This window comes from Falco cherrug, chromosome 10, assembly GCF_023634085.1.
Source record: "Falco cherrug isolate bFalChe1 chromosome 10, bFalChe1.pri, whole genome shotgun sequence".
NCBI classification, from domain to species: domain Eukaryota; kingdom Metazoa; phylum Chordata; class Aves; order Falconiformes; family Falconidae; genus Falco; species Falco cherrug.
Window position 1 is genome coordinate 14,980,255 of NC_073706.1, and position 280,804 is coordinate 15,261,058.

The 280,804-nt window shown below is 52.4% G+C and overlaps 10 protein-coding genes and 2 long non-coding RNA genes across 23 annotated transcripts; 7 read left to right on the top strand and 5 right to left on the bottom strand.

Moving 5' to 3' along the window:
• The first annotated feature begins 10,688 nt into the window (after positions 1-10,688).
• Positions 10,689-11,733, top strand: NPBWR2 (neuropeptides B and W receptor 2). The gene has a single exon (XM_005445011.3). The coding sequence runs from the start codon at positions 10,732-10,734 to the stop codon at positions 11,728-11,730; it is 999 nt and encodes a 332-aa protein (XP_005445068.1). The 5' UTR covers positions 10,689-10,731; the 3' UTR covers positions 11,731-11,733.
• Positions 11,734-23,183: 11,450 nt separating this feature from the next.
• On the bottom strand, positions 23,184-118,754 carry OPRL1 (opioid related nociceptin receptor 1). 3 transcript variants are annotated; one of them, XM_055722463.1, is made up of 9 exons: positions 118,409-118,754; positions 88,675-88,766; positions 87,584-87,670; positions 39,855-39,981; positions 36,907-37,042; positions 36,385-36,694; positions 35,698-35,951; positions 26,331-26,686; positions 23,184-26,060 (listed from the first exon to the last, which is right to left on the bottom strand). In XM_055722463.1, the coding sequence occupies exons 4-9, from the start codon at positions 39,901-39,903 to the stop codon at positions 25,537-25,539; spliced, it is 1,629 nt and encodes a 542-aa protein (XP_055578438.1). In that variant the 5' UTR covers positions 39,904-39,981; positions 87,584-87,670; positions 88,675-88,766; positions 118,409-118,754; the 3' UTR covers positions 23,184-25,536. The 3 variants fall into 3 exon arrangements, with proteins under 3 accessions (XP_055578438.1, XP_055578440.1, XP_055578439.1); XM_055722465.1 differs by lacking the exons at positions 36,385-36,694; positions 36,907-37,042; positions 39,855-39,981; ... (1 more) ...; positions 88,675-88,766; positions 118,409-118,754 and adding an exon at positions 33,282-33,528 and having other exon boundaries at positions 35,698-36,215; XM_055722464.1 differs by lacking the exons at positions 35,698-35,951; positions 36,385-36,694; positions 36,907-37,042; ... (2 more) ...; positions 88,675-88,766; positions 118,409-118,754 and adding an exon at positions 27,307-30,489.
• A 105-nt stretch (positions 118,755-118,859) lies between these two features.
• On the top strand, positions 118,860-129,645 carry LOC114017490 (uncharacterized). Its single transcript, XR_008734093.1, has 4 exons — positions 118,860-118,969; positions 119,507-119,614; positions 126,000-126,320; positions 128,103-129,645. It is a non-coding gene; the product is annotated as an uncharacterized LOC114017490 (long non-coding RNA).
• Positions 129,646-131,710: 2,065 nt separating this feature from the next.
• On the bottom strand, positions 131,711-140,667 carry LOC129736949 (collagen alpha-1(I) chain-like). Its single transcript, XM_055722551.1, has 2 exons — positions 140,611-140,667; positions 131,711-136,196 (listed from the first exon to the last, which is right to left on the bottom strand). Exons 1-2 carry the CDS (start codon positions 140,665-140,667, stop codon positions 135,207-135,209), a joined length of 1,047 nt encoding a protein of 348 aa, XP_055578526.1. The 3' UTR covers positions 131,711-135,206.
• Positions 137,634-154,837, top strand: RGS19 (regulator of G protein signaling 19). 4 transcript variants are annotated; one of them, XM_027813641.2, is made up of 7 exons: positions 146,731-146,892; positions 148,889-148,983; positions 149,611-149,753; positions 149,929-150,065; positions 152,128-152,202; positions 153,263-153,497; positions 154,311-154,837. In XM_027813641.2, exons 4-7 carry the CDS (start codon positions 149,965-149,967, stop codon positions 154,497-154,499), a joined length of 600 nt encoding a protein of 199 aa, XP_027669442.1. In that variant the 5' UTR covers positions 146,731-146,892; positions 148,889-148,983; positions 149,611-149,753; positions 149,929-149,964; the 3' UTR covers positions 154,500-154,837. The 4 variants fall into 4 exon arrangements, with proteins under 4 accessions (XP_055577741.1, XP_027669442.1, XP_005444927.1 ...); XM_055721766.1 differs by lacking the exons at positions 146,731-146,892; positions 148,889-148,983 and adding an exon at positions 137,634-137,792; XM_005444870.4 differs by lacking the exon at positions 148,889-148,983.
• A 3,490-nt stretch (positions 154,838-158,327) lies between these two features.
• TCEA2 (transcription elongation factor A2) lies at positions 158,328-175,604 on the bottom strand. 5 transcript variants are annotated; one of them, XM_055721765.1, is made up of 12 exons: positions 175,399-175,454; positions 174,229-174,321; positions 173,965-174,136; positions 172,712-172,774; positions 171,936-172,041; positions 170,385-170,475; positions 164,302-164,435; positions 162,752-162,808; positions 161,817-161,971; positions 161,335-161,481; positions 159,263-159,334; positions 158,328-158,645 (listed from the first exon to the last, which is right to left on the bottom strand). In XM_055721765.1, the coding sequence occupies exons 4-12, from the start codon at positions 172,763-172,765 to the stop codon at positions 158,637-158,639; spliced, it is 825 nt and encodes a 274-aa protein (XP_055577740.1). In that variant the 5' UTR covers positions 172,766-172,774; positions 173,965-174,136; positions 174,229-174,321; positions 175,399-175,454; the 3' UTR covers positions 158,328-158,636. The 5 variants fall into 5 exon arrangements, with proteins under 5 accessions (XP_055577740.1, XP_055577738.1, XP_055577739.1 ...); XM_055721763.1 differs by having other exon boundaries at positions 173,930-174,136; XM_055721764.1 differs by lacking the exon at positions 174,229-174,321 and having other exon boundaries at positions 173,930-174,136; positions 175,399-175,536.
• Positions 175,605-175,636: 32 nt separating this feature from the next.
• LOC114017458 (uncharacterized) lies at positions 175,637-179,981 on the top strand. Its single transcript, XR_003562529.2, has 2 exons — positions 175,637-176,022; positions 179,170-179,981. It is a non-coding gene; the product is annotated as an uncharacterized LOC114017458 (long non-coding RNA).
• Positions 179,982-192,119: 12,138 nt separating this feature from the next.
• SOX18 (SRY-box transcription factor 18) lies at positions 192,120-196,893 on the top strand. Its single transcript, XM_055722846.1, has 2 exons — positions 192,120-192,812; positions 195,164-196,893. Exons 1-2 carry the CDS (start codon positions 192,398-192,400, stop codon positions 196,006-196,008), a joined length of 1,260 nt encoding a protein of 419 aa, XP_055578821.1. The 5' UTR covers positions 192,120-192,397; the 3' UTR covers positions 196,009-196,893.
• Positions 196,894-213,882: 16,989 nt separating this feature from the next.
• LOC102055338 (ammonium transporter Rh type A-like) lies at positions 213,883-216,431 on the top strand. Its single transcript, XM_055722475.1, has one exon. The coding sequence runs from the start codon at positions 214,638-214,640 to the stop codon at positions 216,030-216,032; it is 1,395 nt and encodes a 464-aa protein (XP_055578450.1). The 5' UTR covers positions 213,883-214,637; the 3' UTR covers positions 216,033-216,431.
• A 3,101-nt stretch (positions 216,432-219,532) lies between these two features.
• C10H20orf204 (chromosome 10 C20orf204 homolog) lies at positions 219,533-227,690 on the bottom strand. Its single transcript, XM_055723027.1, has 5 exons — positions 227,463-227,690; positions 224,267-224,401; positions 223,959-224,021; positions 223,701-223,853; positions 219,533-222,812 (listed from the first exon to the last, which is right to left on the bottom strand). The coding sequence occupies exons 1-5, from the start codon at positions 227,661-227,663 to the stop codon at positions 222,657-222,659; spliced, it is 708 nt and encodes a 235-aa protein (XP_055579002.1). The 5' UTR covers positions 227,664-227,690; the 3' UTR covers positions 219,533-222,656.
• A 690-nt stretch (positions 227,691-228,380) lies between these two features.
• Positions 228,381-256,407, bottom strand: PRPF6 (pre-mRNA processing factor 6). The gene is made up of 21 exons (XM_055722467.1): positions 256,235-256,407; positions 255,146-255,314; positions 254,265-254,383; positions 252,433-252,511; positions 251,317-251,493; positions 250,338-250,493; positions 249,555-249,649; positions 248,669-248,825; positions 248,293-248,455; positions 245,301-245,419; positions 244,425-244,643; positions 242,684-242,806; positions 241,719-241,840; positions 240,408-240,546; positions 239,298-239,417; positions 237,870-238,046; positions 236,847-236,980; positions 236,248-236,339; positions 234,113-234,227; positions 231,946-232,072; positions 228,381-231,132 (listed from the first exon to the last, which is right to left on the bottom strand). The coding sequence occupies exons 1-21, from the start codon at positions 256,303-256,305 to the stop codon at positions 230,980-230,982; spliced, it is 2,826 nt and encodes a 941-aa protein (XP_055578442.1). The 5' UTR covers positions 256,306-256,407; the 3' UTR covers positions 228,381-230,979.
• Positions 256,408-265,853: 9,446 nt separating this feature from the next.
• On the top strand, positions 265,854-278,899 carry SAMD10 (sterile alpha motif domain containing 10). Of its 3 annotated transcripts, none has more exons than XM_055723074.1 (5): positions 265,854-265,958; positions 271,541-271,725; positions 275,333-275,501; positions 276,673-276,813; positions 277,549-278,895. In XM_055723074.1, the coding sequence occupies exons 1-5, from the start codon at positions 265,928-265,930 to the stop codon at positions 277,611-277,613; spliced, it is 591 nt and encodes a 196-aa protein (XP_055579049.1). In that variant the 5' UTR covers positions 265,854-265,927; the 3' UTR covers positions 277,614-278,895. The 3 variants fall into 3 exon arrangements, with proteins under 3 accessions (XP_055579049.1, XP_055579048.1, XP_055579050.1); XM_055723073.1 differs by lacking the exon at positions 265,854-265,958 and adding an exon at positions 266,464-269,273 and having other exon boundaries at positions 277,549-278,897; XM_055723075.1 differs by lacking the exon at positions 265,854-265,958 and adding an exon at positions 266,465-269,273 and having other exon boundaries at positions 277,506-278,899.
• The last annotated feature ends 1,905 nt before the right edge of the window (positions 278,900-280,804 follow it).

The following is a 280,804-nucleotide window of genomic DNA, read 5'->3' on the forward strand; positions in this document are numbered from 1 at the left end:
GTGGGAACTCAAGACTTCCCCCCCCCCCCTCAGAGAAGAAACGCATCAGTTTGACCCCAGCGCCTTTCAAATCTCAGCAAGTCAGAGAGGCTGGGGTACTTCCCCACAAACTAAACCATCCCTGTGGGGCCAGACCTGCCGCCGGCTGGGCAGCAGCTCCCTGGCCATGGTGCAGGGATGCTCCCCTGGGAAGATGCCTGCATCAGCCGTGGGACTCAGGAGATCTGTGTCTACAGCCCCCCACAGCCAAAAAGCTCCACCTTAAAAGGCTTCAGTTGGGATTTCACGCCTCCATCTGCCTGATGTCACTGGGCAGCGGCTCCATGTCAGCACCCTTCTGATGGGCACGAAGTTTCTCTTTGTTTCCAGCCTAAACAGCAAGGTACTTCCATTCGTTCTTCTGCAAATATTGGGGTGTTTGCACCTAATTTGCTTTTCCTTTCCCTGGCACACGTTTGTATGCACAGGGTGCCAAGGCCAAGAGCATTTCATTGCTTAAATTATGCCATTTCTCCACATTATTTTCTTCCCAGATCATTGTATGGATTTGGTGCTGGCTCAACATGCAGAGACTTGACACCACAAAGTTGACAGTTTTCCTACTGATCTCCCCAGGCTTTGGATCAAGCTCATGAAGAAGAAAATACAGCAAAGAAACTCCAAATAGAAGCCCTGAAAAAACTAATAAAATGCTGCATGCCTGCATTTGCTGCAGGGAAGGATCAGCTTCCCTGTTTAAAGCTGCTTATTAAGTCATTACAAACAATTAAAGCAGCAGAGGGGAGGAAGATGGAGCTATCGTTTCCAGCTCCCCAGCCTGCCTCTCTGCCCCCCGGCATGAATTTCATAAAGCACAAATCTCTCAGTGGAAATCCCTCAGCAACTGATTTCCTCCTCATGAAATACAGCAGACAGGCTTCCTGGCTTTCCTGGTGAGAAAGGGAGATGAAAGGGAAAATTTGCCTCCATGTTTTTTCCAAGCCACGTGGCTGCGATGGCAGATCTGCCCCTGCCAGGGGGTTCCTGCAGGGACACATTTCTGTGGGGTGACGACCCTCTGGAGGTGCATGAGAGCATCATGTGAGCGTAAGTGATGCCCCCGCACCTCCCTGAGAGCAGATCCCCACTCAGGCTCCATCTTTGCTCACAAACAAGTCCCAGAAGAAACTCGCAGTGACCATGTTTGCCCAGAACAGGGAATTTCCAGCCCATTTTTCCCTGTGGCTATCCCACCTTGGACAAAGGCAGCACGCCTGGCATTGCTTCGGAGCAGAGCAAACAGCCCCATCACGGGTAGGGGTGCTGGGAAATAACAAAACACCCAACAGCCAAGACAACACAAACCCACTTACCAGCCCATCCCCACATCCCCTGGACTCATTTGAATGCCCAAGGGACTTAAAAAAGCCGACCTATTTTGGAAGAACCGGCTGTGCTATTGAAACATAAGTGACCAGCGCCATCAACCAAAACGCAAGCGCCTCTTGGCAGGCGAAGGAGCAGGCGCGGTGGCGATCAGAGATGCTCCATTACTGACAATGACACCAGCTCAATTGATGCTCGCTCACTATTTGGGTCACTTTTGTTGCTTTTATGTTAACGATACATCACACACACCGCAATTGCAGCCACATGAAAAGATACGCTGATCACCCTCTTTTTCTAACCACTGTCTGCCCAATACCACTTTTCCCTTATACAATGGGCAAAATAGAGCTTGTTTTCACACTGGAAACAAGTCCATAAACTGTTCTACCGATTTCAATACAGACAACAAAACTACACCACCTCCATTATCCAGGTGCCCTAGTGCAGCAAGGGAGGGAAAAACTGAGAGGAGTGGTGGGAACACCGGCCAGGGGGTAACGGTATCATACTCGGACTCTCTCTTCAATGTTTTTCTTTCCAGCTCAAAAAATCCCCTGCCCCTTGCAGGCTGTAGAAGTGTCCTGGCTGCCCCACACAGAGAGGAGCAAGCCACACAGGAGTGCTGCACGGCTGCCTGAGGAAAACAGGGGAGATGCTACTACAAGCCCAAAAACTCTTCTCACCTTAAATCCTGGCCAAATAACAGGGAGATTCAAAGTCTCAAAAATAAAAAGCACTTCTATTCCTGCACAATCTGGCTGCTGAGCATGGTGTTATTCTGCTGAGCCCATAAACATGCCAGAGGATGGGGACTGCCAGTGTCTGGTTGCAGAGCAAGGAGTTCATCACACCTTCCCTGCAAATTGGGATGTATTGGAGATACATAATTCATTGCCACGTAACCTGCAGAGACACGCAGCTACGCTGCAGTTATCCAGGACTCACAAAGCAACACAAAAAGGTTATTGATGCAGTTGGGGAGTGTTTCTGCACAGCACTTGCTCCTGTACCTCCTGACATCCAAGGCGGGGAAATCCATCACTTATCATTTACAAGAAGAAAGCAACTCTTGTTACCGAAAAATAAAATAAAAAATAAAAATCAACTTTGTGGCAAGCAGCCTCAGTGAGAGTTTGCAGAACTCAGTGGAAATGGGCCATTTACAAGGAAATCATTTTCCTCTGCCTTCAAGTGGCATCGAGAAGCAGGTAGAGATCGAGAGGTCTCACAGAGTGTGAGTGTGCTCCTTATTGATAAAATGACACTGATATTACCGAGGATCGCTGGCATGAGAAGTGGAAAGGCTTACCTGGTCATAACTCAGCCCTGCAACACAAAACACCTTCCCCACTCGGTCAGCTCTTGTCTGAAATTACGTGGCAGGAGGCCCTGCACAGCGTTTTGTGCTTCAGAAATCATTCCTAGTGGAAGATGCAGGAGGTATGCATTTATTTCTTTTCCTTTTTCTGCTGCTCCTCCACAAGCATCTGAAACATTTTCTCTATGGCGTGGCTGTCTGTAATTAAATTTGCATCAATAGGGTTTCTGACGGGGACGTCTTTTTCCCCGGCACGCTGTGAAAACCCCGGTCAGCAACCTGGCAGCTTCTGTTCCCCAGGGAATTAAGTTTTGGGGCTTTGCTTTGGGGTCCAAATTAGAATGTAAAGAGAGAAGAGCCAGGTCCTGCTGACTGTTGCTGCTCTTTTGGTTATTTTGGTGCACACACTGAACCTGCTACACCCCTGACCACGGGGTGCAGATGAGCAGGCAGCACCAGCCATGGACCTCGCTGCAGCAATGCCTTCCCTTCCTTTTCCCTTTGATTTTTTCCTTGGGGTTTCACAGCACACCATTTCCTACCGAGTTCACCTCAATTATCCAACTTGCATCTTCTCCATCACACTGACGCATCCAACAAGGATCATGCTTTTAAAAACTGAGTTTTCATTAGCAGGTATTTGGCCACAAGAATTGTGATGGCTTATTTAAGTAGGTCAGGCTGGTTTTAATTACAAAAGTGAGCTGTAATAAGTGATTGCAGTCCAAAGCCACAGAGTCAAGTTTCACTTTGCTGAAGTCTCCTGCTTTTCCCTTTTTTCCTTAAAATGGCCAATGGTATTGTAAACCTTGTACTCTGCTATGTTTGTTGGCCAGAAGAATGTACGGAGAAAGGCGCGAGCTCTGTGTATTGGCACTAGAAAATGTGCCAGAAGACAGATTTCCTGTGTTTTTTTTAAACAATGAACATTGTAGAAAATATTAAAACATTTTTTGAAAACACGATATTAAGGTGAAGATGAGTCATTTCACTGTCATAACAGAGGAAGGAGGGGAAACTGGAGTGAACAAAGCAGCAAATTCATCCAGCAGCAATTTGCACTCCATAACCCTCCGATGATTAGGCTTTTAGGCCAGAGGAGCTCTGCTACTTAAGCAGACGAGGTGACACATTTAGCTGTTGCTTAGAGATATTGGAATATATTGCACAGAGCCTGCTCCCCAGCAAGCATCCCTGAAGGGCTCCGCACTGGTTTTCAGAGGATGCGTCCCAACCCTATCACAACGCCCTTGTTTGCCAAGCCTTGCAGCTTTCAAGGCAGGCCAAGCAAGGACAGAAAGGGTGACTTCTCAGAAGCAACAGTTCAGATGCCCTTAAAAAAGTCCAAGTGACAACGTGTGTCACCTAGAAGTGGCACAGATACCAAGGGCTCTTGGCAGCTGTATAATAACCAGATTAATGGCAACTCAATAACGTATAGGTCCCGCATGGGATGCCAGTGGGTTGCAGCACTGGGCAGCACATGTGCCCTGCCCAGCCCTCATCTGCCAGCAGCACAGCACCGGGAAGCACTGTGTGGATGGGGAGCAGGAAAGGAGCAGATCTCTGACCTGCTGGCTCATGCCCATTTCTTTTCCACCCAATTAGAGCAAAGAACATCCTTTTCTCTTTTACTCTGATCCTTTTCAACTAGGATTCTTCTTCATGTCTTGCTTGCCGGATTGCAGAGCTAACAACTGTGCTGGAGAACTCCCTTGCAGAGGTGCCACACACACCTATTAAAGGCAACCAGTGGGGAAACAGAATCCTATTAACAATGCAATGGTCATTGATAGTCTCAAGAGTTAACAGCATTCCAAGACAGCCGCAAAAGCAAGCAATTGACTGTGCCCTAGAGTACTGCAGCACAAGGTACTGTCACACACAATGTTTGTTCCTCACAGGCACAGGTCCCGCAGGCAGATTACACGAAAGCTGTGACTCACCTGGGCTGATGGATAGGGATGAGACGGGGCACAGCGCACAGCGAAAGCTCCAAGCACAAAAAACACATCAATCCATAGATCGATCCAGATTAGTTTCCCCTGCTCCCAGATGGAGTTAAGGAGGAGGAGGCAGCAGCATCCTGCAGCAGTCGGAGCCCTCAGAGGACAGGCTGTGGGGCAGCCTTTGCCCACTGCTTGTGGCAGCACCGACACAAGGGGAGCCCCAGGCTGCCCCCAGCACCTCCAGCTGCTGCCCCGAGCCCCACACCCCCCGCAAAGGAGGTGAGCGGCACTGAAACAGGTGACAGTCCCCTTCCAGAAACCTCCCCCTCCCAAGGGGCTCTGGGCTGGCTCAGGGCAGAAAACAAACCTAAGCACAGGCTCACTTCCAGCCCTGGGGAAGAGCAGGACAAAATGCTGGAGAATAAAAACATCCTGGACTCAAAAATCTATAATATCTGTATGGAACAAGGCTGTTCAAAGCAGACCAACAGCAACAGAGTGGAGAATGAAGGCGTTCAAAGAAGCTGCATAGTGTTTTGCCTGCACTCTCTAAATTCTCATAGGTGCATATAAATTGCAGCAAGACGGGCACTGTGTCCTTGCTCATATGGCCATGGGTACACTGCCAGAGCTCTATTAATTAACACGCCACTACCAGCACAGCAGAGGCACTCTGATAGCACAAGATCCTTGCTGGGAGCCAGGCAGCTTCTTGCAATGCCATTCACCCTCCATGGGTGGGTTACACCTCTAGGAACATGACCAGGCCAGGGCTGTGCCAACACCATGGGGCTGGGGATGTCCTCCAGAAGAGCCAGGGTCTCCAAAAGCTGCTGGGAGTGAGGGCTGACCTATTGCAGGATCTTCACAGCCTCCTTCCTGGCTCGCAGGAAGGGAGCAAACAGCTCCAGCCATGCACCCATCACCTCCAGGTGCTCCAGCTTTATCCTCATCACCTCTGGTCTGAGGAAGTTACTGGCATGGCAATTGTCTGGATTGCTCCCCTGCAGAGGTGCTGATAGGGCAGTTATTGATACATCCCTTGCCTGACAAAACCAGGCTGTTTATAATACTCTGATTTTCTTTAAAGCATGTCCAGTGCCACTTTGCTTTCACTGCAGCTTGTGGCAGGCTGGATGCGTCACTGGCTGCTGGGTCCATTGCAATTGGTATTACCATTCAAATGCACTTTCTTCACCCACAATTCGCCAGTTCACTGATGGAGACATCTGCTCTACCCTCACCCCCCAGAAAAATCAGCTCCTACTTGCCTGGTTCCCAGGAGTGTCCCACAAGGTGAGCACCATCATCTGCCTAAGCCAAACTGGCTCACCGCAGCTGGGAAGGGTTAGGAAGGAGGACATGTCCCAGCTTGTGGCAAAGGGGGAAGGGCCCAGCACAGGGGTAATAAGCTCAGGTTTCTCCTCTCCAGCTCACCCAACACCCACCAACTGTTCCTTTACTGAGCCAGCACCACGCAGAGGCAGAGCAGGTTTTTCCTGGGGGATGCAGTGGCCAACCTCCGCACATCCTCAGGCTGGGACCAGAGCAGCAGCTCGGGGGGATGTAGCCCCAACGCAGAGGCTGTGGAATGGTGAATGTTATCCTACAATAAATAACCTGACCACGTACACTGGCTTTACTCACCAGAAGCTATCACTTACAGACCGTTCGACATAATCAGCTCTGGATATTAACCTGCAGTGCTGTGCCACCTTTTGAAAAGCCTGAACACCTCATACAAATAAATCACCCTAATAACCAGCAACTGCAAGACAGTCAGCCAAGAACATTTTGTTTTGGTGAGCAAAGAGTATTGACTGTGTATCTGTGTCCTTGAGATGAACTTGACTATTTGACAGCAGCAGGAGCCCAACAAAACAGGGTTATCTCCTCTGCTAATCCCTGGGGGAGGCAGGGGCAGGGAAGCAGTGAAGCAAAGAAGTTTTATCAAACTGGACCCAGTCACAGGACTTATCTGGTGGCTATCTCAGGGGCTGATCCAAAATAACTCCTCCTCTTTCATTGCCCCTTGGGATTACCAAGGGAGGTGAGGTGGGCTTCACTCCTAAAGACCTGGTGAGATCCTCACTGGAAGGACTGACACCTGGTTAGAGGCGGCAGCTTTCTGCCTTAGACAACATGCCCTCACCAGAGGGCTGAAGCATCTCGGAGGACTCAGGCAGCATCATTGTTGGTGGGAAAACGATCCCCGCATTCAAGCAGACATTTTGCAGAGCTCTCCAAAGGCAGCTCAAAGTCAGCTTCTGCCCTGCCTGTCCCCAGTGAGGTCTGAGCTGCTGCTGGGGCTCAGCCCCGCCAGTGCCAGGCACCCCCGATGCCCCCTGGCACTGCCAGCAGCACAGCTCTCTCTAACACCAAAACGATGGATGGCCTTTTTCTGGCATCAGCAGCAGGTTGGCTTTATGAAGGCAGTAAAGCACCATTGATTTAGCATTGCAAAGGATTTTCCCCTCCCCAATATACTGCCTCTTCTTTCTGTTTGCACAGCTGACTTGAGCTGCATAGTGTGAACGTGAGTTTCAAGAGGCAAAGTCCATCTCCACGGCATGGATTTGCCAGGAGTAGAAGTTCATCCCTCTGGCACAGCGCTGGCGACGGAGCTGCTCACACAAGGGTAGGTCCAAGGGGCTCAGAGGGAAAACACAGCTCACGTCCTTTGGATCAGCAACTTCAAACAAGCCCTTGATTTTCAGGGCTTCGTGCCACCATAGCATTTATAATCAAGTGCGAGGGACACCCAGCCACAGAAAACAAGATGAATAAAACATCCTCTCCACCTTGCCTCCGGGCACTCCCCTTTTCACGTCATGCCAATACACACAACGAGCATCTTCGGTGCTCAGCCACTGGCTCCAGTCCCATCCAGAGCCAACACAAGGGAGAGATTTTCTCTTTGTTGATGGAAGTGCTCCTGCTGCAAAGCAATTTCATGCACAAGTTTAGATCTGTTTGCAACTGTTCTTCCCAAAGCAGGTGAGTTTTACTGCAAATCTGTTAGAGGAACTAGGCGAGAAGCACAAGGCAGGTGCTGTTAATTTGTCTGGGGGATGTAAGAGAAACAAAAGCCCCTCTACTCACACCAGGCAAAATTAAATTCCTGGTCTCCAGCTCATCTCTGACAAGGTTGTTTTAATCAAACACATCCTAACCACGGCACGCAGGAGGCCGTGCTCACTACAGATAATGAGGAGCAAGGCAGCACAGGCAGGCAGGGAGGGACGCAGCCCCAGCGCTGCGAGGTGCCACGTGTGACCCGCAGCAGCGCAGCCAGCCCTGCAGACCCAGCCCCTTCCAGCACCTCCCTGAACACACAGCACCCGGGTGCTCAGCCACCAGCCGAGGCAACCAGCTCCAAGATAACCTCGTTTGGGGAGCGAGAGGACAGCTTCCAAGCTCTCCCAAAGAACCCAGAGATTGTTTCAGCTTTAAGCTGAAAAACAGAAAGCCACCATGGGAGGATTTTCAGTGCAAAATACTTCTACACCCTTTTGCCCTGCGGAATAGTTACGGATCAGCGCATTTAATATCACATTCTCCTGAAATCCTGTATCTTCCAGTAGTTTCTTCTCTTTGACAAAGACAACAGCAATTCCTGGAAAACTGCCTTCCCCCCTACAGACCTATCAAAACCTTGATTCCCTTACAACTGCTTACAAACTGTGCCAGCTTTCCCAAAACAGGCGAGAGGAGGGCTCCGGCAGGTCTTTCATCTAAAGAAATATCATCCACATCATTCCTATGCATCTTCTTGGGCAATCTTTAATTTCTGCTTAATTTTGCTTAGGCCTAATGGCTGGTCAGATTTTGGGTGGGATACAGAAAATACCTGGAAGAATTGTACACTGGGCTTAAAATAATTACCGTCTGCTGAGAAGTCAGTTATACCCATGGCCTTAAGGAGTTACAACTGAGCGCAACGAACTGTTTTATTCCCACCCAGTCACCGGTGCACAGTAATCTTGCCAGAAAGGGGTAGACGCCTACAGAAGAGCTAAATCAAACAGCTCTCAGCGACACGGCTCACACCGTGAGCTGACCCGCTGGGTTAACTGACACTGCACCCTGGCAGGCACAGCGCTGACGGGTGCCCCCATCTCCCCTTGCCTGGTCTTGACACAAAGGTCAGGCAACCTGCAGGTGAGCGATACATCTAAAAGACTAAAGGAAAAATGAAGAGACCCTTGATTTCCCTTTTCCTCTTTTTATAGGAACATGAAGGTAAAGCGATCTGACATTGCTGCCAGGTTTGCTCTGTAACCTGGGGTGCCTCTCTGTCAGGCTTCACAGGACTCCTGCATCTTGTGATGCACATCTGAAGGATGTAGCTGCATTTCCAAAGCTGGACCAGAGACTCAGCTGGGGCAAACCAGCTGAGCTCCCCCAGAACAGCTGAAACCAGCCCAGATCTGGCAAGGTAAGTCTGTTTATTTGTTCGTTTGGAGCACTGTAATGTTTTGTTCCCTCCTCCCACTCCCCCCTCCCCCCCATTTGCGCATCTTCCTTTGTTAAAGCCAGCCAGTGTTCTCTATTGAAGCAGTTTAACCCCCCCGTTCCCACTGTTTCACGCATCCCTCATGCAGCCAGGCACAGCTTGCCAGCCCTGGGTGCTGCCGGTGCCCCTCCACGTCTCCCTCATTCCTGAGCAGAGCAGCCCTGGAGCACCAGCTGCTCGCCAGCACCTACCTTCTTTACTATTTCTATAGCCCTGCGGAAAGAAAACTTTGTCCCCCCCTTCCCTGGTGTGAACAAGTGCTAATTGCTCAGCCACGCGAGGCGCACACAGAGCCACCATGTTGATATGTTTGCAGAGCTGGGTAACGTCAGCATCCCAGAGACCCTCCTCCAACTCGGATTAGAGAGAAGAGGCTCAGCAGTGCGGAGCAGCAGGTGCTGGCGGAGGCAGCGGAGCCGCTCACCAGGTAAGGGATGCTGCAGCCCTCCAGCCAGCCCAGTGCCGGCGGTCCCGCTCGCTCCGCAGCTGCGTGACAGCAAAGCGCAAGCCAAGCGAGCTTCTCTGTGCCGAGCTTGGGGAACCAGGTGCCCAATCTTTGATCTTCACAGGGGGTGGTGGGCTGGTCGCTGCCCCGCAGAGGAATTCCTGCAAGTACGGATCAGGTGATAGTGAAGTGATGGATGTGGCGACTGCTACAGATGTAAACAGATGGGCTAACTCTGGCGTTGACTCTGAAGTGGATTTGTTTTCAGGGTACTCCTCCCCCCTGTCTCCCTGAATAACCCTGAACTTTTGAGATTTGCAGGTTTGGCCATCCCTGCCAAGTTCTGTGTGCTGACACCGTCGTTTGCAAGGGGGATGGTTTTCGTATTGAATAAGTTGATAACCTACCCTTGCTTAAAGGGTGACTTTAATTGGGGGTTAAGCCCCTCTAACCCTTAGCTTTGGAAATACTCCTTGAACTCTATTTCCCCCCCTCCCCTCCTTCTTTTGCTAGGGAACCCTGGGAGTGGGGAATAGCCCTGTCGGAAACTTCTTCATTGTTTGTGAAATCTCACTCAATGAAAAGAGCCTGAACTCTGACACAAAGGCAGGCACTAATTAAACACTGCAACACTTCTGCTCGAGCACGGGAAAGCCAGCGCTGTGCGAGTGAGGCAGCAGCCATCCCTCAAGTCCTCTGAGGGCTGCGAACAGCCACCCAGGCACAAAGCATCCTCTGCCCAACCTGTTCCCACCAGCCCCAGGACTCCTGCTGCGGACAGTCAAACTGAAGCCACTTGTCTTCCCCAGCAGAGAAAAGCCAAGGCTCACCGGGATGCTTCCAGAAAGGAGAGCCTCTTGATTTACATAGGGAGTTATAATTCTCTTGTTTGCTTTGTTCATGGAACTTTATCTGTCTTTCAGTCCCCCCCATCCCCGATCACTTCAGAATGTAACTTCTCCAGTGGTGGGGGACAGGGGAGGTAGGTTAGATTGTTCCTGCTGCCTCACAGCTCCCTCTTTGGAAATAACCCACTGCTAAATGAGATAGCAGCTGCTTCTCAGGAGAAAAGGCTCTTCCTTCTGGGCTAGCAAGGCTTTCAATGACATCTCAGGGTAGTCTGTGACCAGCAGGCATGGGAAACAGCTCTCTTTGGGATGATCCGAACAGCACCTGCAGCAATGCAGGCAACAGCTGCTACCTGGGCAGCAGCCTGAGGTTCAACTTAACCTTCCAAGAGCAGGCAGCCGATTTCTACGTTGTCCTCCCCGTGATTTACTCCGTGATCTGTGCTGTTGGGCTCACAGGCAACACTGCTGTCATCTATGTGATCCTCAAGGCCCCCAAGATGAAGACTGTAACAAATATGTTCATTCTAAACCTTGCTATAGCTGATGACTTGTTCACACTTGTCTTGCCCATTAATATTGCTGAACACCTCCTCCACTACTGGCCCTTTGGAGAAGTCCTCTGCAAGGTCATCTTGTCCATAGACCACTACAACATCTTCTCCAGCATTTATTTCCTAACAGTGATGAGCATAGACAGGTATCTGGTAGTACTGGCTACGGTCAGGTCCAAGAGGATGCCACATCGTACCTACCGAGCAGCCAGGATCGTCAGTTTGTGCATCTGGATCCTAGTCACCATCATAGTCCTCCCTTTCATCATCTTTGCCAATGTCTACATAGATGATCTGGAGATCAAGAGTTGTGGTCTCAATTTCCCCAAGCCTGAAAGGTTTTGGTTCAAAGCCAGCAGGATCTATACCCTCATCCTTGGCTTTGCCATTCCAGTATCCACCATCTGTATCCTCTACACCATGATGCTCTACAAGCTGAGGAGCATGCACTTGAATTCTAATGCTAAAGCCCTGGACAAAGCCAAGAAGAAAGTCACTATTATGGTCTTCATAGTCCTAGCTGTGTGTCTTTTCTGTTGGACCCCCTTCCACTTGGCCACCATCGTGGCTTTGACCACTGACTTGCCCCAGACCTCCATGGTCATTGGTATATCCTACTTCATCACCAGCCTAAGCTATGCCAATTCATGCCTGAATCCTTTCTTGTATGCCTTCCTGGATGACAGCTTTCGGAAAAGTTTCCGGAAGATGCTGGAATGCAGAACTTCTTGAACAGTGGGTTGAGGGTCACAGATCCCTTCCCTCCCATGGCTTTGCAGGGGCAACTTTGCAGACTGAAGGGGTGGCTAATGAATGCACAATGTTCTTTCTTTCATTTACATTTAATATATGTGTCTGTATATTGTTATCATTCACATGGTTTGTCCTGCTTACTTGCAACTCCTGTGTTTTCCCCTCTGTGCACCTCCCAACTTCTCAAAGTTGCATTTCTATATTGTGATTACACACGTTGAAGCGTTAAGGACAGAAAACTTCCTTTTCAGAGGTGTACTTCTACTGCACAGTGGTCCTTTATTGCCATCTGCTGTACAGCACAGACAAGCTGTAGACCAGTTTTCAGATTAATGTAATGCTCAGTTCTTAATAGCTGTGTTACGTGGAGGATTGTTAATGCTCAGTTCTTAATAGCTGTGTTATGTGGAGGATTGTTTCACGGAGCAGATCTAACGAGCACTTTCAATGAAATGCCAATAAAATGGACAGAGGATGCAAGATGAGCATTTGGAAGATAAAATGAACCATTTTCATGTCCATGTATGTGCATATGTGTTATGGCTTTGGTTTTGATTTTGAAGGATGCCTATTTTCCACCTCCACCCCAAACTCCTGAACAGTTGACACAAGTTAAATTTAAACCAAAAGCAACATGTGAGTCTCAGAAACGGTGTGAAACAACACACCATACAAATATTAAGGCAACTGTGGGAATTTGTGTTAGAAATTATTTTTAACCAATTGTTCCTGTTTTGTGTCAAATATATATTTATTTAAGAGTGATTAATGAAATAAACCTCATGGGGAAAAGAGAAAAAGACTGGTCCTTCTTTCACCAGAAAAGACTTATGCTACTCGCCCCATCTCTTTGCTATATATGTTACATTTTACCTATTGTAAAATAAAATATTGTAGATTTGTAACAAATTTAAGGTGTTTTGTAAGCTACAGCGGCCACTGCAGATAAAGTTCCTTCTTTAACAGGTAAACAGTAAAAGCACTTCAACAGAACCAGAACTTGTGAGGAAGAATATGGAGATCAGAAACACCACACTGCAAGCTTTGAGAACTACCAAAACCACGTTGAAAGCTCATCCCTCTCCCAGCAAGGGCCCCCCTCCCTCACTGATAGGCAGTGGGATGAGCACACCACATCCCCCAGCCTTCACAGCCACGGAGAAGTCTCACCTCCACCACCCACCTGCAGAGGTGAGCAGGGCTGGCGTGGCCGTGTTTGGTATTTACTAGCAACCCACTGCAGCCTGCATGCGTGCCACAGCTTGGTTATCCCGGCTCTAGATCCCACAGCTCAGTTATCCCGGCTCTAGATCGGCTGCCAAAGCACCTTGTTCCATGTGGGTAGACATTTTTGGTCAAAGCAATGCCAAAGGCTAACTCCCCTCCACCTCCACAAAACCCAAGTGCTCCCGGCCCTTGCCCTGGAGGGGGATGCCCAGCCCAGCACAGCAGCTGCCTGCCCTGTAGGGCTGCAGTAGGTGGGAGGTTGTGGAAAGCTTGTTCCCACACCCCTGTAGGGTGCACGTATTACTGGTTTAAGGAAGGCTGTCTCAGCTAAAATTTTTCTCTCCAGCTTTTCCCAGAGCCACAGGCACCAAGCTGAGCTCTTACCTGTCCACACTCCACCAGGGAAGCACAGAGCAGGTAAAACAAAAGAAAATGAGGCTAGCAACAGGACTAGACGCCAGCTACACCGCACATGCCAAAGCCCCCCCCAGGAGACAAGCTACTTACAGTGGTCTTCCAAGGTCGACCCAGAAACCGGGGCTGAGGACAAGGCTGCACCATGCCACAAGGTCCATCCAGGAGGCAGGCCTGGAGCCAGGTCTCTCTCCAACAGAGCAGGGCTGGAAGCTGCAGGGCTCAGGGTGTGGGGGGAGACCCCAGGTGAGGCCACTTGGGGCAATTCAGTCCTCTCAGTGCCCTTGGAGCCCTGCCAGCAAAATGAACAACCTTCAATACATCACGATGACAATTTCATTTTTCCCTTTTAGAAAACTGAGAGGGATTTGTGAATACAAGATCACTTGTGTTGCCTTCTCCCTATCAAAGTTGTTAACTTCGGAAGAACAGTGAAGGAGAACATGTTCTTCCAGATGAAACTCCTCCAGGAATTTCATTTTTTTATACCAATTGTAACAATTTGCTGTAAGGACCGACAGCTGAATCCCCAGCCTCAGCCAGAGAACAGATCACAGCAGCAGGTCCTTAATCCCATGATCTTAAACCCCCAGACTTAGTGCCCGTGAGGTTCCCTGGGCCGAGTTGCATGGTTGGTCTCTATTTCTCATTAGCTGCACCTTGCAACTATCAGCAAACACGAAGATTTTTCAAAACCTGCTCCTGACAGCATGTGTGTGTGTTGGCGTGTGCAGGTGAGTGGGGTGATGCTTAGCAAGACTCAGTCACAAGAGGAGGAAGAGGGAGGCACCTAGAGAAGAGATCAGCTCCACTTAGAAGGTGCTGATGGCTCTCAAGAGGTACCAAATGACCCGAAGAATTTGAAGAGGAGGAAGAGCTGGTAGATCAAGGACCGGGGGCCATAGGAGTGGTCGATTCTGGAAGAAAGGCTGGGTGCTCTGGTCCTGGTGGGTCCTTGATAGGGAAGGTGGCAGGTGCCAACAGCAGGTGATGGAGTGCAGAGGTGCTGCATGATCCCTTGGAGCAGCCCAGGCTCCAGGATCCCTTGGAGCAGCCCAGGCTCCAGGAACAGAGAGCAGAGTGCCAGGCACCCTGTGCCAGGGAACAGGGGCGGCCCGGCAGGTGGGCACCCGTGGCTTTACCATGATTGCCACCTGCTGGCCATGGGCTCCCCAGGCGGAAAAACCTCTCTGAGTGCAGAAAACTGGCTCAGATGATGCCACCTCACACACAAACCGGTTAGCTGCAACACCACTGTTCACTCCTGTTAGGTCTGCAGGAAGGGCAATATATTTTAATAAGTGGAAAACTTAATAGATTTCATTAGATGGAAAGGATCTTTTGAGTGTAAGTCACCCAGTTTCAGACCTGACAGTCATTGTTGGAGATTTTCCCATTTGAATCAAATGTCACGATTGTCACAGAATCAGAGGTTGGAGGCACCTCCGGAGACCACCCAGTCCAGCCACGTAGAGCAGACCTCCCAGGACCATGTCCACTTGTGTTTGAATGTCTCCAAGGCTGGAGGTGTCACAGCTCCTCTGAGCAGCCTGTTCCAGTACGTTGCCACTCTCACTGAAAAAGTTTTTTTCCTGTGTTTAAATGGAATCTCCCATATTTCTGTTTGTGCCCCCTTTGCTGCCACTGGACACCACTGAAAAGAGTCTGCACCCTCTTCTCTGCCCCCTCCATCAGGCATTTACAGACACTGCTTACATCCCCCTGAGCCTTCTCTCCCAGAGAACAGCCCCGTCCCTCAGCATCCCCTCCTACGACAGCATCCTACTGCATCTGTGCTTTTCTCTATTTGGAATGCTTAAGACGGGAGCATCGGCTCCTCTTTGCTCTTGTGGGGTGCAAGGCTGCAAGGAGGAGGGGGCTTGCACTGGCCGAGGTCTCCGCCGGTGCTTCGGGGGGGTTCTGGCTCTATGGGTGCATGGGGCTGGCCGGTGTGCGGGCCGGCAGTGGCCGGTGGGGCCGTGTGTTTCAGCCTGGCAGCACTAAGGGGCACTCTCTGCTTTCAGCTCAGCATCTCCTGCAGCACCGCTCAGGCTGGTACCCTGCTGCCGCAGGGAAGCTGACAGGCTCGGGCTGTCAGACCCTCTGAGAGCGGCACCTGAGGCCAGGCTGCTGCGGCTGTTTCTGGGGGAGCATAAACCACCTCTGAGGAGACACTTGCCCACTCGTTGCACAAGTTCACCCCAGGGAAAACCTGCACACCAGCTCATTCGTTTGAATTTCATCAGGCTGCTGGGGCTGGCTTGCTGTGGATCACACCAGCCCACGTCAGCCACATATTGAAGGCTGGATGTGGAGTAATAAATCCCCCAACAACTCAACAAATAAATCCCCTTCTAAACCAAGCATCCCTTCCCAGGTCTGCAGGGTCGCAGGAGGCTGAATTAGGGACTTGTACCACTCCCTCCTGTCCTAACCCCCTTCCCAGCTGGCCATGCATTGAGTGCAGAAGCCAGCTAAGCTACAAAGCCAGGGAATTTCCTTCCAGGGTAGTCTGGGATGTCTCAATGAGTGCAAAGGTGCCAGGTGAGCTGGCAGCTCCCTGGTTACAGCAGGAGCAGAAGGCTTGCTGCTGGCTCCTGCCCACTGCAGCAGCACGGGGAACCACAGGCTCCTGCCTGCCTCTGCTCCAGGAGGGACATCACCGTCCCCACTCCGGCTGGGCCTGCGAGGACATGCAGCCCTAGAGGACTTTTTACAAGGACATGTAGCTATAGCACAAGAGAGAATGGCTTTAAGCTGAAAGACAGTAGATTTCAATCAGATACGAGGAAGAAATTCTTCCCTGTGAGGGCGGCGAGGCGCTGGCACAGGCTGCCCAGAGCAGCTGGGGGTGCCCCGTCCCTGGCAGCGTTCAGGGTCAGGCTGGACGGGGCTGGGGGCAACCTGGGCTGGTGGGAGGGGTCCCTGCCCATGGCAGGGGGGTTGCAACTAGATGGTCTTTAAGGTCCCTTCCAGCCCAAACCTCACTATGATTCTGCTCCATCATCCCTGGGAGAGGTATAAGAAGCTGTTTTCCACCCCAGAAAGAGGAATTAGGGCTCACCTAGGACTCATATTCCCACGGCAGGCTTTAAATGCAGGCATCTGAGATAAGAGGCGGGGGTCGGAAATTACTATTCCTTTTTAAGTCTTCATGCTGCAGCAAGTAATAATGGCTGTTTCAATCAATTGTCCTCATCCGAGCTGTGCTGCAGTTTGTTCCCCCACGAAGCCGTAATCCCCTGGTACTTACACAGTCTCACACTGTCTCTTACTGCTGGTCACGACTTTGGGTGAGAAAAGAAATAATACGGCACTGAGGGATGAAGGCCCAGCACTCAGAAGCATCTTTAGATGGGAAAAAAATGAAAAGACAGAATAAAAATGGATGAGAAAAACTTGGAACGTAGAGGATATGAAGCAGAAGGGTTTCTAGAGGATACTGTTAAAAGCAATCCCAGGGAGAGAATTTGTCCCTTTTCTGTACAGCCTGACTTATCTGTAGCACTCGCCTTGTCACCTGCGGGATGCCGAGAGCCCCTGGTGTCATCTCGATTAGGGATGATCGGTGCTAATGTGCCAGTGATGCTCATGCTGCAAAGCCGAGGAAGCGGTGGCCTCTGTCTTTACTGCTACCTCTGGGAGAAGCCAGCCCCATTTGGTGCCCTCAGGGGGTCTCAGCACCTCAAGGTTTGACATTCCCACCTGCTGCTGGAGAGAGGGGGACTCCCCAGGCTGGGGTACCTTTCACAGTGAGTCAGGAGGTCGTCTGAGGACCTTCTGTGGGACGTGGGGACACGGCACTGGCAGCTCCCTGTCCCATGTCTGGGGCAGACCGTGTTGGGTCTTACCCCACCTGCAACACCACTGCAGCCGAGGCTGTGCCTGGAGCCAGTTTTGGGGTGATAAACTCTTGGTTTGGGGCAGCTCTGAGGCCTCCAAAGGAGCTCTGCACTTGCTGTCACCGTGGAGTGACAGGACACCAGGCACCTGCTGAAAAAAATGTATCTTTCCAAAGAAACCCCTCTGGAAAAGCCACATGCCATGTTGCCACACTTCTCTGCCCCCACCTCCCTTTTGCTGGGAGGGAGTAAGAGGAGTTAAAGTTAATTTAAAGGCAAATACCATGAATAGTGACAGTAAATATTGCCAAGAGCTTCACGTTGGCATTTGTGTTTGGTAAGTGAAAATGCAGAGGGAAAGATCAAAGCTGTCTGAATAGCTTTTAATTACAAGCCTCAATTGCTCTGTTTTCTCTCAGAAAAGTATTACAATTATCTAACAAAGCTCTTCGAGTAGAATTAGACACTAGCCCAAAGCTTCAAGGGCTGTTCAGTGGCTATTTTCCCTTTTTTAAAAAAAATAATATTTGATGTCTAGATAAAAAACAGGCACTCCCATAAGTGCCTACAGCCAAGTCTGGTGCTCACTGGATGAACTGGGAGAGGCTGGAAAGCTTTCCCTGGGAGGAGGGGAGCAGCCCGGGCTGCACTGAAGGCTCTGCTATAGCCCCCCACTCGCTGGACAGGGCTGGGGGCTCTGGGTGCCTGGGGAATTCCCAGCAAGGGGAAAATGAACTAGAGTTTGGAAGTAAGACATCTGTCAGCGAGGAATTTTGCCCATTTTCAGTTTTCATGAGATGCAATTTCTTTCTCTGTCTTTCACCAAGACTTCTGTGCACCTCCATCATCTCCTTTGCTCCGCCGCTTCCCCTGCGCCGCTCACGCCTGAAGAATAAGACACAGTGGGAGTTTCCAAGGTCCAAACCATACACTGTACAAACCTCAATAAGGCAGCTGAATAAGGAAAGCAGAGAAATAAGGATTCAGTTTCATAAACTTAACCCTCAAATGAGATCAGAGGCTGGTAATTAATAAAGTCAGATTTCAACGCAATGAAAAACCTCCCCTGAGATTCAGCCTGCTGCTGCCTGGGACTGATGGAAATGCTGCAGAGGTAATTACATTGCTCTCAGCCCTGTGATGGAGACAGCGGGCTCCTCCGTGCCCTGGGTCACTCCCGGCTGAGCTCCTTCCTTCCAAGCTGACCAGAAGCTGGGTAGATGAGACTGAGGCACTTTTCCAGCCAGGCACATCCAAACTAAACCTCAGTGCAGATGCCAAAGCAAACTGCAGGGAGAGCAGCCCTGGTCGGCTTTCCATACCCACCTCTCAGCCGCCGCAGGAGTGCCGGGAGCAAGGATAAACACCAGCACCAGAGACTGGGCTCATTTTCTGCTCTTTTAGGCTTAATCCCAGAAGACAAGTAATTATGTTCAGGAATTTTCTCTGTGGTTAAGCAAAGCAAAAGCAGCGCAAAGCTGAGATGAGGGAAAGTCCAAAATATATGAACAAATGACCTGGGCACGTGGAGAAGTTGCTATTAATGCGTAACATTGAATAAACATTAAATAGCCAAATCACAACACAGGATTCATTTCTGGCAGAGGAAATCAAACCGAAAAGCCATTAATCTTGATTTCATAATGACTACATAGCTTGTGTTCTTATTCCCCCTCACTGAATGAATCAGCATGGCCTGAGCTTTTTGACGCACTCACTGTACATGGCAGGCTGACAACACCCAGAGAAATCGATGTTGATAGAATGGACAGAGCCGGTTCAGACTTTGCCTGGTCTCCTCTCTGTGCCCAGGAGAATGGTGATCTGGTGCAACCAAAAACCAGACTGTGGGAAGATGTTAATTCTGTCAGTGGTTTCCTTAAAAAAACCCCAACCAACCCCAAATTTCCTGCTTAGTTTCTTGCAGATTCATCCTTCATTACGAGGAAAATCTGCTGTTTGGCAGGGCTGGTGCTGCTCAGCTCTTGGCTCAGCCCATCCTGCCTGGCTGCAGGCCCACAGGGAAGAGGTGGATGCTCTCCCTGACCACTGCAGGCAGGCAGGACTCCATCTGCACAGGAGCTACATCCCCACGCAGCAATGACATACACTGAAGGATAAACACCTTTTGCTGCAAGGCTGGGCTGGTTCCATAGGTTACAAGCCCTCCCGGTAATAGCTGCCTGCACGGGCTCTGTGGGTAGGATTTCCCACCCAGCACCTATATAACTGCAAAAGGCACAAGGATCTGAGAGCAAAGCAGGAGTAAGAGGCAAGGACACATGTAACACCACACTATACGGACCCACAAATGAGCCAACCTACTCGTTACTCAGGAAGATCCCAAGTGATGCCACATGCCAGCACGGAGCAGTGGGGTTTGCTCCTGGGGGCTCTTCCAGCAGCTTAACCACAGGAGGATCAAATTCCCAAGAATCTGAACATGAGAGATGTTCTCCAGAGGGGTGAAGGTGATGCCAGCTGGTGTTGGATATTACTGTGCACCTTCTACCCCAGGGAGCATTCAGCGAGTGTTTGGGTTGCCAAAGCAGAGACCTGGTGTGCAGGAGGAGGCAGCAGATGGGGAAAAGGTCTGTTGGTGTCCCCTAGCGCTGCAGAGAGCCGGCATCAGAGGTCAAATGGAAAAACCTGAACCTTCTAATAATGGGATGATTATTACAGCTGCTTTTAGTACTACCATAGTAGTTCAGTTTGTGCAGTCATTTATCTTCAACAAACATTGGATTCTTTTGTTTTCTGGTTTCTGAAATTTTAAGCAGATTGTAAGTGCAACCCTGAGGGCTAGAAACATCCTACTTAAACTGAGATCATCCCATAACATCGGACTCCTTTACTGCAGCCAGCTGGGATTTCACTGCATTAAGGGGGGGAGAGAGAGCAAAGTCAGTTTACGTGGTTGATTAGCACCGTCGTTGCCGAGATACATAACCATGTTGCTCTATTTATTGATTATTTCATTCTGTCATGCAATTTATCCAGGCCTCAGTGTACCAAAAAAAAGGAACAAAGGGAGTTCATGAGCGGTGGGGCTTTTTGACCGTAAGTGCGCCCACCCCACCAATAGCAGTCCCTTTGCTGGGAAAAATCCTAAAATTACTTCTTTCAAAATGAGTTATGACCTTAACACATCTGTTATCACGTGTTTTGAGCAAAGGCGGCATGTAGTCCCAATGTGAACGGGCAAGAAGGCAGATGCACGCAGCCGCTGTGGGCTGCTCAAAATAGATGGGTGTCAGCCCAGCCATGACAAGGAGGGGCTACAGATCCTGTAACGACACATCCCCATCCCCAAAAAACCTTTCTGCCAAACACCCATTAGCATCACAGAGCATATGCTCTACTTTCTCATAGTCCACCTTTGTTGCTCACACAAGACCCTGACACTTGGGTTATGGGCTGATGCTGACGCCTCAGGACCACCTTCTATTCTCTTGTCCTTCTTCCAGCCTCAGCACCTCACAAGCCTTTTTCACCACAGGGATTGAGGCAGCTTTCTTTCCTGCAGCAGTGGCTGCCAGGTTTCTACCCTCTATCCCTCCTGTCTCGGCTCCGTGGCTCTCCTCAGCACAGGGGAAGGCCAGGGAGTAAAAACTGGCCCTTCAGACAGCCCAGGGCAGGGCTTGGGAGCCGAGGAACAGGGATGCGAATCACCAGCTGATTCTGCAAAGTCACAGCCAGGAAGCTCTGCCGACACCGCGCTTCATGTGGAAACAGCATGAAGCCATGAATGCACAATCAGGGCTACAGCTCGGGATCTGTCCAGAGGAGGTTCTCTCTGTTGAAGGAAGGAGAAATTTGCTTATGCATAAGTATCCACAAAAATAGCTGAAGGAAAGCACAGGGAAATGAGTGGGAAAGCAAACTGGAGGTTTTATGGCAGAGCCTGCTCTGCTGCCAGTCTAAGGATCCCTCTTCTGAGCAGCCAGGAAAGGCTGCACCAGCACCAGCAGCTTCTGGAGCTCCTTCTCATTTAACATAGAGGCTGTAACTATGGGGAGCCCCCACCTTCCCTATAGAGCACTGCAGGGTGAGAGGCATCCCTCTCCAAGCACACATTGTCCCACCCGGCAATAATATCCCAAAGTACTCAGGCAGTCATCAGAGCCCAGTTACAGCTCTTTAAGGAGTTAACAAATCAAAAAAACCCCAAAAAAATCAAAAACCAAAAACCAAAAAAAGGACAGGGCGGGGAGGGGGGAAGGACATATTTGCATTCTAGCTGCTCACAAAAACACCTTGGAAAAATAGATGTGGAAACTGCTCAGCATCAGATAGTGGCCTCAGCAGGGCAAGTCCCGAGCTGCAGGGCAATGAGCACCGCGTGGGGCAAGTGCAGCTTTTGCCTTTCTGCAGTGGGGTTCCTTCCACCTGCTAGAGCTGGCGTCAGCGCTGGGCGCCAGGCTCAGTGCAGGGCAGAGGCAATTAGAGTGGGTTTTCTTGTTGGTTTTTTTGGAGGTGGGCTTTTTTTTTTTTGTTTGTTTGGGGTTTTTTATGTTCCTATGAGCGGCAGGCATGAGGAGGGTGGTTTCAACTGAATACTCACCCAAACCAACTAACCTCAGTCTGCCCTGTAGCACAGTGAGAGGATAACTCAGAACCTCCCTGGGTAAGTTCTTCCCATGGCATAAAACCATCCAAACTTCAGTGAGGGTGTAAGTTCTGCACCTTATTTCTGATTGTAGAAACCGTGATTTGTGTTGGGGGCAAGGTGTTGGCAGAACAGCCTGGGCAGGGGGAGAGGAAGGGAGATGCGGCACTGGCAGAGCCAAGCATCCCTCCAACGCTCAGCCTGCCCAGAGGTGCCAGTGCTGTGAGCCACGATGCTCCTCGGGGAGAGCTCAGCCCCTGGCTCATCCTTTCCTCGGCCTTTCCAGCAGTTTTCTCCAGCCAGCAGCAGCAGGGAGAACACTTGGTACATTAATAAATCCCATAATACTGAATAAAGCACTTTGGTTTATGGCTTTGTTATAGGAATTCACCCCTGGATACTTATAATTAACTGAACTAGAAAAGAAATAAAGATTTCCATTTTTTTCTCACTGATTTTCTTTCTCTTTTTTTTTTCTTTAAAAAAAGCAGAAAATCACCACTGCTAGTAAAAATCTTCTCCTGATCTTTACCTGCCTGGGTAGGAATATTGTTCTCTGTGCAGAGAGAAGGTGCTTTCCTTATAGTACATTTCACTGGCTAATCCATCTTTCCTGGCTACACAGTGTGGCTTTGGCTTTATTTTCAGAGCAGTTCTGTAATTCATGGCTCTCCAGGATGACGCCCAACCCCGTAACCCCTGGGAGGTGTTGGGAAGGCATGTGGGAACACCTCGTTTTCATCCTGCATCAAGTTTCACCCCCAGCAGCAGGCAGCTGCCGGCACCGAGCCCCGGGCACTGGGGAGGCTGGCACAGCGCAGGCAGCTCGTCCTCAGCCCCAACCACCGGTTTTCCAGCATTTTCACATCTTCCCTTCCCTGGCTGCCTGCAAAGTCGCCCATATAACCAAAGCTCCCACTGACCACAATAGAGGTTGGATGCTTCGATGTTACTGCACGTGCTCAGCAGCGGGTTTAGCTGGAAAACAGTGCCGCTGCTGAGACACCCTGTCACCCTTGCAGATAAGTCTTTCAGACTCCACATCATTCAAAGTCCAGGGGGGGTTATTTTCCTTTATTAAAGCACACAAGTAGCCACCTAGGAAATTGTCATGTACACTGCAGTAATTGTAAAATCATACCAACACAACCGTTTCAGAAGAGAATTAAAGAGCCTGCGCTTCAACTGGCCAGCCGATCGCAAGCCTTTAACTCCATAGGCACAGCACAATAAAGCTTTTGCTTTCAGGTTTTTGTTGCTTTTCTTATAACAAACTCCACTGAGCATTGAACAGAATGCCTAAACACATTCACTGCAAGGGCCACAGAATTACCCAAAAGCTGAGTAAACACACATTTATTGAGTACTTGATTATGTAAGATCGTTGCAGCATAGTCATTATAACAAAATCCTTATTTAAAAAATGCCAAACACCGGTATATTTTTTTCAGAGGACATGAATCTATTTAAAAACCCAACCAAGAACTACAAAGGGAGGTGGCTGGTCCTTAGCCCACCACTAACAAACACTCTCCTGCTCCCTAATGGCACTGCAGGAAGAGCCCAGCAGCTGGTTCCCAGCTTCATGCTCAACCATACCCACCACGGGTACATACAACAGCCCATGGGCTGCAAAGACTCAAGGTTGCTCAATGGCCAAAGCTGTTATTGTGTCCACAAACACAACAGCCCACCAAACTCATTGTTTCAAGGGCACGGATGCAGCATGCCAGCAGTGCAGTTCTTGGGGAGTTTTTCTTAGCATGCTTGGGGGTTGTGTGAGATTTCCTGGTGAGTGCTTGGGGACAAACATCCATTGCAAAGTGCTTAAAGTGCCAAGATTTCCTCTTCCTCTTCTGTTATTCAGGGGAAACGTAATGGCAAAGTTTGCTCTGGTATCCCTCCAGATTCCCAAGCAAATGCTAATCAGCATAAAAATGCCCCCAGCTTGAGCAGTTTACAAGGGATCTGGGTCCTAGATGCAGGACACTGGAATTGCACCTATATTTTAAGCCCAACCATAAGGGAAACACTCTACATAGAAATATAACATTGAATTCTTTTTTACAGCATATATAAAGAACATGACACCATTAAAATATTGGCAAATCAATACATTAAAAATACAGATTTTCATAGACCAGAGCACAAGAAATATATGCACATGGAATCTGTACAGTCCGGACGACGCTGCCAGTTCTCGCATCAGAGTTGCCCTCCCATCCCCAGACGGAGGTGGCCGCCTTGCTCCCCCACCAGCACCACTGGCCACCACCGCCCCAATTCCCCGGGGCTGTTGTGGTACAGGGAGAATACCAGTCTGCTGTCCCCGCCAGCACGGAGGGCACTCCGTGGTTAAACTCCTCGGGAATGCTTTTGTTATCAAATGAAATGGCAGGGCATTTCATTTTCCACAGAGCTCTGGCCTACTGGGAGAGGAAAATCAATCTATGGTTGGCAGGAGGGGTGGTACCCCAGCAGCATTTCCCCAGTGCTCTTGGCATCATGGATCCCATTCCATTAAAAAGAAAAAAAAAAAAAAAAAAAAAAAAAAACTGGGAAAAAAAAACAATCAACGAAACAACAGAAAATGCCTTTTGTGATGTTTGCACTGTTTATCTCGTGTGGAGCAGATGGGACTGTTTCAGGCTGCCCTTCCTACCAGAAATGTCCGTGTCTTCTGGAGGAGCTGCTGTTCTCCAGAACAGTTTTCCCCTATACATAAATACAAGTATATATAGGCCACTTCATTTCCTTCCTCCTCTCACCGAGGAAGATCCCCAAGGCATGCTTGGCAAGATGAAATCCTACAGTATAGCTATACCTATAGCACTATAGAGATGTGTATATAGAGACACATTCTGTCCATTATTACAATGGAAATACAAGGTTAAAAAGAAAAGCAATAGCAGCATGTAAACAAGGATAGGTGTTCCTTTCGTCCATCTTTTCCACTTCCTCTTCTGAGCTACATTCATCAGTTTTGACAGTCCCTTCCCACCCCCCTGCTCCCCCCGCAAGGCGGAGGGGTTTACCACAGACCCCGTCTGCAGGAGCCAACGTTGTCCTCCCCAGGCTCCCAACCATGGGGCAGTTTGGATTTCCTTTTCCACCAGCTCCCTCCTCATCCTCCCCGCATCCTTCCTTTCGTGATGACTCATCCTGGAGATGATCTGGATTTTTGTCTGATGGCTGCTGCCCACTTTGGCTTCAGCAGAGTCTAATTTCAGAGCGATGCCACAGGAATAAAACCTGCACGCGAGTGCCTGGTGAGCCACATGAGCTGTTAGCATCTTAAACAACTCAGGGAGGAAAAAATAAATAGAATAATTTGCATTTTCTCTGTCTCCCAGCAGCAAAACTGTAAGTCCCAGGAGCAGTGCCTGTTTTAAACCCTTAACTCCCGAATTCTCAGTAACGTTGCAAACCACCAGGGTTTCGCAGGAATCAAAGGGCTGATTTCAAACACGTTCCTTAGGACAGGTTGCACTGGAATTAAAAATGCATCAAATGGGCTCACTTTTTTTGCATGCTCTTGCAGTATCCAGTTTTCCCAACCCCCAAAATTGTTTCCTCAGTTTCTCACCTCTCAGTTTTAAGGTCCTGCTAAAGGGCCGTTATCTGAGTTAGCTCTGACGTGGGGGTGGTTGGACTCTGCTGGGCGACAGCCACCATGGGAATTTCCATGCCTAGTCAGGCCGGATTGTTAGTCCCCTCCGAGTTCTTGCAAGCATAGGCCACATCCTTGGCGATGCTGCACATCCTGTTGGACATCTGGAGCTCGGTCCTGAAGGCAGTAGGGAAGCAGAACTTCTTGAAGCACGCCTTGAAGTTCTCATCTAAGAAGGCATAGAGCACAGGGTTCAGGCTGCTGTTGGCATACCCCAGCGCAGTGCAGAAGCAGGAGATGGCCAGCTCAAGCTCGCTTTCTGCCTTGGCACCCAAGCACTGGACCAGCACAAAAATCTGGATGGGAGTCCAGCAAATGATGAAGACTGCCACCACCACCAGGACCATTCGGGTGATGCGCCTCAGGTTTCGGTCCTTCTCCTTGGAGCCCGAGAGGACACGGACATTCTTGAGTCGTCTGATCATGAGACTGTAGCAAATGGTGATGATCAACACGGGGATCATAAAGGAGAAGAGAAAGACACAGATGCCAAACACTGGATCCCAGTAATCCACGGGTGAAGGGAGTTTAATTAGGCAATCAATTTCTGCAAGTAAAAAAATAAAATGCAAAGGAAGATCAGCAAACCTGTATCGAGAAGAAAAGCAGGTGCACATTCAGTTTAGTTCAGGCATGATTAATACTGGAAAAGCAGTAGCAGTGATGGAGAGAGGCACGGGCAGAAAGGGAAGAGCTGGCTTTACAGCAGAGAGCTCACCACATTGATGACACTGGTACCCCCATCCAATGGCTTCCCAAGCCCATGGACTCTCCTGGCCACCACCACCTCCCACCCGTTGGATTCATTTTTACTGACCATTGTTTTCATTCTCTGCAGATCCCATCACCATCGCTGGGATGCCAAAAACAGAAGCCAGCGCCCAGATGCAGACATTCACCACCTTGGCCTTGTGGGGAGTGCGGATGTCTAGTGCTTTGATAGGGTGGCAGATAGCAATGTAGCGGTCCACACTCATCATCGTCAGGGTGAAGGTGCTTGTGAACATGTTGTAGTAGTCTATGGAGATGGCAACCTTGCAGAGGACATTGCCAAAGGGCCAGAAGCCCAGGAACGTGTCTGTACCCTGGAAGGGTAAGGTCATCAGACACAAGGTATCAGCCAGAGCAAGGTTAAAGATGTAAATGTTGGTTGCTGTCTTCATCTTGGTGAATCTGAAACGTAGGAACGAGCAACGGTTAGAGCTCCACCTGACCGTGATGGGTGAGACATTGTAGTCTACTGCAGAGGGCATTCTGCCACCTCAGGAAGGAGATGCTGCATTTTTCTTACATAACAAGATCGAACACCATCCTTTCCTCTCTACCTCCCATGTGCTTATCAACACACAGCTCAGCCCAGCTCCTGCAACAACACACATGGTGCCTTCACCATCAGTTTCACGGGCAGGAGAAGCTTATGCCCTTAGACTGCAAGTGAGGACCGTGAAAGCCTGACGCTGCCAACTCAGACCGTGCTGTTTTAAAAATGACTTCGGGAAGGCCAATCTAGGATTCCATGGCATACAGCTGCATTATTATAAATATTGCTGAGAGTTTCACCCAGTAAGCTGATTCGAAAGGCATCAGATGGTCCAGGGGTCAGCTGGTTCACCATTTTACGCTGGCTCATAACCAAAGACTGTGGCTAATGTGAGCTACCAAAGCAGAATGGCAAGATGGCCAGTGGCAGCTAAAAACGGGTGAGGAATGGGCTTTGTATCAGAAATCAAAATATCACAATGCATCTTTTTAAAGAAAAGGGTAGTTTGCAGATAAAGTCAAACTTTACTTACCCTTCACTGCAAAGGAGTTTTGCCATTTCTACATTACTTTATCGCATGGACTGACTGCCCGAAAGGAAGGTTCACCTTGCTCTAACGGTACTCATCTCCTTTTTACACATGGGAAATGATGCAAAGAAAGATGTGATCACTGACCCAAGGATACACGCAGAGTCTGCAGAAATGAAACCCAGTGGTGACCCTGTGACTGAGTCTAACATTTCAGCCCCAGGATGTTCCTCTCATGGGTAAAATAAGAGCTCAAATAGTATAATTCTAAAACTGCAGCTCATCTATCATTTATGATCCTAACGGCCTTTGCAGAAATGTTGCCAGAAATGGCAGACAATGATGTGTGTTATTAACAGAGGGCAAGTCCATCTGAGGGTAGCAAACCCATAAACTACTGTGCTACTTTCAGCTTAATGTGTTAGAATATTATGAGGTCTTATTTGACCTAAAAAGCTCTTTTTGTCAAACTGATTCAGAACAGCAGACCCACGACTGCACTCCTCAATGCAGCACCCTCCCCTGATGATCCGAGCTTCAGCTCCTGATAGATGATCTCAGTGCTTGGAGGAACATTGTCACTGCCACGCTCTGAACTCTTTTGACACACATGGTGACATAGCCAGCTTGGCAAGAATGATAGCCAGGAGATCTACAACCCAGAATATAAAGTCAATTGGTTTTGCCCCTCTTAGAGCTCTAAGTTGTGCTTGTAGTAGAAGTCAGATGTTTGAAAGTGGCTTCAGAAAGCCAGAACAACCCACCCTACATTTGACCCTGAGAGCCAAAGGAAGCTTTTGGAGGTGAATGTTGATGGAGACACTTGAGGTCCCCACATCAGCCTGAGTCAGGCTCCTCCTGGCCCAGAAATCACAGCAGCCAGGCAAGACAGTGGGTTCTTAGAAAGTCAGCCCAGGTCAGATAAACTACATAAATAAAAGCAGTAGAAGAAAAATACCAGTGTCTTTCCTATTGTGCAGGGATGAACAAGCAAAACACATTGCAGATCCAACACAACCAGGCAGCTGCCAGGGCTTTCTGGCTTTGGGACCTTCTAAGCAGAACTAGGCAACCCCCAGACTCCAGTGCTGTGAACCCCAGAGCAGCAGCACCTCAGGATGAGCGAGTTTTGCTTTTTTGTTTGAATTCTTGCACTTGGCATAGATGAGGCAATGCACACAGGGGGCATGAGATGGGTCTGTGAACGTGTTCAGACACTTCCTCCTTTAGGTCAGCAGAGGAGAAATTAAAATTAAGAAATGAAATCACTGTTCTTTATCAGCCCACACAACAATAAGTATTGTCATCTCACGCTTCAGGAAATTATTCAGTCACCTAAGACTGTTAGCAAAGGTCTCCTGAGAGCTGTAGTCTTCCTCTGCAAACCACAGACCTGGCTTGCTCAAGCTTCCCAAAGTTCAAGTTTGTTCCAGTCCACCCTTCCAGGAGGACTGGACTCAGAGGCAATTCATCAACATGCCTCTAACCCCGACTGATTTACTGATGTTATAACTTGAGGGAATAACAAGTGCATTTTTGAACAGCGATGAGCAACTTTACTGGGAAACAGAAATAAATTAAAGGTTGGATGGTTTTTTAGTGACTAGTGGGAGAAACAAGTAGCAATGCACCCACCTCTGCCACCCATCCAGCATCCACAGGGGACAACGTTGCCTCCATGCACGCACCTGCGTCCCCAGCACAGCGAGATGCTTGGGGCATCTCAGTTAACTCTGAGCTTTGGGCGTGCAGACTGCAAACCTTCAGCTCCCTCCTGCACCCCTCCACCCCAGGAGACATCCCTGGACCCTCTCCTCCAAGATGCTTCTCAGCAAGATCTCAAAGTCCAGGTACAATTGCTCAGCCTGGCCCTGCCAAATCTGCTGTCCCTCGATGCACCGATCCCTCTCTGCGGCCTCTTTCCTCACCACCCCCCTGAGATGGGGGACCCACCCCATCACTCCCTCCGATGCAGGGCTTACCTCCTGCAACCCACCCCCAAGTGGATTTTAAAGTTGATTTTTGTGCTCTTGAAAGGTGGGGAAACTAATTTACACCCAATTCATTACTTCTAGCTCCACTTTTTCTGCATACTGAGAGCTAAAGTCATTATCCCCACCAACCAATGTTCCCAAACATTTCCAGAATGTTCCGTACAAACCAAAATCAATTAATCACTTCTCTGTGGATTAACCTCTTTTTCTTGTCCTCTGGGAACTGAGAGTGTTCTCTTTCTTAACCTGCACAAAAGAGAGAAATTAAACTCTCAGGCTTTAGGAGGCACCTCAGGTCCCCCCCCACGGCACAGCTCCAATGCCGATAAGCCTCCATGGAGGACATCAGCTTCCCGCTGAGCCACTTTCTCGTGCTCGGTCACGGAGGCAATTTCCTAATGGAGCATCTCCCACAGGGCAGTTCTCAGCTCTCCAGCCAGCTCCACCTTTGTCACGAAAGTAATTGCTTTCCTCTGCTCTCTGGCTGCCGAAGCCTAAGAGGAAAAACGTCTGGATATCAGCCCAGCACCGTTTCCCCCTCCTTTTTGCTAAGCAGACCTCAAGCAGCGTTACCTGGAATGAAGCTGCGCTTCAGCAAGGGGAACCTGCAGTTTGGGAGAGGAGGAGATGGGCAGGGAACAGCTCATCCACATACTGGGCTTTGAGGTCCTGTTTTTCACCAGGATGGATTCTGTCCCTGGCTGAGCAAACCTGTTGCTTTAGCAGCACCCCCCTTCCCACCCCGCCACGGCGAGGCTGCAGGGCAGCAAGCAGCTCCGATGCCCCAGGGCTAAGGGCCAGCGGGCTGCAGCAAACCTACAGCCTGAAATGGGGCTGTAGGCACCAAGGTAGAGGGACCAAAGCAAAGCCTTCAGCCCTGGGGAACTATGAGTACGATCTCCAGGAGCTCTCTGCCTCTTAATTTTGATATTCATAGCTCCAGCTAATTGGGATGCAGACAGTGCTGTTCACCTTGAGCAGCTCCCTCCGTCCTCGCCTCATGCCCTGGCATCCATGACCGCCTTTGCCGCTGTCCCTGGACACACACAGGGAAGCAAAACAGCAGAAAAGGCTCAGGGGGATTTTTGCTGAGCTGCTCCCACCCTCTGAGAGTGGAAATCAGTGCTGGTTCACCGGCACCTCTGCTCACAACCTGCTCTTGGCCCACAGGTTGTATGAAGCTGATATACAATCAGCAGGTACCCACCGGGATGTGTGCCCCCCCCCCCAACATACACCCACACAGTGCTCTCCCCATTCCTGCAGCTCTGATCACCCTCTCAGAGCCCTCCCCCCCCCCCCCCCCCCCCGAAATTTCTACCCATTCAGGATGGTTTATTCTTGACAGTTCAACAGGACATTTAAAAAAAAAAAAAAAAAAAAAAAAAGAGACAGACTCAGAGAAGAACAAATTTAAATCACTTGGGATTATGAGGCCAGGCGCTACAGCAACACCAGCACATAAAAGCCTATTAATTACCTGGCAGAATGGTGACTGACTAGCAGGGGTTAAGGAGCGTGCCGCCAGCCAGGGCAAGCACTGACACTGTGGGACAGATTATTTTCTCGCCCTTTCAGTCCCACTGTTGAGTCGAGGTGACAGCTATGAAAAACGAGCCCTGCTCACCCTCCCTTCTCCTGCTGCTCTCTGGGGACCAGTGTGGATGGGGACATTGCATGGCCCTGATTGCTGCCACACCAAAGGCAGAGGGTGGGTGGGTGCTGCTGCAAAAGCCTCCGCAACGCACCCAGGGGCTCGCAGGGATGCTCACACATCCCTGAGCAGGTGCCTGGCTACCAGGAATGGTGCTTTGGTCTGAGGGCATTCGTCAGCATCCTCCCTGCAGCAAAATGCTCTCACCCCTGTTCATGTGCCAGCTCTGCCTCTGCTGAACTGCTCATGTCCTAAAAGCTGCTGGGAATTGCCCAGTCCCTGAAAATAAAAATCAAAATCACTGGGTACAGACTCCCACATTAAACACCACAGAATTACAGCTGCACATGGGTAATTAACTCCCTTTCACTCGCCCAACTAAGGCCAGGGGGAAGCAAGAGCCCTCCAGCACACACTGGAGCTGCAGGACCTGTTTCCACGGGAGCCAGGCACAGCTACCATGAGCCGTGTGGCTGAGCCCAGCTCACCGGGGCTTGCAGGGGATACCCCCCTTGCTCACCTTGCCATCCTCCCCCAGCTCCGATCGCTCTGCACGGCACAAAGCCCTTGGCATAGGTTTCACTTCTCTACAAATTGCAACAATTACCTTTTTTCTGGCCAAAAAAATCCTAAAAGAGATGAATCTGGAAAGAGCTGAGGTTTCAGATGGCCCCGCTGGTGTCCACTGGATCCACGCCACATTAAACACTCACTTGATTTTAGCTCTGAGCCACATAGCTGGTCAAGGCTCTTCACTTAGAAAGCTTTCTATTAAGAAATCAGTATCTCTGCAATGTCATAATTAACTTCATTTTCCCCATCTCATCACAGCCAGCTGCCCTCACCCCTGTTCTCAGGGACTGATGCAGTTTTCAAGCACAGTAACAGCTGGCACAGCCATACCCAGGCAGCCACCCTGTGCAGGCACCTCCTCACCACATCCCTTCTCCTAAAGCTTCACCTGGAAGCCGAAAATGGAAGGGCAGGGGCCTAACAGCACTAATCTACTTAGAGATGCTTAAAAAAGCGTTCTTCAGTAGGGAGAGCCAAGCATTTCCAGATCTTGCTGGGCTCCCAACAAAGAGCTGCCATGGCTAAGAGAAGTGCCCAAGAAACAAGGCATCATTCCCGTGTGGGGCTGATCCAGGTGAGCAGAGCCAACACTGAGGGAGGGAGGGAGTCCTCCAGAGCATCAGGGCTGAGCATTGCAGCAGCATGATGGAGCTGGGGACAACAGGGGACCCCCTGGACCCAAAGCTGCACGTTGCCCTGGTCCCTTCCCTGGCACACCAGTGGCTGGTGGAAGCTGGGGGGTCTCTGTCACACCCCATGCAGCAACACCTGGGTCAGCATCACCTACGGTCCCATGCGTCAGCCACCCCCAGGGCCATTGCAAGTACAATATATCCACCTTCCCCTTTGCTTTTCTTCCTAAAAACAAAGCTCTTGGGCAACTGGCCTTGCAGAATTCGGTTAATGGAGAAGAGGGACCTCTGCAGCCCTGTTCCCCGACTCTCCCCCCAAACCCTCTCTGCCTCGTGCTGTTCAGCTCCTTGTTTCGCATTCATTAACAAGCGGTACAGGAAATATATGCAGAAGAGAGCAAGCAGCAGAAGGAGGGAGGGGAGGCGTTATCTCCACTGGCAAGGAACTCCACAATGAGCAAGCAGAACAAAGCCGCAGACAAGGCAGGTTTCCACAATAGGCCCTTCACTGTCCAGGAAATAGCGTTCCTGACGAGAGCCCTTCCCGGTTTTATCCAATTAGTGCTGCTCTGCACTAGAAGGGGATGGACAGTCACATGATGACTGTCTCTGTAAATTAATCATTCCAAATGTTAAATCGTTCCAAATATGATAGAGATATAGGCTGGGTTCTACAACAGAGGGGGGAAACCTAGAGGAGGCTTTGAATTTGTATTTTTGTGTGAAATACCAGGAGATTTTAAACTTTTCCCTGGGTGCTGTAAAACACACAAAAAAACCAGCCTTCCTGATGCCTCCAATTTCCTCGAGTGCTGATATTAGAGTCTGCATTTCCCAACTCCCCCAAAAACAGGAAACAATTACTGCCTACATGACTATACCATTCTTTTTTTGGAAGATACACCATTTCCTTACACAACTCAGGTTGTGTAAGATGCTGAAGTCTTGTTATCCCCAGTGAAACGTAAGTATGGAAAGAAAAAAAGAAACCAAACACTATAACAAGCTTTTGTAGGGTGCACCATATCTACAGATGACAGGGTGCAGCACAGTGGATCTGCCAACCTTTTCCCATTAATGCAAGAGACATACCATAAAGAGTCCCAAAACCCCATGTTGACTTACCAGCAGACAACTTTCAACCTACTTAAAAAAGATGTTGTTTAAGGCATAAAGACCAGAAGCATCAATGCTCCAGTCTGGGGAGAAAGACCTGTGCTTGAGAAGTCACCAACATCGTCCTCGCGTGACCACTCATTTGGCAGCTCTGCATGAACCTGCCTGCATGGCCAGGGTCAAGGGTGTGAGGTGCTGAGTCCAGTTTATCACCACATCTGCTCCTGACCACAGACAGGGCAAGGAGAGGAAAATCCTGGGCAGAGATAACAAAAAGCTGTAGTTACTCACCAAACCAAGAAGGGTCATGTCCTTGGGTACAACTCAGTGTTGAGCTCCCAGAAAACACTGATGGGGAGAACGAGGGGGAAAGAGCAGCTCCTCCTACACGTGCTCTAGCTCAGGTAGAACTTCCCCAGCACATATTATTCAAGGGGCCCCTCTGGGCTCACATATAAGATTTTATGAAAACACAGAGGTGAATCCCCAAACTCGATTTAAATTCTCTTGGCTTTTTTGTACATACGAGGGTTTCTGGATAAAGGGGAAATGGAAGAAATGGAAAAGACCTGGGGGAGATGGGGGTGAAAACTGAAGACAGGTGTCAATTGCTTAAAACCAGAGGACACAGGAAAAGTTACATTCCAGGAGAAACTCCAGTGCCAAATCCCACTTTCTTTTCTTGCATTCCATTTATCCAACTGGAAGGTATCAAAGCCAAAAAGGAGCAGAACAGAACCCACCATTTTAAAAGCACGGCCCTGCACAGGCACAGCACATGTCCAGCCTGCCAGGGATGCTGGTTTGGGACATGCCTACCCTTGGTGATACACCAGCCACAGCCCTGGGCAGGGTTCTGCTGGCCACATCCTACCAGGCATTTGCAGACAGGGGGAAGATTTCTGCCAAGGCTTCTCCTCCTTACATGCATCTATGGTTCATGCATGGGGCACGGAGTCCCTTCCCCTGCATGCACACTGGCTGGCATTCCCAGGGAGCTGCATCATCACTGTGGGACAAGGACTTCTCACTCCCAGAGCCTCACTACTCATTACACTTACATGCACCCACAAACACCATGCCTACTCGAATGATTGCTACTACACTGAACAGAAACACGAGCTCGCTCTCCAAACGTGGCACTGGTGCACTACAAGCCTCCTCTCTGTCTCCAGACTCCCCAGGGCTAACGTGATCCCTTCTCCCTGCTATAAACTCCTCGGCAGTAAGAGCACGAACAGGCGGCCTGATGAACAATCATGTCACTTTGCCCTTGTGGCAGAGATTTAACTGCTGTTCACCGACTTGTGATACCAAAGACTTAATGTTGCAGCATCTTCCCCAGCCAAGTTGTGTATATTCAAGGCAAAGACGCTTTGGAAGCAGCAGGGCTCCTGGCAGGAGCGAGACTTAATCCCATCGGTGTCTGAATATCTGCTAAGCATTTTCATCCTCTGTTGGAGGTGAAAACAAATTCAATGTCTTTTCTGTGCTGGCAGCATCCACCTGCACCAGAAATCTGCTCTGAGACGTGTATAAAATGGAAGCTCACTCCTTAACATACAGAGTACACAGATCAGAAGGGGGATGCTGGCATTTGAGATGGAATCACAGCCTAATTTATTCTGTACTTAATGGGGGGGACAGGGTATCTGATTCCAGGAAACAGCAGGGTTTGAACCACAACAAAAACCAGACAGGGCCACGTAAAATGCCAGCAGCATGCAGGAGGGCTGGATGGTGCTGCTGGAGTGGTGCATGCTCTGTCCCCCTGCAAAGGTCCCCCCACTCTGACTTCAGCACGAGGAGCCAGAGAAGTTGCCCTCAGCTCCGCAGCATCCCGTCACATCTTATTTACGTCTGTAGCCTGCGAAGAGCTGCAGGAGTTACATTTGTGATTCTTCCCCGTAAAAGTCAGGCTGAGCCTCCCAGCAGGCTCTTTCCCTTGCAACTAGTCAGCTCTGGAAAGCGCCAGCTCCCAGATGGAGCAGCACCTGCAGACACAGCTGGGGTGCTGGACACAGCGCAGGAGGGAGAGGTCCCGTTAAAGATGCAGCACCCTGGCAGCAGGATGCTCCCGGCACATGACCCTCCCCAGGGCCACCCAGCTCCCTGCCCAGCGCTTCCCAAGAAAGCCCCAATTTTGGAGCAATCTGATCGCTCTGTTCCATTCTCTGGGTTAAACTTTAGGAGGCACCAGAGGGCAGCTGAAAGCTGGTGGGAACCTTCATCACAGCCTAGGAAGGGGGGAAAAAACCCCCAGATAAAACCAAAACAATAAAACGAATACCTCTAAAGCTCATCGCAGTCCCTAGGGAAGCGCCTGGCTGCTTCACCCGCAGCAGGGATATTTAGCGGGGGGGCAGCGTGCCCCACTCACAGCCCCCCCTCCGAGCCACCCTGGGACGCTGCCTGCGTGTCCTACCTGACGATCACATACATGACGGAGCAGTTGCCCACCAGCCCCACAATGCACACAATGGAGTAGACAACCACGATGGTGATCTTGATGCTGAGCGGCAGGAAGCTGTCCCCCGTGCCGTTGTTGAACCAGTTACTGGGGAGAAAGCTCAGGTTCAGCATGGAGGAGTCATTCAGCAGCTTTCTCAGGTCAGGGTCTTCCAAAATATGGGCAGGGAAGAGCGGGTCCATCCTGAAGCACCAGCCTGTGCCAAGGACCTGGGGCACCAAAGAGACAGGTTTAAGATCTGCTGATCAAATAGGTGGTGTGGGACCGCAGCAAGGCATGTGCACGAGAAACGCTGGGGGAGAAGGATGATTTATTGCCAGGGAGAGCACAGCCTCCCCCCCAGACATCCCCCAAGAGCATTTCGATGGGATGCAGCCCCGAGAGCTTGGTGCATCCCGAGCAGTGGGTGACCTCACGCCTGTCGCCACCCCACTGCACACCGCCAGCCCCTCCAGCGCCGGGGCTCCCACCCGCTTCTCCAAGCCCAGACCCCCCCAGATATCCTCCAAAACCCGCCGCAGCCTCCCACCAGGGCTGGGGGCTCGTCCTGCCGCTGGAGCAGACCCCCTCCCCGTGCCCCCTACCCAGGTAAAACGGCAGGAAAAGCCCAAAGTTGGGAAAAATCCCCCGCTGGTTGCTTACCTGCGGCGGGGGTCTCCCCTCTGGCAGGGGTCCTGCCCCGCGGCCGGGCACCCCGGGCCGGGGGGGTGGGGGGACGGGCAAAGCCGGGCTGCGGGCACGGCCGGGGGCTCCGGTCCGGCGGCGGCCGGTGGAGCGGGGCGGGGGGCTGCTCCGCACGAGCAGGGATGCTGCCAGCGCGGGGGGCTGCACCTCGGAGCCCACGTTTTTAACGAAAAGGGAGGGATGGGGGAGAGGGAGGGAAGGAGGGAGGGAGGGAGGGAGGGAGGACGGCGGCTGGGCAGAGCCAGCCCCGGCTGCCTGGCTTCTCCCACTGCGTAATTGAAAAGCCGGGGGTGGGGGGAGAAGAAGGAGGAGGAAAAAAAATTAAATAAATAACCAAACGGAAAGCGAGCCCACGGGCAGCGCCCCCCCCCCCCCCCCCCAACTCCGCCCTCCCCCCAACCCCGCGGCCCTCCCCGTCCCACTCCCGGAGCGGGGAGGGGGCTCACACCGCCCCAGCCCTGCCGCAGCCCCCCAGCCTACCTGGGGTGGGCTCCCACTGCTGGGGAGCAGGGATGGAGCGGGGCACTGGGAAGCAAATTCCTCCCTCCCCTGCAATTGTGCAACCTGAACGCCGTGCTAGCGCAGGAGCGGCAGGATGGGGGATTTGACCTAGAAACTGGCAAAAATACAAGGAGTACTGAGAACTAGGGGGAGAAAATTGTTATTATTTCATATTCTTGTAGTGGCATTCGCTAAAGGTCATTTTTGTAATCCAAGACACCCTGCACTTTGGATCACAGCAGCACATTTATCTCTGGAAGCTGCAGTGGAAAATTCATTACCTTCGGGTGGGGTGATGCACGCAGAGCCCACGGGTCCCTGACATTCCCAATCCCACCATGGGACATCGACTCTGAGAAACTCAGTGCCCAAGAGCTGCAGAGCGTGTCACCCCCAAACAGGGTGCAAAGAGGTTTTGGGGGTCCGTACCCAGTTTGATCCCAGATCAGGAGCACGTTGGCTGCCGAGAGCCACAGCCTCATGGTCCGGTGCCCCCGGCCGCCTATGGCACCTCCCTGAAGATGCCATTTCCCAGCAGTTTGTGTTGGGGACATCAGCAGCCACACACAGAGGTCAGATCCAATTGGGGGCACATTGCTGTTGCCCAGGAGGTGGAAAAACAGAAAGTGAGCTCTCAGGCAGCAAATACTCCTTCTCCAGAGCCCACAGAGAGCCCACCACAGCTTGGGCCCAGCAGACACACTCAGGGCTAGCCCTTCCTGCTCCAGCTCTGCTTAGATGGATGACAGGGATATTTAGCACAGAAGCTGCACCTTCTTTACAAGGAATGTAATGGCATGGTATGGTAATGCATGGTAATTTTCCTGAATGCTTCCATGAGCACAGGTCTCAGCTCTAACAGGGAACAAGAAAAAAAAAAAAAAAAAAAGAGCATGACCCAGAGGTACAGCCTTCTTGGTGCTTGAAGAAAGTGGTGTGGGTTTTTTTTTTTTTTTTGGACAGTCCATCAACGAGAGAGTGCGAAATAAATACTAGACTAGACATTACTTTAATTGTTAATGCATTGATTTTCAAAAGCTGAAGGAAGGACAGCAGTTAATCAGCATGAGACCGTCTGGCTGGACAGCCCAGGAGTCTACAGAAGAGTGTTTGCAAATTCAGCTTTGCTCCTCTCTGCTGGCTCCCACCCCAATAAATGCACTTAGCCCTTCACATACACATTTTATGTTAATTCAGTGCAGCAAATACAGCATGTTCACCTATTTATCTTGTTGCAGTGCTTGTTTTGACTTGACACAGCCCAGTGTTTTGGACTGCTGTGAAAGGGGATCAGGATTGGCACCTTGAGCTACTGACAGCCAAGGCATGTTCTGTCCTAGGACAAAAACTGTTCCAAACACTTTCTTCCCCCATCCATCTAGCATCTTCACACTGTTCAGCCCTGTCCTCTTGCACAGGAAAAAGCCCAGGATGTTCATGCTGCCCCTTCAGTCCCAGTCCTGCTGTTTGACATCATTTCCCAGCAATCCTAATTCAACCATGAAGAGATCTGTCCTTCCAGAACATCTTATGGTATGTCATCTTCTGCTCTCCTCAGGACCCCTGGGGTGAAAGGAGGACAGCCAGCCATCTCAAGGGCAGGAGACTTGCCAGATTTCTTCCTCAGAAGTTTTCCCTCTGCCCATTGGGGTCTATGCACCAAGGCTGAGAAGGAAAGCCACCAAAATTTTATCTGCGTGACCCAAAAGGACTTCTCAGCCTTTTCCCTGGGGAAAAAAAAAACAAACAACAAACAACAAAAAAACCCAACAAAAAATCCAACAAAAAACACATACCAAAACACCACAGCTCGGCTCTTCTGCTTGAAGGTTTCTATGCAGACAGCAAGGTAAAAGCCAAAAAAAGAACAAGCCAAAACATGCAACCATTCTTCCAGGTGATGATTGCCCAGAAAAGCACACGTGAAGGCAGCAGGTGACACACCAATAGATGCTGGATTTACAAGAAAATGCCCAGAGCATCAACATGCAAACCAAAAACATATTCGTGGTGCAAATATCCTTTTTTTCAATGCCATTTTCCATTCAGTATCCACAAAACAAGATTCAAACCAAAAACATACCAAAGTTTTCAATGAATTGGGTAACTACTTAGAATATCTATTAAAAAAATTAAAACTTGTCTGAAGATGAGCTTTGTGCTTATTTGGAGTTTGCAAATTTTCAGAGGCTTATATTAGACAAAACCACAGCTGGAGCCCAAACAGGCTTGTTCTCCTCCCAGTTAGTGGATATACGTTGCCAGAGGCAGGACCCTGGGCTCTCCCCACATACCTATAGCACATTTATCTCCAGACTCCTGGAGCACCAGTACAGTCTATCCAGCTGTGGATGAACACACCTCATCTATTTCAAGCTAATCTAGTTCAAGCGTCAAAAATTACATCTACAGCTATTTCAAACAGGTTAACTTCACAGACACTGTTCCTAAATGTGGAGAATTTTTGCTGCTTTTGCAGAAAACAGCCCACAGCCACCTGCACTTCATAATAGGAACAGCCCACAGGGTTTTTTGCCTTTCAGGAGGTGAAGATGTCTGCATGTCAGAACTGTTTTGCCACCTTTAGCACAGTTTTCCAATCTGTTTAATCAAGGCCATCATGAGCAGAGAATTAATTTTGCAAGACGTGAAATCATTTCTTATGCAGGGAACAAGTGTCTGGGCTGGAGAAGAGAGGGAGGAAGGCTGGGGGGGATGTGGAATGTGCTGGAAAGGCTGGAAAGCAAAGGTTCAAAAATGCAGCCACCACTCCTGGGATGATGGGCACCTGCCAACCACATGCCAAAGGCTAATTAGCTAAATTTGTACCGCAGCCACTGGCAGCGGGCAATATTTGTTCTTTGGATATTAACGATCACACATTAATTTAGCAACCAAGAACAGGCATACAGCCTCATTTCTCTCACCGTTGTCCACACCATAAACACCAAGAATATCTCTGGTTAATGCAGACATCCTCTGTCCATCAAAACCAATGGTGCTGGCAGTGCATTATCACTGGTGAACCTCTTCATTCAGGTATCCTAGCTCAAGCTGTTCAGTAGGAGGAGAAACAGATATGACATGCAGGTAGATTCATTATTTGCTGTTAAAACATTTATGCAAAAAAGCACAAAAGGTCTTGTACCCCGATCAGCGTCACGCTTTTCAATAGTCAGCTGTTGGCAGCTCAACACTACCCACCCCCACCCCCCACCCCCAATTCACTCCTCCAGCAAGAACTGCACCCTTGGAGCATTCCCTCTGGTTCCCCATTCCACCCTCCGTCTGGTTTGGTTACGCATCCATACCAGTGAAGGAAAGCCCAGCAGTGGCTCGGGCTAGCCATGGCTACCCCAAGGCCAGTGTTACCAACAAGCACTGGGAGGTCCTTGAGCATTGCTGCTCTCTTCACTGGGTCAGGGCTGAGATGGGACACTGTCTGCAGCTGAGCAGGCAGAGCAGCACCAGATATGCTGCATCTTCCGGCAAACCATTAAACACCAGCCAGAGCAAGTATTGGGTTGGGTTGGAGGTGGGGGGAAGGAAGGAAAACTGCATTACAGGTACAGAAGTCACAGCAAGAGCTCTTTGCCAGAGCTGGAAAACCTGCAAAACAGACATGGAAAATGATGTCTAGGATGGTCAAGCCATGGAAGAGCATAGAGAAGTCACTGCTCAGCCCTGCACCAGCACCAGAAGAAAGGACAAGAGATGCTGGGTTCAGTGTATGAACACTGACTGCTTTACATGGTATCACAGACCTGTGGCCAGAGAAAGTGGCAGGAAGGAATAAATTAAAAGTCATAGCAAAATGAAAAAAAAATTGTCTTCTGAGCCCCAAAACCCACTTCCCCAGAGCCCTCTCTGCAGGGGCATTCAGTGGTACTTCAGAGCAGTAACAAATCCTGTTCTTTCCATGATGTTATAAATATGTAACAACACAAGGCGAGATAGATCCCAGAAGTGGATTATCTGGCCTCCATTGCCGACAGACTGGTTCAAAGAATGAGAAATAACATCTCTTAAGAAGGGGGACATTGGCTTCTTCAATATTTGCAATAATACATATTCATTGTAGCTCCTGTAGCTGCTCTATCGGACTCCTTTTAGAGATGGCAGAAGTCTCCACAGACCCTTTTTTGCAGTGCTGAGCACCAGAACAAAGAAAGAAAAATGGAATAACTGTTCACAGGAGCAAACAGGGGCCTGGAACAAACACACTCTGGTGGAAAAAAAAGATTCCTGCCAACTTCAGCTTGCATTGGGACACTACTTAAAACCCAGACCCACCGAAGGGAGTGGGGTTAGCAGGATGTCACAGGCCACGTCCCCACCTCTTTCAAAGTCCCCGTTTCCCTTCCATCATCATTGAACTTCTCAGGAAGAGCACATTAGAGACGGCAGGGTGATGGTGAGGGTCCAGTCCATATCACAGGTGACTGATCCCAGTACAACCCACCGGCTTGTCGAGCTAGCCATAAATATAAGCCCAGACACTTCCCACAGCCTTTAGCACAAGACAGCAGAGAAAGGCAGCGGAGCTCATCCATCCCCACATCCCTGAAAGGCAGCTCCACCTGCCTGCTCTTGATGCTTGTTGTGCCAGAGCCGAGGGGTCAGCACCTGCTTCCCTGTATCCTGAAACCCCAGCATCACTGCTGGCTGGGTACCTCCCTGCCAATTCCTGGGGCTTCAAGCAAGGAACTGATCCATAGAAACAGGCATATTAGACAATGAAACAATTTCCTGCAAGAGACAGCTGATCCCCAGGGGCACCTAGCTAACACAGCCAGAGTCAATTGATTCCTCTTTCTAAAATAGCAGGACAGTGAAATAAGTATAATTCACACCCATTTCAAGCACAAATCCAAAGGAAATCTCTTCTACTCATCTTTTTCCTTCAATTTGCTCTTCAGCTCCCAAAGCCATGGAGTTACCGTGCCAAGAAATACATCAGCACCCGCTACATTCCCTGGGAGCATGCGATGGGAGAAGAAAACCATTTAGCTCCCCAAACCGGAGCACAAGTTCACAGGAAGAGTTGCTTCAGCCCCATTCCACTTTCTCCCAAATTTCCATGACTTGCTCATGCCCTTCAGTAACATCCAAAGGACAGCAGCCTGGTCAGGGATCCTACACCCCCTTAAGCTACCAAGTCCACAATAAGGGGAATAACCAGCTGCAGTTAATGCCAGCAGCTGCCCACATTTTAAATAGTAGTGTGCAGTGGTGAGCCTGATCCTCACGACTTACAAATAATTAGAGTGGATCCTGCTTTCACCAAAAATTCATTTAGAGCAAAATCCCTCAAGCTCTAACAGGAAAAAAAGAAAAAAAAAATACATGATGCTACCCACTTCACTGATATTTTATTGTTTGCCATCATTATTTGCAATTTTCCAGGGACTGATCATTTCAGAAGATTGTGGATGAGACCATTAACAACCCTCTCTGCAACATTAAATTCTTTTTTATTTAATAAGTATAAGTAATAAGTATAATAAGAGTCCTATTCCTCTTTGCATTTCAAGCCCATCTACCTTAAAGCCAGCAAATCCCTCCACTCTTACAAGACAGGAACCCCACCTCCCCTTCCTATCCCCTCACCCAGGACACTTTTTTCCTCCATTCTGGCAGTGGGCACCCAGCGCTTACTGTCTGGGCATCCCCACAGCTCAGATGCTGAGAGGAAGGGTCTCTGATTTAGGGAAAAGCAACGTCAGTTGCAGGATTTACACAGGTAACTCCGTAAGAGAGGCAGATGATGAGTTCAGGTCCTCCAGGCTCCATCCCAGCACTTTAACCTCTTACCCTCAAGGAGGAAAACATCTCTGTGCTTAGTGATTTTCACAGAAGCCTTTCAAAGTAAGGATCTGCTTATCACCTCTGTGCTGCAGTCATTTTACATAGCGAACAGCTTTGAGAGCAACAAATTCACTGCAGAAAAAGTCTAGCACAGAGATAGTCAGCGTCCATTTGCTATTTGCTTCCCTCTGAGCTTGCTTTCCCCAAAGAGATGTCACTCGAGACCTTGCTGTTATTTGGATCGATAGCAGCTGATGGCTGATAAACTGCCCAAAAGCAAGCTGTTTTCACAGTTTTAACCCACCTAAACACAGTCTCAGAAGCCTTCTCTTGTTCCAGTTTCTAGCAAGAGGAGACAATGGATGTTGACTGAACATTTCAAGCAACCGTAGAGGGAAATATATTCCCATCAGTTTTTCAAAGGCTTGAATACCTACCGTGAAAAACCTCCAGTCTTTAACAAATCTGTAGCTAGGAAGAACCATCAGCTAGGTAGAGGGTATGTATGTAAATAATATGCAACAAGCAGCAGATATGTAATGCCTCCTCACATATGCTATTTATGCAGCTGTCATGCTTGTTCTGAAGATGTCATGCAAAGAGCCATGCCAACAGCATACACTCCGGCTCCCCATAATTTTATGTGGAATTGAGAGTCAACTGCCCTGCTGGGATAAGCTGGTTCCAGCAAAGCTGTGCTGCTTCACAAGAGCCAAAAACTAGGGCCTGCAGGTTTGACAGAATAGGAAAACACCCCTAAGCATGTGTCACAGAGATGCCAATGACTGTGCCTAACCATGCCTGCCCACAGGCACTCATGCACCGAGCATGCAGAGGTGCTCCAATAACCATGAGAGGGGCTGTCCAGCACCCTGAGATGCTCAGCTCTCACGCCCAGGTAGGCAAATTGTACCATTCCCCTACAAAATTAATATTTAACCTCCAGCAAGGACCTCTCCTGCCTTTCTGCAAGCCAAAGCCTTACCCAAGAAGCTGCTCAGCCCCACCAGAGCTGATCTGGCCCCACACACCTCTCACCCTTCACAGTACCAAGCCCCCAGCCCCACAGCCCTTTAACTCACTCACCCAACCTGCATCACCTGCACTCATCACAGGATGAAATCGCACCACCTGGGGCTGACCCTCTCAACGGGCCCTTCCAGCCTCCACAAAGTTTGTCACACAAGTGACGCAGCAGCTTGGGAACTGGGAGAGGTTTTCAGACCTGGTCCAGCAAAAGCACCGATGCTGGGACTGAACGTGTGTGACTGAGCTAGGCTGCTGGATGTGAAAGACTGTGTGAAAAGACCCCGAGAAACACAGACCCTACTACAATTTCCTCTTCTGAACTTGAAAACTTCAGCGAAAGGTCTTCAAGAAATAGATATCCTACCACCATTTTCACTACCAGGCTCTCAGAAACACAAAAGGAACAAATCTGGGGCTAGTTTAAGTGTTTTCCAACCAGGAGGCATAAAGCTTCTCAGGGGTCTTCTTGTGACGGGGCAGCCCTCAGCGCAGCATTGCCCGGCATCCAGTTTGCAGTGGTTGACTCGAGGGCTGGGATGAGGCGCAAATGAGAGCTGGGCACAGCCATGGAGCTGGGACATTATGGGTGGCATGGGAATACCTTGCTTCTGGCATTAACGAGCACAGCATTGGTCCTTCACACAGATGTCCAACACCGGGCTCCCAGCATCCTTGCAAAGAGATCTGGACACTTTGGGGTGGATGTAGGGACCTAGCTCCCAACTCAAAGGGAATTGGGAACCCCAACTGAAACCCCTCGGTGTGTGTCTGCATTACCCTGGGTCAGGACTCACGGCTCGGGTCCCTGGTGCAGCTCCTTCCATGCTTTCATGGGCAGCCCGCACAGAACGAGCATCTGCAGGACCAAGGGGATGCCAGCGCTGAGCACAAACAAGCCTAGATGTTGGCAGAGCTGGTTAACCACCAGGTTAGGGATTTGAGAGACATGGCTGTGCAGAAGGGAGAGGAAGGCAAGGTCCCTGCCTGCGCTCGTGGGTGATTTCTTTGACAGAGGGGCAGGGATGAGGGACAGCTCTGCCCCGATCAGATCTGTGCGTGAGTGTGCTGGGCTGCAGGTTAGCACTGGAGGAGGGACAAGAGGCAGCAGAAGGGATGAGAACAGTGCTCTGGAATTGTTCCTGGCAGTGGGAAGGGATGGACGAGCCCCTGGCATTGCACCCAGCTCTTGGGCATCAGCCATTTCACACCTTACTCTGCTCCCCAGTGCTGTCCCCTGATTCCCCTTTGGCTCAGCCCAAGGAGCAGCAAGCAGTTGAAGAAGATGCTGGAGGTGCCGAAGATGTGCCTAGTCAGAGCAAGGCAGCCTCAGACAGGAGTTGTAGCACATGCTTCTCAGAGGGGAAGAGACTGAGACCTTCCTGAGGAGTGACCCACTGCAGAGATGGTTGGATCTGTCACTAACCATCGCCTGTCTCAAAAGCCACCCCAGGTGTTTGGTGGGGTACAGATGCACTTTGGCACCTCATCCCCTCCTTCAGACAGAGGGAGATGCTTCAGCCAGGCCTGTCCCCAGCTCAGTCCCAGTTTCTGAACCTCTCATTACTTCCCCTAAATTGCCCTCAAGACCATTTTGCTTCATATCTTCTGCTTTTTCCAAACTTGCACCCTCCATCACCTTCACTGAGGCAGTGTTGGGTTGAGTCTGTCTCCCAGAGCAGCGTGAGCTCAGTGCCGGAGGCAGGATCTGCCAGCTACACTAATCACAGAAATAAGGATTGACTTTTTACACCATGCTTCTCCTGCAGAAACCCAGACAGTGCTGCAAACTCTGCAAACTCATTTACGAGACGGATGGAGTGGGAGAGATACCAGGAGCCTGGGGCTATAACGCAGGAGGTGAGAGTAAAGGAGCATCCCAGAGGTAAAAATGTCTCAGCCTTGAGAAGTGCTGTTGCCATGCCAGAAGAGCTGCAGTCATGAGAGTTATCCAAATCGAGGGCACCCTCATTTGAAAGCACCATCCCACCAGGGACCCGGACGGACAACAGCACCCACCCCCAATGGCTTTCCCACCCACCCCCTCACCAGCACCAGCGCCAGCACCAGCACAGCCCTGAGGATCCCCAGTGCCTGTTTATCACATCCCCTGCTCAGTTCACATCACAGCTTTCCAAGGCATTTTTATTTGCTCTGCTCGAAATGGTCCATCTCTAATACAAACCTGATCAGATTTCCCCTGGAAACCATCCCAGACTGCTGAGAAGTGCTGATAGCATCCTCAAGTGCTAAAGCTTTCTGAGACCACGGACATGCCCAGATACCATGTGGCTCAGCTCTCAGCAACATCAAAGGGTGGAACAGCTGTGACACATGAAACTGGGAAATTTCACACGTTTTTGTAAAATCTCACTGTTAATTTGGGGGGTTTTGCACTACCTAGAAGTGTCTAAGATTCTGTCCACTAAGGGAGGTTTTCTAATCATTCAGCATACTGAGTAGGAGAGGAAACCTCTTCTCTCCCCAGGTCTTATCTCACCATCTGAGCACCAAATCTCCACATTTTGAATTGATAAAGTAGGGTCACGGCTGCCTTGGAGAATGCAGAAACAGTCTTAGACAGCTAATTCCTCTGGGATCTCACTGAATTAATTTCTGAGGAAACTTTGGGAGGCCTTTGCCACATGTCTTTTATATTTGATTATTATTATATATGTTGAAGGCTTCCAGCTACTACTCCTTATGTGTGATCGAAGCTTTCTACTTCTAACATCATAAAAATGCTGCACAGGTCAGGGACAATCCCGGGAACAATTTTTCCTCCCTGCCCTGACACCCTCTGTCTCATGACTTCTGGATCAGTCAACACGTGCTGCCTGACTTACACTGCGTGTTCACATAGCAGTATTTCCCCAGGACTGGCTGTTCCAGAAAGATGTTCCTACAAATTCTTCCCACGGTTTCCCCGTGGCTGAGGTTTGATGCAGATGGATTAGGTCCCCATTCTGCACTGAGGGTCAATCCAGGTGAGAAGACAGACTTGAGAGAAAAAAACCTCTCCAGAGTTTTCAAGAACTCTGAAATAATACAAAAAAATCTAAAAATGATAAAGCTCAATTGAGATCTTATCTTTGTATGAGATCACCCTACAAGCAGGAGCATCATCTCATGCAATCAATTGGTTTCATTAAAATCTGAATCAGGGCTGAAGAAAGGGAAAAAGAAAGGGAATGGCATTTTTAATATTGCTTCTGGAGCTCAGGGGCAATTCCACTTTTGGAGGTTTGGATTTGTGCTTTTCTGCAGATGTTGATCTTTCAGACAAGATGGGTTAAATTTTACAATATATTTGGAGTTGCTTTTACTAACTTTAAACTAGATACTAAAGCTGTTCAGTGCCACAGTCACCAAGGGTGGTTGTTAAATTTTGCCCGAGGATGCCTTTTATTGCCTCCTCATTGTGAACCTCAGAGTACAACAGTAAAATGTAAATGATTTAACAAGCCTGCCTTATTACTGTCCTCCTTGCCCTTGTTTTCTTCATTTAAGTCTTTGAGTAGTGAGCCATTACACAGCAGTGACCACATCCCAATAAAAATCTCAAAGCCTGCAGAATGGGCCAGTCTACACCTCCCGCCCAGCACCTCTGAGCTCTTTCATAGGTTTGCAAATCCCATTGGAACCAGCAGGTGATGCTGAAGCAGAAAACATGGGACTTCATTCTGCCTTCTATTAGGCTTTTATTTTCCTTCCATAAAATTCCAAAGTGAGAAAAATACTGTGATCTCGGTGGGGGATTTAGAAAGTGTAGGATATAAATGATGACATGTAGCATATGGCTTTGTTCTCACTGTCTAGTCAGCTCCTCTATCCCAGTGAATACACAGTGGCTTCTTCACACCTAGGATGGCGCAGGGAACACCTGGAAGAAAAGGAGAACTTTTCTCTAGTGGAAGGTTAGCAGGGTCTAGGCTTTCCTTGAGCTGACCTCGCAGCACTTGCAAAGCTCCAGAGCTGCACTTTCCTAACCTTGCTTTGGCATTCCCAGTGTGTGACAGACGCCACGTGTCCCCTTGCAAGGTTGCAGGTGTCGGAGAGAACACTGCAGGAAGCAGCGGTGTTGGGAGAGGAGGATCGTGCTCAGCATCCCACCGACTGCTAGGGCGCTCCTCTGCAATCACAGGGTGGCACAGCATGTGACCCCCTCTAAAGCAAGAGATGCTTTTTTCTGCATCAGCAGCAGTTTAAGAGAGTCACACTGATTTGCAAGTCTACCTGGCATATCATCTTGATGGTCTTCTCTTGAAGCTTCACCATCGCAAGGGTTAGCAGAGCTGCAGATGCTCTGGGTTGATTCTGACTTCTAGTGCTCAAGTTAATTCTGCATCTAAATGTTTCAGCTGAGATCTCTGCCTGTGAGAGAGATCATGTTTATTAGACAAACAGAAGAAATGGGTACGTCATTACTACACATCAGCAGAATCCCTCACTGTTGCCAATGTTCCCTGAGAGACATAAACACTCCACTGTCCTTCTCCAGCATCCCACCACTGAGGGGGAGCCTGGATACCTGAACAAGCCCCTGCTTACCTCCCATCTCCAGCCAGCTAGGGCACACAGCTGGTCAGTCCTGGCGCCATCCAGATGTGCAGCCACCCCCTCATCCTCCCCATTTCCATGGCAGTTGATACCCACCAGCTGCCACCAAGGGCAGGCACAGCCGATGCAGGGGCATCCTCACCCTGTGAACATTCACTCCTACAACTGGGGCAGAACCCATCCCAATGCCTTACTTGTCATTCACCTTCTGTCACTGTCATCCCTGATGTGCAAAGCAGGATCACATGGACCAAATGGCTTTTGCCTTCTCTGCTTGGTCTGCTGATGTACCCCCAGGAGGCATAACTTGGTTTATTCCCCTGACCATTCCTTGGCTTTTCGCTCAAGCATGTGATGTGTGCCAATTCCATTCAGACAAAATCTAAAAATCAAATCAGTACTTTTACCAGAAACATTAAGCTGCGGAGAAGAGACACTTGATAGGCAGCCTCCGCTCCAGGGGATGGGAAATGCAAAAGATCTTCCTGACAGGCAATGACACTTACAAGTGTTGCCAAACTTCAGTAGCTGAAGGGGAAACAATAATCTTCATTACTTCAAGGGAAGAGTTTGACACCTTCAGTCCTGCCCCACTCACCGTGGGGACCAAGACTCAAACATCCAGGAGAGCGTGGAAGTGGCCACCAGCAAACTGACCAGTGGCTCCACAACACCCCAGTTTCTCTGTACTATATTTACAATGCTGTGTGTAAATTGGGAACGGGGGGCTGCAACACATCGATCCGAGCATGCTAAGATTGTGCACACCAGTGGGCATGCAGAGGGTATATGCACACGTTTTCACCCCGTCCTGCTGGATCTGATGGATTTGCACAGGGGATTTTCAAGTACCTGCATCCCTCATTGCTTTGCCTCCATACATCCTCTTGTAAGGAAGTTCACTACTGTACCCTGTTGCCTTTCACATCAAACTAACCGTAAAATTTGGTAGTTTGAGTCTGGGAGTCTGTAGGATACCTTTATTTCCAGCATGGAAATGTACTGGGCTTAAAAGTTTTGCTTGATGAGTATTTTTCTAAAAAGGTTTTAGTTCCTTTTACTTTCCTTCCCCTGAGGATTTAGCTCAGTTGATAGGCAGTCATTGCCCTGAAAGCACATGCAACACGAGGAGCCAAACAGAACAAAGACCACAAGTTCAAAGCAAACTTCCATACCCCCTTTTAATTTCTAGCTCAATCTGAGATGAATTTCATCCAAATTGTCAAGCAATTTCACTCAACCTTGCACAGCATTTTTTCCCAGAAAGAAATGACGACACTAACATAGTCTTGAGAGCTCCAGCTGAAGAGCCAAACCCTGGGTAAGAGACACAGTGACCTTGATGGAAAATAAATAAATGTGAAACAGAAATGCTCAGAATCCTCCATGGCATCCCCCCATGACATCGGCTACCTCGTTGTGGAAAATGTCACCTCTGGCAACCAGATGGCGTGACTGAAAATTAATTTCTAGGAAAAAAGGAAGAAACAAAGAAAAATGTTTGCTTTCATTCTAAGAAATGTACAGATGCAGCTGCTGCCCTCAAGGAGAGTGCTGAAAAATCGTTTCCTAGTGAGCTGGAGGGCTATTGGGTTTTTTGCTCCTTGGCAAGACACAGCAAAACCTACGGAGGGACCCGAACGAGGCACCGGAGCCCTCCGGAGCTGGAGGAGAGCTCTGCTCTTCTGGCCCTTGAGCAGCAGGGCTGGCAGCTGCCTGCTCTCGGAGCGTGCCCGTGCCCATGCGATGCAGCCAAGGTCTCTCCAGAGCCAGCCGTGAATTCCTGAGTGCTGGAACTGTTTATGGCAGCTGCAGAAGCCGGCAGTAAACACGTGCTGCTATAAACCTGAGCCCTGCTGGCACTGCCATAAACACGCACAGCAGTGACTTCAGCTTCTTCCCCCTGCAAGCCGACATTCATCCACCTTCTCTAACCTGTTTGTAGTCCATCATTTGCTTTGGGCATCATTTGCCAGCACCATCTTCTTCCTCCCACCCCAAAATGACAACAGGGACCTTTTCATCCCCAGCAATCCCCTTGCCACTGCTGAGCCTACGCACTGGTGCAAGCACCAGCCAGCTCTCTGCTTCCTCGCAGCCCTAGGCCATGGGGTATATTTAAAAAGCAGAGGAAAGCCTTCAGGAAGTCATTTAGGAAATGAGGTTTCTCAGTTCCCAGGTCCTCCTCAGGCTGTGGATCAGTGCCAGGAGCAGCCAGTGTCCTCCTGGCTCCCAGTGGCATCTTCAGAAGGGTGCAGCTCTCTGGAGATACCAAATGAAGCCCATTCCCTGCTGCGGCAGACCTTCATGTCTGGGAGGAAACACAAGCAGTTGTACAACCCTGTAGGAACAGCAAAAGCCCCAGGAGCACCAAGGTTCAGAGAAGCCCCTGCATGTACATCGGTAACACCAGCCACATGCAGCTGCCAGCCCTCTCGCTGGGTCAGGCTCGCTTGGGCACCCCTAAGCCTGCAGGAAGAAGCTGGCTTGGCCCAAACCTTGGAGCTCCCCTGAAATTTTGCAAAGGCGCAACCCAACACCACCCAGTGCCTTTGCATGGGCCACAAAGGAGCAAGCAAGGAGCAGTTCCCCACCCACACCATCTCAGAGCCAGTTGGGGACCCTGGGATGTACCCACTGATGGCTCTGGCCCCATCCAGCAACTCTGACTTGCTGCCCTGGGAGCTCCCTTACCCTTGGAGGTGAGCAGGACTGTTGTACTGACTTACCTGGGATTCTACCAAGGGATTCAGGCAGAGATGAAGATGCCCGAGATGATTCCTCCTGGGGTCACGCATTACATGCTGCCCTGCTGAGGGACATCTCTGAGCTTTTCCCAACCAGCTGAGCAGCTGCTGCTCTCAGTTTGCTATCCATCCCCTCAAGGGCATCATGCGCTTGAAATGTGCTACATGTCTTTTTTTCCTGGTTAACTCCTGGGTTTGTCTTTTATGTGTAAAGTGAATCGCACTCAGCTCTGAATCACAGACTCACGTTCCCTTTTCCAAACCCCTGTCTCTCAGTGAGGCCAGAGCACATGTCTCAAGGTTGTTCTTCAGATCATGCATTTATGTGGCTTTGGGCTGAATATCTAGATGGGCTTTTTGGAGGATTTCATCCTTATGTGTTAAGATGTAGCTGCATAAATACCGCTCCTAATTTTTATTTTTTTTATGTGAAAACATTAATGTCTGAGGACAGCTGCTGTCCTTATGACTGACCCATTTTGAGACTGCAGCTGTATTTTTCTGGCCTGTCTCCTTTTTGCCTCCTCGTGCAGTATTTGTTTCCTGAGAGAAAACAACAGATCAATTTTGCTTCATTATGTTTACTACACATATTAAGAGATTTCTTACAAAATTCACTGCACTGTTCCACCCTGTTTATCTGAAAAGTTGTAGGAACTTGAAGAGTCATTAGATCCTTGACAGGAATAATTTTTGCCTACGATTTACCATCCCTGCTTAGAGAAAAGCCTCAAATCAAAGGCAGATGAGCTGCCCTGGAGCTTGTTAGCCAGAGGAGGCTATGCTCTTTGTGCGGATCACCAAGGACTTCCGCAACCTCCTGATGTTTTGCGAAAGAAACCTCCACCCCCGAGCTCTGCTACAGGATAGTCCTCCCTCTGCTGCCCACACTTTGCTCCCAAACCATCTTTCCCCAGCTCATCTGCAGCAGCTTTTTTTCAACACCGAAATCCCGATGGAAAAAAAAACTTTCCTTTGCATCATGATATCCATTTAACTCCACGTTTTACATAAAAGCTTCCCAAACCCAACTGGATATGAGCATGTCCAATACCACTGATGAACATAATGGCTCATACTTGGCCACGGATTCCTCAGGCTCTCCCACTCCTCTCCCTTCCATTGCAGAGCCCCGGGCACAACGCGCTGTTTGGTTTATGCCTCTGCAGCCTCCACCACGGTGTGGCCTGCAACTCATCCCCTGGGTGCTGCCGCCGTACAGCCAGTGCTGGGAGCTGTATCCCATCACCTGGGCTTCAACCACCACTTCACCCCTCTGATGCCTGTAATGAGGGGAAACAGCTTGAAAACATGATGGTTTATAATTTTTTCTACTTGGCCAGAGAAATTCACTAAAAGTTTCCCTTTACTTTGCAGTATGATCTTAAGAGAGAGCACTTAGACATCGAAATCATTGGCTACCATGGACCAAAATCTCTCTTCTTTGTCCCCTTGGAAGAAATGACCTTAAAAGACTTGTTCATCAATTCACCCCTAAAATCACCAGGCCACTGCCAAAACAGCATTTAACCTGAGATCATGTCTTACGTGTGAAACCACAAGGAAGATAAACCAAACCACTTTTTTATCTTACACTAGAACTGTCTTTAACTTGAAAAACTAATTAAAACCCATGGAAGTCCACAGAAACGTCCCAAGTATTCCTTCCCTTGCACACCCAGAGGGGTCGATGCCTGCAATCCCAGTCCTGGCTGCACCTGGAGCAGGTTACGTCACCTTCCTCCCTGTATCTCGCTCTCCCCATCTTTACAGCTGGGATGAGAAAGGCTTCTCAACCCTCCAGGGACAGTGCAAAAAAATTCAGAAAAGGTCTTTGATAGTCAGCCAAGGAGCGCTGGCCAAGAGGCACACCTGTTCATTGCTGCTGCTCTGGCTTGTGTGCCAGGAGCAGCCTTTGGCAGGTGACTGGGATGCTCCCTGGGGCCAACCCCAGCCCCATGGGAAAGGTCTGCTCTGGGGACCGAGCACTTCCAGGGTGGCAGGAGCCTCTCTCAGCCACCCACGTAACCCACTGCTCCCAGCAGGAATGACTCAATAAGCAAGACCCAAGTGACAGCATTTGTGTCCAATGGATGCGAAGGAGACGCATTACTCATCCTGGGAGCTGGCGGTACTGGGGGATCGTGCCCCGAGGGCAGCAGTCACCTAGCAACTCCGGGAGGCTCTGCCTGCACTGATCAGCTCTCCTGGTGCATCTTTCACAGCAGCATTGTGTCCTTTCAAGTGAATGGTAGAAACGAAGCGCAAACACAAGAATGAATAGCTTGGGTCCTGTTTGGGGGTGAATTTGTGTTTCTCCTTGGGTTTCATGGCTTACTTCTGAGTTATTGCTACTAGCCAGGGTGATGCTGGGAAGAAGAGCGAGGTTTGGGCAGCATCGCACCCTGCTTCCAACGGTCCACAGCCGGGAGCAGCCTTTCAGCAGGCAGAACCGCTCAGGGAGGGACGGCTCTGAGCCAGGACTGAGCCTGCCTTGGCAGGGTCAAAGCGACCCCGCGCAGAAGAACTGCAGGTTTGGTTAATCGTGGGCACGCACGAGGGGAGCCCTGCAAGGACCATCAGCAGGGCTGGGGGAGAGGGGGCACTGACCCCTGCAGCAAAGCCCAGCATGCCCAGCAGAGCCTGGCTGAGGAGCCAGAGGGCTTTACTCCAGTCAGTGGGTACGTCTCGGTCCCCAGAGAGCCACTGGGACGGTCGGGCAGGGCTACTCCAGCACGCTCCGGCAAGGTCCTTCCTTCCAATGCACAAACACCATCCCTGAGGTGTCAGAAAACAGATCGTGAGATGAAAAGCTCTGATCCAAGTCCAAAGATCTCCTGACCCACCAGAACCCTGAAAATTTCAGCTGATCCTCTTGTCCACATGGAGCCCTCAACATCTTTGGGAAGACCTGTGTCCTGGCTTTGGAAGATGCTGTCTGGGGTGCTGCTCTGGTCACTGTAATGAAGGTACTGCTGGACACAGATCCTACAAGAACGCTGCTATAAATACGTGGGTAAGTCGGGTCCTGAGAACTTGTCCAAGTGCCTTCTTGGATGGAGTATAGTCACCTGTGTAGACTATACCATTATTTTTTTAATAATTTTTTATTATCTTTCAAAAAAATGCTCCTTTCAATTGGATTACATCCTCACCCACAATTCTTACAGATTACCATGTCGTAGGAAAAAACAAACAAACAAAAAAGAAAAAGCTCGATTTGACAACAAATAGCACAGCTAGAGGCTTTATGACCTGAAAAGGCCAGTGCTGGACCTGGTGGAGGCACATGCCAAGCCCTCACCTCTGCCAGTCCCCCAGCAAAGCCCCCACCGTGGGGTAACGGGCCCCCTGCCCTGCAGTGACCCGCTCCCCCCACCGCTGCACTGTGCCTGCCCGCGTGGCTTCATCCAAATGCCACCTGAAACTGTGTCAAACGCTTTGCAAAACGGTGTGGGTATTACAGCTACCTAATAACCATGACTAAGCTAATGAATTCAGACTTCTTCTAAAGACCTATGTTTCATAAACCCATTAGTTTTATTCTTAGCCTTTAATTCTTCGTCATTTGAATTCCCTTTCACCTATACCATTATTTTGTCCGGGATTACTCGCTTGTAGTTATCGGGGACATAATGACAGCCTGTTTAAAATATAAACTAGCCTTTTCCCAGCTCTTCTGTTGTTGATTAAAAAAGAACATCTGCAGACCTCAATCTTCTGAGCCAGCTCTTCTGAGACTCCCAAATACAAGTTATATGGACACTGATTTCTAAGTGTACCCCCTGACAACACAGATATAATTTACTACCCTGCTGATTAAAGGTGGAATGGGAAAGATTTTATCACCCATTAGGGAGATAAAGCACATTGTTTTGTCTTTACAAATGCCACAAAGAAATACTGAACAGATATTATTGTGCTGATTGAACCTTGTCATCCAGTGATGAACCCACCAGCTGGCATCATTTTTTATTCTGTTTAAAGATATTTAAAGTTTTTTGTCCTTACTCCTGATAGCCACAGATTATTTCAAGCTCTTTTAATAATTGTCCCTCATCAGCTGGCCAAGCTTTACAATTTCTGATACACATAATTTGCTATCTAATACCTTTTTCAAACCACTGCTTTTTTCTCTTTTTAATATCTGCTCTGACTTGGCTCCTGAATCTGGGAGATCCTGGAGGCAAAGCCAACATCTCTTTATGATGAAATCCAGGGGGCTGTCCACATGATGATCCCTACCTAAAAATTCCCAACGTTCACTCACCCTTTTCTGCCCGTACTTTAAGTTTCCAGACAATTCCAAGCACAATTTTCCGCAGCTCTGGAGAGTCAGCCCTTTGGAAGCTGCCATAGGACCGTGTGGCCATAAACAACGATGATATTGATGAAAATGCCTTTGTCAGCTCATATTGGCTGCAATCAGGCTCTGACCACCGGTTCCTAGGCAACCACAAAATTCCTGTCCAGCAACCAGGTCCAGAAGAGGCTTGGGATTTGTTTTGGTCAAAATACCTTTTCTGTTAGAAAATTATTAGCTATCATGAGAAACTCTTACAGTGTTTTAATTGCTGGCTGCACAGGGCTCCCAGCAGAAGTCACTCCCAGTGCCCCCCATAATGACAGTGGGTTTCTTCCTGCAGATCATCAGCTGGGACAGCAGAGCCCACCCTGCTCCACAATGCAGCATCCCCTCGGGCACAGGACCCCTCTCCCACTCCCCTGGGGTTTGCTTGGCAACGCACCCACCCGTGCTCACTCTTCATCCCTCCAGCGTGAAGCAAGAGAACTCACAGAGCTACAGGCAGAAGCAATCCCTGCTCCTGGAGCTGGCAATCTCCCTTCCCAGGCAGGTGATTCCCAAATTTTCAGCTTCCCAGCATTCCCCATCACATTTCTGAGCAAGTACTTATTTACAGAAGTTGGATATCTCTAGGTTTCTGTCCCTATCTGCCTGTCTTAAGCCACTTCTAATTCCCCCCTGGACAGAAATTAAATCTGAAAAAGGAAATTCTTGATGAAAAATACCATTCTCTCTCCAAAGCATACATTATTTTTTCTTCAATTTATAAAAAAGTGAGTTAGAGTCATCATTTTCCACAACTTTCTTGAGGTCCTGACCAGTCTGGAGATTGTGGGCTACTTAAAAGCTGCAAAGAAGTCTCAAAAGAGCATGAAACAGCCCTCTGCAGCAAGAGATGAAACAGCCAGCGCGCACAGCCAGTGTCTCAGCGCATTTCAAAGGACCTGCAAAGGACCCAAGTGTCAGCAGCCAACCTCAGAACATAGAGCACGGGGAAGAGTTTGTCATCTGAATCTGCCCTCAGATCCTAGCAGGGCCCCAAGAGAATGATGTCCTGAAATAGAAATGGTCCAGACACAGCAGTCAATTGAAAAAATGTACCACAGCTGTTGATGGCCACCATATCAAGTCTCCTTCATGACCTCTGTAGAGGGCACATGGCCATCACATGCTGGTCACCAGCAGGTAGAGTCCACAGCCACCCACAACAAAGACCAAAGCAACCTACCTCTCCCACCATCCTCAAGTTCTCCTAGGCTCAGTTTTAGGGCAGCCATCCACACAGCTGTCTGAGCTCTCTCTCAATCTTCAGCACATCCAAGGCTGTCTTTCTGTCTTTCCTTCCATGTCCTTCCTCCCATATATCGGAGATCTCCCAGACTTGCTGGACTACGAGTATGGTCCCCAATGAGCAACACATTGGGAAGCTTGGCTCATGCTTGCCTCTCTCTGTTGTCCTCATTTTGGGGGCAAGGGAAACGGTCCTCTGAGAACATTTCATACCACAGCCTGTGATGTATCTGCCTTCAGAGCAACCGAGCCTTTCTTTGGGTTGTGTGAAACCCCAAGTCTTGACATGTCCAGGGACTACCACTGTCAGCGAATTGGAGATTGAACCCGTATTTCCTCTGGAAAAGGCCTTTTTCAGCCCAGCAGGCAAAAAGCAAGACAAATATCTCTGTTAAACCCACACTGAATAAAAACTCAGCTTTTGCTGCGGTATTCCAGGTAGGTGACAATTCCTGGAGTCCTTCTCACCCAAAACACTTAGTAACTTTGTTTACTTATTAAAGAACTCAGCTCCAAAAGTGGGGATTTAAAGATTTTCTGCACCATCCCTGAGCACTTCCCACCTGTTAGAGTCACGATTCCCCAGAGCAGCGCACCTGGAAGGCAGGAGTCAGTGTGCAATACCCTGAACTCAGCACAATGCTATTTATCTAAGCAGAGAGCAATAATAACACAGCAGAGATTTCATTTCCTTTCAGCACATAACAACTCCGCTGAGCGAAGGTGAGATTAAATAATACAATAGACAGAAAGAGAGCAAGGCAAAGGAAGGTTTTCAAGTCCTTTTCCCTTGCCAGGAGGTATGACAACCGCACAGGAGCCTTCACGTCTAAAGCTCCCTGGATACCTTCAGCCTCTTAATGAAGATGGCACAAATGCTCCCCGCAGAGGCCCACCACCTGCCCCCCTAGGCAGCACCGGCAGGACCCTGCCTCACACCTAACAGAATATAGCATGGACCCGTTCGGGTTTTGCCACTCAAGCCGTTGACCCAGTTCCTTCATTATATTGCAAAATTGCTTGCTTTTTTCCTCCCCTCCCCGCCACCCCCCCCACCCACCCCCCCGCCCCTTTCACATGTCAAGGAAAAGGTGCTGCTTATTTCTGGAGGACAATGAGAAAATAATCTAAATTCCTGATACTGCTCCCAGCAAAACATCACGGGTGTGCTGGCATGGGACACAGCACGGGGCCATGGGGCCTCAGTTCAGTGAAGAACTTGGATATGCATTGAACTCCACGCTAACCGGGGAAAAAATATATACATATATATAGGTGAGATATAACCATGTGCTAAAGCAAGTACATTCAAGCTTTGACAGATAGGGTGGGCAGCTGAGCCCACCCAGAGCTGACAAACTGCGAAGCAACTGATGCTCGCAGAAGTGGAAGGCGTACACAAGCAAGATGCACAGAAGGAGGAGTGACATCTTGGCACTTGATTGCAATCAGAAACCTGGGTTTTGGCTGTGGCTCATCGCGTTACGTTCAGCCAACACAACATAAACTGCCATGCCTCCTGCGCGAGCGACTGCAAGAACCCCTCAGTCCCATCTGAAGCCAAAATACTCCTTATCAACAAAGACTTCTTGAGATCTGAATGTGAGCCAAGGACTGCAATGAAATGTAGGACTTAATTACGTCTGACAAAAGCAAGTCAATTAAAGGCTGTTTCACATCTGTGTCTTTTGATCGGTGCTTCTGCTTTATTTCTTTTCTGCTCCTTTGCAGAAATTTAATATTTATGGCCAGGAATTAGGTGAAAAAAACAGGAATGAATACATTTGCTGCTCTATGCAGGTGACAAGGAAAATTTCAGATTGCTAAACAGGAAGCAAATTCCACTTTAATTCCCAAAATGGTCAGATAAAGCCTCCATCAGTAAAGAAGGAGCCTCACCTGAGCGTGTGCCATACCTGGGAAGTCCAAGCTCTGCCGAAGCGGTGGGACCAAACCAGGACATGCAGAGTAAGGCTGTTCGATCCACAGGGCTGTTGCCCATCTTTGGGTATTTTAGTTCTCTGACATCCATCAGATTTGCTTTTGAAATGGATGTTAGAAATAGCCCTTTTAGAAGAGTTCAGGTACTTTGCAATTTAGAAGGTTTTAAATGTTCAGCTTCAGACTTCAGGGATCTGTGCGTGAAGTGCTAGTTTGGGAAGCAGTGCTCTTAGAGCAAAGCTCTTCCCTGCTGTAGGGCTTGTGTGCAATAAAATCCCCTTGCTCCCATCCTTCCAGCCTCCTCCTGAGACCTTCTTCCACTTCAACATCCTTGACCCCCATCAGCCACTCAAAGGAACAGAAAATTGCCCAATTTAATAACTAGTTATTTACTAGGCAGGGGTACGTGCTCCAAAAGCAACCAGACTTTGTTTGAACATATCAATAGGGTAAAACTCGTGTTCTTGGTGCAGCCACCCAGCCCTGACCACCTGCGCTGTGTTGTGGGAATCAAGATCACATCTGCACAGCCCTGACAGCATCGCTACACCTTCAAAACCCACCTGCTATTCCCTTGTGTTCAGCACCCAGTAAAGTAAACTGGATAAAATCCATAAAAGTAACTCCCAAGTTACTTTTGAAAACTCATAGGCAAAAAGTGAAAAAACAACAGCTTTCTTTTTGATGACTGCTAGCAATTATTTCCCCATATACCTAAACGTAAGGTCTGAATTAGATTTGGCAGAATCCTTTTAAGTGAATTTATTGAAATGTAATATTTACCTATTACTCCTTATACCATTCAGGGATTGTCTGTCTTACATACTTTTCCCTTGACAGATTGATATTTATATCTATATTAAATTATTCACACTGCTTTTAAGGCACCTTCTGCCATCATTCAATCTTTAATAACTTGCCTGCAACAAAATGGTTGCCAGTATACTTTTTAACCCTACAGCAAGACCTTCAGTGAAGGTTTGGACTCAGAAATCCAGCAGGAAGGATCCACGTGGTCCAAAGGAACATAACAGGATCCTAACAAAACTGTGAATCAAAAACCGCAAATCACATTCTGCCTTCCGGCTTTTATCTTCTGCGAGGAGATGATGGCACAGACGTGGAGAGTGCGTTGGCAGCAGCACAACCCACCAGTGCGGGGCTTGGCTTCGCGGCGTTTGGGAGGAAAAGGTTCTGACCCAGCTCAAGGGATGCTGCTGGTTACCCCAGGGAAAATGAGAGCAGCATCTTGCAAACCCCCAGCCCCCACAGGACGTGTCACACCAGGGGTGTGCAGCGCCCACCACCCCTCACATCAACAGTCTGTTAAACTCGCCTGCAAGGAAATAAATATTGAGATGTGTAAAGCAACGCGCTTCCAGTAAGGGTCCCAAATATCCTGCCAAAACCAGGTGGGTATTTTCTGCATCGGTGGAGTTCGTAATGGACAGGAGACGGGGGCCTTTTGAAGCCATCTCCTTGCTGAGATGATTGTTTCATGTTACAGAAAGAAAAAAACCAACGTAACCTTGAGAAAAACTACCTCTGTAAATGAACCCCAAGTGAAATTAGCACTTGATCCTTCTGGAGCCATGCACAAAGGCAGGAAAATAATCCATTACTCGCCTGGCTTTAACTCCAGCTTCTCTGGAGCTGAGGTCACCCCACCCTTTATTAATCACAAATGGTCTCTGTGTTCCACAACAGGCAAAGAGGTAAAAGCTTTGTTGACTGGTATTTATGCTGCCTTCCTTTCAAAACAGCAAACCCGAAGATGAAGAGGCAAGAACCCAGCCGTGTCCTGAGGGGTGCTGTGCAGGAGGGGCACACGCTCCGGGCACTCAGGGATGGGCACTTTAGAGCTGCCTCTCCCATTTCCCACCACCTGCTTTAAAGCACATCCATTCTGTTGTATTTTTAAACATTACATTCCTTTCCTCAGTAAAGAGCTCAGCTCACTGCAGAAGGAAGAGAGGAACAAAGTGCTGGTGGGTTAAATGGAAATGTCCTTGGCTGCTGCTGTGCTGGAGCCACTGAGGCAAACCAGAGCATCTTCCCAGGTTGCACCATGCTGGTAGATGGTGACTGCCTGCCTGATTGCTGCCTTTAGCTTATATTTTTTTTATTATTTTAAGAGCTTTCCATTCTCACCCAGCTTTTCATTCCTGATGCTCCTGGAGGAAAGGGTCCCTATGGGACACGTCGTCCCTGTGTTGCCCTCCTCCATTAAGGTCTCACTTCCCCAGGGGGGGATCACCAGCCCCCGGGATGCTGGACTCCCACTGCTAGCTCCTGGGAACATCTTCTGATCTAGGGGGTGGAAACAGCACAGCACGGCACGAACCACATCTGTGCAATTACTCACTGCACAGAAGGAACAGTGTGGACCTGTTTTGCAGTGCTTTTTCTTTCCGTGCAAGAAAAAGTCCAGCAAAACCTTTTCAGACCTGCAATTTGAATGCTGGCACAGTTAGACTGGGCACGAACCAAGGTTTTACTCACATTCAAGATAATTCAACAATAAAGCATATCACCAAGAGAGACGGCATACTGATGAATATTTAATGTTTCTAAAAGCAGATTAGAAGTCTTACAAAACAAATACCCTAGTTCTACTAAAGTGAGTGAACTTTTCTGTTAGTGATATCCAAGCTGGATCCACTCCCTTTCAACACACGCTCCCCAAAGCCACAATCCAGGGTTGGCACAGGGCTGGGAACAACCTCACCTGGAAATGGGGCAGGGAAGACTTCAGGGTACCAAATGCTGCTCCAGCTTCCACAGCATCTCAAACCTGGGAAATTATTTCTGCTGCAGAAAGTCCCCAGGTATCTGTCTTTCCAGCTGGGCTTATATCAGAGGCTGTCCATGGGCCAAAAGCCATCAGAATAAGTCAGACCCCTCTCTGCCAGCCAAACTGAAATGCTGAACTCTTCCCTTGATGTTTTGAGACCCATTAATACAACAGGCTGTCCATCACCTTCACGCTCCTGCTCTATCCCCTCTCTCTACAGTCTTGTGTCAGGGAAATATCAGCTGGAGCCTCACAGAAGTGATCATCCTGCTGGAATAATTATATCTGTGTTGAGCTAATTCATCTCCTAAAGAGCATGGCAAACGTTAAGCAAAGGCAATGCAGCGTGCTTCATCACCCAAGTGGATAGGACAGGGCTCACACTAAACAAAAAACAGTGCTGACAGCATCGCTCTCTGTTTCACATGTATTTCTCCCTCCATTTATTTTTTTAAAGTGCCAAATGGAGCGGGATTTTATTTGCAGGCAGGAGCGTTTCTCACACCCTGCCAGCCAGAGCCAGCCAGGCTGCAGCTGGGGAGGCACAGACACACGTGCTAGCGGTGGCTCTTTTCCAAGCCACCAGCCCTAGGGACAAGGGCACATCCCTGATCCAGACCTGGGGACGAGGGCAGCTCCCTGATCCAGCCTTGGGGACAGGGACACCAGGCTCCGGTGCCCGCTCAGCTGGCAAAGCTGTGCCGGCTGCAAGTGTTTGCACAGGTTAATGGTACCAGCAGTTTGCTGACCTGCTCTGTGCACTCAATAACTCCTTAATGCATGGTGCAGTGTCAGCCTCAGTTGAAATGAGAACCATGACCTCCAGAATATTAATTCCTACAAGTTTCACAAAATTAGGCATTTGGATAGAGGAGGAAGCCTCACTAATACCCACCACCAAATGGAGGCTCGACCCTATTATTAGACACAAGGGAATCAACAAGGGAGAGAAACACCACAAGCATCCCAGACGTGGCAGGCAAAGCTGAGACACCTGGCAGGTCCCAGCTCTATGGGAGGTGATGTCCCCTCTGCTCTGCTGTCCTGACAGCCCTATTTTATACCCACCTTGCTCCTCCTTGAGGCTTTCTGTGAATGACCTACAGAAAAAGCAGCAGCGGCTGGTTAATGAGCTGATCCTACAGAGAGGTCAGTGAAACCAGCTACACTGGGAAGGAACTGGAAGGGGGAAAATAAAGGCAGATGGTCTGGGTTTTTTTCTTCTCCTTTCTCAAGTATCTATCAGAAATAAGGGGCTCCTACTTTATTTGTGCCAACAGTAAGTAAGCACTTGTGAAATACAAGATGGTTGGTCCTTTTTTAGCTCACAACTAGGTCTCCTTCGTATCACTAGAAATCTTTCAAGAGAACAAACCAGTTCCCCCCCCCCCCCATTCATCTCTCTATTATAGCATTTTCCACCCTTTGTAATTTACAGCTCTCTCTATCCCAGCAGGGTTGAAAATTAGCTCTGCCACCTTGCCCATCCAAAAGCACCGTACAGCTGGCAGCAACACCAATTGCCCAATTTTCTTCAACAGTTAACTCCTCTGCCAAGAGGAACAAAACAATTTGTAGCCGTGCTGCCTGTGCATGTTATTATTTTATATATCTTTCTGTCCTTGTCTTGCACTGTCCCTGACAAATAAGAGTTGGTTCCTAACTGGGGGTGCAGTCTCCTGCAAGAAGTGGTCCACAGCTCTGCAGTGATGCTGCGGGGGGAAATACGGTGGGAAAAGGGATAGGCTACAGAAAGGAAACATCCCCTCTGGGGAGAGGATCCCCTCCTTGAGGGCCACCTGGGTGACCCCCAGGATGAGCTGGGATCGCTGACCCCACAGCAAGATACCTAGGGGAAAAACACGGCAAGGAGGACCCAGATAACCTGGTACCAGCCCGCTTCTGTTCTGGGCTCCTTCCTGCTCCCAAAGCCGTCAGACACCCCTCTGAAGCCAGAAGCATTGCACCCAGAAGGCTGTCATCAACTCGCATACAGTAAAGCCATTTCAGCTAATGAATCCCCTCTAGAATCTGAATTAGCATCTCTCGGTAATAACAAATCACTCCTGATTTCTGATTGCTTATAAATAACCTACCAATGACCTCGGGAGATTTTAGACAAGACTCAGGAGTGATACAGCCCCACTGAGCTGCTGAATTCCGCTCCATCCCATGGGGCTCACCCATCCCCAGACACAATCCAGCCTGGATGGAGCTTCAGCCTTAGGAAAATCTCTTCAGCCTCTTATCCTGTTGCTGGCAAGAGAGAAAACAAGACCTTTTTTCACTCCCCAGGAGGCTAGCAGAAATATTTATGGCACTACCCAGTAATTAAACTGTTCGTGATTTATCCCAGCTTCCTCTTCCATACATTTGACAGATCTTTACAGATTGACGAGTTAAATGGATACAACAGATCCCGTCCTCCGGTACATTCACAGTGCTGCACCTCCCAGCTGCGTGGGCAGCAAAGGGCACCCAGCACCGCGCCGAGCCAACCTCCAGCACTGCTTCCTCCCTCTTCACAGAAAACCATGCTTTTTGACTAAACCTTTTGATTTCTCTGTCCTGCTGCCCTCACCTCATACCCTCACTCTTATTTAATTCTGAAAAACTGCTTTTGGAAGTCTTCATATGTAAAAAGTGAAGGTACATTCTCTTCTATTCAGTGAGATGATTCCCCATGCAAAAATAATTCATCCTTTCACACCTAAAGGTGCTGACGGGTGCTGCCTCAAGAGGAGCTGGGTAGGAGGGAGATTACAAGGCTCTGCCACGCTGGGTGTCAGAAAAAGCATCTTTTAACTCTTTTATTTTAATTTAGTAGGCCCTGGCACAGTAACATAATCTGTCCCCTACAGGTACCAAATCACCTCATCAATGCACGTTAATGAGATTCCACATCCCTCCAGGAGCCCAGGTTTCCACACCACAACCAGGGCTGGGCTTTGCCCGGGTCTGCCCAGGAGCCAGCAGCACCACCTCCGCTTCCCCATCTATCACCAGTGGGTCTTTTAGGTGAACCAGTCTCTGCAGCTGGGTTTCTTCGGTTTTAGAAAAGGCAGTAAACAGTATCACCAAACCTAGCTCTGTAATTACAGAAACACTTGACTGTTAATCACGGCTTAATTGTTCTGTATCTTTTGTTAAGTCCTGAACTACTCAGACATTGATAATTCCTGTCATTAGAGTAGGAACCTTGGGGCAATATTATTCTAACATCTTAACATTTGCACTTTCTTGTTAGAGAATGGCATCAAACATGCAGAACAGAAGCCAGGGTGGAAATGAAAGGCCTTGTTGGAATCACAAATGTTCTAATCAGAGTTAACGATCTCCCTCTCACCCCAGTGGAGGACAACTTCAGAACCAGGATTGGCACCGCTTTCCACACAGGTGCTCATCCAAGTAGCATCTGTTCATCTTCTCCCCAAAAATATTGTATTCTTCATCCTCCAGCACCAGCCCATCCATAGGAGGAGGGGGAGAAAGGGTACCCCACACCCAGCTGCAGCATCGAGGGAATATCACCCACCCACACCACACCAAAAGTAATGTCACTTCAATGGTGCTGCCCCCGGATATGTCCGGACCAAGGTGGAGCACTGGGTGAGTGCCAAGGCATAGTAGGTGAGCTGGTACCCAGGACACACAAGGTGTTTCATGGGTTTCAAGAGCCAGAGAGTCAAATGCCAAGTAATTTTAGCTCCCCGGGAAGGCCTGTTATCTCTCTGATTCCACTTAGTTTGATGTAGTGTCTTTCATACAGTGTCGCTCAGAACAATTTACAGCCAGAGAGGAAAATAACAACTTCAAGCTTTGGTGAATCGCACCCAGCAGCCCTCTGGAAGAGCAGCAGAGCTTTTTTATCCAGCTCTCGTTACATTTTTATAATGATGTGGTAACACACCCCAGCCCAGGTGGTTGCACAGATCGCTCCATCCGCAGAAACTCAACACACAGATGAGGCAGGATTTCTCTCTGTTAAAATGCGTGTACAGTAATACCCTTGAACTAAAACCGGCAGCAGCTTGTTTTAAATGCATTGGCTAAACAACCAGCTCTGGGCTGACAAGGGCTCTGCATCTGATTAGAAAACATGCTGTCAGTGCTCACAACGTGCTACGGGCTCCAGCCGCAGGGCTCCGCAGGACTGAGAGGGTGTCTGCGCACAGACGGTCGGGCAGATCCCTGTTACGGGGGTTGGGAGGTGTGGTGCAAACCTGCCTCTTGCTCATCAGGGGTTCAGCACCTCCCTCCAGGGTAGGACAGCATCCAGTAGTTAGTTACGCAGCTGCAGGTTGGGCACATTCCAGGGGGAAAGTCAAGTTGCCCAACAGCCAGCAAGGAGGTGGAAAGGGGACATCTCTGCTAGGTGGGCAGCGCTGCAGGCTCCTTGTTCCCATGGCACCACCTCACACCTTCTTTCCTTTTCAGATGACAAAAAGAGATGCCCAGGTGACAGTTAGCTACTGTTCCACCCCTAATCCAGCTGCAGCCCCCTTCATCCCCATACCCCACCGGCATCTGCCTCAACACCCTCCTCTGGAGCAGGTCTCCCATTTATCACCTGGATAAATGGTGCTGTATCTCCCTGGAGCAAACATGACGTGAGACCTCCACTCACCGTCTTGCAGCACAGCACATGCGTTGAGTTATTCAGAAAGTTTTGAGGCCACAATGTTCTCATCTAATTCCACTCTCAGCAGACAAGAGCCATCTATGGTGCCACAGCTCTTGACAGGAGCCTGGTGTCCCTGAAGACCTTGAGCAATCATGCCCGCAACAAAGGATGTCACTGACAGACTGAAGGTCTTTCCTTTAGCAACTTCACCCACTCTTCCTAGGAATATGTTTTCAGTTGCCTTGTATTTAATCTTCCTTTGTCTAAATCAATAGACAGTGGCTTTTATCAGAAAAATCTGCAGGGCATGTATGGTCAATGGCTTCTTAATAATGTCTCTAACATTATGTTCCCAAAGGTTCATGTAAAAAAAAAAAAATCACACAAAAAAACCCCCAACAAAATCAAAGAGTGGAAAAACCAGAGCAAAACAAACAGCTTGTGCATGGTCTCCTTGAATTGTTTAATAATCCACCAAGTGAAAAGCACCGCAGGGGAGAGGCAGGAGCAGCACTCCCAGTTACACCCTCTCTACCCTACTAATAAACCAGAAAAATGAGGCTATTGCTGGTATCTGGCAAACCCTAACACTTCTTAACCGCCTGCATTTACTCTGTGTGGTTATTATTGTGGTTTGAAAGGCAAGCCCCCGATGCACGAAGCTCAGGTGAAAGCATGTGGGAGAGTGAATCCCTCCTACGCCCCAACTTCCATTTGGCCTTTCTGTTCCCAGCAGAAGTGTTCACAGAAATTGAAGGCTGAGCTCAAGTTCCTCAGGTTTTGCCAAAGGAAAATCTGAATCTTTCAAGTATTAGTGAAATTTGCAGCTCACCCTGTGGTGGCTCAGATCACAAATGCATCAAGATGAGGGCAGAGCTGGTAGGCCGAGATGTTTCCAGCAGACCCACAAAACCTGAAATGGCTCAGAACTGGAGAAGGACCGCTGGGACACATGTGATTCTCACCATAAAGTCTCCAACCCAATCCCAAAATGATCTAAACTTGGTGGCAGGAGCATTGCTATAGCCATGATAGCTCAGCAAGAGAAAGGCACTTTGCAGCTTGGGATAGCGAGACCAAAGAGTTTGCTGTCATTTACAGGACCTGGAGGGGACATTGAAATTTTCATTGCTCTTTTGATTCATAACACAGCTTCCATGGGAAGGCCATGCGGCAAATGCACCAATAAACTTTATTTCAGCTGATTTCTCCCCTGATTACCATAAAACTCCTGCAGACACACACGACTGTCCGCACCTCATATCCTGGGACCACTTCTGACTCCTCCTCACAACTTTTAATGTTTCAAATATTTCAAGTTTAGCATCCCTTCGCCTGGAATCAGCGATAAGGAATAATGAAGAAAAAAAGTCAATTTCTTGGAAAACAACTTTAAGCTTCCTTGGCAAAGAGTTATCTGTTGCTCATACTGTACTAAGCAAGGCAGGCATTACATGACATGGACCTTTTAGGAAAATTAAAATGCTATTGCTACTCCAACATTGCTGCACTGAAAGCCAACACCATTACTCACTAATAAGCTTAAGGGATTTTACAATTTCCTTGCAATTCCCTCAGTGTCTGGACATTACCCCGGTCTCAGTCACAGGTACATGCCAGAGTCACTTCATGCAATGGAGAAGGGTAAAATTAATTTGCAAATTGAATGAAAGCCCAGAAACATGTCAGGAATAACTCCCCCAGGCCGGGCTGCCGGTGATGCTCAGCAGAGGAGCCTGCTCTAACCCTCTTCCCACTCTGCCTGCTTCATCAGCTCTTCACCACTGTATGCAAGGGGAGCAGATCATGAGAAAAGGTACATTTTTGTTTCAGACTGCTCTGACATTGCACCTCTCTCCGCAAGGGACCATCTGGCTGACATCCTGCTTACCCGCACATGCTTGCAGAGCTGCTGCAGGTGGGAGAAGGTCACAGGAGAATCAATTTGCCACAGAACGTAACTTGTTTTTACAGCTACTCATGGTATGTTATAGTCACCGTGGAGAGGGAGGAAACCACTTTCTTCAGCAAAGAGGAATTGGAAAAAAGCACCTGTATTAAACCAGGAATATTTTGCTCTATAAAGCCAGGAACAGCAGAAGTTCCCCATGCCCAGCTGGCTTTAGGGAAAAGGCCAGTGCAGAACAGCACAGACCCAGTTTTACAAGCACCTACCTGGCTCCCAGGAATGCCCCATGGTCCAGCACCACACCGCGGGATGCAATCCTGCTCAGGCAGGATCCGTCCTTCCAGCACTGCCAAACCGGGACTAAGTCCAGAGGGTCTAGACCAGGACCGCATTTGTCTAAGGGAAATTTTTGCAGCTGTCTTTCTCCAAAGAGCCACCCCACACAACATTTCTTCCAACACCAGCTCCTTCACCACAGACGAGCAGCAGCAGGACAGACAAGGCTAATCCCTTCTCCGCCTGTCACCGAGGAGGCAAATCTCCTTCCTGGGGAGTTTTACCAGCTTTTTTATCAGTCGTTAATAACAATAATGATAAATAGCCTGGGCTGGATGTGCTTGCAGGGCTGGCAGCTCCAGCAAGTCCCCATCCAGGCTGCATCACAGCCTTGCTCAGCCGGGACAAAGGGCGAAGGAGGTTTCGCCTCCTGTTCATGGGGAAGAAGGGAATGGGAGAAGCTGCTCATTGACTCGGTGAGATTCAAGAGCTTTCTCATGCTTGCAGCAAGTTGCCAGGACCTCAGCGGGACCTTCCTTCATCCCTTGATGGTCTTGTGGACTACCTGCCTCATGAAAGATAACAACCTCGGTGAGTTCCCACCTTTCTGTGGTCCCCTTGAGCTTTGTTCCCACCCTCCTGAGAAATGCCAGCGAAGCACAGTAACTCCCCATGGACCTGAGCAGGGATTTCTATAAATAGCCCCAAACTGGCACCTCTGCAGCCTGAGGCTCTCATTAGGGGCCAGGAGCTTCTGGGACAGGGACACGCTGGAACAAGTTTCATCCCAGCAGCAGCTGTTGGCACAAAGGTAGCACAGAGGAAACCACGGCAGGGCTGGTGAGACACCAGAGTACCTGCACAGCCACCTCCTCCGCAGAGCTGGGGAGGGTCTGGCAGCACGGGTAGGCACAAGCCCCCCCCAGACCACCCTCCTCCTCCTCCCTTCCCTCTCTCCAACCTCTTCCCCGAACTTAGACAGGGCTCAGGGCTCCACTCGGGGCAGATGCAGCCATTCAGGAAGGCAATTTCACCTTGGGATGCAAAGGGAGATGCCTTCTGGATTCAAGCCCTGCTGCAGAAAACTGTGCTGTATCTCAGATGTGGCTCCTGCAGAAGCCCAACTGATTTCTTCCACTTGTACATGCCATTCACTAAATGTCCCAAAACACTTCCCCACCATCAGCTCCCCCTGATGCCCAGACTGACCCAAGCCAGAGACGCACAGCAAAATGCAGCAGGTCCAGCAGGCTCTGCCACACTCATCCCTCCATCCCACGTCTGTGCTGGACAGTCCTGCCTTCCTCTGCTCGGAAACCACGCGCTGATTGGGATTCACCCCACTTGAGGCATCCAGAGGGGCCCCCAGGCAAAGCCCAGCGCCTTTGTGGAGCTCAGGACAGCACGGTTTGTGCTCCCAGCTGGGACCTGATGTGATAACTTTTGCAATTTCCCTGGTTCTGGCAATTTGCCTGTGAAGTGCAAAACCAGTTATCAAAACTTAGAGATAACCAGGCAGTTTGCTTTTGCCACAGTAATTACACATAGAGATTAGAACCTTAATTGAATATCTGCTCTTCTCCTTGCAGATGTAAGCCAGGTGGGTTTGGTGTTTTTTTGGTTGTTTTGCCTTTTTTAAGCAAGGACTCCTTGTGACCTGCACAGACATTAATGTCTGCTGGGAGTCTGTAAGTTCCAAGACTCCACCGGACTCGGAGCAGGACGTATCCTGCCAGCTGCTCCCACCCACCAGTGCCTGGGGCTGGTAATTGCAGGACAAAGCAGAGAGCTTGCCTAATTAGCTAATTCTGTTAATTCAAAACATCTCAGCAAGACATATGATAACATGTAATTTGACCTGCCCTCACTTCAATGAGTCATTTTGTGGATCCATTGATTTGTTTTTCAGGATGATGCAAAATAAGAGCTATTGGAGAAAAACAGGAGGCACGTTTCCCCTCAGAGGGGGACTCCCCCCCAGGGCAGCCCCTTGGACCCAGGGAGAGGTGTGGGTCACCCCAGCACCATCTCAGGGACTCCCACGGTTCTGCTGCTTACGCCAAAACACACTCAGCTGCTGCCTGAAACACTTGTGGAGCTTGAGACAGTAGAAAAACAGGTGGGACTTGAGAAAAATCTGGAGAGGTAACAACTTTTTTGATGTCTCTCTACTATGTGTTTTGTGGCACCCTTATTTATCTCAGGCACACATCCTTGCACTGGTTTAAACAGTAACGGGTTCACATTGCGGTGCCCCTGCAGGAGGGATCCCACCCGTGTCAGCTACTAACAGGAGATGCGGTTATGCTGGCTGGGCTGCTGGACTTCAGGACAGAACCTCTAGATACCACCTACAAGAGGTGGGTTGGTTTTTTTTTCTATTGTTATCTACCTCTTCCATCTCCAGTTTTCTTCACAGCCATGTGGAACAGCCCTAGCTATATATTTAGTGAAAGCAGCAATAATTAAATAAATATATTTGTTGTTTATCAGCTGCAGCTGAGGTGCTGAAGGTTTCCAGAAGCACATCTGGTCCTGCCAGGAGCCAGGTCCTGCCTGCAGCAGCTGGAGGAGGAAGGTTGGGGAGCACACGCAGATCGAGTAGGAGAGCTGGCGTGCACAGCTGGAGCGTGAGCAAGTGACCTGCCTTGCTTACTGATCTTTTAGAGAGGTGAAGGATGAAATAAGAAGGGAAAGCCAAACAGAAGGCTGTCATCAGTCCACCATTAATTTAGCTGCGATTCATATTTCAATTACAAATTATTTCCCCCAGGATGAGCACCAAGCATGGAAGTAGTTGTCCACCAAACATCTCCTGTTGAAGACTCTCCTTTCAGCTTCTGGGCAGAATTAACCAACCTCACAGCCCACCCAGCTTTCTGGCTGTCTCCTGCCCTCGGGTAGCTAATGAAGCGACCTCGTGTAGCTTTGCTAGCTGGCACAACTGACACTTGCCCACCAGCAAAAGAACCCAGCTGTCCCTCACTCAGAGACAGCACTTGATGCTTTTCAATTGCAGTTAAGTAGCAGAAAACTGGGGGAAAAAAACACCCAAAACACCCCAAGGCAGCCTTGAGCTGGGAGCACGGTGGTATCATCCAACCAGGGAGCAAATCTGAGATCCTGCACTGATAGCAAAGGCAAAACTTGAGAGCCAGCAGCTATCCAAGTGACTGCTTTCATCTGCCTTGCAGTAGGCTTGGAATTTAAATCGGCTATTCCAGCCCGCTCCTGCTTTGTAGCTGCAATTGCATCAAAGAGCATCTCATGCCTGCTACATCAAACGCCAAGCGTGAAGAATTGCCAAAGGAAAATTAAGGTAGAATTAGAGCCATAAGCCAACGCACACAAAAATAGCTCAGGGAGAGGCAGCTCTTCCATACTCACATTTCTCACACGGGAGCTGCATCGTACCTGTGTGGTGAGCGAAGTCTCCAGGGACGGAACATTTCCTCAGGCCACCTAACCCAGCTCCTTCCTGACATCAGCTTTTCACATTTATTATAATTACTTCCAGGTTCACCAACTCAGAAGAGCAACAAGGACTTTGGGTCTGGTGGGACTGGCTGATCCCTCCTCCCTGTTAATTTGCCAACTTTCACACAACTGACCCTTTTCTCCTTAACAGCCGTTTCAGGTGTTTCAAATTTTGTTCACGAAAATACTCAGCCACTTCCTTACTATCTGAACAGGAACATGAGATTCATGGTGGTTTGTTATTTATTTTTGTAGCTTTATAGAAACATTATTTAATTCACAGATCTATGTTAAAAAAACCTCTTGGAAGGTCAGGACTTGCTTGAACGTGTGAAGGTGTTCACGTTACAGACTGTTTATCAGCTCTCGAGAAGAAAACACTTTCCTTGTGATGAATCCATCGCTCCCAAGTGACCCAGGATGACTCAGTGCCATTTCACTAAAAATTCCTACTGACTTCAAAAGAAAATCCTTTTTAAAGTAAATTAATTTCATTAAGCCGAGTTTGAAGGAAGAAACAATTGAAAGCTGAGAAAATGGCCAGTGTCTCCTCAGGGTCCCACGTCAGGAATAGTATCTGATTTATCCTGTTGGAAACTCCCTGCCAGGGAGCTCCACAAGCTGAAAATGTTTCCATGCAGTAGTCACAGAGGAGATAAAACATTAATGACAGTCAACAAATTCCATCATTTTAAAGTGCCTTCCCTTCCCAACTGCCACTGCTGGCAGAGGGGAGCGTTTGGGGATGTTCCCAGCTCGTTCATAGTAAATAAATCCCTTTCCTCTCCATCTGCCGTGCTGGAGGTGGCACGGCAGGTCCCCCTCATCGCTGGAGAGCTGGAAACCCCCGCAGCAGCATCGAGAGCAAGGACATGGCGCAGGCTGGCCGGGAGGTCATAAATATTCCTGCTCAAGAACCAGGCACATCTGGGGAAGGCATGGCCGTCTCAGGAGGCATAAATCTGCTCTTCAGCCCAGACCGGTGCCAGAAGCAGTGTCACATTCTCAGAAACGTGAATATGCAAAAAAGTAATTACAGAAACGAAACCCCTTCAGCACCTCCTGGGTGGGTGCACTGCTCTCCCAGCTCTCAGCCTACGCTGCAGCAACAAAATACTCTGCCCGTCGGAGGTACAAGAGCAGGAGGCAGTTTCCCACTTCAAGTGGATAAAGGGATGGTTGGAAGAGGCAAGGTTGCTCATTCTGGGTGGATGCAAGCTGTGCTGCATGCAGCCACCATCTCCCCACCACCACCACTGTCTTCTTGCTCAGCACCATCTTTTTCTCTTGGTCCCACCACCAAACCCCACCAGCGTGTCCCTGTGCCTCCTGGGGAGTCAGGGATGGGGCGGTGAGTGCCACCTCCCTGAAGGGAAACCTTGGGACTTCCCAGCAATTTTCCTGCATTGGTAAAGTCTGGGAAAACGGGCCCATTTTTCTCCACTGGAGGGATTTTTGTGTCCACCTGCAGCAAGTTTCCAAGCCATGCTGAGCCGCAGCTATCACAGGTATGCACACATCAAGGCTTGGCTGAGGACACACGGAGCTACTTACCATCACTCCATCACTAGGACTTACGGACTCATCCAGACACAGAAAACAACCCGTGGAAGAGCCAAAGCAAGTGCAACCCCGTATCCAATGGTGCCGCCAGCCTGGGGGTGGGAATCTGATAGCCAGCCTCCCCCTTGCACGCCGCTGCATGGGACAAAGTGCCACTCATTTGGTTGCGACACCAGGAAAGCAGAGGAAAGGGCAAGGCAGCACAGAAAGCACCTGCAAAATCAGTAACAGGAGCCCTAAAGCTCTACTTTTCTGTTCATGAACGAAGTTGCCTGGAAGTGTTTGATTTATATTATACGTAAGGGGAAATAAGAGTGGAAGAGGTGCTGGAGATCAGCATCTTTCTCGGAGGGGATCCAGTTGCCACATCTCACACCTCATGGCTCATTAAGCCCATCCTGATGACTGGTGTTGCCAGTCTCCATCCCTCCCTGGCCACCTCGCAGCAAACCGCTGGCAGGCCTTCCTGGTGGCTCTTTAGCAACAGAAAAGGGAAAATAAAGAGTAATTTCAGTCCTTAGGAAATACAGCCAGCAGGAGTGAGTCCAACAGCCTCACCAGCAGCAATGTGTGGCACCAGGGTGGTCTTGAAGGTGGCAGATGCCTCCTGGGCTGCCGGGGGTGAACAGCAGCAGGGCCGTGGGCCTGATGGCAGCAAGATCTGGTCCATACACACCCCCGTGGGGCTGCAGACTCAGAAGGGTCATCCTTGCAGGATGGTGCAATGTAAGCTACAAATGTGAGCTGCAATGCTGGCACCACCAAAGCCTCCCCACATACCACGAAGGTGGGGGAAGAAGGGCAGGGAACTGGAGAGCTGGGCATTAAAAAAAAAAAAAAGGAAATTAAAAGCAGAGAGTGTGAATACGACTTGTTTTTCTCTAGAGATAGGATTGCTTGCTACCAGCACAAAGGCAAAGGGGAAGTCTTTCAAAGGGGGAAGCACATGCTGAAGGGTGAGGGTGGGATGGGAGATAGGGCGTTATTCATCAGAGCAGTGGGGTGACAAATCCCACTGATTCTGCCACAGCACCAGAGGATGGGGCTCTGCCACGGGCAGAAATGGCTCAAACACTCCAAATAACGCGGGCTCCAGCCGTCCTGGCCTCTGGGCAGGCTTGAGGCTGCAGGTTTAGTTGGGAGAAGCACCATTCCTGTGAGGCTTTTCCCTCAAAAGAGCTCTCCTCTCCACTCCATGCTTCTGCCGTAAAAGGCATGGCAGGGCTCCACGTGGCCCTTGGCCTTTGTTCTGAGCCGCATGTGGGTTGGGGCAATTAACCATCCCAACGTGAGAGAAACTCCCAGTGCTAATTGCTCTTGGAGAAGAAGAATTTCAATAAAAATTAAAAGTCCAGGAGTGTTTAAGCACAATCTCTTCGAAGTACAAGGCAGAAGACCTTTATCCACCAGGATACATGGTGTTAGTGTAGCATCCCTGGGAACTGTGGGCTGCTGCATAGAAATTAAAGGTCATTCTTTTTTATTATTTCTTACAGATATGCAGCAGAAATATAAGATTTTGAGGACAGAGGAGTGATAAAAACAACAAGCTATCAGAGCTGCAAAGTTCAAACTACACTTTGTTCCTCGCTACTCTTCATGCAATAAAAAACAAGGGAGGCAGCACAGCTCATGCAATGGGTGGGAAGAGCCCTGGTGCATCTCAGCAGCCCTGGGGACCACAAGGCCTCTTTGATGGAGGAGGAGGAGGATTTTCCTCCCCAGACCTCCTGCTGGGGGTAGCAGACGGCAGGACCACAAACCCCACGCCAGACACGCAGCTCAGGGCAGCAGCGAGCAGCAGGCAACCACGTGGCAACCCAGCCTTGGCTGCGCTTCGCCAAGGCACCGCTCCAGTGCACACTGCTTAAAGTGACATTTTTATCTTTCCAGTGAGCCTGCGCGACCCCCTCTGGGCTATCCACCTCCCCCTCACCCCATTCCCTCCAAAGTCCCCCAAGGGAAAGCAGCAGAGAGGCAGGGAAGGCTTTCCCGAGGCGGTGGCAGGGAGAGGGGCTGTCCCAGCTCCACGGCAGCCGTGCTCCTTCACTGCACTGCCTGCTCACACCTTGCGCCCAGCCCGTCCCCTTTGCTCCTCTGCAGGCTCCCACCTGAGACATGTTTGCAGGGAACTATTTTCTGCAGTCTGTCTGCCACTCCAGAGCCATTAACATCCTCCCACCATTTGGGCTGTCATTTTCTCTAATGATATATTTAAAGAAAATGATACTACAGGCAAAGCATTTCTCGGTGATTGTAACACATGGCAAGTAACACCGTCAGGCGTGACTCAGCCCGCCGGAGCTGTGTTTTCGCTCAGCGCCCCAGCTGCTGTCTGCTCCCCCGGCAGGCATCGCAGGGCACAGCCGTGCCTGGCACAGCCGGAGCTGCCGTGACCAGCACTGGGCTGCTGCCCCTCCAGCTCCACACCCCGACACGATGCCCAGCACACGGGGCAGCCCATGGAGAGACGCCTCCCGAAAAAACCCCACTGAGCTGGGGGGCTCCTGCTCCCGCAGCCGTAACCAGCCTGTGTTTCTGAAGGATGCTGCCACGAGATGTATCTCCAGCCCAAATGGAATGGGGGCTAGAGGGTAACTCCTGCACGTTTAAACTAGGGCAGGGTTTATGTGCAGTGGCATTTGGTGAGGTTTTTATATACAGCTGCAGCTGGTGCATTTGCTAGTCAGATAGAGCTTTTCTTCCTTTATGGCTGAGCTACAGCAACCACACAGCAAAGCTCAGGGACTGCATGGCACTTCTAACCCATCCAGCCTTGGCGCTGCAGGGCAAACAGAGCCTATTTTAAGTCTCAACACCAAGAAGATAGAAAAGAAGAGAGAAACCCAGATACCCAAGCAGCTCCAAAGCACAGGGACATCCCAAAGACACTGTTAAGACCACCTGGGAGTTCATTTATTACCATTAAGTTGATGAGCGGCTGTATAAAACCCAGAGACAGGCAGCTGTCATGTGCATGTCTCATTCAAAACCAGGTTCTCTCAATGGCAGGTCCCCTCAAGAGAGTCACCAACTGTTCCAGATTTGTCTTGCATACCTCAAATAAAACTACGGGAGGGGAGAGAAATGCTAAATCTCATTTTAATAGCTATAACTGAGCCCACCAGAGCAGACAGGTCCATGTGACAAGCCCCACACATCCCATGCCTGCCTTCTGGTTTGCTCCACCACTTCCAGCCCCTCATGTACCTGCAGCTCCTCTCCAGCAGCACGGTCCTTTCTCTTGCACGTCTCTCCTGGTGTAATTGCAGCTGAAATCAATAAGCCGGACTAGTCTAGCTGGGCTTTTTTTATTGTGCTGCAACAAGCGAAATTGCAGCCTCCAATCATTTGCCCATCAATGGCTCTGAGCAGCCAAACTTTGGAGCAGTAACTCAGAGACTGATCATACACAAAACAAGGGTAAGGGTCCTGCACAATAAATAAGTTTAATAAAAGTAATCAAAGGAGGGTCAGACCCCTTCCTGGACTGTTTTCAGTCATCTCACAAGGTGGATCAGTGCCCTGAGTGCTCCCAGGCATCTGCTGAGCACCAAGTTACTCTATAGTTTCTCAAAACTCCAGATGAAACACACGCATTTGGGTGAAAAACCCTCAATTTTTATTAAAAAGAAAAAAAAAAAAGAGGAAAAACATTTCAATTTCCTCCCGGCATTTCTCAGTGAAAGGCACATTTTAACTGCTGCAGTTGTGAGGAGCAGCTTAAGGAGATGACAAAACATGGTAAGAGCAAACCTGGCTGCACCCAGCCTTGACTGAAGCCATCACAGGGAGCTGCCTCTGGGCTTTGGGAGCTGCAAGCTGGCAATATTCCCATGTGCCATTTCCCAAATGGGAACGGTAGGGGAGGAGACTACTTCCTCTCTACCCGAAAACCCGCCGGCAATTTGGGCTGCCGTGTCCCGATATGATTGCTGCTCTTGGAGACAAATGTGGAGTGAGGACACATTTATCGCTACCCGTCAGTGAGAGTTTCTCCCTCTGCATCGGGTGCTCCCCTGGCCAGGAGAGCAGCCAGGAGGATGCAGGGGGACAGGCAAGCACCTGGGAGCAAAGGGACATAAGCGGGGTACAAAGATGAACGTCCCTTTGCAACCTGCTCACAGCAGCTCCGCAGAGGCGATGCCTGCGGGAGGGCTGGTTGCACCAGAACCGGCAACAAAAGAGGCGAGAAGATGGGAATTAGGGACTGGCAGCTGCTTCCAGGCAGGAATCTGCTCAGCAGAGGCGGGGACAGGGGATTGAGCTGCAGTCCCTGCCTCGGGGTCCATCTACCTCTAGCCAGAAAAAAGCAATGGAAGTGGTTAAAATTCCAGTTCGGAAATTGTACCGATGAACCCAACACACAGCAAGTCGCTGGTGCCTGCTTTCCAGCATGGCCCCGACAACCCTTCCTCATGATTAATTTTCCCTTCTGTTGCCTTGGCGAGTTTGGGGAGACACATTGCGGGCAAAATCTGGGAAGACACCCCCAGGCTCCCATCCAGCGCAGATGGAGGAGGGCTCTCTGCCGCCTTCGCGCCCGCTGCCAGCCCTGTGCTCACCCACCACTCATGCTACAAAAACCCAAAAACCACCGTGTCCAGACGATCCAAGAAGTGGTTTTCCTCTGCGCACGCTCCCCTGGGTCCCCGCAGCCTTGAACCCTCAGGGAGGGTAACGCATCGCCCAGGGCTTTCCTGCGCTCCCGCTTCCCGCTGTTCTGCAAAGTTCTTAATTATTGAAGGGGTTGGCAGTGAACTCTCAGGCTGTCAGCCTGCTGAGTGTTTGCCCTTCTTAAGTATTAATTTCTAATACACAAGTAATTTAGAAATATCAAAAGTATCGGGTGTGTAATTTGGAGCAGTGTGTCACGAAATAACAAGCTCATCGTCAGGTGGATTTCAAGCAGATTGGAGCAATTTAACTTGCAAACTACAGGTTGCAGTTCTTGAAGGAATGTAAATGTCTCTCTTAGTCTGAAATACGGGGCTCATATCTCTCACCGGGAGCTGCTGTTGTCAGTCATTCCCATTGCAGAAGGCATTATTATTGCTAAACACTGTCTTCTGCTATTTTGGGAAGAAAAAGCAGAATTTCCATAGGGCTCTGCAGTTGCACGGTGGCTCTGCATTGCTTTGTTTATGAATCTCAGCAAAACGGGGCTGGGCTGGGCAGGGCAAATGCGGTTTGCACCAGGCAGGCTGCAACAGAGGAAATGCTGCTTTGGCTCTCCAAAAACCGGGATGTCAGGTCCCTGGCGGGTTGGAAGGGAAAGTGGTGGGAAGGGAGTGGCAGAGACCAGCCACCCCCAAAACAGAGATCAGAACACACAGATCCCATTTGGACAGCTGATAGCTTGTGGAGGTATTTTCCTCCTTTTTTATATTATTTTTGGCAAACCAAATGCCATGGGAAGGATATACAGGAACCAAGCACGGAGCAGCACAACACTAAATGGGGTCAGCGTTCCCCTCCCAAGCAGATACACCTCGGGGCATCGCCAGAGACATGAGCAGGGTCTTTTTTTGGCCAGGAATTTCACACACACGCAGTGACACAATCGCTGACTTCACACCCACCCCAACTCCGTCGCAAAGTAAAATCTTCGCCAGAATCTAAGATTTGCCTCAAAACAAGCCATGGAGACCCATCACCCATCGCACGCTGGGACTGCAGCACCACGCACATCCCCTACACGGCCCAGGGGAGATGTCACTCCCACTGATAGCAGCGCAGGCAGGCTTTGAAGCATGCTAATGAGGCATGACACAGCTGATTTGCATTTCTACGGCCTTGTTTGGATCAACGTAAATTTTATACACTGTGTTTGCACTGATAAGTGTGTGCCTGCACCCAACAATGACTACGTAACGCCCCATCTCCCCTCAGTTTCCCTCAGTCAAGCTGACTGAGAGACGAAGCCAAGCTCCAAGCGCTCCTAACTATCTCCAGAAATAGCATGAGACAACTTCATTAGAGGCCGAGAAAAGCATCTGCCATCGGGATGAGTGGCAGAAGCCAAGGGCTCCCAGTATGTGGCTCAGGGACCTCGTGGGGCACCAGCAGCTGCTGTTTGCTCGGTGAAGAGCCACTTCTTCACCAGGTCCCAGTAGCTCAAGTCCCAGCACGCTCCCCATCATCATCCAGCCTGACTCCACATCAGGGTCTGCTGCCATGACCGTATTTTTCTATTTCTCTGCCTTACCATTACCCATGGCACCTCTGTGCATGCAGCAACCAGCCTCAGAAAAGGTTATATTCACTTAGAGATAAAAAAACATAAAGGTGTTTGGATTGTGTCAACACTGCACTGCTGGGACAGAAATACCAGGATCATTTTTGTCATTTCCCACCTTCAGCCCCAGGGGAGGAGCGAGATTTTGGCAGGGCTGCTGCAGGAGCAGGGCTGATGCCTGGGTCAGCATCAGGTTCTAAATACCCAAGAAACCAAAAAAACAGTTCTCCAGGCTGAATTAGTACGAGGCAGGGTTGGAGGGTGGAGAAAAATAAAAAAAAAGGCTGATCTGGCAGCTCAGGAGCCCTGGAATTCAGGATTAAAAGCGCATGGCTGGAGAAGGACCAGAGGAAATCAGTTTCCCATCCAGGCACTTGGGGAATAACTGACCCAAAGACATGGTGAGCCCACAGCTTCAGCTCAGCCTCCCCACTCCCACAACAGAAGCTCAGGTCAGCCACCCGGGGATGATGCTGAGGGCTGGATCAGCGCTATTCCTTTCCCAAGAGGAGAGAAATTTGTTAAGAAGTCACAGAAACCGAGACGTCACAGTCTGCCTGAAGCAAAACCACCCACAACATTCAAGTATCTGTGTGTGCACTGAGCAGCTCCTGAAAAAATCTGATGGTTTTGGCAGCCCTTGCCTCTTCTTGATGCGCCCGTTAGCAAAAGCCAGGTCTGGAGGATTATGGCCATGATGCTGTGGGGGAATTGGACTTACTTCTGCACGCCTCAGGCACAGAAAGCTGGAAATCACAAACTGCTCTTGCCATCACACAAAGCCTGCTCCTCTCCCCAGCTGCTCACCATCCCTTCCCTGCCTACCAGCCTGGCCCCTGCAGACAGCGAAGCAGGCAAGGAGGATCGCTCAGCAGCACCAAAACAATCCAAATTACAATAAGCAAAAGGCAGAGGAACCGTTTGCAGCATCTTCTCCCCAGGGGGTGGCAAACTAAGATGACAAAGGAGCTAGGCACTGCCCTGGGTGCTCAGGGAAGCATGGAGCAGCACAGGGAGATGCAATCAGCAAGAACAGTTACTGCCTAAACCACAGCAGCACATCTTGGCCAGGAGGAACTGCCAGCCACCACCACGATTGCTCACTGCTTCCAGGTGCTTTTCTCCCCTCTTCTTCCTCACCGACACCTCCCCCCTCCAGCATCATGTGCTCCATTCCCTCTGCTCTCACTGTTTATATTCAGGCACTGTCAATGAAAGGAAAGAGGTTCTCCAGCTGCTCCTCGCTGAGCCCATTTGGGGACTTCAGAATCCAATTAAAAGTGCTTTGGTCCAGGCTGCAGAGTAATTTGTAATATAGTCGAATATTTGTTTTAATTATTTTGATTTGTTTTATTCTTCGTTTCCTCCAAGATCTTTCTTGCTATGAACTGGCAAAATACATACTTGCTACAAAGTACTCTAACACCAATTTTGCTTATAATTTGCATAATTCTCTCATTATAATAAACTGCCAATACTTTCATAAGCCTCTGGCTGGCTGAGCTGAAGAGCAGAGTCATCCCTGTGCCCTGGGCAGCACGGCATCGCCTCCTCCAGCTGGGCACTGGCCCCCAACCACCAGCCACCTCCTGAAAACCCTCTTCAGACTCTACAAACATGAGCTGGGTCTGAGATTTTCCTTTTATGCAGCTGCTGAGGCTTTCTGGGAGCAAAGCGCACTGTCCCCATGGGTTGAGGAACAAGAGTATCCCCATATCAGCCACACCAGGGGGAGGGCACATCTGCGACCCCCTGCTCCCCCTCCCAGGTATGCAAGCTGGACCAAACCAAGCCAGAGCTTAAACACTGATATTACTGGTTTGGCCAGGCTGGGTCATTGCTAACCCTTAGGAAAATGATTTTGAGCACATGGTTTGTTAGGAAAACGCAGGCTCCTTGTGCGCATGATACATCCCTGAACAGCTTTTGCTTTTCTCAGAGTCACAGCCACTAGCTCTCTCTTTTGCGTAACACAGAAGTGTTTCAGTCTATACACTGCAGGCGCTTTGCTTTGCCTGAGCTGGTGCTCAGCAGCTTTGCCGTGCATAATTCAGGACAGGGCTGCTGGTGCTGCTCCATGGCGAGTGTCTTCTAGCATTGCTCGCTGCTGGTGACAGTAGCAATGCCATCTTGCCCACCAGAGCTGCAACAGCAGCATCCTGTACCACGGATGCAGATTCTTGCCGAAACACTTGTATTGCATGGTCTGGTTGCCAGGAGGGATGGGGGATATTTCACAACCAAAGCCAAAAGCACAGCTCTGACAGCGCAGCACCGTTACCACAGCATCACTGGCTCAGCCCACCAGCAGCAACTTCTTAACGCAGCCATGGTCTCGGTGAGAAGGTATTTCCAGCATCCGGATGAGATGCTGTTCAAAGCCAGATGGCCACCGAAACTTTTCCAGCATAAGCAGGAGGCCCCAGCAGCTGCAGGCAGGGCACCCCAGCTGCACCCCAGCACACACGCAGACCCCAGGCACATCCACTGGTCTCCACCAGCCATCTGAGGAGTGCTTACAGTATGGACCCCCTTTTCAGCACACCCTTCACACCTTCAGCATCTCCCAAAGCTGGCAGCACCAGGACACCAATTCCCCCGCACAAGCACCAGCCCTGTCCCCTGTGGGCACAGGCCACATGTCACCACGTGAGCCTGCACAGCAGCACACAGAGGAGACAGCAGTCACATCCAAGGGGAAAAAACACTGTGTGCTTTCTCCTTCCATAAATGCTTCTTTTCTTCTTGTGGAAAGGGTAACACATACAGCAAGGTTTTCTTAACAACAGTACAAGCCAGCCACAATGCTGCTATAAATACTGCTTGAAACACCTGGTACAACATCCTGCAGTAAGAATTGCTGTAAATCCTCTTCTTCGGTATCTCTTATTTCTGACTCCAGGTGGACAGATTTATGGCTGGGATAGTCTAAGCAGCACCTTTTCCTACCTGCCAGGAAAAGCTATAAAGCCAGATCCCCTCTTTATTGCAAGAGATCCTCTTCAGAGCTAATAACTACTTTCCACCCTCAACCCCGCTGTGAATATTTTACTGCCACTTAAATTCATTCATAGCCCTGATTTTGCTGCTGGCATCGGGTTTAGCCTGCTCCGGATAATCACCAGGCAAGTGACATGTTCTGTTCTCATTTTTGTTTGTGAGGTTGACTACAGAAGTAAAATCATGTTGCTGTCATGCCTAATGCAGACAGGTTTTGTACAAGTGCTTCCCCACAAAGCCCTGCCAGTGGAGCTCATTTCTAGTCCTTCACATCCTCGCTCCTCCCTGGGGATGCAGGGCAGCTTTCAGAGCAGACACAGCCAGTGGGGCAGATTTACATCCCTGCCTCCAGGAGACCCTTCCCTGCTATGCCAGAACTGGGTGGAATAATATCTTTTGACTTTGATATCCTTGTCTTTGAAGATACCCATTACCGGAGCCATCTGCCTGCCGAAATCTCTGTGGCTGCACAGAACTGGGCACCTTGATCTCACCTCCAGTAGCCACTTCCCAGCCTCCAAGCGAACGCTCCGCTGCTAGAGCCACCGTTCTACCCAAATACACTGTTATAGACAATAGGAGGATCAGATGGCAAGGCGGAAAAAAATTCAATTCCCTTGAATATTTAATATTAATTGAGGAAGTGGATGGGAATGTCGGGTACACTCTGCACAAACACTTAATATGCCAGATGGGTTGGAGTAATTCTAAGCAGTGGTTTAGTAAATGTCTTAAGAAGAAAATGAACACAAGCACAGAGCTGCATAAGTGGCATCCAATAAATACTTCAATCAACATGCATTAAAGACCAGAATAAAGGCTATTTACAAAATTTCAGTAGGTAAAAAAAAAAATGAGACATGAAGGCTAATTAGTAACTGGTACTTAAGACAGCAATAGCTGATGGAAAAAAAGGAAAGCACCCATTTGAAAGCATCACTTCTGTGTAACTGCATTTTTCTTATAGCATCATTCTGGAACAGTTTCCACCAGAAAAAAATGGCAGGCAGATGGTTTTTTACTCGTTTAAGCAGTAAGCACCACTGCAATGGTGACAAGGAGGAAGGGTCAGATTCAGGCTGCACATCCATGCCCACCCTCGGTGGCACAGGCTGCCTGCCTGCCCCACGAGGACGATCAGAGACACGAAGGGATGTTCCCACAGCCCCATGGGCAAACTCATCCTTTCCACAGCAAAAAGCAAACATGGACTTTTCTCTCTGATCTAGAGACACATTTCTTCTTTCTGTGACAGACAACCTGCTTTTCACAGCCTTGCCTCCCTTTGAAATTCAGAGTAAGAAATGCCATGTGTCAGAGGACTTAAGTGGGTGCTATGAAAAGTGCATTTCCAGACAAATGGGTTTCTTGCCAGTTCACATCATTGTCTGCATTCATCTGTGCAAGCAACAATAAAAAGGTTGTATTCTTATTACTATTTTGAATCATGCTGTTGCCACACTAAACAGTACTCCATGGCAGTAGCAGTAGTCCTTGCTAAAGAGAAGCCAGCCATGGCACCGGGAGGCTGATGCTTATGCTGCTCTTGGGAGCATTCTCCACAAAGGGAATTCAGAAAGACTACAAGCCACAAGCATCTCTTGCCCAGATACTTCATCAAGCAAACCACTTGTGCATCTTCTCTTTAGGGGCTCCTGTCCTCACCATACCAAACACCAGGAAACCCTTGTGCTCTCCTTGTTGCCTTGGTGGGTCATCTGTGCCCTCACTGGGGGTCTCACCACACAGCTCCAGCGTTGTAGGACATCATGGCAGCATTAAAAAACCTCCCAGAGAAACAGCAGAGAGGCAGATTCCCCAAAAAACCCTCTGGGAAACAAGCAGTCATCTAGATAAGAAGAACAAAACCTAAAAAAGCTGTCACTTAGGCAAGGCTGTGATCTAATCCCATGAGTCACAGCAGCAGCGCCTGGAAAGCAGTGCAGGCTCTGCCTTGCCAGTTAGAATACTTCAGGTTGGATGAGACCTTTAAGATCACCAAGTCCAACTGTTAACCCAGCACTGCCAAGCCCACTAGTAAACCATGTTGCTAAGCTCCCCATTTTTTAAACACCCCCAGGGATGGTGACTCCACCACGTCCCTGGACAGCCTGTTCCAGTGCTTGGCCATCCTTTTGGTGAAGAAATTTTTCCTAATACCCAACCTAAACCTCCTCTGGTACAACCTAAGGCCGCTTCTTGTCCTGTTGCTTGTAACTTGGGAGAAGAGACTGAGCCCCACCTCACTGCAACCTCCTGTCAGGTGGTTGTAGAGAGCAAGGAGGTCTCCCCTGAGCCTCCCTTTCTCCAGGCTAAACAGCCCCAGTTCCCTCAGCTGCTCCTCACAAGACTTGTGCTGCAGCCCCTTTCCCAGCTTCATTGCCCTTCTTTAGGCACACCCAGTTCTTCCCTTCTGCCACTTGTCCCATGGACTTGCCAATATCCTAGCAGAGCCCTGGAGATTCCGCCCCATCCCACCCACCCTCCTCCCCAGCAATGAGTACTGGCAGCGAGCAAGTTAGGTTTTACAGGGGTGATTCGCTACCTGCATCCCTCCCACACACCCACTGACACCCAGCAAATCACCCATCCTTCCCCCAGTGCTGTGACGTGAGGCTACAGGAGAGATGCTCCACCAGCAGCTGCCCACGTGCACTGTCCCTCTTTGGGTAACGCACACCTTCCAGCTGATAGATGCCTATTATTAATAATTAATTCCAGCATGTAGAAGAGTTATTCAATGAGCACCAGGATTTGAGTTGGCACCATTAGAAAGAAGTAACACTGCAGAACTGTGAAGGCACAGGAAAGTTTGAAGGGAGAAAAACATGAGGTCACAGGAGATGCCCATGGGGTGTCAGCATTTCTGGGAGTTAAGCGAGGTGGAACATAATCCTACAAGAAAAGGTTAAAATTAACATCCTGATTAAGTTACAGCTCACAGAAATCAGTTCATAAAAACAAGGCAAAAAGGAGGATTTGAGTATGAATGGAGCCCCGGGGGAAGGCTTGGGTGTAAAGGTTACAAGTGTCTAATCTTCAGCCTCTTCCATGAAGGAAACTATAACAACATCCAGCTGACGTCAGTACTAGATCCCCAGCCAGTTGGCTGGGTGAGCATCCTCCGAGCTGGGAAATACAGAGAGGGAAAAATGCTCTTGAGCATATGGAAGCAGAGGAACATGCAAGCATGACATTACTCCACTTCTGAAAAGCAAAGCCTACAGAAGCCTTTTACATTTACTTACAAGTGACAATTTTTGAGTCCAGTTATACAGCAAATCTGTCCTGAATTGTGCCAGAGACACTTCAGGATCTCAGATTCCCCTCAAACAGGGACTGTCCTGGCTTTGCTCTGTGTCCATATGGAGCAAAGCATCTCACCTTGCACTGAGATGACGGCTGAGAACGGGGCTCCGAGGGGCTGCTCCAAGCCATCACCATCCCATGCATTACCCTGCCTCATACGTGGGGATGAGCTCAACACGGGATGATACATCAGCACTATTAAAGTCTCAGCTCTTTGGAATAATTGGTCTCATTAACTTTGGGATACTTGTAGAAAACAAATATGACTTCAGCAAAATTAAATCACCTCCTTCTGTGGGACGTCAATTATGGAAAAGTGTCATCTCAGTCTGCAGCAGACCACCCAGCACAAGTCTCGATGAGGGATAGCTACAAGTTTTAATCAGGGATCGTTACAGGATGTGTAAAATGCAGGATTGCTTTCCAAACAATTTACTCAGGCTATTCTAGCAAGGAGTAACTCTTCAGTGGCATTCATGATCAGAACACAAAATAGGGATGCTGCACAGGAGGGAGGGGAACTGGAGGAAAGAAAGGAATAAAGAGAAGTGCTTTAGAACTGAGCACAGTTATCTGTAATGGAAGTAATTAGCACATGGTTATGATTATCACAGGGATCAGATCATACAGTGGGATCCTTCCAAAAAAGCACTCGAGGACTCACAGTGAAATTTAATAGCAAATTGCAGTGTGGAAAAAAAACACACAGGCCAAGGAAGAACTACCAGAGGTTCTAGATATTAAATAAGCCCTGTAGAAACAGTCTAAAGAGCTCTGCATAGTAAATCCTGGAGCAAACACATGCACTAAGAATGCAAAATAAGATTAAGGAAGAAAAAACCTGCTTTAGCCTACTTTCCATGGAGCACAACGGCAGACACTTGCACTTGACTTTTTTTTTTTTTTTTGCATCGTCTCAAAGCTTCTGCCGAGTTTCCCCTTGTCTAGACATCTGTACTCTGCATGCAAAATGCGAGCACTGCTTATGGCAGAGGGGAGATCTGACTTGCATTTCCCATCCCAGTTTGCAGGCAGTTTGCAGAGACATAAGTGATGACCCACTCTGCAAGCCAGGGAGGAGACTCGGGGTTGCTTCACTTTCTGCTGCATAGACACACTCTGAAATCGCTCCAGTGGTTGTAAAAACATTTGCGAGCCACCAGGCAAAGCACTGCTTTGCAGTAAGAGGTCCTGAGCCCCACAGTCCCACGTCCTCAGCTCCGCTGTGACACACAGGGAAAGCGAGCCAGCACCATACCTGGATAACCATGCAAAACATCCCCAGGGATACACCTTCCCCTTGCAAGTTGAGCTACAAAAGCGGATGGTGCTAACAAATCTGGGAGATTAACGGGTCTCCAGTGACCCCCAACATTGGCTTGCCCCAAACTGCACATCCTTTGAGCTCCAAGTTTCCCTCGCCAGGACTAACAGAAGTTGGACAGAGAACAGATCATCTCCTCCTCTCGGGATGGTGCGAGTGCACGTTCAACTCCCTTTTCCCCATCTATCCTGCTCTTGGCAGTCAGTATTAATTGACTCCATCCAGCAGCCTCCGTGAAGGCTGTTCCCTCTTCTGCTCACTGTTTTTTAAGAGCAATGTGAGCTGCCATTTAGTCGATGGGAAAATAACTTAGTTTAGCTTCTTCCCCTGTCATTAGTGGGCATCACATTAAGAACATGGCAAATCACTGAGAGGAAGAAACACTTGTGCTAATCAGATTTAAACAGCTGACAGCACAGTGCATCAAATCGAGTTACAGGCAACAGATAACGGATGACACTCACTGCCTGATGGAAAACCCCAGCATCCCTCTGGATACACCATTTCCTCAGCATCCAAATGCAAAGTCCTCTCCACAGCACCACAGATTCCTGCACACATCCATGAGAGTTTGGGTTAAATAAAATTTAATATCAAATTATCAGTACATGCAGAACGTGTATATCGTAGGCAATCACAGGTCAGCCTCGAGCGACAGGACGGGTCCGTAATGCACGATGCTGCTGAGGCAAGCGCTTGTGCCCTGAAAGCACAGCAAAGGCAAAGGAGGGAGCAAGAGAGCAGGGAGTGAAAACATTTAACAGGGGCCAGAGGTGACACCCAGGCTCCCCTGGGCAAAGGGAAGCTGCTCCGGCACGTGGGTGACTGAAGGAGAGAACAGAGAAGGGACCTGTCTGCAGCATGACGTCCAGCCCTCGACCTCCAGCCCATCCTGCACCACTGGCTCTGCGGACAGCACACACCAGCTCAGCACGGTGCCGTCAAGACTGGCAGCACGGCTCCAGTCCCACATGGATTCAGATTTCCCCATAATTTCAGCACTTCAGCTTAATCTCTGCTCCTCATGGCTACCACTGTCCTTGTAACTAGCTGGTGGGAGAAAGCAGAGCATCACCTCTGATCTTAGCATCCCCCATCCCTGAGGCTCCCCAGCATCCTAGGAGTGCTCACCTGCCCCTGGAAAGCAAACAGGGTGGTTGCAAAGGGCCACGTCGGGCTAAGACAGACATCAGTGGCCTCAGTATCTTGTAGTAACGCTGCAGGTGTTATTGATTGCCAGAGAGCAGAGATAAAACAAGGCACTAGTTATCCAGCCATGTAACAACACTAACAAGGTAGGAAAAAGGCAGATGGAAAAGCAAAGCAGCCTTAAGCAAGCAAGAGATGGCTGAGCCTTCATGCAAATTCAGGACGTCTGCAATGTCCAGCATCATCAACCGGATGAACTGAGATCCATGAAAGAAGAAAAAGGCTCCTACATCAGGCCCCCATTACTTCATACGCTCCCTTAGCATCCACCCCTATCTGCTCCCTTCCCAAAGCAGCCTGTGAATCCCATTTACTAGCCCAAACCATTCAGTCACCTCCCTCTTACCTCTCTGGCTCCCTGGGACAGTCCTGTCTGGTGCTCTCCTGATAACTGGTATCTCTTCACGCAGCAGGGAAAGCCATAATGAGCTCCCGGCCCTGGGAAGCAAAACAAAGTAAAATTGGAGCTAGAAACACACAGGCTTTAATTGCAAGGGTAATTTCCAAACTTAACGACTTTCAGGGGTTTGCTATCATGCATCACTCAGCCTTGAAATTAAGATGCAACACATGCAAGGGCTCAGACAGAAATGTGGGCTTGGGGCAATGATGGGGTAAAGCCTTACGCCTCATGGGATGTCAGACTAAATAATCAGTGATCCTTTCTAGTTTCAAAGGCAGTGAACTCCCCTAGCCATCATAGCAACCAAGTTTAACAGAGCACAGAACCTAATGGAATTAAACCAGAGCCAGGGTTTCCAAACAGAAAGGTTTTAATCTGGTACAATTTAACACGAACAGTCCTTCCATGCATATCTGCAGACTGCACATGTAACCCCCCAGTGTTGATGTTTTGCCAGTCTCGGAAGACTGGAGCACAGCAGAGGAAGCATGAAGCCCCAAGCATCCCACCTCAGCTCACAGACTGCATGTAGCAAAAGCTGGAAGGTGTGGCCAGATGCATCAAGCATCCTGAATAATGGGATACATGAAATATGTGACTTGCTTTCCAATAGAAAGGTTAGCAGGAATAAAAAAAGGCATGAAAGTACCAGCAGTCCAGCTGCCTGGGAGGACAGCATACCTGTATTTTGGCTGATGAAGCCCTAACCCAGCATTATTCAGAACAGCCACCAGCTAGATTTGAATTTGCAGTAGGAAATCCAGTTGGGCTTTTGCTCCTTGTCCCCCAAGCAAAGAAATGTTGACATTTCAAACACCACTACATCACAACCTCCTCAGCCCCATCCTTGGGGTGGCACAGACCCACCGCGAGGCTGCATCAGCTCACGGGGCTCAGCATCACCTTATCCTCTGGTTCCCCATGCGCTTTCCAGACTCAGGGCAACCTCCTGAGGTGTGACAGACTTTGCATCGCTCCTGTAACACAGGGCTGTAACTGCACAAGAGTTCCTGATTTATAAGACTAACAGGAAATTAAAGCAATATATCATCTGCCATCTAACGGTATTAGGTATCGTTAATCCCATGAGCACAAAGCAAGGAGACGCAGCTGCAGCTGTGTGTACCCAGCCCACAATCCACCGGTTCCTCACAACCCGTCACTGCATTTACTATGGGCATTAAATGGATTGGGAAAGAGAGTGAAAATCCACATTCTGCGAAAGTCTCACCCAGCCTGCTTTTTCCATCTTTCAGCCAGCCAGGAGGAGCTATTCACTGCCATTGCAATTATCTGCATTAAGTTATCTCCTTAAGAAAACCCACCTGCACCAGGGCTGTGGTACCCCAGGTGCTGTACAGAGATGCACCAATGTTTCCCTGGGGGATTATCCTCACCCACATGCCAGATGGAAAGGAGCACAAGGTTCAACAATAAGGCCCAGCTAGACCCTTGACACATGATATGGATCAAAAAAAAAAGGAGTACTTCAGACACCTGATGTCCACCGAAGTCCCAAAGTCCTTTTGATGGCAAAACCTCAAACCGGTGACTTCAGCCCCCACTGCCTTGCTCCTGCTCTCCCCACCAAAGGGGATTAAGCAACAGGGCTGTCTACTGTGACCCTTCACGGGGCTGAACTCAACCACATTTTTCGAACAGGAGGGCTCAGGCTGGTCTGCTCTGGGACTCAGCTTGCTCAGAGGCATGTTGTGCTGTGCAAACAGCCTGCAATGCCGTGCAGGGATGTGACCCAGGGCTCAGCACCCAGAGCTGCTGGCCACGGTGGCCGTGCTCCAGCCCAGTCCCACCCAGATCCCCAGCGCATGCTCACCAGCCACCCCACACACGTCTCCACGCAGCAAACATCAGGTTTTTGTGCCAAGCGCTCAGTCTAGGTGTTTTCCTGCAGCTTTTTAAACAATTTGTCCAGTCAATTCTTTACATATCTTCTCGGCCACCTGGGGACACAAAATTTGCCAGTTCAGCTCAGAAACATAATTTCCTTTGTTTCCTTTACTCAGGGGATGCAAGTACATTTTATACATTAACCTGAGCCTTTCACCAGCACAATTAATTCAGCAGGCTAGGCTATTCATAGGGCCATTGTTACTGAAAGATATGCAATATGAACTAATAAAATAAACAACAACATATGGGATTTCAGGATGGATTGGCAGAATGTAATTAAGTGAACTGGAAACCGGCCAGGATAGTAAAAGGAATTATTTGGATATTTCATTTTATTTTTTTTTATGGCCAGAAGTGGTCTGGGCTTTGCATTCCCTAGCCCTGGGTACGAGCTGGGGGACAGGCCCTGCTGCAGGAGAGCAGCAAGCCCAGCTGACTCAGCCAGCCTTTTTGCAGAAGCAAAGGGACCCACTGACCATGACTCCATGGGCTCAGTTCTGCTTGGTTAACTGTCCACATGAAGAAACTTCCCAAAGGAAGAAGTCCATGGATTAAAACCCCAAGAATCTCACCTGGATTCCCATCCTGGCCCTGTTTATCACCTCTGACACCCTCCTTCACAGGGCAGAGCATGACCTTTAAACCTCCTTCCCCTTGGAAGAACACAGGCAAAGGACTCAAACATTTTGTATGCGCAGCAGCCAGCACAGCTGGATGTAGATGTCATCTGGGGTCTCTAGGAGAGCAGAGGATGGGATCTGTAACTGCTGAGCCACATGGCTGGCACTCCCATTTTTGTCAATTCTTGCAAAATCAGGCTCCGAGCCCCATAAGACATCTCCACAGCTTCAGCACATCCCCACCACCAGCCCCTACCTCAGGAGCTACACCTGGACCAGCTCCTCCTGAGCTGCCCCTCAAAAGCCTCCTTGAGCCTTGGCTAAAGCATCCCAGGAGCTCCTCCAGCACCTCCCCAGGCTCAGCCCCAGACCCACTTGAAAGCCCCTCTGGTGATCAGAACTCCAGTCCCTTCTTCACGCCCCAAAACATCTATGAGCCAGTATCAAAGCTGCTGCCTGCTCTGCCCAGGAGGAGAGACCAACACCCTCCCAAACCAGCTCCTGTGACCCATCCAGCTTTTATTAAAGGGCAATTGGTGCCCAGTTGGGTTCCTGCAGCTCTACCTTCCCAGTGCAGCCCCACAGCTGCATCTGCTCCCACCTGGAGTTAATTAGCCTTTAGAAGCCCTTCTCCTCCCAAAATCCCACCCAAAGATTTTCCCTGCCCCAGAGCAAGGCTGGACCATGCTGCAGCCCATCTCCCCCAGCCCTTTCCCCTTCCTCCATCACCCTGCGCAGCCATCGCATCCCAGAGCTCCATCCTGACCCAAAATGCCCCCCGCTACTCCCAGCCCTCCTCCAAGCATCCGCAATAGTTATATCAAGTTGTCTTGAGTGGAGGGAGGGGGAAGCAAAGCACCCAATCTGCAACTCAAGAGGCTAAAATACTCAGAAATTGCTGTTTCTATGGGAAATAAACAGCCGCGAAGAGCAGTGAGGTCACCGTGAAAGGCAGAGCCGGGGAAAGCGAAGCTCTTCTTGACTTCTTCTGCCTCTAGAGAGCATTGTTGCATTTTCTTCCCAGCAAGAGCCAAGAACAGAGGCATCTCCCCACGCTGGGAGCAGAGGCACTTGAAATGCTGCAGTGGCACATGGCAATCTCACGTTGAACGTCTCATCCATGTCTCCTGCAAGCTCTGAGGACTAACAAATCCTCGCAGAGGAGGTCATTGGAGTTTCAGATCCAGCTCGCTTTCCATCAAATGTTCTCCGCTGGCTCACAGCAGAACACTTCTGGGGAAAGGGCAATTGCTCCTTCTTGAGGACAGCAAAACAGCTCCGCACCATGCCAGGGTGTGAGCAGGGAACCAAGAGGAAGCTGCTGAAACAGCTGGCAAAGGGACGAGGAAGAGGAAGAAGGAAAGCCCTCTGTGCGCATCCGATGCTCACCAAGGCCCTGTCCAGATACAGCCCTTGCTCAGGCTCCAAGAAAAAGAAACAGCCCCTGGTGAAACCCACAGTGAGCCCAGCCTGCTAGCGGTGCTGCTCTGCCTCTGCTTGTGTCCCAGGACCAGCTGCCCGTGCCCTGCCCATACCTGCCCATGCCCTGCCTGTGCCCTGTCCGTGCCTGCACGTGCCCTGCCCGTGCCTGCCTGCAGGATCAGGCCCACTGCACCCCTCCCCACGGGACACAACAGCCACCTCTCCTTTCCACTCCACTACTCCCCAGCCACCCATTCCTCATCCCTCCGCTGCCCACTCCTTGATAAGCCCAACTCATTATCCAAAATCAATTTAAAATATATTTTTAAAGGAGCATCATTGCTGTTACAGAGGCAAAGGTTATTACTAGTCCAATTTGCTGTGGCTGAAATAATTACTTTCTCCCACACAGTGTGAGTCAGGCTGCAGCTACCCAAAGCCTGGACTGCGGAGGTGCGAGGCAGCTCTGATGGCAGCTGAAAGGGTGACCTGTTTCGGCTGATGGTCTGATAAGAGGGCAGCAGAAATTTGTGAGAACGCACTGTAATAAGCTGAATTCAGTGAACCACTCACCACTCCGGCAGAGCTGTTCAAAGCAAGAATTTCTTCCATCATTTTCTTCTTCAAACCACGACCAGATCTGCAGCCTCCCCTGCCTGCAGGGCAGGAGAAGGTGAGTGATGGAGCCAGACCAGTGCTGCGGGTAGGATGGAACTGCAGTGACAAGGGCAACGGGTGGCATGTGAGAGGCAAAGGAAAAAACACCATTTTGCATTAGCTCAGCTACTGCAAAAGCATTTAGAAAACTCCCACCTGCTCATCCAGCAGGTCTCAGGGGAGGACAAGAGCAGGACTTCAGCTTCTCCAGGTCACGGCCACCTGGCCAGATTAGAGGGAAGCTGGGCTGAGCAGTTGTTTGCATTCAGCAGCTGGCTATCTGTGCAGCCAAGAGCTGAATGCAAAGTGTTTGATTCTGCACTTATTTGCCGAGAAAAGAAAAACCATAGCAGCTCTGCAGAACAGTAAATGCCTGTGCTAAGCTTCCAAGCTGCTCCTCCAACTGCCCCCCTGCACGCTGTTTTCCCACTGTCTCACACCGAGCAAGCCAGGCTCTAGCTCAGCCCTTGCACACTTTGGTGCTGAGGTGTGGGGCTGGCTCTCACCCACTCCCTCCACCTGCCAGCCTGCAGGAGAAGGGAGCTGGGATCCTTTGGGGACAGCGAGCTGGCCCAACCAGCAGCTCCCATAGACTTCACTGCTCCAGGCGAGTAGCTGAGCCCAACCTCTCACTGTTTCTATAGCATTGGGAATGACTTCTTCCCCTGAAAAGGTTAAACATCCTCCAAAGCCCCCATGGAGCTCCAGGAGTGGAAATTACTTGGGGCACGCCTGAGCGACGCCTCCGCTGCAGTTAAATTTCAGAGAGCATCTTCCCAGCCCCTGGGGAGGAGGCACCTGCGGTGAGCAGGCTGGCGCTGCAGGACTGCCCAGGCAACCGGAGCCTTGCCGGTAATGAAAATCAACTCTCCAAAACCTTTGGATACTTGGAAAATATCCAGCTCAAATTGAGAGCTGCTGTCTCTCATGCACGGCCATCCAGCATGAGGCAGAGCTCACAGGTTTCACGCAGCAGCTCTTAAGTGTCTCCGATCTTTTCCCCTGCAATCTGCTGAGCCGATTTCTTCCCCAGCTGAGATCTTAATCGCTGTGTAAACCCTGGCCTCGAGCAGGGAAGCCCAGGCCACGGTCCTCCTGCCACCATGCAAGTGCTTCCCATCTGGGATGATTAAAGGTTTGCTTTAGGGGCTCTGGGCACTGAAGAAAGGGGTGGCTCTGGGTTTTGGCTACCAGCTTTCCTTTCTTCTGAGGTTTTATTTGGTTTCACTCCTCCCCAGAGGCCTGCTGCCTTCCTTCACCCTGCTGTTGAAGCAGATGATCTGTTACCCTGGTCCCAAAGATGACAGTCCTGCCAGCACTCCTGTCAACAGCCTCCCCCTCCACGGATGCAGCACTCATTTACAAGCACTCTGCTCATTGCACCACTTCCCCATCACACTCCAATTATAATGTGGCAAAGGAGCAAACACCTTTTTTCTTCCTTTTTCTAGATGCACTGGGTTTTTTTTTCTCTAAGAACACCACATTTTTGGCTCGATACTGTAAACTGACAGCAACTTCAAAGGCACAGTGCTGAGTGCTGGGGCTGCAGAGGTTTGGGGCACAGTTTCTCAAATTCCAAATGTTTTGTCTTTTAATCCATAAAGTGGATTAATGACCTCAGCATCCTCCCAAAAAGCGAGGATGTGTGTCCCCGAGGTGTGCTGCCATGAGATGGTTGGGGTGCCAGGGCCGGGGAGAGCACATCCACTCTGTCCAGCAGCCAGCCAGACCTGCAGGGGGAAAACAAGCTCGCGGCTGGGCAGGAGATAGGATGCGAAGTACCTCTTAGAGACAGCAGGATGAATCTCAAGGTCCAGTGTGTGCTTTTTCCAGGCAAGCAGCTGCCACTGAGCACAGAAGAGGTGGCAGGGTGCCCAGGGTGCTCACCTTTCCTTCTCCTGGGGGCTCTGGAGCCAAGAGCTGTCAATCCATCCAGAAAATGAGCATCTGGGAGCCTGCATGTCCCTCTGATGGGCTGACAGCACCCTGTGCCCAGGACACCAATAGGAATTGCCATAGAAGTGACAAAACCCTCTCGAGCTTTCCTATCCCCCTCGCCCCGGGCACTGCACGCACTCCTGCTGCCCCAGCTCCCGGCAGACCCCAGTAGGTACTGTGGAGCTCGCGCCAGCTCCACCATGAACAAAACCACCACTGAAGCACCAAACTCATTCCCCAGTTCTGCAGCCTCTCCCCAGCAGAGCTGGAAACACAAGCAAGCCCCTCGCAGAACGGCAGCAGGGCATTCCTGTGCTTCTCCATACTGGAGCAGGAGCAGGGAGGCGGGATGCAGCAGTGGTCCTGCACAAGCCCTGCCCTGCAGCTGTCCCAGCTGATGGCTCACTCACTCCCACGGGCATTAAGTATTCCTTGCTTCTCCCTCAAAATGAAAGCCATTCCCTTGGTAGCTGGAAAGGCTCTGGAAAAAGCAATGAACTTGTCAGAAGGAGATGGGCTCTGAGTCAGAAGACTTTGCAGGAGGCAGGCGGAGGGGGTGGGAGATGCCAGCAGTAGCAGCGATCCCGCAAGCCAAGGTCAAATCTCCTCTGCGATGGCAGAGGGCTGACAATAGCAGAGCAAACCCCAGACCCACATCCAGGGGGTTTCTCCCTGCAGGAAAGTCACCATTTCCCAAAATCCATGCTTGCAGTGGACAACCATGCAAAGACATTTCACCCTACAAAAAACGCTTCAAAAAATCATTTGTCTGGGGAAAGACCATCACCACACCCTTGTGGCCGCAGGCAGCCCCCGGGGCCAGTGGTTATTGCTTCCAGTGAGTCCGCCTGGGCAGTGCTGGAAATCACCACCACATGTCAAAACACGAGCAAGGAAGAGGGTAATTCAGAGGTTGTTTTTGTGACTTTTGTTCTGTTATTTTTTACGGTGGCTGTTCTCCAAGTATTAAACAATTGGCTGACTGAGGGATACTGCTGCGAGGTCAGGAGTTATATTGATGTTTCGGCTTTCCCAGCAAGGCTGGGACTCACCAAGGAAGTAGAAAGGATTAGACACCTCTTTCAGAGGAGTCCGCAAAGGCGCAGAGATGGTCCCGTTGCACAGCCAGGCCAAATACACCCCAACAAAGCCATGTCATCCACGCAGAAATTAATGTGCTGCCCAGATGCTGCAGCAGGGCTTTTCTGATGCTTTATGAATGATCGCAATGGCTAGAGAAAGCCAGAAAATCAGCTTGGACTGCAAATTCAGGTGGGCAGGCACTAGAAAAAGGTTATTTTTAGGCAGAGAATAGAAAACACTTTCCTCTGTTAAACTGCCCTCTGGTCAGTATTCAAAGCCCTGTGGCCCCTGCAAGCAGAAAAGAAGTCAAAGAGCAAAGTCTTTGTCCTGTGACTCCTTTTGATGCTGGACTCAGCAGGAGAGCCTTTCCTCAGCACTGCACGGGTTTTGGCGAGCTCTCAGTTTTCACACTCGCTCAAGCAAAAGTGTATTTTCTAGCAAAGGAAAGTATGTCAGGCCATTGATTTCTTGGGCAACTGCACTGCAGAATAGAGCGAGCTAAACTCAGGGAGGCATTAGGTTGTTGGCTGCAAACCAAACACCTAGTAAAAAACGCTGTAAAAACAATTTTTGGTTGTTTTCCTGGTACATTTGGAGAATAACCTGCCAGCTCTCAGGCCTCCCCTTCTGTCCTTGGCTACCCCATGACAAATAGGAGAGGGATGTGTCACTCGGGCTCCCTCGGCATCACTTCATGGGGGGTTGTTTCCATTCAAAATTAGGCAAATTGGTGAGAAAAGGCAAAACTATATGACCCGTTAGGAAGTGGCATTTGCAGCCAGTGGGAAGTGAGAAATCATCCCCAGAGGTATGTCCCAGGGAGCCCAGCCTGTCCAATATCCAGTGCCACTGCCGGGAAGATGTCAGCATCCCATCTGCATGGAGCCAGAGGGAGCCTGAGCCACATGCAGAGTGGGCTGATGCACCGGGACATGTCCTCCTCACCACGTACTGTCACCACTGGCCTGGGGTCAAACCGTGATCATTCACGCGCTGACAAGCGAAAGCCCATGGCTCCCGATGCCGAGGAGCTCAGCACAGGAGCCTGGCAGCTGAAAGGGCTGCAGAAGGCAGCAGACGGCTGCTGATACCTTTGTCCGGAAGGATTTCCAAGCCGGCTCTCAGCAGCAGCGCTATGAATATCCAAAGAGGATAACGTCAGCTCTGGCTCTGGGAAGCAGCAGAGGATCAATAGAGAGGCATCACATTTAATCACCTGCCTTAATAGCTTTGCATCTGACAGAGGCATGCAATGAAAAGAGCAGCCCCAAACACCAGTAGCTGCTACGAGCCACCAAGCAAAGAGCCAGCTCCCCTGCTTAGGGAAGAGCAGAGTCCTGCTAACATGCTAATGACAAGAGCCCACCCTTCTGGAGGGACTGAGGAGGGCTGAACACCTCGTCTTTCATTTTATGCAGCATTTAATTGGTAAGTGTTTACTGTGTAGCTTTGTAGGGCTTTGCCGTGCCTCTGATGGAGGATAAAGCTTGGCTGAGTTCCTAGCAGAAGCACCAGGCACTGCAAACATCTGAAGCCCCCCGCCAGATCTTCCCCCCATTGTGTTCCTCGCACCTCACAATGTCCTGGGATTTCAGATGCTTTGATTATGAGCTTGGGGAGTTTTTCCTTCTGGCCTCAAATCCCTCTCGGCAGGTTTGGCCAGATGGAGACACATGATCACAAGAGCAATGGCTGGCACCGCTTCTCCATCCCTTCCACTTGAGTTTGCAAATGCTGAATAACAGGAAGCAATTGCCTGGCGAGATTTGGCCACCATGGGCTCCGTCTGCAAACAGTGGCACTTAAAATACACCCATCCATGGAAAGAAGGCAGCAGCAGGCCCACCTGCAACCCCACACACTCGGCTCTGATGCTCTGTGTACTCAACAAAACTGCAGCAAGCAGTTTAGTTCAGTCAAGAGATGCCGAGGCTGAAGTTACACTGGTTTTCCAGGGCGAATAGAACTGAATTACCCTGGAAATGTTTGGTTACAGGAAAGGTTGTCCTTGGAAATCTCTAGAAAGTGGCCTAGATAGAGAGGGCAACCCAGACACACATGCACCATTGCATCTAGCAGGCACTGGAGGCACCACAAAACTCAGCCACCCTCCCAAATTTCAGTGAGATGATGACTGGATGGACCACGCGCCTTTCCCCTGGCACCACTGCCCACCTCGAGTTCCCGACCCTCCCAGGCTCCTCTCCCGAAATCCCAGTGCATCCCAGCACCATGGGCTTGCTCGCACGCAAAGTGAAAACCACTCTGGCTGGAAGGGCAAAAGGAATGTTCTCCAGCACCAACAGGCAGCACTGGCATAGATGTTTTAAGACAGTCGTAATTTCTTTAGAGAACATTTCCAGGCATGCTTGGATAAATTATTCACAAAGAATAAGAGATGAACCCATCTGAAAAAAAAAGGAGAAAAGGCCATTGGGATCAGGCCAGCAGCTTTTTCCTGTAATGCTATTGCCAGCTTGCAACATTCGTGTTTACTCTGTGAAAGAATATAGCAATTATTTATATTGGTTTAATGGAAATGGTCTTCATAACATGAAATAAAACACGAGCAGATTGTGAAGCAGAGAATAATGCCGTACTCCTGGGTAGGGAGGGTCGTAGGGAGTGGGGAATCCACCTCACCACTGCAATAATACAGAAAAACCATGTCAGAACAAACGCAGCTAATTTTTACTCCATTTCCATGATAGCACTAAGAACATTAAAATCTTGTTGCCGTTTTTAGAGAAGAAAACATATTTCAGTAATGTTTGTTGGAAATATCATTAGGATAACAGTCACCCCCGCAATGTTTTATTGCAGGCATTTACTTCCACACTGCCATTCACAGTGATTACTCCCCAAATTACTTCTAAACATCCAAACTACAAAGGGAAGGAGTTAGCCTAGAGCTGGGATTGATTGCTGTGGCTTCTCTTGCAAGACTAATAAGAATATATCTATCTCTTTTGCAGCATTTTGCTTAAAGAGGTTCTGGAGCACTTGGTGAAGCGGGGTAAATGTTTCTCCAAGACAGCGGAGCTAACTGCAAAGACACTACCAGTCACCCCTCTGGTGCAGCGGAGCAAATCAGAAAGCAAATCAGAAGGACAACCCACTAATCCCCTGTTAACAAGCCATTTATCTGGCACGACTGTACTCAGAAGGGGAGGAAAACCCCTGAAAATTAAAATGAACACAAGGCAGTTGAAGAGTGCATCTCACAGCAGTGTTAGCTAACAAACACCTGGGATTTCTGCTTCTTTAATCAACATTTAGTGCAGGTTTAATAACGTGTATTAAGAGCAGGCAGGCAAAAGGAGTTTGGGAAACGACAGGAAAATAAAGTAGATAAATGCGCTAATTGCAGCTTATCTGACAGCTCCGCGTTCTCCTCTACAGCTGAGACTCCAGATCTAATATTTATACATTAGGCAGGATTGATTCCCTGGGATAAAGCAAGACTCTGTGTAGGGCGACAGCAGCTGATGGATGGGCATCGTATCTCACCACAGCCCGGCAGACTGCTTTGTCCAGGTACTGCAAATTGAAAAAGAAAGTGTCTTGCAGCAGACATCGGCTGTTTACAGCAGGGAGGACTTGAGCTACTTGATTTCACAACACAGCTGAGCAGGATGGCTCTACACTCTGAAGTAGCAACAGTTTTTTCATATATTTGTGTTTAGGAGAGGGGAGGTGGGCTCCACCCTTCTGGGAAGCTGCTGCCCAAACAATCTGTATGTAAGTAAGAGGCCCCAGACTGGAAATCTGTATCTCAACCACATCTCATGATGAAAAAAAAGAGCTAAAAATGGAGTAGGCAGATGCTGATGGAAACAGCCCCGCAGAGGTCAGGAGGCAGCAGCTCTGCCTTGCCTAGAGTGGCAAAGCCCACCCAGCTCAGCCCAGCAAACGACCATTGCCCCAGGGTCTGGCAGGGGACACCCCGAGGCTTTAACGATGCAGTTCCACATCTCCATTCATCTGGAGCTCCCCTTGTCAAGGGTCCAGAGATTACCATCTCTGCAGCTCATTTTTCATAAACAGCTCTATCACCTCTGACACTGTAAGCCAGGAGAGGTCTGACCAAAGCCCATCTCCCTGCATTTAAGCAGCCAACGTGCATTTTGGCTCTCCTGCCCAGTTTCTCGCCGAGCAGCGTGTCCAAAGGGGCTTGCTAAAATGTTTGCTTCCATTCAGTGCTTCTGCGAAGAAACAGGCAAATCTGGGGTGGCCTCAACGGGTTGTGCAACTTGAAGGGAAGGCCTTGGGGGAGCTTTATCCAAGGCAAATCCCAGGAAGACAGCATCTTCCTCGACCACAGAAACCAGCTCCCTGTTGTTATATGTAACCACAGCATCTGTAGACTCTTTCACAGAGTAATCCATCACAAGGAGACTTGGTGGCAGAGCCCTGGCAAGGACTGAGCAAGTCAAAGTTCCCGAGCTCACACATTTCCACAGAGGGCAGGATTTATTAAGGAGAAAAGCATAAATTGAAATAACCAACAGCAGCCAAAGCCCTGACCCAGAAAATTCAAAGAGAAGCTTTCTTTTCCTTTTTGTCCTTTTTTTCTTTTTTTTTTTTTTTTTTGGCAAGAAACATGTGCAGAAATAATTGTTCCCAAAGCTCATCACTGACAAGTTCATCATGGGTGCTTCCAGTCCATCACTGATAGAAAGGAGATGAAAATGCAGGAGTGAAATCATTCTGCTCCTTTGGGCTTTGGGCTGTGCTTGACAGTGGATTTCTTCCCCTTGAGAGCCACTACAGAGGATACATGCTGGTTAATTCTCCACGCTCCACTCCTGGCAGAGTGCAGTTGTTACAAACACACTCTCCTGACTGGCCGCCAATAAACGTGAGCTACCTAAACTCAGGAGAAATCTAGAAATAAGCCAGCCTCTCCTCTCTGAGTGATTTCCCCTGCAACTTGTGCCAGTATTTCAGAAAGAAATTCTCTTGGCCAGCTCCTGAGCCAGCCTTGGAGAGAGCAGCACCCTTTCTACCTTCCTGGTTTCCTTCCTCAGCTTGAAGCGCAGTGGCACCCACTCCCCTGGGAAAGGTAGCCAGATGCCCAGAGGAAGTGGAGTACAGCGGATACACCAGGCACTGCCAAAGCACTTAGCAGATCAGCTCTTAGCTTTTTGATATCTCCACTCTCTGCGTTAGCCAAGAGAACTGCTGTGCTCCCAACCGATGCTATGCTCTTCTCCTTCTAAAGCCGCAGGGAGACCATGCCAGGAGGCTGCAGAGCCCGGTGGGGCAGTGGGGCCTGTCCCCTGGTAGAGCTGGCCGAGGCCACACACGAGCCTGTGCAGCGATGGGGCTGACTGGGGGCCAGGCACACAGCTGGGAGCCAGCACAGCCCGCTCAGTCAGTCCTTGCTAAACTGCAGCACAGAACATTCCAGCTCTGCTAACCCCACCTTGCTGCTTCCACCAACCAAGCAAAGGAGGCCAGGCTCTGCCGGGCTGAGATTCAGCTCTTCTCCAGCGAAACCAGCCCTCATTTTCAGGAGCATTAATTTCACAGTGTGTGCAAAACAATGTGAAATGTAATTACAGTGCTGTGTGGACCCGTGCCTGCAGTGCCACAGAGGCAGGGATGCTCCTGACTGACAGAGCTGCCCAAATGGACCACTGGAGCCCCCTCTGCCCTCCCGAGGGTCAATCACACCCCTGCAGACTGAGGATTTTTGCTGGTTTTCCAGCCAATAAATCCCCTCCTTAGTGAACCTGTTCTCACAGTCACATTGGTGCAAGCTAGGGATGGGATGTGGGGATGCGGGGGCTGGTGATTAGCAGGCTGTTACACATGTGTTGCTGGACTGATGGGAAGCCTGTATGGCACTCATTGATCAAGGCTTTCCAAGAATGTCCCAGCTCTCCTTAAAACCCCTGCAGGTACCTGAGATGTGTTGGGACCCCCCCAGGCTGTGCCCTGTGCCATGGTTTGTCCTAGGCATAGAGTTTGCTAGGTAACTTCTGAAGGTGGCTGCAGCCTGCTCTGGTGCAAAGTTGCACCCTGGCCTCTCTGCCATATCTAGCCCAAGCTCGTGGTTTGCAGAAAAGAAAAACTCAGGCCTTGCTCAGCTTTGCAGGGGATCTCCCCTTCCCAGCCACAACACTTCCCAAAGCCCTGCACCCAGCCCTACTCCCCATCCCTGCCTGGTCCCCAAAAACCAGTTTCCTCCGCTCAGTTGCCTGGGCTCTCCAGCCACATTCCTGGTGAGAAGAGGAGAAGCCCAGTCTCCCAGGCCATGATTTTCAACCCAGAATGATTTTCATTATAGCTGTCCCAAAGGCGCAGAGGGGGACAGGCCACACAGGCGCTGAGCAGCCTGGAGGTTGTTGGAGTCAGAAGAAAATGAGACAGAGCATTGCTTGCAAAGTTAATTTGAACCAACCGGCGCCTGACAGAGCAGGCAGGAGAGCCTGTCCCACAGCAACAGCTAGCATTTTCCAGGGATACCACAGAGCTGGGATGCTAGCAGGGAAGGGAGAGCAAAGAGCTTAGACAAAATGTTTGGGCACAATTATTTCAAGAGTGCTCCAGGCATGTGAAGATGGGCTCTGGCACACGCGCCAGGGACATGGCCTCGTCCGCGTGTGCAGCTCAAGGCCAGGCAGAGGCACGGGGAGGGCTGGAGGACACCAGGAGAGCCCCACGGGGGGGCTGCAGAAAGCTGAGCCTTGACCCCTCCTGTGGGCAGTGCTAGTGCCAGTGAAACATGACATCCTACAGGGGACATTGCAGTTGTTCAATGTGCATCCTCTTTCCAGCCTCCACTGCTCTCATTTTGTGCCTAATCAATGGAGTTTTATTACTTTGCACAATACAATAGCTGCCATGAAGGCAGAGTTACTCAGGATGGAACTTGTACTTAGGAAAAAAAATGTATTTCAGGACTAGTGAGACACGTCTCACCGTAAGTCGCTGGACAGGGAGCATCGCAAGCTGCAAAGAAACCAGGTTAAGTACCAGGTGGCTGGATCCACAGCCAGGCAGGGCTGGGGCAGGTTGGGCTCCCACAGCCAGGGCAGATGTGCGACCAGTGCCCAAAGTATCCTTCCAGCTGGGTTAAACAGCCAGAAAAGGAGCCCCAAAGCCACTGGGGCTGGGAAATAGCAGCAGATCCCCAGGCCAGGATATCAAAGTGAGTTTCCTCAGGGCAAGGGAGAGAGATCGAGAGTTTGGATCTGCTGGGGCAGGGAAACAGCAGAGCCAAAGATTCTGGGCACCCAGGCAAGGTGAGTAATGCTTGGGGTTATATCTGGCTGCTAGCAGGATCCACATGGTAAAATGCATCTTTCCAGCATCTCTCCTGCCTTTTTCAGCTCTGCTCCCCTGGCTCCCCTGTTTGGGTAAGGACCCATTCTCATCCCAAGCAGGTAAAACACCTAGCATGATGCTCTGTGCACATGGCAGAGGGCTTCACTGCAGGGCAAGGGAAAGCAGAGCCTCCCACCAGCCGCTGCAGCTTGCAACACCACCAGGACATAGCCCAAATTACCTGGTTCATCCCAGCCTCTCACCCCAGGCAGACACAGCATGCAAGGGAAATCCCAGGGGCTGCTGCAATTGGCTCTAAACCACTGGCTCTGCCAGCTGGTTTGAATTTTCCTTGTGTTTGGAAAAAAAAAATATTAAATAGCCTTGTAATACTTATTCAGCATCACTCTGAAGGCTTTTTTAGCTAAACTAAAACGTATCACCGATGCCTCGCCGGTTTGCATTAATAGCCCAAAGGGGAGTTAAAGCTGGCTCCACTCGTGTGTCAAATGCCCCAGAGAGCTCAGCAAAGGCAGCCAGGCACTCTGCATGGGCCAGCAGCTCTGACAGCCCTTTCCCAGTTTATTCCCAGCTTGCTGACATAGCAGCCAACTGCTGAGCCTGTGCCGCCTGCCCGGCACCACTCCTGGCCTGGTTTAGCTGCCCACACTGACGGTGGAGCTGGCCTCTGAGCTCCAGCTTGTAATGGTCTGCATGTCCCCAGCAGGCTTGGTGCAAAGGCAGCAGCTCTTCTTGTTTTAAGGCCAATCTTACCGAAGCTCTGTGCAGTGATGAGGCTCTGGGTGCCAGAGCTGCTCCCAGGTCCTGTGTGGCCCTGCCTTCCCTCAGGAGCTTGAGCTGGGTACACAGCAAAGGGAAGAGGATCCCAAAATGAGCCTGGAAGCACAGCATCAAGGGGGGCTGCAGCGGGTGGATCAACCCCATCTGCACCACGAGGAAGGGGCAAAAATCCTGCAGCAGCATGGTCCGTCCTCCCGCCAGCGTTTCCCTTCACACCCCATCCTCCTGGTGCTGCCAGAAACTGGGCAGAGCTTCCCGGTGCTAATTTACTTCCAAAGAAGGTGTAAGGAATTTGTACAAAGCACAGTATGGTTACAGCTCACTTTGGCATCTCTCTTGACCCAGCATGGTGGAAGGACCCGTAGCCCTGGCCCATGCACCCAGAGACATGCAAGTCCTCCTAAACTGCAGCAGGTCAACAGTATTCACCAAACTCAGCCTGTTCAGCATCTTTATGCCAGCTGGCCTCAGTCTCTCCCCTTTTCCTCTCAGGCTTTGTCAGGTTTAATTAAAATTCCTATACATGGCTAGTTCTTTCACTCAGGCTATTATGTCCAGCATGCTCTACTGCCTGCCTCGTCGAGCTCATTTCATTATGGAATTCACTCACCAAGGAATCCATCTCTTGGTGAATGGAGCCGTATTTAGGAGGCAATACCTGGCCTATGTTTGTATCTGAATCCGTCTATTCATACGTCCCCAAGACAAGACAGATGTCCCAATGACCCGTTCTCAGAGCTTCCAAGGATAAATCAGGTTTCAGATTAGAAATGCACCTGCTATGCATTTACTTCCATCAAAGCAATGGATTGCTTCGCCACAGGAAACTACAGTCAGGAAAGAGAGGAGATGGAGGTGAACCTGCCCTGCCTCTGAATTTATTGCCATTGGAGTTGCAGGTCACGCTGCCCAGCACACTGCTGGGACCCAGCTGTGCCCACTCTGAGTACACCAACTGCGTGGATCTGTTTTAACCACCCCGAAGCCAACAAGCACCTGCAGAGCTTCTCTCTTCCTCCCTCCCTGGGAGATCAGTTCTCACACAGAGGTAACATTGACGCTGCCTTCTCTGGCCTCACACATCAAACCTCTGGGGAGTTCCCCCTGGTGCCTCTCTGATCCGGAATGTTCAAAAGGGTGTTCTGCTGGGCGTGAAGGAAAAACCCTCCAGAAGAGAGGAAGAGCATAGATTCATAGAACCACAGAATCATTTAGGTTGGAAAAGACCTTTAAGATCATCAAGTCCAACTGTTAATCTAGGACTGTCAAGATCACCACAAAACCACATCCTAAGCACTGTATCTACACATTTTTGGAACATGATGATTCTGCCACCTCCCTGGGCAGCCTTCTCCGGGATGGAGAAGAGCCACAAACAGCTTTCAGAGGAAACAACGCCTGGAAGAAAAAGCAACACAGAGGCTGAGCCAGCTCCCATGGCCATGGGCAGCTACTCCTCCTGGGCCTGCAAGGCAGAGCAGCACTCCCACACCAGTCAGCCATGGGGTGACAGGCAGGAGGTCCCCCAGCCTTGCAGGCCAACAGCCACCAGCTCTTGGAGATGTTCAGCTGGCTCATGTAGCTTTCTTGGCACACCCAAAGGATGCTTTTCCCATTTCATGCTTCTCTTGTTTCCATTCTTCCAAAGAGCCACAGCTGAGCCACAGCAGTTGAGTCCAGGTTTATGCAACAGGAGCGTGTTGCCTCCTGCAGACTCCCAGAAGCAACACGGAGAAGCTGGGCTGACATCCCCAGCCAGCACGGGTGCTTCCAGAGCCTCCAGCTTCCCTTCAAAAATGGCAAAATTCCCTCGTCATCCAAGAGGCCATCCAGGTAGAAACATGCAAGGAGGCACTGGAAACCTGGCTCAGCACCAGCCATCTCAGTGTCATCCAGCCCAATGCCACTGATTTCCAGAGGCTGGGACTTTCCCAAGCACCCGGCGCTTCCCAAAGGGTGGCCCCAGCACAGCATGCAGAAGCTGGTGAGCAGGAGCCATCAGCGGCATGCAACAATGCTGTCCTGTGAATGCTGACTGAGCCACGCATCTTTATCCAGCTCTCCAAGCAAAAGATGTCTCTTTTCTAGAGCCTTACAGCAAAACATTAAAGTCTCTAGCCCTACAGAAATGGTAAAATGATGAGCAAGATGAGAAAAAAAGCAGATTGGACAGGTGAAAAGAGCACGGGGAAAGCAACTGAGAAAGTGGCACCATTTTTGTTCAGTCCCCAAACATCAGTCCTTTCATCAGACACCTCCAGCTCGCCCTAGCTGAGACAGGAGCCATTCTGCAGCCAGGGCAAAATGGAGCTGTCTCAAACAGCACAGATGTGTTGCTGAAGCAATAGGGACAAAAAAGGTGACATTTCTAGCACTTCATCCCTTGCACTCAGTCATTTGCGATGGGCTGTCTTGCAGGACCACACAGGCAGCACTGTCTAAGAGCAGGGGTGACCCTCTCCCAGCCCACGAGCCCCAGTAGTATTAAAATTAACCTCCTACTTTGGAAATAGTTAAACATGGCATTGAAACATGTTTATACTGAAATTACTTTTCTCAGTTTAAAAAGATGTGTCCATTTAAGAGAAAGAGGGAGAAAAAAGGACAACAACACCCTCCAAGTGGAACCAGACACTTCTTCTGGGGAGCTGGGAGCTGCTGTGTATTACAGTGAAATGAACTGTTCTCCATTTTGCCTGAAAAGCCCCAAACACAGCAAATATTTTAGATTTCAACTCAACCCAAAATGAATTTTCCCCCGAATATTTTTAGTTCAGTTACGGCTCAAGGAAACTTGCTCTTCGCTCCTCTCTGCTGTTCCCAACTCAAAGAGTTCAAAAAAATCTCTCAAATGCAGATTTTTATCACCAAAGGGGTCTGTGTTGGGTTGGCAAAAGTAGGGGAGAAATGGACCCAGCACTGAAGCGGCAAAGGTACAGTGGTAAGAAAAGCAACACCAAAGCAAAGCAGCCCAGGGCTAATCCTGGAGCCACAGTGCAAACCCAGGAGCCTGTCCCAGCCATGGGCTTCGCAAGGGCTTGGCCGAAGTCCCCAAGACACCAGCCCTCTCCTGCTGCAGGCAGCGGAGCAGCACCAGCAGAAGCCTCAGGCCAAGCACCTTGGACACAAAGCGCTTTTTGGGCTCTTGTTCAGGCTTGAGCCCAGACTTCAGACATGTTCCAGATACAGAGCAGTGAAGTAACACAACAGTCCTCCTCCTCTTCCTCCTTCAGCTTGCAATGCCCATTGTCCCTAAAGGACAGATATTCCAGCAGGCTCCTTTGGTCCTTTGTCCCCATCCCATAAGCTGAAACACCCCCAGGCCCCAGCAGCCCCTTCCCCTGCCCCCTCCAGCTGTGCTGCCCCTCCACACACCCTCCGCTTGCAGTAGGAGCTGCATACTCCTTTTGGCCATTCACTGCCGGTTCCCATCCCATACATTCCCTCCCATTTAGAGATACTGTCAGTTGAAAGTCAGAGCTCAGATGTTTGTTATTTCTAATGTAATTCCAAGCCAAAATACAAGGCAGCACTATTTAGTCTTTGCCTCCGCTCTCATCGCTGAAGTATGGCAGCTGAGTCAGCACTCTGCATTACCCATGGCGCGTTCCCCACAGACGGCAAACTCTTAACTCTTCCAGCAGCTCCTAGATATTTTTACTGTCTATTGCTTTTTTGCCTCTGTTTATTTTTTGAGCTGAAATAAGCAGAGTGATGGGAAAAAGAAATCTCCTGCAGAGCATTGCATCAGAGACCAGATTCCCATAAGGATTAATTTCAGTGGAAAAAGCAAGACCTTCATTTTTCAGCAGGGTGAACTCAGCAAGGGCTGAGCCATAGATCCCCAGCACAGCAGAGCTGGTTTTCCATGTTGAGCACCTGTTGGACCATCCTTTGTTCTGGCCTCCCTGCCAGCACCTTCCTGATGACACTGACACCCTCCTAGGTCCAGTTTCTTCTCCTGGCGGTGTGAGCCTGTACTGTCCATGGCGTTGGCTGGAAGATGAGTGGGGATGGATGGACACCACTCAGCTCCCCATTGCTGGGCAGCATCTGCCATCCTTCCTGCAGACATCACCCCTGCCTGAGCTGTATCCCAGCCCTCGTTCATGCCTGGTGTGGCTCCTGGCTTTGGAAGACAAGGGGAAGCTCTCCGCATCCAGCCCTGTCCTTCCATATGAACAGGCTCTGGCCACCACAAATTGCCCTACAAGCAGCAGAGCAAGGGACCAGAGGGAGCCATCCTGGAGCAAGCTGTGTTGCTTTGCCTTCATACAAAGCACGAGAGAGCAACCTCCAGAGCACTTTCCTGGAAGATAACGTAATGCTTAACAAGGAACCTTGCTTTTTTATTATTATTATCTGTGTTATATGTCAGAAGAGCCAGGTCACTTTTGACTCACACTAAGTGAGCTGCCTGAGCAGCAGAACTGGCTCTTGTGACTGATGAATGTGTCTTACTTAGTGCTCACATCTGTGAACGAGGTGCTAATGCTAAGTAACATCCTGCAGCAATTTGTGCATTAGGAAGCTGGAGAACATTAGCAGAAACTTCCCTACTCTTGTCTCAGGAAAGGGAAGAGCTTTGGCAGGCTGGGACAGACGTGAGAGCCCATTAGCCTACTTCTCCTTTACTTAAAAGACTATAAAGGGGAGCTTGGGGGCTCTTAAGCAGAGGTATTTGTGTCAAGATACAATCAGAAGATCTTGTTGATTCAGATAATCACTAAAGATGCTTCAAGCGCAGACCCCAGATAGCCAAGAAAGCCCTACCCTGACTGGTTTGGGCTTACTTCAGCTGTCCTGGTGCTGGTCAGACAGGTCACCGCAGGGGTGTGAGTGGCTCTGGGCAGGCAAAGCTGACCCAAGGAGCACACCTGCCCACGCCATGGTACCCTTCCCCAGCTGGAGACAGGCAGACCCACAGCCCCTCTCCAGGCTGGCACTGCAGGAACATTTTGGGGATTTGGGAATGTATGGGAATTTCCCATCCAACATTTTTACTGACTTCTGGGGTGGCATCACACAGCCCAAAGTCAAGTTCTCCGAAAGTGGGATTGCGTCACTGACTTGTGTCTCCAAGCAACTGTGCTGTGTTATGTGCTGCAAAGCAAACTGCCCATGGCCCAGCAGCTATTTTTAACCCCAAGCAGGCCATGGCCATAGGACAAATTCCAAGGAAAAACAAATACCTGACGCTGCTTTTGCTGTGCCATAGCCGATACCCACTGATGACAGAGAAAATGTGGAGAAATCCCAGCTGGGAGGATCTGCAGAATGAAGAAAGAGCACAGCTCACCAGCAGTAAGGTTGTGTTACTGTTTCCATCCTTAAATCTCAGAGAAATCAATAAAACCTTCCTGAACTGAACCTTTCCCCAGGAGATAACAGAAAGGATCACAGCAAAAGGTGTAGACGTGCCTTTTCTGCAGCCACTTTAAAACCGTCCTTCATCTGGAATGCTCACCTGGGAAGGCAGCTCTTGCAAGAGCTGCAATGAGGCACATGGCATGGGGGCTCAGAGAGCTGCTGCGAACATCGGTGCACGGGGACGCACATCAGCACCGGCACGGGGGAGCTGGGGATGAGCTGCTTTAGAAATAAGCTCTTCACATGTCAGTGTAAAACTCCTGTTGACACATACCTGCCTTGCTCCTGCCAGATGAGAACAAGGAGCTGCTTTTATCCTTCTGTGTGAGCAGAGATGAGGCTGGAACCCAGCACCAATAAATTAATGGAAAGAGAGTTGCCTTTGCCTTCAGAGGCGCTGCAGATCTCAGTAGGCTCATCACAGCTTTCTGCTGTTGCCTAAATGAATATTCAGCTGACAGGGAAATTGCAAAGATGGGCTCTACCGACACCTTTCCAGGACACCATGGCAGCTCTGCCCTGATTCTGCAGTGTCCCCTTTGCAACAAGCTGCCTTGAGGCTGCTCCAGAGCCATTCTGCAGCATGCCACATTGGTAGAAACAACCTCCTCACCACCCACCGTGGGGGACCAGATCCAGGAGTCCAGCCAGCTCTGGACCCTCCATCATTTCATTAATGCCCATCAGTGCAGCAAGCCCCTGTTGACAGCAGGAACCCTGGGGCAGAAGCCAGCTTCCCAGCCTCGCTCTGTTCACATTCACAGGCAACAGCTCTACCCCCAGCTTGCTGCCCTGAAGCTGTCTCCCATTGCCAATCCCCATTTAGTGGCTTATTTAACCTCTGGGATAGCTGTGCTCCTGCAGCTGTAAGGAAAAGCCATGTCCTCTGTGCTTGGGGCCAGGACTGTTTATTTGTACTTGAAATCCCATCCCTTTGCTGGTCCATCCCAAACCTGGGCAGCGCAGTGGGCTGGCAGGGATACAGCATGCTGCTGCCAGCAGCCTGTGACAGCACCATGTCTCCCAGCCTCCTGACCAGGTACCACCAGGCACAGCTGGGCAGCCCTCAAGTCAAGTCCCAGACTGGGGAAATACTCTGCCCTGTCCAACCACCAGCCTCCTCCCTGCTCACAGGTAGGGTGTTTTCCCATTTGTGCTAGTTAATAGGACCTTGGCTCAAATGCCAGCAGCCTGATGGTCTAGCGATGATGAGAAGAGGAACCAACAAAGCTGCCTCTGAATTATTATTAAGAAATAATTGCCAAGATTGGCACCAAGACACAAGGGCTGAGAAGGGCTGCAGCTCCAGCAGCCGGCACAGCCAACAGGGAAGCAAGGGGAGGCAGCCGGTGGCTGTGGGCATGAGGGCAGCCCAGAGGGGTGAGGCAGGAGAAGCAGGAGAGATGGGAAAGCAACGCCTGAAGCAGCACCCAAGCAGATGCAAACTGGCCCATCCTTTTGTTGAGGCCAAAAAAGGGATATTGCAGCAAGCGGAGGGAGATGTGATGAAAGAGCAGGTGGGAGTTTTAGCTTTAGGAAAGGCTTAGTGAGGTTATGCAAGCCCTTGAGGTGGCCAGGAAATGAAGATGCAGTAGGAGGCAGAAGAAGACAACAGCACTCAGATTCTGGCAGAGGAGCAGTGCCCTGGCGTTGCTGAGCTCAGGGAAACACTCAGCTGAGAAGGAGCAGTTAAAAGCTCTCATTTTGGCACGTTGTGCTTGAGCGGGTGGTGAGACATTCACGAGATGTCAGAGAGCTCCTCTGAGACACGAATTTGGACAGGGAGAGAGCCCGGAGCAGGGATGCATGCCTCTGAGTCATCACCATAGAGATGGTATTCGAGTGTAGTTGCAATGAGATTACCCAGAGACACAGCGCGGAAGGAGGGGCACGGCTCTGTGAACTCCCACTGCAAATGAGCATCTGACAACAGTCCAGCATTAGCCACCGAGGGGGACAACAGGTGGCCAGAACTGGGACACCAGGCAAGGCTCAGAGCCAGACCACAGCTACGGCCCTGCCTCACCTCCAGAGCACAGTTTGGGCCCACTTCAGAAGATGTCCATCTCTCCTCCATTGGCCACACAGGAAATCTGCATCCCCAAACCATTAGACACCAAACTCAAGCACTTCAAAGGGGACAGAGCTGAGCTTCAGTCCTCCCCCTGTGCAAAACAGGGGGAACCCCAGGCTCACACCCCACAGGGGAGCCACAGGGAAAAACCCCAAGATAGTGAAGTGACCACTGGGGTCAGGGTGAGGGGGAAGAGGGACCTCAGAGCACTGCCAAAACAGCTACGGTGAAGTGACAGCAGCTCCGTGGCCACTCAGCTGGGAACTGGAACCCCACATGGAGCACAGCTGATGGAGAGACTGAGACCTCTTGGCCTCCTCCTGCCGTATTGTCCTCTCTGATCTCCAGGACTTGGAAGAGCCATGTCTTCTCCCCCCCCAGGCAGGGGTAGGAAGAAGGGTGCATATGGTGCTCCGGGCATTGCACCCAAGCATTTTGCCCCCAGGCTTCATTGCCCCAAGCTGTGGTTAGTCCTGGAGAGTCTGACCAGAAGGTGGCAGGCTCAACTCGTCCGTGGGCGACGGCTCTTCTGCAGGAGGGTCTGGCCTTGGGACAAAATCACTGGTAACACAGCTCTAACCCATCACCTCAAAAGGAAACCAGAGCATTCAAGCACTGGAGGAAGAGGGAAAAAAAGAGACTGTTTGAGCTGCTCTGAAAAGCAACCACAACTTGGGAGAGCCGTTCCTGCAATCAAGGCCGGCGCGTATCAGGGACACAGTCGTGCCCAACACCAGGGCTAGTGTGTGGAGAACGGCCAAGCTGGTATCGTAGGAGACTGTTTCTCTCTGTTCCCATTTCAGATAACTAACATGAATCAATGGAGAGGAGCAATACGTCTGCATTTCCAGCTGTCCCTCCCCACCCCTGGCGTTCTGGTCCCTGGGAGAGCATTTGAAAAATCGCAATCGCTATAATTAGAAGTAACACTCACTTTCCAAGAGGAAACTGTGCAAAAGGTTGACTTCCTCTTTAATGCCATTTCTACTCGTTAACAGCTACATATCTGCAGCTCCAATGGTGAGGGGGTTTGCAGAGCAGCAGTCTGGATCGCTAACAAGAAATAAAGAGTTTCCTCCCACTTAGACGGGGACTACTGGCTCCAGGCGCGAGACACCAGGTGCGAGGACACAGAGGAGACCCGATTCTCTGTCTTCTCTCTTTGCAAAGTGCAGAGGCCAGAGGCATGTTCAGTTACTCGTTATCTCATCACTATTATGCATTACCCCCCAAGGCTAATTAACACTGCTGTATACAGCACTGGCTTGGGAATGCCAGACTTAGGGAACTTCATTGCTAGAGCTTTCAACAGAGCTACAAGTCACAAGCAAGCTCCTTGTGATTCCATACAAGGAAATATTCACAACATACAATAAAAATAGCCTCCATCACTACACGTTATAATCACATCAGGGAGTTTCCAATCTCTGCAGTAATAAATGATGCCCTCCCTCCTCACCAAAGCATTCACCCAGAGCACTTTGCAAACACTGATTAACCCTCCTGACACCCAAGGATGGGCTGCGGCAACTATGGCACGGACCGCAGTCAGCAAAAAAGCATGGCAGGGAGTCAGTAGCAAAGCCTGGACTCCACATCCATTTTCTCTTCTCCAATAATCTCAGTAACACAAGGCAGGTTTACAGTGTGCCTTGCCCTTTCCAATCTTTCTGAGACCTCAAGACCAAAAGAAACTGTTCCATTTTCTCCCATTCAGAGTTATTTTTGTGCTGAGCCCAGGAACTTGTGATGGATAAAAGCACCTCCAGAAAGGTGGTCAGCCTTAACTCAGAATTACCAAGAGGTAAGGAAATTCCCCACTCCCCTTGGCAGAGTGCTCCAGTGGTTAAATCTCTTGCTATGCAAAATGTTTGTCTTTAATTTCAATTCATCTGCTTTTTGCATCCAGATGTTTGTCCTTACGAAGCCTTACTCTGCCGTATTATAGAGCTACCTACTTCTGTGCAACGTTATTCAAGCACACAATCAAATCTTTTTGATAAGCTAAAGGCAAAGGGCACTTTCATCTCTTGCTGCAGAAAGACACCAGACTAGTTACTGGAAATGCTCCTCCAGCCATGGCAGCTCACGATGATGGTGCCTTGGGAATTTCTGCAATGCGCTTTTTCACTCAGACCCCCCAGACCCTCATTAAATTCACCCAACAAACTCAGGTTCTCTTTTAAACCACCGCTGACACGAAGGGCCTTTCAGCAGCCATGGTTTACTTAATGGTTTACTTTACACGATGGTTTACTTAAAACAGAATTAGGCTCAGTTCATTTATCTATAAAAATCCCTTAAAAATAATTTTCCCAAACTTTTTCAAACAAGTAATCGGGCCACATTTTTTTACTCATTTAAATCCAGCCTCCGAAGTCAGATGTGCCACCCCCATGTTGTTTGTCGCCTTTGACCTCCTCCGCAATGCCAGAATTAGATGTGTGTGTGACAGCCCAAGTTGCTGGTTCCTCCTGCCTCCTCCCAAACACATCTGCAAGGCAACAGGAGTTTCTATGGAAGCCGTGGCTCCCATACAAGGCAAATGCTCCCAGGAGCGAAGGACAGCTGGAAAGGCTTGACCAAGTAAGAGATTTACTTGGCTGAGCATCATTTAGTTCTGTACAACGGGGCGGGGGGGGGGGGGGGGGGACGGGGACAAAATACAATTGGGTCACCTAAAAAAGCGAACTATCATCTTGTGTTGCTTGTTTCCAAAGGGCACTTGAGTTTCTGCAAATGTCACGCTCATCCCCAGACAAGTAGGGAAGAAACTCTATCTGGTGGTAAGTTAAATGTCTTCCCTTGTCCCACCCACTTCAGAGGGAAGAGTGCCTTGGTGGCTAAGTTCCTCCACCAAACCTGCAGGTGTTTGCTTCATGGGTTGTACCGCACCCTTACAGCAAACCTGCATCGCCAGGTGTCGGCAGGTACAGGCTCCTCTGCAGCGAGGCTGAGCATCAGTTTGTGCCCACCACTGGGCAGGACCCCGGGGAAACTCAGGTCACTCCACACACGCCTGTGCAGACCTGGCCTCATAGTGTTTTGAAAGAGAAAGGTGATTGCACATGTCAGGCTGATTAGAAGGTGATAGATAGACAGGCAGTCAGGCAGGCTGCCTCTTAAATAGTCTTCATATTTTTCCCATGACATCTGTCTGCAAGAGTTTAAATTACGATTCTTACTTACAGCTTTGAAAGGATTTAAAATGCTTAAATCCCTGTTAAAAACTAACCAACCAAAGCTTGGCTGAATACTACATTTTTAAATCCACAATGAAAGCAGTGCACCCGATTTTAAGGGCTGCAGAGCTCTCATGGAAATACCCTGCAAACACTAAGCTCCTCCTAATGACCAGCCTGCTCTACAAGTGGTTTGGTGCCAGATTTGGATCCCAGCTATATCACAGCTATGCTGAAGTGGGTCCACCAAAACTCCCCCCTCCTTCTACATGAAGGGTCAGAGCCTGGGTGTGCAGTTGTCCTGTTTTGAGACACTACACCAGTAATAACTTTGATGTAGAGGGCCCAGATGCTGGCAGTGATATGGGAGACATCATTTAGCTACCTCTCACCACCGTGAGTGCAGGGAGAGAGCAGCAAGTCCCAGAGCTAAATGCTTTCAGCAGGACAAGCTGCTGCTGCTCCCCAAGCAAAACAGCCATACAGCCCATGTGCTCTGCTTCCCCTACACCTAACTGCGGCAGCACGATGCTCCTGCAGTGCCTCACATCTTCCTAACATGACTAAGCAATGCTGGGGTGCTCTCCAGCTGCAGCCGGGTCCAGAGGGCGTCCGTCTGAGCAGGAAGCAGGAGGGTCTGCAGCAAGCCAGAGTAGCCCTGCCAGTCCCCCCATGCCCAGACACAAGGGGGACGTTGCAGGCGAGGCAGGTTCCCAAGGCTATCACTAGCCCAGGCCTTTGGAAAAGCCCAATTTGTAGCACAAACTACAGACAATGAAGTCCCAGGGGAGACCTCCAGTTCCCGTTAGTCTTTATTTATCATTCTCTTTAAAGACAGCCAGTTTAACTTCCACCTTCCAATGCTGAGCACAGCCCACTGTCTGCAGGAACTGCACTGCTCACAGGCAAGCCCCAAACTTCCCAGCTTCTGCCCAAAACCCGAAGCGCGGCCAGAGCACAAGCAAACGCAACGCCACAGCAGCTCTGAGACCATCACCCTGCCCATCGCCTGTACTCATGCCCTTCACTTGCTCTAGTGCTGCACCATGGGAGAGGAAGCTCCATTCTGGTTTACCTAGGACTGTTGTGCTTTGATGGGGAGTTACAGAGGTGGATCTACCAAGAAGGGTGAAAAACGGGACAGGGGTCCACCCTTGCCAGTGGCAGTGCCCTGGGCGATACACGGGGACATCCCCACCACAGGGACATCCCCGCCGGAGGAACATGATGGCTGCCAGATGCAGTGCCTGTTCCCCATCCAGCCTACAGCTGGATCTCATTGCCTGGGAAAGGCTTCTGACTTCTGACTATTCTGTTTATTCTGCTAAAGACCATAATCATTCTGCTAATTGTTTGGGTTTGTTTGGGTTTTTTTAGCAAGCTCCTATTTTTGTGAGCCCATGTGCTGCGCTCCCTCTGCTGGCAGGCTCACTTGGGCTGGAGGAGAGGATGCTGAGGAACGGGAAAAACAAATCCCTGCTCCAAGTGCCTGCAGAAAGTCACACCACAAACCCTTCCCAGGGCCCTGGCTTTGCTAAATGTACGTGTTAAGACCTGAGAGTGGCATTATTTTGCCATATTTATTCCTTACAGCCTGGTTATGCTGAGACTTGTCAATAAAAAGAAATGGGTGGCTTCGTAAAACTCGGGTAATGTTTGCTTTAGATGGAGAAACCCTTACACTTGAAAGTCACGGCAACAGCAGCAACAGGCTTGTATTGCTGATGCTGGTTTTGAGCTGTGGTGTTCAAAGGAAGACCCTCCGCATGAGTAATTACACCCATATCAAATTGTGAGCAAAAACATGAAAGCAGATCTTAAAAATCTTGATTACAGAAACCCTCCTGAAGGGCAGGAAGCATCTCCCCAGGAGAAATAAGGGGATGCTTCAGAAAGGCGCTTTCACAAGCCTTGTGCCAGGAAGCATGCTTCACAGCAGAATCTCAATGGCATGTTCCCCAACTTCAGGCTGCATGATTGTTTCATGTATGTGACAGGCAACCATTAAACACACCACGGATGGCTCATTGCCACTGTAAGCAGCAGCTCTGACACACCTCACACTTCTCTGCCCCGTCGCACAGCCCAAGTGCGGCCGACCCTTAGAGCCCAGCACCACGACTCAGTCCAACAGCTGGAAGCAACATGCATGGGAAGTGTTAAAAACATTGCCAGTGGATTGACGGATATTTGGGGGTGGGAGCAGGACCTGAGGGTCAAGCTCTTCCTCAGGACTAAATCAGTCTTAAGCTTGCAGCATTATGCTATCCTAAAAATGACCCCACTGCATCCTGTTTTCCTGTAGGGTCCTTATTTTCTTTGATAATTTGAGCAAAGCCCCATGCAAGAAAATCTCTTACGCTTCAAAGAGCGTTTCTCAGGCATGAAACTGCTATTGAGAGCCTTGGAGCCGCCTCCCCTTTCTAGAAAGCTGGTGAACAGGATTAAGCCCAGGTCTTGCAGCATTTACAGTGCTACTTTCATCATCAGAGGGGCAGAGAAATCTTTTGATGGCCATTAGTATAAGCCAGCAGCCAAGTCATTAAGCTAAGAGTAGGGGAGTTGATCATCAACCCCATTCAGCAGGAAAGTTAGGCAATGGTAAGGGCAGTCTTAAAATCAGCCAAATAAAAGGCAAGACATCCCCCCCCCCCCGTATAAATAACTTTCTTGCTAAAACCATTAATAAACATCGCACATTGTGTCAATTTCTGAAGGTCGAACCAATCTTTTTTCCTAGTGGAAACTTACAGAGATTTCTGAGCTGCATTTTAGGCCTAAATGTGCTTCTTTAACGAGTGCAATTTTACATCTGCTCAGGTAAAATGCATTGTTGTTCATGCGCTTTCTTCCATGGTTTTATTATACCTATTTGGCTGATGATGCTCAGCTAAAAGAAATGAAAGAACCTGGGAAATAGAAATGGAGCTCCTGGAGGTTATCTGTCTTCATAATAAAAAACCCAAAACCAGACATATGAAGCAACATACTTCAGCACTTGTTTACTGAGATTTCACTGTACACCTTTTCCCAATATAAAAAGCACACTTGAAGTAACATAAAAAAACACCTTAATTCTTCTGCTAGACAAGCCATTTGCTTCCAGCTATAACACGCAGAGGAAAAACAAGATGGCTGTGAACTGCCCAAAGGGATACAAAGTCTCCCCGACACAGCCACCCTGCTCCAGAGCCTCTTAGTGAAATTACCCCCCAGCTGAGGCACGGAGCAGAGAGTCAAGAATATTAAACACAGCCCAGGCCCGCACGTGGGAGCCGCTGGGGGAAACCTCTCGAAGAAACACCAGTATGCAGTAAATTAAATCATAAAGTGGCTCTTACCTCTGTCAGCAATGAGGGGGCAGCAGAGAGAGTGACAGATGAGAAAAACTCACACTAGTTCACCCATGAAAATAATGATAATTATGAAATAATTATCTCAGCTAAATACCAAGAGAGGCCCAACCGGAGGTGGGCCACCACACTGGGGCCTGCAGAGCACTTGAGGGGCGGCCTGCCCTGGCTGAGCCCAGAAATGTTCATCAGTGTTATTACCAGGGTTACGCTAAAGGCTCCAGGGGAGCACCTGGGACAGGGCCAGCGGGGCAGGCCGGCTGACCAGGCACCACACAACACCAAACCCAGCTTCGCCCCAGAGCCCACCGCCATCTTCCCCACGCCGCCGCCATTTCCCCCCGCCCCTAGCAACTGCCCCCTTAGCAACGCCAGGCCACGCCCCCTCCCCGGCCACGCCCCTCCACTCTAACCACGCCCCTCCGGCACGGCCCTTGTTGCCCGGCTGCCGTCAGGCGGGCGCTCCCGCGCGGCGCCGTTGCCATGGCAGCGGCTGTACACAGGCGGAGGGCGCAGGCCGCGCCGCGGCGCAGGCGGGCAGGGGGACGGGTAAGAGCGGCCGTCGGGGACCGGGGGAGCTCCGCACCCCCGGCCGGCTTTGAGGGACCGGCCGGCGGGACAGAGGCCACGGTGAGCGGCGCAGAGGCCGCCCGGGCCGCCGCGCTGCCGTCCCCGAGGCCCTGAGGCCTCCTTGCGAAGCCCTGAAGCAGTGGAGGGTAGTGGGGGAGTGAGGAGGGAAAACCCTGACAGAAAATAACCCCTTTGGGGCCGGGGGCAGCCCGAGCCCTGTGCCACCGAGTGCTGCAGCGGGTGGGCCAGCCGGGAAGGTAACAGCTAGTGCTGTGACCATGCCTAGACCTCAAAGGAAACCCCAGATCCGTGTGTGGGGAAGGCAGGCCGTGGGAAGCCACCAGGGCCAGAGCTGCCAGCCTGGCGTGGGCAGGGGTGCTGGGGAGGGGTGTTACATGGCGCTGCTGTGCCAGGGTCTGCCCACGCTGGTAATGGGGGGCCAGGACCTGTACCCGAAAAGGAGCATCCTTTTTGTCTCTTTTTACATGAATTTATCATCGATGTAATGGTGAGCAGCAGCCTCTGCAGTTACACAGCATTTCAGCCCAATGCTGGCAGTCAGGGACAGGTCCCTTCGATGCCTTCTCCCAGGACACTGAACTGTGGGGCATCAGGATTCAAAAGGTAATTCCTTAATGATTTTGGACCAGGGTGTGTTCCTCAATCTGCAGTTTCTTCCAGGCCTTCCTGGGGAAAAAGATAATTTAAAAAAAATAATGTATTTCTTCAGAGGCCATGAGAAGCTGGACTCGTGATGTTTGAACCCAGGTGTCTGCTCTTGGGGTTATTCTCTGGCAGAATGAGCATTTGAGTCAACAGATGAGCTTATGAGGTTGCCTGTGGTCATCAGCTCCAGCAATGTGTTAGTTACAGAGGTTTTCTAGAGAGCTTTGTTGGTTTGGTTTGTTGGTTTGGGGTTTTTTTTGATTCTTAACATGTTTTATTTAGGAGATGTACTTTGTGTAAAGGATTCTTGAGATAGAAGGGACTTTTTGCTGTCAAGAGCAGCATCACAAAAACTGGATTTCAGCAGCTTTCATACCATTTTCCCTTTGTATTCTTGGTAATTATGTAATGTTAAAAGGACTTTAAGCAGAAGATGTAGGAAGACACAATCTCAGCTCCCAAAACCTACTGTTCCGAGTTACAGAAACAGAGTGAGTGACAGGTGGCAAATGTCAGGCGGGCAGAAGGCTAAGAGAGATCTCTAATTCTATCAGTTTAATGAGTTCTTTCCTTATCATCTTCAGCCTTTCTCCAGATCTGCTAAGTGGCTTTTCTTAGAGATCGAATGACTATGAATTAGTGTGTGACAGCTCCTTTTGTTACACAGCTGACCAGATTTGCCACAGTTCAATCTCTAAAAAGCTGAGCTGTTTTCAAAGCCTGGCCACTGAAATGAGCGTGCGGATGGCAGCTGAGCTCTTCTGAAAATCAAGGCTCACGCAGGGCCAGACTGCAAGGCCATGAGGCCTCCACACACCCAGGCAATACCCAGGACCTCACAGGGTGCCTCCAAGAAGTTTTCACCCTGAGACTTACCTGGGGTGGAAAGCCAGCTGTGGGAGCCAAGACAGCCACCATGTTCACACTGGGAGCCTGTGTTCAGGTCAAACGTGCATGGCTGCATCCACACCAAAGGAGCAGCAATCCAGACAATCTTAAGTGCTTTGCACTAGCCTAGGAAATGTGATACAGTGTTTTTGGGGAAATCCATCTTTACTTCATTTGCAAAAATGTTTTCCGTCTGGGAGTGCAGTGCACTGAAGCAATCCTTGCTCTCCGGGACTCTTCTGCCCAGGGAATGGATGGAGCTCAGGAAAGGCAGCTGTGGGGATAACCTTAGCCCCAGGTCTTCCTGCTCCAGGGCTTTTCTTTGATAACTTTTAGAGTGGTGTGGAACAAGGAGCTCACTTGTCTCATCATCATCACAAAAAACAATGTACCACGAATACCAGGGGCTGACCTCTTCTTGAGAAACTGCATAAGCACTAAACCTCAGTGTGCAACCATTTATAAAGCTTTAACCCACACAAAGGCCTTTTCCATCAGCGAAGAGAAACCTTGACACTAAAAAGCCAAACTGCAGGTGGGCCTTGTTTGTTAGGCAAGGGTAATTTTTTTTCAAGCTGATTGGAAATTGAGTTGTATTTTATAAATTGCTTATTTAAAACGTGACCATATATTTTCCTATTTTCTTGTCCATAGTATTTTCTTAGTGTTGAAAAGCTGTTTCTTGCATCACTACAGAAGTCAGGAATTAAGCCACATTTTGCATGGAAGGCACACAGCACACTTCACCTGCATGAGGACAGATAGGGCAGGTGTCACTGAAGCAAGGGACCCTTTGAGCCACACAGCTGTGTGGGGTTTTTTCACCTCTGAAACTCATTCCTCTGATGCTTAGGTGACACTTAGCAGGAAAATGCATTTCAGTTTTGTACTAGGAGTTGATAGAATTGATGCATTACTGCATTTGGCAATTCAAGACCAGTGAACAGGCAGTTAGATCTGCGCTGGCTCTGATTAAGTACTGTGGAGTCAGTCTCCTGAATTTCTGATCGTGAGTTAAGAAACAGCATGGAGGTGAAAGACTGCATTTTGTTATAGGCTCACCAATACAACGTTTTAATGAACTATTTATGAGTGAGCCTCATGAATAACTATTTTACTCTGATTTGGATTTATTTAAGGGCACTGATAGAAATTTAAGATTTTTCAGCTTCATGTGGCTATTGAGCTGAACTTAACTTCCTAAAAGCAGTATAGGTTAGCTGAAAATAATCTAAGCTACATTTCCTATACAGTAGAAGAAGCACAGGCATGGAGTCTGTGCAGAAATACACAGGCACCTTCACTGAAAGTATGCCAAATATATATATAAAAATATATATACACATACAAAAATTATGTAGGTGTATCTGTATGCGTTGTGTGCAGTTATTTTGAAGTGTATTCAAAATGGTAGCAAATGACTAGCTAGAACTGAAACTGTTTTCATTTGCAGTTACAGTAGATGCATACGCTATCACAGCAGTCACGCAGGGCTGAGCACATGCAGTCTTCTGTTGAAGCAAAGAGGTATTGTGCTGGTGCCTTTGAACCTGCACACCACATCAAGAGTGAAAGGAAAACAACACGCCAAGGAGCACAATAAACATGGATTATCTTGTTTACTGTAACCACTTTAAAATGGCAAAGGCAGCCTTGAGTTCTGCAGAAGTCAAATACTTTGCCCTATTTCTATAGTAAGGCCTTCTCATACGTTGCCTGCTTCCCATATGATGTGTCTGAGTCAAATGGGACTCAGAGTGGGTGGGTCCTTCACCAGACAACTGGGTAAGACTTCAAAAGTTTCAGTTCCTGACAGGTTTTGTAACCACAGCACCCTGAAGCAAGAGATTACGAGACAGATTGGCCCTGTTTAGTCATGAGCCACAGAAGCTTCAGATCAAGCTCCCTGAGTTAACTGTAGTGTGCGCTGCTCCTCTGCCTGCAGAGGCAGAGAAAGCAGAAGCAGTTCATGGTATATTAACGGGCAGAAAGACATATGCTTAGGTATGTCTGGCATCCCACTTGCAGAGTCCAATGTCATCCTTAAAACCACTTCCTCCTCCTCATCAGCAGCATCCTGTGTGATTTCCTGCGTTGTTTTGTAAGAGCAGCACAAATGAAAGGATTCTTCATTTATAGAAAGCCATTTTCTGTCTTTAGCAGTTTTTCTTTTAAATCTACTTACAAAACCCCTTTTCAAGTATCTTTCTAAGAAGTTTTCTTTTTTCTTTGGTTGGGTTTTTTTTTGGGGGGGGAGGGGCGTGTCTTCCTGGTTTTTTTCTTTCTACAATCAAATTCCGGGCTTTTTGTTGATTTGTTTTGTGGGTTTTGTTTGTTGTTGTTTTTTTTTTTTAAATACAGTTATTGTTAACATAGAAACCCCAACATTGACTATTTCTGTTACAAAACATGTTTTCCGAGCTATAATACAGCAGTTTTTATTGCACAAGAGGTAATTTTTCACTGAAATCACTCACTGATCTTAATAACTACAAACATCTTGGGCTTTATTTTAAAAAGAAATTAATTTCCTTTCCATCCTCATACAAAATCCACTGTGAAGAGCAAATGTATTCAGAGTAATTTGCATGCACCATGCACCACTCCTACTATTGTTAGGGTATCACTCCCTCCCACAGGCACATAAAGCTGCTTACTCAATGCTTAAGGCCAAATTCTAATACTACTTTGATGGATCCTAAATTGAGATAAGTTGGCATCTTCTGGCAGCTCCTGAAACTGAGCTTTGGCAGAAATTTAACCTCCTTTACACTCAATTAGATTCTTCTAGTCTCACTTAAACTGCCACCCACCTTCCATTGTGTGTTATAAACCCTCCAAACACCCTAAACTTTCTTCTTTTGTATTAATATGTAAATGAAGTCAATTTATCTTCCTGCTAGTCATGTTCATCAGGGTACAAATCAAGCTAAGGAGAACCCAGCTGAGGCAAAGGCAGACTGCTTAGACTCCACTATATCCCTCTGCTCTGAACATGTTGCTCTCCGTGTCTTGTTAGCTTGTGTGTAAGTCAATGGATTTACTTAGTCTCTTTTGTTACTAACAGCGTTGCCAATGAAATAAACCCAAGGATCTTTGTAGCACAGACAAAGTCAAAAGCTTGTTGGTGCTGGGGGACCAAACACATTTGTTCCTCCTGACCAGCAGCGTTTCCTGTGATAAGAATAGTCTCTGGTTACCACAGGCTGTCACATATTTATGCATAAATTCCAGTTTCTGAGAGCTAAACGAGTATGCCTTGGGCTGCCCTTCGTGTGAAACTTGACAGGTTTGGTTCACATAGCTTGGTGAGAAATAGTCTTGGCTCCCATCATTTGCCCATGGGTTTGTATTCGTTCTCCCCAGGCCTTTCAGCTTTGGCAGGCACCTCACCAAATTTCAGCCATATCTGTGTTCAATCAACCTTTAGTATAATTTTCACCTGCAGCCATTGGCCACCTTGTGTTAATCTGCAGTCAGCTATGTTTTACACTGAGGGCTGAAACCAGGAGCTAGAGTTCAAGTTGTATCCTACAATACTGGTGTTACTCCAAGGAACCTGTTCAGTAGTAACAAGCTAAATTCAACAGTAGTTTTTGTTTTAAACAGACTGTTTTCAGAAGTGTTGACCTAACCCTGCCTGTCTGGGCTTCTCTGTCATGGTGACATCCTAAATGTGAGACCTCTGTGTTTGTGTGGCAGTCCTTTATTTGAGAGCTGTGGTTTCCCAACATCAGGATTCTGGCCAGTGCTCCCTAGCTGCCATGCGTGCTACAGGTACATATCAGCAGCAAGTGGTGAGGCTAAGAACTCTCCAAGTCTCAGTTTTAATATGAGCGCTGATGTTTGCAATCTTTAGTCAGCTAGTTACTCTTTGTGGCCTCAGTAAAATGAGAATTGTGCTACTTGGGATCTTCCCAGGCCTCTCATAAGGATCAGTTGATTGATATATGTGGAAGGTTAGAATCTATATTGTGCTTTCTGAACAACAGATGTATTGGGATTTCTTGATCACCCATGTATTTGAGGCTTGTACCTTGTACCTCCTCTATTGCTTTCAGCCAGAAGTAATCAGCACACACACGACAGTGTCTAGCATCTTTGCGCTTTTTGTACTTGGCAAGGTCATGGCAGCCTTTTGTGGCTTTGACTCATGCCCTCAGCTCACACTGCAGATGGGATGGCCACTGGTGACCTCGATGTTTGGACTGAGATTGAACTGCAGTTCCAGGAACACGGCCTGGCCTGGCTTCTACGCTGACTTACTCTGGTCAATGCCTGGTCACCTAGTTCCTTTTTTTTTTAGGCTTTTGTTTTAGGTTACAGACTGCCTTGGCATTGAGGGAGGCCACAAATCTCGCACTTGACAAGCTGACATGGTCAGAGCTACCAAAACAAGCCACTTTTCCCATGATCCCTAAACACTTACATCTTCTTGTTTTACTGTGCAGGTGAAATTATTCCCTGTTAGGTTGTTTTTCTGCTGCAGGTATTCTGCTTCTATCCAGAGACAGCTTTTCTCGGAACTTGAAAACATCATTCTTTAATCAACTGAATTGGACTTTGAATCTCATGAAGTGTCAGGGACTAAGTACACTGCATCTGTAATGCCCCATCTGTCTTCTATGAAGCTGTACAGAGCATAGCCAGAGGACCTTTGGGTTCATGAAACCTGAACTAAAAATAGTAATTACTGGAAAACAAAGGGGACAACCTGACCCCACAGTTGGCAGTCTTAGTACAATAGCAGTGATACGTAATTGTCTGCATATTTCTAAACTACATTTGAGAAGAGCTTCCAGGGGTTTCCAAGTAGAGATGGCACACACAGCTCTCGCAGATGGTTTCTTCTTGCGGGAAAGAGGGCTCCTTGGACTATCCAGGCCCCATCCCAACTACAGACTAGGTTGTCTGGCATACTGCAGCTCAACAGCTTGCAAAAGCTCTCAAGTGGACCAGACCTGACTCCCTTCCCCAACAGCAGAGAGTTTTAACAAAACAGTGAAGCTCTAAATAACCCGAATAAAATGAAGACTGGGTCATTGTAAGAGTGATGCCCTACGAGGTGGTAGAAATCGCAGTGTAGGTCAGGGTCCTGTATTATTAGGCAGTGAACAGATGTCCTGCAATCAAGGTGGAGAAAATGGGCATAGTATGAGAAATTACAAAGATTTGAGTTTGCTGGTGTTAAAGGACAGGTCAGCATCAAAGCCACAAGCAAGCAGCGTATCTTCTGAGCTTGAAAGCAATACTTTTATTCACTGGCCATATTAAAGAAACTGTTGGTACTGCAAATCAGGACTAATGTCAGCTGACCTCTTCTAGCCACTCCCTTGGCCAGATAGCCTTTGTATTTTTTCATTTAAAGCACACCAGGTAACTCAAGAAACCTCTGTCCTCATATACAAATACAATTCTCCTGTCATCTTCCTCTTTTTTTTTTTTTCCCTTTCAGGTTGCTTTGCAATTCACAGCTGAAATAAAGATAGCTTCAAGACAGTGAGATTCGTACACACAGAGGACTATTCCCAAACCAAAAGCATCCCTCCATTTAGCACAGCCCAAGAGAGGACAAGGTATCTGGTATTTGCTGAATCCACTGCTAAGAAAATGAAAACCATGCTGGCCTCCCACATCATGATGGGTAACAGTTACTTCAAAGAAGCTAAGCCTAGCATAGACAGAGCAAAAGAAAGAAGCTGTGGTCCTCAGGCTGCTCAGAGCTGCAGAAGCCTGCAATTGCCTCAAAACTTGAGACTGCTATCAGGAGCTGGGGGTAAGTTAACCACCAGAGAATCTATCAGCAGGGATCAGGCTGTAGCAGTGAGAGGCAGGGCTGATGAACACAGTGTATCAATCAGTCTTGTTCAGCTTATGCTGAAATGTCACTTTTCAGGTGTTCTCTGTATGGTTAGAGGCAGGAAGAGCAGAAATAAAAAGTACATTTCTTTTTTAAAATTGCGTTCAAGCTCTTCCACTGCTTTTCACGGGGTGGGGGGGGTGGGAACACTCTAATCTGTGCTGCGAAATGGCATTAAACTGAGGTAAAACATTTCAACAGTTATCACAGACATTTGTGATATAATATATATATATAACAGACATAATGTGGCAAAATTCTCTTGCCTTACATTAGAGAAAACATGAAATTTGAAATGGAAGTTTGTACCGCAATTCTATGGTCCCTTATACCAGGTTTGAGCACTACTGGATCATTTAGCAGGACAAATTCAATCCAGATCATGCCTGGGCACACAATTACGTTTCTGTTGAATTAGCCAGAGTACATAATACAGCGTTTATGCTGGCTTTATGCCGGCAGCAGGAAGAAAGACAATATCTAATCTGGCATAAAGCCTACCAATACAGATTTAATGTCATAACTTTTTGAACAATTTTGAATGGGATCAGTGCTTTGGGTTGTGTGGTCTAGCATTTTGTATCCAGGAGCCCTAGAGCCAGATTTCCTGTATCATCAACCTATGACCATTTTTTCAGTATTTAAAGGGCCTGTTTCTCCATAATTCTCTTATTATGCCTCCTCACGAGCCGCTTGTCCCATTTGAGGTTCTTGTAGTCCATTATAATGCTGTACTATAGTAACTCATATTCAGGATCTCTCTCACAGCAGCCTTTTCACTGTTGCTCCCAAGGTCCTGCAGAGTGGTACATGCATGTAATTGTGTGTAGATTTTGTAATACAAATATCACACTTGTTTGTTTGACTGGACCAATGGATGCACGCTAGCTGTCATTTGCTTGCGCAGTTACTATAATGTCCATGCAGCCATGGGAACTGTCACCGCCGATCTCTCAATCCATCTTTCTAATGGTCAGTAGTGCCATCTGATTTCTTAAGGGGCCTGTGCTTCTGCATGTCTTCATAATACAGAACTCTGGTTGGAAAAATCTACACTTTCTCTCATTCACAGAAGGTGCTGTTTTCTAAGAAAACTGACAGAGTGCCAGGCTGTCATTCACTGAGGAACTCAGAAGAATCTACCCTCTGAGCCATTTTACCTGCTGACACTTCTCATCCAGTCAGTTTTACCAAAGTAATCCTTGTAATTTACAGCTACAGGCTGGAGTTTCTCTGTGTAGTCTTTGGGAGAAAACCCATTCTGGAAAAGTTGCTTATTTTAGAACCCACAGCCTCAAGGAAGATATTTTTCCCTAATCCTAAACTAAATGATATCATACTTGGCTGGTGCTGTAACCATGGTACTGAAGTTATTTATGACTCTGAAATTAATGCTATAGTTAGCAACACTGGAACAGGGTTTCTTCTATGCTACTGTCCAACTGCCTCCCTCCCCCAGCCCGAGGCTACTCTGGAAAGCAAGACAGAGTGTCTCCAGAGGGTCTTTAATTTGCAGTAAACAATGTCAGCCTTTGCTGATTTCCAAAACTTGGCAACACACAAGTGGATATGCACAAAGATGCATCTTCTAAGCAAAACAAAGCACTTGGCTATGTTTTTATTGATCTTATTTTATTAGGAGATTTATTTGGTTTTGTTTATTTTAGTTCTTAAAGTAAATGTTAATTTCTGTGAAAGGACCTGGAACTCCAGCGTGCAGAGCCAGGACTGGCAGGAGGAGGGAGAGCTTGGTTGTACACTACTCACCAGCTCTATCATCAGGGAATCACCGCGAGGGCAAAGAGGAGAGGTCAGCTTTTATGCCTGGGACACTCTGCAAAAATCACCTCATAGAAGTGGATAGCCTGTGTATACAAGATGTCTGGGGACCAAACCAACGTTATTGTGGTCTGATCCCTCTGCAAAGATCCCAGAGAAGGTTGGGAAGAATCCAGCAAAGCAGAGAAGAAGAAACAGAGAACCACACTGCTGAATTCCTCCTGGCCAAAGATCAGGCAGCTCCCTGCTTCCATGGCTCAGATCACTGACAGAAAAGCTCAGGGCTGCATCCTGAGGCTCAGACGGCAGCCTGCTGACCCAGGCATGTCCCTGCTCTTCTAGGGCATTTGCACCAGCAGCAGTAGCTTCTGCATGCCTTACATAGCAGATCCCCTCTCAAGTCAGGGAATGAAGAGAACCGTAAAACAAGACTGCAATAAAAGCATTGCAAATAGAAAAATAAAGAACAAAATGCAAAAAGAAGGAAACACAGCGGAAAGGAAAGACCAGGGAGAGCCAAGAGGTATGAAGAAGTGATGGGATACTGTAGAGGAATGAAGCTGGGTTAATTAGCATTGATAGTACACAACTGTGGGTTGGCTGATGTAGATAAGGTGCAGCTGTGGCTGGTTAAGTTAAGTGGTTGAGAGCCAATGAAAAGAGAGCAGCTGAGGAAAGGAAGGTGAGAGAGGAAGAAGCAGAGACAAGACACATGCCCTGGATGAGGTGAGACAGGAGAAGGCAGCAGAGGGACTGGCATGAAGAGTATGTTGGTATGAGATGGTAAAAGACCTTGTTGCAGCTTGATAGTTTGGAGAGTGCTGTGACAGGATACTGTACTGGGATGCAAGGGTGCAAGGGCAGCGCATCTGCTGATCCATGACAAAGGGTGGATGGAGTGAACTTAGAGAGCTCATGTCACAAAGTAGGCAAGCCTGTCTCTGTGGTCAGTGCCTGCTTTTGGATAGCAGACTGGCAGACACAGCGTGGCATTTTTGGTCACTTGTGCCAGGACAGTGCTTCCATTTGAATTAACAGTCTGACTCTGTGTCAGTTCTGCTACCTGAATTAACCTTTTTATGCTGCCTCTGAACATCAGTTGACACAGCAGTCTAATTTTGCTCCCCCTAAGAATAACAAAGAGCCAAATTGTTACCCCCTGATTTAAGGCTTTTCAGATACTCTGGCCTTGGGCCCAATCTGATTTACAACTCAAGTTGGTAGAAGAAAGTCTCCAGACCTTCACTGAGAGTTAGATAAGGCATTCTGGGAAAATTTATTGGGGGAGAACACAGCATTTATTTGGGGTTTCAGTTTTATTTCGGTTTGCAGTCTAAACTCCTAATTCCCAGAGCCACAGTTCTCCCATTGCCTTCATGGGATTTATATTGGAGTCACTTGACTGTGTTTTGCTATGTCTAACATGATTGCCTTCTTTATTTTTTGCTTTATTTTTTCTCCTTTTGACCACAGGCGAAGGAAATAAATCATCTGATATCCTGCCAGCAAACTGCCATAGGCACTTTGAGACTGGAGGCATTTCTCCTGCCCCAAAAGAGCATTAAAAAAAAAGACTGGCTGATAACTTGGACAGAGTTCAGGTATGTTTGTGCACATACCAGCAGTTAAACTGATTTCTTCTACTATCTTATCTGTCCATTTCTGGTTTTAAAGGGGAGGAAGTTTGGCAGGCAAGTTACTCTTGGAATGCACTCAGTAAACCATGGGCAAGAGAAGTGAAGAGCATAAACAGAAATAACCATAGGTACAGCAGCTGGGAGCCTGACTGCTGGCTTCTATTCCTAGCCTTACCCATGACTCACTTAGTGACCTTAGAAAGCCACCTCACCTCTCCATACCCCAGCTTTCTCACAGGCAAAATCACCCATTTCACAGGTCACCCCCGGCAGAGGGAACCTGTGTCTCCCAGTGGGTGTCCTTGGAGGAAAAGCCTCATCCTACTCCCTCTGCCAGCCCCAGGCTGTTCCACCACATGGGATGAGTGCATTGCAGATGTGGCACCTCTCTCCCCAAGGGGAGCTGGTGATTTTAACCAAGTGCATTTTGTGAAGCTTTTTGGGATTCTTCAAGGAAAGAAAAAGCACTATAACAAAATGTTGCTAATTATAGCGTGACAGCATGCAGCACATTCCTGCTCTGGACAGAGCTCTGCTATCGGCCAACTTAATTACTTACTGCTTTTGCCCCATTCCCTTATTAATTGTGGCCAAAGCACTGAGCAAAACTGACTTGCTGCTTGCTTTCCATTTCTCCTTATTCAAGACCAATTCCGTGACGGTGACAGCTAGACCATGAAACTGTTACACTGGGCTGTGTCTGCTCCCCCGCTGGTGCTCTCTGCCCGCCCCCCCCAGCAGTTGTAAACATGTCTCTCTACTTTATTCCTGCCTGCCTGGAGCAGATTCCTGGGATGTTAATGTCAGATACAGACCTGGCCTTGGATGGGCAGGCCCATAGCTGGAGCAGGATGGAACTGCATTACTGCCCCAGGAACCTGGAAACACCCTGCAGTGGGCGAATGGAAAAGCAGACCCCTTTTTGCAGGAAAAGCTTTTTAGTGGTGCTTGGGAGCCTCCAGCGCTGGTCAGAGGGGTGACCCTCTATACATCTCAACCCCAAGGCTCTAGCCATGGTGCAGTGCAGGGAAGGGAAGGTCAAAGGCTTGATGCTAGCAGCGAGCAGGAAAGCTGCAGTAAAAGCCACAGAGCCTGCGTACACACACGGTTAGCCCCTTTGCAGGCATCAGGACCAGCAGAAGCACAAAGGCATCCTGGATCAATCTAATTTCTGTATAAAAACAGGAAACTGCCCCTCCCTTTGCCAAAACAGAGGAAGAGCTGCATGGCCTATATCTGTGTCACCAGGAAAAGGGGCTGGGGAGGGAGCAAACAGCTCGCTTCATCTTATCCCAGGAGCATGTCAGAAGGAGGATGCCTCAGTCAATTTGTTCTAGGGATACTTTTAAGTCTGTCCCTAGCACAGGTCTTGGAAAATAGAAAGTGAGGAGCTCCAACAGGGCTCAGACCAGAGAGTCTCTGACCTCTCCTAACACCCATTCCCAGCAGGAGAAGCAGACGGGGGGGTTTGCTACAAGCAGCAGGGCAGGGGAGCGTCCCCAAGGCACCCTGGCTGGCAGGCATCTTGTGCAGAGCCTCTGGGTCAAATTCAGTTGGGGCTCATGGCAGCTGAACCCTAGTGCTATCTGATGGTTGGTTGGTGACCTGGAGGAAATGAATCCTCACACACAAGCCTGCCAACCCTCCCCTCCTCCTCCAGCAGGCACAGCAGGGAAAGCCGAGATTGATTCAAGACTGAGAAAAAATAAACCCTTTCCCTTCAGAAACAGTGCCTCCCACACTGAACCAAGAACTTTAAGGCAGGGTGGAAGCTCTTATTTTTGACACTTTTACTTCTGTAATGAAAAACATCTGAAGAGTGCAGGGATGTCAAATAATACCTTCCCTCTGTCCCACATCCATTACAGAAAGGGGAAAGTGAGGAAGCATCTATATTCCCCTCGACTGAGGAGAATCTAACATCGAGATATAGCTTGAGAAATAGCATCTGAGCCAACGTTCCCTCAGTGCGCAGCACCCTGCTCTCCTTTACTCCATCTCACACCACTTTTGTGTTACAATGGAGTCATAGAAAGGCAAGACTAGAAGATGAAAGAGGTAGAATATTTATTAGAAGACCCTGAAACTTTGAGGAACTCTTTAGAATAATTGAAGACAGCTGATGAATCAGGATGGAGGACCTGGAATAGCCTGACGTTTCAGCTACTAAGTTAAATAAATTGTTCCCCAACCCATCTAACAGCTTCAGCTACGGTAGATGGGCCTTCAGTGCCTGCAGTGTGCAAGCGCTAGAGGAACAGGCGGGTTGGCCACATGACTTAGCCCAGGATCTTGCTAATGGAAGAAGTACGTGTAAATGTAAATCCTTCAACTTGATTGTGTTTGCTCTGAAATTGAAAACACGTAAGTCGGGACATAATTGAAGCTTTATCCATTTCAGTGTCACCTGATCAACTAGAAATAGGGATTGTACAGTGTTAAACCAAAAATCATATACAAAGGTTCTTGTTCTGCATATAGGAGTTCTCAGTTTAGCCTGCAAGTGAGAAACCTCACAGTCATGAGCAGGTTTTCCTGACAGCGAATCGTGGACCTTGCTGCATTAAAACAGAAATATCAGAACGGTATTTGTTCACACAGTCATAACCATAATTTTCTGCTGTCTTGTCACGAGCAGGTCATGTACACTTGTGTTTAGATGTGTCTACAGAGGAATACAACCTGCAAATAAAGAACTGCAACAGAAGTTGTGGTTTTGTTATTACTGCTCAAGACTGAGATTGTGTGAGAAAAACACTTTCCAGTTCAGATGGGGAAAATGGAAGCACAAAGATTCATTACTTTGCTATTCAACAGAGCAGGTTTCTAATGGACTGTGTCTACAAAACAATTTAGAGATGAATAAGCGATGGAAGAGGCTTTTAATGCAAGTAGAATAAAAATCAGAGAATATAGTTCTCGGGCTAGATTACACAGCAAAGAATATCTTTACCTTCCCCTCTGATGCAAAGTATTTTTTGCTATAGACACTTGACTTCTCAAACCTTCCCCTCAAATACACTTTTTCTGTCTCTGTCATCTACATCACCTTCCCCCTGCAGCCAAAGAGCAGAGACTTTCCACTAGTTCTCCAACATACCTGCAGGAGCTGTTCCACCTGCGTGTGGACTTTTGTACAGAGACCAGACCAAACTGTGCCCGTTTTTACAGATGGAAGTTCTCCAGAGTGTCTTTCAACTCCTCCTACATTTTAAAAAGTCAGAGATGCTTTTGAACTATCACAGCATAGGTTGGAACAGACTGGATTTGATCCAACCTTTTTCACTGTCCGTCTTGTGGTCAAGGAAAGGGCACAGTGGTCCAGATCTCCTCTGCCTTCCTTGATTTCAACCAAAAGTAACCAGAAGAGTCCAGCCACCTCACTTTTGTCCTTATTGTCACCAGTTCCAACTTCTGACATCCTTCATAACAACTGTTCAGCCGTTTCTCAAACAGTGATGAGAGTTTGAGAGAAAGTCTGTACGTCACTGAGAGGCTCAGATGAAAACTGCGGTGGGAATATGGGTTAGTGCCCCCAAGGCCCTGTCAGCCTGTACCGCCTGGCAGCAGAGCAGATAATTTGCAGTGATTCTTTCAAGGAGGACATCTCTACAATGCCAGTGGCAGCCTTTGGGGCTGCAGTGCCTGCACCGCTCCTAGTCCCATCCTCGAACACCAGCATCCTTTTGGCTAAGACTTCTGCTAAGCTCCTTCTCCCTGCCTGCCCCCTCCCAGCTTGGCACTGAAAAGCAAACAAACAGCTCTGGGAGCTGCAGAATCTGCCGAGTCTGGCTTTCAGCAGGCTGGCGTCTCCTGGGGGACTGACCTGGGTGCCTGAGAGGGCACAAACTCTGACTGAAGCTTTTCCCACAGTTAGGGCATGAATCAAATGTCAGATCTGTGTGGATTCTCTGGTGTCTAATAAGGTCTGACAGCATGTGTTGGTCTTTCTCACAGTTGCAGCCCAGGCAGAGTCATTCTCAACCTAGCTGTTTGCAAATGTAGGAACTGAGCTTTATACCTCTCTCAGTTTTCGATAAAACTGTCCAAAGGGGTAATAAGTTTTTAAAGAGAAGAATTTGGAAGAATATGAGTACGCTGATATACAATGTGATTACATAAGCTCTGTTACATTAGGAAATCAAACTAATCCACCCTTTTCCCCCTAAATGTGATAGAATTTATAGTTGTGTTGCTCCTGGTAGTGCAGAATTCCCTTTTAAACTTTGCTGTACAACCTGCAGAGAGCCACACTCCAGAACTTTAAGTTGTTGCTTTATCTTCAAGCTTGAGTACAGGAGAGACGATTTTGACACTTCAGGCCCCTGTGGGAAAAACATGGCCCCAGCCAGAATGACTCTTAAGTCAGCATGGGAGCAGTCACGGGGACTTAGCTACATGATAGCTAATGTATGGAGTAGTATGTGAAATGTGGCTCTGACATTCCCTGGGCAGCTCTGGGGCCTTAAAAGAATAAAAAAGGCTGTAAAGGGTACCCAGGTATTCATCAAAAGGGAATAAATTAGGTGTGATGGGACTGCACAGCTTAAACCAGGTATTCAGCAAAGACAGCTCTGTGACTAGGACACACAGGGTGGATTTACACCCTGGAGCAGGGCTGGTCCCCAGGGCAGCTCTGCCTCCTGCACCTGCATGTGCCAGGTCTTTGAACACACCACCTGTGAGGTGGCATCTCCTCCTGTCCTTGGGCTGCCCTCAGGAGACAGGAGCTACATATTCAGGGACAGGATGAACGCGGCCTTTACCATCTGGGCCCTGACAAGCGCTTTCTGTGGGGTGACAGCGAGGAGCCGCTTCTCCTGTAACTCCCACTTGGGCTGTAGTAGCTCAAGCCCCATTGCCTCCGCAGAGCTCCCAGTCCCAGGTGCATCTCTTTTGGTCACTCCAGTCAAACTACACTCTGCTGCTTGGAAAGCTTTCAAAGGCCCAGGTAGGTGGTGGGAGGAAGAGGCTTTTTTACAGGAAAACATCTCCGCAGCCTTCACACATCCAGTTTCATGACCTGCCAGCCTCTCAAAGGAGCACGCAAGCTGGAAACACCCTGGGAGGAATCAGCCCACGCTGCCACTCCAGGGAGGCCGGTGCTGGCGTGCTCTGGAGGTGGGCATCGTGCAACCGGTGATGGGATTTTGTCATCAGATGGTCCCTTGCAGGCCCATTGGGAGCCTGGCTCTATCATAGTCCTGACACAGCCTGACTCCTCTCAGACACTCATCCAGAGGCTTCCTGCTCCCTAGCGTCCCGCCTGGAGTTATTGGAGTTCTTGAGGAGGAAAACAAGCTTTGCGGGTGCTGCTTTGTGCCATGCTCCCCGCTCCCCGCTGCCCGCGCTCTCCAGGCAGTGGCCACCTCCGCCCATCAGAAAATTAGCCAGAATACCCACCGAAAGCCCGGCTCTCCACTTTCGGGGTGCGCACTCTCCCTTCGGAGAAACCTATCGTGTCCCAAACAGACGCAGCACCAGCACCTCCCAGGATGGTGCCCCAGCTGCTCAAGCGCCCCCGGGCTGCAGCTGCTGTGCCACACGCGGGGTGTCTGCACCCTTTGCCCGGCCGACCCGCACAGTGCCCTCCTCCCCGCGGGCCGGGGATGCCCGGGGGCGCGGGGGTGCCCGGGGGCGCGGGGGTGCCCGGGGGGCCGGGGGTGCCCGGGGTCCGGGGGTGCCCAGGAGGCCGGGGGTGCCCAGCCGGGCCGGGGTGCCGGGAGGCCGGGCGTACCCGGGGGTGCCGTGAGGCCGGGGGTGCGCAGGGGTGCCCGGGGGGCCGTGGGTACCCAGCCGGGCCGTGGGCGCCGGGCCGGGCCCCCGCCGAGGCGCTGCCGGCGGAGTCGGGCGGCACCTGCGGGCGGGCCCCGCTACTGCAGCTGGGGGCGCGGGGCCGGGACCCGCCGGGGCGGGGGAGGCGGCGGGGGGTGCGTGGCAGCTGCGGGAGCGGCACAGGGCGGGGGGCGTCCCCGTGTCCCCCCGCTCTGCCACCCGCTGCCAGCACCCAGCGCAGAGCCGGCCGGAGCGCGGCTGGACGCTGCGACCCGCCGGGGGTCGCGCCCCCGCCCGCCCCCGCAGCCCCGGCTGGCGCTGGGGCCAGCAGGTCCCCAAAGGCCACGGCGGCCCGGAGCGGGGTCCTGGCTGACACCGGAGCGTCTGCAACTGCTAGAAGCGATGCGTCCCCCGCCCTGCTGCGTGTGTATCTAAAGAGGAGGCGCCTGGGCCGAGCTGTGGCACTGGGAGCACTGGGAGCTGCTGAGCCTGGCTGTTCACCCAGCACTACTTCGCAGGTGGTTTGGGAGCTCCAAACATTTTCTCCCAATCCACACTTTTCAAAAAACTGCCTTCTTTTAAACCACTTAGGCTTCTTCCACTACCCGGAGGGACAGACTAGCTGGAGAATCACAAGGACTCACAAGCCAAAATGTTCACGGGGATTTCTAAAAATCCCAGACACACTACAGAGCGGTTCCTGGAGGTGTGGGAGCCCTTACAGGCACTTGTGAGCTTCCAGTTAAATGAAGCGCTAAGGCCAACCCAGGGCCGGTGGCCCGGGCACACGGCAGGAGGGAGCAGGCTGGCAGCACGGTTCCACACCGGTGCTCCTCCTCAGATTAGGAATAGTTGCAATGGGAGGAAGGCTCCTGCTCCAGCCACAGAGGTCCTTGGGCCGGCCATCCCTGGGCAAGCGCTCCGTAGCTCCCACCGGAGTGAGCTGGTGGGGTAAAAAGAAGAAAATCCAGAGTATGGGCAGAGCAGGGAGGCGCAGTGGGTGCCATGCAGTCTGCACGCAGGGGCTGGGGGGCTCAGGCTGGAGGTGGGGGGCTAAGGCTGGAGGTGAGAGGCTCAGGCGGGAGGTGGGGGGCTCAGGCTGGAGGTGCTGCTCACAGGGGCAGGGGTCGCGTTGGTGTCAGCAGCGGAGCAGTCACGTGTAGGGGCCTATTTTAACCGCCTTCCCCACGCAGCAGAGTGCACGTCTCGAGGATTGAAATAGACCGTGGTTTGATCATTGTCTCTCCCAGGGAAATGGTTTTTAATGAGGTTTTAAATAATAAAGTGGGATAATTTCCCTGGCTGGCAAGATCATGAAATTTTTATGCCTCCTTTCTCTCCCAAAGTTTTATCAACCTTTATTTTTAGTGATGCATAATCCCCCTTTTAAGGAAAAAAAAAAAAAAAAAAAGCAGAGAAACCACTGATTTAGGGAAAGCTGCTCCTGGGCAGGGAATCTCAGCTGGAAAGCGGCCCCGGGGGCAGCGCCTGGGCAGCCCAGCCCCACGCCCTGGGGTGGGTGAGGACCCCCCAGGGACAGAGGGGACCTCCAGAGCCGGTGCAGGGTGCCAGTACTGGGTGCATACGGCTGGTGCAAGGTGCCAGTAGCGGGTACTGAGTGCAGGTGTGGGGTGCCAGTATTGGGTACAAAGTGGTGATACTGGATGTTGGTGCAGGGTGCCGGTGCTGGGTGCATGGTGCCGGCGCACAGCGCTGGTGCAGGGTGCAGTACTGGGTGCATTGCTGGTAGTGGGTGCCAGTACTGGGCGCATGGTGCTGGTGCAGGGTGCAGTACTGGGAGCACGGTGCTGGTGCAGGGTGTAGCACTGGGTGCAAAGTGCTGGTAGTGGGTGCCAGTACTGGGCGCATGGCGCTGGCGCAGGGTGCCAGCACTGGGAGCACGGTGCTGGTGCAGGGTGCGGGTACTGGGTGCCCATGCTGGGCGCCGGGTGTGTGTGTGCGTGTGTGTGTGTGTTTTGACGTGAGGAAGTGCCAAAGCTGCAATTGCTTTAGGAAGTCAATCGCAGGGGCCGGGGGACGCGTGCGCAGTGCAGCCGCGCCGCTCCGCTCCGCTCCCGCTGCCGCTCCCTCTCCCCCGGTGCCCAGCCCGGAGGCAGCGCAGAGGCGGCGGCCGGGGGCGGCGGGGCGGGGGCAGCGGACGGCGCTGCACGGCGGCGGCGGCGCGGATGCCCGGCCCGTGAGTACCCGGCGCCCCGGCCCGGGGCCGCCGCCGCCCGCGGGATGCCGGGGGGACACGCACGGGCCCATCGCCCCCTCCCCGCCCGGTGCCCAGCCCAGCCTCCCTCCCCGCTCCCCCGGGCGGACCCCGCTCTGCACGCTCCCCACCACCACCTTTGCACGCTCCCCTCTGCATGCGCCCCCGGCCCCGGGCATCCTCCCTTTCGCACGCTGCCCGCCCCCCCCCCCCCCGCCCCCCCCCGCCACGCACAGAGCACCGCGGAGCGCCGGGGATTGATGGAGCGGGCTCTGTCCGTGCGTCCGTGCGTCCGGCCGCCGCCTGGCACCAGCCCCCGTGTGCGAGGGCTGGGGGGAGCGGGGGGAGGGCAGCGGGATGCTCCGTGGGGACCCGGCGGCGGGGCGGGGGAACCCCGAGCGCCGAGCAGGGAGGGGGACCTCCCCAGCGCATCACCCCGGGGGAGGGCAGGGCTCCTGCGAGGAGGAGGAGGATGGAGGGGGAAGGAGGGGGCACCCTCCAGCTGCAGGGCCGGCTGCACTGGGGCTTGCCCAGCCCTGGGGGGGAGCTTGCAGGGAGGATCTCCCCCCCCCCGCCCCGGAGGCCTCCCCTGCCCAGGGCTGCCCCTGCTCTCCCTTCACCCACAGGTGGGTACCAGGGCAGCGCTGAGCATCCAGGCACCGGCTGGGGCAGGCAGGCTCACTCCCCGTGCCCCCCCATGCAGGGGGTGCCATGCCTCGATGCGGGGAGCAGGAGCGATCGGGAGCCCTGACCTGGCCGGGGCAGCGGGGAGCAGTGGGTCTGGGGGGGGTTGGCTGAGGTCAGGGACACCGTGGGCTCCGGTCCCCGATGGGTCTCCAGCAGCAGCTTGGCCAAAGGGTTGGGTGGTGGGACCTGGCTCGGTGGTGTCCGGGACGCAGCTGTCCCCCGTAGGGGCTGACATCCAACTGTCACCCAACACAAGCCCATCACGTGGGCAGCGTCGCAGGATGCCGCGACTTGGCCGAGAGATGGATTGGGCCAGACGCAGCCGCCGGAGCTGCTCCGCGTGTGGATCATTGTGCATCCCCAGGCATGGAGAGGTTCCCCTGGGAAGCTCCCTCTCCCCGCCGCTTCCATGAGGCTGCTCTGGCGCAGATCCATGGCCTTATTTAAGAAACTAAACAAAAAGTGTTAACTGAGTGGGAGGGATTTCCCTGCTTCAAGGGGAGTTCATTCCCCTCTGGATGCGTCTCCACCATCCCCGTCGATAGAGACGCTCGTCCCGTGTCACGCTGGATGAGTGGAGCCCATGGCGTTTGCTGGCCTGGTGGATATAGTTTTCTTTGGGAAAACGGGTTACCCCAGTGGGCACATATTTCAGAATATCTCCCAAGGGAGAGCTCCACATCAGATTTCCCTACAAGGATTTTAGCTCCTCTGCGTCAGCCCTTCCCCACAAATGACTCAAGCCGCTAATCAAAATACAGTCGTGTTCTTCAGCAATTAAACAAACTCCACCTCATAAGATTATAGTGGAGAAACAGAAATTTAGTGACATGAATATACCTCAATCAGGGTGCGGGTGCCCATTTTGATATTGTTATTAAAAAAAAGGAGGAACCGAAGGCAGATAATCAGATCATGCAATTCAAACCCAGAGAGGGTAAGGGGGAAAAATACCTTGGCAGAGTAATTAATGCTGAGTCTGCCCAACGTGCGGGAGCAGTGCGTCTCTGCTGCCTCCTGAAGCGCATCCTCTCCCATCTTTGCTTATCTTTGGTTGTAGTCTCACTTTTAGGCTGGACTTGGGCTACAGCATCTGAAGTTTCAACTGGGCTTGTGCAAAGGGGGCAGGTGAGCTCCGTGCTCTGGGCTCTTCTTCCCTGTGAGCAACAGGTCTGGAGTAGCAAAGCAGCTGCGGTGTTGCTCCTCGATCTCTGCAGAGCATGAGCTCAAGCTGCTGTGACTTTCCTCTTTTTTTCCAAATTTTTATCCAGTGGATAAAATTCTTTTGGAAAGTCAGCCCAAGAGGAGGCAAGAGCCATGCTTGTGAGCCATCCCACAGGGTGCCCTGCCTTTCCCTTCCAGCTCCTCCTGCTCTTCGGGCCGGTTTCTTGCACCAACCCCCAGGCCATGCCTGAGCACCCCAAAAGTAGAGCAGCCACGGCAGAGCGAGGCCAGCAGGCATCGCCACCTTTGTGCCGCTGTGCCACGCGCTTCTCGGGGTTCGGCACTTCGGGCTCTTGCCTGGAATAACAGCGGCTTCCGGGTGCCCACGGCCTTCGCCGAGACTTCCTATTACTCAGTTCCTTATTTGTCTCTGCACATCTCTCCCTGCATTTCCATTACAAAAGCTGTTGAGGGGTGGATCTAAAGCTGGTTGTTTATATACATTGTTTCATAACACCTCGTAATTTGAGGGGAAGAGAAGATACTGGCCATTATAACCACTTATTTTAGTCCCCCGGTGTGTAACAACATGGTTTTCGCCCCTGGGGAGGACGGGATGGGGGAAGAGTGTCTAACATCTTCCGTGGCATAAGAGGGGAAGAAACTGAACTCACTGGCTCACAAGGGCTCCAGCAACCCCGTCGCAGAGCAGGAGCTGCTCTGCCATGGCCATCACTGCCCCTGTCCCGGCCAGCTCAGGGAACGGACATCCCACCCCACAGGCATCTCTCTTTTCATACCATCCTGCACCAGCACCACACGAGTCTCCTCCAGCTTGTTTCCATCAGTGCTGGGCTCGCTCAGCCCATTACTTTCCCCAGATGCTTCACCATGGGTTCACCTCATGCAGCACAGGGAGGGTGACCTGCAGAAAGTCCCAAATTCTTACCGTGGCTGTGCGACGGTAGCATTGAGCCACAGCGCTGTTTGCGGCAGGTAACTCCATCGTCTGGCTCTCCCCGAGTTTCAGGACACCCATAACTTTTTGTAGGAATCAAACATCTTAAATCCAGCTGTGCATGCTCTGCAGGAGCTGCCGGCCCGCTGCTGAGCTGGGGCCGTGCCAGCCCCCGAGCTGTGGGGTGAGTCCCCTGCACAGCCCCCCAGCCTGCCCAGGTGCTGCCAGGGACCTGGGGACACGGGAACCGGTGGGTAGCTTTGGGGTAAAACTATGGTGAAATCAAAATCCTGGCTTTTGCTGGATCCAGAACACCGTGTAAAACAAGGCAGCAACCCCTGAGTTTTGATCAACCCTTCTGCGAAAGCATGCTCTGGGAGCACGGAGAATTACTTTATTTCTGTTATTTTTGGCTGGGAATCCACTGGGTTCCTTCTTCGGAGGGGACGGGTGACATAGACCTGCCATGTGTGTCTTCTCCCCTCCCCAGGCTCCCCTGGGGTGGGCACGGAGGTTGATGCCCCAGCCCACCACACCAGCTCCTCCAGGTCCGTGGGACCTCGGCCATCCTGGATGAGTTTACCAGGAGAGGCAGGGAGTGTTCTGCTGCTCACTCGCCCTGCAAAACCTCCTGCCTTTGGCCATTTCATGGAAACAGAGATTTACTGGGGGGAGGGTGGAGCAGCAGCAGCAATAAAAACAACCACAAGGTCCTTTGGGGTTCAGCTTTAACATTTGTCTTAAGACATGGAAAAAAGGGGGTTTCCTGACAGCAGGAAAATGTACGGTAGAGTTTTATAACAAGCCACCCTTCCAGTTCTCTAACCGCTTGGAAACAGCCTCAGTTGACCTTCTGAGGGCTCTTTGTGAAGACTGCTGGGTCTGGGGGCCCAGCTTTGCCAAGCTCCAGCCTTGCTTGTCAGCACTTGCCCATGCCAGAGGCAGAAATGCCACGGAGGCTCTAGGGCAGCAACAGGACGGGCACAGGGGAAGCGGAGCCCCCGATGTCCCCACACGTGGCCGTGGCTCTGGGTGCAGGGACAGGCTGTGGGTGCACTGGCAGCCCGCTCCCACAACTGGGGTTGCTGCTAGTTCAGTGTAGGGGGTCAGGCAGCCAGCAAAGGGTTTGGGGTTAAGGGTTTGGGGTTTTTGATTGCTCCCCCTCCTGCAGGCACGAACCCAACCGGGGCTTAAGCAGTTTCCTCCGACAGAAGGCAAATGCCCAAGCAGCATTTCAGTGCAAAGGGCAGGAGAAGAGCAAACAGGTACATATTGGCATTAGCAGGCAGGAACCCCGGAAAAGGAAGGGAAAGCTTCAGGCTAGCCTTGAAAAGCAAAATCCCCAAGGAAAGATGCTGCCTGTGAGCCTGGTGTGAGTTTCACCACGAGGAGAAAGTTCACAAAGGGGATTTGGGAACAGGGAGATGTATTGCCGTGACAGCAGTGGCAGGCGAGCTCCTGTGTCCTCTGACGGTACAGCCAAGCCCTGCAGCATCCCGGGGGCTCGGTGAAGGGCATCGCCGTGGCCTGTCACACGGGGGATCTCAGTGAGATCCCCAGCGAGGGCCGCTGCTGCGATCTGAGCCCAGAGTGCTTGTGATGGGCATCCCCCATGGCCAGGCTCCTGCTGCCCCGGCCGCCTCCCACAGCCCTGTCTGGCAGCTGGAGCGGGATGCAGCAGCTGCCTGGCACTGCCCTGGGGTCGGGGGCCACCGCTGGCACAGGGGCCACTCAGGGTGACAGGGCTTCCTTCCTCCCCGCGCTGCCAGCTCCTCCCCAGGGGTGGCCGAGCTGAATCTTGCCGTCCTTCTTCCCCTTTGGTCGGTTTTTAAATAACTGGCGCGGCCAGTCTTGGAGGACACGAGTTGCTCACAGAGCTCCCTGTCCCTTGTCCCAGCTGCGGCAGGGCAGAGCATCGCTACTGCCCTGGCGCCGGTGAGGGTGCTGTGACTGCAGCACAGGGATCACCTATGTCCCTTGGGGTGCTCCAGAGCTGGGACAGGACATCAGGTCACCAAATCCCCCTTGCCCCGGGTATTCGCCTGCAGGACAGTCTCCTGGGGGACGCCTTCTGCAGTCCCTCACTGTTTCGACACAGGACGAAACTCTGATGTGGGATGAAGTTTTACTGGTACAAGCAAAAGCTCAGCTCTGCAAGCTCTGGCCCAGGGACCTGTGGTGGCACTGGCTCTGGGGCCGGGGAGAACATCCCACCCAGCCCTGGATGCTCACCAGCAAGGTGTGACATCTGCCTGAAGCCAGACCTCAAAAGGCATCCATCAGGGCTGGCAGCGTGCAGGCAGCGGGGCCCACAGGTGAATAAACCACAGTGGGCAAATGTCCCCAGGGTGCAGCATTTGTGGGGTGGGCCCCCTTGTCCCCAGCCGTGGTGCTGGTGTAGCCCTGGCCCGGCCGGTCCCGCCGCTGGTTGAGCCGGCTGCCAGGCTCAGCCCTGCCCTGCCCACATCAATGGGTGCGGGGCCAGCCCTTGGGCAGGGAGCGTGGCTGGGGAGCAGGGCCAGACCTGTCCCTGGCGTGGCCGGACCCACCGCCTGCCCATGCTGGCGCAGGCTCCCAGACCTCCCTGTGCCCGGCCAGCGGCTCCCGTGCTGGCGTGGGTCTCCGGATGCAGCCGGTGGGGTGTGGGCTCGTGCCGGGGCTGAGGAGAAAATCGCATCTTGGCTGCGGCAGGGAGTGCTCGAAGCCGCGGTAAGTGATCCCTCTGATCCAGTGTTTCCCTGTGATGCAGGATCTCTCCTTTTCATCCCAGTCCCGGGTTGATTCTCTGCCTGGTGCCTCGTTTCCTCAGAAGGGGCAATTCTTTGTCTTCTTATCCTCGGTCCTCCTAGCATCCCCATCCACCAAATTACCACTAACACCCCCTCTTCTGCCCTGTGCTCCCTGGGGGGACACAGTGCTGCCCTCATTGGCATGTGCTGGGATGGGGACAAGCAGGTCCTGGGCTGGCAGGACACTGTGGACCAGGAGCACCCTGCCACCTGGCTCAGCTCCCACCTGGGCCACGCCAGTGCCGTATCCCACCCTTTCCTCTTCCCTTCCATCAGCCACCAGGCTCCGTCCGTGCGGTTTAGCCCCTACTGAGTATTGATTACTGTGATCTTTCTTCTCCTTTCACATGGATCATTACCAAATGCTTAACAGGAGTCTGCCTTAACAACGCCGCAATACCTCTACTAACAGAAACGTAATTGTCAGGGCTTGCCTTATTAAATCCCCCAGCTGATTGTCGCGGGTGCTATTTTTATGCTGTGAAATAATTAACTCTGTTTCAGTGCAAGAGCCAGGGCCGGAGGGGTGGGTGCCAGCCACACTGTGCCCGTTGTGCTGCCTGGCAGCCCGTGGTGGCCATGCCGGGACAGTCACGGGTCCACTCGCTTCTTGGCAGCAGCTGCTGGAGTGGTTCTTGTGGTCCTTCTGTGAGAGTTTGCGGTGGGATTTGGTTTGGAGGATGCTTGGCATAGAAATATACCCCGGCTATGGGCGAGGTGATGGGCAGGGAGCAGAGGAGGTGGCTGGTCTGGAAAAGGACCCCAGCATTGTCCTCATCGCGGCGGGAGAGGTGCCCATGGGGCTGTCAGCCCTTGTGGTGCGAAGGACCAGGGAGGTGTTGGGACACGCTGCAGCATCTCCCAGTTCCCATTGCCAGGACCAGCCTTTCCAGTCTCAGGGGATGGCAGAAAAATCACTGCCAGGCAGAGGAGTTCCCCCAAAGGCATCCGCTCGCCGCCACCGCCGCCTCCTCTGCCACATGCGTGAGCACATCTGCCGGTGTTAGCAGCAGCAGGTGCTGGGCAGGGCAGCGGGGACGCAGCCGGGATGCAGCCACGTGGGCATCGCCACCCTCTCGTCCCGGTGGGACGTGGGGAACCCAACCTGTCCGGTGGCTGGGATGGCTGGCACCTCTGTGCCGGTAGCATCGGGGTCAGCCTAGTCCTGTCCTGGCACAGCTGGGGGGCTCAGCCTCACCTCTTCAGTCTTTTTTAATAGATTGCTAAAGGGAGCGGCGGGGGGAAAAGCCAGGTCTAAAAATAGCACCTAAAACTTCCTGTGCCTGGCAGGTGGCTGGGGCAGGCGGCGGGGGCGGTGGCAGCTGTGGGGCTCGGCGGTGGCGGCGGCTGCCCACGGAGTAACCCCGGCAGAGGGGGGCCCGGGGGTGCTGGCACCCCGTCATCCCCCCGGTGCCGGCGGGGTCAGCCTGCGTCTTGTTGCACTCAGTGGCTGGTTTCAGCCAAATTTGGCAGAGGCCGGAGGTGCTGGGTCCTTCCTGGGGGAAAGGCAGGGAGGAGGCGGGGAAGCTGCAGGCTGGGCTGAACCCTTATTAGACACTGGAGAATCCAGCAGCGGTGTGCAGGCGGCCAGGCGCTGCTTGCATTGATCCAGCGTGGCCGGTCTTGCAGGTGATGGGCATCTTGCAGCTCCCCTGAGGCACGGCGAGGGGCCAGATGTGGCGCCGCTCCCCTCCAAGGCGTCACTGGCACGTGTCAGGGGTCACCCGTGCCAGCAGCTTGGCCGGGGACGGTGTCTCTGCCGGCACCACAGGAGGCTGGTGCATCGCCCCCGCTGAGCAATCCCCGCCGGGGTCGGCGGTGAGCAGCACATCTGCCCTCCTGGTTTTGACCCATAAAATAGGCAGGGAAGGTCTCTCCCGGGCTGGAGGGCTCGTACCGTGGCTGAGGAATAAAAATATCCTCAAAGCCAGGGGGTGCCCCGAGGCTGGCAAGCCGGGGGTGCTGGGCACCCCGTGGGAGCGTGGCCGCATCCTGGCAGCCTCTAGCCCTTGGAGCTGGCCCTGCCTGGCAGTGGCAAAGGGAATCCTAGAAAAACACTTGGGAAGTGAATGCGGTTCAGGTGACCAGAGGTACGGAGCCCCGCTGAGTGCCTGTGAGGACAGCAGCGACGGCGCGGTGGGTGCCGGCAGGAAAAGGAGCCGCTGAAGTGGAGGGTGACTTCTGGGGGGGGTTGCTCCAGACGGGGCGGGGTTGGGGATGGTGACAGTGTTGGTTGTTGGGTGCCGGGCTGTGCCATGTTGGGAAGAGAGGAGATAACAGCTCGGTGTCCCCGGGGAAGGGAGGGAAGTGGCTGAGCCGAGCAGGGCACTGGGCCAGGCTGATAACGGGCACATGCCACAGCCGGGCGCCTGGCCCACCCCTGTGGCCCCAGGGGAGTGTGCAGGGGGTGCCGGCATCCCTCCTCCCTCTTTCTCCCCTTTTCTCCCCTTTTCCACCTGCAGTGAGCCCGTGTGAGAGGGCAGCCGCCAGCAGAGACCACAAACTGGTGTTGGTGGCTGGGGTGGTGCCAGGCTGGAGCCCCCTGCACCCGCAGTGGTGCCGAGGGCAAATTTAATCAAGGGAACGGAGGTTGGGCATCTGATTTCTCTTTCTCTCTTCTTTTTTTTTTCCCCTGAAGAGGAAAAAAACCAAACAACTTCGTGAGTCACTCTTGGCCAAGGGAGCTGGGCTTCGCTCTACACGGCAGGCAGGCTGGCACATCCCCGCGTGGCAGGGACGGTGCCGGGAGGCACCGCGGGAGGCTCTGACTCAGCCCACCCTCGGGCACCGGCCCCTTCCCTCGCTGCCGGCATCCTCGCCCCGTGGGCAGCGCCGGAGCCCCCGGGATGTCTGGGGTACAGCGTGGCGGAAAGCACCGGCACTTTGAAGCGGTGTCAGCTGAGTGCCAGCATCCAGCCCATGCCCACCCTGGGGACAGCCCGTGTCCACCCTGGGGACGTATTCTGCCCATCGCTCCTCGGCAAAGCCGCTTCCCTGGCCATGGGTTGTCCCAGGGATGCCCAGGAGGTCTCTGAGATGCCCAGCTGCAGCCAGCGCCGTGGTTGGTGCCATTCCTGGCCGGGGAGCCCCGGCTCAGCTGCCATCATGTCTGCGGCGGCTGCTGGCTCCGTCTGAGGGGTGGGAAGGGGCAGGACCACCGGGCTGCGCTGCCAGCTGGACTCGCTCTGCCCTGCTCCTGCCCTGCCGGGGTGGCCAGCCCTGCGGCGGAGCGGTCAGGAGAGCCAGGCCCTGCCGGGGCTTTCCCAAAAAAGGCCTGAACTCTTCGGTTGAGTTTGCCACTTCCCTTACCACTCCCTTTCCTGTGAGAGGATGTGTACAGCCGCTTTTCTTTTCTCTTTCTCTCTTCTTTTCTCTCCTGTCACCCTGCCCTCAGAGCCGGCAGTTCCGGTGATGCCGCGCACCCCCTGAGCCGGCCGGGGTCACCCTGGCCGGCTTCCGCCGCCGCATGATGGCCAGGCTACAGGTACGGACGGGCCACCGGCAGCTCCTGCCGGGCCCTGCGTCCCCCCACCCACAGCACAGGGCCGGCTGGGCACCTCGGGGGCTCGGGGCAGGCTGTGCTGGGGGTGCCCCCGCACCAGGGTGGGCGCTGGTTTGTGCCCCACTTGGCAGAGGCAGGGGTGGCTGGAGGGGGGTGCCATGTGGCTCAGGGCATCGTCCCCAGCTGGGGCACTTGGGGAAGGTGGGGTGCGTGTGGAGGGGCGTCATCCCCACAGCTGGTGTTTGACATCACCTTGGTTTTGCCTGCGTGGGCGCCCTGATGCTATGGCTCCCACTGCATGGGGAGTCCCCTCTCTATCTGGGGGGAGGATGGGGCAGTGCCATGCTCAGTGGGGACATCACAGGCACGTGAGCTGGCCTGACCTGGGGACACCCAGCATGTGGGGAGTCCCAGGCCAGGTACTGCAGCCATCAGGCAAAGGCTCACGGGGGGGCTCAGGGAGCTCACAGTATTTGGGCGAGGGTGGCTTTTGGGGCGTCTTTTCTCTCTGCTGGGGAAACGTCCCCTTTCTGTCATCCTTCCTCTTTTCACGGCCTTGCGTGCGCGCCCTCACCTTCCCTCCGGCACTTGTAGGCTCTGCTGCCTGCTGGCACTTCCTTATCCGCCGGCCCTGGCTGCAGTTCCCAGCCCCAGGGCAGCCAGAAGCAGCCCCACGGCACATGACCCCCGCTGGTGTGGTGGGATGGGGTGCTAAGGGGTGCACGTGGCTGGGAAACGGGCTCTGAGCATCCAGAGCGTGATGGCATTGCCCTTGGGTGCCGATCCGGAGTGGGCTGGCGTTGCCTTTGCGTGCCAGTCGGCCGCACACCAGCATTGCCCTTCAGTGCTGGGGCTGGGGGGCCCTTTGCAGCCCCTCACCCCCCTTCTCCTCCCTGTCTCCCTTGGTGCAGCCCACACAGCCGAGATAGCCCTAGGTGGGTGCCACAGCACCCGGGATGGGCAACAAGCTGATCCTGCCTCCTGGCCGGGTGCTGAGTGCACCCAGTGGGCACGGGGAAGGGGTGCTCCTGGCTGGGGGTGCTGCTGTGTCCCGCTGCCTCTCTGAGGTGTTTGGCTGAGCTGCTTGCAAGTCTGCTCTGGCCAAGGTCAAGCACCAGCCGCAGGAGCGAAGTGCCTGGGGGTCCCCCGGAGCAATGCCACACACTGTCCCCGCGCTGTCCCTCAGCCACCCCCCATCCACCTGCTCCCGTCGCTGCCTTTGCTTCGGGCTGGGCTGGGAGGCTGCAAGCTTTTCCCAGCTTTCAGGTTTTCCTCCTGCTCGCCCCATTCCCACAGCCTCGTCACCGGTTGCTGTAATTAGCGCTGGAGCCCCGCTGGGAGCCGTGCCCGGAGCCCGGCTCCCCCCGCCCCACTGTGAGGCTGCAGCCCCCCAGCAGCTCCGGCACGGTGGGGCTCGGGGCTCAGCACTGGGATGTCGCCGTGGGTGGGCAGGGGGAAGAGTGGGCACCGGGAGGGGAGGACGGACGGGGGAAGCAAAGGAAAGGGAAAAAAGCCGGGGGTTAAATGGGCCTGAGGGCGGTGGGTGGGAGAGGGATTGGAGCCTGCTGCTGAGGCGGGTGACAAGGTCACAGCCATCCTGCCAGCATCGGGGCTATAAATAGGGACAATTGGGAGCGAAATGCAAGCTCTCTCCTTTTTCGTTCCTGTGGGAGCGATGGGAGCCAGCCGGAGGTTTGCAAGGGCCCAGGCAAGGAGCTCACAGAAGGCGCTGCTGGGCGATGGCCGTGCCGGGGCTGGAGGGCTGCACCCACAGGTGTGGCCATGGGCTCACGGGGGGCTCTGGGGACAGCCTTGTCCCCAGCTGGGACCTGCACCCTGGCTCTGTCCCCCTTGCTGAGTCCACAGCAGGACTCAGACCTGAGGTGTTGAGACCTGGGGCAGCTGGAGACAGGGATGCTGGGGCTGAGGTGGCCGGGGGCTGTCCCTGCCTGCTGCCCCCTGCTCCTGTTCCTTCCAGCAGGGGAATGACCGTGATTGCTGCCCATTGCCCTCAGCCGGGGACAGGGAGGCAGAGCCGGCCGTGACCACATCCTTACCCCTACCTGTGCGGAGGTGGGTGCTGAGCCCTGGCACCACTCCTGCCCAGGAGCATCCCTGCTGCGTGCTGGGCCAATGGTGCAGGCAGGGACAGATGGGGACAGACAGGCCTGTGGGCGCAGGGGGACCGTTCTGCAGCAGCGGTGCAGAGCACTGGGCTCAGCCAACACTTGGCACAGGGTGAGTTTTGGTTTGGTGCCGGGAGCTGTGAGAACTCCCCACCCTGTTTCCTTCCACTCACATGATGCCGTGGAGCGACTCCGACTTCCCCATCCCTGGCCGGAACGCGCCAGGGGGGTCTGGTCGCACTTCCTCACAGCGCAGGGCATGGCCAGGGGCATGCCAAGCTGGTGCTGAGTCCCTGCCCGGGCCTGCTGCGCCTGCAGGGCTCAAGCACCACTTGCCAAAGTGTGGGAGGGGGTCCCGGGCAAAGCGTGGGGCTGGCAGAGCATCTGCCACCCTGTTTCCCCTCCTCCTTTCCTTCTCACTTCCTTTTCTTGCACGCTTTCTGCCTGCCTGCCATGCCCCAGCTTGCCACCTGCAAAGGGCTTTTCCCAGCGTGGAGCAGCCCCCCAGAGCCTCTCAAAGCCGGAGGGTCCCACTGCAAAGGTAACGCGGTGCCACCCCTGTCCCTCCCCACAGGCTCCATCGAGGAGGCGGCGGGGACGTTAGCTGGGGGGTCTCGGCGGCACGGCTCACCCACGGGCTGGGAGGAGCAGAGAGCAGCAGAAGAGCCCCCAGAGCACGACCCAACCCCGTCCACCGTGTATGAGGCTGGGACGCAGGTGAGGTGGTGACCATCTCAGGACGGGCTGGTGGCCGGGGCAGAAAGCGGGGACCCAAACTAAATCACCTCCAGTCGTGGCGCTGGGGTCTCTCGGTTACCTCCGGGTGCTTGCAGATGGTGGGGGATAAGCACCGGCAGCTCGTTCACCCGCGCCCTGCCCTCCTGCCTTTCAGTACGCAGGACCCGCGTCCGCAGAGACACCCCTTCCGATGTCCCGGCATGAGACTTCTCCGACAACGGTGCAACCCACCAGCAACCACCGCCCCAACGCCTGCTGCTTCTGCTGGTGCTGCTGCTGCAGTTGCTCATGGTACGTCCCACCGCCCGCCCCAGCCCAAGGCTCCCGCAGGGCCATGAGCGTCACCCACCCACCGCATCGTATGATATTTGGGGGTCCATGGGAGCATCCAGGGGGGATGCAAGGGTTGCCCACGTGTTGCTGGTCCCCTGTGCTGTGTGCAGTGCCAAGCGCTTGGACACAGCTGCTGCCTGAACAGGCACCCAGGTTGGAGGGAGTGGGGGTCCCGCAGCAGCCCCCAGCCCTGAGGGCTCCCTTTGGTGCAGCCTGTGGCACAGGCAGTAGGATGGCAGCTGGGGTAGAGCCGGGTCCGCTCACTGGGCTGAGCCTCTGAGCTGCTTGTGTGCTTGCGTTGGGGCAGGAGTTGAGAGCAAAATGGGTGTCGTGGTTGGAAAGGGTGTAAATGGTGTTTTGGAGCGGATGGGCATCAGTGGTGCTGTGGCGTGGTGCTCTGCCCCCATGGAGCCTGGTGAGCCCGAGCTGAGCCTCAGTGCACCATGACTCCTGCCCATCGGCCAGATCTTTTAAAATATGTAGAGAAGGCAGCGGCACCGGGAAGCCCCCTCTGGCACTGCACCAGTGGCTCTCCTGGGCTGGATGTCCCCGCTGGGCTGCGTGGGGGGAGCTGCTTTCATGCGGCTGGAGAGTCCTGCCCGAGGTGGATGGCCGCCCTCCATGGGAGCCCTCCCGGGCAGCTCTGCCTTGGAGCTGCAGGTGCAGAGTCCAGCCCCGGCCTCCCAGCACTGCCCAAAGCCAAGGATGTAACCAGCCGTTTGCCTGCGGCTGCACCTCCTGTCCTCTCTGAGGATCCCCAGCTCCTTTGTCTCTGGATAGCCCAGATTTTGGACAGGCCATCTGCTCTGCTGCATCCTCAGCATCTGCCCGCTCTGAGATTGCTGGTGCCTTTGGGCTTTGCAGCAGCTTTGGGCTTTACGGGCACTGAGAGCACCAAGCTTGGAGCGGAGCCCCACAGCGCGGCCCCAGCACCGATGCCAGCCCCAGGCAAACCCCCACTGTGCCCCTGGGGCCCCGTCTCGCCTGATCCCATCTCGTTTCCTCACATTTTCAAGGCAGCGAGGACAGCAAGCAGCTCCCTTCACAGCCTGCCCTGATCAGCTCCCTCCTGGCCACCACCCCAGGCTGGGTGGCATTTGGCTGTGGGCAGGGTGACCCTTCCCCGTGTCCCTCCTCCATTGCCGCAAGAGCCCGTGAGCAGAGATGGGGCAGCAATCCCCGCTGTACCCCGCTCCCGGAGCAAGCAGTGACCCATGCCAGCCGTGCTGGGGCTCAGGCGTGCCAGGGACGTGCCCGCAGCTTTGCCCACCCCGGCCGCCCCTGCCGCTGGGGCAGGAGTTTGCACACTGAATCTTGTGCGGGTGGCGAGGGATGGTGTCGCAAGCAGGAAGGGCTGTGGGTGGCACCGGGCGCCGAAATTCAGGGGCTCGAGGGAAGTTGGCTGGAGGCTGCTCTCCCCTTGTGCCACCAGCACCCCTGGGGCAAGGGACGGGGCGGGGACAGGGGACACTGGCACCTTCATCCCACGCCCTGCCTCCAGGCTGGAGCAGTGCTGGGGTGTCCCGGGGGTGCAGGGTCCATCTCTTTGCCTTCCTCCATCTAACGCAGCCACCGGCCTCCTGAGCGAGCTGGAGCTATCACCGGCTGGAGCCCGTGATAACGAGACACGGGGGCTGAGCACACCACGGTGCTGAGCCCCCATGGCCACAGCCACCCCCATTTATTTATGAATTGGTGTTTATTCATGGTGGTTCACAGTGGTGGTGCCCTGTGGCCGCTCCAGCAGGACCCTGGCACATGTGCCAGGCGGTGGAGGGGGGCCAGGCTGCGCCTGTGCCCAACCGCAGGAAACACCCGAAACACCCTCGCACAGTGACAGCCAAATTGCACAAGGGAGCCGGGGTGCTGCCGGGGCGGGCAGGGTGCTGGGGAGCAGACGGGTGTGGGATGTGCTGGTGCCCACGGGAGAGATTCGGTAGCCAGGACCAGTCGGGGAGTCCAGGTGGGGGTCTGGGGGGTGTCCCCAGCGCCCCTGACTACCTTTCCATCTCCCCGTTAGGAACGAGGACCGGGAGCAAGCATGGAGGGCATCCCGGGAGACCAAACTGGAGACCATCCCAAACTGTGAAGCGTGGTGAGGGCAGGGGCGGTACTGCAGGGGCAGAGGTGGGGAAGCGGCATGGCACAGCATGGCATGGCATGGTCCCTGCTGCCACCCTCCATGGCACCCAGCCCTCCATCATGCCCGCTGGTGCACACACGGGGAGCAGGATCAGGGCACCCGGACTCCGGGCGGGGGGTTCCTGGTTCCCACCAAGAAACAGGGAGCCTGGAGCCACAGGCTGCAGCCCCTTTCTGGGGCCCTTGCAAAGGGAAACTGAGGCACACAAGAACCTCAGCATCTTTCAGGCCACATCCCAAGGGCAGAGCCTCATCCTGCCCTTTACACCCATGGCCAAGAGCACCTCACAGCCGCAGGGAGAGGATGGGATGGGTTGTTCTGCAGGCTCAGCACTGCAAAAGAAGCAGAGGCAGCAGCAGTGTAAATGTACTGTATATCTACACTTGGGGAGGAGCGGAGCAGGCAGGCACCCTGCTCCAGGGGTGCTCTGTACTGAGCACCCGGTCCTCAGGGGATGAGCATGAGCCCTCACACGCAGCCCAGCTGTGTGTGCTCTGTTCAGCACCTGGCACAGCAGGGTTAGGGGGCAGATGTGCTAATTAGCTACTGATAATGACTGCTCCTGCCCTGCTTTAGCAGGTAATAAGTATTTGCTGGGGAGCAGCCTCCCTCCCTCCCTCTCTCCTGCAGCTGTGAGGGATGACGGGCTGATGTCAGTCTCTCCTCAGCCGGCTGGGAGCTGCTGCTCTGCAAGGGCTTTTGTTCCCTTCTGGGTACCAAAATACGTCTCAGCTTGGGAAACGCAGCTGCAAGCAAGCCCCCGCTCCAGCCCGGCCGAGCGGAGCCGGGATGGACCCCACGAGCGACCTCCAAAAGCCTCCGTGATAAAGCGGAGCCCCAGCAGGAGCAGCCTCGGCGTGAGCAGGGGGGATGCGTGCGGGCACGGTCCCCCTGGGATGGGAGCAGGGATGAGCACGGCCGAGCCATGCGGGGAGGGACCGAGCCGGGAGCCCGCAGCCCTCCCGGGCCAGCCGTAACGCTGTCCCCTTGCCTTCCCCGCCGGGACGGGCAGCGCCAAGCCCACGCCGGAGGAGGTGCGGGGCTGGGCACAGTCCTTCGACAAGCTGATGAAGAGCCCGGCGGGTCGCAACGTCTTCCGGGAGTTCTTGCGGACTGAGTACAGCGAGGAGAACATGCTCTTCTGGCTGGCGTGCGAGGAGCTCAAAACCGAGTGCAACAAGCACACCATCGACGAGAAGGCCAGGATGATCTACGAGGACTACATCTCCATCCTCTCGCCCAAGGAGGTAGGGGGCAGAGCCTTTAGGCGGCTAAAATGGGGCTGGGATGGGGGTGTCCTTGGGAGAGGGCTCCGTCCCAGCTGCCGCCACAGCCCTGCGGCCGTTAGGGGACAGGGTGGGTGGTCGGGGATGAGCTTGGCAGGTAATGGGTTTGCTTTGTGGTTGTGCACCGCGGTGGGGAGGGCACCCCCGGCCCCCCAGAAGCCCTGGGCCACAGCCGGCAGCGGGACCGTGGGCCAGGTTGTGCTGCAGGACCAAAACCTCACGAGGGCACCAGTGGGCCGAGGAGACACAGACTGGGCTGGGTTGGAAAAGACCTGGGAGATCGTCCAGTCCAACCGTTAACCCAGCACTGCCCAGCCCACCACTAACCCATGTCCCCAAGTGCCACATCTACATGTTTTTTAAACCCCCCCAGGGGTGGTGACTCCGCCAGGTCCCTGGGCAGCCTGTTCCAGCGCTCGGCCACCCTTTCGGTGAAGGAATTTGTCCTAATATCCAACCTGAACCTCCCCTGGTGCAATCCGAGGCCGTTTCCTCTTGTCCCTTCACTGGGAGAAGAGACCGACCAGCTCACAGTATCCCCAGGGTGGGGGCAGCCCAGCCCCCCTCCTGTGCCCAGCAAGGGGATGTGGGGAGGACCTGGAGTGGGGTGCCAACACCCCGGGGCAGAGCACACCGTGGTCTCCCCATGTCTGGCCCGCGGTGCCACACCGATACCCCGTTTTCCCGTTAGAGCTTGCGCAGGGGTGGGTGCCAGGGCTGGGGGCTTGTCATCGGGGGTCCCTCAACCCCCCCGTTTCTCTCCCTGCTGCCCAGGTGAGCCTGGACTCGCGGGTGCGGGAGGTCATCAACCGGAAGATGCAGGAGCCGTCCTCGCACACCTTCGACGATGCTCAGCTCCAGATCTACACGCTCATGCACAGAGACTCCTACCCTCGCTTCCTGAACTCTGCCATATACAAATCGCTGCTCCAGAGCGTCTCCCACTCCTCCTCGGAGTCCTAAGGGTGCCCGCCAGCTGTGGGGATGCCAGTGGGGACATGGTGGCCAGGGAGGGCTTGGTGTCGCCTCCCTTCCAGTGCCCTCCCTGCCAGCCCCCCCACCCAGTTTTTAGCTTTTTACCTATGAACCATCACCCCGGTTTCTGGACCACCCTCCAGGACTGTCCCTGGGGCTGGTGCCACTGCGGCAGCACAGCCCAGGCCGGCTCGTACTACTGAACCCCAGCCCCGTCCCCGCCGCTGGCCGGAGCGAGCCGGGGGAGCGCGCGGGAGAGCGCCCGGGGCCTGGCTCCCCCTGCACCCCGTTTTGAAGAGGTCACTTTATCCCATCTCTGCCACACCTGGGGACACGACCTGTCCCCGTTTCCCACCTGAGACCCAGTTGGGGACTGGGTTGGGGTTTTTTTGGGGTGGGGGGAAGGTCGATTGTTGTTGGGTTTTTTTGTTGGTTGGTTGTTGGTTTGTTTTTTTTTTTTACTCTATTTTAAATGCTTTTTTTGTTGGCTTTTATTGGGGGACTCGAGGGGTGGGAGGGGGGGTTTGACAAGCGTCTCTGTACATATAAAAACTTGTCAAGTTTACATCGCTCCGCCTGTTTGAAGCAGCCCAGGGGGCAGGGCACAGCGCTGCAGCCTGTTTGCATTCCCAGTGGATCTGGGGGGCAGCCCCCCCCCCCAGGGCCTCAGGAGGGGCCCGTGGGGCCACCAGAATGTGCTCAGAGGGTGGGAGCAGGTACCCTACAGCTGCCTCCTCCATCAGCCCCCATCGCACGTGCCCACCCTGAGACACCACATGCTGGTCACCCCAAAGCAGCTGCATCCTCAGTTCACAGACCTCAGGGAAGGGGAAAACACACGTGCAGGTATTTATTATTCCCCCCCCCCCCCCCCCCCCCGCAGAGACGCACAGGCACTGGGACCACTGAAAGGGGAGGCTCCCAGCTGGCCCCCGCCTGCCCTGCTGCGAGCCCAGGGGTCTGCCCTGGCTCCCTTGGGAGCAGCCAGGCAGGGCTCCACACAGGATGGGAAACATCACAGGGAAGATCAATAGCGTCCATGTGTTTTTGTACAGCATGAGGAACAATTTAGTGGAGCCCCGGTACCCAGAATTAAAACGTTTCTGCAGCAGCCCCTGCCCTCTGTGGTGAAATGAAGCCGATGCCGAGGTCCTGCCACCCAGCGCAGCCACCCTGATTCAGCCCCGCTGTAGAAGACCAGCACTAGTCTGCTTTTCCTCATGCAGAACAGCCTGTGATTTCCTATTTGTCTACCCCTTCCCCTCCTCTCTCTCCCTCCCTCCCTTTCAAAGAAAAAAGGAGCACTGGTTCTTTTTATTGAAGATATTTTTTAAACAAACAAAAAAATTGAGCTTTTTTTTTTGTTGTTGTTTCCTTCCTTCCTAGTGGCATGACTGTGTGGAAATTCATGTCAGTAAATTTAGTTTTGTTTGCTAAGATGGAAATACAGTTCAAGAAAATGTATTTTTGAGAGAGACCAGAGACAGTTCATTTGTTCAGGAATGCCAGTATTGTTATTATTTGGTTGTTATTGGCAGGTTTTTCCCCCACAAGTGCAGAGTCTGCACCACTACAGCCCTGCAGCATCCCCACCCTGCACCGGGGAGGCTTTAGCTCTGGGTGCTTGGCTTGTTCTGTGAGTAAAGGAAATGGCTCATTCTCAAAACGTGGCCCCAGCTCAAGGTTTGGAAGCCAAGCATCCCTGAAGCTGTACAAGAGCACTGCAGGGGTCAGAGCCTCCCCCCAGGCCACAGAGGTCTCAGCCCAGGGAAGACCCTGCTGCCACCAGATAATCTAGCTGGGCTCTTGCTCCCATTCCTAGCACTTCAAAATAATTTATAAGCAAAACTTTACTTCTAAGACACCTCTGTATCCCATGGCCTTCCCCTCGCTGGCTTGCCTCGGTGTTATCCCAGAAAAGGGCACCGTAAGGTACCCTGAGACAGTACTTTTTGCCCCCACTTCAGAGGGGCTCCTTCTGCTTGGGATTCCACACCTAATTCAGGATTGTCTAACTGCACCCAAGCTCAGCTCCCCTCCTTACAGTAACACAAGAAGAAAGGCAACAGCAACCGGTAATTAGCTGGCTCCTGCTCACAGCGCACGAGCCAGAGTGCTTTGGCCAGCTTGGGTTTCAGATCCTGAAGCTTTTTTCAAGCATTACTGCAAGGACACTGTTCCCTCCCAAGCCTGGCTTGAATAATCCCATTCACCGCAAGGCTCGTGAGGCTTAAACGAGTTGTCAGCATCTTTGAATCTTTGCCTTCTTGGGAGACTTGGCTGCACCCTGTCAAGTGAAAGCCCCGAGCAAAGGATCCTGTGGGGATCCCTGCCTCCAGAGGAGCGCAGCCCTCAAAGGGGCTGGGAGCACGTTTCCAGTTGCTTTCATGTGGCTGCTTACTCCCCTCTAAACATCTCCAAGGTCTCTGTTGAATGTCTGCTGTCTGGCAAGCTGAAAAGCCAGTGGAAATGCTTGGTTTTCACCCTGGAACAGGGGAGCGGTGCCATTAAGAGATGTGACTGCAAATGCTCCTGCACTGCTCGTCACTGCTCCGGAGCAGCCTCAAACTCAGGGGCCCAGCTGGGTTCCCCCGACATGCTGCATCACCCCAGTTAAAGATTAGGAAAAGGAGGATTCTAAGTCGCAGGCTAAAAAACTGTTGTGAGGACAGACAGAATTTCCCCACCAGGTTCTAGTCACCTCCCAGAAAAAGCCTGATCCTGCAGGTCCCTTTCGTAAGGTCCTATTTGCACCTGAGGCTTGCTTTGCTACTTGTTCCGTCATCTCACCTCTTTGCTACTTGCTCCTTCCTTTATCTCACCCATTCCAAGCACCAGCTCCGAGCTCACTTCAAACCTCAACCGTTTCTAGAGCCAAGTGCTAACATCTCCCACCAATATCTGTAACCCCTGCCACCTCCAGGTCCAAGCCTCTGGAAAATTTCCTGTATTTGCAGCATTTCCACTCCTCCTGAGCCTCTCCAGCAAGTCACTGAAAATTCAGGCTGCCTTTCAGCCATCAAGCTAAAAGCAGAGCACACACAAGCAGGAAAGTGCCTGGGACTCCCTTTTAACACTGCCGCTGGCTAGTGGATTCCCTCCACCTCTCTTATTGATGGCTTGTCGCTGTATCAAGATTAACTGCTCCCAGCTGTTCCAAGGGGAGCAGCCTTCTGCAAGGCAGCAGGAATAGCAACAGGCCACCAGACCCTCTCGGAGACTGCCCTGACCTTCCCGGCTCCCAGCCAGCCGCAAGCCGAGGGAGCTCTTGGCTACAAGGGTCTCCTTCCATGGAGGGATGGAGTGCTACGAAATGCTAACCTCACCTGGGCCTAGCACACCTTTCTCCCTGTTCTGCTCCCCGAGATCAACAGCGTGAGGTTTTGGCGTTTTGTTGTGCCTGTTGTCCCCTGCTTCGTCTGTTACAGCCTGGGCAGCGCATTCTCACCTTTGCAGCAGCCTATGCTGTTGGCATTTCAAGGCCTGAGATGACAAGGTACGCATCACTGCCAAGCCAAACAAATGCTGCCAGGGTGGAAAGCTATGGCCCCAAAGCTGTGTTCTACCAACATATCTCCTCAGCCAGGTGAGGAAGACTACTACTGCCCACCCAGCCACCCCAGGACTTGGCCCAGCATCTTAAGATTTCACAGGTTGACTAGGAACAAGCCTGCGTGCACTGAGGTGTACCTACAAGCAGCTTCTCCCTTTCCGGTGGTCCAGGCACATTCAGTCCTCATCCATCTGGCCACCGACCGTCTGCCAAGCTCCCATGCAGTTCCACACCGCAAAAAGCAAAGTGCTGCGCACACACAGTTGAAATAAAAGTCAGAAACTGACAAAAATGTTTAATATTAGTTTTGAAGAAAAAAAGTGACCGTACTTGCTTAGATGAGAAAATAACAACTAAGTGTGTTTAAGTGAGCTCTCCTGCCAACCTGTCAGCCCAAAGCTGTGGCTCTCCACTGAGGCCCAAGCAGAGAGGCAGGCCTCCCCGCAGCTGCTCTCTCAGCGCGTGACAATGCAAACTCACTTGGGACACAATACACAATTGCCGTGGGAGCTGGCGTATGGAGGTTGCGCTCTGATCTGCGTTTGGCTGCTGCTCTCGGGCCATGGCACATATCAGCAGAACTGCAAGAGAAGGGAGTTTAAACCCCGATTAGAAAAACCGCACTGCCAAGGGGAGTTGCGGGTCATGCGTGTGCTGCCTAGAAGATAAGGATCCAGGTGATGGTCTTGTTTCTGAAGCTGGCAAGGGCTTGGGGATCCTGCAGAGGCAGGGCTCAGCCCCTGGAGCAGGGGCCAAACAGCTCCCCATTCGAATCTCTCAGTCGTGGCTCTTTGGCTCTTGGTAGCGGCACCATTTCTGCTCGCCATTGACTGGGAGATTTCTGCTCATCCCCAAGCTCTGTGCGCAGTGTCAAAGAGCAGTTTTAAAATCCTGAATGTCATCACCACCATCTCTCAGGGGGCAGAGGGAGCATGGAAAGCACTGTGAAGCTGGTCATGGCAGAAGAGGGGATGTGAGGAAGGAGGCAGGGAATACAAAAGTGAGACTTGACCCCAGCTGGTCTGCAGAGATGGGATGAACCCAGGAGCTCTTGCCTCTGTGCGGGGAGGAAAGATCACTTGCTAGAGCCAGTCAGCGTTTGGCAAGCACCTCTGAGGGCAGCAGCTAAGCGTCTGCAGCATCGTGGGTGCAGCTACCCTAACACCCCTCAGTGCCAGTAATATCCTTGGTGTGCTACCTTCCAGCGATTCCCACACTCGTTGCACACGACGAAGGTGGTCATGGGTTCATCGGAGCTGCGGGTCTGCACCTGGGGGACGACATGATGAGGGAAGTGAGAGCTGAGCATCACACATGGCCCCATGGCGGGAGTCACAGGGGGCTCCCTGTCCCTCTGGCCACCAGGGATTCATGCTGGGTTCACACTGTCAGAAATCAATGAAAGACCGAGGCTTGGGAGGGCAAAAGGACCTTCCCTGTGAAATGAGTCTGGTAATTGTTCTACACGCAGATAGAGACCTCGGCACACATCTCATGACCCCTCTTGAGCCTGGCACTACCTGGAGTGACATATTTTGGGGCAGCAGATTTCCCTCATCTGTTCTGCTGCCCATTCCTTGCAGGTGGCACCGGAGGTGGACATATCCACAGCCGGTGCCCTCCCTGTACTGTCCCCCAGCAAGTGATGCAGCCAGCAGCGAAACGACAAAACTCTCAGCCCATCAAGCACATGCTCCACAGCAACACATAGAAAAAGCACTCAAGCCATTCCCGCTCCCAGACCAGTCCTATGTCCTGGCCTCACAGGAACATGCTTTGGGTTACCAGGTTCTGCACATTTCCAGTCTGGTTTGTATTTAAGCCATTAAGGAACTCTGATATTTAACCCAGATGTGACTGCTGTTTCTGACCGGCTCTTGCCAGAAACACATACTTTGCTAAAAAAATCACATTTTCATGGCATTTGAATACCACAAGGCAGATCTACCCTGAAAATACTGGCGCTCCCTGCACAAGACAGACAGCAGAACTATGTCGAGGTGTAATTATGGTGATCTACATGTGTAATCACCCAATATGCAAGAGTCACAGTATTTGCATGATGCAAATTAAGCACGTTTTGCAAGTATGCTGGATAGCTAAATTCTGTAATTCTCACCCGATGTTACTGCCTGGCTTCCAACACTTTCATAAATGCCAATTCATCTACTTGGAACTTACAACATCTCAGTCACCAAATAGTGATTTCACTGGAAAACTAATAAAAATACAGAAAAACCTTCTGATATTTCTTTTTAGAAGACACTGTCATCACCTGCCCCAATTCCAGGCAGTCGGACAACAGTCCGCTACAGGTGGAGACAGAGCCGCATGTGCTGCTGAGGCAAGTGAGACAGCCCAGGTAGTGCTTCCAGCTGACTTACTGGGACGCACTCGCAGAGCGAGGCTGTTCGCCTGAGCCAGCCTGCGCAATGCAAGGCTGCTGCTGAGCCAAAGGAAAATCCCTGGTCAGCTGCCTGGCGCTCCCTCTCATCTGCGTTTGCATGTCAGGTCGAAGAAGACAAAGGAGTTTCACTCTGCACTTGCACACGCAGTTTGTGCGCACCCACTCAGTAGCAATCGCGTGGTTGCTGGTGCATTTTTGGGTATCTGCACATTCTAAAACACTGACTCACAGCAAAGGCACATTTATCTCCAGATGCCTGGCACGAACACGGGAACTAGAAAGCACTGGTAATGCACAAGGCTTCCAGCAGCTGTCCATTGAGAAGAAAAATCCCTTCTGCTTGCTCACGTCACTGCTTCATTTATTCTTTACATTTCACCTGCTTCATGCTATTGGATTTTAAATAAGCTGGGATTCGTCCAGCCACAGCTTATCATTCTTAATTTGTACTTTTAATACCATCAACATGCCTGCCTCAGTTTCTGCAGTCCCTTTCCTCTACACTACCCATTCCTTTCTCGTCCAAATCCCCACGTTCCCAGCACCTGCTTTCAATGTGCAGCTCTCCTGAGCTGCACAGCAAACAGCACTGCTGTACTTTTAAAAGCTTCCTTGGTGCTGCACAACCCCTACTCTTGTACAAATGAGCCAAAAGAAGTTACACAAGCTCCAAGGAAACATGTGCAAAAATGATTGTGCAAAAGCAGAGAGCCCCAAGCGCACAGAAAAGGTCTCTCCACCAGTGGCAAAATTTGTGCCATGCTGCAGGGCCTGTCACTGAACAGTAAGAGCTCGCGACCATGACTGATCATGTCCTGTGCAGAGGTCAACGGTGTGGAGGCTGCAGGAGCAGGAAGACTAACCTGGGTGTAGGTGCAGTTCTTCTTCTTGCATTTCCCACAGGTGAAGAGGTCAGTCTGCGTCCCTCCTGTCTTGGCCATCTGATGCTCCCGGATCGCTTCTTTTGTCATGGCTTTCCTGATCTCTTTCAGCTCATTACTGGCCATTTCCTTTCCAAAAAAAAAAAAGCAGTAAAATCACATCTGTCCAACTCTACCACCACACCCACTTCAGCAGAAAGTCAACAGGACAGGGTGGCCTAACAGATGGGTGTTCAGACAGAAAGCCTTTCATTCCCGGTTTCCGCTTCATACCTAGGCCCCCACGATGATCTGCAGGTCCAACAGACTACTGCCCACACTGCAAAGCCCATTGCTACCTTGCTCCCCACATGCTCTGGTAGCAGCTGCTGTGAAATCTGCAACTCCAGCAGCTGACCAGCCCTTTGCTTAAGCTAAACCAAAGGGCACATCCCCTGTAAGCAGCAAACCTCAGGCTTCCTCACCTCCGAGGTCATCACGGCGATCTGCTCAGGGGTAATTGCCCCACACAGCACATTCTTCTTCAGCTCAGGATTTTTGGAGTCCTTCAGATTAGAGATGCGGCTTCTCACTCGATTTTTGTATTTCATGTCGGTGTTCTTGACATCTTGGTATATGCGTACACGGCAGTCAAGGAGTCTACAATCAACCCTGAGGCCTTCAAGCACTTTCTACACCACTTGTGAATAGCAGGGAGTGTTACCCGCTGCCAGGACATGAGGGTGCTGGCAATCAACAGCAGCACCTGCTCTGGGAGGTTAATGCTGGATTTGAGAGCAGGCTTACACAATCCCAGAGTCCAGGGGCTTTCAGTTCTGGCTCTTTCACTGGGCTGAAAATAATCTTTATTTTCAATTACACTCAAGTTCTTCAACCTGCTCCTTCTCTCGGCAAGGTAGTCACAAAACCCTCCACTAAGATAGCCCAGCTGCACCTCCTACCCGCAGCCCCCAAACCAAGCAAACTCCTGCCTTATCTCAAAACAATATGCAACTTGATCCTCATTGCTCCATCCTTCCCACTGCTTTTGTCTCTATCGGCAGTCTCTGCAACACGGAGTTGTGTGCATTTGGAAGCAGGGCTGAGAAGAGCAGGAAACAGCATGTTGATGGGGACAAACTGTGAATTACAGTGCATTATGGTGCAAACAGGAAGGAAATAACTGTGTCCATCACAGTAGCAAAAGGTCTGCCCTGAGCTCCCCAGTACCACACTGGTCGCTCCTGAGTGACCCAGAACTCAGCCAAGCCAAGCTCGAACCAGACACAGAACCCTGACAAGCAGAGCTGCAGCAGAATATTTATGCAAAGAAAGACCATCCCATTTTTCCTCCGAGCATATTAATTTCATGGTCTGGAGGCATGCAGGCCCTCCAGGAAGCCCTCTACAGTAAGGATATATTCTTCAATCTGGGCTGCTATGTGCTCACAGTCAGCACCGATGGCAATATAGTCATCTGTAAGGCAAGAGAAACGTGGGGTCAATGACTTCCAACAAGGCAAGGGGTCCCCAGGCTCAGTATTTCTGAGATATAAATCTAGATGGTTTGCTACTTTGATTTATGTGCCCTTTCCATCAAATGGTATCTTGGCCTTTACTCTAGCTACCCTCTGACCCTTTTGAAAAGGGCAGTGATGAAAATGGACCAATCAAACCAGTCTGTCCCTTCTGCCTCTCTAGCAGACGGACCGTACTAGACAAAGCTAACACGAACCTTGGCCCCAGCACAGTTTTTCAATATATTTTTGTTTAGTTGAAATCAAACATACATAGGCAAGAATTGAGTCTCATCCGATGCTGGTTTCAAGAGAACTAGCTCTACTCAGATCAACTGTCCAGCAGGGCCCAAAAGCATGCAGCATTGAAATCACACCTTCATTTTTCTTCTCCCCTCAGGACTCTGCCACTCCCCTCTTTCACACACCAACTACACAGCATCGTATAGAGTGCAATAACCACTATGAGTTTGGACATTGGGTATGATAACCAACGTCATGAAGCAGGGAAGATGGGGCAGAACAGGGCTGACCTTAGCAGAAGACTCAAGGGGACTCCTTCCCAGACTTCATATGGAAAGAGTTTTTTGAATAGTTACACAAAGTATTTAATGCAGCATATATACATATATATATAAACACAGGCACACGCACACACAGGAAGGCTAGAAATAAAGACACTGTGAACTTCTCCAACTGCCATCTACATTCCTTGGCTCCAAGGTAATAAAACTGCAGCGCTTAGACCCCAGTTTTCCAAAAGGACCTGCAATTTGGACACAAGTATGTGTTTAGCTTGAGGTGTTTAAAATCTGATTTCAAGAGACGCTGAGCACCTGCAGTCGCCTCTCATTTTAGATGGCTCAGTCTGAGAGCAAGAGAGACGTATTCCACCCCAGACCCACAGGGGACCACAGTATTTAAAAGGCTCCAGTCCGCAAAGGCAGGGGAGGCCAAGAGCAGATGGTGACTGGCATAAGCACCATTACTGACGCATTCCACGTACTGAGTTACAGCTTCATTTTGCACCCCCAGGGTAAGCAGAGATGACAGCTTCACTTTACAGCAATCAGACAAGTCTGAGCACTAGAAAGGGAAGCAAATATCTGCACACCTGAAGGTTAAACTTCTGGCCAGACCACCCCAGGCTGCAGAGCAGAAGACCCCACATAACCAACCCTGTGTTCTTAACAGCCATCATCTGACACATTGCTGTGCCTCTGGTTCAAGCCAGGTCCGTGTACAAGTGTCTAAAAATGCTGCAATGCCAGCCAGGTTGTCAAAGGGGTGACCAGTGGCCAGGCTGAGCTGATGGCAGTAATCCTTTGACAAGGCTGCTCCAGAAGAGCTTATCAAGAGGAGTCGGTGCTGACCCACACTCACAGGTCTCTGTCAGAACACACCAGGAGCTGTGAAGCACTTCAGGCAATGCAGGGCTTCCCCCAGCACTTACCATCAGCCTGTAGAGCTGTTGTCAGCATTTCTCTGCATTTGTTGCGGACAGCATCGCAGGTGATGGGTGCCGGAGGGAAGGTGGTGATTTTGGGGGTGGTTGGAGTCTTCGGAGCCTCCTGCCTTTTGTTGGAGCTAAAAGAGAAACTTCACCTGTCAGAATGTCTCAGTTCAGGTCACTGAGAGGGGATCAGCAGGTATGTGGCCAAGCATCCTGTTAATCACAATACAAAACCAGTCAGAGGAAAACAGTGCAAAGGCACTTGGCCCCATGTCAGCGTACAGCGCAATACAGCAACTAACACCAGCCCAGATACGCTCTCTCCTGTGGACTCTGCTGGCTGTAAATGGAGTTTCATCCGTGTAGCAGGCATGCCAACCAACTTCTGTTATTAACACATATCGCAACTGCTGCACCGCTGGCCATCAAGCGACAATATTACAAAGCCATTGGACACCACTGGTAACTCAAATACACTCAGGACTTCCTGAGACCATCAGCACTCTTGGTCTGTAGCATAGTGCACAGATGCATGGTGCTTCATTCCTCTCTCACTTCACAAGACACCAAGTCCATAACCGCTCTTGGCAGAAAGGGAGCAGAAGCCACCACTAAAGTTACTCTCAGCTGGTTCCTCATCTCTCATCCTCTACTGCCAAGATATCAGTAGTAGGAAAGAACAGCTAAGCAAAAAACCCCACTCTAGCTTTCTGTATCCGATAAGGAGTGCAGCATGCTGCCTTCTGGGGCAGAAATCAGAGAAGCCCACACTAGACCCTCCAGAAGAAGGAGCTGCCGTGCTAAGGAAAAGAAAGAAAACGTCTCCTTCAGCTCTGATATTAAAAAACCAAAGCATGACACATAAGAGGATCTTCCTTTTTCCTGTAATCTGGACAAGACACTCTGGTTACTCATCTCAGAGAAGCACCCCTACACAATCACACATGGCTTGCACAGGTGCCAGGTTAGCACAGGACTAATAAATACCGCTTCACTCACAAAAATAACTTCGTTTCCACCTGCAAGCAATCATGGGCACAGCCAAGGGAATGCAAACACCTGCCTGCTGTGGCTGACTCAGTCAGGTCACCCACCAGGGGAGCCAGCTGCAGAGAGGGAAGGCACAGAATCGCTGCCCAGACCTGCCTGCACAAGCGCCACATGATGTGGGCAGGCTGAATCACCACACAGGCTGGGCTTGCGCACACCACAGAGGTTTGCATGCCACAGAAGTAACTTCACTGAGCACTTCAGCTGGGTGTACACCCACAGTGCTGAAATGTCTTGCCTATAAAGCCTAACATCTGTGCACAGAGTTAGTTAGCCCTGAAATATTGTTAGTAAAAGATTTGGGCTATTATGATTCCCAGATGATTTTATAGAGCTTTCCGCCTGCCTTAAATCTAGACAGCAAAACAGCAATTTTCAGCTGAGACTGCTCTGACTTTGGTGTTTGGGCCATAAAACACACTGTATTTATGGCCAATGCCTGGTAGCATTAACGCAATGGGACACAAAGGGAAAAAAAAACCAGAAGAGAAATGCTGGTATTTCACAGATACCATCCTGGCAACATCTTGAAGATCCAAGTGGCTTGACAATCGCTGTTAAACTGGGTCACTACTGCCAGTTCTTTGCCACCAAAACCAAATCTGTTATGACCAGGCACTTCCACCACACTGTCCTGGAAGGGATTAGTCAGCCCACAGAAAAACAGTGCTAAGCTAGAAACGTTCTGAGTTTGCTGCTGCACAAACTGAGCCAGACAACTTCAGGGACTTACCCTGGGAGACCCTGCTGCTGCTAAGTTCAAATCCAGTCTGGCTTGCAGATCATCATTAGGGCTACTGGATTTCTGCAGTTCAAAAACCTCGCCAGGCCCCTTTAAGAAGCATCCACCAGTGCACCTTCAGCAAATTGTTCAGGTCAAACCACAGCAGAAGATTAATTTCTTGCTCAGACGAAATAGATGCACTCTATGGGGGAGATTATATTGCGAGCTTACTGTGTTTTAACCAGTAGCTGAATAAAAACACTTTTTACTAGCTAGTTTTACTGGTCAGCACTGCAAGAGGCTGTTAAGGAACAGATTTGTGTCCTAACAGCTCAAAACATTCAATAGGATTTACACTGCATATATTAAAAAAAAAATAATAATTAGCTTTTAAATAATCAAATAGATGATGGTCTTCTCTTAGCTGGGACACATAAATCACCATCAGGTACTTTTGTGCTTAAGCAGCTATGTGCAGATCATAGGCAGCACACATGGGGGGTATATAGCAAAGCATACACAACTCAGGAATAACTCATCTAAAAGTCACAGCCGATCATATTGCATAAAACTGTTTGGAAAAATGAGACTTCCCAAATGACAAAGACAAGAAGCCTAGAAAACATACCTGCAATAAAAGGAAAGAAGGAATTGGAATGGTTTGCAGCAGAGAAGACTTAGAGGAGAAAAGTCCCGAAATACTGGAAACTTGTTACGAAGGAAGACAGTGGAAAAAAATCCTCCATACTTGCTAAAGACAAAAGCATGAAGAAATGGCCTTACCAAGACAGGTTTTGATTGAGAGCAAGTTTCAGATTGTAAAGGTGAGTCATGAATTAGAAGATACGGCCAAGGGCAGCTGTGAAAATGTCTTACCCTGAGGTTTTTTCAGGGCTGTCAAAGAGCAGCTTCAACAAAAGCCTGTCAGGGACAGCTTGGGCAGAGGTTGTGTTGTCCTGGGAAGGGGCAGCAGGAGAAGCTTTCCTGACAGCTCTTCTAGCTTTAATTTTTGTCTCATTTTGCAAGTAACAGTGACACTAAAGTCTCCCAGAGCAAAACAATGCATGTGAACGCCCAACAGCGACCTTCACCGCATTCAATACTTAAAAGCTAGGTCTTTAAACTAGTATTTGCACAGGTAATACTTAATTTTTCAGGAAGGTTCAATCTGCAGATTTCATTGACTTTAAACATTTAGATGTCTATTCCCTGGACATGGAAAGAAAGCTAGGCAAGATGCATGGTTAATCCACTTCCGTTAGCTAATGAGTAAAGACATACTCACCTACATCCACATACATGTCACACCTGCCCTGAGATGACAACTGATCACTCAGGAATTAGATGAAACAGACTTCTCAGCCATGCCAAGGACCATACGGACAGTTATTTATTAAGCTTTAAAGTTAGCTTTTAATTAGAATAGTTGGGAAACAGCTCAAACACACCTAGAAGACTGATTTAAGGAAATCCTGTTCCTCTTAAACAGGAGAAAGCGCTTGTAAATCTATCCAGGCAACAAAAGTTTATACATAAGAAAGGCTATGCTGGAACAAAATGGTGGCAAAGCAAGAGCCAGGGACTGCAAGCAGAACTCAAGGCTGCAGGAAGAAAATCCCACAGAAGAGCTGAATTCAGGCCACAGATCTAAAACCACCTAATAAAGGCAGTTTAGAGAATCCTGGAAGAGCAAAAGCTCATGCTGCCAGAGACAGAGAAAAAGACATTAGTCCACTAGAATGTACTATGCTAATCGTCTAAAAGACTACAGCACAACAGAATATGCTTTGGATTAAAGTAATGCAGCATGTAACTTCACAGGTGCCAGCTCCACGCTGGCTGGCTCGGAGCCTTCAGGTCTTGCAGTGCTAGCTCTCTAGTCACTACAGAGGGATTTCTACATGTGTGCTCCAGAAAGCAACACAAATCTCAGGCCAAGAGCTAATCAAGTACTTCTCCCTGACAGAAAAAGGCGGCCCAGCCAAAATCTATCAGACTAAGTGGCTGAAATATCTGAATACAAGCTGATCTCTTTGGTGTCTTGAGAGCAGCCTCATCTGAACCAGCTATCACACACTGAGCAGCTAGTCAGGCTCCCTTCATCACAGCCTGTGCTTCAAAGAACAAAGACGTTCACTGCTAATAAATTGGGGGTTTTGTGTCAAGGCAGATTAGTAGTTTATTTTGCAGCACTGAAGAGTAAGCATTCCTGTCTCTGTAAAGATAGCCTGGCTGAACAGACTAAAACCAGGAGCTTGCCACTTCTGCTGGTCTGTGCTACACTAATTCATTTGCTTCTGTTTATCCTTCACAGCCAAGGGGATGCTTTGCCATTCAGAAGATGGAGGCTGAATACATGTAGAAAGCATCAAGGAGGAAAAACACCTTGCAGTATCTGCAGCACAGCAAGGCACAGGTGAGCATTAGCAGCACAAACCAGAAAACTCCACTCCACATACCCCATCATAACTGTCTGACAAAGCAAGGAGACAGAGGACTTTTGCCTCTCTACCTACAACCAGGATCCTATTCCAAGTGAAATTACTACAAGCCTCAGCCTTCAATCCAGATGTCCTAGCAAGCCCAGCTCCTTTTGCTCATGAAGTATCTATTGCCACTGTGCCCAGGGAATGTCACACACTTCCTTGCCCCCAGGCTCTGCATTCCACACAAGGTCAATTTTCCAAAGGTTCAATCAGAAGCTTCCCTTTTTCTTTCTGCATATACTACTTCCTGGCTTGAGCAGTACCAGCCAAGTCAGTACCACTCGCCTTCTTTCCCCCCCAGGAAGAGCCAAGTACTTCCAGAAAGGCTTCTGCTCTTACCCTGGAGGGAAATCTGCCTCCCTTTACCAGTAAGGACATGCACAAAGGCTCTTACCCATGACTGGCTCAGTTCCTACCCTCATCAGCCCTACAACAGATCCTTCCTACATCCACACTCTGGGGAAGGCAGGCCCAGTCTGCACTTTAGAGTATAAGGATCATGAAGAGAAGATATTTGCATCACAAGACTGACGATATTGCTCAGACCAACTCTCTCAGCTTACACAGCAAACTCTTCTCCACTATGACTGACTGCTCTTTGGCCTCTCTAACCCTCTTCTCTCAATGGGACAAAAGGAAACAGCAGCTGAGAGACTCCATCCTACTGGTTCTACCCCCATACCACTGACACACCAGACTGCCACGGGTTGTATCATACACAGATCCAGACAGCCCTAGCTCCCGTGTTGCACTGCGTCACTACAAGACTCAATTCTGGCTGTGAAGTTCTCTAGTACTTTCATTGCAACACTTAGAAAATCCTTTTTCACAAACTTTAGGAAATGCGATAACAAAGATGCAAGTCAGTTAAAGTTACATAGCTCAGCATCAGTAGCCTTCTCCACCAGCAGCTCTGTGTAGAGCTGCAAAGGCTCACACCAAAGCGTCAAGCCTTGAAAGATCTCAGCAAAAAAGGAAAAGGTACAGCAAAGGGTACAGTGACAAGAAAGTGACCAAGGACAGGCTGCAAGCATAGAAGAGAGCCTGCAAACCAGCAGGACTATAGCCTTAATACTCTAAATCTTCTGGCAAACTTGGAAGGTTGGCTAGATCACTTAAGGGGCAAACCTATGAAGCACACACCCTCCTGGGATCTGAGAGAAGTCTCTGTCTCTGGAACAAAGCTTTAAATCATATTTGCCCCCTCGCCTTTGATCACTGCCTCTGCTCAACGGCTTGTCAAGCGCAGTCGCTCAGTCACAGACAGCGGAAACTGGATGCCACATTCAAGACATGGCAAGGAGCAAGCATGCAGCAGACCTGCCAGACGGGTGGACATCAGTCCAGACTGAAAAGAGGACTTCTGCTGGGACTTGTCAAGGACAAAGGAATGGAAGTTTTGCTATAGTGATATATCAATCAATCCCATCCATCGCTTGATATTGCAAAGGCCAAAAATAATCTTCATTCTAAGGAATTCAAAGTTAGAAATAAGCAAAAATATATTAAAAATGCAACACAAAAAAAGAGGAATGTTTTACTAATAGAAAAACCAACGCATAACCAAGAGTAGAAAAACATGAAATAAGACATGAATGAAATAAACTTAGTAAAGCCACTGTATTTTGTAGATTGTATTTCTGTATTACAGTATTAAAAACACCAGAGATCATCCGTGTGAAGAGGTCTGCACTTCTGGTGTTTCTGACCAAGAATTTGACTGCACAAAATTCACAACTCAGACACGTAGAATTAATGTAAGGTGCCTTAAAAAAAATGCAAATTCTGTAACAGTATCGACTTTGGTTGAAAGGAAGCATTACCTTTGGTCCCTTGAGTTACCAGTCTCCTTTGAGGAAGATGTTGGCAAGGACAGGCTTTTCTTTTTCTCCTCACTTTTCTCCTCAGAAGCATCTATATTCAAAAGAAAAGAAACAGATGCTAAAGGCTTCAGAACTGGTCTTTATGCTACAACCCTGCATAAAATAATCAATGCCTTAACACAACACAGTGTTTGTCTAAGGCAAGTTATTATTCTCCAAAAAGAATGAGGAGAAAGAATGCCTTTACAGTCTTCTATGCTTTCCAACAGACCTTTTGCTTGCCTCTAAGTAGAAACTAATTCAAACAAAAGCTTTCCTCACCAAACTAAAGAGCAATCACCTTCCCTTCCTGGGAGATAAGCTTCCTCACAAGACATGCCTCATCACAAAAGTTTCTTTCACGGACACCCTGGCTGCTGAGTACAGATTAGATCAAGTTCTCTAAAGCACCACTAAAAGCAGCTTTTCCAGCAAAACACCACCTGAAGGGCCAGCACAGGCTAGTCCTCCTGGGAGTACAACTTCTAGTCTTTCCCAAGTGCTGCTGAAAGCTGAAAGCCAATAGCACAACCCTTGGGAGGACTTCCATTCCACTGTAGAGCAAGCCTGACCCAGAGGTAAACTGTCTCAGCCTAGTCAATACACATCAACCCTCGTCGGACTGAAGTTCCAGCCAGGACAGGAAAACAGTGCTTCTAACACTCATTTTGCCTATCAAGCAACCGGGAGCCTGCGGGTGAAGGCTAGAGCCACCTGCACATTTCACTTCGCCTCAAACACCACACGGCTCTCGGTCTTTTTACACACAACTGCCCAAAAGATCTATTTAAAACATAAGGAGTGTTTGACTTTCACATTGGGATACTTTGCCACTAGCACAGAATGGGAGGCACACAGTCTTGCTAGCAGGACACAGAGCTGCCTTCCCAATCTCAGCGCTGCAGATGCTTCGTTCTTTTATCACAAAGATAACCACTGAAATTTTATCTGTAATCCCTCCATCTGTAATTTTGACATTTGTCTGTGCTGTATCAGCATTAAGACTTCTCAGACAGCTACAAGCTTCTGCTTGTCAGCGTCCATCACCACGAAAGCCTCCCCAGCAGGAAACAGTCCAGGTGAATTTGTCTACAAGGTGTTAAACTAAGGTCCTTCTATAACTCATCACCCAAAATGCATTCAAGCATTTCTCTTTCCAAGTCACTGCATAAGGTCGACAGCGTATGCTGTACTAACAGCACACAGCACACAAGCGGGGCGGAGGGTTCAGAGCACAGATTTTTTTCTACAAATGACATTAATTATATGAACAGGTGTGCGTTAAGAATAGTCCCAAAGCTTTCAATGCTCTTTCAAGGATGCGCTAGCTAAAATGGAGCTAAATCTAGGCGAATGCATGGTAGGAAACCAAGACAGAGTGTAATTGTAAAGGCTGATTAGCTAGAATATTCTATTCAGATCAATAGATAAGCTCTCCCTAGAAACCCTGCCTCCTGCTGAAGCCAGCTCCTTCACAAGTCAAATCTGACAGGCACATGCTGTTTTTCTTACCTAGAAGTTTTTTCCAAGATTTGATGAGGGATTTGGCAAGTGATATCACTTCTTCATCTGTGCTCTGCTTTCTCAGTGCATTTACTGACATCCCAATGCGGGTGGACTGGAAGTGAACATTCAAATGAATCATTCAAGTACAGATTCGTCATTTTTTACTAACTGAAATTGGCAAGAAGCATGATGAAGTCAAAGCAATGACCAAGATATGAAGTAACTAAGGACTTTCAGAATTATTTTCTCCTTACAGTTTGGAAGAGCAAGATGACACTCTCCAGCTTACTCAAACTGATCAGATGCTAGACGTTCAGTCACCCACAAATACCTTCTCTACACACTTATAAGTGACATTCAAACTTAAAGTGAAAAAATCCAGGATATGTATCTTAATCTGAATTGCAATTCTGTTCACAACTCCCCAGTGTCCCGAATATCACCATTACAAAGACTTAAAGAACGCCTCCCCGTGTGACTGCCCTTTGTGTTTGCTACTTTAATCTGGTCTTCCCTCTTTTTGAGGCCTAAGAAAGGATTTGAGTATTTACCCACATCTGCCACATGAGCTGTGCACAAGTTGCAGGCAGAAAGTTTTGTGGTAGCCCAGAACTATTGAATTGCCAGTTCCAAACCCGGGTTCAGTACTATTTTCTGGACTTAACATTTATTTCGATGCATTGAGTGGGCAAGTAGTAAGGGTTAATTTATTAAGTTTACTTAGATATTCTGAACTCATCCACATGCAGACTTCAGCTTTTTACCCTAACTGTGCAACTCACCTGCAGTAAATCCAAAGTCATAGGCATACTCTTCAGTTCTTTCAGTAAATCCATTGCACCATCCTGGAGAGGAAAAGAGAAACAGAATGAGTGCCCCAGCTTTTAGTAAAGAAATAAAAAAGCTTGGGAATAAATTCAGAAAGTTAAATTCAAAGGGGAAAAGCACCAACAAGCCTTCCCTAAAGCATCAGCAAGATTACCACTGGGATTGCTGTTCTGGCCAGACGGTAGATCCTATGATTCAGAGGCACTTGAGGTATTGGAATGGGGAAAACAGAAGAGAACTGGAATGCTACAGATCTTTGCTGGTGTATGGTACAACTGCAGCACTAGTTTATTATCCTTACCTGGCAAGCTTAACATTTTTAACACCTGAAAAATATACTCTTGAATCACAGCTGTCCCCTCAGCACACCCCTGGGCTTGCAGGAGTAATCGTACTATCAAGCTCACTCTTTTAGGAGCCCTGATCAATGATATTAGCTCACAAGAACAATTTAGCATAGCTGCAGGAACCTCAGTCCCCCACCGAAAGCTCAGAATCACCGTCCAGGGCCAGAGCTCAAAGTATCCTCTTTCTACAGCATGAAAAACAACGTAGCTGTTTCCTAGTTTCCATATTAATATCCCACTCTGCTCAGGAGACGAGCCCATAGCAGGAGCAAAGCAATCAAGCAGTGATGCTGAAGAGCTGCTCATTTGAAACTCCTTTAAGTTTCCTTGCATCAGCTCTGCATCCCAGAACACAGACCCAGAAAAAAAAAAATCTTCACTAGGCAGTCTGTAAATACCTAAAATTGCTAGTCACTCAGAGAAATGGCAGGGATAGAAGCACTAGTCTCCCTTCAGCACATCACAGCTTGGAGTATGCCTGTCTTCATTCAGCTGGCTCCTTCCTCCCATCCCCCTCCTATCAAACAAGGCCTTCTAGTGTTCACATTTAACAGCTCATTTAAAACACCAACCACTCCAAGCCCATTTGCAGCACAAGACCTACAAAGCCTACGACTGTATAGAAGGGAAGCAGCCTGCACTGCCAGACCCTGTCCTCAGTCTCAGTCCTCCCTATGCAGAAGGGCCGTTTCCGACTCATTGCAGGAAACAATCCAGCTGCCAGTGCCACCCTACAGAACAGATGCTGAGAAAGCCAAATCAAAGCAGAGTCAAAGCTTTCAGTGTGCGCACAAGCAACTCACACCAGCACAAACCACACGTTACCGTACGAGGGACTTCCCACTCAGGCAGTTTCACACCTTTCCGTTCCTCCAACAGCCAAACGGGCTCCATTAAATCCAGCCCTTAACATAAAAAATGACTGGGTGATTCCTGTCTCCGTTATCAGAAATGGCGCCACTTGGCACAATGGCAGCCAGTGAGGATCCATGCAAAAACTAGAGCAACAAACTGGTACTCCAGGCAACAATCCTGCAGGAAGAGTTCGCAAATTAGCTGATAACAATAAACACACTACAGTTCAGTACCGTATAAAATGCCAGCTGAGAGGAAACATTGCATACCGCTCATTTAAGAAGCTGCCTCTTTCTCAATGAAGCTTGGAAGCAAATTCTGCAAAGTTGCTCCTTTCCTATTTCAACAATGGCGTTGAAAACCTGCCATCAATGGGAACAGACATCACAGGCTGCGGTTTAGCCCAAACACTTTCCTGGGTTGTTACAACAGCTACACAAGCGCCAGCCTTCACCGCCATCCACGGGTGGCACAGCCAGTCCAGCATCCAGAAGTTCATGTGACAATCAAACCCAGGATCCCAGCACCCAAATACCATGTTCCCCTAACCCCTTCCCCTCCGCGGTCCCCCCCACAGCCCCAAAAGCCCTCTCATCCACCCCAAACACAGATACACAGCCTACCTCCATCACAAACCCTCGTCACCCAGCTTGCTGCTACGAGCACCAGCTGACACATCCCATTAGGCACAGAAACAGTTGCTGCTGCCCCCAGCCCAGTTACAGCACGCCCTGCAAGCCCCCCGGCGTGCTAGGGCAGCCCCCCACAGGCCACAGAAGAGTGAGCAGAAGGTGCTCGCATGGGACGGAGCTGCAGGAGGCAAATACAGAAGCACTGGGGTTTTCCCCAAGAGCACAACCCAGTCCCAGGGCAGTACTGGGGGGGATGCGCAAGGATCCCCCTCCCCAAGAGCTCCCAACAGGACAGGGGAGGAGGGCTGGAGGAGAACACCCCAGCAGGCAGCACAGGGGGAACCCCAAGGTGCTGACTGTGGGGCTGGGGGGCATGAGGCCTGAGGGGGGGACACAGCGTGGGGAGGGAGGGGGCCCCACAGGCCGGAACACGGAGCTGCCCCCCCCAGCAACGGGCGGTGGGATGGGACTGGGTGAATCCCAAACCACGGCAAGGGGGAACGGGGAGGGAGCCCACCCCGCTGCACGCAGGTCTGGGGGACGGACCCCCACCTTGATGGGCGGCCGGGGCTGCTGCTGCACCACCACCATAACGGGGAGGGGGGGGCCGCACAGAGAGAGGCCCCCAAAATGGGGGAGGCCTCCTCCCAACGGGCACTGAGGGAGGAGCGGCGAGGGCCTACCGCACGGCAGCGGGGACGGGGACCCCGCACAGAGGGAGGGTCCGGCCGCCAGAGCAGACACCGGGGCAGAGGGGAGGCCCCCTCGCCCCCACGGAGCTGCGGGGGCCCGGCCGCCGCCACTCACCGCGCTCTTCTTGGCCACCATCTTGTCCAGCCGCCTGGCGATGCGCACGATCTCCTCCTCCCCGCCCATTGCGCCGCTCCCCGCGGCGGCCGGTCCCGGGGGCTGGACGGGGGCTGGCGGCGGTGCCCGGTGCCCACCACAGCCCCCGGTACCGCAGTCAGGGCGGGCGGCGCGCGGGGCACGACGGGATTCGTAGTCCTCCGGCCGCCCGCCCCCCTCTTCCCGGCTGGCGGCCCGGTGGCGGGACTACAGCTCCCAGCGTGCCCCGCGCCCGCCCCGCCCCGCCGCGGGGCATTGTGGGGGCTGTAGTCCGTGCCCTGAGGAAGCCCCGGCGGGCTTGCCACCGCGGGGCTGCTTCGGGGCTCCCCGGGACAGCGGGGACAGGTGTGTCTCAAGCGGCTGTTGTGGGGCACCGGCGGCTGGGCCAGGCTGCCTCCCCCCGGAAGGGGCTGATGTACCTCTCACGGATTCCTTCCCCTGACGGCTCAGCGAACTGGGCCCCGGTGCCTCCCCATCGGGGAGGCCTGAGCACCGCTGCGGCCCAGCCTGGGGGGCAGGAGTGGAGAGCCGCTGCCCAGCCCCTGCCACAGGTGGGCCCCGCCTGGCCCCCAGCTCCGGCCACAGGTGAGCTGATCCCCGTGGAGCCCCCGCGGCCCCGGTGGCAGCACTGCCTGAAGGATGACTCGAGCCAGCAACCCTGTGGCACCTGGGGCCGGGGGGGGAGTTGGCTCCAGCGGTGATGGCGCACCGCAGGAATACCGCCCGTGGCAGCAACCCCGCAGCGGCCGCCCTCAGTGCTGCGGTTATAGCCCCGCTGCCTGGCTTGAACCGAGACGCGGGGCTGTGCAGCCACTCCAGTGTGGCCACAGGGACTTGAGACTAATTAACAGAAGGGCTGGCGGGGTGGAGAGGGGGCGCAGGGTTTCGGGGTGCCCAGGCTGGGGCGCGGAGCCCCCCTGTAGATGGCACTCGTACACTGCGTGAGGGCAGCGCGTCCCCTGGGAGCTGTGCTGTGGGACTCGCCGCTGAATATTGTTGTTCTCTCCAGCTGGTTCCTGGCAGGGGGAGAACTTCGATGCCTCCTCCAGCACAGCCAGCTTCACAGTCCTCGCCAAGTGCGGATGTTTGAGAGAGGGCCCTGACTGTGCTGGTAAAGAGCAGCCGTGTCCTGCCCCGGCGGGGCTGCAGATCAAGCGAAAACATGGAGCTGTGCTATGTGTGGCCTCAGGCTGCACAATTAGGTGTTGGGAAGCAGGGCTCCCTGAGCTCAACTCCAGCCATGCTCTGTCTTGCAGCAACTGAGTCACTGAGGGCAGAGTTTAGCTTTACCAGCACACAAAGGTGAAGGGTATTGAACAGATTGGTGCTAAGCCTCTGCCGGGTGGCTCTCCCCCAAAACTGCCCGTTAGGTACCTAAATCTGCCAGCTTGCTGTTCCTTATGGCAGCTTTCATGGAGCTGGCCAGACCTCAGCAAGAACTGCTCCCCAGATGGGCAAGACACATTTCGATTCATCCCCAAACCAGCAGAGGTGGCCCCAGACCAGACCTGAGCTCCAGACCCTCTCCCTGGCATGACATTTGGAGCTACCTTGAAACTTCTTGGCTTGGCCCCATGTTTGCAAACGCAAGTTCCTTCCAACCCTCCATCTGGAGCCTCTGCATCATCTGGAAAGCCTCCATCCCTTGGCAGAGTCTGGCTGTGAAGCAAGGGGGTGCCATTTTGGAGAGGCCCACCTCTGTGAGGGAGGAGGAAACAAGTCCCAACAAGGGGACTTTCTGGAGGTCCTTGGAAGCGGGCAGCCGCCTGTCCTGTGTGTGGGGTCGGGTCACGCCGGTCCTTGGCGTCAGAGGCACGCTCAAGCGGCACTGCTGCCACTGTGAATGTGGTTTGTATCGCTGCAATGCGAAGATGGTTCCTGACCACAAGTATGGCTGGGGACGCGTCTCGGATTCCAGAGCACACAGTCACTGATGCCGAGCGCCGTCACCCCGTTGCTCCCTGCCTCCAAGCAAGAAACCCATCACCCCACCAGCACTGGCCTCCCGCCGCGGTGGACCGTCCTCACTCAGGCCGCAGGACTGCCTGGTTGGCAGCAAGTCCCCTGGGAACTAAACGGCATGAAATCATCACGCCTGCAGCCCTGTCAGCTGCCTGCTGGGCAGGAGAGGAAAATGCCCCCTGCCTCTGCATGCCCATGGGCACAGGCGAGCTCTGCAGCCCTAACCCTGCCAGCTTGCAGCTCCACTCTTCGCAAGGGTTAACAGGACAGGCGTTTGTGGAGCAGGGAGGGTTTCTGGCTGACCTTGGCTGGGAAGCATCGGTGGCTCGCTCAGCCCAGCCCCCAAGCGTGGAGCCGGTGGCCAGAGCGCTCCCCAAGCCTGGGTGGAGGTAGATCCAGAGGAAACTCCACCTCCGCGGGAGCCAACCTGCTATTGCAGGAATTCCCAGAGAAATTCCCGCTTGGGCTGATCTGTCAACGGATCCATGAACTTTCTTTTACCTCTTGTGAAAGCAGCTACTTGAATGTGCTAAAAACAGAGCAGGGGCGAGTCTGTCGCTGGAGCTGGCCTCTGGGGAGAGGTTGGGAGGGGGCTTTAGCTGACCCCTGCCCACCAAAAGACACCGTGAAGACTTCTGTATGTGGTGCCTTGCTGGCAGCTCCCCTCAGCAGGCAAAGCTGGTGGAGCCAGGAGAAGTTTGCTGCAAAATAAAACCCCACAGTATCTCGCCTGGTTTTCCCGCTGGGCTATGGTGTTTCCCAAGTGACTCTCAGCTGATTTGGACCTGGCAAGTGGGCTGGATCAAGTCAGATGAGCTTTTCTTGCCTCTAGTATCCCCAGAAAATTCACCATCATTCTTCTGGAAATCAGCCACCAAACCCCACCCTTTCTTTTGCTCCCAACCACTGGAGGCTCAATCTGATCCACTTCTGGAGAAGGCAGAGATGAGAGGCCCTCCTGGGCGCAGCCTTGCCCACCTACCCACGAGAGCCTCAGGGAAGCTCTGTCCTGAGACATCCCCTGACTTCAGGTGTTCCCAGCTCTCCAGGATCAGACTTGGGGTCACAGCTCGGAGGGAGAGCAAGGCTGGCTGTCACTGGGTGACATGCTGGGCTCTGAGCTGGTAGCAAGAGACCCCATCCTGGGAACAAAGGACAGCGAGTAGCTGGTAGACCCCGAGCCCTCACCCAGCCACAAGCACCAGCCAGGAGATGGGGGCAGCTGCCATAGGCTTTGCCAGAGCAGCATTGATTTTGGGGAGGGGGTTTGACACATTTCCCCTCCTTTTTACCCTCATGAGCCTGCCTTGGTGGCAGCAGAGGGCTGCTGGCTCTGCTGGGTAGTGGGGTTTTGGCTCTTGGCCATCTCCACCTGACACAGATCCACCACAGCAGGGCTTCTGTGCGTTGCTGGTGAGGATGCCCACAGCCAGTCACCCTCCTGAACTGATGGTCACACCATTCCTAGCACTGACCACCCTGGGGACAGTTATTCTGGTTTTCCTTCCTGAACCCAGGGCAGCTCAGATTTGGGAGAGGAGGTGGAGAGAGATGGGGCGACCGATCCCCTAGACGTGAGCTTGTGCCAGCCCCGGAACAGAGGCAGGGATCTGCCTTTTGCCCCCCTCCTTGCTGTGATTGCTTCATGTCCTTAGTCTCTTAGCCCTGGCACCAGGGACATTTGACCCTGGAGGCCAAAATCCTCCATCCAAACACTTAAGAAACGTGGATAATATGGCACAAATGGTGACTTGCATTTCTGTTTTGCAGGCCATCCTGTCCTCTCTGAGGAGCCAAGGGGCCTCTCCACACCTCATCTTGTGGCACAGACCCTCCTAACGCAACAAAACCCAAGCATGGCTCCCAGGAGATATCGCAGCCTCCATCCGTGCCACTCCAGCAGAGCAGCCCACAGAGGCACCGTGTCCTCCGCTCCCCACAACTGTCCACTGCATCTGTCCTGGAGCTGCTGGTGAGCAGCCCGTCCGTGCCTGGGGACACTGCCATCTGGACCTCCTGGGACAAGTCCTGCACCAGGAAGGGCTTCAGGATTTGGCTGCAGCAGGCAGCAGCCACAGAAGGGAATGTGGCCGGGACCACCCTGTGTGGTAGCCCAGCCTGTGCCACCCTGTGAAATGGGGAGCGTGGAAGGGAGGACGCAGAGAAGATGATGGTTCCCCTGGGCCCTGCTCATTGCAAGCACCAGGGTGGAGTTTGGACCTCCAGCTTTGCAAATGCTCTTCTGAGACACTTTGGACGTTCCCTAAACCTCCTCCTTCGAACGATTTTAATTATACTGGCTGCTGTTCAAATAATAATGACAGGGGGAGGAATAAGTGCTAAGCAGCAGCCTGTCACGCTTTACGAGGTGTTCTTGGGGGATGCTGGGCCAGACAAGCAGCTGGCCCAGAGCCGTGCCAGCCGAGTGGGTGCAGGCTCCATCTCACACTGCCCACCAATGGGCTCTGGGATCTGGGCTGGCCCATGTATGCGTGAGAGCATGTGCAAGTGCTCAGGTCTCCTTTCTTTCACCCTCTGTCTCCTTTTATTCGCCTCCATAAAACATAGGAAGTCCAAGCCATTCATTTTGCTATTTGTGTCTCCCTCCCCACGCCCCGGTTCCCTCCCTTGCCCCCTGCAGCCTCTCGGCTCGCTGCTTGCCCAGCATCCTTGACCCCGAGAAGTCTGGTGTGTATGCACTTCCCTTTTGGCCCATGGAAAGCGCCACTCTGAACTGGTGCCTTGATAAGTCTGCTGTGGGAAGGCAGGGGCTCCTGGGCTCTCACACAGGGCTTTCCCATGTAGCATTTCCTATGCTGTCCCTGCTCGCCAGCGCGATCTCCAGACCAGGGTGGTGGGGAAGCTCTCCAGATGGCAGTGACCCTCCGTGGCAGCAGGTCTGATCTCCTCAGGCGCTCGTGACTTGCTCTGTGTCAAAAGCCGTGGCGCGTGGAGGGAGGCATCCTCCCAAGGAGGAGAAGGAGGATGATGGTTAGCTTCTCATGGGCTAACATGGCACCTCTCAGCAAAGGGTTGCAACGGGTCAACCCCAGCCCCTTCCTCTCAGCGTTACTGCAAACAGCTCTGAATTGTCTCCCATAGAGTTTGGGATTGACGGGACCTGTGTCCAGTCTGCAAAGGAGCAAGCACACGGCAAAGTGACCAGGGCTGGGATTGACACCTCAGATGGACAGGGACTGACTGGCAGAGAGGGAGGAAGGAGAGGCTCAGCGAGGAGGGCTGGGGCAGCATAGAGGGGCCTTTTCTCAGAAATACCCTCCCCTGAGCTACCCTGCCAAAGCACAAGACCATTGGGGTTTCGGCCGGGGGCTGGGGGCCATGGCGGCCCCTCTATCACCACCATCCCGGGGACAGAAGGGCAGCACCCACACAGACACACGCCTCCCGCTGCCCACCAGCCAGGCAGAGGGTGAAATCCAGGCAGTGAACAGGCAGCGTTTGGCCTCCTCCATCCATGGCTGGAGTAAAAGCTGCTTCGGCATGGCAGCAGGGAGCTGTGTGGGGCAGGTTCCCTCCACGGCAAGGGTGCCCATGACCTAAAAGCTATCACAGCCCCCAAGGCTAGGTCTGGATTTATGTACCAGAGGGGGCTGCTGGGTGAACTGGGAGGACTGGGAAGAAGAGTCTGCATGGCCAAAGTCAGCAGGATGGGCAGCTGTACTGCAGCGTGCCTGAGGGGGAAGGCAGCGTGCTCCTCGCCTCACTGCCTTCATCACTCCTTTTGAAACCCCTTGGACACTGGTTTGCCCTGTGCTAACAACACAGCAAGGCCCAGCAGAGCCAGGTCACCAGGGTTTTGCCATGCCCTCTGCTCTCCAGCTCTCCCCAGCGATGGGACCACAGATAAGAGGCTTCTCCTGCTTATCGCCCCATCAGCGGCACTGCAGACAGCTCAGCTGCCCCACCGCCGAGCACCGAGCCCTGATCTCATCAGTGCGCTGCACACTTGCAGTTCGAACAATAACCTCCTTCCCTGCCCGACACAATTCCCAGAAATGCACAGCCTTCTGCTAAAGCCTCCCTGGGGGAAAACATGCCAGCCGGCCTGTCGGCACCAGCATGGACATCGCTGCCAGCCGCTGGCAAATGCAGCCTGCCACGTCCCCAGCACGGAGGCACCTCTGTGAAAACAAGGGTGTGCTGGGTGGGGTGGAGGGAGAGGCCGAGCTGGAGTCCTTGGGGCCATCCTTTAGCTGGCTGTGCTCAGGAAGTCCCTCTCCCTCTGGGTGTTTGTGACCAGGTGCCTTGCCCTGTCCCAGCCCCCAGCATGGCTGCCCTCACCCTGCTCGCTCTGAGTACCCACTTGGCAAAACCAAGCCTTGGCTGCCTGGGCTGGGAGGGTACAGAGGGGGCTGGTGACTCCCCTTGCCCCAGTGGACCCCCAGCCCAGAGAGGCTCTTCTGCATCTCACGGCATCACTAAGTGCCTCAGTCTGCTGGAGCTTTTCCTCAGCCCATCTGAGCGATCACTGTTGCTGCTCCCTGATGGAATATCTGGAATATCTGGACACCTGGGCAGGCATGGCTGGATGCTCCAGGCAGGTGTTTACCCTGCCCCAGCTGAGCTGGGAGTGGGAGAGGGCCAGGCCAGCAGCTGGCATGGCCGTCCTTTCTCCAAGGGCTTCCTCTGGGGCTTGCCAGCCTGTTTGCCCCACACGTGTCCTGCTGGGACCAGACGTGCCATCGAGGGAGGCACAGTGGCAGCCCTGCCTGTGCAGGCAGCAGCATGGCAGCACAGTGGTGCCAGAGCAGTTCAGGCTGTGGCCAACAAATGCCATTTTTCCTCCCTCCAGACCTCACAGCGATGCAGCAGACACACCAAATCCCAATGCGAAAGGTGCAACACCAGCACTGTCCTGCAGCCCACACGGACAGGGAGCAGCACCCGGCACGGTGCAGCGGCCAGGATACTAGCACGGGTGCAAGGTGGCCACACAGGGCTGCTGGCAGTGCAGGAGGACCAGTCTTGCAGCGTCGCCTGTGCAGGAGGGCCAGCTTTGCAGTGTCCCCGACACGGGATGCATTGTTCATGAAAACACATGGGGAAGGCTGAGAAGGACAGACTCGCTGGCTGCGTCGGGCTTCCTGCCTCCCAGCCGCAGCCGCCGCCTGACATCATTGCTCCCGGTGGGAATGGCTGCCCCGGCCCCACTTGGCCCCTGACAGCAGCCGGTAAGTTCCTGACCTGCCGTTCGGCTTTCCAGCCTCCCACAGCCCCCCATGGCGTGGGGGCTTTTGTGCCTTCTATCCCCCTGCTACCATGGCACAACAGCTGGCAAACCTGTGTCCTCTTCCTCACCACCACAGGCACAGCCAAGGTGATGCTCCCCATCACCTCGCCGTCCACCTCTGAGGGTGCAGGATGGCACCACGCCTTGGTCCCAGTGCCCCATCTGCTGACCACCCCTTCCCTGCTCTCTGTGGGCCGGGTGGCCGGAGACCCTCTGTCTTGCCCTTTGGGTCCTGCATCCCTTAAGCATCCCCTCTGTGCTCTCACCAGTGTGTGGCATCACGGATCAGGACCTTGCCTGAGTCCCAGGGGCACGGCACAGCACCAGGGCTGGGGCAAGGCAGAGCTGCAGGCCTTGGAGGGGACTGCTGCCCTGGGCAGGATGGTGGTCTCATCCCATTCATCTATCCCACTCATCCACCCACATATCCAACCCAGCCTGGGAGTGTGTGTTGTCCAGAAATCCCTCGTTAAGACTGACAGGATCTCAGGAAGGCTGAGGAGGAAGAATGTAGGGGAATGTGAGACAGGTGTTGGAAGGATGCTTACCTCTGCAAAACGCATAGGTCCTGCACAGCACCTGTGCACCAGCGCCCACAGAGGCACCAACCTTCTCCCCACCATCCTCGTATCTGCCCAAATGACAGCAGGAACTGGGTGCAGCGTGTGCCGAATCACCTACCCTCCCTGCACACACCAGCATGGCCTTTTTAAAATACAGTCTTTGTAATGAGAGAGTATAGTGGGATCCTGCAAGCCTCAGGTTGTCACCGCGGCAGCCTCCCTCACCTTGCAGCCCCCTCAGCCATGTACAGCCATGAGTTTTTTCCCTGGATGACTTCTCATGAGCCAGCAGAGCACAAGGGCTGCAAACCTGCCTCCTGCCCTTGCCCAAACCCACTGCCATCAGCACTTTGCTGCAGCTGCTTCCAGTGCTGCTCTAAGAGTTTTTCCTTGCAGCCTGACCCCCCCACCCCCCACTCCATCCTCTGGCTCCAGCCCGCTGGGGATGGAAGGTTTCTCCTTCCCGAATACAAATATAACTGTAATCTGCTAAACCCCACTGTTGATCCTGACTGCATCCTCCTGTCCTGAGCTTTCCTACAGTGCGCCTTTTATACCAGTAATAGCACCAGGCTCCTTCTCCCATCATTGTTGACTCGACAATGAAAACTGTTTGTATTATTGTGTCCCCGAAGCTTTGCCAATAGCACATGTGTCCCGAGCTGATAGCAACAGGCTTTGGCAAGGCTGCGGCTCCATCAGATAAGAGCCTTTAACCTTATTTCTCCAGCTCGAGCACACCACGAAGGGCTGTTCTGTCGGGAGCCTTTGCTTATCCTTCCCGAGTGCTTCCAGATCCGAGCAAGGCTGAAGGGGCCAAGCGAGAGGGGTCACTGGAGGAGGGCAGAGGTGGAGGTGTTGGGGCGAGCAGCCTGGGAACAGGCTCCACTTGGGTGAGAGAAGAGTCCCGGAGGGAGATGGAAAGATAGAGCCGCTTTCCCAGGCAATTTAAGGGCTAAATGCGCTGCTGTCCCGGCCTTCCTCAGGGACCCGCTCCACCCCGCCATGCTCCACCTTGGCCCGGCTCCCGTGCACAGCAGGAACGAAGTGGAGGAGAAATGCTGGAACCCGGAGGCCCTCGCACGCTCCCGGCTGGCCCGCGAACAAAGCCTTTCCCTTGGAGCCCTTCCCTGCCGCCTCCCTCCTGCCCCCAGCCCCCCGCACCCCGCCAACCACAGGGATCCCCAGCAATGGCACAGCCTTCATCCCTGGGGGTCCATGCCTGCCCCCTCCTCCCACCCTGCATCCCTGCACCCAACCACCCCATGGCTGCTCACAGCATCCCTGAGCCCCAGCTCTGCTGCCAGGGGGTTTTGCTGCAGTTTTCCCTGCACTGCAGCACAAAGGATGCTCTGAAATCACAAAGCAAAGAAAAAGATGCTGCCTGTGACAAGCTTTAAAACCTCATTTTTAGGCCAATTTATGGGGGGCGATGTACAGATCTTGGGGTTTTGAGCTGCAAATGCAGCACTCATGCTCATTTCCCTTCCCTTAATGTTCCCAGCTCAGCACCAAAAAGCAAAAGTTGCCCCTCTGCTTGCAGGGAAGGAAAGCTCTCATGCTCTTTTCTTTATTTTTAGTATTATTATTGTAATTATTATTATTATTATTATTATTGTTCTCTCTCAGGAAAGAAGCATTCTGTCAGAATTACCCTCATACATCCTGCCCTTTGCTGGAGAGATTGTTGTTTCTAAAGGGCTGGAGGAGAGGCTGAGTTGCCCTGTGCCCTGCACAGCGCATGGGGAAACTGGAGCACAGAGCCACAGCAGCATCTACCCGCCTCTGAGACAAAACTCCTCTCTTCCACTTGGGTTTAGCACTGAGAGTTTCCCTGTGTGTGTGAAGGTGAGGTTGCTCTCAGCAACATCCTCATCCTTTTTGCTGGTCAGTGAAAACCTTGGTGAAGCAGAGAGGTGGCCATGACACCCCTTGGGCAGGAAGGTGAGCCACAAGCTTCAGTGAAGTTTGTCACTTCCAGGGATGCTGCAAAGGGCTCTCATTCCTCCAGCGATGCTGCAAAGGGCTCTCACTCCTCCAGGGATGCTGCAAAGGGCTCCTCTTCCTCCAGGCCTGGCTGGGGTGATGCTCAGAAACCATGCAACCACCTCCCTGTTAGCAAACTCACCATTGTGTGGAAAGCCCAAGCAGAAAGCACTGGGTTCAGGGGCTGCAGATGAAGCAGGGGGAGGGGAGAGGGGAGAGAGGAGCAGGCACAGCCAGCATCCATCTGCCATCTGCAGCGGCCCTGTGAGGTAATGCCTCGTGCTAAGTTAAAACATGTCGGGAGCCACAGCAGCTCTTGAGAACAGCAAACCTTTCCCAGATGGAGACGTCCTGTGTTGCTGTGTCAGTCCTCCCAGCACGGGAGAGGATGGGCGACCCTCCTGCTGCTGGCTGCTGGGCTTGGCACATGCAGGGGTGCAGCCAGCCACCCCCTCTCCTTGCTCACCTGCTGCTGGAGTTTCATTTTAGGGAGATGAGAAGCAATAACCAGCTCAGCCCTTGCTGACAGGCCTCTGAGGACTGAGATGTAAAGCGGTGGAGGTGTGATCGCTGTGCTGCCTTCTTCCTCTCTCCTGCTTGAAAGCGGCATCCTCATCCGTGATGTAGCACAAGCCCATTTATCCATGGTGCTTTCAGTCGCATGATGCTCGAAGAGCAAGGGATGAGGAAACACCCAGTGGGGCACAGAGGTTGGAAGCCGGCAGAGCAGAGCCCAGGCAAGAACAGTTTCTGCAAAAACAGGGCTGCACTTTTCCTGGGGTGCACATCGTCTCCTGGCAGTCCCCAGCATGGCAGGGCCATTGCTGTTGGAGGAAAGCAGAGGACATGGTCACCAAGTCTGTAGGTGAGGGCTCATTGCTGCACGGAGAGGGGCCATAGTGGAGCTGCTCCTGGCTGTGGTGCTTGTGGGCACACGTGGCTGCAGGGCCACAGACGGGCAGCCCTGACCCACCTCCCCAAAAAAGCCAGGCTCAGAAATCCACCAGTTTTTCTTCCCTTTCCCCAGCACCCAAGAGAAGGTCAGGCAGCCAAGAGCAGCAAGCCTGGACATGCAGAAAGAGCAGGATCTCGGTTCTTGGCTGCATCTCCTGCACAGACACCAGCAAGCAGCATTTTCTGCCAATTAGAGTGATGGAAGCAGCGAATAACCCCGGCATGCCCAGGCTCTGCACAGCCCAACTGTCGGCCAGCTGCCTGTTCCTGGGAGGACGCGGTGCCACAGGCAGAGAGCATTTTCTTGCTATAATCGAGAAAAGAAATTGTGCCGATCGGAGCAGCTGAATGGCAGCCAAATCTGCTTCTCGGTGGCTTTTCTACACTCTCTATTCATGTATTTGGCATGAGTAGCTCTGCATTGAGGTAATTCATTAATGCTGAACCAAAAATGTGTTTATGGGAGTCTTGAAATAGTTGGTAGAAGTGTAAGACTTTCCTTCCTAAAAGCCTGGGCTTTCTCTGTGATGGGAACTGAGTATTAAAGCAACGACTGCCACCGCAATCAGCTGCTGGGGAAGCGACGCCAGCCAGCGTGCATGCCCCGGGCACTCCAGCATGCTCAGCCCCCTTGGGCACAGCACCGTGCCGAAGCCTCTCTCCAATGTTAGCCTGGCCGTAAGCACCGTGGGTGGGATTTGCAGCAGCTTTGCTCGTGGTTGAGGCATGGGGGCTGCACCCCGGGTTTCACAAGGAACAGGTCAGGGAGCAAACATGAGGTGATGCGGCTGGAAGAGTGGCACCCCAAGCTGCTGGGACCACCACCGGAGAGCCAGGGCTGTGCAAGAAGGGGCTGTGGAGGGCCATGTCAGGGGAAGGGGTGGCAGGATGGCCCCAGTGAGGACCAAGAGCTCCGGCTGCCACCCAGGAGGCTGCACTGGCTGTGTCTGTGAGGAGCAAACAGCTTTTTCAGGTTAGCTGTGGGTTTCGCTGCTCACACAATGGGTATTGCTGTTGTCATTCCAGTTATAATCCTGTGTAAACAAGGCTGACCTCTAGTTATTGAAAAGAGCTGAAAAAGAAAGACAACTTTCTCTGCTTCCTCAGATACAGTGTCTGATTGCTGGGTTGGCCAGCACGGTCCGCACCGTGCTCCCAGCTCAGCCCCGCAGCCATCGGGGACCTGCCGATGTGGATGGCTGTGGAGCAGAGTGGCAGCAAGCCCCTGGGCTGGCCTGCTCCCAGGACAGGGAGCCATGGTGGCCCAGGGCACCTTTCCACTGTCCCTGGTGCCCTTCACTTGTCAGATGGAGCTGGAAGCCATGAAAAAGAGCAAATGAGCAGAAAACAGCTGAGCCAGCCATTCCCGGCGCTGGGGCTGACTGCAACTGCCCCTTCTCCACCCACCACCCTGAACTGGGTGGGAAAGAGGCTGGTCCCCGGCTGGGGACACAGAGGACATGTCGTCCTTGCACGGGCACGTGGTTGCTGCCAGGATGCTCCTAACATGGACGCTGTAGCGCGCCTGGCAGCCCCTGGCCGGCTGGCTCGCTGCTTGCCAGCTCCGCCTGACCCACTGAACTATTTGTGCACGAGGAAACCGGGCGCTGAGCTGGGCCCTGGAAAAAGGGAGGCTCCGGTGAAACATGGAGCGTTTCCCAGCGGATGACTTCAGCCTCCCGACAGGGCTCACACACAGCCCCAGCCCCGAGTCCTTTGCTCTCCAGGAAGCGCCTTTCTTCGGGAAGCCTTTGTTCCAGCGAGGCTGCAGCAGCCCCAGCCCGGGGGGAGCCTGTGGGACCCGCCGGCACAGGGGCACCCCTCGGGGTGCCAGGGGAGCTGCCGAGCCCTGCATGGGACCCCACACACTGTGTGTGGGACGTCCCTGCTCCCCTCAGCCACCCCTGCTGAAGGGCAGCTCCTTCGGGATACAGAACTGGGTGCGGGTGTAGGTCACGTCCATTCCACCTGGCTGCACTGCTCTGGGTGCCTGTGCGGCGTGACTAAAGATAATTATTATCTGTAATTAATAACAAATATCTTCCTGCAAAATGCCTCATTCATCCAATCGGACACACCACGGCACCAGCTCCACATCGGTAATTTCAAGGTGATTAATTCATTAGCGGTGTGGGCACATCTAGAAGGGAGGCTAGTCCATGTGAGCCAGCAAAGAAGGTGCTGGCCACCACAGGAGGGCACAGCACCTGCACCCAGGCCCGGGGACGGATCCTGCTCCTGCCCCTGCCCCACTGACCACTCCCCTTGTGCCTTGCACCCTCTGCAAAATAAGAATAAAAAGCAATTTTCCCATCACGGCTCGAGGCTTTGCTGCTGCTGTGCTGCAGGGGCTCTTCCAGCATTCGCCTGCCTCCTCTGTAACCTGGATGTAAGTTCTGGGGGTAAATCCCTTGGATTTGGTTGCACAGCCCCTAGCCCAGCCTGGGGCTCCTGTACCCACCCGCAGCCATCAGCGGCATAAATAGCCATCAAGCTTAGCCCGCAACACTTGCTCTTACCTTCTTGCCATCCCCACCACCTCCTTTCAAGCCCCCAAATCCCCAAGACCCCTTGGGATGGTCCAGGTTGTGCCGCATCTATTTTTAGGCGGGTGGGAGCTGGGCATCAGACCTGGCTGGGAGGAATAACTAGCAGCAAGAGGTGCAGGCTGGGGGCGGGGAGGGAAAATGCCTTTGTGCTGGGGAGCAGAGGCTGCCGGCCCAGCCAGCCACGCTTCCTCTGTTAGGTGTGGTGCTGGGTTGTGCGGGATGCTAGGAAGGGAAACAGGGGGCCGGGATGGGGGCGGTGAGCTGCCAGCCCAATAATACTGGGGCGGAGAGAGAGAAAATAAATAAAAAATATAGTAGAATATACAAACTCCTAAGGCTGTGTGCCGGGCTGGGGTCCACCTTGCCCAATGCCAAATCCAGCGAGGAGGGCGCAGGGAGAGGTCACCCAGCTGGGGCACACGCCAATCTTATCTCTGCTCAGGGATGTCCAGCGCTTCCTCTCCATGCACTGCCACAGATGCAGCCGCTGAGGACCTGGGGCCAGCAGGTCACCAGCACTCAGGGTCACATCCCCGTGTCCCTGGGGCAGTGGGGCAAAGGGAGGGGGTATTTTGTGTCCATTCCCTCACACTCCTGAAAGCTGAGCTGGGCACAGACCCCGCGCACTTCACCCTGCGCCCTGGCTGGGTGAGGGTGCTTTCGCTCTTTGGGGTGGGTGCTGACTGTGGGGAGGGGGAGCAAAGCTGTGTGGCATTGCTCACGCAGGCAGGCACTACAGCCCCTCCGTGCCACTTCTGGGCCAGTCCAGGTGGTTTTGGGTGCTTTGCACTCAGGTATTTTTGGGTGCTTTGGCTGCTCTATCTCCCCTTGCAGCTCTTCTTCTCCTCTCTCCCTGCTTCACAGCTCTTATCCTCCTCCTCCAGCAACCATACCATTCCTTTCCCCCTCTGCCACCCTCTCTAGGTCTTCCCCCCATCCTCACACTAGGATGCGGCACCAACAGCAAACGCACTGCAAGGCAGGGTATGCAGACACCAGGGCAGGATTTGCACTGTGTGCATGCTGGGGTCAAAGTGCCCAACTTTGCTCCATGGGCAGAGGAGGTCCCAAACTGCCCCAGTCCAACAAAGACAGCAGCACTGCACTCATCCCTCGCCCCATGCAGCCCCTGCATGAGGAAGGCACTGCAAGCCCACTGCCATCATGTGTGGAGCAGGCCCACACATGGGATGGTTGCACAGAGCAAGCATGGCAGGCATGAGATTCTGCATCTGCCTCCCTCGGGAGGGTTTGCCCTGGTCCTTAGCGTTGTTTCCAGGGCAGCAATAATCTGAGCTGTCCCCACTCCCACCCCACTGCAGATCATTTGCAACACATCCTAAATGCCAGCTGGTGGTACCAGGTCCAGTCCTGGTTCTGGGGCAGCTCTGAGCCTGCCTGGAGGCCAAGGATGCTGCTGGGGCCATGTGGGAGGCCCTGGGGTGGATGTGGCTGGGGAAAGTGCCACATGCTCAGCCAAAGCCTGGGAGAAGGGCCAGGATCAGCAGCAGGGAGACGTTCCTGGGATGTCCCCAGCAGCTGCCCAGACCAGCTGCCCCGAAGGCTGCTCACTTACCCCACAAAAAGCCACTGCCCTTGGTCTGGGGGCCCCCAGCACCCACCTTGCTGTTCCCAGGGCTGGGGCAAAGAGCCAAAACCTCCAGCGGCTTGGGGGCTCGGCTCTGGATGGTGGCACATGGCTGCTCCTCCGGCATGGCGATGCTCCAGTTCCCTCCTCAGCTGTATGGCCAGGGCAGGATACAGAGGAGCAGAGAGGAGGCTCCTTGCAGCCGTACCGGCTCTCCTGTGGAACGGTGTTGATTTTCTCTTGCAAAATATTAATAAGAAGCTCCAGGAATGTGAAGGAAATCTAGCCCGAAACCTCTGTTGCTCCTGGCTAGCGATTGAAGAATAAGTGAGACAAGATTTTTTTGACTTTTTTTTCTTAAGGCCTTTGTTTTGTTTAGGGTTAACAGCAGATCGGCTTTTTCAAATCACTTCCAGACACACAGAAACCATGGCATGCAATACCCCACCACTGCGAGGAGGCTGGGAGCTGGGCTCTTGCGCAACCTGGTGCCCCAAATCTTCCTAATGCTGAGGTTCACATTTCAGGCTGGGGTCTCGGGCAAGTCTGCAGCCAGAGGGGGCTTGGGGGCAGATACCCGGAGCTGGGACATCTTTCACCATCAAACCCGATTGCCTGCAGGGTGTCAGGGAGCAGGGACAGCATGCAAGTAGATCTTCTGGCTTGCAAATGGGTCCCACGGAGTTCGTAACTCCTCTGTGCTAAGGGCAGGAAGGACCTTCAGACCACCTAGCCTGACGCTTGGCACTGCAAGTCTCTGCTGGATGGCAGCCGAGCGAGCGGAGCAGTGACCTGGTGGCAAGCGAAGCGCTGCTTCACCGCGGCTGCCGCCGGCAGCGTGCCGTGGGTGTGCTGCCATGCCCACGGCGCGTGCGGCAATGGCATGGCCATGCCAGCCCCGGCTGCGTGGCTTGGGAGGCAGGTTTTAGCTGCGATCATCTGGCTGCCTGTGAACCCATCATTCCTCAAGAGTCCCTAAGCTGACAGGCTGGAAACACGTTTCTTTTAATGTGAACGGTGCTTAAAAGCAAGAAGCCGTTTCTCGCCCCGGGCACTGAAATTCCCACCAGAAAATTGCTGGGGGAAGAAGGCTTGCCCCTGCCTTCACCCCAGGGCTGCTCCTGAGCCGGGATGGGGTATGCCGGCCAAAACACACACATGAAATAAGTCATAAGAAAAATAAACACAAAGCCCCAAGCATGCCTGTTCGCCTGCAAACAGGCAGCCTGGCAGGCAAAGCTAAACACTTCCCTGCCTCGGCTCGGCGGGGCTGCGGGAGGCGCGGGCAGATCGCAAGTAGCTGGAAAAGGGGCTTGCAAAGAAAAAAAGAAAGAGAGAAAGAGAGGGGGAGAGAAAGAGAAAGAGAAAGAAAGAGAGAAAAAGAGAAAGGGTGAAAGAGTGAAAAAGAGAAAGAGAACGAGAGAATGAGAGGAAGGAAAGAAGAAAAGCAGGAAGGAAGGAAAGAAAGAAAAAGAAAGAAAGAAGAAAAGAAAGAAAGAAACAAAGAAAGAAAGAAGAAAAGAAAGAAAAAGAAAGAAAGGAGGGAAGGAAGGGAGAAAGAAAGGAAAAGAAGGCAGAGAAAAAATTAACCCTCCTCCTTGGAAGGAAGGGAACTGGGCAGCAGCGTCCACACCGGTCCCAGCCCGGCCCTCCCCGGGTGGCTCTTCCTGCTGGTGCCTGGGGACGCCCCCCTTCCTCCGCCTCCTCCTCCCCCTCATCTCCATCATCTCCTCCTCCTCCTCCTCCTCCTTCTCCTCCTCCTCCTCCTCCTCCTCCTCCTCCTCCTCCTCCTCCTCTCCCTCCCGTCCTCCTCCTCCTCCCCTCTGCCCCGCTGATTGGTCCAGCCCGGCTATATTTTGCCCCTTCCAGCCCAGCATCATCCCAAAAGTTTTTTTTGGGGGGAAAGGGGGGAAAAAAATAAAAGAGGAAAAAAAAAGAAAAGCAACCAAAACAAACCAAGCCGACCCCGAGTCCCCCCGAAGCGCAGACGAGGGAGGCTAGCGGCGGGGCTGCTGCTCGGCGGCTGCTGGACCCGGTGGGACGCGGCGGGACCCGGTTCTCTCTCCGGCACCCGGTCGGGTCGGACACAAAGTGCTGTCCAGCTGGAATGAATATATCTGAGTCTAACTACTGCCGAGAGGAGATATCGCAACCCCGGGGCGACTGTTCATGGGTCACCGCCGCCGTGCCGGCCGCTGAGCCCGGGCTCGCCTTCCCGCGCCCCCCGGGAGCCGCCTCCCCCGCCAGCCGCACGCCCAGCCCCGAGCCCGGCTTCGCCTTCGGCCCCGGCCCCGGCGGCGCGGCCCCCGGCGCGGCCCCCGGCGCGGCCCCCAGCCGCACGCCCAGCCCCGAGCCGGGCTATGGATACAGCCCCCCGGCGGGCCGCGCCGAGGGCAAGGCCGGCGAGGACTCCCGCATCCGCCGGCCCATGAACGCCTTCATGGTCTGGGCGAAGGATGAGCGCAAGCGGCTGGCGCAGCAGAACCCCGACCTGCACAACGCCGTGCTCAGCAAGATGCTGGGTGAGCGGGACGGGCTGCGGGTGCGGGGTTGCGGGGCTGGGGGTGCGGGGTTACAGAGCCAGGGATGTGGGCTGTAGGGGTGCAAGGCTGTGGGATGCTGGGGTATGAGCTAGGGATGCGGGGATGCCGGGGTGCGGGGCTGGGGAGGCAGGGATACGGGGCTAGGGATGCGGGGGTATGAAGCCAGGGATGCGGGGGTGCAGGGCGGGGGATGCAGGGTTACAGGGCTGGAGGTGGAGGATTACAGAGCCAGGGATGCAGGCTGCAGAGGTGCAAGGCTGTGGGATGCAGGGGTATGAGCAGGGGATGCGGGGGTGCAGGCCTGGGGATGCAGGGATACAGGGCTGGGGATGCATGGGTATGAAGCCAGGGATGCGGGGGTGCGGGCTGCAGGGGTGCAAGGCTGTGGCATACAGGGGTATGAGCTAGGGATGCGGGGATGTGAGGGTACGGGGCTGGGGATGCAGGGATGGGGGGCTGGGGATGCGGGGGTATGAAGCCAGGGATGCAAGGATGTGGGCTGCAGGGCTGCAAGGCTGAGGGGTGCGGGGTTACAGAGCCAGGAATGTGGGGATGCAGGGTTACAGGGCTAGGGATGCAGGCTGCAGAGATGCAAGGCTGTGGGATGTGGGGGTACGGGGCTGGGGATGCGGGGATGTGGGGGTAAGAAGCTAGGAATGTAAGGATGTGGGGTATGGGGCTGAGGATGCAGGAGTATGAAGCTAGGGTTGTGGGGGTACAGGGCTGGAGATGTAAGCTGCGAGGGTGCAGGGCTGTGGATTGCAGGGCTATGGAGCTAGGGATGCGGGGGTGCAGGGCTGGGGATGCAGGCTGCAGGAGTACAGGGCTGTGGGATGTAGGGGTATGTGGGGCTATGGGGTTGGGGATGTAGGGATAGGAGGCTATAGGACTGGCGATGTGGGCTGCAGGGTTCCAGGGCAGCGGGATGCAGGGGTATGGGGCTGTGGGATGCTGGGATACAGGGCTGGGGATGTAGGGTTAGGCAGTTATGAGGCTGGCAATGCCGTATGCAGGGGTTCAGGGCAGCGGGGTTCAGGGATACAGGGCTAGAAATGTGGGCTGAAGGGGTACGGGGCAGCAGGATGCAGGGATGCAGGGCTGGGAATACACACTGCAGGGGTGTGGGGTGTTAGGATATGGGGATTCAGGGCTGGGGATGTGATTTGTAGGGATACATGGCAGCAGAATGCAGGGGTACAGGGCTGGGGATGTGGGTTGCAGGGTACAGGGTGTCGGGATGCAGGGATACAGGGCTGGGAGTGTGAGATGGAGTGGTACAGGGCATTGGGATGTGTGCTGCAAGGGTACGGGGCTGTGGGATACAGGCTGCAAGGATATGGGGCTGTGCTAGCCAGGCTGCAAGGGTGCAGGGCTGTGGGATGCAGGCTGCAAGGATATGGGGTACAGCAGCTGGATTACAAGGATTGGGTGCTGTGGGATGCAGGAATAGGGTGCCGCAGGATGCAGGGCTGCGGGCTGTAAGGTTAGAGGGCTGTAGGGATATAAGATGAAGGGATGCAGGCTGCAGGGACATGGGCTGTAAGGATGCAGGGCTGTGGGATCCAGGACTGCGGGGTGCAGCGCAGTGTTAGAGGATGTGGGAATATAGTGCTGTGGGTTGTGGGATGCGAGGATGCAGAGCTGTTTGTATGCAAGATGCAGGGAAATGGTGCTGCAGAATGCAGAGATACAGGGCTGTGGGGCACACAGCCATGGGGATGCAGGATATGGGAATACAGGGCTGCAGGATGCGGGATACACAACTGTAGGATGCGGGATGTGGGAACACGGGAAGCAGGATATGGGTAGACAGAGTTGCAGGATGCGGGACTACGGGAAGCAGGATATGGCCAAATGGGGCAGCAGGATGCAGAGACGCGGGGTGCGCAGACATGGGATTCAGGATATAGGGCTGTGGGGTGCAAGGACTGGGGATGTGTGATTGGGACTACAGAGGTGCAGGGCTATGGATGTGGGATCAGGGAAGTGGGAACACCAGGGACTGGGCTGTGCCAAGGAGCAGTGGGAGACAGAATCCCCAGCCCTGGCAGAGGGGTTCCTGTGGCCCCCCTAGGCTTTGAACCCCCATTCTCCTACGGCACTGAAGTGCTGGGCACACCCTGAGGCTGATGCTGGGACATAGGGATAGCCCTGCTTGGGCTCCCGTTCTCCAGCCCTTCTTTGTGTCAGCACTAGGACCCTGCTCCGGCACTGAACCGTCTGGGGGAGCCCTTCCCACTCCAAGGGCCCCCTCTTCATGGGTGCCCCCGCACCCCAGCCAGGGCCAGGTGGCCGAGCCATTGTCACAGAGCTTCGCTTTCCCCTTCCAGGCCAGTCATGGAAAGCGCTGAGTGCCAGCGACAAGCGTCCCTTCGTGGAAGAGGCAGAGCGGCTGCGAATCCAGCATCTCCAGGATCACCCCAACTACAAGTACCGCCCAAGGAGAAAGAAGCAAGCCAAGAAAATCAAGAGGATGGAACCCAATATCCTCCTGCATAACCTTTCCCAGCCTTGCAGTGACAACTTCAGCATGAGTCACCATGGCGGCAGCGGCCACCCCCAGCCTCCCCCACTTAACCACTTCAGAGAACTCCACTCCATGGGGTCGGATATTGAAAACTATGGCTTGCCAACTCCTGAGATGTCTCCCTTGGATGTCTTGGAACAGACCGAGCCGGCATTTTTCCCTCCGCACATGCAGGATGACTGCAACATGATGCCCTTTCGCGGCTACCACCACCATCACCAGATGGAGTTTCCCCAGGAGAAGTGCATGGGGAGGGACGTGGCGGTGCCCTACGCGCAGACCCCCTCGCACTTGGCCGACGCCATGAGGACTCCCCATCCCTCCAGCATATACTACAACCAGATGTGCTCGGGAACTCAGAACGGGCTTTCCGCCCACCTGGGCCAGCTCTCGCCCCCACCTGAAGCCCACCACATGGAGAGCGTGGATCACTTGAACCAAACCGAGCTGTGGACAGACGTTGACCGCAACGAGTTTGACCAGTATTTGAACATGAGCAGGACTCGTCCCGAAGCCTCGGGACTCCCTTACCATGTCTCCCTGTCCAAAGTGACTCCTAGAAGCATCTCCTGCGAGGAGAGCAGCTTGATATCTGCCTTGTCCGATGCCAGCAGCGCTGTTTACTATAGCCCCTGCATCACCGGTTAGGTTGGCCCCACCATCCGATGCTCTCACCAGGAGAGCCCTGACTCTCCTCTAAAAACAAAAAGCCATCCTCCTTTAACCACGAGCTCCATAATATTTAGAGTATCTCATTAAATGCATCGCTTTCTTTTGTTTTTTTTTTTTACTTCGGTTTTTTGTTTTTTGGTGGGTTGTTGGTTTTTTTTAGAGAGAAAACATGCTGAACTCACTGATATACCGTATAACTATATAACACAGATAGACGCCTTTCCCAAGCACTAGCCTGCCTGCTGCGCTCCCCGCTCCAGCCCTCGGCAGGGCATAGCTCTAGCTCCCACCAGCTCAAAGGGGCATTTTTAAGCCAATTCCAGTAAATCCTGCCTGAAACAACCACCACCAGGATGAGCCGAAGCACCCTGCCCCCAGTATTTAACCCAAGGGCAGGTGGACTTGTGGGGGGTTGGAAAAAACTTTTAGAAAGACTTTGCCGGGGCCATTAAAGAGTCAGCGCCCATTAGAGGTGGGCTTTAGGACGGTTTTTACTGTATTCTCAGCAATATATTTTAATTGGGCAACAAAACTATATTTTTACTAAGCATTTTTATATATAAAATGGTATTTAATGTCTTTTGGGTTTTTTTATTAGACTTTTTAAAAATAAATCGAGGGATATCCATGAGATCTAAAGCATTTATGTAGCAAAGCTGGATTAAAAAAAAAAAGGGGGGGAGGGGAGGGAAAAGGAGATATTTTGTGAAAAGGGAATGACAATGTAAATATTGTGGAACAATTGACTGGAATTTTGTACAAAAGAAAAATATGACTGCAAACACTTTTATTGTCTAGAACTGTACGGAGAGCAAACTGTTTTATACTGGTTAATTATTAAAACATCTTCATATAATTGTTCCCATCTTGTGTGCTTGTTGTGTGAACACATATTTTCCGCAAATACATGTTGTCCCAACCATTTCCAGATTTTTGTATCCGTTGATTAATGTTTTGACAACCTGGCAAATGTATTAATTTCCAGGCTGCCGCCCGCCTGCCCCATCAGCTGCCTCGGGCTCGGTGAGTGTGGCTCAGCTCAGCGCGGGACGGCAGCGCCGGCAGTGGGATAGGATGCTGGAGGCCACCCCACGGCACCGCGCTGTGCCACCCGGAGATGTGCTTTGCAGGAAAAGCAGCTGTTCTCAGCTTAAAATATAATAAACCATGTGATATCCTCCTCCGAAATGAGCCTTGGTGTGGTTATTATTTTGCCAAGCTGGCAGCGCATCGGCATGTGGTCCCCACGGCTCACCCCGTTTTCCCATCAAGCCCCCCAAAAATAGAGCCTGGCTGCTCTGACACCTTCACTCTAGTCCTTGGAGCTGGAAGAAAGCCCCGTGTGCCAGAGCCCTTCCACCTCCTGGCCCTTGCTGGCTGCTTCCCGGCTCCGGCAGCCGCCAGGTCTTGCCAAGCCGTCGCCATGCCCAGCCGGACTGTGCTCGGAGCCGCCGGTGCTTTGCTGGAGCTTCATCCCCCTCCAGTGAATTACTTTATGATTTACAATATTTTTTTGTTCAATTTGAAAATGAGAACTGACAATCTGTTGCATAAAACCCCAGTGACATCCGTTCCTTGAACGCCGAGTGATTTAAACCAGGCTGATATCACCAAAAAAGGCTATTTAAAAAAAAAATAATATTTGAATAGAAGAAGAGGGGTTTTTTTGTTGTTGTTGGCAAAGAATTGCCTTTTAGGGGAAATGGATATTTAGCAAATGACATTAATTTTCAAGCTTCTCCTAAATTAAATTCACATTAGTGTTAACAGGACTAAATCCTGACTCACTTTTTTTTTGTTGTTGTTTAATGTGAAGCGCTAATAAACGGGACCACTTCGGGGGCTGGCGACGTGTTCCCATTAAATGCCAGAAAGGCGCTTCATTGTCTTTCCATATACAGTATGTAAAAAGGGGGAATACATGGAAAAATGACCTCACTACCTACACGGGAGGGCTGGCGGGCGCCCGGCGGGTGCCAGAACCCGCGCCGCAGCAAACAAACACAACACCAAATGAGAAGCATCCTGTGCCGCCGCCGATGACTATGAAAGGAAGCAGCCGTCTATAGCCGTCCCGCTCTGCTCCCCGAAGCAGCCTGGGAGGAAGGAGATGGGGAGGGAGGGGGAAAGAAAGCCCTGACTTATTTTCCAGCCCCCAGCTTCCAGGTACCTTCCAGGCGAGGATGTGATCACTTCCTGCGGTTCGAAGCAGCGATGCGCACGCCACTCCTCGCCCAGCTGCCCAGCGGTGCCAGGGGAAGCCGGCAGAGGATCGTATCATGTTAAGTCATCTTTCTGCAGCAGAAATCCCCTTCTTTCCCCATGGATCAGGCCGTGCCAGCTCATTTCTGATCTCAGAGGATAGCTAGAAATCCTTGGGGTGGTTTTTTGGCTGTGTTCCTTGCTCTGGAGCACTTTGGGTCCAGCGTGCCTGGGTTTCGGGTGCTTGGCAGCACCGGCAGTGTGGCTGGGCATGGATAGGAGCTTTCGCAAAGCACCTGCACTGCAAAACTCTTGAAAATATAACTTTGCTGTGGGGCTGGGTGGGGAGCGGGGGGATCTCTTTGTGCCTGAGGATGCTGCCATGGGGCTGGGGAGAGTACCAGACTGAAAACTGCAGGATGGTCACTCCCGTAAATGCACCAGGGATGCATCGTGTTGAAACCACGGCTGCTGCATCGCTGCACAAGCACCGAGCGGTGCCAGGGCCGTTTGTGGGGACCTGCCATGCCTGCCCGTCCCCAGGTCACCAAGACCCAGCACCAGATTATGGCTCCCCAGCTCTGCATCACTAACACTGAGCAGTGCTTGCCAGCAAAGCCCTGACTTGCTTCTACACAAAAGCAGGCAGGGCCCTGCAAACCCTCCTACCTAACTCAGCCCTGGGTGTTTTTATTAATAATAAAGCCTAATTGCAATCGAGGCTGTGAACAATGCATGGCTGCCCCGTCTCGCTGGCCAGCCCTACCCCGGGTCATGGGGAAATGAGAAAGAAGGGAAAGGAGAGAGGAAGAAAACAAGAGCACAGGTTTGGGTCAGACAGCGGGCAGAAGGACCCGTGCCAGGCCCCGTGGGTGCCACCTCCTCCCGTCGCTCGCTGCTTCACACAGCCTTTTTCACATAAACTCACCGGTTTGAGATCAAGTTCATCAAGAAGTGCCCCAAACCAGGGCCGCTCCTCCAGCCTTGCCTTCGAGCCGGCAGCGTGTGACTGGTACCCAGCTGGCAGCGGTTTGGACCAGCACCTTCCCATGGCATCAGAGCTGCAGCATTATGTTTTAGCCATGGACAGGACAGGATTTGGCCCTCTCAAAACCCAGGGTTTGACTGGGCTGGTCAGCACCGGGGCTGGTCTGGCTCTGTCAGGAGGACAGAGAGCTAGACAGATCCTGGAAGGGGTGCTGGCTCCCTGATGAGCTTTAACCACACCACTAATTAGCTGTATTTGATTCGATGCTAAACCCCCTATCTCCCAGTTTGACTTGGCTTTGGCTGTTTGGCCTCGTGGGTTTGCTGAGCGTGAGGTCAATTCATGTAAACCATGGGTCAGAAAAGCCAGCTGGGGGTGGGCTGGGCTGCTCCAGCTGTGCCTACGTGCTCAGCTGTCCCTCGGACACATCCTGCGCTGCTCTGGTACCAGGACTGGGCAGGGACAGCCAGCCTGCGCACCGGGAGAGCCTTTCATTTCTAACATCACCTCCTTTCCCTGCCCCCATCCCCATAAGGCCACGCTGGGGGCAGGAAACCATCCACCAGCCTTTTATTTCGCTGCATGCCGGTGGCTCAGGTGTGACGTGGGACTGGAAATGGACGGGGCTGAAATAGTTTGGGGATGATTTCACTGCTGTTATGGCTCAGGCCGGGGCTGTTACTATGCAGCCCCTTCTGATTTTTATGACTTAATCTCTCCAAAGCTCAGGGCCTGATGGTTTTGGACTGGGGAGGAGGAGTGAGGGGCTCTTAGCAGGTCGTTATGGGAGAAATATGGAGAAGGTATTTGACAGGTATATGTAAAACCTGACAGGCTCATCCTGCCGGCTTTCCCAGGATGGCTGCTGGGGCAGGGCGAGGGGGAAGGGCTGCCAGGTCCTGCCTGGACTTTACAGGCAGGTGGCATCTGCTCTGTGTCCCCTGGGGACTGGTGCCACGGGACCCCCTCGGGGCTTGCTGACCCACACACTGGGGCTGCTTCTGCAGAGGTCCCCACGTGTCGTGACACGTGTGAGTGCCACTGTCCCCAGGGCAGCATGTACACCATGCACACCCACCCTGTCCTTCCCGTGCTGCACACCATGGCTATTGTTGTGCTGCACGTCAGGGAGAGGGTCGGGGTGGCGTGAGAAGTGTGTGAGTGTGTGTGAATGTGTGCATTTGTGTGTATCCATATGTGTGCATCCATGTGTATACACATCTTGGTGTGTATTCATGTGTGCATGCATCTGTGTATGTGTGCATGCATGCATTTGTGTGGATCCACATGTGTGGATCCATGTGTATACACATCTCTGTGTGTGTTCATGTGTGCATGCATTTGTGTATGTGTGCACACGCCTGGGTATCTGTGTGCATGTATCTAAGTGTGTGCCTGCATGTCTGCAGACATGTGTGTGCATCTCTGCATGTGTATGTACATGTGTGTCCCTTTTCGTGTATCTGCATGTGCGTGAGTCTGTACATACATGTGTGCCTCTGCGTGTACCCATGTGTGCACCTATCTGTACGTGCACATGTGTATACACGTGTGCATATGCATGCGCATCCATGTCTGTGTGTGCATCCATGTGTGCATGCATCTGTATGCATGTATGCATCTCCATGCATGCATGCCCCTGTGTGCACGTACATGTGTGCACATCTGCATGCATGTGTGTCCCCCCGTGTGTGTATCCATGCGCACACCCATGCGTGTGTGTGTTCCGCAGGAGGTTCACTGGTCAGGTTTATAGACGTTCTGGTTTTTTAACAGCATTATAGAGCATTCAATGACATCACCCAAATATTAAAACAGCATGTGCCAGCCGGCCGGGCGCAGCGATACGCAGCCCCAGGCTCGCTGCTCCCGCAGCCAAAGCCATGGCAAAGCCAGGGGCAAGTGGGACCCACCAGGGCAGTCGGTGGCAGCTCCGGGCAGCCCGAGCCATCCTGGCCCGGAGCACTCGGAGGGGAGGGAATGCTGACATGCACCCACGAATGCGCAGCATCGATGAAGCCATCCCAGCTGGGATATTAAGGGGGAATCAGAGCTTTTCAGTCCATGTATTTTGGGTGCTTACCACCACATGTCCCTGCAGTGGGGACATTGGTGGGAACGGGAAGATGCTGCCGGTGCTGGTTCCCCACCCACGGCACCAGGCAGCTGCTCTAGAGCTAGTGATGGGATTATCTTTTTTTTCACCCTCTTCCACCAGAAAAAAAAAAAAAAAAAAAAAAAAAAAAGATTTATCAAAACCAAACCTGTTTGTGGGAAACGGCTCCAAAACATTTCCTGACTCAAGAAAAAGAGCACTGGAAAAAATAAAAAAAACTTTCCAGGTTTTTTTTAGATGGGAGGCAAACCATTTCGAGATGTAACAGCATTATATGTGTGGAGGTGAACTGAAGGGAAAAGCTTGAAATGTGAAGAAAGGTTTCAAATGTTCCCAGCACAATCTTTCCTGACCGAGCAGAAGAAAAGTTCCCAAACCTTCCCCAACTTTCTTTTTTGCAGCCCAGTTTGGGAAAGGAAATGGTTGGAAATCTCAACGCGCCTTGCAGGACAGGAAAGGCACCGTTTCCTCCACGGCTGTGCCCAGAGCGGCCGGCCGGGCAGCGGCGAAGCGCGGGGTGGTGATGGATGCTCTCCCAAGTCTCCCACCAGCTGCTGCAGGGAGCTGAGGCCACGGAGTTGTAAATATTACAGGTTTTGCAAAAGAAAAAGAAAAAAAGCCAGCGAAGAGTCTTTAATGTGCCCTGGAAAGTGAAATATTTTTTTTAGCATTTCTCTTGCTGGGAAGTTCAGCCTCTCCATCAGCTCAGGCCGTGGCCCCCCAGCTCATGGCATTGCCCCCACCAGCCCTTGCATTCTTTCCCCTGCCTTGGGGCCACCACCAGCCCCTGACCCCACAGCCCCCGGCCCCACGCCACCCATCTGCTCACCCAGCACCACACTGGGGTCCCCTTTGGACCATAAGGGAGGCAGGTTTGACCTTCATTGAGTGAGTCATGGGGGAGTCTGGGGGCTTCTTCTCCCCACTGGCCCTCAGGCAAGCTGAGCCCCACAGACATCCATCAGAGCTGCTTTGTGCTCCTCTTCTGAGCTGAGCCAGCAATGCTGTGGTGCACCCAGAGGCCAAAGGCTCATGGAAGAGATGGTAGTGTTCTCCAGAGGTCACCTAACCCAACCCAATACAACTCAAGTCAACACAACCCAATACAACCAACTCAACCAATACAACACAACCTAACCCAACACAACCCAGCACAGCCCAGTACAACCCAGTATAACCCAGCCCAGCCAACCCAATCCAAACTAAACCAACCCACCAAAGGCAACCCAATCCAACCAAAGGCAACACAACCCATCCTAACTCACCTTCACCCAACTCAACCCAACCAATCTATCCCAGCCTAATCCAGCCAACCTATCCCAACCTAACTCAACCAACTCAGCCTTGCCTACCTAACCCAACCCAACTCAACCAGCCTAATCCAACCTCCCATGCAAAGCTAGTCTCCCCATTGCATCCCACACAGCTGAGCTCAGCCCTGCTGGGGTGTTGCAGGGGTCTCGGTGGAAGCCTCTCCCTCCCCCTGCACTCAGCAGCCCCAGGGGGGTTGAGCCCAGCAGGGAACTGAATCATGTCCCCCCCCCCCCACCAACGGAGGAGCGTCACAGACTGTCTGAGGCTCATCAGGAGAGTCAGGCCAGGCCGCGCGGGGCCGTTCTGGGAAGCCATCCAGCCATCCGCTGGAGAGAGGAGTCTGCCTAAAAATGACTCTCCTGGCTCCTCTCCATGCTCCGACCATCCCATATGGAACAAATGTACATTTTCCATCAATTGTTTGTATTTTTCATTTAAAGAAAGAAGGAGGAGAAAAAAAAAAGATAGAAAGCAAGCCGGCTATACATATATGCAAAGCATCGGTGACAGCAGATAGGCCCCATCGTGGAGAGGGAGAAACACTGGCCAGCGTTCAAGAGACTCAAATGTATGGTATGAAACAATAAATTTTAAGTGTGTTTTGACATATTTGGTGGTCTCTGCCTCACGCTTAATGAGCGTTGGTCCACGTTACGGGGGAACCGCACAGCTCGAGGTGGTTGGCAGGCTGTGCTGGGGGGGGTTGGTGGCCAGCGAGGCCGGAGGTAGACGTCGAGGTGGTCCCAACATGTGTGCCCCAAGGGAACTGGGCACAAGGACGTGGCACGAGGGACTGCGCCGGCACGCTCGGAGGAAAGGATGCTGCGGGCACCGCGGCGCCTCAGCACCCGCAGGGGATGAGCAGCAATGCCAGCTTGCAGGAAGAAGCATCAGGAGGTGGAGTTGGGTTGAACTTGGCAGGGGGGGACATGCAACGCGGCGGTGATGTCCCAGGGCAGCATCCTTCACCACCACAAGGCTTGGGCAACCTGTGCTCCCATCTCCAGGCTGGGTCCCAGCCGGGCTGTGCTGCTTTGCCTGCAGGAAAACCACGGATTCCCACATCCCCATCACCATGGGGAGAAAGCCTGAGGGGACGGGAGAAGCGGCAGGAGAGGCAAGCGCAGCCCTCCCGCATCCCCTGCCTCTGTGCCAGGCTGCCCGGCTCCCCCCGTCTGACAGGGTTTGATCAGAAAGATGGACATGAAAGTGGAGCTTGGCTCTGGTTTCTCTCTCATTCAGAACATTCAAAAACTATTAACTGTGGTGGGGGTAAGCAAGCAGCTGGTTTTAATATTGTGCTCTTCCAATTGTGTTGGGGTTTTTTTTCTCCCCCTGCTTTTCACGAGCACTTTAAGTGACATGGTTACATGTATTTGATTAAAAAGCTGTAATTCAACGAGTGCATTTTCTTGTACTGTACAAAACGGCTTAAAGACACAGGATTTATTTACGGTGGTCTCCCAGTTTTCCAGCTCTGCCAAAAGACAAGATGACAGGCAAGTTGTGGAAGGGGGGACAGATAGCAGCAGAGGGGGACACACAATCCTGCCTGGCTTTCTCAGTGTGGGGACAATGACCGGATCCTTTCCTCCACTGTAAGGCTCAGCCTGCTGCCACCAGCCTGGTCCTTGGAGCCGTCCATGCATCTCAAGGGCACAAGCTCCTTTTCGGTGTCCACAGGGTCACATCTCAGCTCACGGACCGGCAGAGAGGGGGCAGTGAGGAAAGCACACCTGGGTTTGTCCAAACTGGTCCCCATCTTGCCCACAGCAAGATGCTGCAGGAGCTGGCTTGTGGGGGGAGATTTTTCCAGCCACGACCATCCCCTGCCCGTGCAGGGATGCTGCCAGCACTGAGAAGCCCATCCCAAGGTGGCAGCTCCTTTTCCTAAGGAAGAAAAAGCCTTTATGAGATCCCAGTGAGGAGCCATAGCCCAATGCTGCCAAGAGCCCTGGATCATATCCCGTTAACCCTGACATCTCCCGTGGCACGGCCGCAGACTGGAGCCATGCTCACCCACACCCTGTTGGCTCCTGCACTTCAGAAGTGATGCCTTTCAGCCCAAAAAAAGCAGTCATGAAGCTGCAGAGAGGTGAAGAGAGAGCCAAGGGCTGCTCTGCACCCCCTCCCAGCACCACAATAACCCCCCCTCCTCACTCTGCCACCCCGAGAGGTAGCGGCACAGCTGCGGCATGGCCCCTGTGCCCCATCCCATCCGTGGGCTGTCTGCGTCCCTGTGTGTTTCCCTGGCCTGGGAGGCAGAGGGGTGTGTGTGTGTGTGTGCGTGTGTGCGTGCGTGTGTGTGCGTGTGCATGTGTGTGTGTGTGTGCAACACTGGTCCCACCACAGAAAGCAGCTCCACCTGGCACAGATTCACCTCTCTCGCCCAGATTTGCTTCTATAGAATAAAAATAAACCCAGCAGTACCTGCACCTCACCTGCCCCAAAGTCCCCAGCATGCAGCCCTGGGGACATGGACACCAATCCCAGCCTCACCCAGAGCCAACCTGCCCCCCAGCCCCACTGCTGCTGGGGGGGCGGGGGCTCCTAGTTGCTGGCCTGCCGAGCTGTGTCTTTTCCTCAGCTGCTCCCGCCCAGGGATCACCTGCAGTTCAGTTGATTTATGAACGGAGAATTTTTCAAGCTCCGTTTCCTTTTCATTGTTGTTTCAGTTGCTGTGCTCGCTTCCGCCCGCCTTTGAATAACTCCTGCCACGCTGCGAGCGGTGAGAAAGGCGGTGAGTAAACACTCACACTCGGCCCGGGAGCCAGGGGGCAGGAGCCTTCTCCCCTCCCTGAAACCAGGGGGATGCGGGGCTGCCCACCGGCCAGTCCCACCTGCGGTGGGAGGAGGATGCTGGGCTTCGAGCGAGTAAAGCCTGAAAGCGGATCCCTTTTTTCCTGTGGCTGCGGTTTGGGATGGAGGAGCAGCATCCCGGCCCCCTGCCCTGCCGCACAGCCCCTGGGGGGTGGCAGTCCCGTGGGGATGCTGCTTTCCCACGCTGTGACTGGGGCGGGGGTTGCAGTGGGTGGTTTTACTGGAGGGACCCTAAAAAGTCGTTCTAGGGGATTGGTTCATCTCCTCATGGAGAGGTTCATCTCCCCAGGTCTTTACTCCACCGCGGCTGGGCTGAGCTGTGGTACCTGGCTCCATTGCCATTTTCATGCCAGCATGATGCCCAGGTGGAGGGGGGGCTCCTCCAGCTGGTGACACCCACCACAGTGAAGAGAGGATGCTCTGGAGGGAGCTTGGGTTAATTTAGAGCAAACCCCTTAAACAAGAAAAGAAATAATAAAAGGAGAGGAAAGAAACCCCACCCGCAATCTCAGCTCAGCCCAGGACCTGCATCCCCACCACTACCACCTGCCAGCCCTCTCCCTGCCACCCACATCCCAGACCACCGAGGAAACCCCCCTCGTCCCCAGCGCAGACCCCCAGGCCCAGGAGGTGGGCAGCTGCCCATCCCTGCTTGCGCCCATTGTCCTGCTCTTCCTCCCCGTGCCCCACAGCCCCCCGCCACCGCCCCGGGGCCGGGGGGGAAAACAGGAAGCTCTCCCCAGCACGCTGCTGCGGAAATGAGACAAGCGGGCTGGAGCGGCGGCGAGGACGGCGGGAGGAAGCGGACGGGATATTTGGAACTGACGGTGAATTCTTGGGCTTATCTCTGTGCCGCAGAGGCCCAGGAGTCCTTACAAAACAGCGCCCAGCTGGAGCGAGGCCCGCGGTTGGGGACACATCCTTATCCCCGCCACCACCCCTGGTACCCCGCTTGGTGGCGGGATACTGGTGGCAGGGAGGGGACACCCACCAGGTGTGGTGGGTGGCACCTGTGTCCCATCGGGGGTCACAGAAGAGACCTGATGCCTGCTGATAGGTGGGGATGGGGATATGCAGCCCCCAGGCTGAGTGGACCCTGCACCTTCAACAGGGATTTGGGGACCAGGATACTCCCACCATCCCTAAATCCTGGGCAAAAATCCCATTGTTTTATGAGCCCCCAGGACACAAATTCCCCCTTGCCCATGGGGAGCCATTCCCCATCCTGCCCGCAGCCTGCCCCCCACCCTGCCCATGGTCTGCACTGGGACACCTCAAGCCCATCACCTCCCCTTCTGCTCCCACAGGCACCAGCGGTAGAGCTGGGATGCAGGATGCTGGTCCCCTGCCTGCCCTGCCTGCCCTGCCCACCCCACGGCCCCGCACACTGCACCGCCTGCTGCAAAGGGTTACGGCCAGCCCGCCTTGCTCCAATTTTGCCCTTCCAGCTGCTGCTTGCCTTTTTGTTGGGGTTTAATTATTTTTCGTAACAATGCCGTGTTACTTTATACTTGGAGCATTGGGCCCGGCTGGGGAATAGAAAACGGGTCGGGGCTGGGAGCACCCGACCCAAAGGCGAAGGTTTCTGCAGCACTTCCTAAAAGCGGGCAGCTGCCCGCTGCAGGCAGGGGAGTGGGGCCGGGATGGTGGCATCATCCCAGGAGAGCTGGGGCTGCTGCCAGCACCCAGGGATCCAGTTAGGCTTTGGTGGGGTCAGCCCCTCGTTTGCTAATTTGTTGTGAAAATTAGGCAGGAGCCTTGCAGCAGGTAGCGGAGGCAGCTGGAGCACCCGGAGGTCAGTGCCGGGAGCAGCTCGAGATGGGCATCGGCTTCACGGAGTTTCCCTACGCCCCGTGGGAACCCCCCGGCCAAGGGCACCCAGCGTGGTGGCACCTTCGGAGCCGGAGAGCACTGGCGGTGCGGGCAGTGCCTGTGGCTGGGACCCATTGGGGAGGGCTGCTGCAGCCAGCGGAGCCAAATTTGGTGGCTGGGGTGGGGGGAGCAGGGTGTGACGGGTCACCCTGGCAGAGGCTGAGACTCCTCCTCTGTGGGGAGGAGGACAAAGGATGGAAGCGGCTGCCCCGTTGCAACACATCCCCGGCGAGCACAATGGAAATGCCATCCTCCGTCTTGTGAAACAGGAACCTCATATGATCTCGCTGAAGGCTGGGGACACTCTTGTAGGTCTGAGCGTGACGCTCCCCGGGCTCCTTTCTCCACCCGCGGGGGGACAGGGGACAGTGGGGACTCCCCCACCACATCCCTGCCCCAGCGAGGACTGGGCTGCCACCACCATCCCCCAAGGCACACTGGACCCACTGGCAGGAGGAAGGCAAAGCCCTGCAGCCCACCCTGCGGCCAAAATACCCCCGGGTCCCCCCCAGCCACCCCAAAACACTGTCCCACAGAGGCACATGCACCCACAGCCCACCGAACATCCCCCTACAGCCCTGCTTGAGGATTCCTAAATAAACTTCGTTGTCCCTTTATGTTCTTGACCCCAGATTTAATTAGACCCCCTGTTTCCTGCCTATATGAAAAATCACTTCCCCGAGCAGGTGGCTGCGATACCGTCGGGGCTGTTGTTGTTTTCTCTGGGGTGGGGGGAAGGTGGTAAATGGGGGGAAGAGTTTGTTGTTTATTTTTATATTTACAAAGCACAGCTTTTTCCTGGTGCCGGGCATCGGAAGAGTGGCAGGATGTGACCTTCATCCATCTCCTCCTCACTCACACAATACGGCCGCGAGCGCCACGGGCCGCCGCCGCCATTGTCCCCCCATGGCCACCGGGCACCTCCCGCGCCGCCCCGCCGGCACCTGGCGCCCGCCGGCACCCGGCACCGCTGCCGCTGCCCCCCAGCTGGGCCCCGCCGCTCGCACATGCACAAGGGAAAAAAAGAGAAAAAAATTTTTACAAAAAAAAAAAAATAGCAAGGTCGCTGGTTTCCTTTCTGGAAAACAAGCAGGAGCGCCGAGCGGGGCGGCAGCGTGGGAAGGAGGCAGGGGAGTTCTGTCGGGTCCCCTGACGCCTCTCCTTCTGGGGGGGTTGGCCCCCTCCTCTGCCCCATGTGTGGGGCACGAGGCCTTTTTCCCCATGCGTGGGGCAAACCAGCCTTTGGCCCCAGCGCCACCACCCTGGCCACAGCAGGGGCAGCAGACGAGCAAGGGGTGCAGGCCACATTGGATTCCCCTGGCTCTGAGGTCCTGGGGAGCACCCCAGCAGGCAAAAGACCACCCAAACCCCAGCAGGGACTTGCAGAGTGGGTGCTGCTCCCTGTCCCCATCCCGTGTGGCTCCTCCAGAGCATCCCAGTGCTCATGGGGGGCTGCAGCAGCAGGGGGCTGGTGCCGCTGGCTGCCGGGAGAGCTGCTGTGGGGTGCTGAGCAGAGCTGGCCTCGGCGTGGAGTTGGCACTGCCCGGCATCCCTGCACCCAGCGTGGGACGGATGAAGACGTAATGAAGTGAAATCTGCTTTCTCTCATTCTTCTCAAGAAGCACCATGCTATAGAGGGCTGCACTGCCGCTTGATCCACAGAGGAACACGCTCCGACCCCGGCTCCATCCGTTTTTACACATTGGTGTCTGCAGCGACAGAGCTGCAGGGACAAACATCTGATGTGACCCCCCAAAACCAACACGGGTACTCATGTGCTACTTGCTGGTGGCATCGCTGCCCCAAATAAAGAGGAATTTATTGCAGTATTTTACAGGGACAAAGGGTCAGTCACCCAAGAGCACCTTCCCCAGCTGGTCCCACTGCATGACTGAGATCCACTCCAGAGCAGCCTGAGACCCTGCGCCAGTGCTGCCCAGGGGGCTCAAGCAGGGGGTGGCACCGCCAGTGCAAGCCCCCAGTACTCTCCAGCACCATGGCATGTCACGGCCCCGCTGCAGCCGCAGAGCCCGGCGCAGCAAGGTGGCATGGGGCTGGGGTGTCCCTGTGCCCTGCCCAAAGCCTGGCTCTGTGGCAATGGAACGCAGCCACTGCAGGAGCAGGGAGTAGCGCCAGCACAGGCACAGCATGTGGCATGGCACAGCACGGCATGGCGTGGCACAGCATGGCATGACACAGCACAGCATGGCATGGCATGGCACAGCACAGCATGGCATGACACAGCACAGCATGGCATGGCATGGCACAGCATGGCACGGCACAGCATGACACAGCACAGCACGGCATGACTCGGCACAGCACAGCACAGCATGACATGGCACAGCATGACACAACACAGCATGACATGGCACGGCACGGCATGGCACAGCATGGCACAGTGCAGCACGGCACCAGGGCTAGCCTCGCATTTGCAGAGATGCCACCCAGAGATGCCAGCACCTCAGGGCCACTCCAGTTCCAACCCTGCCAAGCATTCGAAAGGGCAGTTTATTAATTTATTATTTAATTCCCCAGCATCCCCCTGTCTTAGGGGCCGATTGGGCCCCATCCTGCTCAGGAGCATGCACGGCCACAGGTGCAGCCCTGCTGGGGTACAGCACCCATCGCCTCAAGCACAGAGCCTCCCCAGCACCCACAGGATCCCCACCACGTGGGACCCTCATCCCAGGACCCCCACCAGTGGGTGCGGCAGGCTGTGGGTGCCCACCTGGGGGCGGGGGGGGGTGGTGGCATGCTCAGGCCCCCGCTGCTGGGCGCAGTTGGTTATCGTTACATTTGGCACCGGTCGCTTCCATCGGGCTCAATAGGGGAGGGAGAGAGAAAAAGGAAAACTCAGCTCAGGGCGATTTAATAAGTTCAGTGTTACGAGCTGGGGAAAAGCTGTGGAACACACAAGTGGTAACGCAGGATTAATCTTTCCTTTAGTCTTGGGAATTATGTTTTCATTAATCCTAATTTTTCCAGATGTTTCACTCCTTATACCATGCTCTTCAAAGCCTCTGTGGCTGCAAATTCTAATGAAGCCATGAGAACATTTTAAAGAGAAAGATTCAAAGCTTAAATTGCTTCCTTTTTTTTTTTTTTTTTTCTTTTTCTTGGGTTTTTGGTGTTGGGTTTTTTTCTCCTTCTTTTCCCCCTGGTTGGGCTGTCGGGGAGTGCATGTGTGTGCGGTCCCAGCGCCTCCACATGTTGTGTTACACAATGTGCTAACAAGATGGAGAAGGCCACTCGGACCGCGTGATGCCGGTGTGACGTCTGTTCGGCTTTGTGTCCCCCCTCCCGGTAGGACCCGGCTGCGAGGGGCAGGGGAGGGGGGGGCTGGCCCCCTGCCCACCGCCTGACAGCCGGCACCAGGGCTCCTGGGGTCAGAGCTGGACGGGAGCTTTTAAAACGCTCGTGGTGCTCACTCCCAGCTCGCTTAGACACCAGGCGGGTGTTTATGTAGGACCGACGGAGAGATTGGAGCAGGAGCCAGGCGTAGCTCCATGGGTAGCCTGGCTTGCCAGCAGGATCTTTAGGGAATGGGGAATTTGGGGGTACTCCGGGCTCAGGAGAGCAGCTGGAGGGGGTGGTGGGGAGAAAAGCGATGCTGAGGCCGGGGGAGCCGTCAGCAGTTCCTCCCACCGCGCGGTGCCTTGGCCGGGCATCCTCTCGCTGCCCTGTGGGGATAAAGCCAGAGCTCCTGCTCCCTCCTGCCTGGCAGCGGGTCCCCAGCGCCCATCCCCAGGTGCCAGTGCACGACCATGGGGTGGGGGCACCCAGCCACCCCTGCGCCACCACAGCATTCCCAACCCTCGCACCCCACCGGGCTTCCCCAGCCAACCCCAGCTCGGCACAGCTGCAGGATCCGGCCGCTGCCGCCCGGCTGGGCTGAGCATCCCCTCCTCGCCGGGAGCCCTCGTCTGACGCAGGAGGTCAGACAAGACGATCGGAACAATCCTCCCGGTCTCCAGCACCCGGGATTCAGATCCATGTACTTATATGGCCTGCAAAACGCGGTGGGAGCATGACCAACGTCTGGAAATCCAGATATGACTAGATCCCTTCATTAGTAATTTCTTGTACATGACTTTCTAGACCATAGGGATTTGTTAAATTTGCAGGAGTGTTTCTCACAGTGCCATGGACTGGCTGTTGCCAGCATATATTGGCTCAGATCTGTCAGATCCTGTTGCCTTATATGACCCTCGGTTAATTCAGCTTTTCTTTGTATCCAGCCCTCAGCGGGGAACTCCTCTAGCAGTCTCAGCGTGGATCATGCTAAAATGGTTCCCCAGTCCTCCTGCCATAAAACAACTGCCCACACAGTGAAAGGGGGACGTGGGGGGTGGAATTCAATGCTCCCCTCCCCACCACCCCGGCCTTCGCCAGATGCTTCCTCCATCCCCGCTCCTTCGGTGCCGAAAGAAAACTCTCCATGCCTGGAAAACGTTACTGGAGTGACCAGACCTTCCCCCCGGCACCGGGTTCTCCCTGCAAGGACCGTGGCATCCCACCGGCACACCCTGCACCATGAGGTTAATCATTCGCCGCCCTCGGGGGTGCTCCGGGGCCAGGGGGGGACTTTCACCTTCCCAGCGACCTCTTGAAACTTCAACCTTCCTTTATGGGTGCCATAAAGGTTATTTTTTAAACTGTGCCCCAGCAGGGTTTCTCCCCTCTCTGCAGCAGGGTCTTTGGTCTGGGGAGGGCTTGGGCATCGCTGCTCTTTGCACCTCATCTGGTTTGGGAAGCAGGAATGTTGAAAGGATGGCCTTTTTCCCAAGGGAAGAGGATGGTGGTACCCACCAGCTCAGCAAAGGAGCATGGCGGTGGATAGCTCCACATGTCCCCACCTGCCGCACAGCTCAGCCCCACGGTGTGTGCAGCAGAGCTGGGGATGCTGGCAGGGGGGATGCGAGGGGCTGTGGGTTGCAGAGGAGCCCCTCCACTGGCTTCTGCCCCTTTGGGAGCCCAAATAAGCATCCCAAATCCCCAAGTGCTGCCAGATTTCCAGGTGGAAAAAGCACATGTCCAAGGACTTCCCGCTGAGCCTGCAACTCCTTATCACCCACTGAATGAGATAAGGAGCCATGTCACCTCCTGAAACACCCATCCCCAAGCACCGAGTCCAGCAGCCCTGCCCGGCACTGCCCCCCCCAGCACCTGCCCACCCGGCACACTGAGCCCAGTGAGGGCACCCCAGCCTCCTGGTGTCTCCCCACCTCTGCCTCTTGCTAGAGGTGACAGCCAGATCCAGGAGGACTTCCACATCCCAAATCTTCCAACATGATGCTTGTCCTCTCCAGCAGATCTGGCAGCCCTGGGATGCTCCAGAAGGATGCACTCCACTAGCATCTTCCTCCTTCTCCTTGCAGGAGGCACTGTGCCAGAACCTTGAAACCATGGAAGCGCTCTGCTTTTTAAAAGATCTGTTCAAAAGCTTTTCCTGTTAGTATTTTATTTAACCTTCACCTTACAAGAGCCCCACACCAATGTGGGATGGGAAGGGCTGAGCGGCTGTGGGGCAGCAGGAGGGAGCAAGCGTGCAGCAGCGAGCACCCCAGTGCCGGCACACCGAGGGGAGCCCTACCCTTGTTCACATGCAGCTTCTTTGCCCAACTGAGGCCAAAATGCTTCACCCAGCTCCTCTGTTTCAGGAGTCCTACCCTCTCTGAGCATCACCCTGAGGTTTTATCTCAGCCGCCATCAACAAAAGAGGTTTTACTGTGCCGAGCTGTTCCCTTGAAAATCCCTTTGGAGGGCTGGCGTGGCATGTGAAGGGTCACGCGTGAGGGGTCAGGGGGCTGAAATCACCCTTCTTTGCTTTTTTTATACCAGCAAGCAGTGAAGGAGGTGTCGCCTGCGTCCTCTTGTCCCTCATCCTGGCTGCCCCGGTGGAGGTGGGAGCTGGCAGCAGCTGTGGGAGGTGGATCAGGCTGTGTCCCCGGCATGGGCACAGGCAGGAGCAAGGGCAGCATCCTGCCCACTCATCCCATCCCATCCCCAGCCACCCCGGGGACACTGGAGGGAGATGTATGGCACTGTGGGGACCTCAGCCCCACATTTCCTTGGGCAAGGGATCCCCGCAGGAGCAGCCGCTGCCGTTAGCATCACCAGCCGTGCAGCAGGGACGTGTTACGGGCAGACAAAGCATCCCGGGTCCCATCCAGCAACCTCCCACAGCTCTCACCACCTCTCCGCTGCCCTCAGCTGCGGCTTGGGCGCAACACAGCCCCTCCTCAACCCCCAGAGGCGCTACCTTCAAAGCACCTCCTCCTCCTATATGTTGCCCCTATTTCCAGCATCCTTGGGTTGAAAAATGGCCGGGGAGGGTTTGGCAGAGGAGCCTTGCACAGATTATTCAACAATTGTTTCCCATTTTGCGCCCTCGCCTGCCTCATCCTCCAGTTACAATGACGAAGAGCGGCGCAGAGCCAGCGCCCGCGGCAGGGGTGTTGAGATCAGGGACAGCACAAAAATATCTTCTCTCTGGAACAAATATTTACCAACCCTTCTGCCTTTTGTTCTTGTGGTTCTCATATATTTTTTTTTATTTTTTTTTCCAGACATTCACTGGCAAAATGTCACACTAAGCAGCAACCCAGAAACTTCGGGGTAGCTGCTTGGCTGCTCTGGGCTTTGTTTTTCTCGCGCGCTAATTGTTAATGAATTTCCAGCCATTTAAGCCAATGCAAACCTGTGAGAAAATGATCTTCTCAGCCCTGATTTTAGAACTTTATGGCGCTTCACAAAATCCGGGCAGTTGCTGAGCAAAACGTGCATCATCCCGCAGCGTAGGGCGGTGGCAGTGCCAGAGCCATCCCTGCGTGGGATGTGGCAGAGCCAGGCCAGGAGCTGGGGGGGTCTGCGTGCCCAGCATCGCTCCCGGGGTTTCAGCAGTGTGGTCCGCACTCTCAAATGGGGATGGATTAAATGGGGTCCATGCCATGGTAGCCTCATCCCTGGCCAGCTCCTCGCAGATCACCCTTCTCCCCGCTCGGTCCCATGGCAGGTTTTTCTTGGTTCCCTTCAAAATCACAGCCCCCATCATGTCCACTTTATGGTGGCCAAACAAGAGCATGTGAGTAATTTATGGGCGTCGTGTTTAAAGAAGGGATGGGGAAAAAAACTCCTTTTCTGGCACATAAACTTATATCTTTGGTTAAAGATTAACCATGGCCATAAAACACCCAATGTAGGAGCAAGCGGAGCTCACCCTGCGAGTGCTGCCGGGCTGCTGCTCTGTGCCCAGCCACCCCACCGGTCACCGTCCTCTCCTGTCCCCCTAGGATGGCCACACCACCCCCTGCCCACCCCCGCCGCCTCCTGCCCCTCTTCCTGGGACTCTTCCAAGGTGCCCTGCTCCTTTTCTTCGCCTTCTTCGTCAACTACAATGAGCCCTCAGCGCAGGCAGCGGACACCAACTTCATGGCCAACCAACTCTACGGCATCTTCCCCCTCTTCCAGGACATCCAGGTGATGCTGGTGGTGGGGCTGGGTCTCCTGCTGACGTTCCTGCCCCGCTATGGGCTCAGTGTCCTCACCCACAACTTCCTCCTGCTCAACTTCTCCATGCAATGGGCGCTGGTGCTGCAGGGCTTGCTCCATCATTTCCACCATGGTCAGGTGCGTCTAGACCTCCACAACCTCCTCACCACTGAGTTTGCTGCCGTGACAGTGCTTATCTCCGTGGGAGCTGTCCTGGGGAGGACCAGCCTCTGCCAGCTCCTCATCATGGCCACCTGCGAAGTCCCCGTCTACCTCGCCAGTGAGTGGGCCATCATCACATCTCTGGGTGTCCTGGATGCGGGAGGTACCATCACGATCCACGTCTTCTCCTGCTATTTCGGCCTCGGTGTGTCCAAGGCTCTGTTCAGGACGGCACAGTGGCCAGTGCATCCCAAGGAGACCCCAACACCCCACTCTGACCTCCTGTCCCTGGTGGGGACACTTATCCTCTGGGTTTTCTGGCCCAGCTTCATAGCTATCCTCTGCCAACCGGGAGATGCCCAGCACCGCGCCATCCTGAACACCCTCCTGGCCATGAGCGCCAGTGCTGTGACCACTGTAGTGGTCTCCAGCCTGCTGGAGAGGGACGGCAAGCTCAGCCCTGGCCACCTGCAGAACGGCAGCCTGGCCGGCGGGGTGGCCATCGGCACGGTCGCTGACATGGCCATGCCACCGGTAGCTGCTCTTGCCCTGGGCAGCCTCTCGGCTGTGGTGTGCATCCTTGGCTTCAGGTTCCTCACCCCACTCCTGGTGAGCAAGCTCACACTGCAGGACCAGTGTGGCATCCACAACCTCCACGGCTTGCCCGGCATCCTTGGTGCTGCAGCCAGCGCCATGGCCATCCTGGTGGCATCCAACAACACCTCCAGCTCCCACTTCTCCCAGGGGTCGCCCACTGGGGGCAATGCCAGCGAGGTGGTGGTGGGACAGTGGGAAGACCACGGGGCGGGCAGGCAGGCGCTGTACCAGGTGGCAGGGCTGGCAGTGGCTGGTGGGGGCTCGCTGCTCGCCGGGCTGCTCACCGGTGCAGTGCTCCGGCTGCCCTGTCTGCCCCAGCCACCCGAGCAGCTCTGCTTCGATGACTCACTGTATTTTAAGATTCAGGATCAGAGTGAGAGCCTGGGGCCAGGCGGCACTGCTGAGGAAGTAGCCCTGGCTCTGAAGGAGCACGTTTAGGTGCTGGCATGTGGTAGCCACAGCAGGAGCCAGGGAACCGGCTCAGGGGTACACTCTTTCTGCCTCCACCGCTGGCACAGAGCAGTGGGCAGGAGATGCTGCCTGTGCCCACTCCCTGCCCCATGCCTGGATCTGGCTGCCAAGGATGCTCCAGGGCCAGGGCCGCACCACGGCACCAGTCCCTCCTCTGTCCTCCTACCCTGTGTCTGCAAACCCCCTCCTCTGCCCTGGCTGCTCCCAGGATCCATCCATCCCTGACAGCAACCAGAGAAACAACCTGCTCAGGGTGTCTCCCCTGGGATGGCTCAACCCCCGGCTAACTTGGACAGCCCTGCCGCAGGGCACCGGCTGCTTCGCAATCTGTGGATGGCATCACCTGCAGTGCCCGTCCCAACCCTTGACTCCCCTGCCCACGATGGGCAGCACCTGGCAAGGGCTGTCGGCTCCCTGCCGGCTCCAGCCACAGCACTGGGCTGGGGACTCAGCATCCACTGCCAGGAGGGTGGAAAGGCAGTGGTGGGGCGAGGTGAGATGAGATGAGCTGCCCCAAGCAAGGGATTTTATGGGGATTTGGTAGCCTGTGCTGGATGATCTGCTCTCCAGGATAGTTTGCAAAGGGAGGTGCCAGCAAGCAGCCCTAAGGAGGAACAGAGCATGGCGAGGAGTCTTGGAGAGAGCCAGCATGCAGGAGGGACCTGCACCCCACAGCACCCTCATCCCACCCCGAAGCTGGGGCTGGGAAAGCTGCACTGGCATCCCAGGGTGCTGGGGGGCCCCCGAGGAAGAGCGATGGCCCCGTCCCATCCCACCCCAGGCAGCAAGCCACTTCCACCCCGTGGAGGACAAAGCCTGTGGTCCATCGCTGGCATGAGGCAAGCTGCGAGCGCGGGGCCGCATCCTGCCCAGAAAGCAAGGGCTGTGATTCACACCCCCCCTGCCATGAGTCACCGCTGCCCCTGTGCCACCACAGATCCCGCTGCTGCGGAGACAATGTCAGCGATGCTCATGGGATCCCGAGGGGGTCGAGGCAACCAAGCCCCCCCAGTGCCGGCTGCAGGACCAGGGGGCTCTCGCCACAGTTGGGGGTCCCCAACCCCGAGCTGGTGGGAGCGGGGCTGGATCCCCTCCGCCCGGCGCGGCCCCAGGCGCAGCCAACACCAAAAGGGAGCGAGGCTGGGGAATTCGCCCTCCAATAATCACAAACAGGCTCGGGGGCCCGGGTGTGTTTGGTTAATTGTTAGAATAAAATATTGCCGAGCTCTGACAAAGAAATCCTGCCCTGCAGCCCGGCGCGGCCGAACAATGGGCCCCGGTGCAGGATGCCGCGGGCTGAGCAGCGGGGCCGGGGGCCACGGTGGCAAGAGGCAGCTCGGTCCCCTCCAGCCCCCAGTCCCAGCAGCCCCCCAGCTTCTTGGCGGGCCGGCGTGGACGTGCCCCATGCCGGTGTCGGGAGCCATCGCACGCCTGCTCACCAGCGTGGACTGGGAGCAGGGTCCGGCTGAGCCCCTCACCGCTGCCTGGCTCCCGCTGGGTGTCGAGAGCCGCCGGAGCCAGCGCCCGCCCGGGAGCCGCGATACCATCAAGGCCTGGATCAGCAGCATCCAGCCTCCATGCGAGCCGGTGCTCCTGCTGAGCCTGGCATCCTGGTCCCGCTGGTTTCCCCCCATGCCGAGGCCTGCCGGCTCCAACGGCCAGCTCTGGCTCTGCTCCGGTGGCAGGGAGGAGGGTGCGTGGGGCTAGTGGTGCTGGGGGCTGCAGCACCCCCTCAGGAAGCAGCCGTGGAGAGGAATCATGTGCACACACTCACGCACGCACAGACACAATCACACACACATGCACGCACACACACAAAATCCCATGCATGCACCCATGCACCCATGCACCCAGATGTACGTGCATGCACACATACGCAGGGATGTATACATGCATGCACACGCACATGCACGCGCAGCCTGGAGGCTGCAAACCTCTTGCTGGCGGAGGTGGCGGTGGAGCAGGGCAGAGCTGCTTTCCAGCATCCCCCAGCCCTTCCCAGCGAGGACGCAGACTCCCGCTGAGCAGCCTGCGGCACCCAGCAGGAGAGTGGGCGATGGGGCCGCAGGGAGGGAGGGCACCCGCAGCTGGGCCTGGGCGCACCCTGCCTCTCGGCTGGCATGTCCTGGCACGGGCACCCCACCGCGCCGTGGCACAAATCTGCTCAGCAGATGCCTCCAAAACCAGCAACGGGCCCGGGAAATGATGGGGCATCAGCACTTTCCCGCTGCCCGGAGGGGCTCAGGCACCCAGTATCCCACAGCCGAGGGTGCCAGGACCCACCTGGGCTGTGGCATGGCTCCATGCAGCCCCGCTCCCAGCCGTCCCCATCCCCTGGCACCCGCTGTCTTACAGCTGGAGCCAGGCAGCGATGCCGCTGGGTGTGCCGACCCGCGCCCGGTTCTCCCCGCTCCTCCAAACCAGCCACTCTCCAAAGGATGGAGCAGTAAAATATTCAGCAGAGCCCCTAGCGTTTATCACACCGTAAATCTGGGCTTTCAACAGCTTTACAACGCTGCAGGGAGATGGGAGAGAACAAAACGCTGCTCTGCTTCATCAGACACAGCCTGCGTGTGCCAGTGCCCCCAGCACCAGGGCTGCCAGGGGACGGACCCCCAGCCCCACTTGCAAGGGGCATGAGGACAGAAGCAGGGGGCTTACGTGGGCAAGGGCCCCCCCGACACTGGGCAGGGAGGCTCAGACACCCCGGGATGGTGCTGGCTCTGAGGCAGCGTATTTCAGTGGGACAGTGATGGTGCAAAGGGGCGAAATGTACCTCCAGCACCAGCTCTGCAGAAATACGGCAGCCACCATCCTCTGGCGCGGTACCTCGGCACCGTCCCCCAGCACGGTCCCCCAGCACGCTGGGGTCTGCCGCTGCCTCTGAGCTCAGCCCGCAGCTGGGTTGGCATGCAGCACGCTGATCCTCATAAGGAGTACCAGTCCTCATCCTTGTCCCCATCCCTGTCCCCAGCACCCTCCACCAACCCCCGTCTCCCAGCGGGACCCTGCCGTGATTGCAAAACAAGCAGCAAGGGGAGGAAGCTGTGATTGCACTGTTTGCACAGCGCTCGGATGCATCTGGCGAGGCGATCAGCCGGCAGCACATGGCACAACGCAGGGGCACGGGTACAGCGAGCCAGCCCCCCACCCCATGCATCCCCTTGTGCTTTAACACACGTGTGTGCGGCCTTTGCACGTGTGCCATGTCCTGCCTTGTAGTGTGCCCAAGCGCACGCACCGCATCCCCGCAACTGCCTCGCTCCCCGTCCGGGCGGGCTTGCGCAAGGCGCGGGGCCCGCGGGCGAGGTGGGGGGTGGCAGGGTGCCGACCGGCTGCCAAGCGGCTGGCACAGCACGGGGGGGGCCCACAGCGGCAGCGGCTGCTGGAGCCACATCAGAGCGGCCCCCCCGGAGCAGCCGGGAGCGTGCGGTGCTGCCCTCGAAGGAAATGCGCTCACTCCCATGTGCTGCACACTTGGGTTCGCCTCGCTGCTATTTTTATTTGACTTTTCAGGGCCCGTTTCCTTTTTCCGGCTGTTTTTGCTGTGATTCCACCATCGCTTCGACCTCGCTTTTCCCCTCCCTCCCTTTTGCCTCTTCCTTCACTCTTTCCTTCCTTTCCATGCACTCATTCCTACCGCTGCACCGGGCTCCCTCTCCCCCCTCCCCGCAGCCGGTGCTCACAGCAAGCTCCTGCCGAGTGTGCCAGTGCCAGTGCACCCCCAGGACCGCCAGCATGTGCCTCCCACCGCCGCTCGGGTGCTGAACCGGCAGCACCGGGCACAACCTCCCCTATTGCCTGGCCTGCAGAGGCAGCTGGGGGGAGATGCTGGGGGGGTCGCAGGCAGCACACGGTGATTTCCTGGCTCGGTGGCTGTTGCTGCCTGTGAGGAAAGGGTAACGAACGGGGCTGGTTATTGCTGTTTTATCTGGGACGGTGCTGATGAGCTGGTGGAGAGGAGAGGACTTTGCTCCAGCCTTGACACAGAAAAAGGCAGCGAGTCACCCTGTCCCAAGCCACCAAGTCACCCTGTCCCAAGTCACCGTCCCGCTCGCACTGTTGCACGAGCCACTGCATCCCACGGGGACCCCAGCCCCATCCACGGGATATCAAGCATCAATAGGGCTATTTCGGGATGCTGGAGGGATGCAGGGGGTGTTGTTACATTTGGGGACGGTGGTTGGGATGAAGCATGGAATAAGAAAGAAAACCTGAAGCTGAATCAGTGCAACCCCCCCGTGGAGGCAGCAGAAAGGGCAGGAGGAAAAGAAGGCAGTGCTTGTTCCTGAGGAGGAGGATGGAGCTGGGAGAAAGAGCCCAGGCATGGTGGGACTGGCCAGGGAGGAGCATGGCAGCAGATGCAGCTCCAGGCGGCCTCTGGCATCGGGCTGTGCCGAACCGTGGCTCCCCAGCGGGACCCCGGTGCCAGCCTGCCCCATGCCACGCAGCCGGCATCTCCAGGGGCCTCATCCTGCCAGTCACCCACAGGCCATGGAGGGAGCCAACAGGAGCAGCACCCCCAGCCTGCGCCCCCCTGCTCTCACTCCCAAACCAGGGTCCCTGTCCTGCCCCATCAAACATGGGGCCCTGCCAAACCCTGCCAAACCCTGGGGGCCCTGGGGTGGGCCCTCTCCTCCCCACCCCTGGCAATGCAGCCCCCCTCCCAGCTCCTTCCAGCCCAGGTCTCAGAGGCCGGGGGTGGGCAAGGACCCCTGAGAATTCCCTGCCCACCCCTTCCCGCAGCCCCCCACCCCAGCCAGCTGCTTGAACTCCCAGAGAAGCCCCCAAGGAAAGGTGCCCCCCATCAAGGTGGGGTGGGGGTCACACTCATTGGCAGCACCCACTGCTCCCCACCAGCTGCAGCCCGGACTGGCCCGGTGATGGTGGCCGAGACCCCAGTGGGCACGGGCCCCGGGGATGCTGGCGTGGCTGTGGTCCAGGTGGCCGCCTGGCCTTGACCGTGGGGACCCCCAGCCGTGGGCAGCCGTCCGGCGCCGCTCAGCGCGCACAGCCCACTGCTGCCATCTCGTGTCCTCCTCCGCTGTCCCCACAGCCACGCAGCCGGGGCTGGCCCCACTCACCGCCCCACTCACGGCTGGGACAGCGTCTGCCCGGGTGCGGAGGGGCTGGGGAAACTAAGGCAGGGGCAACACGAGGCCACCCCCCAGCCGCTGCCCCAGCCCTGCCCACGGCTTGGGGAGGGGGAATGGCCCCCCAGAAAAGCAGCTCCTGTAGCAGAGCCTTGTCCTCCACCGCCCATGCACCAGTAGAAGTGTGCAGGATGGGGCCCCGTGGGCCTGGGATGCAGGTGCGCTGGGCAGGGGCAGGATGTTGTGGTGCCCATTGCTGCTGCGTGCTCCTTCCTGGGCTTGCACAGCCCCTGCACCCTGTCCACATCCTGCACCCTGTCCAGACCCTGCACCGCACCCGGACCCTGCACCCTGTCCAGACCCTGCACCACGCCCGGACCCTGCACCCTGTCCGGATCCTGCACTGTGCCCGGACCCTGCACCGTGCCCGGACCCTGCACCGTGCCCGGACCCTGCACTCTGTCCGGATCCTGCACCGTGCCCGGACCCTGCACCCTGTCCGGATCCTGCACTGTGCCCGGACCCTGCACCGTGCCCGGACCCTGCACCGTGCCCGGACCCTGCACCGTGCCCAGACCCTGCACCATGCCAGCCCCATCCACAGCACGAAAGCCCCTGGGTCACCAGCTAAAGCACCCAAAGGGCTTCCAGGGAAGGAGAGGTTTTATTTCTAGCTTCCCAGAGACTCTTTGTCACCCAACAGGGGAGCAGGGACCCCAGCTGGGGTGCTGGCAGAGCATGGTGACAAGGGAGGATGCACCTCAGCTCACGGAACCCCTCATCCCTCTGGGCTCAGCGCACTGGGGGGTGCCAGGGCACCCGTAGTGCCAAGCAGCCAGGTCCCTCCATGGTGCTGCCTGTCCCAGAAGCTGAGCCCTGGTCCTTGAGCCCCCACAGCTGCCTGGGGTTTTGCTGTTTCTCTGCAGGCACCAGCGTTCCCCAGACTTCCCTGGGCGCCCAGCAATGCACCCTGGCTTCCCCATCCGCCACAGGTGCCCGGCTGCTCTGCATGTCCCGGCAGTCCAACAGGGACAAGTGTCCCTCTCCGCAGCGTGGCCACCCTCAGAGCCTTGTGGATGCGCAATGCTCCCGCTTCCAGCAGAGCCCTCAGAGCCACGGCTCCACACGTCCTCTTTCTGCCCCAAAAAGCAATCGCTGTCCCCCAGAAAGCAGCAGGTGATGCAGGGCCAGGAGCATCACAGAAATCCAGCACCTCGCCTCCTTTTTTCAGCACTTCCCCCTCTTCTGCCCCACATTTCTGGTGTTCCAGCTTCCCACCACAGCCATCCCATGGCAAAACAACCTGCCAGCCCCCACCACATGAGATGGAGCCGGTGCCCAGGTACCACTTGAAACAGGAGGACGAATTCAACTTGGGCATCCACGGGTAGCACCTCTTGCTGCCTTCAGGGTTGAATTTACCCCAGGTTTCCAAACAAGACTCCAGCAGCCATGGTGCTGGAGCACTGTGTCTCTCTGGCACGTGGCAAGGGTGTCCCTACGAGTCCCGGGCGGCACGGTGGGGTGCGTGCAGGGCATAGAGCTTCTCCCAGCAGGTCACCAGCCTCTCTGCCTTCCTCCCAATCTCCCGCAGCTGCTTCCTCCTGCCACCAGGTCCCCTGCGCCGGGGCTGTGCCGGGATGCGCGGTGGGCTCTGCAGTTGGCATGACGAGGGACCAGAAATACCCTCTCACCATCACACAGGTATTAGGCAGGGGGACAAAAGCCACAACCTGTGGGGTCTGCGTGGGCAAAGCTGCAGGCTGGGGTGGCTGAACTGCCTGTGGCCATGGCAAGGATGTGCTCTCGGGTCCCCAGGGTTCCCCAGAGCTGTCCGTCCCCACACAAGCTGGCAGCATGCACCCCCCAGCACATCCACGGCCAGGGCATGTGGCCAGCTTGGGTCTGCAGGCAGCTTTCCAGGCCAGCAGCACCCCTACCCACACCAGCAACCCCCAGACAGGGCTGGCTCCGGCTGGGGTCCCTAGCAGTGGTGGGCAGGACCACCCCAGCACCACGCCAGAGCCAGGCAGATCCGGGGAGCCGGTGCTTCCATGCCAGGGGCTTTCCCCACCGGTTAATGAGTTGCTGAGCTGCCACAGGGATCCTCCCGGCTGGGGTTTCCCCAGCAAAGCCCCGGGATGCTGGGGAGCCCAGAGCAGCCCTCTGGGGAGAAATCCCAGTTCCTGCCTACAAGTACCCAGGAGGGAGGGCAGGACTGGATGAGCCCACCCACCAGGTGCACATCCCGCCAGGACAAGGCTCTTCGTTCCCATCAGCCATGGCATTGCTTGGGAGTTGGTGGTAAAACCCCACCAGCCTGTTCCATGCTGCCACAGCCAGACTTCCCTCCCCAGCCAGTTTAAAGCTCCCCGGGATGTGCTATCAGCATCCCCCAGCCACAGACACCTGGGATGCTGCAGGAAGAGCCTGGAGACTCCTCATGGACAGCCAGGAGAGCAACAGGGCAGGCTCTGCCCGCAGCCCACATGGTGGGGAACTGGGAGCCACTGGGGTGCCTGGGAAGGGGCAGGGCTCCCACCTTGCTGATTTTCCTGCAGTTCTCCCTGAGCACGAAGTCGGTGTTTCTGGCCACTTTCCGCACTGCCAGCTCCTCGGGGCCACGCAGGCTGCCGGCCGCCACCTCCCGCAGAGACATGCTGATGTTGTAGATGGACAGCAGGATCTTCTGGTCCTGGAGAGGAGGGAAAGACACGGCCCCAGGGAGGGAAGGGGGCTCGATGGCTCTCCAGGGTCTCAGCCCACATGACACCCCAGCCCTGGGTCCCTTGGTGCTCACCTTGTCCGAACGACAAGCTGGCCCAGCCCTTCCACTCCTGTCTGCCGACCCGCTCAGGTTTTTCTGGAGCAATAAAGGAAGAAGATCAAGCATCCCAAAGCCTCAGTGCCTCCTACATTGGGCAGGGATCCCCTGCTTAAACACAGTACTCTCCCCAGTAATGCCAGCAAAGTGGCCAGGACCATATTAAGCTTCCAGGCTCACCCCTCCCCACCCAGACCCCACAGCAGGGCTGCATCCAGCTCAGTAGCATCCGCTGAGGTTGAGGGCTGGGGCCCTGGGCAAACACACCCCCCCTCCCTGCTCACCAGGTTCTGGATCTCGTGGAAGATGACAGCACGGTACTGCCGGAGGATTTTGGCGATGCTGCACCTTTTGCCTCTACTCAGCACGGCGACGAGCAGGAGGAGCAGAACAGTGCAGGAAAGCACCCGGGGGAAAATCTGCACAATGAAAGGCTCAGTATCAGCCGGGGATGAAGGGATGCTCTGGGATCTGCCTTCAGCCCCTTGCCACAAGCCCCCATCAGAACTGTCCCCTGTACCTGAAGACACAGCATGTGCAGGAGGAGCTCAGCCATCTCCCCCAGAGGACACCCTCCCAGCTGGGCAAAGCCCTTGAGAAACTGCCCCAGCTGGAGCCCAGCCCGGGCAGCACTGCCCATGGCGCATGCTGAGCTCTCCCCAGTGCCAGCAGCTAAGTACCTGGCACAGATATGTACTGGGACCTTTGCAGGCCTATAGGGTCTGTCCCCAAGCTTTCTGCCCCAACAGGGTCCCCAGTAGCTCCCCACCTTGTGGCATTTCAAGGCCAGACCCTCAACCACCAAAACCCAAAGGGAGCAGAAAGGGATGTGCCCAGCTCTCTGGTGAGGAGCTGGAGGCAGGGAGCTGGGGAGCTGGAGGCAGGGAGCTGGGGAGACGGAAGCAGGGAGCCATCTGGCTCCACACCAGCCAACCTCCACCCTCAGCACAAAGGGCTTGGGGCACCCTTGGAAGGATGCTCTCCGCACCGCCACAAACCCCACATCAGTCCTGCGGCATTTTTCCAGCTCCCACGCAGCCCCCGCTCATCCCGGGCTCAGGCACCCTCACCCAAGAACCAGACAGAAGCAGCACAAGCTCCTGCTCTCGCCAGCGCGTCCCAGCTGCCTCCGAGCCTCCCGGCTCCAAGCCTTCCCGGCAGCCCTGAGCCGGGGAAACCCAAGTGCTGACATCTGAGCTGGCGGGGGAGTACGGGGAGGGGGCGGCCGGACCCTCCGAGGGATGAGTCTGGAGGCTTTGAAGAAAAGCCAGCACAGCCTCAAGTGATCGGGACTGGGATATTTGAGCAGTCCCACAGCAGCAGGGTGCGGACGGGAAGCCCGATCCATGCACAGCATCTGCCAGGAAAGGAGCCCGACAGCTCTCCACGTCTCCGCGTCGCTGAGCACTGGCACAGTGCTGGGGCCCCATCCTGGCACTGGGGCACTTTGTATCACCTCCTTTTTGCAGGAAATGCCCCCAAAATCCCCCGCAACCACCCTGGGTGTCAGGTCTGGGCAGGCAGAAAGCGGCTCAGCTCCTTCCAAATATGCAACCCCTGTGCTGCGGCCAAAGCGCGAGCGAGGAAGAGGCCGGCAGCTCTGCCTGCTGCCAGCATCTGCCTGCCCCAAGCCACAGCTCGCACCTCGGCAGGTCCACTGCCAGCCCAGCCGCACCTGGCTCTCAGGCTTGGCCTTTCACTCAGAGAAGCCAGAAGGAAGAAGTTTCCTTGCTGAAGTCCAAGCCCAGGCAGATGCCATCCATCCTGCCCTTCAGTGGGAAGCTGGAGGCTTTGTTTGTAAAACCTGCACCCACTCCATGCTCCCCACTCGGTGATGGACTAGTCCTGGCTACAAAAGGGGGAGGAAACCTTTCCCCACCGGTTCCTGCAGCTCAGCAGGAGTGATGGGGGTTTAACACGAAGTGAAACCCAACACGCCGCAAGTCTGGGAACCCATGGACGCAGGCGTCACCTTGGAGCAGAAGAGCGTGCGAGGAGATGAGCAAATCCATGTGTAATCAGTAAAAATCCCATTGGTCTCTTCAGCTTCGTTAATCGCCGCACGCCTTCCAGCAGAGCTGCACTGGGCCCCGTCTGGGGGCCAGGAAGGGCAGGGAAGAACCTCCCCGCGCTGCTGGCTTTGCTTTCTGCAAACCCGCAGAGAGATCTCACCCTGGAGGTGATTCAGCAACCAGCCGAGGGTATAATCCTCAGGGACACCCAAGGAGAGCGCTGCTTCTAGGAGGACACCCTGTGCAAAGTCTAAGGGTTGCTTTCAGGAAGCCTCCTCCACCGGGAAGACAAGGCCATGCGATTTTACCATTAAACTGGGAAGGACTTCCCTCAAGTGGCTTATTAAACAACCGGGACCAAATTCCAGGAGAAAGCACACCATTTCCAGCACTTCCAGGCAGCCGAGCCTGGCACTGGACTCTCAGTCCTTAGCACGGGAGGAAGCGCAGCCTGCGGTCAGAGCAGCTCAGTGAGCCCCCCGGGCCGGGGGCTCAGGGAGGGCACTGGGTGCTCCCAGCACCCCCGGAGAGCGGGGAAGCAGCGGTGACAAGAGAGGGATGCAGGGAAAGATGAAGCTGGCAAATCCCGGTCCCCGCCATTGCTTCCCACCCTCAGGGAGGCGGAAAAGAAGTTGAGCGGCTGCTTTAGGGTTATTCCTTCTGCTGCCCTTGCTCCCAGCTCCCGGGCTGGCATGTCACTTCCCAGGGGAAGGCTGGCAGGGAAGGAGCAGCCAGGGAGCATGGGCGCAGGACGGCCACAGCCTGGCAGGGAAGCTAATCTCTTCCTCGGCTCTAATCCTCCAGCAAATACGAGGAGATAAGGGAAATCACCATTATTGACAGAGCAGCTCCCGGTGGCACTCCTGCTAGCCCCAGCCACCCAGGCAGCCAGGGGCAACGGCCGGCCGCCTGCCCGGGCACCCTGCTGGGGTTCCCAGGTCCTTCCAGCCAGATGGACCCAGTCCCAAACACCCTCCTACCCAACAGGACCCTGCCACCACCCTGAGCCCCAGCACCTGCCACAGACCCGGGCAGGGATGGACCCTCCATCCTCCCCTGGGGGACCAGCCGGGTCCAAGCCCCATCCCAGCCACAGCAGCCAGATCCCAGCTGGACCGTAGCCCCTTCCCCAGCATCTTCCAGCTCCATCCCACCGCCAACCGGACCCCAGCCCCATCCTGACTCGGCCCAGCCCCATTCCCACCAGTCTGAGCCCCTTTCCCGGCGGACCGGCCGCCCTAAGCCCCATGCCAGAGAACCAAGCCTCGTCCCCATGGATCCCAAGCCCCTTCCCGACTGCTGCGAGTCCCGCCCACCCCCCCCCGCACCGAGCCGACCCCACCCCAGCAGTACGGGGGGCTCCGGGCCAGCGCCCCCCACCCCCGGGGCCGTGCGGCGGGGCGTCCCGGGCCGCCCCCCGCCTCGCCAGCCTCGTGTGGGGAAGGGGCGGCGACCCCCGCGCACTCACCATGGAGCCCCGCGGGCGCGGGGGGGGCCGCCGGTGCGGACCCTGCGGCGGCTCCCGGGGACCCGGCCCGGCGCTGCGCCGCGTCCGCTCCGCCGGGGCTCGCGGTTTGAACTTGGCTCCACGGTGGGAGGGGACGGGCCGGGCCCGGGCACATCGCCGGCGGCCCAGCCCCGGCCCCCCCGGGGGAGCGCTGCCCTGCATCGCCCCCCGCCCGCCCGCGGCCCCGGCGGTGACCCCCCGGCGAGCGGGAGGGGGCCCCGCTGCGGGCGAGCGGTGGCCGCAGGGCCGGGGCAGGAGGGGGACCCAGCCCCGAGGGGCGCCGGGGGGGCGCACAGGGACCGCGCCGCCCCGCTCTCACCCCCCAGGGACCCAAAGCGACATGTGTCCCCACCACAGAGCTGGGCTGGGGCAGCCCTTCGTGCCCCACAGCCGTGCCCAGCACCCCCAGCCGGGCTGCCTCCTGCGCCCCACAGCCGTGCCCAGCACCCCCGGTTTCCCCTCCTGCCGGCAGGCGCAATGCCATTTCTGGGTTCGCCGTCAGTGGCCCATCAGCCCGAACAACTGCACAGCGCGCGTAGCAGAAGTGACCATCCAGAGCGAGACCCCTGCAATACCTACGCGCATGCTGTCCCCGCGCTTCCAGCTTCCCCTCCGAGTTTTGAACGGGCACGTCAGCATCAGCACGCCAGCCCAGGCACGGAAAACTGCCCTGACTCAAGTTCACTTGCTTTTGTATAGGATAAAATGGGAAAAAATGAACTGACAGCAACAAGGCTCCACTGAGGAGTGGAGGGCATGTGGTTTAGTAAGAGAAATGGTTGAATAATCAGGCTTCTGCTTGGCAAGAATGGGCAAGAATGTTCTTCCACGTGAAGTGGGAACGGCGGTGTACACAACAACATACCGCTGCAGACAGGACCCATATAACTTGTTTATTGAGCTCCATATATAGTTAAAATTCGTAGGTGCCATAATCCATTTAAAAAACACGAAGACATCTACAAACATTAAAAGGCTCCAAGATTGATGAGCCCTTTTACCTAAAGAAAATAATAAAATAAAAAATCCCAAACCCCAGGGACATAACCACCACCCTGGCCAGGGGAAGGGGAAGCTGCAGGTACAAAAAAGCTGGTGGCAAAAGGAGCTCAGAGCTGCAAGGATGCAGTGCAGCACCCAGCAGAGCTCCCAGCACATCCCGGCGTGCAGCGCTGGAACCAACCTCTTCCTCTCACCACCCACGAGGAGCAACTCCAGCAAGTCCTTCCCATGCATTTTCTCAATCCCAGGGCTCTTGGGTAGCCTTTCCCAACAAACCCCTAAGGGATGTGGTGCCGCCACCCAAGCAAGGGGCAGGGGAAGCACACGGATCCCAGTCGGTGGGTGCACACACAGTATCTGGCGCAAGGGAGATGCTCCAAGCACAAGCTGGGAATTTCTCCAGTGAGAACAGCCATGCCACTGCGGTTCCAGCCGTCCCTCCCCACCTCAACTCCGCAGCCACCAAAGGAGAGCACTGCAGGGCAGAGGAATTCACGCGCCACTGGCACCCAGCTCTCCCAAGCACACTGCTGTGCTAGGAAGGGCCACAGCAACTGAAAAGCCTTGTTCCCTTCCCAGAGAAGTGGGACACAGCTCCCATGTCTGAGCACTTACACAGATCACCTTATGGAGGAAGAGTAAAAGCCACGTGAGAAGCTGAAGAACAGCATGCATTGAAAACTATTTTTCGACATTTCATTTCTCCCGTAGTTTCTGGCTCAGTCTTGAAATCCCTGTCCAGCCACGTTCCCCTCCCACATCTACCCTCTCCTTTTCACAACAGCAATGTGTCCATTCTGCTCCCTGAACTCCCTTCCCCCTTGCATCAGCCCACATACAGGAAGGGTGCCGCATGAAATCCCTGAGTCTCTCAACTCCCAACATCTCTCACTCACCTTTGGGAAACTACAATTCCACGGGACATCCGTGATCTACACCCTCCTTAATGCAAATGCAGCTTCACATGCTTTCACCAACTATTCCAAGAGAAAGCACAAGAGTTTCCGTTATAAACGGAGAGAAAAACAGGCTTTTGCTTCAAGACCAACCGTTGCTACTTTGATGTTAAGAGACATGGCTTCTCATTCTTTTTGGCAAAAGGCTGTAGCACAGCCTGGTGTAAGCACCACTGGCAGATATGCCCCTACAGTGGTGGGAGCCTGATAAGTTCAAAGGTTTCTGCTATCAGACCCACTCTTCCCAGAGTCAAAGGGCAAGACCACATTAAAAGAGAACATAAGGAAACAGAAAAAAAACCCCCAAGCTGTATTTTATACATACTAATGTCCAAAAAAGTGATAAGAGGTTTTGACCTCCAACTAAATACATGAGATAACGCACACACACAGACCTGGATACTTTTGCTATATTCTAACACATAAGACATTAAGTTTCATTCAATAATCACAAGAAAGTCAAGTTTTTGGAGGTCAAAATAATACAGATCACAAGTGTAGAAAATTGAAGACAGTTTACAAAGGGTCCCAAACACAGAGCTTTTCCTCTCACTAATTTGCTTTTTCCACCTGTGCTTGAAAAGCATCATCCCAAACATCCCAACTGAAAGCAGTTGCCACCATAAAAGTGTGCAGTCTCTCGATGACTCTAAATAAATGTTGTTCCTTCAAAAGGGCCTTCAGGGACCGCAGGATTTTGCCTTACTTCAAAATACCACTGCCTTTAGTGAAATCAGACACCTAAAAGAATAAGGTTATACTATATACATCTAAAAAAATCAAGGAAGAAGTTTCTAAAAATATGCTCTTGAATTTCACAAAATGCTCCATCTGCTCAGGTTTGAGGAATACTTCTGAGTTGTGTTGCAGCCTGCCAGAAGACCAAGCTAAACCAGGCTTGTGGCAAAAAACTTAAAAAAAAGAAGGGGGTAAAAAAAAAAGGGGGGGGGGGGAGGGAAAAAAAACAAGAGGGGCCAGCACAGCCCAGTCCTTCCCCTGGGCTGCTTGTCTTCCCCCAACAGAACTCCACTCGTCTCCTTCAAGGATGTTCAGTGAGCTCAAACAGCAACAAACGAGATCTGCTGACAAGGAACCAGCACCAGACGGGCCAAACATGACAGAAACTGCACAAACGGGGACAGGACGGGAACACATGCTAGGGAAGAAACCAGAGGCACTGCCAGATACCAGAATTCATACAAGCACTAATTAAAGCTTGTATTTACAGGGGGGATTCAGGCATCAAAACGCCAGTGGAGCCCCACAAGACCGCTCGTCTCTCCTACATGACACCAGCAACAACGTTCAGAGGTGTTGCAGAAGCCGATGACCGCGTTGTGTGAGCCAAGAGCACTATCGCTGGGAACAGAAGGAAGTGGCTTTTCTTTTTGGAAGATCTTTCATACCACCACCGACCTCCTGTCCTCCAAAATCTGTACCACCATAAGGGCGAACGCACCAAAAGCAGGTAAGCAGACAAGTCCTACAGAGATGATTAACGCAGCTGAAACCAGCACACTCTAGAAGGTATTTTTAAGCTTGGCTGCCACAAGCACAAGAATCTCTCCGATCTTTTTCTGCCAATTCTCTATGTCCTTGGAGACATCACACCAGAGCTCTCCGTGGCGAGGTTCGGCGTTCTCACAGCGCTTCCTCACCTCTTCTTGTTGTTCCTATAAGGAAGAGAAACGACAGTTTGCAAGTCTCTTAACACCCTGGTTTGTTCCAGCACAGAGCCAAAATTTTAACAATTCCCTCGCCAATTCAAAACACTCTTCCAAAGCTTCTGGTGGGTGTTTTGGTTTGGTTTGTTGGGTTTTTGTTTGTTTTTTAAAGGCAGTACAGAAGCCTGAGTCAAAATTCAGAGGCAGCAGCTCTCCTGCCTTGCTGAACAAACTGGCCAAATTACAGTCAGGCAAGTTTTGACTACACCAGAGGAACTGCAGAGAAGCTTCCTTTGCTTTACCACCTGCAGGAGATCAGTCAAGTGAGAGGTCTCTCTGCAATCAGAAGGTAAACACTCCCATTATTTCAATAATATCAGGCAGTAAAAAACTGCCATAAGGGATTAGAACAGACTGTTCCTCTGGCTGTGTTCACGTGCAACCTGTGCTTGACACTTGTGAAGAAACAGCACTAGTTACACAAACCCAGCGCAGCAGTTACAAGAAAGTCACCTACAAGAAAGCTTGTATTTTACAGAAGAAAGGTTTCACAGATTTTTGCACAAACTAGCATAACTGTGGACAGCAAAGCAGCCTGAAAGACAGATCGGCTAACGACAGAGCCTTGAAAGAGCCACCACACAGGCCTGCTCGTGCTCACTCATGACCAGGCACGACAGCCATAGCCTCATCTGAGCCACACAGGCAGCAGCAGCAGCGTGCCCAGCCCAGCACCGCAGCCATCCCCAGGACCAGGTACCCAACACCAGCCAGAGATCCCTGCTGCCTTCCCCAGCTCCCTGCTCCCAGGGACGCACTCACCTCTGTGCCATGCTGGAGCTCAAATTTGTAGAAGAAAGCCCAGGCATCCCCCAGGTCTGAATCTATTTTCACTGTTCGGTGGAACCATTCTCTGGCCTTGGTTATTTTACGCTCACTCCAGAACAGCCTGTTGAGAAAAGCAAAAGTGAGTCAACAGTCTCTTTTTAGAGGAACGTGCCAACCTGCAAGCACTCCCAACTTAGAGGCTCTACAGATATCTCAATTCTTTGCTCTCCCAAGGAGGAAACAGCACAGCTTTTGTGGGCACCTGCTGACTGACCTTCCCCTGGGAAGGAAAGAGATCCAAGAGGACCAAAAAGACCATCCACCACCTCCTCTTCACTCTCCCCTAGTGAAGCAGGTGAACTTGGTGCCAAGAAGACACGGACAACCCTGAGAGGGGAAATATTACTCTCTGAGCCCAATCTCTGCTAACTCAATTGCTTAATTTTGCTGTTGCAGATTTGGTGTCTGAAGAGACAGGATCATATGCCCTCATCTCCTCCTCCTCCCGTTTATTATTTCAAGTTGATTTTAGCCTCTAACAACTAAATAACTTTGAAAAGGTGAAAATGGCATGCAGGTTCCTAGAGCCACAGTTGTGTGCAGACACGCGTTCACATCCACAAAGCACAGTTTAGGGGAGCAGACCTAGCTTGTCAGCTCCACTTTACGAGGAAAGGTGAGCACGTAAGCTTCCACACTCAAATCTCATCCTGGCACCCAGCCTGGCTGCTGCCATTTCATAAAGGTACTCACGAATTCTGAAATCTCTCCCCAGTAATTAACCAGCTGAGTCAATAGACTCTTGGTTTCACTCCTTTGCAGTAAAGAGTTCATTTGAGCTAGTAAGGTCTTTATCAGATCAGACAGCCATCCCTCATAAAGAGCTTAGCCAGTCATAAAATTATACAGCTTATGTGATTGTTTTTAAGCCCTATAATACTCTTGATTGTTCCGTGTTAAATAAACTGTGATTTAAAAGAGCGCGAACAATGATAGCAGAGGCTTAACACCTGCAAGTAGTGGCCATTTTCAGCAACATATTTAACAAAAGTTTTTCACAGATGTGTGACACGATGGTATTACTGTACCTACATGCAAGTCATGATGGGAGGTGGAAGCTGTTTGTGTTGGGATTAGCTGCTAAATTCTCTGAGGCTGCACCAGAAGGGGCCTGGAAGCAGTTCCCATCAAGCAAAAGTTAACATTTTTCTCACTTGCTGCTAATGCTGAACAAGTCAGCTGTCATTATCTGGCAGAACCCAGTGTTGCAGTCACTGGAGTGTATCCTACAGTTTTCTTTGGCTTATAAAAAAAAAAGAGTTGTGAAAGAATTGGGCAACTGTTCAGGCAAAATGCCTCCTGCATTAACCACTTCTGGTATTCACAAAGGAAGAAAAGTAAGTTTGTTCCAATCATGACTGCTGTAGAGCTGTTCGCACATCAGATCAGGAAGGATGTGGTGTAAGTCAATTCTAACAGCAGTTTTTCATCACTGGAAGCCTCACAACTTGATCTAGACAAGACAACAATTCCTAGTAGATTATCTTTGCATTTCAGGGAAGCAAACTACAGTATGAGTGGTAGTCTGCATTCCAGGAAGGGCCACAATTGAAGAAAACTGACATAATAGAAATTCAGGAGGGGAGAAGAACATGACAGCACAGAATCTAGCTCAGGATTAAAAAAAAATCTGATAGAATCTAGGACAGAGAGAAAAGATGAAGAATACACAGCCACATAAAAACTGAAAAATAATCAGCCAAAATTGTCCTTATTTTTACATATACTTAAAACATCCTAAAAATCTTAAATAAGCCTGGTTCACCTGAAAGCACACCAAAAACCCTTTCAAGGGACAGAAAGCCAGCCATTTGAGTGCCAATACCCAGCCCTGGAAAGGAACTCTGTGTGAATGTATTGTCTGTGCTGCAGTCCCAGACCCACCAGAACAGCCTGAGGGCAGGTTGACATCCCCTGCTTTGAATCAAGCGAGATATTTGCACAGTTACTAGGAGACAGCTTGAGAGCTGTTACTTGCTTTGGGGCTTATTAGAGCTGCTGCAGCCAGAATCACATGGTCGTGCTTGAGCGCAGTGTTTCACCATGGATGCAGCCACACAGAGAAATGGGTATTATTACTCCATCAAGCGCAGGAACTCACTTGGCCACAGCCAACAGGACATGTGGGTCATGTTCACACTTCTTGAGAGCGTCCACACTCTTGGTCTTTCGTTGCGGTCGCGCTTCAAGGAAAATTGCTTCTGACCACAGGATTCCTTCATCAAGTCAAGCAGGAAGATTGTTTAGCGTTTTTTCTGAGATTAACCCTCCCCAACACAAGCAGTGCTACTGCCCCCACCCTGGTGGTCACCGGTATCCCAGCCTCATCCCAGATCATTCTTTCTGCATGGATAACTCATTCAGTGCTCTGAATTTTTAGCTACATGCTGGACCTTCAGTTCTGAACGCCTCTGTACCATAACCCTCCTGCAGCTTCAGTGCTCCCCACACTGCTGTGCGCTAACCCACTGCAAGCAATTGAACAAGGGAGGGCAAATCAGCCTTTCAAAAATGAAAGATAACCATTTGTCTGAATGGCAAAACTGCAGTGGCAGAAGTCCCAGAAGATGCAGAGTACACCATCTGGAAGCAGTTTCGAGGGTGCCAGAGAGCACCAGTCTTATTGATGCTGGCTCTCCACACATACGATCAAGGACAACATAGGTCCAGGAAAGCCAGGTTTAATCCCCAGCTCCTTTCACCGCTGAAAGCAAGGAAGGAAATATGCTCAGGGGAGCATGAAATCTTCTGTTTCTCATGTCAGCCAGCCACACCTGCTGATCACTTCAAAGTAAAGCCTGAAAACTCGTGTCTGCCAGGACTCTATCAAAGTGCTCTCACTTCCTATAAACTGCCCCACAGGAATATACACAAGCGTTGATGACTGCAGCGACAGATTGGAGCAGAACTCTCCTCTTCTTGCTCTTTATATATAGGGTCAAACCACATTTTCAGGCCTGCTGAGGACACAACCACCACTACATTTCAGTTTTACTCTTCATGCTGCCTGTCTACATCAGTCATAAGCAAGCAGGAATCAATTCAGCAATCAATGGACTCAAGTCTCTAGTTTACATGACCATAGGTGTCCAATAAGCTAATTTCTGCAGGCTTTTATTCTGGTTTGTAGAGCTTTAAGATAGAGTTGGAAGCGTTTTTATTTAAACAAAAACTGAGATCCTGCTGCCCATTTCCATAGCAACAGGAAGATTCTGTAAAAAAGCCTGTGGTGGCAAACACTCATTAAGCATTAGGTCATTCACAAAACAAAGTAGGACTTGGGTGGTATTGCTTTGTTGACCCACTCACATGGTGAGCAGCTTGCAATGAGTTTATCATGTCATAAAAGTCACTTATTTCCAATTACTTCACAGGGACTTAAAGCAGCCACCAACTGAACACCTTTCAAAACCTACCCTGAAGGCGAGCTAGAAAGGCTTGCCCTGCAGCAGACCACTAAGTTTTGTAGTTATGTGACACCTCTCCAAAGATGTCAACACATTTAAATAATTGTCTTCCTGCAATTCCGTCAAAAAATAGGGAAGCATTATGCACTTTCTCCTCCCATCCCAAGAGGGAAATGTTTCCACTGCTGGTTAGAACCAACTGACCTATCAGCCTATTATAAGATTTATCAGCCTTTTCTTAAATGAGTTTAAATACTCAAAACCCAGGACTACATATTTATGGTACATGATCCCCTAATCACATGACCATAACTGAATTTTGCTGCCAGCACAGGTTATTTAGCACACAGTTAGCAGTGCAACCAGCGTAGGCAAACCAACAAGAAGTCTCCTATAGCCAGCTGTACTCCAGTGAGACAGGGAAATACCCACTCTTTTCCCACTGAACTTCCTAACTACAAACACTCAAGAGTCTTTCTTCAATTTGAAACCTTAGCAGACTTCTACCAGTTTCAGCAAAAAGCCACCTGCATCCAAGATGCTTTCCCAGGAAACCTGGGAATAAACTGCGGACCACAGACCCAATAATATAGCGGGTACTGCAGCAAAATGGAACGAGCACCAACCTGTGACCTCTCTGGTGTGAGACAGCACAAAGCAACTGGGAATATTCACAAAGATCCTCAACAACGTTTGCAGAACAATGACTGACACCTCCCCAAAACTCAGTATTTTAAGACATGGCTAGAAAGGACATCTTGGAAAAAGATAGCGCTTTATCAGCTAGGCAAAACAACCATGTTTAAGATGGAAATGAGATCCAGCTCACCTGAATTGGGGCACTCTTGCAATGCCTTGGCCATCAAAGTATTTGCAATATTCTTTAGCCCAGCTCTGTACTCCAGTCGCACAGACTCCAACCTGTTAAGGAAGAAACTCAGTGATGATATTTATAACAACATACTCACTAGGCAGGAACAAACAGCAGGTCACATGAAGGTCACTAGAAATTGCAAACATCTGCTCATATTCTGAATACCTGTAGGTAACTGACATGTCAATCTTCTCCATCTGAAAATAAACATGACCTTTACTCTGTAATTTTCTATATATATTCTCTTTTATTCTATATCAAAAACAATCTGAGAAGGGACTATAACAGAGATGAAGAATCCTTGGGTTTTCATACTGTGTGCACTACAACTGTCAGTAAAGAAACAAGTCCCCAGCTCCTTAGAGTAGCTACATACTAGCCAGGATCACCAAAGCATTTCTGGTATTCAGAAGAAGTTGTTAGTCTAGAAGAAACTCTAGGATAGGCATGGTCATAAGTTCCAGGTTCGAATGGCTGAAGATGATGTAAAATAGCTGGCCTGAAGAATGCATGGGCTTTGTAGCCCAAATTCAGTTCATCTCCACACAACTCACCAGAGATCTGGATTCTTTGGATTCTTGAGGCGAGACTTTTCCAAGATGGCTCTTGCTCTAGTCAACTGTCCAACTTTCTCCTCCAGCCTGGAGAGCAAAAGCCACAGGGGTATGGAATGGGGGCACTTCTTCAACTGTTTGGGAAAAAAAAAAAAAAAAAAAGGACTATGGTGATACAAGATTTTTATTTTTATTTTTCCAAATCTACGTAACACCTACAGAAGAGAACTTCCCTCCCTGCATCCTCCTGGAGAGCTTAGAAAAAGAGAGACAAAGTTGATTACATTGCTCAAATTTCTGGTTAGTCTTACAGCACAGAACAGTACCAGAGTCAAGTTTCCCCTCTATCCAGAACAGCTGAGTACATCAACTATGACTGAGCTATGCCAGTAGCAAGAGAAAGAATACATCTCCTTTAATAATACACCTAAAATCTGTGTTTCATCTGGAGATGGAAAGCTCTTAGACACACCCAAACTACAGCAACAGAGTGCTCAGGGAACACACTGCCTTTGAAGGCCGGGAAGTCATTAGGATAGGACACTGGCAGAAACCTGCTTCCACATTACCTTCATGGCTGACGACTTTCAGAACCATTCCTACCCAAGGACACCAATTACCATTTAAAAGAGACACGAGTGCTCTGTAGACCATCTCCTTTTACAGTGTGTATCTAAAAGCTCGTTCAGAGGCTTTTCTCTCAAGAGTTCTGCTTTTAGTCTTTACAGGTCTGAGAGGATTATTGTGAAATGCCTTTTTTTTCCTACCAGTGAGGAGTCAAGCATACAGCAAACTCAAGCAAGCAAGAAAGTGAATTTTGCACATAGATACTGGGTAAAAAAAAAAAAAAATCTTATTTCAAGGTCCTAATTTTTTTCGTTTACTTATTGTTTTAACCGATGACAGAGGACAGAAATAATTTCTTCGGTTAGTTTAGGACACAGCCCTCCCCATTTTGATTCGAAGAGAGACATCTCTCCATGCCAGAAGCACAAAGCAAACTTGCAATAACATACAACTTACCCCTTGATTATAAGCCTCCCGTGCTTTCTCTACCAGCTCTTTTTGTTCTTCAATTTGTCCTTTCATCATCCACAGTTTGGGGAAGTCCTCATAGTGCTTCAGGGCTTCCTCACAAAGCTCCTGGGCTGCAGCAATGTTCCCAAGCACCCACTCTAACTTCACAGACTTCATGAAGACCTAAGAACAAACCAGAGCTGTTTAACACTAACAGCCATTGAAAGCCCATCAACACGGTGGGTTCCCACTTTCATACATTAGAATGTTATTGATTAGCTACAGTTTGAAATAAAATTGTAAAAAAAATAATATATAAATACCAGGGTTAAGTAACAGTGGAAACAGATAACAATGAGAAAGGTAAATGCAAATATTAAAGAAGCTGGAACAGCATGATCAACCTATATTTTATCAATTAGCATAGAGTTGACATTTCTATATCATCTGTACAAAGAGCATAGCTTTAAGAGCAGAACCAATTAACAAATTTGAGCCTGTTTCATCAGTACAACCTGACCTCCTTAGATCCAAGCTACCAAGACCACCTGTTCTTACCTATGGCTTCCAGTCGCAGCTGCTGTCCTGCTAATTACAAACCGGTACACACACTTTTCTGCCCCCACATGCCTTTCTTTTGGCTACAGATGGGAATGACAGCTACGAGATATAAATTATAGACTGAAGGTTGTTTCACTACTCTCTGATCCCCATCCTCCCCGTTCCCAAATTCTCCCCCTCCATGACTTCGCCAGGGAGCCACGAAGTCTGAGACCAGAGCTGGAGCCCCAGCTGCCAGCTGGAGAGAAGCTGCCTGACTGACGCAAGATGAAGAGGACAGTTTAAAAGATCTATGATGAAGCACAAATTGGCAGGGGGAGGCAGGGCAGGGAATGGACATGACAGGGGATGGAGACCAAACCAGTTTTTCTTTGGCTTGGACAAGTTAAAAATGGTTCAGTACAAACAGCTGAAAATCAGCAAAGTTTATCATACCAGATGTAACTCTAGAGATAAACACAAAGAGTGTAACTTTAAACAACAAACTCAACCAGAGCTCTCTTTAGCACAGCAACCCTAAGTGAGTCTTCTGCGAAAGTATTTTCTCTCTTTTTTCCAAGACATGCTTTTATGCAACATGAACATTATACAAACAGCTGTAAACTGGGAATTTCCTGACTTTTGCCATTTGTGTCATAAAAACTGAAACCCTTCACTTGATCCTAGCCTTTTTTTTCCCATCATGCCGTGATTTTGTGTCGCAATTTGCTGGAGAAGCGCTGCAGCAAAGCGGCCACATGCCTGCAAAAGGCAATGGCAGGGAGCCATGCGGTCAATCGCTAAGGCCGCAGAACTGAAGGAACTCCTCCTTCCGTCTCAGCTCCCCCGTGGCCAAGCGAGGTCTCAGCCTCTCCACCCTTCACACATCCTTACCCTTGCAGTGGGGGCACTGCTTCGAGCTTTTGCCAGCAGCCTCCTTGCTCTTTCATATTCATTGTTTTCTGACTCGAGCTTCACGGCAGCAAGCCAGATCTCCTCGCTGTTGGGGTTGGCCTGCAAGAACATAAAATGACAGACAAATGTATACAGTGAATCAACAGCAGATTTAATCCTTCGTTTGATCCAGATTAAAATTGAAATCAGAGCTTTGTCAATCCACAGTAGGATTTTTTTTCAGTTCAAGCTCCTCCCCATTTTCTTTGACCTTTGAAGTTTATAGAAATTCTCCAAAACAGATGCGCAACACAAAGATATATGCCAGTTTAGAAGTTGGATGCTTCTCAATTGTTGAAAAGCATTAATGCTTGATCTTCTGAACTTCCAGTTTAAATACCAAAAACATCATAGGGTCTGCCACAATGAGACCCTCATTATATTATCCCTGAGAAAAAAAAAAAAAAAAAAAAAAAAAGCTTGAATTCCCAACTGAGGTCTGTGAAAGCTCCTCCAGTAGAAGTCATTTCAGTGGCAACCATGTCAAGACATCTCCAGGACGGTAACAAAAAGCACCAAGCACCAAGAATTTAGGAAGTAAGTATCTTTCACCTTCCATCTCAGGACCTGCCATTTCTTTTGCTATCACTTAGCTTTCAAGCCTCGTTGCCATTAGAACTGTACCACTCTGCCCATCCTTTCAGCATCCAGCAGCCAAGTCCACTCATTTAGCCGGGGATTAGCTGGTTTGGTCCAAAACTAAGTAATGCAGTAACCCAATTAATTAGGGGTTTTTTTAGTCAGGAGATAGGTGACCCAAGACAAGCGGATTTTGATCCATGACTGCAGTTGGTGGGAGCCCTGGTAGCAAAATTAATGGTCCATGAACTCAGAAACTGGTGTGGTACTACTAAAAGAGTGGGAATACGCTCTTGCTTCCAGCCTGCTGCTATTTTACAGGAGAACATTTTGCCACAGAAGACAACCAAAGAACAGCGGAAGCCCTCATCATTTTGAAAGGCAGCAGGAATCAGGTATTGACAGAAAAAGCCTACTCTGTATTCTTTACCAGTTGTACTTAACACCGTCACACAAGCCTAACATACCCACCTGGAAAGCCAGGGCCAAAATGCTTCTGGCTGCTGGCACATCTCCCGCCAACCACTTTGATTTGGCTCCCATAAGCCAGAGCACTTCTGCTTTGGGACAGTGAGCAACAGCTCTCTGCAAAAGAGCCTCCAAGGATTCCCTGAGACAAGAAAGAGCAAGTTACAATCACCCGAAATAATGCCAAAGACGAGCTCTCACACACCATTTCCACTATCACTCAATGTTATAAATATCGTTGCAAAGTCCAACGTTGTAAACCTTGATAAGTTGTTTCATAACAAGGAAAGGGTGGGGTCTTTTTTCACAAGGGTTCTGAAATCAGCACTCCACAAACGGCTCATTGTTCAGACACCTTTCTTTGATAGCCTCTGCAGAAAGACCCTGTGCACAAACAGCTCATCTGTCTTGGAAAGAGTTGTTCTTCCTAAAAAACCTTAGTAGAAACTGAGACAGGAAGTTTTTCAGAATTGTTAGATGAAGCTGGCTTGATCTTACTGAAATTTTTTTCCTTCTCTGGAAAACACACTTTTCAGGCAGAACAAGGGGATTAAAAGCCAGCCACCACTGGGAAAAACAGGAGAAAAACATCAAAAATGAGACATACTTGTTAAAAAAAAACAAACCAGAAGGGGCTGAATGAGGCAGAACGCAGCATCTGCACTCACTTCCACACTGCAGTCTTGTTGGCTCCAATAAGTACGACTCCACGTGTTTAAGCGGTCTATTGCATTGTTTGCTTTATACTAAACTTTGGACAGAAAGTTTCAGACGTGTAAAGCTTTATGAATAAACTTTAAAAAAAAAAAAAAAAAAAAAGAGGCCTGAGCTGTGACAGTATAACATTAATCTTAATTAAGAATGTGATACACATTCACAGTATATTCAATCAGAAAATGCCAGAGATGCTCAGCCAGCTGCAGCGATGAAGTAGTTCATCTATGAAAAATAAACACGTGCTGTATTTCTCGGTGATTTGTATTCCCAACTTTTTCTAGAAATGTCTTCACAAAGACAACTATCCCTACCTTGCCTACTCACAGCTATTTTTACCAAGTAATCCCTGCTGCCAAAAAACTTTTTATGACTTCATAAAAACAAAAGATGTTCAGACCACAACAATAACGAAGAAGGTCAGACCTGCAAACAATGCCAGCAAGTTTCCACCAGCTGAACTAACTCTGCACGTGCAACACACCGCTTCAGGGGTCATTGGCCTTTTCTTTCAAGGCCATCTAGCTTTCCTCCCTCCCCCATCTCTCACCTGGCAAGAAGGACGAAGCCCTTCACCCAAGGATTATGGAGCACACATACCTTGTTCCATGATTCTTTTCGAAGTATGCTGCTCGCAGCCACACGCTTTTCTTGCTCGGGAAAACTTGCAAGGCATAAGCATAAATTGCTCGGGCACACTCCAGAGCATTATGAGCCACACACTATGGAAAACCAGATCGGAACTAAGTCAGTTTAGAGTTGCATTGAAATCAAGTGCAAGAAAGAACTGCACATGCATAATTCAACACAGAACTCTCAATAATACATGCATTGGGGCATTATATATAACAGAACAGTTGCTATCAGCTTTTTAAAAGGAAGCAGGGAAGAACTTTTCGTGTGTACCTCTATCAGAGCGCAAGTACCACTGGCCTTTCAGTGGGACTGACACACACAGCTTGAAACATCACCAAGGCATTGTAAAGGCTCTCATGTTTGCACTTGGGGTTTTACAGGCAAAACTATAAGCGTCACAGCATATGCCCCCTACTGCTGTAAACCCAATTCAAGGCCAGTGAAGTGGACATTTCTCATGCTGAAATATAATTTAATTTTTAGTGCATGTTCAAACTACTCCCCTAAAGCAAAGAAAGCCTGGTAAAACTTTTACCCACTCCACTGTCCAGTCTTGAATTAACTCCTGAGCTACAATATTTATGCCTTTAAACTTAACTCCCAGTTCCTTTAACCAGACCTCAATCTCTGTTGATGTCACACACATACACAAAGAAAAAAAACACACCAAAACCAGCAAACTATCTATCATAGTAACATTTTGTTTAGTAAAAATTCAAATCTGAAAAAAGGTCTAAAATACAATAACCTCCTGAGAGGCAGATAGGCAAAATGCAAGCAGGTGTTGTGGGAATCACATCCACTTTCGCTGACAAAAAAAAGCATAATTTCCCAGGCTCCAGTTCAATTTCCCCTAATTAAAAAAAAACCAAACCAAAAACAACAAACAACCACCATATAACAAAAGCCATCATCACAGCTGGACATACACTGTCTGCGTCTTCCATCCAGGTATGTTTCCGATCTTCTTCCTCAATCCCAATCCCAATCACAGCTCGCATGATTGCTTGGCATGTGGCCACACTTCCAGCTTTATCACATTCCTCGGCATCCTAGAAACAAGAGTAAAGCTCTGCTCATTTTGACAACTCAGCACATGAAGTTAGATCCTGCAACAGCAACTCCTCATGCACAGAGACACTGCGGGTCACTGCCGCATTGAAAGTATCTTATTACTCAAACATATCTTGACACTAACCAGTGAGCCTACACACACAAGGAAGGTACACAGAATCAATCAGGAGTTGGTTAAGAAACAGAGCATGTTAATTGCATCCACTGAAAAGGAGTAAGTGTGACAATGCATGACCTTTCCAGTGTGAAACATCTCCCCTTACAGCCCTACTGACCTGCCCTGGGCTGGGCCAGACAGAGACCTGGCCAATAAAAAAATGCAGAAGGTGAATAAAAAAAAATGCAGGTGAGAAGAAAGAATTGTAACATTAAAACTACTGACCTCCTTTCAGCTCTGAGTTGATTCTTAAGTCTCGATAAGGGCTAACCAATAACTGAATTGAAATGAATACACCCTCAGCCAGTGCTAAGGGAAAGGTGCAAAGGCGCTCTCACCAGAGCGTATGTGGAAAAGTGGAGTTTTCTAACATACAAAGCTTTCAGAAAGCCAAGCATGTCTTGCTTAAACTTGTTAAAGACCTCTGATCGGATAACAGAAATGGAATAGTTCTCTACTGAAAAGGAATTTGAGAAGACAACGATGCAGAGGCTGTGGTGGGGGGTGGGGTGGGTTTAAACAGAACTTGAAATTAACCTTTGTTTTACTGCTCTAAAGAAAATTATAGTTCTTTGAGATGTTAACAAGAATATCTGTTTAATACAAGTACTTTGTTCATTATCAATACTCTCTTAAGCAGTGTGTCAAGAAGATTTTGCTGCCTTGACCCACTAAGTGATTTTAGAAGTAAACTGGTTTAAAGACTTATGCTTAAACAAAGCACAGTACATATTCAGGAGGGAAAAGGTTCTTGTAACCTCAACATCAAGCCATTTAGATGGTCTTTGAAGTGTCCTACTAAATTCAAGAAACTCAAGCACCACAGCTTTTGAATGTGATCAAACCACTGGAAACCCCTACACATTTCTGCAACTTCTCTAGTACAAAACATCCAAAATATGGTGACCTGGGACGAACCTGCACAGAAGCTGCGTTTTGTAGATGTGAGTGTACAACACAGTTCCACGCGTCAGCTGTGACTACTTTGTACAGCCTCAGGACTACAAGCCAATACAGGGCTAACAGAGCATTTCCTGCCTGCTGCACATGCAGTATTTGTATTGACTTACAACGCTACCTGACAATGACTTCTTAGGCAAACAGATACCTTTTAAGCCAAGAGACACATGCAAAAAATCCTTCACTGAAGGCTTAAAGCCTCTGTCCTACTTAAGGCAGCATGTCTTCATCTTGAAGACAGTTATCTTCAAAGACAAAAGTGAACCAGATATTCCTCAGCTCATGCAAAGTTACCCCAGTGTATCACTTACGGCCTTGACTCTACTCAGCTGTTTAGTTTCACCTCTTGTATCTTCACCAGGATCTCCACTGATAAGCCTAGAGTAAAATTACTCTACCCTAAAATATCTACCATCAGCGGTCTTCAAAACAGAACCTGAAGAGTCCATCAGGGTCTCTAACCAAGATCAAGCAAATACCTGTATCCATTGCTCTCTGTTGATTTCCACACCGTTAGCCCTAAGAGATGTGATGGCTCTGTCAATGATTTTCTCCACCATCTGGGTGTTTCCATTGGCTTCCTCCAGTTTGGCAGCAGTAATCCAGATGTGACGATCTGTTGGAATATTCTCACGGGCTTTGTTAAGGACTTTACGAGCATTCTCGTAGGTCTCCAGTCTTGCCAGCGCAAGCCACAGCTGCAGGGCAACAAAAGATGCATTTCAGATTAGAACAAGGAGATGACAACGCCGCCCTATGGCAGTGTTGCCCCAAAGAGATAAGCAGCTTTATGTTGTTTGCTTCTGCTTGGCAACTGTCCTCAAGTAGTATAAGCAGGCTGCAGAATACCAACAGAGAAATAGAATAGAAATAGCCTACTACTGCCCTTAAAGCTTAACCCTAACCATCTCAAGATATGTCCGTTTGCTGGGCTCCTGCACTCACATTTTTCTGTTCACATCGCTTTTCAAACAGCTGAATAGAACACTCTGGCTCAGTGTTTTAGAAACGAGCAACTTTGGTTTAGATTCCCCAGGCTGTATCTGTGCTTGTTTTCACAATCATTGAGGCGCTAAACAGAACACGAACATGGCTAAGTGGCTACAACTGGCACAGCAGCACACCGGCATCACTAATGTAACAATTACACAGGAAAATGAGGCATATAATGACAACCAGATAATTAACTCTGGAGAAAAAAGGGCAGTCCACTACCCATCACACCCTTCTCACTGTGGCATAAAGTGTGTGGTACAACTCACACTGCACTCACCCGGCCTTTTGTCTTCAAAGCTCTACTGCCAACCTAAAGTGGTGTGTGGGGGGTTGCTTTATTTTACTTTTTGAAAACTTACTTCAACGCTTGTCGGACAGCACTCCACAGCCCGACTCAGCATGATCCTGGCATCCTCAGGTTCTTCTAACTCCACAGCTGCTTTCCACAAACGCACTGAATTTGGAACATGCTCAAGAGCTAGAGAGGCAAAACAATTATGTCAGTCATGACAAAGCAGTTTTCCAAAGAGAGCTGGATTTTTTAAAGAGGACGTAGTAAAGGTTTTGTCCTGCTACAGATGAAATTTCTTGAAAGAGAGAAGGGAGGGAACTATACTTATTATCCCTTCCCTCAACAAGAGAACTTAAAATCAGAAAATAAAAAACCTACTTAATCAAAAACAGGTTTGGAGAGCCAAGAGCTTTTTCCCTGTACAAGCTGTAATTGCATCCTCTTCAGTAAAACACCTAGCTGAACAAAGCCTCCAGTCTCAACAAATAAGCACAAGTAGGATCTTCAAATTGGATAGCCTAATCACACTGGGTCTCCCTTTATAAAAAAGGAGCATCTTCAACACTAATTAATACCACAACCTTGCCCCTTAGATGTTGAAACTCTCCCTTCACAATTGAGTTTTCCCATAGGCATCTCCTGACAGCTTAACAGACAGCTTCCCAAAAAGTTATTGGCCCGCTATGCAAAAATAAAACAGAACGATGCACAAAAGCTTAAAGGCATCACTGACACTAGCACCCTAAGCCACTGAACCCAAAGTGTTTTTTCAGCAATCCACCATGGGCTCCACCCAATTAAGAGTCTAATTAAGCATCCTTAATCTTGTCCAAGAGTTAGCTGCTCCTGATAGAAACTGTATCCTCTGCAGACTGTCCTCCATGTGCTGTCTGAAACGTTAACATCTCAACAACTTTTCTCAGCCTGTCTCCTCATAACCTCCTATCTTGAAGATACATTGAGAAACTAAGGGAGGTTTCTTACTCTTTTGTCACTAAACTTACGCCACAGATGACTAGCATTAGCTGCACTGCAGTGTTAGTTTCACTGTTTCCATGGTGATTGTACACAAACGCACTATACTGAGAGAGGACTGAGCACATCCTTTGCCAATAAAGCAAGCATAATTGCAGGACCACAGAAACGGGTGGGAAGAGGGATCTAAATCTATTCAGAAACTTAGCTAGGCTGCTAGGCACAGCTGATCCTTTCAAAGGCAGAGGCACACCGCTGAGCCTCAACTTCAGAGCACATCCCAGTTCTACAGAAACACACACATTTACAGTGTGCACTGAGGATTCAGGCATTAACCGTTTCCCCTGGAGTCTGCAGCAGCAGATCTTTCTGAAGAATTTAAGTGAACAGCATCAGCCTGCAAGAGCTGAAAGTGTCACTCAGCAGGGCAGACCCTGTTTTCATAGATAAAGCATTCCGTTTTTACACCTCAAGATGTATTTTAAACACAGCTTACTGGCTCTCCAGTCAGAGAGGTTTTCAAAACTCCACAGGTTCTGCAGGACGTTAGGAATGCACACAGCCAAGAGATGAGAGACATTCTGAAAGACCACACTTCAGTGACATTACTTGACAGTCAGTCTTTTTTAATTTAGGAGAAATAATGGGTTAAACTGCCACTTATCTTAAGACTGGATGTACAAACAGCTTCAAGCACAGCATTACTAATGTTCCCCACATAGCAGAGGAGCACAGTGAAGCTATTAACAGGCAGAAATTGCAAAGAAAACCATAAATCACGTTCCATTCCACTAACAGCTTTGTATCAGAGGTAGGTGGCTCTAAAAACTGAAGCAAGATGTTCTTCTCTTCACAAACACCATGTTTAAAGCAAAACTCGGTACTTAATGTATAAGTCACCGCTTTCACACAAGATGCTCTCCTGCCTGAGCTGGACTCAGAAATCTATTTCTGCTCATGTGAAAATGTTTTTCTGTTCAGCATCTATTATTGTTCTTGAGAAGGACAAACAGTGTCACAGGAGCCACACTTCACATCATGCTGCACTGCTTAGCCAATACACATTAAAACAACTACTGAATAGTTAATGTCTGAACTTCTACAGCTTCAAACCCAGGAACCTTTTTAAGTGCCTTTCATCCATATGCAGTAAGAGGTCATTTCACCAGAGATGTGCAATTTTACACGCAATAGTAAGAGGCAGAAGGCAATTGACTTCCTTTGAAGCCAAGCCATTCAATACTGTAGACTGCTTCACAATGATTTAGTAAACATATTAAATCCAGACCCTTTTCACTGTCTAGCTTAAAGTCAGGACACATAATTGGTAGAATTCAAAAGTCATGAAACATCTAATCTCTACCGATACAGGCACAGTAAATTCAAGTAATAAAAGAATTAATACTATAAACAAGTGAGGAAGAACTGGGTTCAGAACAACACAACAAACTGCTGTAAGAGATCGTTTGGAAAAAGACAGTAATTCCACAAAAGAGGAAAATCTCCAAGTCCAACACAACAGAGGGTGCAAGGATTTAGATGAGCAACACAGAAAATAGCTGTTTGTTAAGAACACAGAACTCGCTACACTAAAGCAAACCCCAATGCCCACCAGGCTCAATGATATGAGAACCCCAAGGTCTCTAAAGCTCCTCCATCAGGCATCACTGTGCTCTCTAACGGGTTACAGACAAGCTGGAACTCAAAGTCCAGTATCTTTGCCAAAATGTATCACAAGCTGACAGTTAAAACACCCTTCTCTCCTTAGAGCATAATTTTTTAATTGCTTTCATCTACCTATCTAACTTCGATCGAGTTGGAATTGGTTTTGGTAAGTGAAAGGTCATTTTGCAATGACTCGGTAACAGCAGCTTTCTGCCAAAGGATGTTTTAAAACACTTCAACAGCTCTAGCCTTTGACTCAACAGCAGCAAGTTCCATCATTAAGGCACACATTATTACAACCGTATTTTCACCAAGGAAGCAAAAAAAAAAGCCAACCACTTAAACTTATGGACATATCTTGAACAAAGCAATATAGAGGGAGACTCAGACTTGCTCCCTGACCCTGCAGAAACTCTCACCTTTCCTAAGGACACGTTTCTTTGCACGGATATCTGTCTCCAGCTCTGCTGCTCTTATATAGATTCGGACAGATTGTGGAAGGTGGCGGACAGCTTGGGCCACAACAGCCTTGGCTGTATCCCCAGGCTGAAGCCGAGCAGCTTCTAACCAAACATCTTCACTCTGTTAGAAAAAAGAAAAAAATCTTCCTTTACATCAAAACAAGAATTTAAAATCGGAGCTTCTAGCTAAATATGTGTTCTTTTAAGACTGCAGGCAGTGAAGCTGTATCAGATATAGCCTGATAAAGGCTTAACAGAGAGATGACGCTGCTCGTAACCACCACCTTTTCCTGCCATCCTGCAAGGATCAGCAGGGAAGCAAAGCAATTCTGACCTTGGGGCACATCTCCGTTCCTTTCATGATGAGATTTCGAGCCACTTGCAGTTTGCCAGTGACCTCCTCCAGTCGGGCTGATGCTATCCAGGCTGGCGGATGATGAGGATTGGTCTCTCGTACAGATTTCAGGAGCAAACGAGCTTTCTTGATATCACTAAAGGAGAAGACAAGACAAGCAGGAAATTTTTCAGCATGCTAGCAAACAGTTCTCCTGAATCATTGTTTTATAGGCAGTTCCTCACAGCCGCACTCAGATGCACAGTAACTGCGACTTCCAATACTTCCACACTGGTGACGCAAATCACATACTACCAAAAAAAGCTTACAAACATACCCTAACACAGCGAGATGATGGCAAAAAACCACCAAAGTACTGAAGTAAGATTCTTAGAAATTATAGCTGGGCGCTTGCAGGTGGAAGCTGATAAGCACAAGCACTGATTTAAGTCAAGCATGAGCACCAACATTTGCACCTATCACTTTGCCTTAAATGGCAATTCTTTATGAAACAGGTGCCAAACTTCAGGTTAAAGAGCTTTCCAAAGGTCATCAATCAAGCCTAAATTAGCAGTACACAGGTACAATTAAGCAGGTTACCTCCTGGCTGGCAGACAGTCACACACTGCCATCACTCTGGCATGTTAGTGCAAGGATAGAACAGAAACAATCCCCACAGCTGATGCATTCAGGTCAGATGCTAAATAGATCCGTGCAGAGACTATACCAGAACTCATGTTAAAAGGATTCATCCTGAAAAATTCACCTTGCATCTCTTACAAATTAAATGCTAGCTGAAAGCCACCCGCTCAGACAGATTTCCATTTATATGCAGGATCACAGCCATTACTAAGAGGATAAATCAGTTAATCCTTCTTAAACTTACTTGATATCTCCTCCATGTGTGGGAATCATCGAATTCAAGTCTGTCAAGTATCCTTTCGGGTCCACTACAGTCTGGCCACTCACAGAGTCGGACACCTGGGAAAGACAAGTCAGCCCTACTGAAATTACCATCCCCAGCCCCACAGTCTGCCTGTGTGCACTGAAGACTGGAAAAGACACTGCAGCTGTACAAGAAACCTAGACATCCATCTGTTATCAAAACCAAGGAAGGAGGAAACAAAGCCTTGCTTATTAGCTTTTTTCTGCTTCTAAAATACATGATATTAATAATTCAGTACCACTGAAAACCCAGAGAACAATCAGCTTGGCTTTCAGTCACCAAAAGGTCTTGCAGCCTTGCCAGCTAAAGCCCATCTTTTTAGCTGAAACCAGATTTAGATGAGAAAAATCAATGAAACAGAAGTCAACAACAATTTAAGAGTAGTATTTTTCAGCATTTTGTCCTGCATCTCTACACAGGATAGAAGAGGTGCTTCTCTTGGTAAAACTACCAGTGCTGTTTGCCTGAAGTCCACCTCTGGTATAACATGGCAGTCTGTTCTCCCGTAATGACCAAGACTTCCAGGGACACACTGATTTCTCCGGAAATTCTATTAGTGCAAAGGGCATAAGATTTGGGGAGGAGTACAAAGTTATTTCACAGCTGAGCTGTTTCTTCTAGCAGCCAAGAGAACTAAAGATTTTCTAAACCCAGGTTTTAAACAGCAGCACACGACCAACCCCAGTTATACCTGTGACAGACCCTGTCTTCCCACATCCTTACCTGGCTTAGCCTCATATCCATCAAGGTGTTCCTGGCTTGGCCAATCTTCCTCATATCCAATTCACCCGTCCCAGGTGTCATTAAGCCTGGTGTCATTCCTCCTGGGTATGGAGTATTCAAGCCCCCTGGATATGGAGTATTCAATCCACCAAATTGCTAAAAACAAGAGCAAGAGAAACACATTCCTAAAACCTCTTCTGAGAGCTCAGAAATAATTCAGGCTGTTGGCTGACCTGCTCTTCTCTCGTGGCTACAGGACAGAGATGCTAAAACCCCCCTAGATGCTTCTGAAACAGTGGCTTCCCTGAATCACAACACATTACTCATACAGGTTTTGCAAACCTGGGGGTAATTACTCAAGTTAGTAAGTCAAAAACTTGAGCACAAGCACCTAAACCTACCACATTTAAACAAGAGTATCTACAAACAAGTCCCATGGATGTCTGGTGCCCACTTCAGGGCCACTCAGTTTCTCCTATAACTCTATGACTATAGCAGCCTCAAGTCATGTAGCAACAAGATAAATTACTGAATTTTCAGTTGAGTGTAAGGCAAATTATTTTTAATGCAACTGCTCCAGGGTTGAACCAACAATTAGGTAAAACAACTTTATTTTCTCTTCTGTTTTTGCAAAATGTTGTTATAACAGAAACTGATGTTGGTTGCACTCACCAACACTCATTATCACCATTCTACAGCCAGAAAAAAGGAAAAGAAACACATTCTTCCATTTCTAACACGAGAACCAGGCTCTGCCTGCCTATCCTCAAGTTTTCTCTGGCAATGGGTGTGCATTGAAAGACTCCAGCAGCACAGGACTTTAACATCCAGTCATTCCTTTGACAGACACGTGAACGACACCAAGTTTTTCAGCCAAGTATCTCTTTTTCCAAATCCCACTTATGACTGCACTGTTTACCCTCCATCTCTAACCATAAAGTACGGATCACATCTCCATCGGCTTTGCTTTTGTACTCACTGTCTGGCGTGGGTCCACAGAAGTGTGATTCTCCCCTGACTGTAAATGCTTTGCAAAAAAGCTGTCGGGTACAGGAGTCAGCTTCTCATAACGGGGGTTCCTCTGACGCTTGTTCCTGGCATCACCAACTTCTGGAATACTCAGCCACTCTTCTTCTGTGACCTCTGCTAGCTTCCGCTATTCAAACAGAAGTTGTCATCGTTATTTGCTGTAGAAATTTTTTTCTTCTTAATTGCTCTAATTCCTTCCCCCTTGAAAGATTTAAAGATCAAGTAAACACTTAAAGATCAAAGGTCATACATTTTTTTCTAATCCAATGCACAAAAGAATTAGACACATTTAATTAGAATTGGGTTTTAGTCCAGACTGAGATTCCAAATCAATTTTGTTATTAAGTTCAGTGCTGCAAATATTCAGATTAATCTCAGTGCCTGCAGCACTGAGTGGTTTATTACTAATCACTAGACAATACATTTTATTCAAAAGCAGATTTAGGGTCCAAAGATCCTGCTCAGCTACGACTCCAATGCCAACAAGTTATCAGTCCCTCAAAGACTGAAGCGTAGCACCTTCTCAAGAACTGATGTGAAATCACAATAAAGCACAAAACAAAAGCCTAGTATCAAAATTTGCATGAATTTCACTACCTTGTGTATCCACAAGAAAAGTGCTCAACAGGCAGAATCCCTGTGCTCTCCCACATCCCTACAAAGTAGCTTCTAAACACCCACTTCCACCAACCAAGTGCCGCTCTGAATGCCGCCATCAGTAGAGGAAATATTGCTTTATCACTTACTGCAGATTAAAAAGCTGCTGTATCACTTACTTTAAATCAACAATACCAGTTATACTGTCTGTAACTGTGCAGCTGTAACAGACTGGAAATTATTGTACTGTAGTACTTCAGAAAGCTTCAAACCAAGAAGAGGTTCTGCACCACTAGCTGCCAGCTTCATATCCATTTACTTCTTTTTCCAACAGAAAGTAATTCTACTTTGGAGAATAACAAAGTACTTCTTTGCTAACACACAAAATCTGAGCAAAGGAATGCAGAATATACATCCACCTCTAATATGTCACAAAGCTAGAGTCACATTTCAGACATTTTTTCCTTACTTTCAAGTCCGAGAACTGCTGCTGAATTTTGGGTCGTTCCATACGGTATTTTTCTATTTCCTCTTTTTCTCGTTGTTCCCTTAGGAAAAGGAGTACTGAGGTTATGCTCAAAGTAACACTCGGCAAGTCTTTAAAACAAAGTGTTGATATTACAGAAAAATATGTCTGATCAGAGCTAAGGCATATGAAAAAAAGCATTTGTTCCAAGCCTAGGTTATCAACATTATGACAGAGATGTCTTACCAAATAAGACAGCATTATAGAGTTCTAGTGGGTTTGCATGGCAAGGGTTTGGTAGAGGGGAGGGCTACAGGGGTGGCTTCTGTGAGAAGCTGCTAGAAGCTTCCCCTGTGTGTGACGGACAGGCTCCCAGACAGACCCGCCATTGGCCAAGGCCAAGCTCATCAGCGACAGCAGCAGGGCCTCCGTGACAACGTATTTAAGAAGGGGGGAGGGGGGGAAATGTCTGTGCAACAACTGCAGCTGGAGAGAGGAGTGAGAGTATGTGAGAGAACTCTGCAGACACCCAGGGCAGGGCAGCAGGAGGCAGCAGGGGCTCCAGGGCAGAGATTCCCCGGCAGCCCATGATGAAGCCCACGGCGAGGCAGGCTGTGGCCCCCAGCCCATGGAGCCCATGGGAGAGCAGATCCCCCACCGCAGCCCACAGAGGCCCCCACACTGGTGGTGCAAGGGGTGCCCGACAGAGGCTGCGAGCCCACAGGAAGCCCATGTTGGAGCAGCTCCTGGCAGGACCTGTGGCTCTGTGGAGAGAGAAGCCCAGGCTGGAGGAGGTTTGCTGGCAGAATCTGTGGCCCTGCAGGGGACCCAGGCTGGAGCAGGCTGTTCCTGAAGGATGGCACCCATGGAAGGTAACAGAGTTGGAACAGTTCATGAGGAACTGCAGCCTGTGGAAAGGACTCATCTTGGAGAAGTTCATGGAGAACTATATCCCATGGGAGGGACCCCAAACTGGAGCAGGGGAAGAGTGTGAGGAGGAAGGAGCAGCAGAAATCACATGTGATGAACTGACCGTAGCCCCCATTCCCTGTTCCCTTGTGCCATTCAAGGGGAGGAAGCAGAGAAAATTCAGGAATGAAGTTGAGCCTGGGAAGAAGTGAGGGGTTAGGGGAAGAATTATTTTTTTTCAAGTTTTGCTTTTAGTTCTCATTATTCTAGTCTGATTTGGCTGGTGATAAATTAAACTAATTTCCCTAAGTCAAGTCAGTTTTGCCCATAACAGTAATTGCTGAGAGATCCCCCTGTCCTTACCTCGACCCATGAGCCTCCCCTGTCTAGTTGAAGAGGAGAGTGACAGAGCAGCTTTGGTGGGCACCTGGCATCCAGCCAGCATCAAACCACCACAACAGTGCAAAAACAGATGTCTCCAACCAAGTGAACTTCAGTCTTTAATCTCCTCTTACCTGTAGACCAGGTTAAGCAGTTTAACAAGTTCGCTAACACCTGTTTATAAGACACCTGCATTACATGACTCTCCTAACAATTCCAATTGTATGGAATCATTAGAAAATTTCCAGTGTGCTGTGCAGTATGTGATGGGTCAAAACCAGCCACTCAGCATCTCCCCACATCACCTTAATGAACTACAGTAAAGCAATTAAATCACACCAACTTTCAGATCAAATTGTGCAAAATACCCGTCATCCTCAAAACTTGGAGCCACAGGATCAAAGGTATGGTATTAAACTGTGAACCCTTCTGAAAATGCACCCAGTAGACAAGGACAAAATCTGAACTGGAAAATGGAAGAGGTAGAGGAAAACTAAAACATGAACTAACCAGAGAACACCCTATGCTGGTGTAATTGATCCTACCTTCTTTCTTTTCTGCGTTCATCCATCCTCTTATCCAAAGCTGCATAAATAGCATCTGCTTCCTCATCATCTTTTTCATAGGGACCACTTGAGAACAGGCTCCCAGCATACCCATTGAACTAAGAATTTGGAGAAAGGGAAAAAAAAAAAAAAGGGAAAAAAAAAGAGCAGTACCCTCAGTTGAAAGCTCCAGTTATGTTCCCGCTACAGCCAGCAGCCACTCAGAACAATGAAAATGCACAAGCAGGCTATTTCTAACAACACTGCATCAGACTAACACAGCCCTAAATACAAGCAGCTTTCTTCTACCACCCCTAGTATTTATTCTCCCACGCCATTTCAAAAGCAAAACTACTTCAAAATTACTTCTATGAAGCAACAAATGGGATCCCAGTATAGAAACACCATTTTCTTCCATTAACACTTTTTTTAAACTACTGAAAGCAAACAAAAAGCATAGCACAACATTTATCTAACCAAAGTGGGATTTAAACACACTATGCAGACCACATAAAGACAAATATATGTCAAAGCACAAGAGCTTAGATTTCATTTGTGCAGAATAAAAAAAATACATCCCCCAAAGTACTCAAACTAATATTTAATTTATGGATGTCTTCCCAAGACTTTCAGGGATCCATACAGATAATCAAACCACAATAAGCAGACCAATCCCACAACAAAAATCTGCAAGCACTACGCCATAATGTATAGCGTGGTCTCAATAAAAATAAGTAAAAACAAAGAGCTTCTAGCAAACTATAGGAAATTCTGGTCTTGAAACCTCAGCTAATAGAGGGTTTCACAACAAGAGAGCAGGGAGCTAAGAACTCCTCTTCCACTTAGGAAAAACATCTCCAGGATGATGAAAAACTCATCACCTCATCATAATTGGTGTCGTTCAAATCTTCATCGTCATCATCAGCCGTCTGATTCTTTTTCATTTGATCCCCAACAGTCCTCTTCCCTGGTGGAGCATGGCGATCATCCACGGGGTCGTTGGCATCACGTGCAGGGCCAATATCAGAGCGGGTGGTAAAACCTGTGGCTCTGTGTTGGTAGACCAGTAGCAGCTATTTAGCACACAGCAACCCCACTGTTTGTTACACAGATGGTCTGTCAAAATTCTTACTTACAACAGACAACAAAAATCCCCAATCTTCTGTGAGAAAAGCATCAGCCAGATCCCATCCCTAACATTCATAAAGCCTGGGTGAAAAAAACCTTTCTTTTTCTAGGAAGAACTTTATCTACAAAGACTATAATCACCCAGCTCACTGCTCTACCATCCATCTTACAGCAAGATGTGCCTTCTCTTCTAAGCGGTGCCTCTCAGTCACGGTAAGGAGCTGACCCCGCAGGCTGTAAGGCACGGCAGGCTGGGGATCTGGCGTGTCAGTACCCCACGGTCGGGTGCCCAACACTCCCCAGGGCCCGGCCGGTAGGACCACCCCAACCTAAGGGCATGAATGCCCCAGTGCAGGAAAAACACAACTCACACCCTGCAAAGGGCAACTGCTGGTGCCCACCCACCACCAAAACCTGCCTCTCGCCGTTCCAGCACAAACGCCCCCAGATTTAACGATCTTTCAGAGAGCCCCGTGTACACACACGCTTCCCAGATGAGGAGGCACACAGCCCTTCCCAGCCGGCGGCGTCCCGAGCACCCAGGAACTCGTGCCCGGTGCGCACTGACACACGCACCCGCCCACCCAAAGAGCGGCCGGGAGCCGCCCCACAGAGATAACCCCCGACCGGGGCCCGCGGCCTGCCCCGAGGGGGTGATGCGCACCGGCCAGGCAGGCGGCGGCGCCCGACGCGGGGGGGGGCGGGCGGCCCGGGGGAAGGCCGAGGCCGGGGGCCCGGGGGAAGGCCGAGGCCGGGGGCCCGGGGGAAGGCCGAGGCCGGGGGCCCGGGGGAAGGCCGAGGCCGGGCCCGCGCAGGCCTGGGGGAGCCGAGCGGCGCCTCACCCGCGGCCCAGCCCCGGCACGTAGCCCAGGGGCGCGGGCATGCCCAGGAACGGCTTCTTCTTCTTGTTCATGGCGGCGGCAGCGAGACGAGGCCGGGCCGGGCCGGGGCGACGGAACGCAACTAGGGAGCTGCGGTGGCGACGGTGCGGGGGCAGGGCAATGCAGCGGGGCGGGGCTACCGTGGCGGACAGCGCGGCACTTCCGCCCCGCGGGGAGTAGAGCGCCCCCTGGCGCCGCGGCGGGCCCAGGCGGGAAGGAGGGGGCGATGCGCGGGCAGGCCCGCCGGGACGCACGAGCAGCGCGCGCGGGGGGCACGCTCCCGTGCCCCGCGTGCGCGCCGCGTGCCTCCGTGCTCGTGGGCACGTGCTTGCGTGCACGTACCCCGTGCATCTGCACGCATGCCCGTGTGCATTTGTGAGCACATGGCAAGCATCGCACACCCACACCTTGCACACACACACATTGCATGCATTGCACACACACATTGCACGCATCACATGGACACATCTCGCAGCCACATGCACACATTGCACGCTCACACTGCACACACACTGCACTCATTGCATCGACACGTTGCATGCATGCATTGCATGCACGCACACATGCACACTTTGCACACATCGCGTTACACACCCACATGCACACACTGCACGTATTGCATGGGCAAATTGCATGCATATATGCATGCATTACACACCAGACACATGCAAACATTGCATGTGAACACGTTACACATGCACATGGCACACCCACCCACACTGCACGCCTGCACACACACATGCATCCCTCCCCGGGTGACACGCGCCTCGCCCCCCATGCCTGCTGCTGGCACCAGCCCCAGCATCCCACGCAGGTGCAGCCTACATACATGTGGGCACACACACATGTGTGAGCACTCTTGCCCCACCCCCTCCCTCATTTCCCGCCAACAGCCCCCCCCAGAACCTGTGTGGGCACCCAGCACCCAGGGGACACCCAGCCCCGGGGGTCTCTCCCCCCAGCTTTGCCACATGGCAGCAGGCAGGACAGCCACGCCGAGGGGCTGCAGCATCCCCCGTGGGGTGGGGGCACAGCTCCGGCCCCTCAGGGTGCAGGGCGCTGGCCCCCCAGGGGTGTCCCAGCAGCTCCTGCCTCAGTTTCCCCACCAGCAGCACCGGGCAGGTTTCTCTCGCCCACCCACCCCGGGAGTGTTAGGATTAATCAGCTGCTGCTCATATGTCTCCAGGTGGCCCTGGGATCCGTGCTCCGCTGTAACGGAGACCCCTCGTCCCTCGGGAGGGGCTGGGGGTCACAGACCACAAGGGTGGCAGGAGGGGTGCAAAGGAGCTGGCCTGGGGGCTGTCCCCATCCCAGCACCCCTCCCCAGCACCCAGCGCTGCCAGCCCCTGCCAGCTTTCCCAGCAGGAACCAGCTGCAGAGAAGACAAATCGCCTCATTTTGCATGCTAATGGAAGCCCAGCCGCTTCCCATCAATCTATTTTTGGGTTTTGCTGGAGAAAAAAAAAAATCACCTTTGCCAAACAGTTAGGGTGGCGGGGGGTGGGGGTGGGCCTGCAGCATCCCAGCTCTCCCGGCCAGGCATGCTGGAGTGAGGGCAAAGCCGCTGGGAGCATCCCGAGTGCCAGGGAGGGCTGCGGGACCCCCGGAGCAGTGGCCCTGCGAACGCTCCTGTTGCAGGAGATGCCGGCACTGCCGTCTTGCAAAGCCCTTCGTGCAGCCATGCAGCCGGGGACCACTTTCCTGCTGGGGCAGGATTTGGCCCCGGGAGAAGGACCCATCAGCTCCCACCACATCTTGTGGCTTTTATGGTGAGGCTAATGAAAGCCACCACTACCCCAGCCAGCCCGGCCTCCTCTATCTACCAAGGGCCATTTTTATGCTGCATCCATGATCCAGCACATCCCGTGTCATGGAGGGCCGGGTGACACACAGCAGGTCTTCACTGGGTGTTGGGTAAATCCCGGTCCCTGCCAGGAGGAAGGGGAGCCATCCTGCCTGGCACAGCCCCCAGGAAGCCCCGGAGCCCGGCAGGGAAGCGGTGGAAGGGATGGGGAGAGCAGGGAAGCGCCCACACTGCTGAGCCTGTGGGAGCTGCGGGAATTTCGTGCTGGGGGCTGGTCCCTGAGGAGCAGTGCTGAGGTGGGAGCTGGTGGCAGGGTGACCCCAGCCCTGGCTGGCGGTGGGGCTGTAAATCTTCTCTCCTCACACAAGGCCGGCACAAATCCAGATTTTCCATATGCAGGAAGGTTTCCCCTCTTCCACGGCTGGATGGTGTTCGCAGCACACACATGCTCCAACCAAGGAGAAAACTCAGAATAATTTATAGGTTGAGTAAAATCAATCATAAATGATTTTTAATCATCTGTGTGCATGGACCCGGGATTTGTTATGTACTGGAGAGTGCAGGGGAGAGCCAGCAGCCCGGCAGCAGCTGCACATCCTGCTCAGCCTGTGCACCAGAGGCACTGGGAGCTCTGGTTTGATCTTCTCATGGTGGTGGAGTGTGGCAGGGCTGAGCAGTTCAGGATCTGGTCCTCAAGCATCCTCACCAGCCCAGCTCTTGCTCTTTGGACACCCCCATGGGTTTCTTCTGGAGTTTCCCTTTGCTACCCAAGCCCTGGCACCAGGCTGCTGCAGAGACTTGGCCAGAAGCCCCGCGGGATTATTAATCAGCAGTTATCCTGATTAATGCAGCTGGGGGGTGGTGGTGTGGGAAGCAAGGTGAGAGAGAAAGCCCTGAGCTCCTGCTTGGACACAACAAAGCGACTGTGGGCATCGAGCAAGAGGTGGCTGGTCCCCACGGTGTGGCGGTGGGAAGGAGCGGGGCATCTGCCATGTGCAAACCCACCGTGAAACGAGGCGGGGAGCAGGGAGGAGAGGTTTCCTCCCTGGTGCAACAAAATCCAAAGGGGCAAAGGGGTAGCGGCACCTGTTAAATGTGCAAATATGATGCACCACCCACACAGACCCGCTGCCAGGTCCGCATGTCAGCACAGCACATCTCATCTCCCACAACAGCATTTTTGTGGAAGGGGAATACAACCCTGGAGGAACGGAGCCACCAACAGCAGCCGCTGATGGTGGCTCCTCTCCCCTGGATGCACCGTATCCCCCTGCTGCGGGTTTGGGATGTGCCGAGCAGTTTCCACACGCCTCGCTAAGAACTGCGAAGGTGGGCAGGGGATGCGGGGCACGTCGACACGTAATTGCTCACAAAGGCTTGAAAGTGAAAAATAATCACTTAGATGGGGCTGCAGGGATGAGCTGATTTACTGCAGATGGTACTGAGGGCCAGGCGGCTCAGGATCCAGCCAAAGCCAAGTGTGGAGCTGCCCAGCCCGTGGCTGGGGCTGCTGCGGAGGGGTCACCGTGGCCCCCTCGCTTGCACAAAGCCACTTCTGTGTCCCCGGGGAGAGCGGAGGCGGCAGCGGCTTCTCCCAGGACAACGGGAAAACAAACCCCAGGGTTCTCCAGAGGCTGGAAATTCATGTTTTTAAATATCACATAGTACAGCAAGAATGCATCCGCAGGGCAGGACCAATGGCAGGGCTCATTCCCAAGCATTATTTCCCAGTGCCTGTCTGCAAAATTCCTGCCTGCAAAACTCCTGCCTGCAAAACTCCTGTCTGCAGGCCCGGAGCAGAAACCCAGCCCCATGCCAGCATCACCTGCCTGCGTGCTGGTGCCGAGGCCAGTGCCGTGCATGGGGACAGGGCATCCCAGGGGTAGCCAGAGCAGTGCAAGCTCCTTGGTGGAGCCCTGGAAGGTAAAAGAGACCAAATTTGGCCTCAGCAGCCCCTGGCACATTTGCACCTGCAGCTGGCCCGGTGCTTGCTGGGCAGAGGTGCTGCTGCTTTGCACTTCCAAATGGGATGACTACTTGGATTCCAGATGCGGAAGTGCAAGAACAGACTAAAACAGGGGCTCCTTTTTAATCCCTGTCGGCTCAGCTATAAATTAACACTTTTGGAGCCTGTTGTCACTTGATTATCACCCCGTGCCGTGAAATCCTCTGAAGACAGGATGTCCTACTTAACGAAATCAACTCTGCATTAGGTAAATATACTTCCTGAAATTTTAATTAGTCTCATGCAACAGTGCAGAGGCACCCCGAGGACACGTCTGCAGCATCTGCTCCCCTCTGCACCCCAAGCTGAGCACCAATGCGCAGCAGGGAGCTTCACCACAGCTGGGAGGGGGCGAGGTACCTTTGAACATCTCCCCCGAAGCTGTCTTAGATCTCAGAGACAATTAGCGGAGGTTGCTAAAGGGTCTTCAGCATGGAGCTCTCACCCTTGGCAATCCAGAGAGCGGAGCTGGTGTCACCTGGAGGATTGCTGGGAATAATCCCCACATGGGAGAAAGCTCAAGGGCATGTGCTGCTTGCCAGCAGCATGCTAATGATGCTACCCAAACAGCACTCGTTAACATCGCCTTTTAATCAGGGGAAGTCTAAAGTCAAAAGCTCATGGAGACAGACCAACATTTCCCAGAGTGCCTGGTGATGGCACTGGGATGCACGTCTGGGCAGCTGGATGAAGCGGGTGCAGAGGGCTCCTGTGCTGAGGGCAGCATGCCCGTGGTCCTGCCCACCAGCCTGCTGGTCCAGGTCCATCTCCAAGGGATCAGCCATCAGTAAGGCTGCCCGAGCCCCTGCTGCCCCTGGTCTGCACTGCCCCAGAGCAACAGGCTTGGGTCTGTGGGATTTCTGCTCCTTGCTGATGCCCAAGGCATTGCAAGGTCCGACCATGGGCAGGGTAAGGAGTGAATGTAAAGGTGAAGGCTAAGGTGAAGATGATGATGAAAGTGGAAGTGAAGGTGAAGATGATGGTGATGATGAAGGTGAAGGCCTGCTAAGCATCTCTCGAAACCCCAGGGCTCGCAGTTGTTTCCCAGTTCTGTTATTTCCCATCACTGTCTGCTCTGCGCTCCATCCTCAGCTCCTCCCTAAAACCTGGTGTCACTTTGCCCCCTCCTGTTCCCCAGACTCGGGATGCTTAAACAGGGGTGACACATTGCAGCCGCCTGATCTTCTCCATAGCACCGGGGTGACAACCCTTGGGGAACACCAACCATCCATCCCACTGCCCCCCACTAGGACCAGCTCTCCTTGCATCCTGAGAGACACAACCAAAGGCGGCAGCAGAACGCAGAGCACTGGCACGCACAGGTAGTTTTAAGCCTGGAATTCCCAAGCTTTTGATTCGCTAATTTTGCAGCCTGACTGTGTGAGCAACCAGTTTCCAGATGCCACACCAGCGTGCAGTGGCAATCAGAGCACAGCAAATCAATTCAAGCCGGGCTGTACCTTGCAACGTAAATAATAAATTGGATTCCGTAAGCAATTGAATACAGCTAGCGAGCCCTGAAATCGGGCTTGAAGAAAACCAAGAACTTCAGACTGCTAAGGCATAATGGGGCCGTGGTACGGTCATTAACTTCCTCATGCTGGTTAGCTGCTAGATGCTGGAAAACTTTGCTCAGATGATGGTTTTTATTTGTGCCCATTCTGGGCACTGGAATAACAACTGCAGCGCTGGGGTGACGGCAATGCCTGGCCTGGGGCGGTATCCCTGGTGAGGACGGCAGGATCCAACCTGCTTGAGCTTCACTTACCTAATGGAGAGCAGATGGAGCTGGAGGAAATGATTTTGGCCTCAAAAAATTGCAACATGTAAAAAAAAACAAACAAAACTAAGGGCAGTTTCATCAGGTTCCAGTTGGGAGAGGAAAAGACTGAGAATAGTGTCTGAGTGCCCTCCGCTGCCACAGCCCCGGGTTTGCCAGGAGGTTCGGCCATGCTAAGATGATGCATGGGCTGCCCTGCATCCCTCTGCATCTCCGTGGTATTCAGCATCTCTGCATGGGGTGGGCTGAGGTACATCAGGACCAGCAAAACCTCCCCAGCTCATAAAATACCCACAAGCATAGAACAGCTTCTTAAAATACATATTTTCTTTTTTCTTGTTGCAAAGAATGAAAATATTGCTTTTACTTTTTTATTCTTGCTGTGAATTGATTATGAAGCTGGGAAACGTGAATCACGCCGGCTCGCTGTGCCCTTGTGTCCTCTCATTGGATTAAGTTGCAAATTCACAATTTCATTTTGGGAAACAATATTAAAAAAAAAAAAAACACCTTTGTGCCGAGAGAAAGGAGGCGATCTGGGCTACACTCTCAAATAATTACAGGCTGCCTTGAAAATAACCGTGACATGCCAAAATCCAATTAGAAATATATCTATATAAACCTCCAAATGAAAAAGCTTCCATAGTCTTGAGCCCTGCCCTGTGTCCCAGGGAAGAGAAAACAGGGAGTGATGTTTGTCGGTTGTCCTCTGCCAGTAAACCATCATCCCGGGGAAGGCGCAGATCTCGCACTGCATGGGCCAGGGGTGACGGGAGACGCAGGCATCACCTGGGCTTTATCAGCTGGAGCTTCGGTGCCGCCTGAAGCAACCCGCACCCTTCAGAGAAGAGGTTTGGTGCTTTACTATCAGCATGAAAATAAATTATTTTCAGGGAGAGATTTTCATAACACTAAATATTTCTGTGCCCAGTTGAGCTAAACACCATCCATCATCCTGCACCAGGCAGGAAGCTTCAGGCACAAAGCTGGTTGTGATTCTATCTCCCTGCAAGTGCCTTAGCAAACTCATTTTAAAATCTTTGCACAAAAAATTCAAGGAGGGGAATCTGGAAAACCTCTCCGTGGCGTTCGGCTTGCGAGCGCTGGTCTCCAGCCCAGGGGACTGTGGTAAGGGGGGGCTCCCCGACACCCGGCTTTATCCACAGCCCACAGCCCCACCATCAGGAGCTGCAGGGGACTTTGCAAAGGTGACAACCCGATGGGGATGGGACATCCCGAGGCCAGCGACAGCCACCTGCCCGGCCACTGATGGATGGTGCAGTTCCTCCCTCTTGCTGGGTGCTCCTCTTTCCTGCTGACGAGCGGTTTTCATTAATGAGCAGACAAGCAAAGCAACAGAGAAATTAGCCACTTTTCTCCTTAGACAAATAACTTCCGTCTGGAGTCTTTTTATCTTCTCCCTCTCATCCTCGCAGGGCTGCGGCGGGAGGAAAGCTGATGTTTAATTACTTCCTTTATTCTCTGAAAAATTAACATGCTGAATCATCCCATCCTTGCACCCTCTCCAGAGGCTGGCGAAGGGGAGGGACAGGGCCCACAGTAATATTGGTGTTCTCCCTTCCCAAATCCATATGCACGTGGAGGGGAAACCTGCAGCTCCACGGCCCTCTGGAACCGGTGTCCCCGGCTCATCCCCTTCCCACCCCATCGATGCGTGGGGATAAGGGGCCCCTGACTGATGCTTTGAGCTTCCCAAGCTAGACTCTGGGTTTAGGGCTTTCCCCTCCCCGTTAATTAACTCCTGTTTAACCATGGAAAGCCCTCAATTAGACTTTAAAAGGCCCAGTGACAGCCCAAAACCCAAGGCATTGTTGCTGGGGCTGGTGGGGAGATGCTGCACCATGGGAGCAGTTGAGTTGATAACCCAAGAATGATGCTCGATGCTGTAACAGGCGAGGATGGCTGGAGCAGGGAGCAGGCATGGGGATGTGTGGGACTACACCATCTCCCCAACCCTCCCTGGGCAGCCCCAAGGCTCAGTTTCTCTGAAAATCCTTTGGAATTCCAGATGGATGAGAAGCCTGGGCTTCACCAGGCATCCAGACCCCACCGCAGCATCACCGGGCACCCTCAGGATGGTAGGTGGGCACTTGACCTGTTTTCAGATGATAAAAAGGAAACAAATTCCTTCCCCCAGACATGTGAAACCTTTCCTGGAGAAGTGCAATTACAACCAGAAAAATCAGGGAAAGCAAAGGCTGGAAACAGTGCAGCACTTATTTTTAATAACAGCTTGGCGTAATCTGCACACATTTTTCAAGCAACATTAGCCTTTTCCTGCCAAGGCCCATCTTTAACCATATTTCTCTTGGAAGATTTCTGCCACAGCTTGAAAGCTTTGTGTGTAGACAAAGACTGAGGGAGAACTGGGAACTTCAGTGATGGAAATAGGTTCTTTCTTTATTTGATGGAGTTGGATGCCTGCAATGAGCAGTATTGCCCTGACCACTCTCTTTCAGCGGGAGGAGGAGGAATGCTAACACCAGAGCTGGGGAGTATTTTGCTAGTGGACTGTTGGCAGGCTACACACACGATTCATGGCCCAATGTCCCTGCTCCTTGCATGGCAGCAGGGTTGGCTCACCAAGAGCAGCAGCCCTGGTCAGTTTGCAGTGCAGAGCTGAGCTGACGTCCTTGGCATTGAGCCTGGTCAGGGGCTTGAGCCCCATGCAGAGCAGCTCCTGAGCCAGCATCCAAAATTTTGGAAAACTCATATTAATTTGGGGAGCTGAATTTATCTTTTGCAAGTGCTGCACGCATGCAGACAGCAGCGTAGCCTGGATCTGAGTCGGTTTTATGCCATAGCTATACCAGCACCATGCACAGCCACACAAACTCGGCACGCGGCCATGTGCAAGGTCACTGCCACCCACTGCACCTTTACAGCCCCAGCCCACAGCGGCTAATCACCCCATGATGTGCTTAACCCTGCTGGAGCCATCCGCTAAGAAGGGAGCGGGGTCTTGGAAGCAGCATCCCACAAGCCTGAATTTTCCTCTTCTTAAAACAAGAGCAAGGATGCTGCCCGGTGCTGCGGTCTGTGTCAGGGGATGACCTGCAAGGGTGAGGCATTGTGGCACAGGCATCTGTTTGTCCTCATCCTGGGCGCTCAGCAGTGTCCCTCTCCCTGTCCCACTACAGCGCGGGATAACCACAGGGTGCACAGCCAGACCCCCACCCCCCCTGCAGCTGCACAGGCTGACAGTGACGGCCCCTGGCTGGCAGTCAGGTGTGAGAGCTGAAGGAAGGTGCCTCCAAAAATACCCGTGGGGTTGCCACCCCAGGGGAGTGACAGGCACTGTGATGCCGTTCAGCTCCATGCCAGTGTGCTTTGCTCCGGTGTGGTTTGGCTGGTGCCCAGTCATGCTTAGGCCACCCACTAGAACCCAGGTAGCACACCCAGGGATGAGCAGCCTCCTCCACCTGCCCTGCTGGCACCCATCCAGGAAGCTGCAGGGCAGGGGGAGAAGGGAAATTTGGGGAGGAGGGAAGAGCCAGGTGTTGTTTTGCGCTCTGTGCCAGCTGCAAACAAGCAAAAATCTGTGCACGGTGCCCGCTGCACCCTGGTGTCCCCAGGACCTGTCTCCCCAGCCGGGCAGGGATCTGGGGGGTGATGTCCGATGCCTCTGGGCAGGGATCCAGGGGAGGAATGATGCCCAGTGGCCTCCAGGTAGGGATGTGGGGGGCTAATGCCCACAGCCTCTGGGCAGGGATACAGGGGATAATGCCTGGTGGCCTCGGGCAGAGATATGGGGAGTGATGCTCAGGATCCAGGAGATGATGCCCACAGCCTCCGGGCAGGGATCGGGAAGATGTTGCCCAGGACGCGGGGGTCGGGGGATGCTCGGGGCACCCCCGCGGAGGGAGCGCGGCCGCGCGGGGAGGGCTGGAGGCGCGGCGGGCGGAGCGCCCGGGGGCGGCGGAGCGCGGCACCGCCCCCGGCGCGGGCACCGGGGCGGGGCGGGCCGGGAGCGCCCGGTGCCGGCGGCGGCGCTGGGGGCACGGGGCTCCGTCCCCGCCGGAGCGCGGCCCCGCTGCGCGGAGGATGAGCTGCGGCCAGCCCAAGGACATGGAAGGTACCGGGCGGGGCGGGGGGCTCAGGTGCACGGCGGGACGCGCCTCCTCCAGCCCCAAACGCGGCGGACACATCCCTGGGCGGCTGCCTCCTCCATCCCGGGGTGCTGCCCTCCCTCCCCTCCCCGGGGCTGCCTCCTCCATCCCGGGGTGCTGCCCTCCCTCCCCTCCCCGGGGCTGCCCCCTCCATCCCGGGGTGCTGCCCTCCATCCCCTCCCCGGCGCTGCCCCCTCCATCCCAGGGGGCTGCTCTCCATCCCCTCCCCGGGGCTGCCCCCTCCATCCCGGGGTGCTGCGCTCCATCCCCTCCTTGCTGCTGCTCCCTCCATCCCGGGGTGCTGCCCTCCCTCCCCTCCCCGGTGCTGCCCCCTCCATCCCCTCCTTGCTGCTGCTCCCTCCATTCCGGAGGGCTGCCCCTCCACATCCCCCCTTCTCCCCTCAACATCCCGGGGAGGGTCTGTCTGCATTCCCTACCCCCAGTATTATGGGGTACCGGTGAAATGGACAGGGAAATTTGGCTGGAGCGGGGGGGTGCAGGTGTGAGGGTAGAGCAGGGCAGGGCAGGGCTGGGGGTGCTGGGTCAGGGCAGCACCCCCGGGAAGAGCATGTCACTGTGGTAGGGGGCTCCCTGCAGGCAGGGGTGTCCATTCCTCTGGGCTCCTGTGCCTGCCTCCTGCCCGGAGACCTTGCCCTGCCCAGAGCCATCCTACGGTCCTGCCTGCTGCCCTCACCCCACACTCCCTTGGGTGCCCACCCTACAGAGATCCCCCATTCTGGGGTGCTCAGGGGCCTTCTGGCTGTACACACAGGGGGATCAGGAGCACAGACACCCCCAAAGACATGCACAGTCCCCCCCGAGGCTGTGCCCCAGGGGTCCCTGTGGCAGGGCTGCCTGCCCCTCCGTGCAGGCAGGCAGCGCCTGTGCACACTCCCCTGATGTGCACCCAGGGCACGGGAGGACAGAAAGAGCATCTGCCTTTTGTTCCCTTCCTCCTTCTTCCTTGGAGGACCAGCAGTGAACAGCCGCCGGCCTGAGCTCCATCCCTGCATGGGGCTTCCGTCTCATCTCGGCGAGCAGAGAATTCAGAGGGGAACGCTGGGGCAACATTCATCGCAGCCAGGGCCTGGGCTGAGTATGCCGCCCCAGGGGAACCTGGAGAGGCTCGGGGGGGTGTCAGTCCTCTCTGAATGTGGGTCTCGTCCTCCTTGGGACCAACAGGTCTTAGGGTATGGCTCAGGGCAGAATCTGGTCCCTAAGGACATCCTATGGGTACAGCTTCAAAGATTACACATGTTGGGGGGTCACAGAGAGCATTGCTGTCTCCCCAGGGCAAGCAGCAGCTGTGTCCCACACCAGGGTGAAGCCACATGGAAGGGATGGAGGAAACCAGGGCAATGGTGATGCCGACCAAGCTGGTGGCTTATACAGATGCCGCTAAAAGCAGGATGAGCCCCTCACAAAGCTGCTCCATGAGCAGAGTGGGTTCTCATCCTAGGTGTCCCCAGAGAACTGTGGTCTCATCCACCCTTCACCTGCCTGGAGGAACACAAGAGGGGCAGCCAGCTCCCCGCGAGTCCTTCTCCGGCTGTAGACACATCTCCGGCCCTGTTAGGTGCCACATGTCTCTTTTCCCAGACGCTGGGTGCTGGGCAAAGTGACAAAGGGATTTCACTCACTGAGAAGCTTGTTCCAAGCTTCTCCCAGGGCCTGCTGTTAATCCTGGGAAGCCTGACTGACCCCGGGAAGCCTGGCTGCCCCTCAGTGCAGCTGCCTGCAGACACATCCCCAGCGGGAGGGCAGGTCTGTGGGTCATCCACGCGTGTGATGGTGTCAGAGACACAAGGATGTCCCCGAGGCCATGCTGGGAAGTGGTGTCAGAGGGGGGAGGTGGATGCAGGCAGTGTGTTGCCTGTCCAGGCACTGGGCTCCCCTCGCCGTGCCCCTGCCTGCTCCTCCTGCAGCTTGGCCGCCTGCCGCTGCTTCCCGCAGGGCAGACCCCGCTCTCGGGCGAACAGGCAAGCAGCCCCCATGGAAAGGCAGCTCGAAGGCGGTTCAGCCCGTGCCCACCTCGGGACCCACCAGGGATGCTTTCACCGGTGCATGCTGTCCGTCCTGCCCCAAGGTCCCCATCCCAGGGAGGTTTCCCATCCCTCTCCCCAGCAGTGACTGCTGCTGCACTGAGCCTCTCCAGCGCTCACGTTTCACCAGCCATAAAAGTGTCTGGAGAAGGAAAGGGAGCGGCGGCGGGCGAGGGGAGGGAGCGGTGTCTGTCCCTGCTGCTGCCGCAGACCCTGTCCCACCGCCCAGGGCAGGTGGCTGCTGGTCCCCCTGCGGTGACCCAGCCCCTGGAGTCCTCCTCCACCTGCCCTGTGTGGCTGGAGAGTTGCCCAAAATGGATCAAAAAGCCACCAAGAGAAAATGAGCTGGCAGCGACTCCCCAGCCTGCGAGCCCCCTCACACGGGGCTGCCAGATGAGGCACAGGGACCATGGACCAGCTTGTGGGGACCTTGGAAGATGGGGGTACAGCGGCTATTGGGGTACCAGAGGCAAGCTCTCCCCGCTCCGCTCCAGCTCGAGCTCAGCCGGCCTGAAGGCCCCCGCAGCCCCGTTTCACGGTTCAGAACAGTGTTTGCTCACCAACCTGCGCCGCCAGCTGCAGTGACCCCCCTTCTGCCCGAACCCCAAATGTGGCCATGACGATGACAGCTTTGCCGGGTGCAGGAGCAGACCATGCTGAGACCTTCTGGCAGGAAGGATGCTTACCACCGCGCTACCTCTTTCTTTTCCTTCTGCATCCTGAATGCCCCAAGCCCCCGGTGCCCCCGGTGCTGCCACACACAAGCTTGCCACAGCTCCGCTCAGCCCCCGGGTGCTTTGGTGGCCAGTGGGTCTGGTGTCCCCCCGCAGCAGCCCCCCCAGGCTTCCTGTCCATTCCGGTGCCAGCTGGCTTTGCCATGGGATTAGGCGGGAGCACATGGGGAAAACGCCAAGCATCTCTCCGGATCAAACACCCACGGGGCAGCAGGGAGGGGGTGTAATTCATCCTCCCCCTCCCCGTGTGAGGCCAGCTGGGGGCTGCCCAGCGCTGGAGCCGGGGTGAGCGTGCAGCCACTGTTTGTTGGCAGCAGGAGGGAGGCGATCGGGGGAGGCAGTCAGGTGTGGACGAGGTATGAAGGGAGGCAGGGATGGAGCTGCGCTCGTGACAGCCGGTGCCGAGCGCTCGCTCGCGTCCCTCCTCCCGCCGAGATGCAGCAGGGCCGGCCGTCCCTCTGCTGCGTCTCCTCCATCCGCAGCTCGCAGGGACCACCCGAGCCAGGTGAGGGGGGCTGCAGGGCATGGTCGGGGGGCTGCGGGGCCAGCAGGGTTGCATGGAGATGCTGCATGTGTATCCCTGGCTGGCGGGCACAGCCTCCAGCTCGGCAGAAAGAGGAGCGGAGGGGATGGAGGGTGTCTGGGTGCTCGTGGCGTTGCTGTGGCTGCTCCTGTGCAGGGCAGGGGAAGGAGAGAAGAGCACGACCTCCACGTCCCTACGTGGAGCTGGCCTGGGGGCTGCCCTGCCATGGGGGTCCTCTGCCCCCCACCTTCCCTTGCTCTGAAATGCTCCCTCGTGCCTGAGCTCAGCACCCCCCTACCCTCACCCATGTGCCGCCGGGCGATGGGAAATTTGGGACCTAAGGGCTGGCCTGGTGGAGCAGGAGGCTGCGGAGGAGCTGCCGGAGGAGCTGCTGGGGGCTCTGGGCTCCAGGGCAGCAGCTGCCTGCCCCCACAGGCGCCCCCGGCCCTGCCTTTCTTCTCCACTTGTTTTCCCTTCGTCTTTACCTCCCCGCTCCCATCTGCTCTCGCTCTGGCTCTCTTGCCTGCAGCTGTGTTTGCTGGAGGAGCATAGATGCCCACATCCTGCTGCTGGTGGCAGATGCTCTATAGCCCCCTATGGATATAGGTCCTGATGATGGCCAGAGCCCCGTTCCCCACCGCTCCCTAAGGGAGCCTTTCTACAGCGAGTCCTGGGGAAGCCCTGGCACAGCCGAAGAGCGCAGCTCTGCCATCAACCCTTCTGGACCTGCCAGGTCCGTATCTGCCCCCAACACCTAGTAGGACAAGCTGTTTTCAGCTCAGGGGTAGCTCAGCACAGATGCAGCAGGGCTGGGTGCTCAGGGTGCCAGGGACAGGACAGCTGGGTGCATGTGCATCTTGGGTGTCGTTAGCTGGAGGGAGCACAACCCACTGTGGTCCTCACCCGCTGGGTCTGGGGGGGGGGGGGGCGGCGCTGAGTGTGTAGGAAGCCATTGGAAACATCCCCATCACCAAGACAGGGGCAGAGACCACCCCTGCCTCTGCTCGACACCGAGCCTCTCCGTGGCTCTCCCTTCTGCTTATTTTCCCTAAAATCACTTCCCCAGCCATCAGTCAGGTCCCTTGCCTCAGTTTCCCCAAGGTGGTGCTTGTTGCTGGGTGTGCAACATGGTGTGATGTGGTCTGGATAATCTGGGACACACAGACACATCTACAACGTTTCCTGCTCCGTTTGGCCTCCTCTTGCACAAGGGTGTGCTCGAGAGGTCTCTTTTAAACCTCTTTCCTCTTAAAACCCACTAATGATGAAAATGAGCTGCAGCAGGTTCTCTTCAGACATTCCGCTCTTCCAGAGTGGGTTATCCCCGGAGGTGGATCTCCTTTGGGTGCTGCTCTGCTTTCGGTGGTGGTTCGTGCCTTGCCTGGCTTCCTGTGGTGGGAGCAGGTGATCTGGGAGATTCTCTGGTCTTTGCTTCTGCAGATCAGCACTGCTTCTGTCAAGCCGGACAGCTTGTACCTGGAGCAGACAAGCCTGTGAGGCCCTAATACCCATGCATCCCCCTCCCACAGCAGCTGGGTCCCTTCAGACAGCCCCCCCCCAAAGGAAAGTTTTGCATCCTTATTGCAGCTCAAATACTCCCAGCTTATTAAAACACAAGGAGTGAGGGACAAAAACTACTTGTGGGTAAATGGCTCTTCACGAGTTGTCATTGATGGGTTGGCACGTGTTCAGCCGTCGCTTGGATGCGCAGGTTTGGGCACCCATGGGGCAGCAGCCATTCCCAAGCATCCATGGTCTGCCCTGGGGGGGACCAACCTGTGTCCCCTTCTCCATCAGGGTGCCCAGGGTGGGGTTTATCTGTTCCCTGTCCCTCGGTGGCAGCAGTTTAACATCAGCCTGGTCCCTGGAAAGTGGCTCTTTACCCCCTCCCAGCGTCCCACCCGGCAGAGCGGTGGTGACGAGCAGGTTATAACCACATGGCGAAGATCAGCTGCGGGCCCCCATGGCTGCTTGGCGGGTGGGTGTTGAAACAAGCATCGCTCGCGAGGCGTTGGTGTGGGCAAACATCTTGTCTGCACCTGCTGGTTCCCAGCGCCAGCTGGCGGGTGTCTGGGCTCATGGATTTCCTCCTTGGCAAAGGGAAGGGAAGGCAGGAAGGGGTGGATTTTGGCAGTGGAGGGGACAACCCGACCTCAGCAGGTCCTGTGGGGTAGCAGAGATGGGTTTGGGTACCCAAGCGTGGGGTGGGTGGGCACCACGGCTGTCTCTCACCCCCCTTCCCTCTGCAGCCGCCGCCGCTCACTTCAGCTTCTGCCGCAGCCTCCTGGAGCACACGGTCTCGGCCGAAAACCTCAACTACCGTCTGCAGAGGAACCCGGGCAGCAGCCTCACCTGGCACGACGGTCGGAGCCAGCGGGCCGACAGCGGCCGCACCGTCAAGCTCCTGCGGCAGCCGGGCACCGAGGGCGCGCAGGTACCCACTGTACCCCCGGCCCCTGCCCCAGGCTGCCAGGGCAACACAGCTCCCCGTGTCCCCCACCCCATCGATTCCCCACAGGAGCATCTTCTCCTTCTCTGCAGGAGCAGGCCTTCAGATCCTGTTTTGCTGAAAGCCCTCATGATTATTTGGCTTTTATTTATAGTAATATATATAATTATAATAATTTAATTATTATCATCTGGCTGGGGCCTGTGCTGGGGTGAGCTCTATGCATCACCTCCCCTCCACACTTTGAGCTGGGACTTAATACAATTTTACAGTAAATGCACCAGAACCAAATTCCTTATAACACCTTAAAATCCCTGAGAACTTGGGTGTGCCTCTTAGCCAGGTTTGGGCCATGGTCCTCCTAAAATTCGGAACTTTTTGGCACTAAGGAGGCTGTGAGCTGAAGGTCTCCAGCGGTTCTCCTGCTGCCCTGCCTCTGCACAGCCATGGGAAGGAGCATCCTCCCAGAGCATGGCTCCTGGTTCCTAACCCCTTCCCAATGCCCTGGGGGTGACATTCAGAGGCAGCACATCCACCTGGTGACTGCTTGAAAGAAAATGGGGGAAATCAAACAGCCTGGCTTCCAGCGGCCAACATGGAGATGCTTTTGCATCCTGAGGGCCTGGCTGGTTTCGCATTGACGGGCAGCAGGGTCCCACGGGGATGGGCACAGTCCCACCATCAGGCTGTGATGCTCACAGGAGCAGCAGCCCCGGGGGTGCGGTGTACCCTGTCCTGGTGGCACTGTCCCCATCAGCCCTCCAGACACCCCCCGATGGCTCCTTCCCTCTCGCAGCTCTGCAGAAAACACAGGGACAGTGCTGCCTGCACGGGCACCGCTCTCCGGGTGCCAGCTGTGTGCATCATGGCTCTGCCTCGTCTGCCTCCGTGTGCTGTCTCCCAGGGGGGTTTGGCAGCGTGGGGGGAAGGCTTTAATTTTGCTGTGAGCAAGGAAAAATGCCCGAGAGAAGGGAAGTTGCTCCTGGCAGCTCCCAGGGATGGCTCCCACCACCCAAATCGCCCCAGCCACCCACTGCCTCCCCGCAGGAGCAGCCACCATGCCTCCTGCCCGCTCTCCGCACCGGTGCTCGATATTCATGGCTGAGAGTTTATCAGAGAGACAGCCAGCTCAGCCAGCTGGAAAATGAGCCCGTAATTCATTACACCTCCCCTGCCCACCCGGGGGGTGCAGGGGCTTGCTCAGGGACCCACCAAGGAGGTTTTTCTCACCAGGGGGGATGATGCACCCCGAGCTGGCAGCTCTGGGTTTAGGGATGCTGAGATGGGTCCCCAGCGTGGGGCTGTGTCTGATGGGCAAAACGCTTGCAGACCTGAGCATGCCCAGGGAAACTGTGTTGTCACCTCTTCCCTTGTGTCTCGGAGGATTAGGAGGATAATAGCTGCGGGAAGCTCGCAGGAAGCTGGCCGTTATTTCCCCCATTTCTCATCGCTGCTCGTTAGTGAATCCAGAGCGAATCGCCTCCCCCTCCCCACGGCAGGTGCCCTGGCACACTCAGGCGAGTGTGAAGGAGCTGGGGTTGCTCCCGCCAGCAGGCAGCTCCCTGGATGTGTCTGATGGGGTGGGCAGCTGCCGGGGGTTCCCTCAAAGGTGAGGGTTTGGTTGGGAAACCAAATCCTGTGTGTTGCCTATTGCATTTTCCATCTGCTTTGGAGACGGACTCCTTGGTTATTAATTCACAGCCTCCCCAACTTGGCCGCCTTCTCTCTCACTTGAGCATCCCCGGCTGTCACCGGTGAGCTCTGCTTGAGGAAAAGTCCCTTCCCAAGCCCAGATGCTCCTGTGGGCGCAGGCAGCAGCCCCTGCCAGGCTGGCCAGGCTCCGTGGGGCAAGCAATGCCCGGCATGGGGCCAGGACAGATGTCCCAGACCCCGCTGCCCTCCACTGCCTCCTCTCTGGCATCTCTCAGGGACACGTCATTAGTTTCAGGTTACACGGGATGTCTGGAGTCCCTGTTACACTAATTATCTCCGCTCCTCTATTAGGCATGCTTAATTAGCCAATGCTTGCACGCAGTGGTTGAGATTGGCATACCACAGCCCAAGCGCTGTCGACCTTTCCCGTGTCACTATGTCCCCGCAGCAGCCACTGCTGCCACCATGCCCCACTGTGTCCCGGGCATGGGTGAGGACCATGCTGGCAGGGATCCTGGCAATCTGGTTCCCCCGTGTCACGGGCAGTGGGGACCCCTTTTCCATCCCCACCCAGCTGTAGTTCAGCCCAGAGCAGTGCTGGCAGCTTGGGTGCAGGGAGCTGCTTTGGAGGAATGGTGTTTGCTGGTGCTGCTCGGGGATGAATTCTTGGCATTGCTGGCAGTGGGCGAGCTCACCATCTCTCCTGGGTGCTAAGCCCAGGAAACAGTGGATTCCTGCATCCCCCAGCCCCATTTTCCAGCCAGCCTTGAGGATCCCCCAGGGAGAAGCAGGCTCGTCCCCCTGTGCTGTTACAGCTCAAGGTGTTGATTTGCTCTGTACCGAGATAAATCCAGGCTGCAACGACCTCGCAGGGCTGGAATTGCTGAGATGTGGGCGAGGAAATGGAGCTGCTGGGTGGCTCAGGGCGAGACCAGCCGTTGCAGCAGGCAGCTGAAGGGGTGGAAGGAGGGATGCCATCGGACAAGCCCCGTCTCCCCGTGGGCACTGCTTCTCCACCTCCATCCGTTCTGCTCTGCCGGTGCTGGTCCCATCCTGTTGCCAGGCACCGAGGCCAGGCGGGTGGCCAGTGCCAGAAGGAGCAGCCTGCATTCGGGACCCAGACGGTCTGGGGAAGGGGAGAGGGCACATAGCAGAGCTTTCTGGGAAGTGGAGTGTGGCCAGGGCATGCTGGGGTACTGAGGACTGTGACCCCCAGTTTATCCTGGGTGTCTCTCAGCATGGCAGCACCCCAAGAAAGGGCTGCAGGGTTCAGAGGGTGCTCTAGACACCTGCGAGGCTGCAGGACCTCATCGTGGCTGGGCAGCTCAGGGTTGAAGGAGGCTGAGATGGAGAGAAAGGGAGAGTCTGTCCTGCTCCAGGGCACCAGCTGGCTGCTCGCTGCTTCCCTGGGGACTTCTGGTAGGGACAGCTTTGCACCAGTACCAGCTTCTGATGGGGGTGGCTTTGCCATGGTACCCGCTGCCCCCCAGGACCTTGCTGGCTCCATCCCCACTAAAAGCTGCCATCAAGTGCCCCTCTCTGCCCAGTGAGGGGGGGGACACGCTGGGGACCCACGGGATGTCTCCCAAGCCTGTGTGATGCTCTGTGGAGCTGGGAGATGTAGGGGTGGGAGCTGGAGCTCCTGCCTGCAGCAGGAAGGCTGGGGAGCTCCTGGGTGTGGGGTGTATATAGGGCAGGACCCCCACCTTGGCATCCCATCCCCATTCCCACCGCGTCCCTCACTGGTTCCTCTGATGCTGCTGTTTCAGGATGAGCCCAGGGTCTCCAGAGGGTGCAAAGCCACAGTCTGCCAGCATCGCCGGGGTCCTGTGCCACCGGCCAGCATCCTTCTGTCCCCGTGGGCTGTCCTCCTGGCTGAGGCATTTTCCTCCTTGCAGGGTTGAATCCCACTAATCCCCTCCCTTCCTGCTCCCCACAGGGCCGTGCCTGTGACCACTATGGCATCTACCACACCAGCCCCACACTGGGCAGCCTGGCCAAGCCGGTGGTGCTCTGGACCCAGCAGGATGTGTGCAAATGGCTGAAGAAGCACTGCCCACATAACTATCTCATCTACGTTGAGGCGTTCTCCCACCACGCCATCACAGGTACAGCAGGCACCCCCGCTTAACATCTGGTATGAATTGCCATTAGCTCCTGGAAAATAGCTGTTTGGAGGTTCGTGATTTGGAAGGCAGGTATACCCCCCATTTCTGTCCCCTCACCCCATGGAGATGCAACCAGGGTTAGAGCAGCACCGTGGCATTGGGCATGGGGACACCTGGAGGCATCTGCCACCGGGGTGAGCTCCAGCACAGGCTGGAGGTTGTTGAAAATGAGCATAAATCTCCCAGGGGAGATTGTGGTTTATAAAATGAGGAAGAGTCTTCTCCTCACCTGGATTAATATAGTAAGAATATTGTAATAGTTTTTTAAATATTGAAAAATTTTACAGAAGAGAGAAGATCTCTGTCTGGCTGAAGTCCAAGTTGCAAATGTTTTTCATCCAGGTCTGAATCCAGCTCCTGACCAAGTCCTTGGACGATGCTTACCCCTCAGACCTGCTCCTCCCCTTTGCCCCCTGGGGATAGTGGCTTTGACCTCTACATATGACCATCATCCCAGTCTGACTGCAACATGTGCATGGCTGGGCAGAGCTCTGCCAAGGCCAGGAGAAAGCAGCCAGGAGAAAGCAGCGGGGAAGGGAGTGCTGGAGCAGCCCGGGAGGGATGCAGAACCCTAATGCAAGAGCTCAGCCAGTCCTTGCATGGGAAACAAAGGCAGCATTAGCAAATGTACGCTGGGAAACAAGGACAAAAGCTGGTTGTAAATCCCTTGTCTAATAGCCCCTGGACTGGAGGAGAGTGGCTCGCCGGGGACGGTGGCAGCAATGCTAATGTGTTTTGATGGGTACCCCCATTCCCCCGGGATGGCCAGCCTGCGCGGGGGCTGTGCGCTCAGAAAAACATCTCCTGATGCGGGAGGTGGAGCGGAGAAATGGAAGCTCCTGCCTGCAGGCATGAGTTACGTGATTACTGGAGCCAGGACTGTCCTGAGGCTGGGGACTTCAAGCTGCCACCCAGCACTCCCCAAAAGCGGGGCCCCTTGTGAGGCTTCTCCATCCCTATGGGTCCAAGTGGTGAAAGAGCATTTTAGGATTTCCTCCCTTTCCTCCTTCTTGCTCTCGCATGAAGATGGGCTCCCGTTTGAGTTGCACTTTGTCGGTGTCCCCACCACGCAGTGCTGCCAGCTGGGCGCTGAGCTATGCCATGTTTGCAGGTCGGGCACTGCTGCGGCTGAACGGGGAGAAGCTGCAGCGCATGGGCATCGCCCACGAGGCGCAGCGGCAGGAGGTCCTGCAGCAGGTCCTGCAGCTCCAGGTGCGCGAGGAGGTCCGAAACCTGCAGCTGCTCAGCCAAGGTAGGGCCGGCGGGAGGCCGAGCAGGGTGAGAGGCTTCGAAGCGCAGCCCCAGGGAGGCTGTGCCCCTCCTGCAGCCAGCCGGACAAGCAGGTGCAAATGCAGCCCACGCCGCGGCTGGGATGGGGTGTGGAGCCCAGGCTGGGGACCACGGAGAGGGGGTTGTAGTGCACAGGTTGGGGTGCGCTCGGATGAGTTGTGGTGCACAGGTAGTGGTGTGTGGGAACAGACTGGTGCACAGCGATCAGTTGCAGTGCACAGGTTGCAGCGCACAGAGAGGAGTTGTGGGGTGCACAGTGATGGGCTGTGGTGCTCAAGGATGAACTGTGGTGCACAGGTTGTGGTATGCAGGCATGAGTTGTGGTGCACAGGGACAAGCTGCGATGCACATGTTACAGTGCACAGGGATGGGCTGTGGTGCACAGGGATGGGCTGTGGTGCACAGGTTATAGTGCACAGGGATGGGCTGTGGTGCACAGGGATGGGCTGTGGTGCACAGGTTATAGTGCACAGGGATGGGCTGTGGTGCACAGGGATGGGCTGTGGTGCACAGGGCCAGGCTGTGGTGCACAGCCCCAAATCCATTAGTGGCATTGTGCATGGAAGGGATGGGATTCTCCGGGGCTGGCAGTGGGTGAGCTGGAACGTGCCACCCTGCAGGCTGTTTATTCCTTCCTCTCCCGCCTTGTTCCAGCTTCTTTTGGAAATGTCTCCTAGCTGATCCGTCTGTTTGGCAGATTGCACCAACACTGTGAATCGAGCACCTCTGGGATGGACTGTGCACCGCCGATATGAGACCTGAACCATATGCCTGGAATACGAAGAGACAGCTTCCCAGCCACTCCGGGCTCCTCTCCTTCTTCTTCTTTCTCTTTCTTTTTTATGAATACATTTCCGTGCCGAGATGGGAGGTTTCCTCCAGCAGACATGGCTCCTGCCTAGAGGGAAATCAGCAGAACAGCCACTGGGACAGACGAGCTTTTGCCCACCTGAGCTTGTCGGTTCACAGGGAAAGAGATGGAAAAAAGGGGATGACGATGGGCAGGGCTCGGCATTGCGGTCAAATCGAGCACAGTTATTCCCGGGACGGCTCAGAGCCGTGCACAGGACGGTGAAGCATTATGCACGTGGGCAACATCCCAGCACTTGGCAGCTCATGTCCGTACCTCGGAGCTTATTTAGGGAGCTTTAGTTTTCTCTTCAGACTGGGCTGTCTTCCAGCATCCTAGGAGGTCACGTTATCAGTAGCAAATAAGATGACCCAACCAGCCAAAAAAAAATTAAAAGCAGGGCCAAGCCACCAGCACTTGGCTCCACTTGCTGAGTTAAAAAGGGAGCTGAGTCATCAGAGCTGGAAAATCCGAGAGCAAAGGCAGGGTGGATGTGCCGGGGGTTGCCGTGGCCTGCAGGAAGCTGTGCCAGGAGCTCACCCTTCATCTGTCCTCGTTTGCGGGCAGACGGGGAAGCCAACGCAGAAGCTGGGTGGGAGTAGCCGGGGATGCTGCCGGGTGGTGCTGGGTGCTGCCAAGGGTGAGGTGGGGGATTTCTGGGTGTCCCCTGGCCATGGTGCCCAGCCGTGGTCCCTCCTGCACCCTCTGTGCTTCCACCAGCTCTCCACAGAGCCCTGCTCCTCCAGGCATTTGCAAATGCTCAACCCAACCCCCTGCCCAGGGGCTGATGATGGTGCCACCAAACCCAGGCACCGTCCCGATGACCCAGCTCGTCACTAAGGCGAAGCAACGTTTGCTGTTACACCCCCACCACCCCCAACCCCCTGTCCAGAGCCACAGATCGCTCGTGCAGGCAGGTAAGGAACAACGGTGCATAAAACCAAGGATTTGGGGCAGGGTGGGTGCTGTCACCTCCCCACGTTCCCCCTCCAGTGATGAGGGCAGAGGTATGGGACCAGGGGGGTCCCGAAACAGCAGCACCTCAAAGCACCTGGGGAATCAGAGCTGGCAGGGATGCGAAGGCAGGTCATGGTGGCCCCCCACCTGGGTGCCCATCCACCACCCACCTGCTCCTCTGCTGGTAATAAAACAAGAGACTGTTATTTTAACGTGCTGCTCTTCTGACTCTTCCCATGCATGAACCTGCGCCATAGGTTTAGTCCCTCCAGCCCTTCCCAGGGATGCTCAGGAGGTGCAGCGGCAGCTGGTGTCATCCCTGTCCCATCGCTGTCCCATCACAGTGACACTGCTCCTCAGTGAAGGAGCTGGGAGATTTCCATGGGGCTGGGATCAAAGATGAGCTGAAAACAAGTTGTTTGTCCACAGCTAGCAAGAAATCAGGGTTGCACCCATTCGTTTTTTGTCACCCCCTTGAAATCCCCAAGGAAACTGTCCCCAGAGGCCTCCAGGCAGTCTGGAGGTGTTAGTGGGGCAGGAGAAGATGCAATGTCCCAGGGATTTGCCTCCAGGATTTGGAGGGCAGGAACCCCCTAGGGCTCGGACCCCCCAGGCTGGACAGGGTTTCAAGCCAGCACGTGGCTCGAGGCTCAGGGAGGGATGTGGTGGGGCCTGGGCAGGATGCAGGATGCACGGAGCAGCCACGGGCTCCAGCTGCAGTGGCCACATTGGGTCCCCAGGAGGGTTTGTACAAGGCCCAGGTGATAGAAGGGTCTCAGAGACAAAATCTGTTCCCAAACCGTTTTGGTTTGGCTAAGGGAAACACCAAATCCTACTCAGGTCCAAGCAGATGAATTCTCTCTCTTGCACCAGGGTGATTTCCACGATACTGGCACTGTCGAAGGAGTTGATAACTCATATCTGCCACCCTTGGAGCAGAAGTCTGGTGCTGGGCTGTAGGCAAAGCCTCCAAATTTCCAAAATCAAAATTTTCTCCAGCCCAGAGAAAGGCATTGCCAGGTCGATGCCTGCAGCAGAACAACCCAGACCGTGGCGGCCGCCTCCCCCCTCGCTCTGTGTGTGTTGGCTCGGCCGGACCTTGCCAGCAGGTAATTCCCATTTGAGCTTTGCTGTGGTGGAGCAGAGGGGGGCTGCGACCCCCCAGCTCCATCTTCAGGGAACCAGCTTTGGGGCATTGCTGTGCGCAGCCCTCATCTCCCCCAGGACACAGAAATTGGAATTTCCTCCTCTGCCCGTACTGACCTTTTCAAAAATGCAGCAAAATTGGCTCTCTTTGCCTCGCTAGAACCTCACCAGCGACAAAGCTGGGAGAATTTACTGTATTTTAAGGAAAGGAAAGAAAAAAAACCAGGGAAAAAAATCCCATCTCCTCTGCTGTGGCGGTGCTCTCTGCCATGGGCTCTGCATCAATGGCCACGATGGAGCCATGCACCCGCCCTGGCCAGTGCAGGAGCCACATTTGCTCCTTGTTACCCCCTTAGGTGGAGAGCAGAGCCCTGCGCAGGATGCGGCCCCATCCCCTCCTGATGCGGCTCCATAGCAAGCTATTAAACCTTCGAGCCTGGATGGATCAGAGCTAAATAAAGCCCAAGCAAGACAACCCGTGGCCAAGAGCCGGGTTGATTCTGCCACCATGGGTTTAGTTTTTGCTCTGGCGGTGGGTGCTGGAGGTGCAGCCGGAGCAGTGGCGGGGGTACAGGGGGCTGAGGGTGGCCGGGGAGTGGGCAGCACCCCCAAGAGCCGAGGATGGCTGCTGGGTGTCTGGCTGCGGGTGAGGCGCATCGTTAGAGGGAGATGCTGAGCTTCTCTCCAGAGCTGCAGAGCTGCACCGGGGAGAAACGGCTTCTCCAGGCTCCCCCAGCTCCGGGCTGTGCTCACGCAGCCAGCTGCTGGTGGTTTTGCTTGTAGTGCAGCTGGGGTTCATGGAGCGGTGCTGGGGCTGCCCCTGACCCCATGCAAAGGCAGGGTGCCCCCCAGGTGCCCCCCAAAGCCTGGCTGCCCTTTACTGTGCTCCCGAGGGTGTGTGTGGCCGTGGGTCCCCCCTCTGCTGTGCCATGTCCATGCCAGCTCCTCATCCGCAGAGAAGAAAGCAGAAACCCTGCCAGGGTGCTCGCCGGAGCCCGAA

Coding starts and splice junctions, on each gene's coding strand:
- C10H20orf204 (XM_055723027.1), bottom strand. CDS start 227,663: ATGCAGGGCAGCGCTCCCCCGGGGGGGCCGGGGCTGGGCCGCCGGCGA. Junction 224,402..227,462: donor CGCGCCCGCGGGGCTCCATG/GTGAGTGCGCGG, acceptor TTCATTGTGCAG/ATTTTCCCCCGGGTGCTTTC. Junction 222,813..223,700: donor ACTGCAGGAAAATCAGCAAG/GTGGGAGCCCTG, acceptor TGCCAACTGCAG/AGCCCACCGCGCATCCCGGC.
- TCEA2 (XM_055721761.1), bottom strand. CDS start 175,467: ATGGGCGGGGAGGAGGAGATCGTGCGCATCGCCAGGCGGCTGGACAAG. Junction 172,775..175,398: donor TGGTGGCCAAGAAGAGCGCG/GTGAGTGGCGGC, acceptor TTTCCTCTCCAG/GATGGTGCAATGGATTTACT. Junction 172,042..172,711: donor TGACTTTGGATTTACTGCAG/GTGAGTTGCACA, acceptor GTTCACTTCCAG/TCCACCCGCATTGGGATGTC.
- LOC129736949 (XM_055722551.1), bottom strand. CDS start 140,667: ATGGAGTTACCTGCCGCAAACAGCGCTGTGGCTCAATGCTACCGTCGC. Junction 136,197..140,610: donor GCTACCGTCGCACAGCCACG/GTAAGAATTTGG, acceptor CCCTCCGGGTAG/TGGAAGAAGCCTAAGTGGTT.
- PRPF6 (XM_055722467.1), bottom strand. CDS start 256,305: ATGAACAAGAAGAAGAAGCCGTTCCTGGGCATGCCCGCGCCCCTGGGC. Junction 254,384..255,145: donor ACGACACCAATTATGATGAG/GTGATGAGTTTT, acceptor CCAAATTCTTAG/TTCAATGGGTATGCTGGGAG. Junction 248,456..248,668: donor GAACGGAGATGTGCCCCAAG/GTCAGAATTGCT, acceptor TTTTTCTAACAG/AGTGAAGATGTTTGGTTAGA.
- SOX18 (XM_055722846.1), top strand. CDS start 192,398: ATGAATATATCTGAGTCTAACTACTGCCGAGAGGAGATATCGCAACCC. Junction 192,813..195,163: donor CGTGCTCAGCAAGATGCTGG/GTGAGCGGGACG, acceptor TTCCCCTTCCAG/GCCAGTCATGGAAAGCGCTG.
- NPBWR2 (XM_005445011.3), top strand. CDS start 10,732: ATGGGAAACAGCTCTCTTTGGGATGATCCGAACAGCACCTGCAGCAAT.
- SAMD10 (XM_055723073.1), top strand. CDS start 269,204: ATGCAGCAGGGCCGGCCGTCCCTCTGCTGCGTCTCCTCCATCCGCAGC. Junction 269,274..271,540: donor GCAGGGACCACCCGAGCCAG/GTGAGGGGGGCT, acceptor TTCCCTCTGCAG/CCGCCGCCGCTCACTTCAGC. Junction 276,814..277,548: donor CCTGCAGCTGCTCAGCCAAG/GTAGGGCCGGCG, acceptor TCTGTTTGGCAG/ATTGCACCAACACTGTGAAT.
- LOC102055338 (XM_055722475.1), top strand. CDS start 214,638: ATGGCCACACCACCCCCTGCCCACCCCCGCCGCCTCCTGCCCCTCTTC.
- RGS19 (XM_055721766.1), top strand. CDS start 149,965: ATGTCCCGGCATGAGACTTCTCCGACAACGGTGCAACCCACCAGCAAC. Junction 152,203..153,262: donor ATCCCAAACTGTGAAGCGTG/GTGAGGGCAGGG, acceptor CGGGACGGGCAG/CGCCAAGCCCACGCCGGAGG. Junction 153,498..154,310: donor CCATCCTCTCGCCCAAGGAG/GTAGGGGGCAGA, acceptor CCTGCTGCCCAG/GTGAGCCTGGACTCGCGGGT.
- OPRL1 (XM_055722463.1), bottom strand. CDS start 39,903: ATGTCTGCATTAACCAGAGATATTCTTGGTGTTTATGGTGTGGACAAC. Junction 37,043..39,854: donor TGTTTATGGTGTGGACAACG/GTGAGAGAAATG, acceptor TATTTTTGCCAG/TTTCTAGGTCAAATCCCCCA. Junction 36,695..36,906: donor GCAGTGGGAGCCCACCCCAG/GTAGGCTGGGGG, acceptor TCAATTACGCAG/TGGGAGAAGCCAGGCAGCCG.